The 288,358-nt window shown below is 46.6% G+C and overlaps 1 protein-coding gene across 1 annotated transcript; it reads left to right on the forward strand.

Moving 5' to 3' along the window:
• Positions 1 to 18,743: 18,743 nt before the first annotated feature.
• Positions 18,744 to 197,187, forward strand: NUFIP2 (nuclear FMR1 interacting protein 2). The gene is made up of 4 exons (XM_086955105.1): positions 18,744 to 19,051; positions 137,965 to 139,684; positions 168,334 to 168,366; positions 195,507 to 197,187. The coding sequence occupies exons 2-4, from the start codon at positions 138,073 to 138,075 to the stop codon at positions 195,557 to 195,559; spliced, it is 1,698 nt and encodes a 565-aa protein (XP_086811231.1). The 5' UTR covers positions 18,744 to 19,051; positions 137,965 to 138,072; the 3' UTR covers positions 195,560 to 197,187.
• The last annotated feature ends 91,171 nt before the right edge of the window (positions 197,188 to 288,358 follow it).

Below are 288,358 nucleotides of genomic sequence, written 5' to 3' on the forward strand. Positions count from 1 at the left end.
CTCCGTGGGGCCTCACAGTCAGGCCGCCCCTGTGTCTACTCCGCCCGTATGTCCTTGCGCCCTGCAGGGGTGCCTCTGCTCATTCCCGGGCAACAACGGGGCTCCGCCTATCTCCCCAGCAGCTCCGGCGGCGCCCCAGGCCGTCCACCAGCCCCACCACACCTCCAGCCCCAATCGTGAGCCAGCTGGCTCGGAAGGCGCCTCACCGACACCAGCTGATGTCCTCCGGAGCTCCGGTGTAGTCACTCGGCTCCACAGCCGCCTCCGACGGCAGGAGTCCTCCCCCGCCGGCCTCAGGTTCTCCGCTCCTAATTTAGTCCCCGGCTCCGGCCGTTACTTTAGGCCGCGACGTTCAGAGCGGCGGATCTTGCATTAGCAGGGCGTTCCGCGCTGCGGGCAGATTCTCATTACAGCGGGGACGTTCCGGTGTCCTGTGTGGCACTTTTACGCCGTTTTCGGGCAGGATAAATGTCCGGATTTACTGGGGAGATTCGCCGGACCACAGAGCACTCCTAAGATGTGGCCATCTTAGCTGGACGTTGGCCACGCCCCCTAGCTTAAACAACTTGAGTAATCTGGGGCCTGCCTGTGCGCGCGAAAGCTCAACCTAGCTGACAGCATTCAAGATGGCATGTCAAAGCCAATAGTAAGAACTTCATAATACTTCCTAATGTACAACATAATGCACATTTGGGCACCACTGCTTATAACACTACACTCTGAGACCAAGAAGTATATTCCACACCTCTCTCTCTCTCTCTCTCTCTCTCTCTCTCTCTCTCTCTCTCTCATGCTTTCTAATGCACATCCCACAATGTTATGTTCTTGGCAAAGCTGCTCTGCTCTGTGAAAGCTCTTCCGCTTTAAAACTTCAAAGAGACACAAAAGAAATCTTCAAAGAAACATGGACATACAGTACATTCAAGCTAGGATAAAATAAAACACCTAACGTCAATTAAAATAATGGTAGTCAAAGGTCATCACGTGGTCCCAATACATGGGAGTGCTCTAGAACTACACCCGGGGAGGCGACTCCTATAGCATCTTTGGCAGGATTCACAACTGCATCGAAGTCCCCTGCAATTTTTGTCAACCCTTGAGGAAGGGACGTCAGCAGGGTATGTGCTCCTTGAGGGAGGTCTCCATAAGCGCTGGGGGGATATAGACCGTTGTACTCCAATCTTCCCCAGTAAAAGCCAAAAAGCGCCCCATAGGATCCAAGACCTTTCAGGTAACTGCGAAAGGAGGGTGAAGGAGAATGGCAACCCTCCCCCACCCCTGGGTGAACACAGCATGGTGGACCCTGTTGTAACCCTGACGGGCTAAAAACGAGCAATGAGTGCCAAACAAGTGGGTTCTCCATCAACTGAACAAACATATTGACAACATTAATTTGCTAGACCATCACCAATCTGGCTTTAGAAAAGGTTACAGCACCGAAACTGCAATCCTCAACATCATGGACAACATCCTCAACTCCCTCGACTCAGATGACTGCTGTCGACTTATCCTTCTAGACTTGTCAGCAGCCTTTGACACTGTAGACCACAATCTTCTCATCAAAGCTCTCAGAGAGGGTAGGTGCAGACGAAGTGGTCCTCCAATGGTTCTCCTCCTTCTTCCAAAACTGCTCCCAAAGAGTAAAAATGAAATCCTTTGCTTCTGACCTCCCCGTGAACAGAGGTGTCCCTCAAGGATCCATTCTCTCCCCTCAATTGTTCAACATATATGTGGAACCCCTCACCCTCATTCTGAAAAAAGCGAACATCCCTTTTCATCTAGAAGCAGAATACAATGATGGACCCTTCTTAAGTACAGCACCTGAACGATTTTCTCCCCGTGGTATTCGTTGACCCTTATATTAATTAGGGGGATTGTGTGCACACTGGATGGCACCCATCATCACTGTGCCTAATCCCTGAGGGATTTAAATACAGGAAAAACTACCGCAAAGGTGCACCACACAACAAAAAGTATCAGAAAGATCAGTGCGGATGAATTGTAAGCACAATAAAGAATTATTTTTCAAAGAGATGTTGTTGATCTTCTTTAAATCTTTATTTGCAGTGATCAGTGAAACATAAACAGCCGACGCGTTTCGTCCCAAGCTGGGACTTCTTCAGGGCTTTGAATTTAAGGTTCGTCGCTTATACGGGGGAGTATGGAAGGAACCGGGGTGCAAGGAACGCCTTCCCGGAAAGTGTAGTCCTCTTCAAAAATTAAATTGAACCGAGCTGGACTGTAAGCCTGCTGGTGCGCAATGAATGCAGTGCTTGTAGGGAATACCGGGTGGTAAAACCGGTCTTATCACTTTCGTGTAAGTCTCAAAGTCGTTTGCTGACTAGATGAAGAAATAAGTAGTGGACTGAATGTCCTGATCGTCCAAGGGAGGAGGGAGTGGGCACTGTATAATCCAGCAGGCCGTTCCTGTTAAAACGGCCGGCTCCCATCCACGTCCCTCGTCCCGAAACAGCACCCGCGGCGACGAAGTGTTCCCTTTTCATCTATATGCAGATGACACTCAAATCTACTTGGAAACCTCCTCCTCCTTTAACGACATCCTAAGACTCAACAATACTCTCAGAGAAGTACAAGAATGGCTATCAACGAACCACCTTAAACTTAATCAGGGAAAAACTAAGATCCTCCTCATCTCCAACAAGGAAAAAAAACCGCAAATCGTTGATGGTTGAAAGCAATTGATGCCCTCAACGGAAATCTCACCCTGGCAAGCTCGGTCAAATCCCTAGGAATCACCCTTTACCACAAACTATCCATGACCAATCACATCAAGAACTCCGCCAAGAGCGCCTTCCTCAATCTGAAGCTCCTCAACAAAATCAAACTCCACATCCCTCCTATCGACCTTAAACAAGCCACCCAATCTCTGGTGTTCTCCAGACTGGACTATGGGAACGCAGTCCTCTCCGGTACAGCTCGCTCCCACCTGGCCACACTCAAAACCACCCTCAATGCAGCAGCCATAATGGTCACCGGAATCAAAATATTTGACCATATATCTCCCGCACTCAGAGATCTAAAATGGCTCCCAGTGGAAATGTGTACCAGCTTCAGAACTGCCTAACTCACACACAAAGCCCTGCACACAGGGAAACTGGAATACCTAGCCTCCGAACTCAAGAAAGCCGGGCAATCAAGAAGCCTCAGGAGTTCCAACTCCTTCCTACTCATCCCCCTGAAAACGCGTAAACAAAAGACTGCAGCCCGCTCTTTTGCAGGCAACGCTCCGAAAATCTGGAACTCCGTCCCAGTTGACATCAGAACCACCCCCTCCTTTCCAAAATTCAAAAGCCTCCTAAAAGACCTTTACCTCAACCGCGCCTTCCTGAACTCACATGCCTCCACCAGGCAGTCACCTGACATCGCGCTCCCACCAGGCAGCCATCAGACATCGCACAACTACTACTTACCTCATGCCCTCTCCCCGAACACTCAGCCCTTGGGTCGGCACCGCTAAGAGAAAACTCCAGCATAAGACTTGCTCTGCCTAGGCTTTGAGACTACCTCTTGACCCCTCTACCTCAATGTTACACCTCAGACACCTCGACCTCTCTACCCCAACGACGCACCTCTGACGCTCAGAAGAACTATAATGTTTGAACACTTCTGTAATTGTCTACCATGCCACTATCCTGTATTTGTCTTCTCTTCATCATGTTGTAAAGCGCTCCGATACTAGCGCTATAGAAAACCTCTAAAAAATAAATAAAAAAGTTCTAACAAATATAACCATTTCTGTTGGAGGACGAAGTGGTGGACCCCTCCATGTTGCAGGATTTAATGAGTCTCAGGAACATGAAACAGTAATGCCTCTAGAGGCTGTCGCTGCTAGTGGGTGTTGTTATAGAAACCTGGGCTGCGAGAGAGATCTCAGTCTTCAGTTTCATGGAGTGATCGAGCCGGAGAGAACCTCTGAGGCCCTCTCTACAGGTTCATATTCATGCGATCTTCTGCGTTGCCTGCTTTCAGCAGGGGATAAGAATGTGCTCAGAATGTTAGCCTCAGCGACTGATGGTTTCAGACAAGATTTGCGGCCCCTGGGGGAGCAAGTACGTTGTCGCTGGGAGCCTGGTTGTCTACTTTGAGCGGTGTCAACGTTGTGTTTCAGTGGGGACATGTCTGTTGCTTTTGGCAAGGTTAAAGGTCGTTCCACAGTGGCCCATGTCCAGGCCGGTTCTGGAGTATTGAAGAAGTGAGTCTTATTGTTCAAGACCACCTGGAGGCAGGCAGGGAACAGGAGACGGTGGGCCAAGTTAAGCACCCTTAGGTTTTGTTTGACTGCAGTCAAGGATCTTCTTTGTTATTGTATTTCTTTCATATAGTCTGGAAAAATCATCTTTTTTTTAAAAACTTCCTCGCCCAAAACTTGTACAAGAAACGTTTAGAGCCCCACTCCATTACCATTTCTTCCAACAAACCTCCCCATATTGGAGACCCCGGTTCGCCAAGGAGGATTCTACAGTTTTTAAACTGGAAGGCCATACAATATAACTTTAAATCTGGGAGAGCCAGCCTGCCTTTCTCGAGCTTGCGCCTCCGTTTCTTCCAGGCGAGCCGGGCTCCCTTCAATGCCCAAACAAAAACTTACTAGTTTCCCCTGTATCTTATCGATCACAGCCTTGCGGAATGTCAGGGGGATACAGTTAAAAAGGTATGTCAGTTTGGGGAGTATGACCATTTTAATTAAACTCACTCTCCCATAAATAGTCTGGGGCAGATTCTTCCATCCAGCTAGTGATGTATCAATCTCTTTTGCTATCCTCTCCAAATTATACTGAAGGATTTCCACTAATGGTTTAATAATACTTATTCCTAAATATCGAAGCTCATTCTGTGCATTTCCCCTCCAATTTGGGACATTCCAACACTTCATTCCGGTCTTCGTATTATTTACCAAATAGCCAGATTATACCCCATATTCTTTCACCAGAACTTCCACCCTGGGCATAGTTAGAACCAGATCCGAAGATCATCCCCATACAGTCCAACTTTGTTTCTATAGGCACCTGCTCTAAAGGCAATAACCTGAACATCTTGTCGCAATAACTAGGCAAAAAGTTCGATATATATATCGAACAACAGTGGCGAGATAGGGCAACTCTGCCCCTGGAGTTCGGGAAACTTCTTGTTAGGGAGTCATTAAGGAGAAACCTGGCTGTTGACTGCTCATACAAAGCTTTTAACATTGTAACAAAACAGTGGCCAAAAACCATTATCGCCAAAACTTCCCATAAGTAAGTCTAGCAGACATGGTTGAAAGCCTTAGCAGCGTCCAGTGTGACTTCTGCCAAGGGGATTGATCGTGCTGTAACCAGGTATATACTGCCAATTAATTGCTGGGTGAGTTCATGGATCTGCCTCCCTGGGACAAATCCTTTCTGATCGGGTTTATAAGCTGGGGAACCAGTTTGGCCAATCCCCCTGCCAAAACGCTAAAGAAAAGCTTATAATCAGCGTTAAGCAGGGATATCGGACGGTACATTCTGCCTTCCTTGGGTCTTTAGCTGGTTTTAGGATCAGGACTATAGTAGTCTCTTTCCATGATCCAGGCCCCCGCTTTCCCCATATACACCTGATTACACAAGTTCTCCCAAACCAGGAGTACTTCATCTATTAGCAGTTTATAGACCGCCGAGGGGGTAGCGTCAAACCCAGCAGCCTTCCCACTCTTAGCTCTAATCAAGGCTCATCTGATCTTTTCCTGAGTAATCGGGGCTTCCATACACGCCTTCCCTTCTTGAGCCAATAGAGGGAGACCAATCTCCCCCAACCAGTCTTTAAGCCTTCGGGATTCTGGAAAGATATCTTCCTTATAAAGTAAAGAGAAAAGGGAGACCACATGATTCTGCATATCTTCCCAGTAATCTAACATCTTACCCAGGGGGCCTACCAATTCTTTAATCATGTTCCTGATTCTTTCTACCCTGGCTTTCCATGCCAGTAGTGCCCTGGCTTTCTCCCTGTACTCAAACTGTCTCGTACTTCCAGCCTGCCACCTAGCCTTACACTTGGGACTCCAATTTGATTTTATAATTTAACTGCACCTCTTCAAGTCTTTTTATCAGCATCTCTGTATCTACCCCACCCCTTGAGTTTTGTGCCATGGCCTCAAGAATACCAACTTCTTTTTCGATTCCTACTAGTTCTACCCTCTCCTCTCTTCCCTTAGAACAACGAAAACTTTTTAATACCCCCCTGGATGTATGCTTTAAAAGCATCCCACTCTGCTCCTGGGAAAGCAGTACCTGTATTAATCAAAACGTACACAAGCGTGGCCTTTTCCAAAGTAGGTACAACCCCCTCATATGTGAGGAGAGCACGTTTTAATGTCCACCTTAGATTGGGCTTAACTCCTGGGACCTGTAATATCATGGTAATAGCTGAGTGGTCCAAGATATGGGCAGGATGATGTATAATCTTTTTTATATTAACCGCTAGTATTCTTTCCACCAGAAAATAGTCCAATCTGGAATAATGTCAATTTTTTTTTACTATGGTAAGTGTACCCTCTCACCAGGCTCTTTAGATGTCTCCAAACATCTACTAGCCCTAAATCTTGCATCATATTTTTTCTTTATTGTGGAGCAATCCAGAACGGGATCCAAAAGAATATTAAAATACCCACCCAAAAGTAAGACTGAAGACCCTAAAGGCAGCACTTACTCCTTGGCTGGGGGTAAAGAAGATGCTTGGAATCGGTTACTTCTCAGATTTTTCTCCCAATTTGGGACTCACCAGGTACACCGGAGTGCCTCAAAGATAGGTTGAGTCTCCCATTAAGGAGAGCGTGAATTGAGGTATTGGGGGGGGTGGAATCTCCCGACATTGCAGGGTATAGTGCCGCGGGAAGTGCTGGTGGCAAAAACGAACGGTTCCCTCTCAAGATTTAAGTTCCTGCTGTTGTCATCTTGGGTGGCGGCCAATGGACAGGAGATTGGAGGGTTGTGGGAATTTGATTCAAAACTGCAGGATGGGGCCCGAGGAAAAAGGAAGTTGTGGATTGGTTCTGGACGTTCTTAGAAACTGAAGATAGGAAGTTGCAAGCTACAGACTCGATATGGGAAGGAGTTATCCAGATGTCGGAGCCACACACAATCTGACAACATTCCTTAAAAATACTCTACAAGTTGGTCAAACCTGCCAATCTGAAACAAAATAAGTTTTTCACCATCAATAGGCTGTACTGGTCACCCCAGAAACTAAAAGACACAGTTGATGGATGGAATGCAGAACAAATCAAAACATTCACCCCCACTCAAGAGATCTGGGTTAAATCTGGGTGCAGGGTCAAGACTGATTTTCATATGGCTGGGTCCAAACTGGAATGGTATGGTGAGCAAAAAAACGATGGATTTAAGTCCAGATCTCGGTAGTGGGTGAATGTATGACATTGTTCTACATTCTGTCCATCAATGGTTCTTTTCGCCCCAGAAACCAGCTATGTCTTGTCAGATCGATCCCAAGATGTTGCAGATGCAGCATGTTAAGAGACGATGACCTCCATATGTTTTTTGAGTGACCAAAATGACAGGAGTACTGGCAGGATGTGGAGAAAGTCGTCAATGATATCTTCGGTTGAATATAACAATAAGCTCAACATTAGTACTGATGAGGATTGTCCCAGTCAGTCCCTACCGGCAGTTAGGTGGGATCTCCTTTTATCTTTGATGCTTTTAGCCAGGAGAGAGATATGGAAGCGAATTCTCTTCCCCTTAAGAGTCTTGATTGGCTACAGGCGGTTAAAACGATATGCAAGATGGACTCTGGTGCTGAGGGGGGCTCTCGCAGTGAGATATGGGACTATTTCCAAAGATGATCTGGAACTGCAAGGACCTATGATTACACCTGCATAAAACCAGTAGCCAGGAAACTGGTAGGACTGGGCCAGATGTTCAGCTGCAAGTGGCCTAAGAATAGTATAGGTCGCATAATACGGCCTGGTTTTGCAGACATTGGTAATATGAGGGGAAAAAAAAAAAAAAAAAAGATTCTGGAAAAATCACTTTACTTCCTTGACATACAAGGTGAGGATGAGCGTACGCCTCCTGCAGAATGGCATCTCTATCCTTTAAGTTAAGGATGAACGCTATAATCAGTTTGTGTGGAGCCCCCGGTGGTGGTTTGGGCATCAAGGAGTGGTGAGCCCGTTCTACTACAAACCGTGTGGACAATTGCTCTGGGGGCATCCAGGTCTTGATCCAGGTCTCAATGCAATGGGCCACCGGCAGTTTCCATTCCTTTGGTATACCTACACAGCTCAGATTATTTCTGTGAGAGCAATTTTCAGCATCTGGGACAGTAGACGTGCTAACTGGCTCTTCATTGTTGCCATATCGTCCACAGTGGTGGAAATTCTGGACCTGTTTCAGCTACCCTGGCCGCTGCATTGTGGACATCTTGCCTAATGGGTGAAAGATCAATTCCCACCTCCCCTATCTTGTGTTCCACAGAGTCTTGGGAGGATTGTACAGCCTGAAGGATAGTGGCCAATTCCCCTTCCGGTGGAGGTGGCATACCTTGGGTGGTGCCGCTGACGCCGGGGTTTCTGGTTGTGAATTGTTCCATGCAGGTCTGGGAGGTATACAGTTTCATTACCTTACCCTTACCCATGCTTGCAGTCAGCATTCACCCCCAGCAGCGGGAGTGAGGGAAGAGAGCACCCCCGCCTGAGCCAGCCCACGCCCACAGCCGAAGTGGCTGGGTTCTGTCTATTCAGACGCTTGTGCTGCACATGAGATATCAACAAGCTTGGTTCCCAAGCATGTGGTCCATCTGGGTTTTCTCTGGTCGATCAGGAAGGGCCAGGCTCCAACAGGTGTCCGACTGGATAACCGGGTGGCTGCGCCAGTGCTCATCTCCGTGAAGGCTCTTGCTGCCGCGTCTCGTCAGATGAAGCCCCGCCCCAGGTATCCGATGCCCCAAGGGTATCGCCCCATTCTTGGGTCATTCGTCTGCACTGTTCCCGTCTTGGACTACTTCCGGATTGGAACTCAGTTAGGCCTATACCACCAGCCTCCCCGGGCTTGGATTCCCTTCCCCAAGGCTCTCTACTAGTGGATTGTAGCCACCGGTTGTCAGGGTGTCTGTCTGTACAGTTTTCCATATTTCTGGGGAGCCCCTTCGCTCGTGTGGCCCCTTTTCACACAGCAGGTGGGCGAGGGCTGCTCTCCAGCAGGGGGTATCCTCCCCTGATGAGCAGGGACAGGTCTAGGTGTACGCCAGAGCAGCGTCCAAGATTGGCTGTGTCCCCACACAGGGATCCACTGTGGCCACTCTCCTTTAGAGCCCTTCAATCAGTGCTGGGGCCCATGGGCCCGCCCCATGTATCTACAGCTTCATACTACCGCCTGTGCTCCTGGCTCACCTCCTCATCTGGGTGAGTGGACAGTTGCCACTCTTCATTCCGAGCTCCGCCGGCCAGCCTAGCGTTGGATCCGGTGGGGTGTTGCAACAGGAGATCAAGAAGAGAGAGGGAAGCACCTACCTACGGTTGTCGCAGTCTGAAATGGATTGGGTGGGTGCAGTACTATTCGGCTGGCTGAAGCTGTCTGGTGTATTTTTCACTGCGGCAGTTCCTGGAAAGCAGTGAGGTCGACCCTCCAGCGTCAATGGGTGCCTTGGCGGTTCGAGGACCTCTAAGTCAAGTCCTATGCCTTCTCGGGGTGGGGGAGGGGATGGTCCCCATCAGCCTGTCCACTCCAGGCCCAAGGTCCCTGCCAGGGGCAAGCCACTACCTCCTCCTCACCCCCCCCCCCCGCCGTGCCAATCCAGGCCAGGTCAGCAGAGTAGTGCTAGGGGGGGGCCTCCTCCAGCCAGCACAGCACAGGGTCCGAAAGATCCCTGTGATGCAGGTATCTCCCCATGACTCCGCTCTCCAGGTGGCTCTGGCCTGACGTGTGACAAGCCGTCACCCTGCAACGCTGCGCTCCAGAAGGGGGGACTGAGGCGGGAATGCTACTGCCCCTCAGCTCTCTGCCCCGATCAGGCCTCACACCTCAGACCAGGGGAGCTGCCTGGTTTAGCGCCACCTTCCTGGTCAGGAGCAGGCAGATCAGGGCCCGCGATATTTACTCACGCAGCTGGCACAGGGATGTCTCAATATTCTCGACCAGGCCACTAAAGCAGTGGATGGGGGCCTCCTCCAGACAGAACGACACATATGGTATAACAGCTCTTGCCCGAATAGCTCAAGAGATACCCTGCGTCTCTCGACTCATCAGTTTGAGACAGGGTGGTTCATGGCCTTTCCTCCGTTTGAGTGCCAACTCACCAGTTTTATACAAGCACGACTGGTATTTATTTGAATACCTCAGAGCACCCCACTTCCTCCTCAAGTTAGATATGGGCAGGCAATCTATTGCTGACAAAGTCAAGCTCTGCTTAATATTATTCTGGATGAGAATTAGGCCCATTGCTGAACTGCTTCCATAAGCTCATGCCCTAACGGAAGTCAGACATCTGGATTAATTCAACAAAATGAGCTGGTTGAGTAGGAGGAGATTATTATTTGATATTGGTTTACAGGGAACTTGGGAAAATACAGACTTCTCATCACTCCCCTCAAAATGCAAAGTAAAATCATGGTATTGGGAAGCTCAAGTTGAACTTGCGAACATGTCTTGGGGGGGGTTAACATCTGAATTCATGGACTACAAACTGGATAGTTCTTTGAAGAGTTACCTAGACATTATTCAAGAACCAAACGATAGGAAACTTTACATCCATTTCAGGTTTGGTACACACCCACTGAATGAATTCACAGGCAGATGGCACAGTAAACGATCGACATATGGACTTGTTTTGGCTGCAAATAATCTATTGAATCTGTTGTTCATGTAATGTTTGCTTGCACTGCATACACTTATCCAAGAGCAAACAGTGTAAAACCTATTTGAAAGCAGCTGGGAACTCACCATCATGTAGAAGCCCTGTGAATGTTAAGATCTGATGCTGTACCTCAGTTCACTTGTGCTGTTGCCAAATTAAACAGTCATACGAGGGAAATCAGGAGAAAAGCTCAAAAGTCCGGAGTGTGTCAATTTTTGATGTCTACTAATTGCACATATTCTATTTTTATATTTTTAGTAGGACCAGTGCTTATTTATTTTTAGGATACGCTTTTAATGCATGTATTTTATCTTTTTTATTTTACAGAGATTTATATAGCGCAAACTTGACGCGAAACTGGTAACAGAACACTATACATAGCACCAGTTTCATTACATTAGGACTCATTCTTTTTTTTGTTAGGCACGGGGAGATGAAGTGATTTGCCCACAATCACAGGATGTTCAGCGTCATTGAAGAGACTCGAACCCAGTTCCCCTATTTCGAGGTCGACCACCCTAGCCGTTAGGCCAACTCAGGATGTAGCCAATTTCCCGGGATGTAAGGGGGGCACTAAGAGATAAGCACAAAAGTCCAGAATTTGGTAATTTTATTACATGTCTATCAGCTGTACACCTTTGCATCTTAATTATCTAGACGGCTCTGTGACTTTATTTATAGCTATGTTCTTAAAGCTGTGATTTCTATAAAAATTTTAACCATGAGATATGCTTTTATATTGTAACTCCACTGTGCTTTATTACTGTATGGATAAGGAAGATGTGAAAACTTTTATGGCATGCAAGTCCAAATAAAGTATTTATATACAAACATTTTAATGTATGACCGCTACAAAAAGAAATCCAATTAGCAGGTATTTCTGCTTTTTGTCACTACATACTTTAAACAGTAAATGCCTTAATGGTCCTGCCCAATAAATAAAGTATACAAAGACTGAAATGCATGTTATAAATACATACTGACAATGTCATACAAACTTTTACAAAAAACCCATGCATGGATCTGAGGAATATTAATACGAGAACAGATGGTCGGTAGTTTTCTCTTCAAAAGGTGGTAAGGATCGCCACGAAGACGAAATAACTTAATTTCCTCTGAGTATCAACAATACTTAGAAAAGCCGGGCTCTACTAATGAAACCGAATAAGCGTGTAAAAGTTAAATTCACACTCAAACCGATTGGCTGTAATTAACGGCCTTGTTATAACGGAGAATGGTCTCAATTAGGACTGATTCAGACTTATTGACTTCTACACCCATTCCCTTTCCTATTAGACCACTCTGGTCAACCTCTCCCTTTGTCAAGGCTCCCTTCCTGTCTCCTTCAAAACTGGGCAGGTCACCCCTCTGCTTAAAAAACCCACTGCTGATGCGAAAGACCTCAACAACTTCAGCCCCATCACTAAACTACCCTTTCTTGCGAAGATCACAGAAAGATATGTAGCGAAACAACTCTCTCGTCATATCAAGGACACTGATCTTCTTGACAATTGTCAGTCCGGCTTCATCCAAAACTGCAGCACTGAAACAGCCCTACCCCTACTGCAAGTGGTTGATGACGCGCTGAGGATTCTCGATTTGGGGGGGTCCTGTCTTCCAATTCTCCTTGACCTTTCTGCAGCCTTTGACACTGTCAATCACAACACCCTCCTCAACACTCTTCAACAGAGAATGGGCTTGGAGTGCACTGTGCTTAGATGGTGTGCCTCCTTCCTCTCAGATAGATCCCAAATGATAAAAATAGAGAACAGTCTTTCATCTCCTGTGGCGGTAGGTCAAGGTGTTCCGCAAGGCTCTATACTTGCACCCACTTTGTTCAATCTCTATTGAGAACCACTGGGAAATCTCCTAAGTAAATCCGGGATCCACTATCATCTCTATGCAGACGACACTCAAATCTATCTCAAGGTTGCCTCCACTGAAGATCTCTCCATCCTAAGCTCTACTCTCGACTCCATTCAAAACTGGATGTCAACTCATCAACGGATTCCGAATCCCGCCAAAACTGAATTCCTCCTCCTCTCCTCCTCACTCTCTCCTCCCCCGGTTCAATCATGGATGGATCAGATGAATCTACTTAACAATAAACCCATCATTGTCGACAGCGCAAAATCTCTTGGTGTCATACTCGATAAAAAAAACTCAATCTAATCTCCCACATCAATTCCATTGCAAAGTCTGCTTGATACCAATTGCGCCTTCTTTGGGGAATTAGTCGCTTTTTCCCAGAGCAGGACCTTAAAACCCTGATGCAATCGCTGGTCCTCTCCAGACTGGACTACTGCAATTCTCTTCTTACTGGCCTCCCCAAATCCCACTTGTCCCCCCTTAGATCTGTTCCCCATTCAGCAGCTAGTTTAATTTATGGGGCCAAAAGAAGCGACCACATCACACCAAGGTTATCCACCCTCCGCTGGCTTCCCATCGAGGCTAGAGCTATCTACAAGACTGCCCTTATTACCCACAAAGGCTTGCACTCCTCCTCTCCTCGCTACCTGGCGAACAAGCTGAAACTCTCTGGAGGCTCTAGACCTTCACGGTATGCGGAACATCTACTGCTGTTTTCTCTTGTAACCTGCACACTTGTCACTCTTTCCTCCTGTATTGCACTGTTTGCTACCTCATGCATTTTGTTTGCTCACAATTGTCACTTTTACCTCATGTAACTTATCATCTGCTTTTGTAATTTTGTTCATTTGTAATTTTCTGGTCCTATTGTGAAGCGCTCTGACGCCTTCGGGTAAAGTCCGCGCTATATAAAAACGCATAAATAAAAATAAAAATAAAATAATAATAAACTCCCCAGGCACCTAACGGCACGCTCCTGATAAATCTCTTGCTGACACGATGGTCGATCCTGACTTCAACACGAATGCCCCATCTCCTCTTCTACCCAACACCTGTGAAGAGCGATGGATACAGGAAGCAGACGGTGAAAGTATTGAGGAATACTTTATTTAAGTGAAATACAGCAGATCACAGGAGCGCAGCCTGTTCAAGTTAAGTCCAGGAAACAACTGACATAAACCACTCAAGATAAACTGTGCACATGAATGACTCGAGGGACGCACTTTTGAAGAGAAACATTCTCTTCAAAAGTGCGTGCACAATGATGGAACACTGAGCGGGTGCTGTCAACATGAGCGCGCCGTAGCGTGCTATGTTGACAATCAAATAAAGAACTTACATGTACTTTACATCTTCTCCCTATTTACATAAACAAAAGAAAACAAAATGACAATAAAAAGTCAATATTTAAGAAAGAAAATAATCTTTAAAACGAGTTGGGAGAGAACAATTCCTGTGAGACCTGTCAGAGGAAACAAGAGAAGAAGAAGTTGGAACAACATGAGGGTCATCAGCAGCATCACATGTTGTTTCTTCAATCTGAGAATCTGAAACAAAGTTTGAATTAGGGAGTGAAATTCGAGAAGAAGAAGAACAATTATTAGCAAGTGTGTCTTCATCAGAGGTGGTACCTAAAGGGAAAAAAGAACAAGAGGACGGTTCATTTACATATTTGGTAGTGGAAATTTTCCTTGCTTGTTCAGGAGTGAGTCTGACAATGACACGCTTACTCCACCATCCTCTTCCATCAAGAAAGAGAGATCCCTTAGATACTTTAAGGACTTGTGTGGGTAAGGAGAAGGTCGAAAGACCTTTTTTAACCTTGTTATTAAACTTAATCATGACCCAGTCTCCAACATGGAAGGGCTGAACAGAAGAAAGAAACTTTGAATTAAAATTTCTTTCTTGGGATAATTGCTTAGAAGCAACATTTACTTTGACAATTTCTTTGTCAAGACAAGCTAAACAAGAGTTATCCTTAGTTTTCAAATCTTTTAACCAAGAAGGGCAAATGTTCCCATTAGGATTTCTCTTCCTCAGGAGTCTGAAAGGGGAAACACCCGTTGTACTATGAGGGGTAACCAAATAAGACCATAATTTGCCCCTAAGGAATTTTTCTACATCTAGACTAGAAGACACAGCGGTCTGTATTCCCTCCTTGAAAAACCTATTCATTCTCTCGACTAGTCCATTGGAAGAAGGAGAGTATAATGCCACTTTAAGATGTTTGATGTCATAAGACTTGAGAAATGACTCAAACGAGGATGAACAAAAATGAGAACCATTGTCACTGACCAGCTCTCTAGGGGGACCCTCAGAGAGAAAAACTTTACTGAGAAAATCAATGGCAGCAACAGAAGTGGGAGAGTCTAAGAAATCAAAAACACACCATTTAGAATGATAGTCAACCAGTGACACAATAAAACGTTTATTACTAGGTAAAATCTCCCAAGGACCAGAGAAATCAATAGCTAGCTTTTGCCAAGCTTCAGCAGGAAAAGGAACTGTATGCAACGGTAAAAGGGGTGTCTTCCAGTGCTTGTCCGAAACCAGACAAGTAGAACAAGACCCAATCCAGTTAGCAACATCACCATCTAGACCAGGCCACCAAAAGTGTTCCTTTAATTTCCTTGAGGTGCTGCCAACGCCAAGGTGTCCCTGATGAGCAAAGTCAAAGAGTTTTTTTCTAATACCCAAAGGAGGAACACATAAATCACCCCTAAAAACGACATCACTAGCAATGGAAAGTTCACCAGACACTTGAGCAAAGACTTTCAAGGACGCAGGGAGAGAGCGAATTTTTGGCCACCCAGAAACAATTAGGTTTTTAACATTGAGAAGAACTGAATCCTCAGAGCAACTATGCTTCCATTCAGTCTCTGATATACAAAAAGGTGAAAGGACCAACTCTTCTATGGATGCTACAACACACTCAACGTCATCAAAGGAGTCATCATCAACATCATTTTCAAGTAAAGTAAGTCTTGAAAGGGCATCAGCACGCAAATTATTGCCACCTGAAATGTGTCTAATGGTGAAATTGTACTCATGTAGTCTAGACAAAATACGAACTAATCTAGAAGAAGCCTTGCCTGTACCATTACCATTGAGAAGATGAAGTAAGGGCTTGTGATCACTGAGGAGAATAAAGTGAGAGCCCCATATAAATGTTTTGAATTTCTCAATTGCCCAAGAACAGGCAAGGGCTTCTCTTTCAATAGTGCTATAGTGAGACTCAGCTACATTTAAGGCTCTTGACGCAAAACCTATAGTATTCTCCCTACAAGAGTCTCTTTGAGTTAACACTGCACCTAAACCCTTTTGACTTGCGTCAACAGCAATGGTACATTCTAAACTAGGATTGAATGATGATAGTGCAGGTGCTTCAACAATAACCTTTTTAACAGTGTCAAAAGCCTTGTTAGCTTCTTCAGACCAAATGAATTTGATATCTTTCTTGAGTAAGGTGCGGAGAGGTTGGACAAACTGAGAATAATTTTGGATGAATCGTGAATAGTACTCAGCAAGTCCAAGAAATGACCTTAGGGCATCCTTATCTTTAGGGACAGCAACATTGGAAATAGCTTTGGTTAAACAAATCTTTGGTTTAATACCATATGCAGAAATACTATGGCCCAAGTAGTCAAGTTCTTTTACCATGAATATGCATTTCTTAACACCCAGAGTTATGCCAACTTCCTGAAAGCGAGACAAAACTTTCCTTAACACTTTAAGATGCTCTGATCTATTTTTTGAATGGATCAGGACATCATCCTGATAGGCTTGTACATTAGGGATGTCATGCAAAATTGTGTCCATGAATTTTTGGAAGACACTGGCGGCAGAAGCCAAACCAAAAGGGAGTCTGAGATATTTGAATGCCCCGAAAGGGGTTATGAAGGTTGTTAACTCAGAGGAGGACCTCGAGAGGGGAATCTGATGGTAAGCACTCTTGAGGTCTAAAAGTGAGAAAATTTTTGATTCTGAAATACCTGTCAACAATTCTTGAATTTTAGGTAAGGGATGGCAATCTACAATGATGTTTTGATTAAGGGAGCGCAAATCCGCACATAAACGAATAGAGGAATCCTTTTTCTTAACGACAACAATGGGACTAACCCATAAAGAAGAATTGGTAGGGACAATAATGCCTTCTGAAACTAAATTGTCTAGAACTTTTTTAAGGTCATCTCTTACATTCAAAGGAACATTCCTCAGTTTATGACAGACAGGAATGGCATTGGGTTTCAATCTGATCAGATGCTCAAAATCTTTGATGTAGCCCACGGAATCTTTGAAAACCTCTGGAAATTCAGATATTAAATTCTGAATCTCTAAGTTTTCTTCATGAACTACATTAAAAATTGAGGTTTCATTGATTTGGACTGGTGTGTCAGAACCAGGAACCAATTTCAAACCCATTCTAGCTAAATCTTGCCATCCAACAATAAGTTTTCCATCAATGGCAATGTATACTTTAGTATTAGTAAACCTACCTAAACATTCAATTCTTGAAATAAAATATCCTAACATGTCAATACGTTTCTTATTATAGGCTTTGGGAATGATGTCAAGAGGAGATAAAGTTACATTCTTGCTCCAGATTTCATCAAATAAGGTATTAGAGATGATGGTAACAGGTGCCCCTGAATCTGCCATCATGTCTAATTCTACACCATCAACAATTACACAGCAAGTGGGGTCTTTGACAAGTGTAGTGTCTAGATCAAGCTCAACTAAATCAATGGAGAGAATTTTCCTTTCAGGAATAGACAGGTTAGAATCAACATTTTGAATAGAGTTAATGTGAAGATCATCAAATGGAGATTGCAAGAAAGACATTTCAATGTTGGAAACATTTACATTAGGGTCTTCAACAGAAGAAAGGTTATTGATTCTAACACCTTTCCTGTTTCTGCAAACAATATTAAAGTGGCCAATTTTGCTACAAAAAGTACATTTTTTACCCAACGCAGGACATGTGGGGCTGTTACTAAGGTGGCTTTTTGATCCACATCTAAAGCAATAAGAATTAAATTTCTTTTGAAAAGGTCTAAATGATGAGTTTTTTTGAAGAACAGCATTAATTTGTACATCCTTTTCATGTTGAAGAGAAATCAAACGTTGGTATCCCAAAACTGTGAAAATAGAAGAAATGTCTTACGGCTCAGCGCAGTGCCACAGGATGACGAGGTTTCCAGGAATGTAGTCGAAGATCAAAATCGAGCTTAGCGCGGTGCACACGAAAAATGAAGGTATTTGGGAAGAATGCGCAAAAATGGTGAAATGCTGATAAAATCGCCGAAGTTGCCGAGATGCTTGTCGCCAAAATGTGAAGAGCGATGGATACAGGAAGCAGACGGTGAAAGTATTGAGGAATACTTTATTTAAGTGAAATACAGCAGATCACAGGAGCGCAGCCTGTTCAAGTTAAGTCCAGGAAACAACTGACATAAACCACTCAAGATAAACTGTGCACATGAATGACTCGAGGGACGCACTTTTGAAGAGAAACATTCTCTTCAAAAGTGCGTGCACAATGATGGAACACTGAGCGGGTGCTGTCAACATGAGCGCGCCGTAGCGTGCTATGTTGACAATCAAATAAAGAACTTACATGTACTTTACAACACCCTAGTTGCGTTTCACCTATGGTCAGCAGTGCACTAATCTTTCTGTAGTTTGAGGCGCTTCCTCTTATGCGCTGGACTTCAGACCTTCCCGGAGTCAGTCAACTCAAGAGCTCCGGTAAACACGAGCGGCAACATATGCTTCCTCAGGAACTGCCCCGTGGCACACAGCATATAACGCAGACCCAGCCAAGAGCAGCTGCCACGATCTCTTCCGGGACAGCTGGCTCAATACCTTCCGTAGCGGCAGGACTTCTCTTCCGGGACAGCAGGAGGCGCGGTTGCTTCCGGGGCGGATGTGTTGGCGTTTCTGGGCGGATCAATATTTTCTAACCTATCCTGGGCTTCATTGGGCCGTTCAGTCACCAATTCCCTCCCTAGTGCCGTCCCTTTACCTGTCAATCACTATAAACTAGCTTTCCGACAGCCTCTCCCTGTCTTTACGTATGGAAGTCGGTTAGACTCGAAAGCAAAGTGGAGACAATCGGCTTTTTTAAAGCTTTGCTGTCGGGGGCGGCGGGAGGTAAGGCCCGCGCCCGGGAGCCTCCCGCCGGATTCGGGAGGCCTGGCATGAGTGCACTGTCTCCCCCCGTCGTCCCTCTACCCTCCAGTCCGGCACTTACCGACCAGCCGCTCCTGGATCCTGTCAGCTGTGAGGAGCTCGAGTGCTCTTGAAGCTAGAAGATAAATAAAGACGCGTATTGGTATGTCACAGCGCTTTAATCCACGTCAGCTTGTTGGATTTTCCTTCCCATTTCCCGGGAGCCTCAGCCAAGGCCTAGTTGTTCGCCGGGAGTAGGGGGGCTGGCGCAGGTCACAGAAAGTGCGAGGTGCAGAATAGAGATTCCCTTTCAGCCAGGCCTCTGCTTGTCCCCAGAAAAGAGTTCAGGAAAGCCTCCAGTGAGAAGCGAGATTAAATGACACTTGTAAATAGGCACGGATGTGTCGGATTGGTAGAACGGTTCACTTACAAATCCGCTTTAGCTTTTCGCATCTACGTTTTCTTGGTGACTGCATACATCCGCGCTTGGGACAAGGTCTCACGTTTACATAGTGAATGTAACCCAGGATTTGTCATACGGAATCGAAACTGTCTACTGGTGTTTTTTTTTTTATATAAGTAATTACCTTTTAGAGACCACTCAAGTTTCCTTCTTTAGATCTAACACCCGATGCTCAGTAGCTTTCAAGCTGTAATGTGTTTTTATTACACAGAACCAGCCAAGCCTTAAAATATCTGGCATGTAAACCTTGCAACAAACCCCGAGTAAAATATACTATTTAAAAAGTGTATGTATTTAACACGTGGAAGTGTTTCACCTTAATGCATTAGATCATATCTGTATTAAGAGACCTTTATTAAAAAGTAGAGTTTTTTTTTAAAACGGCACTGCGAAACATTTTGTCAGGTGGCCTGGATTCTCATTATAAATGGGGCAGTGCTACAGGCTATTAAATCAAACCTAATCGAGTATTTTTGTACAGGACATATGATGCAGAACACGCGTTTTTGAAGCTGGTCTCATATGTAACCAAAGAAAAGGACTCGCATAAATCAGTTATTTGTCTAGGATCACACAGTTGGTCAAGCAGTAAACCTGGGATTGAACCCAGATGTTCCAGTGTCTCGCTTTGCAATTCAAAAGATACGACTCCCAGGCACCGCTAGGACCCCTCAGTACTGAGGAGGGCTGTGTAGGTTAGGTGAAGCAGTGAGGTGTATAGCATGATCGGAAGTGTCATTACATTTGTGCAGTGTTATACCTGATCAGGGCCTCCCTGGCAGAGGTGGGTCCTGTGAGCAGTTGGTAGCCAAGTTGCCCTGGTGATCTCTCAGCAAGGCTCGAGTCGGGGTACCACGCAGGTGGATTGCGTCCCCCCACTTATTTTACTGGGTGGATGCTGTCCCCCCTGCCAAACAACTGGACTTCATTCTTTGGCCTCTCTGGGACGTGATCGGAGCTCACAGTGTGCTGCTCACGTACTGGCTTCTCAGATACAATCGCATCTAAGGGGTGAGCGAGGGAAGGCAATGAGCCCGATGGTGCAAGCCACCTTCCGTGACGTCACTTCCTGTCGTGACATCACTTCTGGTGACAGCGTCCCCTAACTTCTTTTTGTAAGACTTGTGCCCTGTCTCTGTGATATAAAGAACGTGTATACACAAAGGAGTTAAGGAACTGATGAAGTCAGTAGTTGAAAGACTATATCTCGATCACAGATTGATCAAGTCTTATCATCCTACTAATTTCATGGGTTGATGGCTCTTGAATCCTATATAATTCATAGGATCATCAGGGGAGGTAATGTGCTAGCCAGACACAGTGTAACGCATGAAATAGCTTATTTAGTGTATATGATTAAAAGGTGGGCACAGTGACCATGGACTGAGTACGCTCCAGGAAATATGAGAAAAGCTTACTTCAAAGTGGGAGAAGTGTAGTCCTGTGATAATAGGTATTGTGCTTGAGAGGCCCCGGAGAGCGCACCTCTAAAGTCGATGTAACTTGCAAATAATGAAGGGCACAGTTAAGGAATTGCTTCAGTTAGTGGATCCAGGCCATTCGCACCATTCAGAAGAGTGCATCATTATATTGTTTGTCAGTTAAGTATGTGGATTCCAATTTTTGGGGACAATTCTTTTGCTGAGCAATGGTGCTTGGGCTATTGTGCTGGTAAGGACCATGCATTATATAAATGAGGGTTAAAATGTCAGTTTTTTGGGTTGATATGATGATACATTTTGACATTGTTTGTGGACTGAGGTATGTCCTGCCTACATACTGTCACCAGTTAAACTTCTATGATTGTATATACACACGGTTTATTTCAGTTTTATATAACTATGTGATCACACCTTGACTACATTTAGAAACTGCATTAAAGTATGTTAACAATTTACTAATGAGATGTTGGTGGGTATAGTATTATGGCTATGTTATCGTATGCAGATGATACCCAAATGGTATTTACCTTCTCTAGCAATACCAAACTAGACCAGGCAAAATCCCAAGGTGACCATACATCCATCTCTGAATGGACGACCAATAACTACTGGCAATTGAACTCAGTTCAGTTCAGTTCATAATCTTTATTCGATTGTAAGTTTTACAATCATAAAAGTGCATTTTATGAGCACACAGTTAAAAACATTATACACAATTCATTTTCAAATGGCAAATAATGACACAGTAAACAGTACAATATATCAGACAATATGAGCATGGGCAATATAAAAATATAAATAACTGTAATCTTAAAAAGCACCTAAAAAATTTTTTGCAACGTGGTTAGCCATCCATGCTTTTCCTGAAGCAGATGGCTTTTAAAAAAAAATTACATACAAACAAAGTGCAATCACTGTTCAGTAGTTGTAGGTAATAAAGTGCGGGTTTAATTTGTGTGAAACTCATTTTTTTAAGGCACGGTTTAAGGTATAGTTTCCGTGGAGTAGAGTAATAAGGGCAAATAAAAAGGAAGTGTGCCAGGTCTTGAGGAGACTTTCCGTCGCAGCCACAAGCTGGCAACACTTCGCCCCGTTGAGCACCACTTGGGAATGCCAATAGGAGATGATAGAGGTCAAAGCGGAACCTTGTTAGCAAAAACCGTTCATAGCTGGACATAGGCCATGTCAGGTAAGGTTCTATTTGCAAGCATGTTTTTAACAATAGGTGTTTCCTATCACTGACCTTCTGTATCTCAACCTCTTCTCTGTTGGTGCATCTTAACAAAACTATGGCATTCTTGACCAGGCTCACATCAGATTTTGTGATTGTGTTTGGGGCATGAAACAAATCCTGTCGATTAATTGCCGTTAGGCTGTCCTATATATACTTTACCCACGGTACCTTAAATCTCCCATCTAGCTGTAAAGCTTCTTTCAGTAGGGCATGTGTTAATGGGATATCATTGTTCAGCCAACAGTTCAGCCAACATGTGACTGGGCTTACTGCTATTCTGTCGCCTAAATAGGGGACCCCCAGCTCCTCATGTACTGAGTAGTTCCCAGTACCCCTGGGCAGTCTCAGGATCTTTTTTAGGAAGTTATTTTCTGTGACCTCTAAGTCTTTGGTCTTACGATAGCCCCAGAGCTCACTCCCATAACAGGCAACAGCAATGCTTTTTGCCTGGTACAGTTTAAGCAATGCGGCCAACGGGCAATTGCCGATTTTTGTTTTTTGTTTTTGCAAAGCCAAGGATGGCCGCATTGACCCTTGTTGTTTCTCCCTTCTTCTTGGAGACTGCTGGGCCCCATGATAACTTGTGATCTAGCAGGACCCCGAGGTAAGAGAAAGAGTTGGTTGATGGAATTTTCTCCCCATTTATACTAAAATAGTCAGATTTCAGGATACCCTTACCTGCTTTCATAACGTAGGATTTAGAGTTATTTATGCTTAAACCACGTAACTCCATAAATTTGTGGAAGGAGTTTAATAGTTTCTGGAGGCCGATTGCTGTTCTAGAAATAAGAACAGCATCGTCGGCGTAGAGTAATACAGGTACCCCTTTGCGCTCAACTAAGGGGTAATCTGCTTCTATGTTTAAAAGAAATTCCTCCAGTTCGTTAATATACAGGTTGAATAAAAAAGGGGCCAAGATACAACCTTGTCGAACACCCCGATTTATTTTAAATTCATCCGTTACCTTGAGGTCTTGGGAGTAACGGACGTTCGCCCTTGTGTCTGTATGCAGATCAGCGAGGAAATTGACAAGGTTCCTCTCTACACCCATTCTCAGCAGAGTGGCCCATAATAGGCTTCTGTCTACACAGTCAAAAGCGGACGACAAGTCCATAAAGGCCATGTAGACAGTGCCTTGTCTCGCCAGTGTATACTTGCTTAGAATAAGATATAGGTTCAGGCACTGCGTAATGGTCGAATGATCTGGTCTGAACCCGTATTGTATGGGTGAAAGGATATTATTTTCTTTAGCCCAAGTAGATAACCTGTTAAGAATTACACCCCCTACCACTTTAACTACTGAATTCAGTAAAGAGATTGGCCTGTAACATAACGGGCTACTGCGATCGCCCTTCTTGAAAATGGGGACTATAGTCGAAAGACCCCAAATTCTTAGGCATCCAGTTGTCACCGCTGCATTTATTACAGCCGTGAGAACCGGAGCCCAGAAAGGGATGCTGGACTTAAACAGATCCGGCGGCAATCCATCCGGACCCGGGGCCTTGTTGGTGGTTAGACCCTGTATTCCCCTAATGGTCTCTTGTACTGTGAAACACAGTGGAATTGCAGTTGAAATTAAAAGATTGGAGACTTCCCGATGCTCATTACTCTTAAAAATTGTACTGAAATGAGACACCCACTCCCCCTCTGGGATGTTTGTTCCAAGGGCTGTGTCGTTTGGATTTTCAAACACAGGTTTGTTAATTATTTGCCAGAACTTGCTGCTATTCCCCAACACGGATGGGTCTAAAAGGGATTCAATAACATTCCCCTTAATTTCCTTTTTTCTAATGGCTATTGCTTTCCTATAGGCCAGGCGGAGATTTTTTATCAAATCACAATCTCTGGGTTTAGTTTTTAATACATTTTTCAGATCCCTGCTTGCCTTTGAGCAGTTATGATCGAACCATTTGGAATTCTTCTCACTATGACCCTTTGTTGACGCTGTGAGCATGGAGCCAATTTTGGTGACCAGCCCCTCGAACCTGGACAGAATGTTCGAGGGGATTGAATCAGGTGAAAGACAAACAGACAGCTCCTCTTCACATGCGCTGGTTATGTTAGTATATAGGGTATCTTGATTTACCATTGACCATTTAATGCGACGCCTGCCATTTACGCACCTTAGCGTGCCATGATCAATGCGTGACTGTCGTTTTGCAATTAATGGACCACCCAAGTTTATAACCAGGGGATTATGATCACTCTATATACTAGTGCGAATAGAAAAATGCAAGACCCATTGAACAACATCTAGAGATATTAATATATGATCGATAAAGGAACCCTGCCCGTGCCCTTTAAAGGTAGGGGTGTCAAAGATTTTTGTATCGGGGACCAACGACATAGCTACAGTCAAATTGTGTTCATTCATTAGGTCGTTTAAGTTCTTACCACCCCTACTATGGGAGAAGTGAAAACCTTCCTCATGGTTACACCCTAAGGACCCCATTGGCGTACTAGCTGGATTACCACATGGTTGAACATTAAAATCACCTGCTATCAACAAATGCCGTGATACATTATACACATTTTTGCTCAGAATATCATTTAGGGAGGCAATATTGCAAGTTTCATTACTACTGTTAGCATTATAAAAATTAACCAGTGTCAGCACATTCTTGCCATTTTTTATATCAATCTTCTTTAAATTCAAATTTACATTGTAGTAGTTGCTTGTATTACAGCGCAGACCTTGGTTAATAAAGATGGCCAAGCCACCCTTGGCTCTACCCCTGGTCGAGGCAACTGCTGGAGTAGTGAAACTTAGAAAACCCTCAATATGGACATTGTTATCCTCTATCCAGGTTTCTTGGAGGCACACAATGCTAAATTTTCTAATGAATGTTAGCCATACTGGATCTCGTAGCTTGTTTTGCCAAGCCTGCAATATTCCAGGAGATTAAATTTACACTGTCTTCGGGAGCAGGGCAAGTAACAGCCTCTCTGGTTGATTGGGTAGATGCTGAAGTAGGCAACGCTGCGCCTGCCACCACCAGGCCCACGGTACTCACTACATCTGACTCCCGATGCTCGGATATGTCGCTATCAACTAGCCTTATATCTGGTAGGAGTGTAGAGGGCACCTCAATTTCCCCAGAGGACTCTGCAAATTCAGAAGTGTTTTTGGTAGGTCGGGATACCCACCTATGGGGTAATCAATGGTGGCCTAAAGCCCTAGGCTCCCCTCCCCAGCTGTAAAGTTTGGTTAAGAATCTGGGAGTGTTGATGGACAGCGCCCACTCATTTGAACTACAGGCTAAGGCTGTGGCAGGTACCGGTTTTGGTCTCCTACGGGGCCTAAAACCTATCATGGGGCTATTTGATGCATCCACCTGACACGTTTGGACTATTGTAATGGGCTACTACTTGGCGCTAACAAAGCCGTGACGAAAAGGATTCAATGGGCACAGAATGCGGCTGCCCGCATGCTCTTCGCACTACCTAAACACTGTCATACCGCAGACCTCTTTCGACCGCTTTACTGGTTACCATAGAACAGAGTTCACTTCAAGACTTTATGTACTACACATAAGATGCTGCACGGCCTGGGTCCGCAAATCCTGACCGATCTATGCTCGGTGTATACCCCGGCTCAGGCCCTGCGCTCAGCGGACCTACACCTGGCCTGTGTCCCCCGGGTATGCCGGACCAGAGACAGAGGGCGCTCATTCAGGGCATTGACCCCACCCTCTGGAAAACCATCCCTCTTGCTACCCGTGGCATGCAAGACCACTGGGCGTTCAGGAATCTGATCAAGACATGGCTTTTTTCCAATTTCTAATCCTCTCCCTCTCTGTCCGCCTCTACTCTGTGTCAGCGCTGGGACGCCATGCGCTCTATAAATGCTGATAACATCTGCTTTGTTTTGAGATGGATTTTATTTACTTATCGGCCACATATTTCCTATACATAATATCATTCCTGGTGAAAACACCATACACATTAGTTGTTGTGCAGTGATTGATGCCCCAGTCTCCTGTTTGTTTTAAAAGATAGCTGTTGGCGTTTTATTTTTTCTTTAAACATTTTTTTTTATTTTTTACTTAAAACTATTATGGTGCTACCAGGACACAAGAGGTGACAGTCTGTCTTAGGTAATGGAATTAAAAAAACTTATGTCATTTCAAGGGACTAAGCATAAGGCAAGCTCTGCTGCTTTTGTTTAGGTCTCTTATGCATAGTTAATATCTAATCTTGGTGTCAATTCCAATTACCCTGAGACTATGTAAACATACTGAAATGTCAAAGAGTGGTATCTACTACCAGTGAGTAGACTGACTATTGTACATCATTGGGTGTGCATTGGAATGCAGTGCGCTCTCCTTGCCGGTTCCAGGGGTGTTGAATTTATTATAATATCTACTTGTCCATGGGGCAGGTTGCTTCATAAATCTACTTGTCCTGTAACAAAATCCACCTGCTCCTTTGGTGCCGTGTAGTGCAGCAACAAATTATGGCAGCAATCCCATTCTGTAAGAGCTCTGATATAGCCTCTCTGATTATGCCAGGGCTCATACCATAGTATTGTTTGAATACTTGCAATCCCCTCATGTTGCCACGTTTCCGCAGATCTACATACTGGGGTTGACGGTACTGGGAACCAATAGTTCCAGGGTTAGAATGCACTTATGAGTCTGTGCAAACCTACTAACTTGCATTTTTTTTAAGGGTTTTCAACAACTCTTCCCTAATTTTTCCCATACTGAGAAATGTTGGAAACTTACTCCTGAAATGGCAGACCTAAACCTTCTTGGAGAAAAAAGTGGTTGGAGGGAAAATGTACTTGCAAACACTCAGATTTTTCAATGAGCAAATCTACACATGCATATTTGCCCATGGTAAAATGCAGTTTACAAATATTTTCTAGGAGTACTATTTATTGACCTACTTCTGTAATTCTAGGGAATTCACGAAAGCTGTATCGCTGCACTTAATGCAGAGACCTATACCATGGGTGCACTTTTGAGACTTTCTTTAATAATTGGGCCCTAATTTGGTCTGGCGTTGACCGTGACCTTTGGTGTTTGTTAAAATTCTGTCTCTCTCTATGTATCGGCTGGCTTCACTGTGAGTGACAGCATTCTGCTCTTTCACAAGGAGCATATCGCCACACAAAGTAGTTTTGTTCAGTGCCAGTAGCTACTGTGTCAGTGTGTGCTTTTTTAGAGTAAAAAAGCTATTTTTGGTTTTTCCAATGTTAGTTATAATGGTGTGAGCCTGGCAGCTCCCACACCATTAAGATTTTACAAAAACCATGCGAAAACAAGTCACACATTGACAAAACTAAAAAGTTGACCACCATTTTCAGACTTACTGGCTTTGCCAATGCTTGTTTATTTTTGTTTACCACGATTTTTTTGCAACTGGTTACACTGATTTCCCATTATGAATATTTTTGGGAAATACTAGCATGCATCAACACGTTACTAAATGATGCTGCAAAAAATGGTACCTGAAATTTTACAGTAGTTTGGCAAAGTTTTTTTTCTGCTTTCATTTTTTTAATGAACATTTTATTTTGAAAGAAAGGAATTGTCAATCTTACTTTCAAGCTTCTGCAAATATTTGCATCAAATCAGAGAGCATTCTGGGAGCTTTATACATAGCCTCACATTGCTAAACTTTGAAAATGTTTGTGCACATTTTTAAACGAGGACCACTGTCAGTAGTGCAGTCAGAGATTACAACATGTACTTAGAGCGCTCACCCTAATAATAAAGGATTTAAATTAATGAACAATAAATGTAAGTTTTAGCAGCATTAACATATGTACACAAATATTACTGTAACTGCAGATAGTGCCCTTCCCTGATCCATAATGTGGTACTGCAAACTGGCAGCCAAAGGGTTTGTGCTGCAGGCGGTTAAACCTACTTGTCCCAAGGACAAAATACAAATGAAAACTTGTTGCACTTGACCTTCACACCTATTCGTGCCGCTGTGCTGGAGAATTAATGAGTGGACGGGGTTCGGACGGTCTCCGGCAGTCCTCCACACACGCCCACTGTGATGTCGGATGGCCGGGGGGCTGTCCGGTTCATGGAACGGGTTAAACAATATGTACTGGGCGTCGGTCTATAGGAATACCACATCCCTGCGATCCTTAAGTCATGGCCCACAAAAGGTCTCCAATGCCAAGGTTATAAATGTAAGTGATTTGCCTGGGATAGGGGGCAGCATTCATTGTAGGATGTTTTCTGGGCAGAGGGAATGAGTGCAAATGCCCTGATCTAGAGTCTATGTACTGCAGGAAACCAGTGTTGGGAGCTGTTCATGGGTGCCTTGAGTGGTCTTGTTTGCAGAGCCTGCACATTCTTAGACCTTGCTCCACAGTGCAAGAATTGAAAGCAACACCGTGCCCTGTCATGCATAGCCTGCTGACTTTCATGCAGTTACTGTGTACACCGCATCTCTGAGGCCACTAAGGATAACAGTCCATCTCTGTACCTCAGCCCTTTTTAAGTCGGGCCTAGCGCATCGCGTATGCGCTGCTCTAGGAAAGGGCCTCTTGGAATCACTCCAGACTTCCCAGAGACTTCTCAGTGTGGGTTGGACTGCTCCCACACATTGTCCTTTGTATGTAGCTATCAATAATCAATGCACGCAAATGGCCAAAGACGGGTGCATGTCCCGCCTTTCCTCTAATCGTTCACTCCCATGGCATTTGGGTCTCGGGAGCGAGCAGGGGCGTGCAGGCTGGCAGCTGGTCTTGGATTAGTTTACTAATTTATATAACGTCGCTTTCACTTTTGCGGCCGCGCTTGTTTTATGCTTGTTAAAGGAAACAAACAAACAATCTACATCAAGCAGCCTTCATTTTACACACAGACAGCCGGCAACTCGATGCCTTTGGTGTCAAAACACAGGCTCGGCATGGAGCATTGGGGAGTTCGTGACGGTGAGCGGGCTCACTGCAGTGCACTGGGGGCAGGCTCACTTCGAGCACATGCAATGCGCAACAGAAACTGTCAATTCAAGGTCAATCTACTTACGGTTATCCCACAGCATTTATTGTGATGTTTCGCTACCAAAACAAACAAATGACATACCATGGCACCCTATAAAAGTGACACTTTGTCTCGCCCTTCACCAGACAACGGCCATGCTTCTCACATCAGCTGCACTCTCACTACAGCCGCTGAAACCTCTCCCCGACGTTTACTGCTGCAGATAAAAGCAAAAGAGACAGATGTGTCATGTCAGAACTGCGTTAGTGCCTGGTTGTCCAGCGAACGATTACCAACCCGAGGCTAGAGTGCCTCAGACATCAAAGAACAAACAGCAGCTGTCCTAGAGAAGCCCAGAGACGGCTATTAATATTCAACAGGCTTTTAGCAAGACCATGCCCATCAGGAGACGGGAAGACTTACCGGTGTCTGCAAGAAACGTTGAGAGGTGTCCCCTTCTCGATACGATAAAATACCTGCAAATATAGCCCACGTTTAACCATTTTATATCCCAGGTTATTAAAACAGGATTCTTTTTCTACTCGTGACTGAATTACGTATTTCCTGAATTCCAGAGTACATGAGTTTCAATGTGCCTGAACTCGGCTGTTGTCCTTTAGTACTCTCCCAATGCACTCACTGGGCTACTGGCACTGATTTTCCTCCCTTTGACACCAATCTGAAAGTTGGATTGATCAGCAGATTTGTGTTGGATGATCTTAAGGTACAAGAGGGAACGTATCTCTTAAAGCCAGTTTGAAGGTATTGGGGACCTCGTGAGTGAAAGGCCCTGAAAGTAATGATAAGGACCTTAAACAAAACACGTTTGTGAATTGTTAGCCAGTGCAAGATGTCCAATGCCGCTGAGGCAGGGGATCTCCTGGGCCACTTCAGTACCAGCCGTGCAGCTGCATGCTGGACCATCTGGAGCGTGTGCATAACTGCTCTGTTGGTTCCTGCGTTGAGGCTGTTACAATAATCCAGCCTAGATGTGATAAGGGCAACAGAAACAGTTTGCCTGGCTGAGTAGGGGAGCAAGTCGGAGAATTTCTTTAGACTTTATATGATATGGAAACATGTGCCCCCAACTACCAGGGATTGTTGTTTAAAGGATAGGGTGGTGTCAAATTTTGTTCCTATGTTCCGAGCTGCATTTAATGTATTAGGAGTGGGAGTCGGGAGGGGGGTGGGAGGGAGGGAGAGTGGCATTTTCTGGCCACCAAAGTTTAGGCACAAAGGGGTTTTGTTGGCCAAATGGCAGGATCTGTTTTTTCCGAGTTGCACCTCAGATGGTGGTTGTTCATCCATTTGAAGGTTGCTGTGAGGCATTTTCTGAGATTTTCTTCCGCTTCAGTCGTGTCATTATCCAGGACCAAGATAAGCTGCGCATCGTCCGCATATGAGATGATATTGATTTTGAAGGACGATATTAGCTTGATCAGAGGGGACGTATATGCATTGGAAAGGGTCTGGCTCAGGCTCGATCCCTGAGGTACCCCCTGATAGGAGTTCTTTTTCTTCTGAGTTGTATTGTCGTAGCGTGACCACTTGATCTTGCAGAAAGTTCTTAATCCACTCTAGGAAATTACCAGATATGCCAGATGATGCGAGGCGGTCTAAAAGAATGGCATGTGCGACCGTGTCGAAGCCCGGGGACAGATCTAATAGCACCAGGACTGCTTTCTTTACCTGATCTAGGGCTGCTCTTAGGGTTTCCGTTGTATACAGTAGGGCGGATTCTGTCGAGTGTTGGGCTCTAAAACCTGATTGATTAGAGTGCCATACATTTGTTTCCTCTAGAAAAGTAGTGAGTTGGCTATTAACACATTTTTCAGTTAGCTTACACAGGGTAGGTAAGAGAGAGATGGGTCGTAGGTCAGAGGGTGGGAGGATCGGGCAGTTTGTTTTTTTTTGGAGAGGTTTTACTGCTGCAAGTTTCCATTCTGTTGGGATCTTGGCTGTGAGAAGCGAAGAGCCCATTATATTATTAAAAATGGGGTTTACAATATCAACTAGGGCGTGTAGTAAAGTAGGGGGGCAGGGGTTGAAAGGAGAGCCTGATTTGATGGACAAGATCGCCAGACGTGATTCCTCCCAACGTGATGGGCTGGAAATTTTCATACAAGCTCGATCTGTGCCTGCAGAGGTTCCCTTATTCATGGTGAAGGGAGCATGCTAATCTAGTACGCATTCTGAGGCCTAGGCCTATTCGTACACTGCACATAATTACACTACTCAATGTAACATAAATATACTCCACATAATACCACTCGGTGCCACATAATTATATGCTACATAATTACACCACACTCAATGCAACATACACTCCAAATAATACCACTCAGTGCCACATAATTACACGCCACATAATTACACTCAACTGAATGTAAATGTACAGGAATTTATATAGCGCAAATCACCGAGCAGTTTCTAAGCGCTTGCTTAGGGAACCCGTCCTGGTATTCCCCTGTGAAATAACCCCGGCAGGGTATCCGCAAGGTGAAAGCCAGGCATCCCGCCGCGAAGGGCCATTGTGGAGATTAAGCAAGCTATTGCCCAGAGTCGCAGAGTGTGAACCCGTGAATCGAGTAGGCTCCGGATCGAGAATTGTTGAGTCCATGGACATTTTTAGGACTAAAGACCCCGCCGAGCCGGGAATTGAACCCTGGTCCCGGGCTGACCTCTGCTTCCAGGTCTGCCTCCTCTAACCAGTGAGCCACACTTCTCCACAATGCAACATACACTCCACATAATACCACTCAGTACCATATAATTACACACCATGTAATTACACTTACTCAATGCAAAATAAATTCACTCCACATAATGCCACTCTGTGCCAGATAATTACACACCATGTAATTACACTATATTCAATGCAACATAAACACTCCACATAACACTGTGCCACATAATTACACGCCACATAATTTCACTCTACTCAATGCACCATGAATACTTAGTGTGGCATAGTTACACGCAACATAATTACACTCTACTCAATGCAACATAAATACACCCCACATACCACTCAGTACCGCATAATTACAAGCCACATAATTACTCTACTCCATGGAACATAAATACACACCACATAATACCTCTCAGTGCCATATAATTACACCCTATTCAATGCAACATAAATACACTCCAAACAAACACCACTCACTGCGACAGTTACATGCCACATAATTACACTCTACTCAATGCAACATAAATACACTCCACATAATACCACTGTGCACACAATTACACGCCACATTATTGCACTCTACTCAATGAAACATAAATACACTCCACTCTATGCCAAATACCACCAATCAACATAAATGCACTCCACACCTTGACACAATTTCACTAAGCATAAGTTCACTCAACACCACAGTTCCTGGACACACAATTCAACTGCACACATTTCCAATACACACCACATAATTACACACCAAACATATTTCAACTCCAGAACTCCACAATCCACAACATACCTCCAATCCACACCATATATTGGCACCAAACATCACTCGCCACCACCATATTGCATCAACACACCACCTAAGCATCATCTAAACAACCCTGAGCATCACGTCAGCCTGCCCTTGCAATCTGGCATTTGTTGATTCTCCCCTAGTGTCCTTCCGCTGCGCGTGTTCTAATTAAATTACTGTTTTCCAACCACCACTCCCTCGTTATTTATCTCCCACTCCCCCATAACAAAAAAGTACAACAAACAAGCTTGAGAACAGGCAGGAAGAAGTTGCCAGCAGTGCAAGTGCAAAAAAACTAAAGACGTTTTTTATGTTGAAATCTTTTTTTAATCAGGTTGTTCAGTTTTATATAACGTCGTCTTGGTTTGTATAATGGTAACAAAAATGCTTAACACTTTTTATTATAACTTTTCAACATAATGCACAGCAGCCACAATGTTCTACAACATAGCCAAAAGTTCTGGTTAAATCATAAGGTCCCAAAGGTGAGACCTATTGTCTCTGCCAAAACTTTTTTTTTTTTTTTTTTTTTTTTTTTGTAACTGTATTTTGAAAATACTGTCAGTTGTAAGGAGACTTACTCCAAGTAACATAGTATTGCACTGTTTAACTTTATACTGTAACTCTAGATTGTTAAAAACATGTTGCAATGTATTTAATACCTTGAAAATAGCATTACACGTTTTGTGAAATATACACAACCCTTAATACTTGGGGTAGTAAGGGTACTTTTATCAAAAGCATGAAATGTTTATTCCACAATATGCTTATCGTTCTACATCCATCCTTCCATTCTAGGAAGATTTGATCTACGTTGAAGGATATGAGTGACATTCTGAATAATGTTGCCTGTTTTGTTATAATGGGAGCTGTAGTCGTATATTGAACTTTAGGTTTAATTTTTATTTTTTAATACAATTTTTTAATGGATTTCTTTTTGGTTAATTCTTGTTAGTATTTCGGTTTCTCCAGTATGTTACTGTCTGATGCTCATTCCAAATCCCTTTAATGGCACTTCCCAGATAGTAGTTGTACATACCTGGCAACAAGTTAAAGTTGAAATGAGTGCAGGTTTGTACAGTAAAATGTTAGTATTACACACAATAAGATAACTCTGTTCCAGGAAGAAATGACTGAATAGTAGTTTTTTTCTGACAGAGAGAACCTGCATTAAAAATGCAATAGGTCTCGCCTTTTAATAAGTTAGTCATTTGCTTTGCTATACAATACCCTCCCTCCTCTCACTTTCCTAACGTTTGTGGAGCTCCTGATTCTTTGCTACACTGTTAACTTTTTAGCAATTTTTGATCTGCTTGAAAAACAGACTATTTTTGCTTAATTTGGAATTTCTTTAGTGTATGGATTATATGCCATCAAATTTAAATCTACCATTATGCACACATGCAATTCGAGCAGGGTTTGCCAATCCTGTCAATTTAACCACATATAATAAAAAGAATCGTATAGAACATCATCTTGCAAACTTTTCCTTACGTTAACCACATTTTGCAATACCAACTCAAACTTTACAATCTGGCATAAACCACTACCTCGATGTTCAACATATTAGTTGCTTAAGATTTACAAATTACTTAGCAACACAAGGTGCCCCAATAATCAACATTTTCTAGACTCTGCTGTGATCCTGGCTCAAATACACGTCTGAATTGTTATTTTTTCCCATTAACATTCAAAAACCTGGACGTCATGCAATTCACCTTTCTCAGTGATGGGCACGTTTTTCCGATCTAAAAAGTCTCAAAAAAGAGATTTTCCCAGTCGTTGAACAAATGGAGGACTCTCAGATACAACCTACCCTGTTCTGAAGATCCAATTTTTGACACAAGAACGTACATTATGAGATCCGTATAAGACCAAAAGTACAAACATCTCAACCCTGTGCAATCCTCAATCTATGTGTGCATCTCCTCATAATATTCATGACCACTATAAATATTCTTAAAACTGTCTTTATCCAAAAGAAAAAAGACGTTTGGGTCACAATACAGCTTCAGGTCCACTCTGATCTTTGGAATTATAGATGAGTCTGTAAAGAACTAAGTTTTCAAGACTTTAGGCCAATCCTCTAAAAAGATGTGACCAAGACTGCAATGCCATCATACTGTCATCCTCCTAACTGAACTCATGCCATGCTGCCAAGGCTGACAGTTGATATTGTGGTTACACAGTTTCTTAAAAAAAGATTAAAATGCAAAAACCTAGAACGGAACAATTACAACATGATATCAAGTCTCCCATACTTTGACAAAATCACGAAAAATGATATTGTCCCACCAAGTAAAGCTGTAAAAGGTTTTCAACCTCAAACAAGCTAGCTCTTGCACCATGGAACTGAATCTGCATTACTAGATGTAAAGGAGAAGCTTCTCTGCCTAAAACATGATGGTAAGGGGGTGGTGCCTACAAGAGCGCCTGCAACCTGGGATAGCAACAATCAATACAGACTACTTAAAGGGTCAGTGAAATAATGATTGAAGGAATAACATGATTGTAGCTACACTTTCATAAAATGCCTACTCATGAGAACTTCTAGTCCAAAGCACCCATATTACATCGGTGTGAATCATGGTTAAACCTGTGCCAATTTTAAACACACACTTGTATCCTGTAGCCTCTCATTGAGCATAAAAGAAAGGTCACTGAGTCAATGGAACTGTCAGTGACCGGCAGTCTTGCCATCTCTGATGATGATGGCATTCTGGTGTTCCTATAACTTAAAGGAGCCTGGGGCAAGGGTGACTATACATCTCCCATCCCCACACCCGCTCCGTCTCCTTCCCGGTACTGGTCGCAGAGGCACATCGGCTCCGGACCCGCTACTCCTGCCCCTCCCATCCCTCTCGACTCCCCCCAGCCCCCCTTGTCCCAGAACCTTTGAACAGGTAGTCGTACTCGTCGTCCCGTGTTACCATGTCCGTGTCGGTCTCCGCAAAATGCAGAATGTGTTGGATCCTGACCCTGCAGGGTGGAAGCGACCAATAACAAACAGCGAGAAGGAAGTGGACATGGGATGCCAGGCACGCAGCCTGTCTAATACTACGCCGTGCTGACTGGCAGAACAGCGGACCAATGGAATTCAGGGCATTAGGAACCGAGTAACGGCCACTGTACGGTAACGCTATTATTGTCAGTTAAATCCGGAAATACATGTGGTGGAACGGTGTAAGGACGGTGCAGCCGGAAGTACAACGGGAATATCTTGCTGGGTCGGCTGTTGTAATTAGAACCGGAGTTGGTTATAAATGCAGGAAGGGTTCAATATACCCGCGGAGTAGAGGCCGGCATATCTGTAAATATAAGGAATGAAAACACGCAGGTTCAAGGCTAGATTCCTGTAAACAGCAGGGTGTAACAAGCGGTCGTGAAAGCGGTCATTCCTCTACAGTGGTGAAACATCACACGAGCGCATGCCTCTCAGCACAAGGCTCACTGTGATCGCATATGTATTTTCAGTGACGCCATTGCACCCAAAGTCTCTGCCCAGCGCCCCATACTCCATTCTCTCCACTCCTCACAACTACGACTATGTACGCCTCCATACCTTGTCTCAACTTCTTGACAGTGCGCGGGGCCTCGGAGATGCCCTCCCTTGTGCTCAGCCTCGCATCCTCGGACTGCCGGTGGTGCCGGTGCGGGTGCTCGCTCCTCTTCAGGGCAGAGGCCGGGGGCTGGGCACCCTTGCTCCCCGGGGGCAGCAACAGCATAGCAGCCAATGGCTCGTTTGGGGAGATCGGGGGTGCGGGGCTGGTCCGCGGGGGCGGCACGGACTGCGCAGGGGGTCACAGCCAGATGTGCTTGAGCGGTGGCTCGGCAGCGGCGGGAGAGGCTCCAGACACCGTCTAGGTGGCAGTGGGGTGCCAGGGGCAGCTACCTGCAAAGGGAGACGCACAAGGGCAAAAGAGAGAATCCCGATCACAGGGCTAAACTGAAGGGCAAGAGAGAGCAGTACCGGGGCAGGTATGGGGAGAGAAGCACATGGGCCGAGAGCGAGGAGCACAAGGAAGGAAGGAAAGGAAGACTGGAAACAGGGGAGGGGACACGAGGAGGAGGAGCAGCAAGCGTGGGACATTGAAACGAGGACAGGGAAGACAGAGAGGTTTCTGTTTTAGAGCCGTCCCACTTGGACGGGCTTGGCCTGACTTACTGCTGTGGTAAAAAGTTTATTCTTCTTCTTCATGGGGCCATCTGTTTCGCCCCATGAAGAAGATAACAAACCATTTACCACAGCAGTAAGTCAAGGAAGCCAGTCCAAGTGGGACGGCTTCAAAAGAGAAAAGAGTACGTCTCTAACACCTCTTTTCCAATGGCTGGCCACCGTTTAGCATGAACAGTGATGCCAGCCAATGGAAAACTGGGGCGGGGCTTAACCTCGCTAGTGTAACTTACTCTATCTCATTAAATCTCGCCAGGGAGACTGCGCATGTGCGCAGCCTACGTTAGCCTAGACCTAAAAATGACACTGCTCATTAACGTTAGAGAAAATGAAAACTCTGACATTCGATGACCATTAATATGCTCCTTAAGTTAGTGGAAATTACTTTTTGAAACCCCAGTATGTTCTTCTTGTGAGCACACTATTCTATGAGAAAACACTAAAATCCTGTGAATAACACAACAAGAAGGACACAGACAAAAAACAAATTAAAGCCATGACCAACTACATTTTTGGCCAGAGGTACCTAAGCTATCCTCGAATTGATCTGAAAAACCAATAGGTTTTAAAAATTGCCCTCACCCACTAGATAGTGGCATGCTTCATCATAGGGCCCGCTAAAACACCCTGACGCCAGACAACATTGAGGGTGGGGCACAAACAGACGAGGGATCCAAATGCATAAAACAACTAAAATAGGCAGGTACCCACTTAGTATTAATATATTATGGGTCCCTCTTGACAGGGTTAAAAGCGTATTACAAACGGGTATAAGTGATAACCTACGACTCCATTACCCTGTCTGCTGTACAGACATGTTTCAGCCTATCATTGTTACCCAACAGGGTCAAAGCCCTTCCTCAGGATACAGATCCCTTAAATCTATTTAGCAACCCCTCTTAGTCAATCACTATACATGAGGCAGGGTGTTGATGGTCTTAGATGCACTTCAAATGGCATACCTAATAACAAAAAAATATATATATATCTATACTACTATTATAAAGGAAGAACTTTGAGGCGGGTAAACTCGGGAACCACAGCGCCAATCCACACACCTGATACATCGTTGTATTTGTCAGGGTGCGCAGATGGACATAGGCTATATAAATAAAAAATATATAAGTTATTTAAAAAATTTACGAGAAAAGAAAAAGTAGTCCCATGGAAGTAGCGCCGGCCGCGAAGTGCATGCTGACATCAGGAGCGCGGGGAGGAGCGGCGTCCAGGAGCGCGAGAAGGAGCGGCGGACATGAGAGCGACTAGGAGCGGCGGACCGGTGAACTCATGAGCGCGGGGAGGTTTGGCGGATGAGGTAAGGCTCCGGGGGACCCACGGACAATGTAGGGGCGGGTGGGGGCCGGGGCGGGCAGGGGCCCTGAAGCCAGATTGCTCCCGGACAAGGCCGGGACGGGCTGCTAGTGTGTGTGTGTATGTGTATATATATATATATATATATATTACCTACTGGCGATAGCCAGTAGGTATATATAGTTAGGATTTTTTCTCTATGGAACTTTTGAAAATTCTATGCCTAATAACTTTGGCGTTTGTGGACGGAATTGGCTGAAATTTTCAGGAAAATGGCACATTTTGTTTCTGAGCAGCTCCTGGAAATTTGGTGGGGGTTCGTCAAGGGGGGGGCCGAGAAAAAAGGGGGGTCCCAAAACGCGTTTTTCCCATGTTAATTTCCATAGGGCGGTTGGCCTCACTTTTAGCCCGAACGGCTGAATGGATTTCCACGAAACTTGGCAAAATTGTAGGGACTGTTAGCCCGATGTGCCTTTGCTAGGTCTCAATATATGTGCTTCAGTGGATTTTGAGAAATTAACGTTTAAAATAAGATATATATCTGTAACAGCGCTCCGGGCTGCGCTCCGGTTCGCGTACTTTTCGCGTATCGGAACTTTGCGAAGCGAAGCTGATTGGCTCTCCGGTGTCTGTCAACATTCTAAACAGTCCGGAGCGGCCGCCATCTTGTCTCTCGGTAGGATCGAGAGACAAGAGGAGGCCAAAACAAAGGGGGAAATGAAGGAAAGGGGGAAAGGTAGACCCCTTCTGACCCCCTAGGATTGATGAGGGGGATATTATAGAGCCACGCGGGGCCCCAAAAAAAAAAAAAAATCCGATTTTTTTCGCCGTAGAGACGCGTCTTGGTACGCGAACCGGGCAGCTAACCGGGCAGCTAACCGGGAAGCTAACCGGCAGTGTAACGGGAGTCTGAGGAGTAGCTGATTGGCTGTCAACATTGTAAACAGTCCGGAGCGGCCGCCATCTTGTCTCTCGGTAGGATCGAGAGACAAGAGGTGGAAAAAAAAAAGGTGTAAATGAATGAAAGGGGTAAGGCAGACCCCTCCTGAACCCCTAGGATTGATGAGGGGGCTATTAAAGTTCCCTGCGGGGCATAAGAAAAAAAAAATTGCGATTTTTCGCGGTAAAGGTGCTTCCTGGTACGTTAACCGGGCAGCTAACCGGCAGCGTAACGGGAGTCCGACATATTGTGTTTTTTTGAACGTTTGTGATATGTGCACGTGTGGATTTTGTCTAATTAAGGTTAAAAAAATATATATATATCTTTAAGCGTGTTCTGGCGCGCTTACGTTTTGGGTTTGGTTTGCGCTGCAGAGACGATACGTCACGGTTATGCGATGCATCATGAGGCGTCTCACGGGCTACGTGATACGTCACTTAATAAAGAATATATTTTACAGCTATAGATATTAGCTTTTAAAAAACCAATGAAATTCACAGAAAAAACCATAGGTTATAGACCATATATAGTTAGGAATTTGCATTTACAAAACCTTGAAAATTCACTGAAAAAACCATAGGTTATAGACCATATATAGTTAGGGATTAGCATTTAAAAAACCTTATTTTATTTGCACAAAACCATTGAAATTCCATATATAGTTAGTTGCACTAACTATATATCAGTGATGTCATCAGTGATGTCACTGACCATGTCATGAATGATGTAATATGTGACATCATTAGCAGTGGATTGCGGGTCCGCGATATATAGTTAGTGCAACTAACTATATATGGAATTTCAATGGTTTTGTGCAAATAAAATAAGGTTTTTTAAATGCTAATCCCTAACTATATATGGTCTATAACCTATGGTTTTTTTCAGTGAATATATATATATATCTCGTAATCTATAACCCTCCCTTGGAAACACCTCTATTCCTTACGCCAATATTAATTACTGCAAAAACACACGGAGGCCTACTATTATACCTTGCTTGACCCAAAATATACCCAGATAAAACCCCTTGTGTAATGTGATACTCAGAATGTGATACTCGGATTACTAAATGTGATCTATAGTGCCAAGAACAATTACTCATGGTAAGGGCTGAGGCCCCTCTCCTTAACCAAGTTTCATTGCTTGTAGTCCGAACCCGGGGATGGAGTGAGCACGTTGTCCTGTAGTCGCACACTACCAGAGATAAATAATTAAAACAATATTGTTTGGTGCGCAATAGGCAACGTTATGTCTATATTACCCTTAGGAGCATAAATCCTCACTTGATAAGTAGTTGATTTTCCTTATTACAAAATTGGATTTTATAAAAGATGTTGAAAATCTCGTAACCTAGGGATTCAACTGATCTCGCAAGTCTCCTGTGTTATTACGTTGGAGTGACAATATCTTCATTACAAAGGAAAGATTCTTCTATGTATGCATCTTATGTAGTCCTAAAATCGCTCTTAACTATGAATTCAAATGTCTTTGCAAGTTTTTGCTATTCTCTTTTCAGTCTTTCCAACCAATCCGAACGGGCCCGGTGTCCTGCTTCTTGATAATGGGTGCAGTCCATACTCTCAATCGATAATTCTACTCCGACTGCTGACATTTTAGAGCCAGTCCTGCACTCGTCCCTGTTGGTCCCATGCTCAGCGTCTCCAAGATGTTAAGCCCCCTGTGTAAACATTCACTTACTTCGTCAAGGTGCACCGTGGCCGAATTTGCCACTCCGTTCCTTCCGCCGATCTCTGACTAACCGGAATACGGAAGTAGTTATCCCCTTCCCTCCTATTCGGAAAGTTATGTGATCTCGTGTCGCGCAAAGTGCCTTCTTCTGTTTTTGATTTCAGATGTTTGGATTCACTCGTTCTAAAATTCATGGCCCATCTGCTACTAATTATATACATTTAATAAACAGTATATAGAATGTATTAAAACATATATACTACACAAATTCTTGATAGGGCAAATATGGAATATAAAGTGCAAGAATTATAACCAGTTTTTTAAGATAGTTAACACGGATAGAGAGACTCTAAAATCTTTTCAGATTGCATATATAGATCTATGTATACCTGTAAAGTACACAAAGTAGTAGATGCTGCTTGGCACACCAATGGCAGCCTCCTAAGATGTCCACATACCTCTATTCTGCTTATTCTTAAAAGTGCACAGAGTTGTTCATATTAAAACAACCGGGGGGTCTGATCTATCTCTATCTTCATATAATCTTTTTAATACCACTATGGATTTGGATTATAGCACTTAACAAGGTCAGCGGCCAGCTTGTAAACAGTATAATACAGGCCATTCTAGTTCTGTTTGTGTGTTCATATTCTGCAGGAACAAAAGATATTGTGAGGGAAGGGCATACTAAAACCAGGGATCCCTTGGTTTGAACACCATAGGTTTACAACCTAAAGTATTGGTGCTGCACTATAGAGTCATGTTTCTGGACAGACTTCTTATTTTTTTATGGTTTGTCTGTTGTGCATGTTGGGTAAAGTTATAAGATTGTAGTAAAATTTAGCTTGCGTAAAAAAATCCTAGAAATTCACTGAAAAAAACAAAGGTAAAGTGATGTTAGACTAATGTTTGAAAAAACAAACTGGTCATCAATTGTTTACTGAGCTAAACTTTAATTTGCTCACCTATGCTTATGACGTCACACAATACATCACTCATAACCTATTAGATGACATTACTGATGACACCTCAGTTATGTATAGCATAGAATTACATGTGTGGGTCAATAGCTTGGGAATAGCTTAAGTCCTGGATGCACGCATGATTGTGCCTGTTGAAAGTTACGTTTTGCATCCTTTACAGATCACAAGTTAATGGTGCTACTAAAGGTAAAAGCTGAGCGCACCTAAAATCAGTTAAAAGTAGGTTGAGGCTTAAAGCCAGAAACTTCCTGTTGACAGTAGATTATTCACTAGTGGATATCTGTGCACATGTTTATATTAAAAAGTTGTCATGCAGTGCTGTAGACCAATTCTATGTAGTGAGGATGTTTATATAGTGTGATGTTTATTTCCAGAACTTCACTCAAAATCTTAAGGCATTAGAGAGTGTTCAATAATGGAGGTGTGTCCCACTTAGAAATGGTTTATCTCTCACAGGTATTGCAAGCATGGCTGCAACGTTGTATGCCACTGGGCCTATCTTAGGAATGTGTTTAGTTTATTTTACTGATCTACGGATTGCTGCCCAGAGGGCCTGGAAGAAAGTGTGTCTATAGTGGCTAATGTAAACCTGTCCGCCTCGTGTCCTAAAATTGTGAGACATGTTAAGTATTTAAGTGGGTAATCACACTAAGGTGAATAGAATATTTTTCATAGTTGTAGACCCAAACCTTAAGGCCTTGCCCCTGCTTTTTGTGGTGCAGCAGAAGTGCTTGGTGGAACATAGAGGTAGTCATCCTCAGATGGTGTACCTTGCATAGGTCTGGTGGCATATGCACTTAGTGTTTGGTGGCATCCAGTTATGTCTGAGGCCATTGTGATATATATATCTATATATACACATACACATATCTACATCTCTCTCACCACATCCTATAGAAACTACCTCAAATGATTTTGTTAACTACCATTACTGGATTGGTGTTTAATAGCAACAATTTTTCAGTAAATGCAATCCGAACCTACAATGCCCTCAGATATATATATATATATATATATATATATATATATATATATATATATATATATATATATATATATATATATATATATATATATATATATATATATTTTTTTTTTTTTTGGTGTAAGACGTTTATTTTGCATCAAAGAAACAGAAGATTTACACTGCGTCACGCCAAGAACCCGGAGGCAGGCCGCTATCAGGTATTCAATGTATCAGGTACAGTAAAATAATGCGGGGGCCGTGATCCGGCCAATTCCAGTGCCCCCAGCCTATTAATCAATTCAGTGATATCTTGGAGGTAAGCAGTGCAACTTCAGCGCGTAAATGGTCTTACTTTTCTCTCAGTGTTGTAGACACATACATGTATCAGAAGGCAACTAGGCCGCCTCGGAGTGGGCAGCGGTCGACAACCAGCTGCAGCGGCATGTGGAAAGGATACGTCTAGCAGCACTGTTTTTCTCCCAACATATCCCGCCAACAATCAGAAAACGAAAACAACCTTCTTCGGTGCAAGTACAAAAAGACAGCTATACAACGCATCATCCATCCATAAGGTCACGTGAAACTGCGCTGGATCGTCATGAGCAAAGACTAGCCATGGTGTGGGTAGGAGCGCGGAAAATGTGGGGGGGGGGGAGGGAGGAGAGGACTTCGATCGGGGTCAGCAATCCAGTCGGAGATCCCAGGATGGTCAGCGGGGAGGAGGCCAGCGGTATACATAGGAGCAGTGAGGCCGCAGGTCAAGATCTCGGGACAGGGTAAGGCAGGCCTGCATCAACGCAGGTCCACCGGGCAGCAGGCACTCAACCACATGGTGATCACAATCAGCCCATGTCGTCCGAGACACTCGTAGCAGGTGACTTCCCGGAGGTGTCCGAGCCCTCCCGCTCCCTAGTCCACCGCATAAATGGTTCCCAGATATCAGTAGGTCTGGAAGCGGTGGGCATGGTCTCCCAGTAGTGTGTCAGTTGTGTATGGCCATATGTCACATCCCTAATCCACCCTGTAAAGGAGGGGAGAGCCCTTCTGCCCCAATTCAATGATATCTGCCTTTTGGCGTAGAGAAGGAGCAGTGCGTGTAGTTTCCTGTCGCAAGGTTCAGTATCCTTAACATAGCCTAGCAATCCCAGGAGTGGGGTCGGTGTATCATTTCTGTGTGTGATGTGATTAATGGCTGTGAAGACCTCCGACCAGTATACATCCAGCTTGGGGCAACTCCATGCAACGTGGATAAAGGACGCATCTTCCCCTCCGCATTTCCAGAAGGAGGCATCCGCGCGGATGCCCATTCTGTGTAACAACGTCGGCGTGCGGTAATAACGGTGCAGGAATTTGAAGTGGATGAGCCACAGCCGATAGTTCGGAGATAGCGCCGTGAGTTGCTTACAGCAGTATTCCCATGTGTTATCTGAGATCGGGTCTTCAAGGTCCGCAGCCCAAGCCTGTCTGGCCGTGGCCACTGCCAGTGGAGCCTGCTCCTGTACACAGTTATACAGTCTCAATACCAGTTTTTTGGGGGAATTTTATTTTTTATTTATTTTGTCAATTTATAGGGCGCAACAGCTACCCAAGAAGGGTTTCCCGGCGCCTAGACACAGCTAGAAAAGAAAAGACAGAAACGGAGGGAGATTTTGAGGTGGTTATTGTTCGTACAGCCAGGTCTTTACAAGCTTTCTGAAACTATGGTAGTTATTATTATTATTATTATTATTATTATTATTTATTTTTATAAAGCGCGTAGTCACCCGGAAGTATCCCAGCGCTGAGGAACCTTAGAGACATGACTGAGGACTGAGTTTACGGGAGGGGCATAAGGGCTAGGGGAAAAGATGTGTCTTTAATCGTTTCCTAAAACGGAGGTATTGGGGTTCCAGCCGAAGATCTCGTGGGAGGGAATTCCAAAGACGGGCCGCATGGACCGAGAACCGTCTTCCTCCTGACCGTGCTTTCCTAAACCTTGGGGCATTGATAAGGTTTTCTGCATTAGAGCGAAGGGATCTTGTGGCTCTGTAAGGGGTAATGAAGTTTCGGAGAATTGGAGGGCCTTGGTTGTTCAGGGTTTTGTGCACCAAGCACAGGGCTTTAAATTTAATTCTCTCCCTTATGGGGAGCCAATGCAGGAGTTTGAGGGCAGGCTTGGCCGATGATCTGGCCGGGGTGTTGGTAATGATCCGAGCAGCGGTATTCTGGATCCTCTGCAATTTAGTCAAAGTTGCTTCCGGTGCACCCAAATAGATCGCATTACTATAGTCCAGTCTTGATATAATAAGACCCTGGACTAAAAGTTTTTGCGATTTCGGAGGAAGAAGGGGCAGGACCTTCCTCAGGGATTTTAGCAGACCGAAACAGGTCCCTACGACCTTTTTTGCTTGTGGGGCGAAGGAGAGTTCCGAGTCGATCCAGACACCCAGACTTTTCACCTCTGTCTTTGGGTCTGGGGGGGGACCTAGACATGTTGGCCACATGTCCAAAGGAAGTGAAGTTCCTTTTGGGCCGAGTACAAGGACCTCGGTTTTTGCCCCGTTTAATTTTAGCGCTGATGAATTCATCCAGTGATGGACCTGCGTGAGGCAGTTAAGAAGATCGGCTTTCTGATGTTGAGGGTGGGACAAAGACACCACTAATTGTGTGTCATCAGCGTAGTTGATGACACTCACTCCGAAAGGGGTGATGACTTCCTCCAATGTGGACATATATATGTTAAATAATGTAGGGCTCAGGGAGGAGCCCTGAGGCACACCACATTGGAGGGGCATTTCGGAGGAACGGGCGTCTTTCTCCCAGATCTGATAAGATCGTTGTGTCAAGAAGGATGAGAGCCAGGATATGGCTGTGCCTTCTAGACCAACTTTTGCCAGCCTTTCGATGAGGAGCCGGTGGTCCACGGTGTCGAACGCTGCACTAAGGTCGAGGAGGATCACTGCCACTGATCCTCCACCATCTAGCAGCGTTCTAGCTTCCTCTACCGCCGCCAGGAGGGCGATGTCCGTGCCCTGTCCTGGTCGAAAGCCCGTCTGGGAGTTTTTTAGCTTGTTGTTAGCTTCTAGATACTCGGAAAGTTTCTTATTGACGAGTTTTTCCGCAATTTTACTTACTCCTGGGAGTAAGGAAATGGGCCGATAATTCGCCATGTTATCAGGGTCCAGAGTGGGTTTCTTTAATAAGGCCTTTACCACTGCCTTCTTCCAACTCTGTCAGTTATCTTCCTTCCGAATGCTTGGAGGAAGCGTGTTCCACAGGGAGGGTCCAAGATAGGCAAAAGATCTGCCCCCTGATCTTGCACGTTTAAACCTTGGTATACAGAACCATGCTGCTGTCTGGGACCGGAGGTTTCTCTTTGGCGTGTAGAGGCAGGCAAGGGATTGGAGGTATTTTGGGGCTCCTCCTGTTTTTATTTTGAACATGTAGTTCAAGGCCTTGAAGCGAACTCTGCTCTCTATCCTGAGCCAATGAAGGTCCCGGCGATGGTTCGAGACTCCAGCGTTCCTAGGAATCTTACACAGGAGTCTGACCGCAGCGTTTTGCGCTACTTGTAGTCGTCCAATGACAGATTTATTTGCGCCTAAATATAGGATGTTGCCGTAGTCAAGCCTAGATGTGATAAGGGCATTGACTACGGTCTTCTGTGTTGACATAGGCAACATCCACAGGATTTTCCTCAACCATCTAGCTATGGTGAGACACAATCCAGTAACTTTACTGGCCTGCTTGTCCATGGATAAGGCGTTGTCTAGTACAAAACCCAGATTTCGAGCATGGGACACCGGGGTTGGAAGGATGCCCATCTGTTCTGGCCAATGCGCGGGGTTCCAAAGATCTTTGTCTTTTCCCAAAATCAGAATTTCCGTCTTGTCGCCGTTCAGTTTTAACTGGTTTGCTGTCATCCAGTTCAATATTTTTAGTAATCCTTCCTTGAGTAGCGACGGGGAGTGGGGACAAGAATTAGACAGGGAAAAAATGATTTGGGTGTCGTCGGCGTAGTTCATAAGCGTTAGCCCTAGCTTTTCAACAAGTTCTACCAGCGGTTTGAGATAGATATTAAAAAACAGAGGGCTCAGGATGGACCCCTGCGGCACTCCATGAGCTGCAGGTAAGGTCTGACTCGGCCTGTGCTGATGCGATCTGAAAGGTTCTGTTTGCCAGAAAGGATTTAATCCACTCCAGAGCCTTTCCTCTTATGCCATTTGTGTGTAGTTCTCTAATGAGCGTTTCGTGGGAGATGGTATCGAACGCCGCACTTAGATCCAATAGCACAAGTGCTACCGTCTGGCCTTGGTCAAGAAGTTTTCTGATATTTTCAGTGACACCTAACAGGGCGGTCTCCGTCGAGAACCCAGCCCTGAAACCAGATTGCGAAGGATGGAGTAAGGAATTTTCTTCTGCAAACGTGGCTAACGTGGAGTGAACGTGTCTCTCGAGGCACTTTGAAAAAGCAGGAAGCAGAGATATAGGCCTATAGTTGGCCAGTATTTCTGGGTTAGCGTTTGGCTTTTTCAAGAGGGGTGTCACCATGGCGTGCTTCCATAAGGCCGGGACAGTGGCGAGGTCGAGGGACAAGTTTAGGAGGTTGGCAATGATATTCAAGGACTGGTCATCCAGTTTTTTTATAATTTTAATAGGGATGGGGTCCCTAGGGGAACCCGATTTAACAGATTTTAGGATTCCTTTGAGATTCTCCAATGAGAGATTCGGCCAGGATTCCAGCAGGTTTTCGCCAAAAGCAGTGGGTTGAGGTAGGATGGGGTTAGATGGAGGGGGTGGGCAGCGTTAGATATTTTAGTATTAATGTCTGAGATAATTTTGTCGATTTTCTCAGTAAAGAAGCAAGCTAACGTCTGACATTGTTGAGCGCTTAGGGGGGGTGCAGCGGCTGTAGTATGTGCGCCCGCCAATTCCTTAACTTTAGCAAAAAGAGTTTTGGGCATGTTAGTTGCTTCGGTGATTGTTTTTGAGACGAAGGCAGCTCTTGCCTTTGTACACGCCGCATGATAATGGTTTCTGGCTTCATGATAGCATTTTTTGGCATAAGGGTCGTACTTTTTACGCCATTTACGTTCTAATACTTTGCATTTTGATTTTTCGGTTTTAAGGCTGTCGTTAAACCATAGGGCCGGGGGACGATTCCTACTCCCTTTGGTGTGAGTAGAAGGCAGACAGCTATTAGCGGCATTTGTTAGCCAATTTTGTGTCTCAATTGCTACGTGGTTCATGTTGGAGTTTGGGCTAGGAGGGTTTTGTTTGAGTGCCGTATTTAAGGCATCGATGTCGACTGACTTCCAGTTCCTTCTATTAGTAGCAATAGTGTTTTGTTTCACACTAGGGGAGGGTGGGAAAGAAATGCTAAAGCTGATGAGATGATGGTCGGACCAGCCAGAAGGTACGGTGGCGATGTGCGTGAGTTCACTGACGTTAGTTATTATGGGGTCCAACAAATGGCCAGCTATATGAGTAGGGCTGGAGTTGATAATAGATAAATTCAGTGCAGCTAGATCTTCCAGAAAATTATAGCATGAGGGGATGGTGGGATCTTCCAGGTGTAGATTTAGATCACCTAGCAGAGAGAAATTGCTAGATGACATATAGTAGGGGGTAATAAGATTTGCAAAGTTTGATACCCATTGAGAGGGGTTACCTGGTAGACGATAGATCAGAAGGCCTGACATAGTGAAATTGGGGTTCAAGGTAATTTTAAAAAGACCCGCTTCACAATCTGGAATTAGAACAGATTCCAAAGTGCATTTGTACTCTCTGTTAAAAATGATGGCTATCCCGCCCCCTACCTGTTTTTCCCTATCAAGTCTGGCAAAGGCATAGTTGTCAGGGAGGGCAATAGCAACGTCTGGGCCAGCGCTGTCATGTAGCCATGTCTCGGTTAGGAAGATGGCGCTAGGACATTCTTCAGTGAGGAGATTAAAAATTTCATGCTTATGCTTGGGCAGTGATCTACAGTTAGTACTGTAAAATACGTATGTTGGCTGTACATTTTTACGTGGGATTTTACATTTCCTGCGTCTCCTAGGTGGGTCGGAGTAGGGTTGATGAACGTCAGTGGATAGTTTACACTCGGAGCAAACATGGGTTCCGACTTTGTGAAGGTTGGACAGAGAGCAGTTCGGCTTAGGGGTAGGGCGCAGCGCTCTCAAAGCGGAGGACGTTCTTACCAATCTGGGGGGTGCAGTTGGAAGGAGAGCCTCGGCCTCGTGCCCCGTCCTGACACGGACGGGCACAGACGGGCTAGTCTTTGGCGTGTCTTCGGCGTGCTGAAGGTGTGCCCGCTGCGCTCGACCGCTGCGCTGTCGGGTAATGAGCATAGTAAAAGGAGAAGAGAGGAGTGGGCGTGGCTAACGAGGGTGGGCGTGGCCCCGTGTCACGTGATGCAGCGACGCTGAAAGGGACAGAGGTCTTCCCCTTTCAGGCGCTGTTTGAGTGCGTTTTTCAATGCAATTAGATCGAGTTTTAAAATCAATACAAAAGTGCAAATGAGCAAGTTTTTTAAAAGCAACAGAGGTTCAGTAGCAGTCTAGTCACCCCGGCTTCCGCCTCAAGGTACTAGCTGGTCAACACCGGCTTCTGGCGAGCACAGCGCTTTTATGCTTCCTGGAGTGGGCGTGGCTAACGAGGGTGGGCGTGGCCCCGTGTCACGTGATGCAGCGACGCTGAAAGGGACAGAGGTCTTCCCCTTTCAGGCGCTGTTTGAGTGCGTTTTTCAATGCAATTAGATCGAGTTTTAAAATCAATACAAAAGTGCAAATGAGCAAGTTTTTTAAAAGCAACAGAGGTTCAGTAGCAGTCTAGTCACCCCGGCTTCCGCCTCAAGGTACTAGCTGGTCAACACCGGCTTCTGGCGAGCACGGCGCTTTTATGCTTCCTGGAGTGGGCGTGGCTAACGAGGGTGGGCGTGGCCCCGTGTCACGTGATGCAGCGACGCTGAAAGGGACAGAGGTCTTCCCCTTTCAGGCGCTGTTTGAGTGCGTTTTTCAATGCAATTAGATCGAGTTTTAAAATCAATACAAAAGTGCAAATGAGCAAGTTTTTTAAAAGCAACAGAGGTTCAGTAGCAGTCTAGTCACCCCGGCTTCCGCCTCAAGGTACTAGCTGGTCAGGCTTCGAAAGCAAAGGGGAAGGCTTCGAAAGCAAATTTTGGAGGGCGTCCAGGGTGCACGGCTCCTCCGGGAATTGGGGCCCTATCTTCTTGCAGGACTCTCGAAGGGAATGGTACAGTAATGCGTCTGCAAAAGAATCGGGTTGGGTGTCCTCGCCCGCGCCCAGCTCGACAAAGGTGCCGTCAGGATATAGGTCAGCAAACGTGAGTAGTCTTTTCCCTCGGATCACGAGGACGTAGCCCCTGGTGGTCAAGCAAGGCAGCATCGGATTTCCCCGTAGAGGGATGGCCGGTGCATAAAGCAAGGAGAGTCCAGCTCTCTTCTGAAGTTCGCGCCAGGCCCAGCGCACCATCTCCACTGTGTCCACCTCTCGTGACGGGCATGTAACCTTCCCGTATAGTGCCACTCTCAGCGGCAATGGGGCGACCACTGCTAATTCCACCGCCACATGCGGTTGATAAGGAGTGGGGTAGGCCCAGAAATGTAGAAATTGCGCTTGTGCACAGAGGGAGTAAAGCTTCAAGTCAGGAGCCCCAAGGCCTCCCTGTCTGAGCGGCAGTGTGAGCAAGTCCCAGGAAATTCTCGCTTGCCCACCGGCCCACACCAACTTCAGTAGCAGCGAGCGGACACAAGTGTGGAAGTGTGCCGTCATCGGCAGCGGGACGTTTACAAACAAATATAAGAATTTAGGGAGAACCACCATTTTCGCTAAGGCTATCCTCGCAACTAGGGATAGAGGTAGTTTGTTCCAAACCTCAATTTTCCCTTCCAGCCAGTCCACCGCCCTCCCGAAGTTTAGTGACCATAATTCTTGCACATCTCGACTTATCCAGACTCCCAGATATTTAACAGCTTCCGTCTCCCACCTCAAGGGGTAGTCCGGAGCTGGGCGAACAGTCCCTTCCGTCAAGGGGAAGGCTACCGACTTAGACCAGTTAATGGATACCCCCGCCAGGCCCTCAAACCTTACAAATTCTCGGAGTAACGGATTCAGGTTGTCCTTAGGATTGGTGACGTACAGGGTGACGTCGTCCGCGTATAACGAGATGAGCAGGCTCCTAGAACTGAATCCAATGCCCCTTGCAGTGTGGTGTTGTCTTACCCTAGCTGCCAGCGGCTCCATTGCAATAGCAAAAAGGAGAGGGGATAGAGGACAACCTTGTCTGGTCCCTCTGGAGATTTGAAAGGGTTTGGACACAAGGCCGTTCACGCTCACCCTAGCTCTAGGTGCGGTGTAGAGTAGTCTGATCAAGGTCATGAAGTTCTGACTGAAGCCCATCCTTTCTAGAACCTTAAAGAGGTAAGGCCACTCTAAGGAGTCAAATGCTTTGGTGGCGTCTAGGAACACCACCGCCGCCTGTACAGATGGGTGCAAGTAATGGAGGACAGAGAAAATGGTCCTGAGGTTGTGTGATGTTGCACGGCCAGGGATAAATCCAGACTGATCAGGGAGTGCAATCATAGGCAACATTGGCTGCAATCTGTCAGCAATTACCTTTGCGTAAATTTTAGCATCCACGTTTATGAGAGAAAGGGGCCTATAGGAATCCAGGTGCTGCTCATCCGTATCAGGTTTTAGTAGTGTGATTATTAAGGCCTCGTGCATGGAGTCTGGCAGGGAATTCAATTCAAGGGCCTCGACAAACACGGAGTGCAGTTTTGGCGCCAGTTCAGCAACATAAGTTTTATAGAAGGATGTAGTTAGGCCATCAGGGCCAGGGGCTTTATTGGCCGGCATGCTTTTGATCACCTGGGCGATGTCCTGCACAGTTACAGTAAGGTCCATGTATTGTCTGTGGTTGTTGTTAAACCATACAAGGGCAATGGAGTCAGTCTTGCAAGGAGGTCGGTGTCGTGGGTTGCTTGGATGTGTAGAGGGTTGCATAGAAATCCGCAAATGCGCCTAACACAGCCTCCTGACCTACCCTCAGGTTCCCGGCCCTGTCATAAATGGTGTGGATGTAGTTGGATTATGTGCGAGGAGCAATTAATCTAGCGAGGGTTCTGCTTGGCCTGTCTCCCTCCCCGTACCTGCGCGCCTCCGCCTGTTTCCCCAGAAAACGCACCCCCGCTCCGCCTCCTCATTGAAGGCTAGCAGCTTGGTCTTCAGAGTTCCAGCAGTCTCTAATGACGGGTCCGCGCTAAACGCAGTATCTAGGTCTCTCAGTTCTCCCTCCAGTTTAGCTAACGTGTCTCTGATGGCGCGTAAGACTCCCGCCTTCCGTGCTATGCATTGGCCTCTGATTACAGCCTTAAAGGCGTCCCACACTATGGCTTCAGACGAGGCAGACCCAGCATTTTCGGCAAAGTATTTAATGATGTCATCCCTAATCTCCTCTACAAATACCGGGTCCGTGAGTGCATGTGGTGGAAGGCGCCATTGAAACGCCCTGTGTATAGTGTCGGGGGGGCGCAGCTCTAACATACACGGAGCGTGATCCGATAGTGATCTAGCTAGGATATCAACATTCGACACCCAAGTTGCAACCTCAGGAGACACCAGCCAGAAGTCCAACCTGGACCAAGCCGCCTTATGACACGTGTAGCAGGTCCCCACTTTGACCTCTGGATTCCTCACTCTCCACACATCAGAAAGCATACCCTCATTCATCACATCCAAGACCGCTTGACGTGCTCTAGCATGCGGTGGCCTACTCACTCCTCTCCGATCCATGTCATCATTCAATACAATGTTGAAATCACCTCCCAGCACAATCGACTGGCAGTCCAGTAACGCAATTTCCGCCCAAACTGTTCTGAAAAAGTCTGGATCGTCCACATTCGGACCATAGATGGCAGCCAGCACAATAGGTCTCCCCTGCAAAGAGCCATGTAGCAAAACATATCTCCCCTCCGTGTCCCTCACTTGAGTGTTACCGCCAATCCAGTCCCCTGCGTATGAGTATGGCTACGCCCCTCGCATAGTTGGAGTAAATGGAAGAGTATATATGAGCCCACCGGGAATTTTTCATACGGGGTGAAGGGGTCGCATGAAGATGAGTCTCTTGCAAAAAGCAAATGTCCACATTATGGCGAGACAATATACCATGCATCAAGCGGGCTTTCTTGTAGTCCCCAAGGCCCCTAATGTTCCAAGTCCATAGCTTAATCCCCCCCATCAAGAAGGTGCCAAAGAGTCAGATCCCACCCCAGGTGGTTCCATCCCTCAAAGCAATAAGGTCGCCCAAACATCATGACTTTCAGCACAGCGCGCAAATAGGCGGTTAGTTGTAGCAGTACAGTGCACCAGATCAGAACTTGAACTTGCAACTCCATAAACTCCCCCCGCCACCCTCCACCCTCAGCAACCCCCCAATCAGGTCGTGATATACCCCAAAAACAGGCACGCATGGCGTGCAAAAACCCCAACGTCAGCAACAATGGGAAGCACCCCATGAGGCGTGGTGCGCTAAGCATACACCCCCGTTTGGATGGGGTGGCTACACTTCAAATATTGAAGCTCCTGGGTCCGAACAGTGCCCCCATCCCAGGGATCACAAAGCCCAAATTTAACCATGGTTGCAAAAAGAGCAAGGAGGCAGCAGCCATAGTCCAGCGTTCGAGGGCGCATCAGCGACTTACCCCCATTTACTCAGTCCGGGTGTGACAGTCTAGTGTCCAGGATGATCTCGGTCACTCAATCAAGAGTCGAGTGGGCGAGTGTGCAGCCGCAGTGGATTACAGCAGCGGCCCCATTCAGTCATTGTCGCTAAGGTGTTCCGAAGCTTCCTCCAGCCGTGGCGATTTTCTTCTGGCCCCAGCACAGATATGTTTAGCAAATTTGAGTGCAGATTTAGCTTCTGTGAAGAAGTGTGAAGTGTTGTACCTTCAATTTCGCCGGGTACAGTAGAGAGTATGGCACACCAGCCTGCAGCAACACTTTCTTCGCCGGCAGGAATTCTTTACGAGCAGCTTGCACTAGAGGGGTGAAATCCGGGTAGAAGGAGATGTTATTTCCCTGATGCGTGATTTTGCCCTTCTCCCTCGCCAGTCGCAGAATGAGGTCTCTATCCTGGTAGTTGAGCAATTTAGCCAGAATTGGGCGAGGAGTGGTGCCCGGCGGAGGTTTCTTCCCAAGGGATCTGTGCACTCTCTCGACTGTGAATACAGGGGACAGATTCGGGTCAAACAGTTCATGTAGGAGATCCGATACAAACGACTCCATCCTGCCAGTGTTCGTTGATTCCGGAATACCTGTAATGCGGATATTGGATCTCCTGGAGCGCGCTTCCAAATCGTCCGACTTGGCGCGTAGATTATCGATTTCCCGCTCCAGAGATGTGATATGTTGCTTAGCCTGTTGCTGGAATTCACAGCATTCAGTTTGTCTATTTTCTAGGCAGTCCAGCCTTGTTTCGTGGGCGTCCACTTTAGTCTTCACAGATTCGAGCTGCGAGGCCATGGTATCAAGTTTGGCGTCTATACTCTTTAGGCTGGACCTCACCTCCATAATTAGTGCCCCAAAGTCTATGTCCGGAGGTGTGCCATGCGATGACGATTCGGCGCCCTCCTGGTCCGTCGCTGGGTTATTCGGGGGCCTCTTGGTAGTAAAGCTGATCTTGGGCTGCTTTGCCTCGTTTTTCCCCATTTCCGCTGTATGGAGGTGTCCTCGGGTGTCACAAAGAAGCAGCGTCCCCCTGCGTCTCCCACAGCAGTATTTCGTCCCTGTGCAATGTCCCGGTCGGTGGCAGGGTGTGTCGGGTGTGCCTGAGGGATAACGATGCACCAGTCCTATAGTAGGCACAAATGTTGGAGTTGCCCAGTTATACTTGTGGGCCGCAGCGCGAAGATCGGAGCTGCACCAGAGCACAAAATGGCGGGCGCCGGAGCACCAGTAGCTAGATTACACGTAAAAGTCCGTAATCACTGAAATGGTAGTGAAATCCCGGGGACCCGGTCAGCCAGGCTCACAAATGTTTTAACTGCGTTCCGCTCTCCTCTAACGCCGGCAGCCGATAATGTCAGGTATAATGGCGGAGCGTGTGAGTCCCCAAACTGTGTCCGCCGCACCGCAGCTTCACTTCGCACCCTCCTCAACCTACGCGGCAGCTTAGGAAATGTAGGCACCACCTCACCTCCGAGCTCCGGGGCCTTCCGCAGCCCAACGTTGCCCCGGGCGTGTGTCCATGCACCTAGCGGCACTCCGGCAGGTATGGCAGCCAGGCAGGGAGTGACGGTCTCACCACGCACTGCACCGTCCCGCAGCAGCCCGATCACTACCCGATTGCAATTGAGGCTCTCCGGTGACCCATGTGGTAGCAGCCTCACGGCGGGCGGCGTCCCTCGGCCCAGCTCGTCTGATCGTCGGAGGCCTTCACATCCGCGGCCCACAGTGCTCCGCTACGCCCACAGATCGGCACTTCCGGCGAGGAGTAGGGCGGGCGCGCAGATCGGCAAATCTGTACACTGCCACCGCTTCACAGGATCGATGTCGCCGTGCCCCAAACTTGAGTCGGAGGTGCACCCGAGTAGTGGGCGAAGATCCCGGGAATATCTGGGGTCCGCTGTCCCCAGGAGCAGGATAAAATCAGGATCAATTAGTATAGCCGGCGGAGCTCACTCAGAGAGCGGCCATCTCGCTGCTCGGCTAGCCACGCCCCCCCTAATTTTATTTTTTTTAACCTCCCGTAACATACTGCAGTACTTCTGTGGGACCCTTAAAAAGAGTGAGAGGTTACAGTGGGATCCTGTGTTTGTTTACTTCTAGCTCCTGCAGGAGTACTCCAGGACTAAAAACATTTTGTCACTATTAATAGGTACTTTTATTTCTATATCATAGGATGGAAGTGCTGGTTTAGACAAGTCGCACATCACATTCTCCCAAAAGTACAAAAATAGTATATTCCCAAGTTAGGGATATGCAAATGTGACGGTGCCACTCAAGGTAAAGGGGACATCCCACTACTAAGGTCATAATCAACAACAGGTACTCTTATTGCCTGTTGATATTTTACAAAAATAGATTATACCTCGGCACTCTAGAAATTATATTTATACAATTTTGCAATTAAATCAATACATATATATCTGATGGCCAAAATAATAATCCAACAAAAGTTTTGCTCATACATGGAAAAATCAGTTATACTCATTTCTCCAAAGAGACAAAAGAAAACATCTTGAGATTCAAATACTTGTCTTGTTCTATTTAATTTTTTGCTTCAATTTCCAAATTCTATGGGACATCAACGGACTCTAGGCAATTCGCTCCAAGAGATCCAACAAACAGTACATGGGATGTTAGAAATGCAAATAGTACATCAGAAACAAAATTCACATTTAAATGCATAATTTGCTAGACATGGTAGCACTACAGAGAGACAAGAAGTAACGGTCACGTTGGGGGTCCTAATCCTAGGGCCTTCCAGGTTGTGATGTTCAAAGAACAGCCGATGACAGCCGACATATGTTTTGTTACTTGTAAAGTAACTTTGTCAAGGCTCACTCTTATGTAAAATGTCGAAATTAATACAACAATGGACCATGTGAATGAATTTGTGGTAGAAGTTGATGTAAATTATGATCTAATAATCCGTAATTGGTAAGTGTAGCACCTTCAGCCCCAGTAAGGGTTATTTCTAGTGATAGTACATCTATGAAGGTAGTTTATTAGACAGCAAACAAGGACTTTGATATGCCCTTGTGAGGGACCAACCGCAGTTTCTAGCGTCCGGGGCAAACCTTGGAAAGTGGGCAGAGCGAGACCTGAAACATATATGTCAGGTATTTGCGATGGACCGCCTAAAATTACACCTCATAATCAATGATACCCTATATTCCTGAAGGGGCTTGTGATGTTGGCTGCCTGGTCTGCACCCAGGATGTGCGCAGCATGGTGATTAGTACAGGGCCTGTATTGTGGCCAGGCCGAGTGCTGCCAGCATCCCGCAGACCAATCTGATCTCTCGGTCCCACAGGACTGAGTTGGCTTGATGGGAGAAAAAAAGTTTCCTCCACCAATCAGAACTCAATTTTAGTATCTTAATTTTGATACTGCAGCACTCCCGCCGGACAAACTGTCCCGAAATACCATTTACAAATTCAAACCCATCCCAGAGCTTACTTAGTAAAGTTCATACTTTCTGCCAATTTTGGTGGAATTCCGTTTAGCCATGTCCCAAAATTGTGGCAATTAACATGGAAAGTTAACGTTTTGGGATTCTCCTCTTCTTGGCCTCTGCCTTGATTTCTGGAAACTTTCTAAGATTGAGCAGTGGTGGAGGAACCACCCCCCTAAGGTTTTGTGAAGATTCGTCAAAGGGTGCCAACATTATTAGAACAAATAAACCCTCTTCCTGTGCAAAAACTGATGAAACTATAATACACAATAGTGGCCACCACAGATAGATTCACTGAAACAAAAACAGATTAAAGTTGCGCTATAGTTAGGAAGTGTAGAAAATATCTAACTTTACATTAAAAAAAGCATAGAAATTTACTGAAAAAAAACAAGAGTAAAGGGATGTTTTAGTTTGGTGAAAATGTCCCATAAAACATACAATTTGAAACTAACAAAACCACTGAAATTTACCAGTTATGGTTATCTCAAGTAACTGTACCTTGTACTCCAAAGTAACTATAACTCGTGCTCCCTCCATGAACATTATTAATAATTTTGGCATTTCAGATGCGTTTAGGAATGTTATAAATGTAGTCAATGAATGGCATGAGTGAGTCAATATGCAAGGGAAAAAGCGGTGCATGGCGTGGGCGCAAGTTCTAGTGACTATAGTTATTTCAGTGGTTTTGTTTCAAATGGTATGTTTTTATATGACATTTTCACCTAACTAGAACTTCACTTTAACCTTTTTTTTTTTTTTTTCTTTCCCCAGTGAATTTGCTGCTTGTACTTTCAGCAAGACATCCCTGCTCATAGGCGAAAGCTTAGCTGATAGGACATTGGAGGTGCATTAAAATAAAAAAATAGTAAGGAACTTTATCATGAGTAAAGTGGGGCAGGGTCAGTGAGTATGTTGTTGGCCTTATAACCTGCAAGCAACAAAATGTGTATATATAATTTGATGCACATACACCACAAATAAAAATAAACACAGGTTAAAGTAATCTGAAGCTATGCATTGTTTTGGTAGGAAAGCTCCACAATCACAATAGAATTCATAAAGATATGTGAGTATCTGGAGGGTTACTGAGTTAAATCTTGGTTGGTGCACTTGGGCAATGTGGTACCTATTTATCATGCTATGAAGTTCTATCCTGTGACTGTAATGCTATTCATTAGTTTAATAATGTGTTAACTACTGTAGAATATAGGCTACATAATTTACAAAACATATAAGGCACACACAACAGTATAGGATAAGCTGCTGCGAAATGTGCAAAAAAGATTTGAAAGAAAGCATTTTCTAATAATTTTGGGAAAATGTTTTTCCTTTTCCAACCCCATAATGTCCCACCTAACCTGTTAACTTAGCAATACTATGGCATCAATGCGGCCCGTGGGCACACACCAGACTGTACGTTTTAGCATCCGAAAAAATGTTTGAGTACCCATGAGCTAGTGTAATACTGATTAATTGCAGGCTAATCTCAGTTAGTCTGTCTCAACGTTATTTTATTATTCAGCAAGTCCAAATATTTTTCACAAGTAATAGTAAACTCTCAGGAGTTCAAATGCGAACACCTCCTGCATTACAACCATTCTGAGAGGTTAACAAAAATCCATGGTTGAACAACGTGCTGCCTTCAAAATGGCTCCTATTTGCTGAATTCTAAAAAGCTCGGGCATACCTAGTGCAGATCCACCTTTAAGTTTGAATTAAACAGTGGCTCTTAACCTGTGGTTTGCTCACCTCTGAGACGTCCACTTTGGATGCGCAACTGTTTGTAAAATTGAATATTAGCAGATTAATAAAGTACATAAAAAAATTTGAAAATCTTAAAACACTCTGTATATGTGAAGGAAAACACTCTGTATATGTGAAGGGATTTTAAACTGTAAACTCTTAAGTTGATGTCCTTTGTTTTGGGGGAGCAGCACAAGTACATCAAATGGAATCTACAAGGGCCGATTGATACAGCACTAGTGTGCGCAACAAAAAGAAAACCTGCTGCTTCGTCTTTTAAAAATAATACTGCATTTTAAAAAGCTCCAAAGTTTCCATTAAAATTAAACTTTTGATCAAGTTTTTTGTTTGTAAATACATTTTTCCATAAATTGCTTGATGTATACTTGTTTCTGTATTTTTTTTTGTATTGCTTTGAGGTTTAAATCCTAGAAATTTCTTATCCGGGGGTCCCTGGCTTCCATTAGTGATTAATTGGACATCCACAAATATCAAAACGCTAAGTACTGCTGCAGTAAAATACTTCAAACTCCTTCAGTATTCCTTGCAATTTATTTCCTCTTGACAATGACCTCACTTGGGCAAAATCGCCTGCTCAGTAATAACCGTTAACTATTCATTTTGCTCTCACTAATGTGAATGCCAAAAGTATCCACTATCATTTGCTTTATCATTTTGCTGTGCATGTAAACATGTAATTATTTATTGGGGAGACCTATGTTAAAATGTTTAATTTAAAAGGGATAATGACTTGTCAGTAAATGTAATAACACTTTAGCCTCCACGCAGTTTTAACAATTTAACTATAATCTTTGGATCCGGAGTAGCGTAATGTACTCCCCACAAAGTACTTTAATGCCTTGCAAGAGGTAGGAAACTCTATATAAATACAGTTCACAATTACAATCATTATAGTTGACATATGCAACACCATTGTATTAATTATCATAGGATACGTAATAGGATGTGCAGCAAGTTTACTTGTAAGAAACGAAGTCAATTTCTGCTCTGTTTTGGCTGAACAAATTTGGGTCCATCAATTTAGTGCTGCAGAGTTCCCAATTTATTCAGCCTGTTCTTATGTTCCTCCTCCGTTTTTAGGGCAGAGCCTACGAGAGCATGACTAGCGTCTCGCATGTGAGATGCTTTTGTTTACAAAGGGGGGTTCGTGCCCTCTCATTGCTTACCGTGTGTTGGCTGCAACGTCGCTCTTCTTTGCAGCCAGCTTTATTGGTCAGTGCTGGCCAGACGTAATTGCTGATCCATTCTGCGGAGCCGGGTCCAAGCACAGATTAAGCAAACTTAATCGGTACCCGTCCGCTGCTCCCAATCTCATGGTACAATTCCTCCCCCTCCCCTGCCTGCTGCTCCTTCTATAGTGCTTTTTATTTTTTTAAATTACAAATTATCAAGCCATGAGCAATTTAATATTTGTAATGATGTACCTTGTTTTTATAAAACATTAGTTTGCAGAATCAGAAAGAGACGTGGAATGTGTGTTGCTGCCACCTAGCGTGAAATTCAGGCGAGTTTGGCATCGAACATTAAGAGATCTATGTTGTGCAGGCCAGGCTCTTTGATTCTATCTACCGGAAATGCCAATTTCTTTATAGTGGTTATTACCGTGGCTGCGACTGTTTCTAAAAGATTTCCAATTGTTATTAAAAAGACAGTATACAGTGGGATCTGCTGGGCACTTGTATCCTATCTGGTGACCAGGAACCTAGAAACACACTGTAGATCTGTTCTTTTATAGAATGGGCAATCATTGTAGACCCCGTTGTACTTTCGTTGACCCACTCTGCAACCCTTAGTCGCTCATGTATTTTGAAACTATGACTGTTTTCAGCCTAGAACCTAATGCCAATATAAACTTAATATTGTGGCATGCTGTTCAGAGCAAAAATTATTAGAATGGACATGAAATGCTCACGTCTATGTGCCCTTCAGTTTTTCAATGGCAGGCTATGAACATTAGTTTACGGATAAAAACACTGGAATTATGTAGCATTGAAGGCTAAAATAATAAAACATTTGAATGCATTGTGTCACGAAAAGGTATGGGACATAAGCCTCATTCTGTAGCTGTATTTATTTTTGCTATTTTGGCATTTTAATACACATTAATGTTGTCTTACTGGCGCCAGCTTAACACCTGGATACAGCAATTAAAAGATGAACAGGCGTTTGTGAAATAACATAGTACAGCTGCTGCTTTAGCTGCCACCCGGTAACCCATCTAGGGTTTGAATAGTGCACCTAAATTCCGACCAGATCAGCAGAATGCAAAGGACAGAACATTCTGACAGTGATGAATATAGTATATTCCTCAAAAGAACAAACCGCCTATAATATAACACCAGTGTGAAAGCCAGCCCAATACACTGCAGACTTGCTCCTTAAATGGCTTATTGCCCATAAATTATATAGTCTGAGCACTTCTCTCTGCTCTAGGGAGTACAGTTACTTTGTTTTCTTGCCTGCGCCCTGCAACGTCACTGCTGAACGTAAGGTCCACTCTATGCTTGGAGCCCCCACATTGCTTACCATTTGTGGGATTGATTGTCATTCGCATTTGTATCCTTCTAATTGGACAGTGCCAGCCACCTTCAATTCCTTTTTTATTTTTTTCAGCTGGGGCAAGGACCAAGTACTGATGGCTTTAACTCGATAGGGCCCTTCCACTGCTGGTGCTGTGATTGGAGCGGAGATATATATATATATATATCCTAGTTTCCATAAGAAAAGTGTTTTTTGATTTGCCTTTTGACAAATCTTTACAAAATTTTCAAAACTAATGGGCACTCACTTTAGCTGCTGTGTTGAAAGTTTCAGGGTGAGTTGTCAAGCAGGGCCGACAAACTGCTTAACAGAAGTACGCCAAATTTGGCAGAAAGGTAGGTCTTGTTCCAGAAAGTACTAATTTCGTTTAATGGTATAAATCCCTACATTTAGTTCCTGAGAAATGTAAAGATTTTTCAGATAAACATCTGTGGCTGCAGTGGAGCTGCGAACCCTCCCGACCTCGTGCCTGAGATTTGATTGGCTGCCTACTCTTAAAACGAGGAAGTGTTGGCAGCCATCTTGTGACTCTGTTAAACCGAGTGATGTCCATAATCACTCCAGCAATATTGAACAAGCGAGAGCATTATGCTCTCGCTTGTTCAAATAGAGGTGCCTGAGATTTGATTGGCTGCCTACTCTTAAAACGAGGAAGTGTTGGCAGCCATCTTGTGACTCTGTTAAACCGAGTGATGTCCATAATCACTCCAGCAATATTGAACAAGCGAGAGCATTATGCTCTTGCTTGTTCAAATCGAGGCACACTTTGCTTTTTACACCTAGGAAGCTGCATGTTAGCAGGCTTCCCCCGTGGTCCCCATCGAGAGGTCATGCTGTAATGATTTGGGTTTTGGCACAATCTAAAAAGCACACTACTAATTACTACACTAGCCCAAGTCACTACTTTTACAACAGCCCTCCTCAGGACACCTAAAAGCACCACCTATAGATACATAAGATACAAACCTGAGAAAGGAATACTGCAGATAACCATGCATACACAACCAGAAGATGAATCACAGCCCAGGGATATATATACATATATACAAAAGCTGCTAGTCAGCACAACGTGCACTCTTGCACGACACCGTAAACTAAACAACGTGCTCACCGCACGACACAACGTCTTCCGACGGCCCTACGTCTTCCAGCTACACAATGTGCTCTCTGCACGCCCCTACGCTTTCCAGCAATCTCAATACACAACGCAATTCTGCAAGCCTATAATTTGGACATTCCCATTGGGAGCCGCTGCCAAAATCTGCTTGGTAAGGTGGGGCACACGGCCCTCCTTCCCCTTTTTAAGAAAAAATTTAATAGCAAATGAATAAAAGCATAGCCCCGGGGGATGGAGGTCCACGGGGTAGAAATTGGCCTCGAGAGGGGTTGTGGTCCCCCCCCTCCCACAAGGTCATAAGCAGTGCATTGTGGGGGTGCAAGTTGTAGTTTACTCGGTTAACTAGAACGGCTGAATCTCTCTGGTTTTGTATGAGTACAATCTGACCCAAAGTATAACGTCCTTGTAACCTTTTGTTTTTTTCAGAATAGTCCATATTCTACCTGTTGTGCACCTCTATCTGATTGGCAAAGTCATTAGCTCGAGCAGATGTGAGACTTATTGGCTTTGCTAATACTTGTTGTGATCACAACTCTAACAAATACATGTCGGTTGCATTAGGTGACTTTCACATTCTATCGAAGAAACTTTTTAAAAGATCACCTTTGTGAATAGCTGTAAAAATGTCATGCAGTCGTGTGAGTCTTTATTGTATTAAGATTCATTCGGGTGACTCATCATAAAGGTGGTCAGTAACATACCGCTTGTCCCCTGCTGGCAGTGTTTTAAATAATTGAACCAGAACATTTTAAAATTACGTTGGGTTGGAATGCTGCCTGACCGTTTGCCACTAGTTAGACGTAATGCAAGCATTCATCTCAATTTTTTTTTTATTTCTTTTTATTGAAACAAACCTCAGCAAAAAATGACATTACATTGGGTCAGTCACTGCAACCGAGTAGACATCAAGGGGTATCGGATATACAATACTCAAATTTACATCAGAACTTCACAGGGAGGGGGAATCATCAGGGACAACATCAGTGGGTGGTGAACAAATTTCCCCTCTGTAACTGTTCCAAGCCCCCAAATCTTAGACCATTTCCGAGGGAGTCCCCTCGCAAGATACGTGGTTTTCTCCCTACACCTACACCAAGCTAAATTATTTTCCCGTCCTTCCAGGGAGGGGGCCTGTTCCGCTCCCCACAATTGAGCGGTATTCAGTTTGGCGATCATGTTGCAAAGAGTAACCCATTGCCTCTGTGAAGTATTCAAGTCAGTGGGTTCCCATTTATTAGGTAAACATCTCCTGGCCTCCAGGGGAAGTGAAACCCCAAGAACACCATGTATAGTGTTATGTATGCTACGCCAGTAAACAGCGATGTGTTCACATTCCCAAATTATATGCATAAATGTACCAACCAAACCACATTGCCTCTTACACCTCCCAGAGTCTGATAGTCCCATATGTACCAATCTCGGTCCCGTAATATAAATCCTATGCAAAATTTTTAGTTGGACCTGTCTCTGGTGAGCAGAAATGGCGACCTCCCTAGGAGAAGACACAGCTATCTGCCAATCTTCCTCTTTCCCTTCCCCCAGACCTCTTTAACCGCTGAAATGCCTATGAGTTCCCAGTTATCGAAACCTTTCGTCTTCCACAGCTTGCCAAGCTGTTCGGAGTCCCATACAGGGGTGTGGAACTTAATAAAATATCTACTTGTCCTTGGGGCAAGTTGCTTCATAAATCCACTTGTCCTGTAACAAAATCCACTTGTCCCTTTTGTGCCATGTAATGTGGCAACAGATTATGGCAGCAATCAATCAATACTAATATAATAAAGAGGGAGAACCCAAACCTTTGAGGCGGGTAATCTCCGGAACCACAGCGCCAATCGAAACACCCAGTACAGCATTGGAAATGTCAAGGTAAGCAGGTGGACATAGGCTATATACCAGCAAAACATATACTTTAGAAGGGCAAAGTACGTTGTTTGACAAAGTAGTCCCTTGGAAGTAGCACCATCTCTGAGGTGGGCGTGTGCATTCTGCGAGGGTGTGTGGGTGGGCATGTGCGTTCAGAGATGCATGCAGCCTGAGAACTTTGTCCGGGTATAAAAAAGGTGGGCGTGTGCGTTCAGAGACGCATGAAGCCTGAGAACGTTGTCCGGGTATAAAAAAGATTTACCCGAAGGACGACAAATCTTACTGAACGCTACCCCCCCCCCCCCGCTTTACAATGCAGCAGGCGTCTCAGAATGCACACGCCCACACACTAAAACACTAAACAGCGCGCACACCTCACGCCGTGCACGAACGATAATCTCATCACAGTGAGATTAGCGTTCTTGCATGTCGTGAGGTGTGCGTGCTCTTCAGTAGTGTTGTGTGTGGGCGTGTGCATTCTAAGACGCCTGCTGCATTGTAAAGCGGGGGGTAGCGTTCGGTAAGGTTTGCCGTCCTTCGGGTAAATCTTTTCTTATACCCGGACAACGTCAGGAAGGGCAGCTAGTCTCATTACAAAAGAGCACTGCTATACCCTCACTGATTATGCCAGGGCTCATATAGTAGGATTTGGATACCAGCAATTATCTTGTGTTGCTGTATTTCTGCAGATCTACAAACTTTGGCTAAAGGTAGTGGTTAGCAAAAGTTTGAGGGTCGAAATGCCATTTTTTGTCTGTGAAAATCTTCTAACTGGCTCGATTTTAAGGGTTTTCACCAACTCTTCTCTAATCTTTTCCTACACTGAGAACGGTTGATAATTTACCCCGGATAATGACAGAGGTAAAGAGATGAAGCCTATTCTGTGACACCTCTTGTTCCAGTTCCCCCTCTAACTCTCCGATCTCAACCTCTAATTCCACTACATCCCTTGTTTCTCCCTCTTTGAACCCGCGATCAAAGACAGGGCGTGGCCCCTTAAGACAGTTTTAAAAGCCTCCCATAAGGACCCCGAAGAGGAGACAGAACCCACGTTCGTATCGAAATACTCCTATAGCCTGGCAATAAGATCTTTACGAATTTTGGGGTTGCGTAGATACCATGGGTTTATCGGGCCACCCTACCCGCCGAACCCAGAGTTACAACTATATGGATCAGTAATGGTGAATGGTCTGAGATGCCTCTAGCCAAATGAGTGACCCCTGATACACATGACCCCGGGGCAGCCAGGACCAAACAGTAGTCCAGTCTTGACAAGCTATTATGTGCCCCGAGTGGAAAGTAAATTGCTTAGGATGGGGCAGTTTCCAGCAATCCACTAGGCCCATTGCTTCAATAAAATCAGGGAGCCACTGCATCGCCCGCCCCAAATCTCTTGGGAGGTGCCTGTCCATCTCCCCCGAGACAACCGCGTTAAAGGCTCCTTCCAAAAGCAAACTACCTTAAGGGAGTGTAAGGAGGACCGACCCCAAATCTGGTAAGGTCGTACCCTGTAGCCCAGGGGGGACATAAATAGAAAGAAAGGTTGTGGTTTGACCCTCCCATGTGCCCATAACACCACTATATCTGCCCCTCCCGTCCTCCCAAGAGGAAGCGACAGCCAGAGGCAATGCCTTACGAACCAAAACCCAACTAGATGAGTCTCCTGAAGCAGGACCACATCTGGTGCCTGCTTCTTGACAAATTGCAAAACAACACTTCGTTTAATTTTATCCCCCAACCCGTTCACGTTCGAACTAAAGACTTTCATTTCACTACCCCCCCATCATCCACCCGGCGCTGTCTGCAAACCCCTACATGTCGTCTATTAATCCAATATACGGTGCTGATGTAACCTACTAACCTATAAACATAACAATAAAACATTTCCCCCCAAAAATCTCCCTCCCCGCTGCCCAGCCCAGCGGGCTCAAAACTGCCAGCTGAAAACTGCAGAGTGCCTGTCGCCCCTAACACTTCAATGAAAGAACTGGAAGAGTACCCCGCCCCGAACCCCAACTACTGCCCACTTCCCCCCCGAGCCGACAGACATTCCTGCAACAAAGTTCCGGAAGTCCACGCTGCATTCAATAGACCACTCAGTCCCCAATACCTTACAAATTTCAAAGTACACCGAGGGGATGAGAGACAGTCTCATTCACGATCCTGTGCTGCCTCCGCCTCTGACTGGCCGGGTGATTCCGCCCTGTCGCTAGGACGAGTGTCAAGCCAATCATCCGCCACCTCCGGATTATCGAAAAACCAGACCTTCCCACGAACCTCCACTCTCAATCTCGCAGGAAACATCATAGTATATTTCAAACCTCTTTCCCTCAATTTCTTCTTAAACGCGAGAAAGTTCCGACGCTGTTTCTGCACTGCCTGCGTGAAATCCGGGAAAAAGGTGAGGTTTGCATTTTCGAACTGAACGGGGCCTCCTACTCTTGCTGTTTGCAGGATAATGTCTCTGTCCCTGAAGTTTAAGACCCTTGCAATCATCGGGCGAGGTGGGGGCCCCAGACCTATGCCTCCCTCCAGGAACCCTGTGAGCCCATTCAATTGTAAAAAGCTTACTGAGGCCTTTAGGCTTGAGCTGCTTGAGGACGAGATCTTCCACATATAGATCAGGGGCAGGCCCCTCCGACCTCTCGGGTACACCCAGAATACAAACGTTGTTTTGCCGGGCCCTACTTTCATACTTGTCCAGTTTGCGTTCTGCCAGCTCATGTGAAGCTTTGAGCACATGCTGCTGGAGCTGGGACACATCATCCACCAAGCTGGACGTCTTGACATCGAGTGACTTGACCTTCTTGTTGACTTTAGTGAGGTCCGCTCGGATTAAGTTTACTTTGATCGACACTGTGTCCAGTTTGGCATCCAGCGTCACCATTTGCTGTCCCAAGAATGATTTAACTCCATCTATGGCCCCCATAACATCGTGAAGAGTAATTTCGCCCCCCTCCACCCCCCCCGGTCCGGGAGCGCACCAGTCGGCGATCCTTTGGGCAAGGTGTTGCGGTCCAATTTATTGGACTGCACTGGCTTCAGTGCCCTCTCTCCCCTGGAGGAGTGCTTCTCACTATCTAGCTTGTACGCCTTCTCCCACCTGAGCTGTCTCCGGTACAGTCCTCCACACAAGTTCTCCCCAGCAGGTATCACTACTCCCCAGCTATCGGGCTCGATTGCCTTCAGTCAGGTGTCAAGACTCCCTCTCATCCGGGGGGCACCACGACCTCCCATCATCCAAGCGGGACCCCACCCACGCCAGTTGCCCCGCTCCACCGACGTTTTCCTACAGGGTCAACTCACTGGGCAGTCTTAAAGCGATTGAAGCGATGCTCCAACACTCCAGGTGGGCCACCAAATCTTCCAGATATATAGATCCCAAAACACAGTAACCAGCTGCAGCTGCGGGGGGGGGGGGGTCCCCCGGCTTGAGAATCACGGGGCCCAATTCCAGGCCCCCCCCCCCATCCGAATTGCCAGCCAAATCAACATTAGTGGTGATCCCTGGGGGAGGGTGGGAGGAGATGGGCCCACACCGCGAAGCCCCAATCTTGAATCTCCAGTTCTTGAGTTGTGTCCTCAAGATCATCGGCATGTCTGAGTTTTAGACCTGCTACCTTCTTCTTGGTGATTTGAGGTTTCTTGTTTTTCTGAACGTGTTGATCGTCTTTGGACTTCATACGTTCCTCCTTGTGTTCTGACTGTCGTCTTCTTTCGGATTTCTGTGACAAAGTCTGAAAGGTACGAGAGGAACGTGTATCAGTATCTTGATATCTATCAGGTTTTCTCAAATTATCCCTGTTCCTGAGGTTAAACATCCTTTCAGAGGGCTCCTTTTGAAGAGACCTAACTCCTGCATTGAGAACGCTTCTCTTTAGAAGTTTTTGCTATTCTCCCACTTTTTAGGTCGAGCAGACCTACCCTCAATGCGTGAGCATTGATGGTGTCTGCTTCAGACCTAATGTTGCCCGTATTTGGGAATGTGGACACGAGAGGGTGCACGAGCGCAGATTTGCTCAGATTTGACCTCGTGAGCGGGCACGTCGCCGTGCCCCTCTCGCCGTGCCCCTCTCGTGCCTTACATTCCCGTGCTCACACAGCCAGCCCCCACACCCCGGCACACAGGCACACACACACACACACACAGGTACAACACACGCAGGCACATACAAGCGCACCCGCCGGCCCCCGCCCCGCTGCTTGCCTCGCATTCTCTCTCAATCACACAGTCACGCATGCGCACACACATGCACACACACGCACACACTACCCCTCCCCCACAGGCATACACACAGGCCGGCACGGAGTCCCCTACGGGGGACTCTAACTTCACATCAGCCCTGGGCCCCACTCACCGGCTGCGCTCTTCCGGCGGGGCTCCTCTCGCGCTCCGCTCCTCACGGTGCGTCTCCTCTTCTGGATCGGGGCTCCCTCAGGTCAGAGGAGCCCCGCAACAGGCGCCATACTCCTCCTTCTCCCCGGCCCCCTCCTGGGGACCCGGGCTACCCAGGACCGGCAGGGCGCTCCATGCGCCGGCAGGCCTTCTCACGGACCTCGGGAGGCGGGACTTCCGGTCGGCCGCGAGCGGATTGGCCGGCCGGCCAAGAGCTTCCGTGTCGCCGCGGGACCAATAAGTGCTGGTGGAGGATAATATCCGAATCGCTAAACTGAGCTGTCGCCGTATTGATGCAACATGGTTTATAGTTACAATTTGCAGGACAACTGCTGAGTCTTAAGTTCTTATTTCATGCGACCCAGCGCCGACTGTGGAAGCAGCGGATAAAATGTTGAGGTGGGAACGAGAATTTCGGAACCGCCACACTGGCTCCCTCAACATTGTGTGAGCCGGCTGTTACTTCTTTGTGATTAAAAATAAATAAACAATTTTTCGAGTCCCTTTATGCTTCTGGTCGGTGCACTTCAGGCGATCTTCCTGTTGTACACTATTTGATCACTCAACGCTCTGACTCCTAACTTAACATTAAATGCAAACGCAGATTGATGCACAAATGAAACCAACGACAAATAACTGTCTGAACCGACTCGGAAGCTATTTCTTTCCCAAGGACTGGCGTTTCTGTACAATTGAGCAGTTTGTGCGCCGCCTTCGAGTTTCATTTTTTAAAATGGCTTGTTATTTTCAGTCGGACTCGTATTTAAATTCTTTGCGTTCCAGTCGCTCTCAGTATTACCTAAAGATATGTTTTTTCTGTCGATCACCCCTAGAGGATAGAGGGCTGAGTCTCCCTCGCCGCGATTTGAACTGTGATCTGCATATGACCTCACATGTAAGCGGTGAGCGTTCACTTACTGAGCCATATAACATTTTGAAAACGTTATCTGCGGCATGTTTAGCTCAACTGTGCTATCTTGTGACACTCATGAAAATGATTTTTGCGTTACTTAGGCGGTGTTGTAGAGGGGCTGTGCTTGGTCTTTAAGTAAATAGTCATTAGTGACCCATATATTGTAGTCTGCCAATGTAGGCCTAGCGTGTGTTTCTACCCCAGCACGGCATTGCACACCAGACAGTACCACATCGTAGTTGACTAAGTTAAGCCCTTGTCACTGGACATCAAATCGATATTAAGTTATAGTCGTACCATATCCTACACCATAGTACACTTCTTCCTCAGCACATGTACCCCAACAGTGCAAACTAGACCGCCCCCCACCCCGCGCGTACAACACAACTCCAAGCTACATGTTTGGCCATGTATTTGCCACCTAAACTTCAATTCTATATTAAGCTATAGTCCTACTGAAGCAAGCAGACAGAGTCCTAAAATGAGCTGACCAGATAAAGCTTTGCACGCTCAAAGACAGGTGTGGAATGCTGAAGCGCCTTTATGAGCAAAGATTTCACCCGGCCCCACAATGCCACTCTGACCTTCAGTCAGGGTGCTTCTTTCAGACACCACCGCTAAGCATTCTGGAACTTGTAGTTTAAGGATTCATCAAATTATAAAACGGAACAGTAAGAGTCGGCATGCTTGGATCTGTTGGCTGAAAGTCTCGAGGCAATTTGACTGCTAAGTATAGCAAGCACACACCGTGTGCAGTGTCGTTAGTGACAAATGTTTCCCCCCACACGGCAGGCTCCTCCCCATCTGTGGGCTTCGGGTTGCACAATTCACTGTAAAACTGCTTCAAAAGGCCCAGACGGCACTTCACACGGCTGTGTGCGTCCCAGGACAAACATCGGAAATTTCACACCTCCGTGTTTGTTTCCTCACAACATGTGTTCCTCGCCTGTCTTTCTTTTGGATGAGAGAGAATTTGCCCAGACCGTGTGCTAGCTCGTGCCCCACCAAGGAAGGTTTACATTTCATCTCATGTTTAACCGAAGGCCATGCTCCTTTACGTACAGAGATCATCTCGGATTTTGGAATACAACAACTGGTTCTAATATGTTCTCTCAATGTTTCAAGCTTTATTACAAATGTCACAAAAAATGTTAATATTTCACTTCTGTTCTTGGATTTTCATCACAATAAAATACACTGAAAATAATCTTCCCAAAAGTTATTTACAAAAGTTTAAGCTATTGCCATTATAAATTACAATAACTTTTATTGCCATTCTAAATTACAATAACTTTTATTCAAGTATTATTATTAAAAAAATAAAAGCCATGTAAATACAACACATATTGCATTACAAATGCTATAGGTGTCATGTTTGTGAAAGTTAAAACTATTGTCACTGTAATTGACAAAGCTAATAATTTTGCTATTTTCAAAACCAACACATAAATAAAAAAATTGTCATTTACAATACCAATAGCTCAAACTTTCCTAATGCGAGACCTATTGCATTGCAAATGCTTGTTTTTAGTAGGAGTAGGAGTGTTTTTATTAAAGACCTTTTCAGGACCTTCAGACAGTTGGGGTTTAACTGGTTTCCCACACACACGGTCTCTGCCTAATTCTTCACAGGATTTTTCAATTATTCTGGCCAGTTCTTGTGGTTGCCCATTTACATCAAATTCCCTTAACTTTTGGCGGATCGCCACCGATGCTGCTTCACCTTTAATATTAGCTAATATTATTGTTGAGACCTGTTTCGAATCTTTCAGTAATTTCATACCTAGATTTAAAGCAGGCTCTGCCCCATATTCATTTTGAATCTGTTTTAGGACGTCTGGTATAACCGCCATAGACTGTACACCATGTGTTTTAGTATAGATTGCAGCAAAGACTGTACCCCAAGTGTCGCAGTCCTCCAGATGTGGTCCGATCCCCGTTGGTAAGCTGATTTGTTAAAATTCTGTGTTTCTCATGAGTGGTAGTATTAGGAACTACTGTCTCTGTTTGAGTCATTTTTGAGCTATCCAGAATGGAATTTGTTCCCGTTTTGCAGGCAACTTATCCACGAACGAATGTCGAGTCTGTGGTGTAATTGTATTTGTGCTCCCCTGGTGAGGGCAGGGTTGGGGAATCATTATTGCCGGTTGGACTGTAAGAGTCCGCATGACCTATTGAACCAATTGTCTATAGATTTTGATTAGCTCTTTTAGTTGAGCTCGTAGTTCCGCATCTGTCATTAGATTAATTTCAGGTTGTGATATGTAGCTGGCTAATACCGGCCATGTTGTTCCTGGTCTACCTAGTGGACCGAGCCTGATGACGTGATTTATATGTTTTAGGGCGCCTTTAAACTAGAGCGCATGCTCTTAGTATGTTAGTGGAATTTCAATATCCTCAAAAGGAATGTATTTCTCTGGTGGTTCATCTTCTTTGTAGAAGTTAAACACTTTTGTTACTTGGTTTGCTTCAGTGAAGACTATCCATGAATAGAATACCTCTGTCTGCTGATATTCATGTGCCTCTATCACAAAAACTACCCCACCACCTCTTGCTGATAGGCCATTTCTAATAAGTTTTATAGTGATGGCTTTCCTTAAATTTTCTGAAATTCATATAGCATACTCGTCGGTTTCGTTAAAACCTGTTGTGTTGAAAGCTTGTACGTCGTTGTCGCCTGTATCTCCATTTGTCCTGGGATTGTTATCACCGTTTAGGGATATTTCTGTTGACTGAAAGTTTGCAGAGCAAGCTTCAAGGAAACAAAGATATGGTGCACAATATTTTGGAACACTGTATCCTTCAACGTTGAACAAACCAAAAAGCTAATACATAGGATTTTCGTCCTACTCCGCTATGGCGGATATTTTCATTTTACCCACTCCAGACGTCTATTGGAGTATTTATGGGAAAAGGGGTCTCTGAGAAAAGCATGACTGAGTTGCTTTAGTATCTAGCAATAAATTAGTGCCTTACCAAAAGTTGGGCGCCATGTAGTGTAGTGCTTATATTCCCAATAGGCTCTGCGCATTGGAATAATGTATCCTCTAGATTTGACGTAGGACTTAAGTCAATAGGTCTCTATCGAATATACTAAACTTAATACTGAGTGCCAGCTAGCTCAGAGGTCACTAGAAACTTTCTCGAATTCACAAGAAGGGATTAGTTTCTGACAACTGCATAAATATGACAACTTTGTTTCCCAAGAATAGGAACATATCTCTGTCGTGGAAACCATAGAGAGCTAGTTCACTTAGTCAATCATGCATGCTTTGTTTCTACAGAGTTGCAGAGAAATGGAGAGACAGGCGTTTTCAATAAAAGGTTTATTGAACCGACTTCTTTCTCATGCAAGAGTGGTGAACTGCTACAATCGTTATGCAGATGGCAAAGTATAATGCGTACAGCGAGAATACTATTCTAAAATAATACTGTAAGAGCATTGTATGTTTTCTAAGCCATATACAAATACATACATAAATAACACAGGCTAAAATACTCAACTGGTGCTTCTAAAATACTCATACCCTAATGTACCTCAGCTAAGTCTAGTACGAGGGAGGAAGTAAGGTCTTTTGCATAGGTTTAGTTTTGCCAAGAATCTACCAAAGGTTTCTCGAGGTTCCAATCGGCTCTATACCATGTTAGAATGAAGGAGGTCTGTTGTCTTTCTCGGGACTCGATTTTCCAACGCCCCTTAAGGGGAGTCAGAAACACTGGAGCTGGATTCTCGGCAGAGAAGGGCAGCTTCCTGATCAGTGCGTCAACTGGAGAGTCTGCTTCCTTTGGCACTTGCTGTAGCGAGCTGTGTAGGGCAAGTAGGTCGTCTAACTGCTCCGAACCACCGTGCTTTGCTATAGCAAGTGAAGGTATATTTATACCTTGAAGGTGTTTAGGAATGCCATGCTTGACGTAAAGTCGGGCATATGAACGTCATGGATGAACCCCTGGGGACTAGTTGTTCATTGTAAAGTAACTGAGTTCTTGGAGAAATCCATATTCAAGCAAGGGGAAGTCCCTAACGGCTTAAGCTGGTTTTCCAAGAAATCGTTGTGATATTCGATGAACGGATGGAAGTAGCCATGCCTGTATTTTGGTAGCATGGGCTATGCCTAAATAAGGGCTTGATTTCTATGCCTATATAAGGGCATTAATCAGGAAAATCCATTCGAAATCTAAAACGCCATACAACACTTTGTTCTCAGGAGGTCCGGAACAAAACTTTCTCGGGCAGTGGGTGTTTACACCCTCTCCCATGGGATAACCTGAAAATTACCATTCCAGGGCAGGGAGTTTCAAAGAGCCCACCGCCTTTGGTATGTAATAGTGGCTTCCCTCACCGGAGAGGATGCCAACCCTTCTTGGCACCCCCTCCTCCCCCCCCCCCCCCACCCCCCCTTTTTGACCAGGGCCCATTTGGCCCCTGGACAAGGCCGGAAAATTAATAGTCCGAGAGGAGTGTTTACCTGCAGGCTAGTTTCACCCACCCTACAGTCCCCTAACAGCCCAAGATCTAGTATTTATGAGGGGGCCCTTGCACCAGGATCTCTGATCCTGACAACCTGAAAGAAGAAGACTGATGTGAAGAGTTGCAACAACGGAAGACCATCAACTGACTTAGCGCCAGCCATGCCGGCCTGCCTGTTGACTGCGACTATTGCGCCAGATTAGACTTGTCCTGCAGCTGCTGTGTCTCAAAAGCCTTAGGGACCTGCAGCACTTCACGCAAGCAGTAGGAACTCCTATGTAGCTGCGGAGCTGCTTCTCTGCATCCCTGAGGGACCCCAGGAGGCCTGTGAGGACTCCAGACTGCCAAAACCTCACACCGGAAAGCACCAATCCACCCATGCCACCTAGCCCAAGCTGAAGTGGGCCAACAGTTCTCGCGTAGACTCTCGGTCCTCCAAAGACCAAGCCCACCTGGGACATTTCGACTTTGGACTCACTGACACCGTCTGCAACCTCTTTAGGCCCCCTTGACTGCAAGTGCTCCTGGTGATGAAAACCTGACTCATCAGGACACCTCTGCACCCGCCCCATGGAGAATACTAAAGGTTTCCCCATGTCCCTGAGCATCCTGAGGCCAGAACCCCTGTTGGTTCAGCCCTACTGGCCTCCCAGTCCAAACGTGCAGCCTCTTTTCACGAAGACTGATCCCCATAGACTAACCTTAGAAACCCGTATTGCACCTCTGCACCCTGTGTGACCTATTGGTGCTGCGTTAAATGTTGCCCTATACTCCCTTTAAGTTCAGGAGAATGGTCTTTTAATTTGCAGTACTCTACCTGTACGCCATATTTGCTTTTCCTCCCATAGTATAACACTGCAGCTTCTAAAAATCGCACTTTCGACATTTGAAAACGTTAAGTATTTCTTTCTCAACACATACTCACCGGATCGTATTTATTCTGGTGGCAAAATATATACAAAGATCCATGTTATTAGGTCTCGCTGGCGAAAGCGCAAATCGCTTTCTCGCTGCGAGACAACGAGTGGAGACGAGATGGCCACGCGCCCAGCATTGTCGAAGGGAGAGACAAGAGATGGCCACGCGCGCAGAATTGTAAATGGGATTTGGACGCGCGCATGAGTCCGTCTCCAATTCAGACTCTGAGCAGCCGATGTGCACGCTCACGGGGACGGCGTCTCGTGCGCTCCCACTGCGCTTTCAGTTTTGCGGCCGGCGATCTAGGAAGCTCCATGCACCACGGCCGCCGCCATGAAGAGCCGGGGGGGATCCAAGAAAATGTAGCCCTCAGCCCCCAGAGCAGCGTCAGCGGTAAGCGGGCTTTGGGGGCTTCAGTTTGAAAAACGATGCCTCGAGCCCCAGTGCCTCCTAGTGCTGCCTAGAGCCAGCCCTACGCACACACGCCCCGGAGCAACGCCTTCCACATGCGTGCTCTGGGGGCTTTATTTTTATTTGCAATAAAGGGGCTTGTTTGGCAGGTTAAAATGTTGTGCTTGTGTTTATTTCTGTTTTCATATATTTTCTCTTCTCCAGTTATGCCCCCCAGCCCATCTACTCCCTCCTCATTTGCTTTTCCAACCTCTATCGCATCTTCTTCCTCCATCTATCAGGTTATACTCCCTTTTGTCCCCATCTTCATTCTCTCTCCCTGTTTCTTTCTTACCCTCAGTTTCCATTACCAGTGTGCCCTCTATCATTCTTTCTTTAGTTCTTTTGTCGCTCACTGTTCTTTCCGTCCCCTCAGCTTAATTTGCCAGTGTTTACTTTCACTCCTTCTGTCGGTTGTCTTTGTTCTGTCTTCCCCTCGTTTTTCACCACCAGTCTATGAATTCCTTCCTCCGTCCCTCTTCCCTCTGTGTCCCTTCTCTGTGACCCCCTTCGCTTTTTCGTTCCTTCTCGCGTTGTCTCTGCCCCCACAGCCTCTTTCGTTCATCTTTGTTGTTCTCCGCCTCCACCCTCTCCCACCTGGAAAAGAACAACAGCAACACCACCACCCTTCTGGACCACCTCGCCAATCTCGGACTCAAACAACTTGTAGACACCCCCACCCACTACGCCGGGCACACGCTCGACCCAATCTTCTCCTCCAGCAAGCACATCTCCTTCAATCACGCCACAGGACTCCACTTAACGGACCACAGCTGCGTTCACTTTAACTACAAAAAGACCACGACCCACAACCACCCACAACCCATTCCCCTCAGAAACTGGAACAAAATTACCATCGACCAGCTCTTCACATCGCTTCACCAAAACCCTCCTGCCAAATCGTCGGACCCAAACCAAGCAGCCATCAACCTCACACAATGGATCACCCACAGCGCTGACGAATTAGCACCCTTGAAAAACCATCAAATCAAGCAAGGTAGCAAAAAAGCCCCCTGGTTCAATGAAGACCTTAAGAATTCCAAGAAGATCTGTCGCACCCTCGAGAAAGCCTGGCGAAAAAACCCAACCACTGACAACCTGGCCACCTTCAAGAACGCCACCCGCAAACACCACCAACTGATCCGATCCACCAAGAAATCTGCATTCAAGGATCGACTCGACAACAACGCCCACAACAGCAAGGAACTATTCAACATCGTCAAAGAGTTTACCAACCCCACCGCCGGCACCAATGACATCACTCCCTCTCAAGACCTCTGCGACTCTCTAGCCTTGTTCTTCCACAACAAAATCGCTGACATACATAACCGCTTTGGCGACCAGTCCACCCCACCCACCTCCGAACCAAAACCCCCCTCCAACAACCTCTGCGCCTGGAACCCAATCACCACTGAAGACACCATCCGCTTGATGAACTCCATCCACTCAGGATAGCCAACCGACCCATGTCCCCACCACATTTTCAACAAAGCAGACTCCATTATCGCACCCCATCTCCGAGATGTCATCAACTGCTCCCTCAACTCCGCTACCTTCCCGGAAAGCTGGAAACATGCCGAACTCAGTGCCCTCCTGAAGAAACCCACAGCAGACCCCACTGAACTTAAGAACTACCGCCCCATTTCGCTCCTCCCATTCCCTGCCAAAGTCATTGAGAAAACCGTCAACAGTCCGCTCGCCGCCTTCCTCGAATCCAACGGCTCCCTCGACCCATCACAGTCCGGCTTCCGAGCCAAACACAGCACCGAGACCGCCCTCATCGCAGCAACAGACGACATTCGAACTCTACTGGACAACGGAGAAACAGCTGTCCTCATCCTACTTGACCTCTCCGCAGCCTTCGACACAGTCTGTCATAGCACCCTTATACAATGCCTCAGTAACGTCGGAATACAAGGAAAAGCATTGAACTGGATCATCTCGTTCCTCGCCGGAAGAACCCAAAGAGTCTGCCTCCTCCCTTTCAAATAGGAAGCCACTGAAGTCATCTGCTGCGTACCAGAAGGATCATCACTCAGTCCCACCCTCTTCAACGTATACATGAGTCCCCTCTCATCCATCGCGCGCCAACACAACCTCAACATCATCTCCTACGCAGACGACACCCAGCTGATCCTCTCCCTCACCAAAGACCCAAACACCGCCAAAACCAACCTACACGATGGGATGAAAGAAGTGGCCGAGTGGATGAAGAACAGCCGTTTAAAACTGAACTCTGACAAAACGCAAGTCCACATCTTAGGATCATCCCCCTCCGCTTGGGACGACTCATGGTGGCCACCGGCCCTGGGAAACTCACCCAAACCAACGGACCACGCACATAACCTGGGTTTCATCCTGGACTCCTCCCTCTCGATGACCAGACAAGTCAACGCCGTCTCATCATCATGCTTCAACATCCTACGTATGCTCAAAAAAATCTTCAGCTGGATCCCCACCGAAACAAGAAAGACTGTCACCCATGCACTGGTCACAAGCCGACTGGACTACAGAAACACCCTTTACGCCGGAACCACAGCCAAACTACAGAAAAAAACTCCTAACGCATCCAGAACGCCTCAGCCAAACTCATCCTAGACATCCCCCGCCAAGCTCACATTTCCGGTCACCTGAAAGACCTCCACTGGCTCCCCGTCAACAAGAGAATAACGTTCCGTCTCCTCACCCACGCACACAAAGCCCTTTACGACCTAGGACCCGAATTACCTCAACACACGCCTGACCTTTTACACCCCCACCCGCCAACTACGATCGTCCAATCAAGCCCTCGCCGCGATTCCACGCATCCAAAGATCCATCATGGGGGGGGGAAGATCCTTCTCCTACTTAGCGGCCAAGACCTGGAATTCTCTCCCCACCCACCTCCGCCTTACACAGAACCACCTCTCCTTCAGAAAACAACTAAAAACTTGGATATTCGATAAGTAACGTACCCCCCTCCCTCAAGCGCCTGGGTGAGTAGTGCGCTATACAAATTCTAACTTGACTTGACTTGAGGTTATAATGCCATAAGTTAAGGGTCTGTAGGACTTAATGGATTATAAATTAAAATAACTTTTATTTAAGTATTAATTATTTTTAAAAAAGCCATTGTTATTTGTAATATTAATACATCTAAGTCATGTAAATACAATACCTATTGCATTACAAATGCTATAGGTGTCACGTTTGCGAAAGATATAACTATTGGCATTGTAAATGACAAAGCTATTAATTTCGCTATTTTGAAAACCGAACACATAAATGAAATATTTGTCATTTACAATACCAATAGCTCAAACTTTCCTAATGCGAGACCTATTGCATTGCAAATGCTTGTTTTTATAAATTGGTATGGATCTCTTTATTGAGTCGTGTTCACCATTTATTGATTGTGAGTATTTTGCAGATGTTAAACTCTCCTCTCTGATAAACCTAAGGCAGCTCAACCACACTACCCCAAACAAGAGCACCTTAGGATTGCTAGAGCCAGCCCCTGTCCATTCATATGGGAATACCTGGACTCTTAGCACAGTATACCTCCTTTTTGGTATAGTATCTAAAGAGCCAGCTTCCTACAATACGCCATTGTGAAGATAATCCAAAAAGGCAGGAATAAGAAAACGGACATGCTACAACTTTGTTTCGAGCTTATTTTTAAATTGCCACATGGATGGCATAAATGTCGAAACTTTTTAGGTCTCGCCTGAGCCAGCACGCATGCGCTGCTCTGCGAGGCTTCTAGTAAGGGCTTCCAACTCTGACCACACGTTCATGCTTGTGTGTTTTTTTTTTTTTTTTTTTTTTTTTGCTGAACATGCTATTGGCCTTGCATGCGTCTTTCCAAGAAAGATAGCACGCAATTGGCCAAAGGCGGGTGCATGTCCCGTCTTCTCTCCAAATGTTAACTCCCCTGGCCTAGGGAGCTCGGGAGTGAGCAGCAGCGCGGTTGGATGCTAGCTGCATTCCTGACATTCCTTCGCGGCTGTTCTTGTTAAAAGAACTATGCAAAGCTCAAGGTAGTCGCTCGTGCTCTGATAACACAGGCTTTTTTAGAGTGCCTGCGCTTTAAATATAGTCCACACGCCCAGCACTTTGTACACCCTTGCCGTAGTTAACAGGAAGTGTTTCGTTTCAACAGATCTCCCTGGAAGAAGTAGCTTCACTGCACGTTGATTTTGTATCCTTCGAGGTACGTTGTTTCTGTGTGTCGGCGAATTAAAAAGAAGTTCATGGTTTGTGCGTTCCTCACCAGTTTACGGATTGAGTACCTGACTATTACGATCTGATTTCGCTTTTTGGTTTTTAACAAGGCACCATACCGCGCTTTCACTTCAGTAGTGGACGTGCTCAATACCTTGCAGCACTACTGCATCCCCGGATTCACATGACACCCCCCCCCCCCCCCCCCCCCGATGGCAACGTAACAGGATTAAATGCCTTTCAACCCTAAAATAATTGTAGTAATGAGGGAAGGCAATCTTTCTATAGACACGCTTTGGCTCCAGAGAGGCTGTAGCTGGAGGCAAGGCAGAACTTTGTATATCCGTTCCCCCTATCTGGGCAGCTGTGTAAGTCGTCCTTCTACTCTCTGTCCTGGCTCCTCCCCGTGCCCTCTGAGGGAGGTGTGTTGCAGACTCTCTCCCTGCCTGACTGCCCAGACAGTAAGCGGGCTCGCCGAGGTCATCATCTGTGTTTATCAGGTGTCATATTCTCTACAGTTACGGAGCAGAGCAGTCGGCATCTTAGTGGCTGAAAGCCCTCTGCAGCAGTCACAAAGAGGTGTCGAAGGCCACTTGTCGGGCTCGTCAGTGATCAGCCTGGTGCCCCCGCGGTCGGGTTACTAAGCCCGAACGGCTCAGCTTCTCCGCTCTCAGGAAGCGGTCACAGATATAAGATCAGCCGTTGCATCAGGAATCATAGGAAGCAAGTATGAGGTATGTGTTGACATGTGATCATGCTTCATATACATTTTCTGTGTACTGTAGAATGTGATGCGGTCCGACCGACTGTTGTGTTCTACTGTTCTTTGTTTTGGGCAAATCTATTCGGTTACCCTTAAGCCACGCCCCTCCATGTGAGCTGTATGTTGAACCGAAAGTGTACATCACGCATACTCAGGAAAAAAAGCATGGTGGCACTAGTTAGCAAAAGGTGAGTGTGCAGGGCCGGGCATGTTTAAAGAATTGTGATTCCATCCGTACAAAGCGCCAGGCCCCCATTGTTTCCTCCAGAGTATCCTTATTATAGTAAGTGGTGAGGCGGTGAACCTGTCCGGCTCAGCTGCGGATGGTCTATGACCTCAGAAGCTGGTGCTCGGCTTCTCTCCCACCAGCGCACAATTTTCCGGCCATCTCGGCACTTACAAAATGGCTTGCGCCTCCTCTCGGGCTACCTGCAGTGTTTGCTCGGTGGTACAGGGGGTGGTATAGGCAGCTGAGCCTAGAACTGACGGCGGCATGGACACACATCGGGCTCTCTAGTTATATCTGCTGTGGTTTCTTAGAGCCTTCCCTGTGCTGCCATGTGCTGGCCGAAGCTCACCCCGGACGCCACATATTGGCAATTCATCACTTTATTGACTTGTACAAATGAATGAGAGACCTGGGACTTTAAGAGTCTATCAGCTGGATAGAGGTGCAAAATATCAGACCCATTACCGATGGTTGTGCAATGTTTTTAGAAAGCCCATATCAAATGGCAGCATACACTTTGTTTAAAACATTAAAGGGCATTTGGACGTTTATTGTTGCTGCTTTGCAGTTGGCCTCACTCCAGTTCCTACATTTGTTCACAGAGCAGTACTCTCCCACCCTTACTACCTTTAACTATATGCCTCTGCAATAAGTATTGTGCATAGCTGCCAAGGTTTCAGATTGTGTGACATTTCCAAACTTTCGTTGTAATTATAAGTGACGTTTAGCTATCACGAGTGAAATTTTTTTGCAAGCAAAATCAAGCAATGAAGCCGAGGGAAACAAACATCCGAAATTGCATGTATTTTCTTTTTTAAATGTACAGGTGACATTCGCCATCTTGAAATCGTAAATGTAAAAAAAAAGGAAAAGGCAAGGCATATATTTGCATAAGTCATCACACTGGGCTGCCACAGTATCTTTGATGCTGACACGTCATCACACTGATTTTGCATATTTTTCAAATAGTTTTTGCTGCTGCTCTACAGTATTGGCATAGCCAATAGGTTGGCAAGCCTTTGCCAAAGGTCGTATGCTTCTGAGTTAAGTAATGTGAGTACCATTATATTGAGTAACAGTGGCGGCCCATACAACATCTGCAACAGCAAATGCTGTGTCTGTAAACGCCATGCAGAAATCATTTTATCTTTAATTTTAATTTATTTCTGTGCCGCATCGCTCATTTTAATTAGAGGAAGCATCTAGCCTTTAGCAGTTGTCTAAGGGCTTAGTTTTACCAACAGTTGAAATCGTAGGCTGTCAGTGTGGGGATGCTCAGTTTTAATGTCACTGAGTGACAGGCTGTTGCCAGTGTGGGGCGTGTATGTGTAATGACAGTGAACATGTGATCCAGTGCTCTTTTTAGGTCGAGCCTAGCACATAATCACACGTCACATAATTACACTATTCAATGCAAAATAAATACACACCACAGAATACCACTCAGTGCCACATAATTACACACCACATAATTACACTATTCAATGCAACATAAATACACTCTACATAATAACCCTGTGCCACATAATTACACGCCACATAATTACTCTACTCAATGCAACATAAATACACTCCACATAATACCACTCTGTTAGTTACACACCATATATTTACACTCTACTCAATGCAACAGACACTCCACATACCACTCAGTGCCACATAAGTACATGTCACAAAATTACACTATTCAATGCAGCCTAAATACACTCCACATAATTAAACGCCACATAATTACTCTACGCAACATAAATACACTCCACATAATACCACTCCGTGTTACACACCATATATTTACACTCTACTCAATGCAACAAACACTCCCCATACCACTCAGTGCCACATAATTACACGCCACATAATTACGTTACTCAATCCAACATACATACTCCCTATAATGCTACTCTGTGCCACATAATTACTCTCCTCAATGCAATATAAATACACTCCACATAATACGACTCAGTAGCACATAATTACACGTCACATAATTACTCTATTCCATGCAACATAAATACACTCCACATAATACCTATGCCACATTACACGCCACATAATTACCCTCTACTCAATGCAACATAAATACACTCCACAAGGTACCACTCAGTGCCACATAGTTACAAGCCACATAATTACACTCTACCCAATGCAACATAAATACTCTACATACCTCTCAGTACCACATAATTACACACCACATATTTACACTCTACTCAATGCAACATAAATACACTCCTTATAATACTGCTCAGTGTCATATAATTATATGCTACATAATTACACTGCACTCAATGCAACATACACTCCAAATAATACCACTCAGTGCCACATAATTATGCTTCACATAATTACTCTACTCAATTCAACATAAATACACTCCACATGATACCACTCAGTGCCACATAATTAAACACCACATAATTACGCTCTACTCAATGCAACATACACTCCACATGATACCACTCAGTGCCACATAATTAAACACCACATAATTACTCTACTCAATGCACCATAAATACACTCCACATAATGCCACTCAGTGTGACATAGTTACACGTCACATAATTACACTCTATTCAATGCAACATAAGTACACTCCACATAAATGCACTCCACACCATGACACAATTTCACTAAGCATAATTATACTCAACACAACAGTTCCAGGCCACACACTTCAACTCCACACATTTCCAATACACACCACATAATTACACACTAAACAACATATTTCAACTTCAGTACTTCACAATCCACAACGTACCTCCAATTCACACAATATAGTGGCACCACCTGAGCACCAAACATCAATCACCACCACCATTTTGCTTCCGCGCACCGCCTAAGCATCACCTAAACATCAACTAATCAAAACGTCAGTCTGCCCTTGGAATTTGACCTCTGTTGATTTGTCCCCTAGTGTCCGTCCTCTGCTCGTGTTCTAAATAAATTACTGCTTTCCAACCTCCACTCCCCCGTTATTTATGTCCCTCTTACCCCATAGCAAAAACAATTATAACAAGCATGAGGACAGGCAGGAAGAAGTTGCCAGCAGTGGAAGTACAAAAAAAACTAGAAGACCTTTTTAATGCTAAAACATTTTTTAATCCGGTTGTTCAGTTGAATATAATGTTGTCTTGATTTGTATAAAGGTAAAAAAAAACGCTTAACACTTTTTTTTAATTCTACATTTTTAACATGATGCACAGCAGCCACAATGCTCTACAACATAGCCAAAAGTTCTGGCTAAACACTTAAGGTCCCAAAGGCGAGACCTATTGGCTATGCCAATGCTTGTTTCAAGTAGCTATTTTTTACTCTGATTCTATTAACTTGCTCCTTTCCTTAAGCTACAAACCAGTAACAAACCTTGTGGCCCCATTCTCTCTTTAGGCAGACCTATCATTCTTCCCACATGAGAGCACACCGTCCTATTTCCGCCCCCCCCGCCCCCAACCCAAAAGCCATCCTTCTCTCTTTTAACTACAATTTCCACTTTAGACTATCACCCACATAGGCAGTGAAACATACATAATGCATTCAGCAAAGTAGATCAATGTTCTGTCCATTTCATCCATGTAGTCCAGAACTGACTTCTAGACTTTACTGAAGTGATTTTGTTGGTACCCTCTATTGGTGAACTTCTCCATTGATAATGTAGGCTTAAGCCTGTTTGCTTTTGTAACAGTTTTGAGCTACTGCCTTTGGTCCAGTTAGCTGTAGTCACTACATCTACAATACAAACAGGGCGACCTACAAACCGTCCATTCTTCTGACATGTTAGCAATTTTCTTGTCCATTTGCTAACATTTTGCTCTGCCAACACCTGAGTATTTCTTTTATTACACTCTATGTCCTTCCGATAGACCATCAGTTTAGGACATGACTATCCTTTGTGAATCATTGTCTCCTCTACCTGGCTGTTTGGCCAGATATCCATGGAAACCTTTTCTCAAGTCTTCAAAGGTGTGGGGTACCAGTTAAACATTAATTTACCTCATGTTTAACCTTTTTAGATCCCTGCAATTGATCGCACACCATATACTCACATTCCATGTTGACAATAGTTCTCCCGTGCCATGTCTCATATTGTACCGAGTATGGCAGATTCCCCCTTCTGTTCAAAATTAGAAAGCCAGAGATAAAATATTTTGCTTGTGTTGGCAAACTTCTGTAAAGGTGGTCAGCTTTTTTGCGGTTACTACTCATTTGGGTGGATACTTAACCAAGTGCCTTATTTGCATGTACTTCAACCTCTAAAATTGTTGAAACCATTTCCTCCGGAAGACTCCACAGTTAAATGGTAAAGAACAACAATAAGTAAAACATGGAGTTCTTGAATTAATCTTAGCCTCTGGTAATTACTATGACCCCATTCCAGTTCTCCTTTTTAGGTCTCACCTGAGCCAGGGCATGCGCTGCTCTGGTGAGATTTTTAGTGAGTGGGCTTTAAAAAGCCGACCACACCTTTTTGTGTGGCCTAGAGCGTGCAGTTGTGCGCACAGTTACGAGCACAGGCGCCAAGAGCGTGCAGTTGTGCGCACAGTTACGAGCACAGGCGCCATCTGGCTTTCCTGTCTCGTCATTGCTCATTAAGTGCATCGCTCGCGGGCACCCTTACTGCCCGTGATCACTTTCACGGCCGCGCGGCCAATGCTTGTTAACCTTGTTATAAAATCACAACTATAAATTCCAGAAGGAAGGAAAAAACTCTGATTGGATGAGCAGCTCACAAATTGACCTGTGAAACTTGAGATTAGACTTGCTGCATGTCATCCAGTCATGGCTTTTCTGTTCTAAATAAATGTTTTCACGTGAGGCAGTCCAACGGGGACAGCTGAAACAGGCACGCAAATAGAATTCCGCCACTGGGTTTGTTACTATGGCAACATGAAGTGAGGTCCATGTCCAATTGAGATGATCCCAAATCACAACTCCCAATATGCATTAGGTGATTGCCTTAGAACAGTACTTAGTGGTCCTACTGACTTAAAATGAAGACAACTATTTTGTGGCAAGTTACAGTTGTCCCATAGGGTCTTGTGTGTTTTGTCTATAAAAAATGGCATTCCTCCGAGACGTCTATGTTGTATTTGAGTCTATAGAAAGCGATGTGCAGGTACGAAGGCGTTTGAAAAAAATTTATACATGCAGGGGCTCAACATTTTACGGGGAATTTGCCGGAACTGCAGAATACTGGGTTATCGAATACAAAGGTTCCCTACGTTCGATTGCAACTATTGCCTCTTTCTACTACCACCCAACACTATCTTTTATATGATCATGCAGGTTTTTTTTTTCATTTCTGCGTTCTCCATTAGTTAACTTTCCCTTCTCTGCCTTTCCCTCTTGCACTCTGTCAAAATACCCGAAGATGAGAGCCGGAGCCCATAACCTGCAAACACCTTCACAGATTAAAACATTTGGAACACCGGCCCTTGCGTTTAGGCATTTTCCTGCACCTAGCTCTTTGTCCCTTCACAGTTAACCATGTCGTTTGCATTTTCCTTTATTGAAAAGAGGTAACACTCGAGGACCAATCACAACAAACCTTTCCGTTTTAAAATGAAAAACGAAAATGCCCAGTGACCTAGTTGTGTGGCCCCTCCTCATACGTGATTAGGCAGAAGCCATAGGAGGGTTGTGGGAGGGATATGCCAATGCCCCTTCTGCCACCAATCTCTCATCTCGAAACCTAAACACCACATCGTTTTCGCTTCCCTTTTTGTTCAGCCAAAAAAGATCAACGCTGCTGCTCCCACGGCTCTGTCTGCCGCCCCTCTCTCGGTGGCGTAGCGGAATTGAGGCCCCCCCCCCCTCCCCCTTGCAAAGTACATGCTCTGAACTAAAGTAGGAGCCCACCACCCGTGCACACCGCTGGAGGGGGCCGCCTGGAGCTCAGTCACCAGAAAACCGGGGGCTATTGTTAGGCCACTTGATGTACCCCCTCCATCTAACAGTTCTCTGAATTCAAACAAGACCGTACCCCGACTGCGCTAACGGAGGTCTTAACAAGATGCACACCGCACTTACTTTATTTTGCTCCACCCCCGTGGGCGTGGTTAGAAGTACTTGTATGTGAGGGAGGATGGAAATCTCGGGGCCGAAACCTTCGCATGTAAGTGCTGTGAAGCTGGAGAGAGAAGCAGTGCTCGCTGTAAGCAGCTGCTAAGTTTTCAGATAGCTAATGTGTGAAATTTCCATATTTTCCATGTGTTTGTGTCCGATTCAAATGCCTTATGAGGGATACTTTAGCACAAAAGTTAATGCCCATGCAATGGACACATTTCAGAACAAGCATTGGCATAGACAGTAGGTCTTGCTTTTGGGACCTTATAAGTATTTAGTCATGCAGCACAATATCCTTGGTGCAACAACATCAAGTGTTGCATGGCTAAACACTTACAAGGTCCCAAAGGAGAGACCTATTGGCTATGCCAATGCTGGTTTTGTTGTTGTTGCCCAGTATGCCAACTCAGTTAGCTATCTGTGGAATACAAACAATGACAGTCTGGTCATAATCTCAGCACAAGGCAAGGATGCATTTTTCTATATATAACTTTGTTTACCCAAGTAGACATTTCTGCTAACTTTGAGGGATCCATGCATGCTGTAGGTTTCACCCAGCAGCTGAATGACTACTCCAGGAGGAGTGTCCAGTTCGTGACCAAGACGAGGTCCTACACTTCCAGAAGTGGGGTTTCTTGGCAGACCATACATTTACACCTTAGACACAGGTTGGGGATTGCATCTTAGGAGTAAGCTGGACTGTTTTAGTACTGTATATTAATGCATATATAGAAGTGGTCTAAGTAAAATGTTGAAACTTCGTTTTATCCGCTGTCTTGACACGTAAAACTTTTGTCTACTTCAGTCTGTTGATCATTGCAGCACATATTTTCTATACAGGTTCAATAAATATTGAAAAATATCCCTTCGTATATTCTTTATATATTTCTTTGTGCGAAAAAGAGCAGAGCGTCCGAACGAAGTGTTCTAGATCGGTCCCCACAGTTCCTGTGGGAACAGAGCAGTCCTATCCAGTGCCTGTCAGAACTGTTCACTCCTTGTCTAGTTTAGGGGGGGGGGGGGGCAAACAGTGGTACTGTGAGCTAGCTTGTCCACAAGATAACAGACCCTGCAGGGGTGCATGAAATCAGTCTGACAAGATCCTAAGTTTATCACAGAAGCTCAGTTTCTACAGATAAGTGGAAACGACAAGACAAAAACGAATGAAAAGCGCTGTGATTAAGTTAAGAATTTTGCAATTATTTTTGTTTTCTTCTTTTAATGGTAAAGGGAGCTAACTATTGCCCCAGTGTGAGTTCAGGGTTTTACTGTGTAGAAGTTTATGCAAATATAAAGGGCGTTCTTTTTTAGGTCGAGCCTACCAAACAGCACAAGCTGTCTGGTTGAAAAAGATCTATTGTGGGCTTACCAAGAACTTGCAGGTTCTTACAGATCACCCATTGCCTACTATAGATTTACTTTATTCTCACTTTTCATTCGTTTTTGTCTTGTCGTTTCCACTTATCTGTAGAAACTGAGCTTCTGTGGACGATAAACTTAGGATCTTGTCAGACTGATTTCATGCACCCCTGCAGGGTCTGTTATCTTGTGGACAAGCTAGCTCACAGTACCACTGTTTGCCCCCCCCTAAACTAGACAAGGAGTGAACAGTTCTGACAGGCACTGGATATGACTGCTCTGTTCACACAGGAACTGTGGGGACCGATCTAGAACACTTCGTTCGGACGCTCTGCTCTTTTTCGCCCAAAGAAATATATAAAGAATATACGAAGGGACATTTTTCAATATTTATTGAACCTGTATAGAAAATATGTGCTGCAATGATCAACAGACTGAAGTAGACAAAAGTTTTACGTGTCAAGAAAGTGGATAAAACGAAGTTTCAACATTTTACTTAGACCACTTCTATATATGCATTAATATACAGTACTAAAACAGTCCAGCGTACTCCTACGATGCAATCCCCAACCTGTGTCTAAGGTGTAAATGTATGGTCTGCCAAGAAACCCCACTTCTGGAAGTGTAGGACCTCGTCTTGGTCACGAACTGGACACTCCTCCTGGAGTAGTCATTCAGCTGCTGGGCGAAACCTACAGCATGCATGGATCCCTCAAAGTTAGCAGAAATGTCTACTTGGGTAAACAAAGTTATATATAGAAAAATGCATCCTTGCCTTGTGCTGAGATTATGATCAGACTGTCATTGTTTGTATTCCACAGATAGCTATGTCACCATTTGGACGTAATAACAAACACATTTGTGTAACACACATGAGGGCCTTGTACACAATGCCAAGGCACTGTGATATTGTTCCCACAAAGTTTCTGTGTCAGCAAAGTCACTGTTTCCAAGACACTAACCCAAGTGTCACGGATGCCAATGTATCTCAAAAGTCGATGTGACAAAGTGAAGGCAACTTTAGGAAAGAACGAGGTACATGTAAAATGGCACTATTTACTACCAGGCCAAACTCTGGCTTATGACACTTCCTTCTTATTCGATGGATTTCCTTGTCCAAGCTTGTCCATCTTGTTTGTCCTTCTCATGGACAATTGCCTCTTCATCATTACTCACTCTTGGGTAACTAGTTTTTCTTTTTGGCTAAGCACTCCATGAGAGTGCATGAGTTTTCCAGCACAGTTCCCTTGTGTGTTTCTTGCCCCCTCCTCCTTGGGTGTTGCGATCTACATCATGTTGCAAGGTTTCTCTCTTGTGCTTCTCCCCAGACAAATGTATCTTCAGGAGCTAAAAATGTTTGGGGAGGATCTAATCCTACCGGCCCATATGAGCTCACTAATTTTCTTTATTAGTTTCCTGTCTGGCATATAGACCGAAATTGCCTGGGAAAAAGAATATTCTCAGCAAGTCTTCTTAATGGATATTTGCTTTTAGTCTTTGACAGTCATCAGGTCTTGTAAGGTTGGTACTCAAATGCTAGGTCACATTAGATGCCCATCTGAAAGGGGTGAGTTAATGAAGTACTTGTTTACTCTTGGAACTCAAGATATGACTGCAGATATTCGGTTTTCGTTGGTTTATTAAAAATCCTGAAGCTTTTGTCCGTTCTTCTATGGGGCCAATAAGGATAACAAGTAAACTCATTTGCAGATATGCTAATCTTGTGTTCCTCCATGCCAAATTATAACCCTACTTTTTTGGGATTTCGTAACTCTTTTTGGGAAATTCTCTGAGAGCCAAATAGAAGCAGAGATAAGAGCCCTGTCTAGTTCCCCTTTCCAAATGTATTTCAATTGACCTTTGTCAATGTAATGTTGTTCTAAGCAGTTTGCCTTCACCCAGGCTAGGAGACTCGCACCAAGCCTCATTATCTTATGGGCAGCCTGCAAGAGCATTCAACACATTTCCAAATGCTTTTTCACTATCTAATGCCATGAAAATAGCTGGTATATGCTTCTATTGTACCTTGTCTTCCAAATGTACTATACTTCTAATATGGTCATACCTTTTGGTGTTATTTAGTAGCCTAATTGTACTACGTTTACCAGATAGGGAGCACCTTATCACTTCTTTGATAGAACACTTAAGTCCAAGAAATAGCATGTACATATAACTAAGCTATGAGTCTGGATGATTTGCAGTGTTTTGTATATTTTGTCTGGTTTGTGTAGGTGGGTGGTGTTAGCCTCTGGCCTTGATGTTATGGCTTTGCAAGCTACTCTAAAAGTGTAAGGCAGCTCCATAAATGCCAGTACTGCATGCTCCTTAAAAGGGATTCATTAAGACTTGGGCTGATAAACCCTTCCTTATTTTCTAGCTCCGTGGGCTCTATTGTTGGGCTATTTTATTTCTGCTGTCTGCTTCGGGCCTGTACTCCAGATCAACGCCATTGCACCTTTCTTTTTGGCTTCCACAGTTCTTATCCCTCAGTGGGTATTGTGTTTGCATGCATGCATTCCCCTACACTCTTATGGGATCGACAACTGCAGTTTAGTCCAGGGTGGATCTCTGATCGATGTCAACTCTGGTGGACCCTCACTCTTTTGGGCCTCTTTCCCTTCCACATGCTGTGCTCACTTCGTGCCTTGCATGTAATATAACGGATATCTTTTCAAGATTGCCATTGCCTGGGCCAACCTTCACCCAGTCTGTAATCTTTGCCCATCACCTGAGCACAACAAGGACTCTTGTGTTGCGTGCTTGTCCTTTCAGGTGAAATAGGCTCTCTGAGACTGCCTGACCGGTTGACTCAAGATGTGGATCAGGAGGGTTGAAAATTCCCCAGACCCCTTATGCACCCAGGGCATAAAGTGGAACACCATCTGGAGCAGCCTACTGATGAGTAGGCTTTCTCGCCCAATAACAGTTCCGGCACTGACCTCTTGATTGAAGACCTCTCAATAGCTCAACAGTTCATGAGTACAACTTCTGCTCCCTCTCACCTTCAACACCACTCTGAGCTTCCAGGCCACAAGGGCATTAAGCTGCTCTGGACTACAGAGATTGGCTTCTGGGCCACTACTGCCTTCGGGCCACGGTCCGCACCAACCATCCATTTTGGTGCAGAGCCAAAGCTGGGTGTAGGACCCGAAGAATATCTTGAAGCTGATCAATCGGCGGTGCCAGTTCCCGGCTTTGAGCCGACCTGACCTACCAATCTAAATCTGGCAGAGCCGAAAACCAAATAGACGCAGGCACTGAAACATTCAGTACGGACTGGAAAATCATCTGCTTGGCTGCAAGGAATCTCTTGCGCTCCCACTGAAGAAGCATGACGAGGCCACAAGTCCTTTTCCCCAGCCCCTACTGCCTGTCCTCTCTACCACACTACCCAGAACTCTTCCTTCTCTGCCTGACCTACTCAGGTTCACCACATTCAGACCTGGGTGAACACGATGGAGGGGAAACCAAATGACATGCCCCCACAAGGAGACCCATGGAAACTCTTACGATGTGGATCTTCCAGGGGATACGGATCCTGGCCTTTAGCCTGCCCTCCTCCCCAGAGCATACTACCTCCAACAATGAAGTCTTGGGTCGGGTTGTAGCATGTCCTAGAGTACAACTGTAAAAATTCTGAAGAGGATTTCCTCTTCAAAACTCTTTCCTTTGGCCAGCATTCCACACAGAACCTGTCCAAGTTTAAATGAATGTTTAAACCCACTCCTGACATTTTTATTTAAGGCTTGAGTTGTCGACCCCCCCCCCCGATTGATAAAAAGTTCAGGCTTCCACTCCAGATCCCATCTATTGCAGGGGCCCACTCCGCCAGATCCCCTGGTGGTGCATACCGCCCACAAGCTCACAAGGCACCTGTAAGGCACAAAAATTCCCTACAATTTAACTCCTCCAAAACTGAGGTTCTGTTCTGCGCTGGAAACAGAATACCTCGCCCGTTCCCGAGCGATTTCTGGCCTCCGGAAACACCGGACAAACCACAGCCAGTAACCTCGGCCCGCAACCTGGGGGCCATGCTCAATAACAAGCTGAGTATGGAAACCCAGGTTGCAAAAACAGTGGGGACTTGCTCCGCCCTTTTGCGTTCCCTGCGCAAAATTATGCCACTCCTTCCCGCACAAGCTCGGGCATTGATAGTCAGGTGCACTATTCTTAGTCGCCTCGACTATTGTAACGCGTTGTTACTTGAGTCTCCAGTTGTGCTGTTGGATCGACTTCAAAGAATTCAGTCGGCCGCTGCCAAGCTAGCTCTCGGCTGGACCAGGAGATCCTCTGCCACAGCGGCCTTAGCCGAGCTACATTGGCTACCTCTGAAGCAGCGTGTGGCATTCAAAGCCCTTTGCCTTGTCTTTAAGGCTCTGCATGGAGTCGGGCCAGACCTCTGCAAGCCTTGTTCTCTTGGTACACTCCTAACAGAACCCTTCGCTCTGCCTCAGCCTGTCTCGTAAAAGTGCCTAGATACAACAAAGTCAGATCTGGGGGCAGATCTTTCAGAGTCGCAGCGGCTAAATTGTGGAACAGTCTGCCCATTGACATCCGCCAAATTTCACAACTCCTCCCCTTTCGGAAACGTATCAAGACCTGGCTATTTCCCTAACTCTATCCGCCTGCCACTCGTTCTTGTTCTCCTCAGTTAAGAGTATTCTCCAGCGCCAGGAAACCTGCAAGGTGTCAGCTGCGCTATATAAATACTTTAAATAAATAAATAACGACCCTCTGCTGGACAAAAATTAAACACATGGATGCTGCTGCCAAGCGTGTTGCAGCCCAGTCTGCTAATTACTGGTGCATCACCAACTTAATTAGTCTTCTTTCCAGGTATGACTGGGCCCACTGGGAAATATTGGAAAAGCTCCTCCATCTCATACTAGAGGAGCCCCGTAAAAGAGGGCACTAACTGGTCTTGGGGGGCAAGCTCATTTTAAATACCACCATTCGATGTGCCTTGGATGTTGCTGACCTGGCTGCTCTGGGCATCAACTCCCGCATGGTACTTCGCAGACACGGCTGGCTGTGTGTCTTCGGCTTCAAGCCGGACATTCAACAATATCTACTCAACCTGCCCATTGATGGGGAACATCTCTTTGGACCCCAGGTTGATGAGAAGTTTGAGAACGACGCGAAGGCTATTTGCGGCTTACAAACACCTACCCCTCAAAAGTCTATCCCCCTTCAGATTATAGTGTGTGCTTCAAGGCCACCTCCCCCAGGCCTTCATGTCTTTCTTACCAGCCCAGCAAACCTCCATGGGAGGCTACTTTAGGAGTGCCGTGGTAATAATGGCAAGGGGTAGCTCCTCCAAAGGGACAGCTCCTCCAAAGGGACTTTCCCAGCCAAGCAAGGACTTTCCACTCCTTCTCCCCACCCACACAACACCTGTTGGGGGATGTGTTCTGATATTATTTACCACCTGGCAACATGTCACCTCAGACAGGTGGGTGTTAAACCTCCTCCAACAGGGTTAGTGCCTAGAACTCCCTTCCATACCACCCTGCAAATATGTTCTCTCCCTGAAACATTAACGCCTGCTTTGGGAAGAGTATCCAGTACCTCTTATGAAAGGAGATATAAAGCCTGTGCCACAACACCTACAGGGCTTAGGGGTGTATTCTCTCTTCTTCCTCATTCCTAAGAAGGGCTGGTCCATCAGGCCCATTCAAAATGCCAGGCCCCTCAACAAGTACATTGTGTCAGAACATTTATACAGGGTCAGTCTTCAGGATGTAATTCCTCTGAGACAGCAAGGCAATTTAATGGCTGCACTCTACCTTAAAGATGCCTACTTGCACATCCTGATTCAACCAGGTTACGATGGCGATCTCAGGTTTGTGGAAAGTGACACCCAGTACCAGTTCAAAGTGATGCCCTTCGTGGTCATAAACGCACCTCTACCTTTTTACAAAAGACTTTTTAGCCGTGCACCTGCCCAGACAGGGCATCCATTTGTTCACATTCCTGAACAGTTGGCTGACACAACAGCAGCGAACGGGGGGGCATCTGCATTACCTGACCAGAATCAGTGGGAACCCACTTGCAGGGACCTCCAAATCAGCTGTCTGGAGCTGTACGGTGTCCATCTAGCTCTCAAGGCCTTACTTTCTCACATAGTGGGTAAGGTGGTTTCATCCAGACGGACAACATGACAGCTATGTAATACATTCTGGAGCAGGGAGGTATTCACTCTACCCAGCTTTCTCAACTAGCTCAGTCCATCTGGCACTGGACTATCCAACATAGGATCCATCTACTGGCGGAGTACCTCTGTGGGTGGACACCAACTATGTCGACCCTCTTAACAGGATGCGGCAGCAAGTCCACCAGTGGGAACTCAAGTGTCCTCCTTCATTACTTCCAGCACTGGGGTGCCCAGACGTGGACCTCTTTGCCACGGCAGAAAACGTAAATTGGGCAAACTCCGCCTCCAGATTTCTACAGTCCATGGCCGATGCACTATGAATGAACTGGTCAGGCCAAACCTTTTCATGCAGAACCATGGGGAAATCTGGCTTCCCGACTCCAGGAGTCTCAACCTTTCCATCTGGTTCCTGAAGTCGTAGAGTTTGGTTACATCCTGAATGCATGAATATACTTAAAGAAATATGCATGCCCACTACTCATGCCTGATATGTTGCCAAATGAATGCTACTGCCTTTGAAATAGATTTGGCCCTTCAACAACTAGCGTTCAGAACATTGTCACTTACTACACCTTCAGACCTGTTGTCTAGCCTTCACCTCCATTTGGCTGCTGTGGCGGTTTATCTCCAAAATAGGCAGCCCGATCCTTCAGAATTCCATTCATTAAAGCTTTTTGGAGGGAGTCAAGAGTCATTGCTCCTCGGGTGCCTCCAGCCCTGTGTGAAATGTTAACATTGTCCTCACAAGACTTATGGGCCCTTCTTTCAGTGTCTCCAATCGTTTCCCCTACAATTTCTATATTGGAAAGTGGCTTTTCTGGTGGCCATCACCTCGCTAAGATGTGTCAGTAAGCTTGAGTCTTTAACTGTGGAAGAACCTTTCTTTCAGGTTCGTAAGGTTGGGGTTGTCCTTTGCACTAACCTTTGGTTAAAGTGGAAAGGAGAGATCACCTTAAGAAGAGTCTTCTTTTCTCTACCTGACTCCGTTGGAGAAAGGGGTCTTCATACCTTAGACACTTAACATGCCTTTATGTATTATGTGGATAGAACAAATCCCTTTCGAGAAACTCAACAATGTTTTATTATTTTTTCTGAAGCAGATAAAGGGAATGCTCTATGAAAACGGGCATAGCCAGATGGATAGTTAAATGTATCCAAACCCCTTTTAGCTTTTAAAAAACAGATTTGCCTGCTCCTCTTAGAGCCCACTCAGCAGAAAGAAAGGAGTCTCTATGGCTGCCTTTGGGAACATCCACATAGCTGATCTTTGTAAAGCAGCTCCCTTGGTTTACACCACATACTCTCACTAAACAGTACTGGGTGGACGTATTAGCCCGCCAACAAACCAATGTTGGTCATACTGTACTTGTACACTTTTTCAGTCTTCTGCAACATCTACAGGCTAGCCACCGCTTGTGGGAGGACTGCTTTGTAGTCTATGCACAGCATGTGTATCTACAGCCACTCATAAATCGAACTGAAAATGTTACTTACCTTGTAAGCATCTGTTCGTGGCATGTGGTGCTGTAGATTCAAATGCACCCACCCTCCTCACCGGATGCCTCTGGCTGTTGCAGTTATCGCTCCTCCTCCTTCTCCTGCATGGTAATATTTTTCCGTCTTTCTCTCGTCTCTTTTATTCAATCTAAATCCTCACCTTACGTGCAGGAAACAATCTTAGAATGGAGCCGATGACCATGCGCATTGCAAGCAAGTGGTGGAGCCACATTACCTCATGACTTGAGAAGACATGCCGAAGAAAACCAACTTGGACACATGTGGGTCCAACACTTGATGGAATTAGTATGCACAGTTTGTGAATCTACAGCACTACTTGCCACTAGTGGATGCTTATAGGATAAGGAACATTTCCCTTACTCAATTTTAGGATGCAGGCTTGTGTATGTTCACAACATTGATTTGACTTTTAAGCCCATGGATCTTCCTCAGGAGCTCCTAAGCTTTATCTTTTGCACTGCATCGACTAATCACTACTGCATCTTACTGTCAACTGATTTTTATTCTATTTTGGTTTGGGCTGCTTGTGCTATAAATGTAGCACTAAAGTGTGCGTTAAGTACATCCTACTATACAAACTGGTATTGAAACTATTGAAGTCGTTTTTTATTCACTTATCTGTCTTTGAGAATTTTGCCTTTTAGAGTAAACAATAACTTCCCCGAAATGTCCCTAGGTCATTCTATATCCCACAAATCTCTTGCTGGATGCGCTCTCTTGATGAATATTGGAAGGGTGCTACTTTTAATATTTCCTGTAAAGGTCACCCTGCATGCAGTTTAACATTTCCCTTTTATGACTAAGATTTAGAAAACTATTTTGCCCTTCCAGGTCCTGTTCTCCGAGTCGTATCATTAGTAACCTAGTTTGGATTAATATGAAGGTTGATCTGGACTGATTCATGTGTTGTATAACCTGTAGTTTATCCTCTTTGTGTATTTTTTTTGGATTATTCTTTTCAGTTTTTCTGCGCTGCTGTGGTAAACAGTTTAACAGGGTCTTTGAAATGTCTTTATTTACTTGGTTAACATAGGAGATTGTCTTTTGTCAGACCCGAGGTGCCTCGATTGCGTTTTTTATATACTTTGTCTATGAACTCTTTACTATACTTTGTACAGCAGATCAATTTTGGTGACTGTTGAAATGAGTGATGTTTTCTGCCTCGTTTTCGTAGAGTGCTGCTACATGAAGACCTCAGATGAGTGCAAAATAATTCTTTCCAGTTCAAACAGGCTTGTTTGTCCTTGGTGCCGTACTTTCCCAGTTCTATCGATCTTATTTTGCTTCTAGGTGGCGCCTTTTCAGTCCTCCACCATCCTACTCGGAAGAACACTGAAGCATTCTCACAAATGATTTATGTTCCTAACTTAGACCTCCTCTCCTATCTTCGGAGGCACAGTTATGCCCCCAACAGCATCTCATTCTCCCACTCTAGTCTTCCATCTCATAAACATCAAACCGATATAGCAAGGTCTATCCGCTACAGTTGTTTAGTGGTTCAGCATCACAATATATAAGGTACACTCAGCATAGTACTTTCCTTCAGGCTTATTTTCTCATGATTTTGTTCTTGTATTTCTTCTACTGTCCTCCACAAAGCACCTGTTCTTAGATTTTTTTTAGGAATGGACAGTATACCCTGCTTTTCCGTCTTTTCGTGACACCAATTTTATCCTCCATGCAAGAGAATGGTGTGTGATGTATTATGCCTGTTCACACTACAAATCCACCCTATTTCTTCCTCGCAAGCAGCCGTTCCTGTCTTGGGCTTTTTCTGCCTATGCTGCCCAAGCACACCAAAGGGAGATTTGCCCTCGGAGCTGTTGAGTGTTTTTTTGTGGTGGTGTGCGCAAATGTTGCAGAAGATAATGCTGGATACCTTCCGCATGGAACCTGTGTTCCGGACCTGGCTGGAAGAGGTTTGGGTGCAGTGTGATAGCTTCTTAGACTGCTGCCATTTTTTACAGAAGTCCAGCATAAACTACAAAGCACAGGTAATAATGCATACTAATTGACACCGCTAAAGCCTAAGAGTGCAGTACCTGATAACACAACTGGGGCCTAGTTTGCGACTATATTATATGCACAGGAAGCACCATAATATTTCCTATTAATAAAACAATCCATAAATCAAGAACAAACCGTCTTCAACCACAAATCTTCTCTATTTATTTCAATTACGTATGGTGATCTTACAGTAACCCTGAAGCCAAAATGTTTCGCATTTGAAGCACCTGCATTTTAAAGACTCAATCAGTCCATGTCAATCCAATTATATCAGTACATCATCTGGTGCAATAAATTGACCCACAGTCACCTCCTCAATGAGGTCCGTCAATTTTATTTGAGCATGGGTATTAAAACATGACCACTTGCAAAAGTTCCAAAATTGGTTGTTTGATAGGATCAATCTATTGAAAAACAGGAGTGAATGTCCAATGTTCACACATTACACTATTAACCTATGTTCATCTGAATCCTACAGTTAATTACTTCAAACTCAGTCAATTGTATTAGTTAATTTCACTCAAAATACTTTGCAAGATATAAAGAATAAATATCATATATCCAAACTAAATGGGTCTGGCCAGCCCATGAGATAGCTGTCATCCAGCTTCCTATGGAGATATTCACTCTACTGTGATTTGCATGGCAGAGTGCTAACCGTACCAACATTCTTTAGCTTTTATCTTGCTCTTTGTATTAGTGTTTTTTTCCTTTTGTTGTCTTGGTCGAAGTAGACCAATTTCTCGTTTGAGTGTGGGCTAAGTAGACTCTAGGCTCTTGCAGATGGGGGAAATATAAGTTGATATTTTGGGTGAATACTATTCATTTCTGCATCCTTCTGACAACATATGAATGATCATTGCATGATTTTTTACGTTTTCGAACTGTTTTAAAATTCGTTGCATTTTCTATCAAGTCTTATTTGTTTTCTTCCTCCTCCAAGATTGGCAGTGTTAAAGTATGATAATTATTTGCAACATCAGTGTGATGTTGCAGACCTACTTGTCGCACATTGCAGTTCAAACTCTTCTCAGAAGAAATAGAAGGGAGTCTAACAAAACCTTGTTGATCCTTTAAACTCACACGTGGAGTTGTCACTGTGTGAAGGTTATTGGCAATACAGGCATGAGGGTGATTATGTCAATTTAAGCAGAAGTATCCTTATGATTTTCGTTCTTCTGAGGTTAAACAAAATGAGTACCATTGACTCTGGTAACACAAAACATCTGTTATTCAGCTCCAAGTTGCCCCAACAGTTGAAAGGGCTCTTTACAGATAAAGATGGTGAGCAGGCCTGGGGCTTTTTCAAAGCTAAGATGGTTTGTACGTCATAAATAGCGTAGTTTGTCTCGCATTGTAGTTGTCGTATTAGTCTGTCCTTGTGGTCCTAATGCTATCTTCAGGAGACTTTCTTTTGTTTTCAACTGCATTAAAAACAAGCATTTACAATGCTATAGGTCTCGCATTTACGCGAGTTTGAGCTATTGTCATTGTAAATGACAATGCCTTTTTAGGTTTTGGGTTTTAAAATATAAATAAAAGGCATGGTCATTTAAAATACTGTTAGCTTAAACTCTCGCAAATGCGAGACCTATTGAATTGCAAATGCTTGTTTAGGTCCAGCATGGGCAGCGCATGTGCTGCTCTGCAGGAATGCTGTAATGGAGTATGGACCTGAAGGTCCGCCCATATTTTTCACTGCCTTGTGTCACTGTCCTTTGTAAATGCTTGCTTCCGATTCGTTAATAAGGTTTTTAGTTCCTCCTTAGTATTACCATGGGTTCATTTGTAACATACCATGACGACTGGCCCTTTTACTTCTGTTGTTACATGGTATGCCTTATTTACTCTGTAATCACTATAAAAGTCAAAATATATTCCGTTCAGATTAGACCATAAAAGTATAACATACCAGTGTCCAGTTCATACAGTAATACAACTCTTATCCCTGAAGTGCAACGCTTAAAAATAAAGCATTAATACTTTAAAAGGCACTTGAATTTGAGAGTACTTTAATTTAAAAGGCACCATTTTCATTTACAATTCATATCGTTTTCTTATAAAAAAAAATGCAGTTTTGAAGCACTATTTTCTTTAATGAGTTCCTCCTACTGCAAGCATGACATGCTTTCCTGCAACATTCAGTGCGCGGCGCCATGCGTGCTTTCACTTTCCTAGCAGGACAGGACAATGACCCCACTTCTTTGAAATGAAATAGGTCTCACATTTACAATGCCAATAGCTTAAACTCTCGAAAATGCAAGACCTATTGCATTACAAATGCTTGTTAATTTGAGAGATTATACCCCCTGACAAAGGACTTTCCTTGGATCTAAAATGTACTGGGGTTTCAAAAGTTGAAGTTGGATCCACTGAAAATGGACTGATTTTCTTCACTTCTATGACATTCAATAAGTAAAGGAAGGGGTCCAAACATGTCTGAATGTAAGACAATTTGAAAAGATTAAGCTTTTGGGAAACCATAGTGAGAAATGCAAAGTTGTGCGGCATCTTGCCCATGACAGGCTATGCACCGAAGGACTCTCTCCTAGTGGAAGACAGCATGTGCCACAGCTGGCATCAGGCCACATAGGATTCCAGAATCTCAGGAGTTTAAAAAAGTTAATTAAATGTAATAGTGGACCTTCAGAAAAATTAATGTCTATAATGATTAGATTAAATGTTATTGTACGGTTAATTAGAATCTTAACAAACGGGCATAAAAGCTACAAGTGTTCAGCACACAAGACTTAGAACAGCACAATATTAGGACATATTGTACAAAATTCAGCACACAAATATTAAAACAGCCCCTTGTAAAAACTGACAGACCAAAATAAAATACCAAGTGCAAAGCAGCATTTATGATCGGTCCCATGTAAATCGGGGACTACTTCATAGCTCAATCAGTTGACCAATGAACAAGCGCAATAACTGAGTAAACCAGAACAATATTGTTTGCTTTCCGAGACTGGAACCAAACCACCTTACAATACACAGTATACTCGATTGGGCTAAGTGCAAAACAAAGTTTACAAGCTCCAAGACCAGCTCATTGTAAAAGCCGACAATATAGTTTAAAATATCTAAATGCAAAGGGGCATTTTTGAATGATGACACAATGTGAGGGCAAACGGAATAATGTAACAATACAAAGTGACAAGTGCCAAGCAGCATTTTTGAACGGTGCCGCATAAATCAGGGCAGTCTTTTTGGCCCGTTCAACAGAGCAGTGTGCACAGCGAAATAACGGTTTAACCAGCAACAGCCCATTTTAAAACACACCAGCCCATTTTAAAACACATGGTACAGTAAAAAGTGCCACATGTTTGACTATGGCATATAGGTTTGGTGTTTTTCAGTTCAAACCATCCCATTATAAAAACAGGCAATGTCGGATTACATGGAGTATTAACCAGCGGGAGGCGGCTCTGGCGCAGCACGTCTTCCGGAGACGTGCGCGTTCACAGAGCTGAATCGGCTCGTGCACAGGCCAGTAGCGCACCGTGCACAGCTCTATCTCCCTTGCCAGTTAACACGGTGACTATAGAACTCACTGGCGGGAGTGCTTCGCGCTCCAACGCCAGCTCGACCTAAAAAAACAATGCGACGATTAGGACCTAATCTTTGACTACTATTTCACTCAAGGAATATCAAACTGCATGTTTATTATTGCAAAAATAACAGTTCCTAGCTTTCACAAAGAAAGTTTCAATTGTATTCAGGACTCTGAGGTGAGGATTGTGCTTTCTTTTCTTCGTTTTATTCAAACAGCAGCCATTAAAAACCACAAATTCCATGAACATTAGGGATGAAGTTCATAAGAATTCAACACAGGTCAACCAAATAGGACGTCCCAGGTCCCTCATAATCCCTAGACAGTGTCCTTTCTTCCTCTTTCTTCGAGCGAGGAACAGCCAGGATCAACAATTATTCCTGCTTGCTCGCATCGTTTCCTGCAGTAGACTGTATTGAGCACTCCGCCCGACAAGAATCAAACGTTATTCACAACTGCATACAGAATAAAAACCTAAGCAAGTGAATGGACTGTGGAGGCCTGTACTGGCGGAAGGGAGCCGTAAAACTGTTTGTGAAATCCCTGGATGAATTGCAGAACCCAAGCATTTGAAGTTGGAGCCCTCCAGTTATGTGCGAATTCTGCCAGTCTGCTCCCCCCCCCCCCCCCCCCCCCCCCCCCATTGACATGAGTGAAAGGAATTACACTCACTGTGAGAAGCGTTTTGCTGATTTCCCCCTCTAGACCTGCCTCTCTAGCTGCTTTGGTAGGAGCGGGTGGGGTAAAAACCGCTGAATCTGGATTGGTCTTGGTGCTTACTCCGTCTGGAGGCTGAGCCCCAGAAAGAGGCCTGTTGGTGCCCACGACTGGCCTAGCGCCCCCTTCCACAGCCTGCCACATTGAAAACCCGGGATCGAAGATCTTTTTAATAGAGGAGTGGGACTTGTCTGACGAGTTAAATGTTTGAACAAATTTAGCGAACTCCTTGATGAAGGACTCCTTAAACAAGCTGCCTTGTATCACTGGGCCAGCTTCAGATGTGGCTAATTCCCCAAGCATAGGGTCGATCTTTATTAGAAGGGACCTTCTCTTAGTAGACCAGGCACAGGGAAATGTAATTACCCTCTGAGAGCATCCAGAAAGAACCTTTGGTGAAATGTGGGAGCAGGAGGTCTTGACATCCTCCACCATACCAAGAATTTTATTAAGCGGGCCAGCTACATCAAGAAGTTTGTTCTGGCAGGACTGCCAGGATCAATTGGAGTCCTTTTTGGGGTCACAAACGTACTTGGGAGGAAGGTCGCTATGCGGGGGTCTATATCTGGTGTTAGAGCTACTTTATTCGCCAAAGCGGGATGGGGACACTCCACTTTTTCATCCAAATCCAGTCAGTGGATCCGGGGTGTAGGAGGTCATCTGGTTTAAGAAAATCAGGGGTCGAGGGCTGTCCCTCGATCAGCAGTACGGGGCTGAGAATGGGCGTCTGGGCCTCCATGGCTCTAAATTGGTATCCCGAGACCAGGGAGGAATCACCGTGGGTAGCATTTCAATAGCTTGTGTATGGCCGAAGCTTGTGCTGTCCATACCTTTTTTTATATATTAAGTTTGTACGCACAAGTAGTGCAGGTAACATGTAGTAATCCGCTGTGTGTGAGTGAATCTGAGTTCTGGAGGCCAGTGGGATCTATTTTGGATGCCCCAGGCCTGGCACAGCACCAGGTGGAGGATGTGGACTGTTCTCCCAGACAGTGAATATGAATTGTCTGCATTCCTATAGCTGGGGGAGGCAAACCAGACACTGAAGTGATGATGATAATGATGATGATGATGATGATGATGGAGATGGAGACGGGGCTAAATTTAGATATTCCATGCAGCCTTTGTTGGCAAGCAGCCGCTGATTAGTTTTCCGTCTAGTGAATGGTATGCATGAGGGTGCAACTGCAGTTTCTCTTGTGAGGGAAGGAAGTTTGTAGGTTTGGCCTGCCCTTTTGCCTGCCCCTGATTATGTACGTCTTCATTTGGGCCAGTGACAACCAGTACAGAAATCTCATACCTCGATGTGCCTGTGTTGTGTGCGTTTCAGTTTGGAAACAGCTCCGTTGTACCTGCTGTGAAAAGTATCACTCTGCACACAGGTGGAGTCTGAAGAACGACCTGAGAAGCACACTTGAAAGAAGTACCATCACCGGTCCATATCCCCAGTCTAGAAATCAAGTATAAAAGTGTGACCCAAAACTCCTTCCTCCCTGCTTTATTTCTGTTCCAAACCCATGTAGGTGTGGACTTGTTAGCTTTGCCGGGCTTGTTTGAAGGGTATTTTAACCATGAATGAGTGCTTTAAGCCAGGTCTGGTGACTCAGTGGACTAATGTGACAACTGCAGGGGCCTGTGTTCGACCTCATGGTCACAGGTTCAAATCCCGTCGGGTCTACGCAGCCTTTCATCCATCTCAGGTCGATAAAATGAGTACCATTGAGTTGGGTATCAAAAACATCTGTTATTCAGCGCCAAGATACTCCTACTGGTGAACGTGCTTTACAAATACACGTTATGTTATCAGTAATTGCCTGTTTTTTCTAGTATTTCTGAAACCGAATATAAATGCAGTCCATACATCTGACTTAATTTGTTTTAGAACTAAGGTTTTTAATTTGCGTCTGTTTGCTGAACGTCTACGCTGGTTTACTGTAAATGTGGGGCTTGTTCAGGGAGTTGGACTCCCTCGCAAACTACAGTTTGTCTGACTAAGGAGACATTTAAAGGTGAAACCTAATAAGCGGTTGCAAAATGCATGCGCTTGTGTACACATTGCACGCTATTCATTATTGTGGCTTTTGCATCTTATCTTTTACTGTTTCTGTATACTTATTTGATCACTTGCGCTTTTTTTTTTTAAATAGTGGACAATTCTAAAGATAACATGAAAGCTGTAAGAATATGTAGACTGCTGCCTTAGCAGTAACAGGCTGGAGTCTAGACACAGATGCTGCAGTGTTGCATTATATATTTAATATCTCTCTAACGAGATGCGTCGGCAAAGCCCTTTCAAGAAAGAGCCAACGTTAATTGAGTTTTCACTTTTGGCATAGCTGCAGATTTTTTTTACTGCATCAATGCAGTTTGGTGGTAGGATTTGTTTAGCATGCTCACGATAGGAGTTATGCGAGCTGCTAATACTAGAAGCATTGCTGCTTCTTCTATCCGAAAGTTATTTATTTATTTATTTTCTTATTTTGGAAGAGAGAAGACGTAGTAAGTACAAGAAAACTTAGAAAAAGAATATATTCGAAGCATAAAGACCTGCTTGGGCTATGCATGCTTGGCCTGGCTTCGCTTTAACATTTGACTCCTCTGCAGTGGGTCTATCAGTCTGCTTGCATACTCACTTGCTGAACTTGAAGGGCGCTCAATTCCAATCACTCTCCTGTCTTCTTTACCAAACACCCTTCTAGTAGCTTAAAAACCCATTTAAGAGGAGCTGTATCACCTGTGGTAGGCTCTCCCATAGTTCATAGCCTTTGTTAGCGTCCTACCTCAATTTAAGAGCTACTGTTTTCTTTTCTCCCTGCAGTGTTTCAGTTTTAAGCATTAAGGTAGTTCAGATGGAATAACTGTATAGCATGCCTGGGATGTGGAATTAAAAAAAAGATCTACTTGTCTATGGGGCAGGTTGCTTCATAAATCTACTTGTCCAGTAGCAAAATCCACTTGTCCCTTTTGTGCCCTGTAATACAGCGACAAATTATGGCAGAAATCTCCTTATATAAGAGCTCTGAAACAGCCTCTCTGATTAAGCCAGAGCGGTTTCCATCGTAGGGTTTGAATACTAGTGATTCCCTTATGTTGCCCTGTTTCTGCAGTTCTACATACTGGGACTGAAGGTAATGGTAAGCAACAATTCAAGGGTTGGAAATCCCTTTTGAGTCTGTGTAAACCTAATAACTTGCATGTTTTAAGGGTTTTCACCTACTCTCGTCTCTGACAATGGCAAACATGAAACTTTTTCCCAGGGTTGGGGAAAAAAGTGGTTGGCGGGAAAGTAAACTTGCAAACACTCAGATTTTTGCATGAGCAAATCTACACCTGCATATTTGCTCATAATTAAAAATCGTTCACAAATATTTTCTAGGAGTAATATGTCTTGGCTTGCTTCTGTAAAGTCATGTGAATTCACGAAAGCCGTATATCTGCACTTAATGCAAGGACATGCGTGCACTATTGAGACTTTATTTAATAATTGGGCCCCTGATTAGGTCTGGCGTAAACCATAACCTTTTATATTTATTAAAATTCTGTCTCACTCTCTGTCTATCTAGCTAGCTTCACTGTGAGTGACAGCATTCTGTTCGTTCACAGGAGCATATCGACAAGTCGTTTTGTTCAGTGCGAGGAACTACTGTGGCAATGTGTGCTTTTTGAGACCAAAACAATTTTTGCTTTTGCCAATGTTAGTTATAGTGAGGGCCTGGCATCTCCCACACCAATAAGGTTTTACAAAAACCATGCCAAAACAAGTCATGCGTTGACAAAACCAAAAGGCTTACCAGTAATTTCAGACCTGCTGGCTTTACCAATGCTTGTTTTTTCTTCGTATAATGTTAAAACTGGTTACACTGATTTTCCATTCTGAATATTTTTTTGAAATACTAGCAAGCAACAACACATTTTACAAAAAGCGGAGGGTGTGAGACATCTAGGACAATATCAGAGAAGCCATAACAACTCCTCTCCCCCCCCCCCCTCCCTGCAACCAATACTGACCCTGTGAGAACAGGCACCAACCTCTCAGACAGCTGGGAGAAAAAGGCTGGCTGTTCCGTATTAGGAGAATATATGCTTCCAAAGACTCTTCCGTCTAGCTTCCCAGTGAGCACCACAAATCTGCCTTTTGGGTCTTCAGTTTAGTTTGTGCATTGAAAGGGCACACCCGCCCGCACCCAAATCAGTACTCCCCTAGCGAACGCTGAGTAATTAGAATAAAACACTTGGACTCTCCATCGGCGTTAAAAAGCCACTCCTTCCTGTGCTTGTAAGTGAGTTTCCTGAATAGTGCAATCTGAACCCCTCTATGGACTAAGTATGCATGTATTTTATGACTCCTCCACATTGTATGCATTCCCCGCACATTCCATGAAATACATTTTAAATAATTTGAAGTACCCATCGCAATAATCCAAACAGCTCTCCAGGAAGGGCTTTTTCTAGTGACATGCCTGGTCCCAACATACCCTGTAAATAACCAAAACCGCAACTCCCCCTCCCCAGGACAGTTACTGGAGACCAGCACCCATCCAAACTATTGTAAAATACACAAATTCCTCTGGTAGTTGCAGCGGGACAACGGAGCCCAGCTGTCTCGAGGCACTTTCACTAACCATAGCGCATCAGCCTCAAATAACAAAAGATAGCCCAAAGCCTATAACAGTCACTACGAGTCCAGCTTACTTTGAAACATCCCAGATAGACTAGCTTACCACCTCTGTTCAAATGAGATCGTCCGCAGTATTAGGTGCCATCACTGGCATCTTCACACTATCACTATGGGAAGTGTCCGTTCCATTGTCCGCTGATTCTCTGGAAGACTCTGCCTCTTCTTCTGGAGCAGGGCTCCGACTCTGCGCCAGCACCGTCGCCGCCTGCAAAGCCTCTGCTCTTTCTTTCTCTGTCTGAGATGATGACTGTTTGTTCAGGGTCCTCCTGCGGGATCAACAGCTCAAAGGGTTCCCAGGGTTCGTGGATTTCTGCCGGGTGGTTCCAAGACTCCTTTCTTGCGGCGTCTCACCCTTATAAGTCTCTAGCCAATCCCAGGGATCCCCGGAAGAATCAAAGTAGTGAGTGTTCCCCTCCAGATTAATACGCAATCAGGCCGAAAACATCTGAGAGTATTGAAGGCCTTCGTCTCTGTGCTTTCTTGACCTCCATATAGGAGGTCCGCTTCCTCTGGACCTCTAAATCTGGAAAAAGGGTAACCTTGCTGTTATACACAGTAAATTGGCCCTCAGCTCTTGCTCTTTGCAGGAGCAAGTCTCTATCACGGAAGTGAAGCAAGCGTGCCACCACGGGTCTTTGAGGCCTCCCCGGGGCCAACGGCTTGGCAGGCACCCTATGGGCTCTCTCCAGGTACAGAAAGCAGACAGGCCCTCTAGAGCTACTACACTACTGAACCAGTGTTCTAAGAAGGACACCATATCGCCCCATTCATCCCTTCTGGGCAGGCCCATGACCCTGACAATATTTCTTCGATTGCGCCCTACCGCATCTTCAGCCCTGCGCTCCAGTAAGCTTACTCTGCCCTTGTGGGCCCCCATCTGCTGTTCCAAAGCCCTTTGTGCCGGCTTCAGTTCTGCAACGCCAGCCTCTGTGTCCTTAACCCTCTCTGATGGCCTGCTGCGGGAGGAGCACAAAAAGCTAAGTCCAACTCCTTCAGTGCTAATGTCCTGGTAGCCTTCGTGACAGCTATGGATTCCAGTATTTTATTAAGTTGTTGCTGCACCGGGTTGCCTGGAGCGGTATGTGATTGTTCCTGAGCACTGTTCTCTGGGTACTGGAGGGCCCAGGCCTGTCGGCCCCTGGGTTTACCCTGATGGTGTGTAATCACTAGTTGAAAGTGGCCCTGTCCCAGCCTCCTGCAATTCGCAACTCAGTACCACTCAGTTGGTAGTCCGCAGTTCACGGATCACTCCAGGCGGGCCCCAGAACCTCTCCCAGCGCGTTCTGCATCCGGTAGGCTCCCTCACGACACTTCAGTCCAGTACACGCACACTGCAAGCCAGTATCACAGTTCGATTCACGGGGGTACTGCCACTCTCCCCTCCAATGGACCACCAGACATGCCACCTAGATCAGCTACCTCACTGCGTTAGCTCAGCCACGCAGAGCATGGTAGGATCATGGGCCTTTCTGCAGTGCCCCTGATACGATTACTCACTGCGGGGCCCAAGTTCGAGGCTCTTTCTAGGGCCATGCCACACCCTACTGCAGGCCCTGGGGTCAGTCACCGTCCTCCGCTGTTCCGGTTGCTCCAGGTCATAGACTAATGCTTCCTAGGCAGGGCCTCACAGCTCCCAGTCCCACCACCTGATGGGCATCCAACTCCGTGGAGTTGTCCTGAGCCGTTACACCCTGGGTTTGAGTGCAGTTCGAGCCAGGACCCCTGCTCAGCTCGTGAGGATTACTTTGTCATTCCAAATTACACATTTGTAGAATGGTATCTCGCTGTGACCCGGTACATTAGCTCTTATTGAGTATCCACTGATCCAGCCAGCAATACGAATTGTGCAAATAATCCGTCAACACGTTTTGATTGTGTTACTTCCCCTTATACCATCTTTCTCAAGATCTTTCTTACAAACAGTTACATCCTGCCTAGGAGATAACCCAGCTGGGAGTTGTTTTAACAATTTATGAATGCCAGCGAGTATTTGAAATTAACTGAAAATATTACAACAAAACTCAGTACTCAGTAAGAGCTAATGTACCGGGTCACAGCTAGATCCCTTTCTACGAATGTGTAATTTGGAATGACAAAGTGTATTGTCCCTTTTTTTAAAATCTTTTATATTCAAGGAATTGTGTATTCAATTGCATGAATTGGTCTAGCAATTTTGAAATATTTTATTGTATTAAACTATATTCATTGTTTTTGCGATCTTGTATTGTTTTTCATTGCTTTTTGCTTTGTGTCCTAGAGGAACAACGAACATTTTAAGAAAACTTTTGTTTTTAATAAATAATTGTATAGATTTCTACTTTTTCTGCTTTTGACGTATCGTGGGTTTACTGTCCGGGCTGTGTCTATAGCTATATGTACGAGTTCGAATGGTAGAAAGACTAGCGGTTTGAATGAATAAAGGTGTTGCTATTGTGAGGTAATAAGAACCGAAGGAAAAATCCTTTTTTTTTTTTTTAAAACCTTTATTGCACCTTTATAATACACAGCGGAATGCCTACAACCCTGCGGGCCGGCCCCTAACACAGTTCGTGGTTCAAAATGCAGCAGTTCAGAATCTTCAATGAACAAACAGTCTCTGTATAAATCAAGAAAAGGCCGCTGCGAAAGTAAGGTGCAGCACATATATCTGTATCGTCACTGATTGAGGTTTTTGATTTTACTTTTTTTAAAACAACAACACTCCAACTTCAAACGTTAGGGATAGTATTACGATCATGCATGAATCAATACAATCTGAGTTACAAGTACCTCTTGCGAAAGGCCTACTCTAGTCCCACCCCCATTTACTCAATCGCTCCCAACCAATCTTACCATGTTATCCACCCCCTGCCTCCGCACTTTAGCATTCAAGTAGGAAATCTCATACAATAACCGCGGCTTTCCCTCTCACAACAATTTCCACATGGCTATTATCGCACTTCCTCTTCCTCGTCGGAGTCATCTTGGTCATCCTCCGGCAAGGGGTCACAAATTTCCCCCCTGTACACATTCCATTTCATCCAAATCTTATTCCACTTCCCCGGGCAGGCCCGGTTGGAATATACTGCCCTTTCCGTGACCATCACCCTGTCCATGTTTAGACACCATTGTGACTTGGTCGGCAGTTCTGCCGCACCCCTGCGCTGCGCAATGTCTCGTTTTGCCACCATCAATCTTACTGTGACCCAGAGCTGTTCATATCTAGAGAGGTCAGTCGGCTCCCATACGTTTAACAAGCACCTCTTTGGGTCGGGCAATAGCGACAGGTCCAGTGCTTGCGAGATGGTGCGGAGTATCTGTTTCCAGTATTCCCGAATCCTGGGGCATTCCCATACGGTGTGGAAAAATGTGCCTTCCTCCCCACACCCACAAAGGCAGTAGGGATGTGGTATCCTGTGGATGCGGTGTAGCATGGTCCTGGTGTAATAAACCCTGTGCAGTATCTTCAGTTGTACTAGCCGTAGTCGGGCCGAGATGCCTACTTCCTTAGGGGACCCAAGTGCCTCATTCCATTCATGTTCGTCCATTTCACTAGTGTCTCCCTCCCATTTTGCCTTTAATAAGAGTGTCGGATCTGGGAAGTTATTGAGCAATGTATGTGAGGGATGTTGCCCGTTCCATCATAAAATCAGTAAGGAGGCGGTCCTCTAACGGCGAGGACTCAGGCAGTTCTGTGTCTGGGGGTAGGGCCGCAAGCAGGGCATGTTGTATCTGGATGTACCTGTAAAGTTCCCTGTCACCAAGGTCATATAATTCTTTTAGTCAGTCAAAGGGTATCACCCCGTTCCTCTCCCAAAGATCACCCACCGTGGAAAGCCCTATAGTGTCCCAGTGTGCAAATCCATTACTGTTTCTCATATTGCCCAACACTCGAGAATCCCATAGCGGGGTCATCTTGGTGATCCTCCCCTTCCAACCCAGCGCCGCTGTTGCTGTATGCCACACCTGTACCGTCAGTCTAGTGGGCCCCAGCAAGGCACGAACTTTACGGTGGTCCTATAATGGACCCAGCAGGCTGTTCGTGCCCAGTTGCGCCCTGTCGGACTGGAACGCTGGTTCGGTTTGCGGTGCGTGAATCCACTGGTTGATTGGCTTAAGGTGTGCTGCCCAGTAGTACAACCTCAAGTTAGGTAAAGCGATACCACCATCGTACCAGCCTCTATGCAGTTTGGATTGCGCTATGCGTGCAGGGAGGTTTCCCCATAAAAGGTTAGAAACCAGCGCTGCCACTTTCTGGAAAAACCTTGGGGCCACCGGGTAGGGTGTATTTTCGAGGACATATAAGAAACGTGGCAACGCCATCATTTTGTAAAGTGCAGCTCTCCCCAGGAGTGTTAATGGAAGACCCGACCAGAACGTAACATCTTGTTTAAGTCTATCCAGGTGAGGCTTCAGGTTCTTATCCATAAATTCCGTTGGATCCCTAGTGACCTGAATGCCTAGATATTTAAACGACGAGCCCGCTATCGCTAGTGGGCACGCCGCACCAAGGTTCGGGGCCTGTCCCTGCAAAACATACAGCTCCGACTTATTCCAATTCAACGTATAGCCGGAAATGCTGCCGTGCGTGTCGCAGATATGTAATAAAGCCGGCACCCCGCTTTCGGGGTTTGTCAGATAAATCAACATATCGTCTGTATATAGAGACAGCCGGTCCTCCCATCCCTCACTCCAGGATATGCCCTTGAGGAGAGGCGAGGTCCGTATGAGAGTTGCGAGGGGTTCCAAGGAAATAGCGAACAGTAGGGGTGATAAGGGACAGCCCTGCCTCGCGCCCCTCCCCAGCGGGAACGTGCGCAAGATATGTCCGTTAGCTACCACGTGTGCCACCGGGTCAGTGTATAATAGTTTAACCCACCTAATAAAGCGGGGCCCGAATACCAAGCGCTTCAGTGACTCAAAAAGATACGCCCATTCCACTAGGTCAAACGCCATCTTAGCGTCAAGTGCTAATATCACCGCTTGTGCGTTGATAGAATCTGCTCTAGCCAGCACACCGTGCAGCCTTCGCAGGTTCAACGCTGTATTTCTGTGTGGCATAAATCCGGACTGATCCAGGTGTATAATGGACGGCAGATGGGGCAGGATTCTGGTTGCTAGGAGTTTCGCAAAAATTTTAACTTCGGCATTCAGCAAGGATATGGGGCGATACGAGGAACACTCCTCAGGTGGTTTGCCTGGTTTAGGAATAGTTACTATGGTCACCACTCGCTGGTCCGGTGGAAGGGAGCCCTTCTCTAGACATTCCCTAAACATTCCCAGTAGATGTTCACTGAGGGTTCCAGGCACTGCTTGGTACCACTCAATGGGTATACCATTGGGTCCCATTGCTTTACCCGGGTTTAGTGCCCGAATCGCCAGCTGGATTTCATCGGCTATGATGTCTGCTTCCAGCTCATTCGATGCTTCCGGTGATAATGTTTGGACCTCGATCGGGGCTAGGATGTCTCTGGCCATCTCAGGTGTAATCACACGTTCTAGGGTGTACACCCGTTCAAAGTAGGTCGCGAGTAGTTCAGTGATATGTCCCGGGTTTGTGTGTACCGCCCCTTGGTCATCCTTCAAGCTCTGGATCCCCCTGGAATTACCCTCCCGTTTGTCAAGCCATGCCAACATCCTCCCAGCCTTTTCACCCACCTCGTAGATTCTATTTTGAGTGCCGGTTATGTGCCCTTTTACTTGGATGCGCAGGTGATCGTTGTATAGTTGTTGTTGAATGGTAAGTGTGTGTAGGGTTGATGGAGATGGGTGTTGTTCATGAGCTGCGGTCTGTTCCTGTAAAGCCACCTCCAGAGTAACCAGCCCCTGGGACAGCTGTCTTTTATGACCCGTGATGGAGTTAATGGCTTGTCCCCTCAAGACCGTTTTATAAGCTTCCCAGAGTGTCTCGGGGGAACGCACGGAGTGTATGTTTTCTTGAAAATACTGCGTCGTTTTCTTAAGAGCCTTGCGAACCTGGGGAACCTTAAAATAGGTAGCGTGAATGGGGTAAATGCGTTTGCGTGCTCGTGCCTGAGAGGAAAGTGTTAGTGTGAGTGGTGAGTGGTACGAGATCCCTCGAGGGTGAATTGCCATTGTGTCTATATGTTGGAGACCTTCTCCCAGCGTCGGAAGTGGTCAATGCGAGAGAGACTGCCATGCACAGCGGAGTGAAAAGTGTATTGTTTCGTACCAGGGTGTAGATGTCTCCAGATGTCAGTCAGTCCCATGGCCGTTACAAACCGCTGGAGGTGGGGGGACCCCACCCGTATAAACCGGTGTGGGGTATCTATCAAGTTGTGTGTCCAGAACTGCATTGAAGTCCCCCCCCCTGGGATGATCTCACCCTCGGGGAGAGTCAGGAGGAAGTCTCCTAATTTTGGGAGGTGAACCGAGTGCAATGCCGGTGGGATATATACTGAAACTAAATTGAAAAGTTTCCCCTCCCATTGCCCCTGCAGGGCCGCAAAGCAGCCCTGGTCGTCAGTCTTAGTCTGTAAGGGGATGAAACGTGCGTTTTTCTGCATCAGGATACCGGTCCCCCTGGAACCGGACGTGAACTCAGAGTGGACCAACATTTTATAGCCTCGTCTATCCAAGGCCTTGGTAGCCCCCCCTATTAGATGAGTTTCCTGTAGTAGCGCTACAGTGGGTTTTTGTCTTTTAATTGCAGTCAGCACCAACCCTCGTTTGACCTTGTCCCCAAGTCCTCTTACATTCCAAGACAGTAAACGCAGGGAAGGGCACTGTGACTCAGGGTCTATGACGCCCATTACCGTGACAGGCTCGTCAGCCATTAGTTATTATGGCATCCATGGTGTAGTGGCCAAGAAGTGGATCGTGTATATTAGCTATGCAGATGCATAGCAAAGGGCTGAGGGACCTCACGGGGCATATGATCATTCTCCATCCCACCCATCCTGCATTGACTCATATAGAAATTCAAACATTGTTTTCAACCGTATACATACATTCCTAACTGTAACAGTACAACCCCCCTGCCAACCACCCTCTCTGCTACCCTGCCTAACGGACTTTCAACTGCCCGCCCCCCCAACTGAGCAGAGTGCTTGACCCATCCCGCAACCAGAGTACTTGCGAGTAGGGGGGAGAGTGTCTCCCCGAGCAGGCGGCATCCCTGCGTGCCGATGGGGTGTTCATGCCAGTGTCTAATTTCAGCTGTTAAACAGTGTGTGAGTGGTCAGCGATTGCCCTGTTCAAGAAAATTGGAGTACGGGGTTTATTCTTCACCTCCGGCCCCCGCAAAACCACGGGACGGAGAGCCCTCCGCTCCTCCTCGCCCTGACGTCTGTGAGCCAGTCCTGCTGTCGCCTCTGCGATCCTGGTTAGACCTCTGCCGCTGCCGGTCCACAGTATGCCACCCCTCAAGCCAGTCTTGGGCAATTCTCGAGTTCTGAATTTGGATCGGTGGCGCCACCCTTGCGTCGCGGTCTCTGAAATTGAAAAGCCTTGCCAGTAGTGGTCTAGGCGGCCCACCTGTGTTTGGATTGCCCCACGGCACTCTGTGGGCCGTTTGGAGTCGAGATTTGATTATTTCTTCCACGTATAGGTCCATTGCACCCTTGTCTTCCGATTCCGGCACTCCTAAAATTCGAACGTTATTGCGCCGGGAGCGTCCTTCTTGGTCATCCAACTTTTCTCTGAGCAGTTTATTATCAGTTTGTAGCCGTTCCATCGCCTTTTTTAACTCAGACACGTCTTCGACCAAGGATTTAGTGACAACCTCCACCTGTTTTACCCTTTCATTCATTTTCTGGAGGTCCGCTCGTATCAGTGTGACTTCCGTGGCTGTCGCTCCCACCGTTGCCTGCACCTGAACCAGTGCCGCCAGAACGTCCTCTAGTGTGGCCTTCTTCGCCCCCTCGGTTTCCGACGTTTTCCCCGCATTTTTGCGTTGTTCTTGGGGAGGAGTTTGCCTCTCGTAGGCGAATTTGTCCAGTTTGGCCTGAGTAGTGTTATTCCTGGGGCCTCTGTTGGACATGGCTTTGGTCTCGCGGTCGTCTCGGACCAGCGTGAAAAGTCCGTGGTCGAACCAAGGAGGGCCGGCGCTTCGCTATCCTGCCGTCCGTGGATGTTCACGTTAAATAACCATTTCAGTAGTAATCACCTGTGAGGCCTCCAAGACCACGGGTCTTTATAGTCCCGTCCGGGCGGGTGGCTCCGCGGGGGCGGTTGTTGGAAGAGCATGGGGCACTACGTGTAGCCTACGCCCAAGATGGCAGGTCTGGCTATTCGAGCTTCGGCGCCTCCGGGCGTGGTCCCCACGAATGCCCACCGTCACTGGCCGTCAAGGGGCCCTGCTGGTATCACTGGGCCGCCGGAGGATGCTTACAGGTTGTCTTGGCAGTGCGTCCCGGACACCGGTACATCCGGCCAACCACCGCTGCCAAAAGTTTATTTCCGGCCGGGTCCCAAGTTCACGCAACTCTGCTGCCTCCAGGAGAACGGTAGGCCCCACCTCTCGCTGATCTCTGCCAAGCAATGTTGCGCTGTTCCAGGGTCGTCGCTGCCTCGAAACTGGTCTGCCGGGTGCTGCACGGGCTCTGGGTCCGATCCACCCCTTTAAGCACCTTGAAAATCAGGATAAATATGACGGATTTGAGTGGGAAGCCGCCTCGTCACGGGAGCCTCTCTAAGCTGCGGCCGCCATCGTTGGCTGCTAGCCACGCCCCCCAAAAAATCCTTTTTTAACTTGTTATTAGTACCCTATTTCTTTGGTTTAAGTAAGGGGTTTCTCTCTCTGTCTTTTTACTTTGATATCCGGTATTTCAACATGGTTAGAAGTGATCTCCTCATTCTGTTTGCATGAAGTATCCGTCCACCCGCACCACGGACAATCAAACCACCGGTCCCAACCATTTGCCCCATATATGTTCATGCTTAGCTGGGCATCCTCTCGCCTCATAGAGTGCATTTTCTTGGGCGGCGCACAAATCGACGCCCCTGCGCCATTTGTTCAAGGAGGGAGACGTCAAGTCCTTCCAAGCTGCTGCTATATCTCTTTTCGCTACAAGAGTGACTGTCCCCAGGAATAATTTATCAGCCCGGGAGCCATCCAGTCCCTCCATCACCCACAGAAGAAGGGCACAAGGATTGAGGGGGACCTCCCACCACAGCACTTCACTCAATTCGACCACAATGGATGCCCAGTATTTGGCGAGGACAATGCAGGACCAGACCATGATAGTCGGCTATTTCTGCTTTACAGCACGGACAGTCTGGGGTCTGGAGGAAGCCTGCCTTGTGAAGCCGCACAGGGGTAAGATCTGCACAGTGACTGTTAGATCTGAATAAGGAGGAGCCTAGCGGAGACTGCGAGTGTCTTGCGGGCCATCAAGGCGTCTCTCCAGTCTTCCTCCTCAAGAGGGCTAAGCCATCGATCCCAACGGACCCTAAGAGGTTCTAGTGTGGATGGGTTTGTGTTGATCAGAGTGCGATAAATTTGGGACATACCCCCTTTTCCCAGATTTACCATAAGAAAACTTGCCTCTAAAGGGCTGAATTCAGGGACAGTTGTGTGATCGGGGACATGGAGGGTCAGGGCGTGTCGCAGATGAAGGTAATGAAAAAATTGGGCGGAGTGCAAGGAATATGTCTTCTGGAGGTCTCGGAAAAAGGACAGGTGTTCACCCTTCCAGATATAACAAACAAGTTGTGCCAATTAAATCCCATTGCTGGAACCCTAGTAGTGTCACAACCTCCCGCAACCAGGTGCCATGCCACAACAGTGTCTGTAGTGTGAGTTTGGTGTCCCAGTGAATGTGAAGTGGAGCACCAAGCCAAGAGGATTGTGCAGGTAACTGCTGGTAAGGTGCGTGGAACTGGAGCTCCGTAAAGCAAGGCTTGAACTCTGGGGGGAATTTGAGGCTCTCCAGCTCTAGGCGGTAGATTGGGTACGAACGACCAAGTCAAGTCAAGTCAAGTCATAAAATTTATATAGCGCACTACATACCCAGAGGGTTTCAAGGCGCTTAGGAAGGGGAGGAGGATTATTTGTCAAAAATCCACGTTTTAAGCTGCTTTCTGAACGCTAGGTGATTCTGGGTGAGGCGAAGGTAAGCGGGGAGTGAGTTCCATGTTTTGGCAGCCAGGTATGAGAAGGATCTGCCTCCCATGGTGGTCTTGTTGATGCGAGGTACAGTGGCGAGGGCTTGGCTGGAAGAGCGAAGTTGGCGGGAGGGGGTGTAGAAGGACAGTCGAGAGTTGAGGCAATCTGGTCCGATGTCGTAGAGTGATTTGTGTGCGTGGGTAAGCAGACGGAAAGTAATCCTCTTATTGACGGGTAGCCAGTGGAGGTCTTTAAGGTGACCAGAGATGTGTTCGTTGCGTGGGATGTCTAATATGAGCCTGGCTGAGGCGTTTTGGATTCGTTGTAGTTTCTTCTGGAGTTTAGCGGTGGTACCTGCGTAGAGGGTGTTTCCGTAGTCCAGTCGGCTCGTGACTAGAGCGTGGGTGACTGTTTTCCTTGTTTCGGAGGGGATCCAGCGAAATGTTTTTCTGAGCATGCCAAGAATGTTAAAGCAAGAAGAGGATACGGCGTTGACTTGTCTGTTCATTGAGAGTGAAGAATCCAGGATGACGCCAAGGTTCCGTGCGTGGTCTGTCGGGATGGGTGCATTTCCGAGGGCTTCCGGCCACCAGGAGTCGTCCCATGCAGAGGGGGATTTACCTAAGATGAGGACTTCTGTTTTGTCTGAGTTCAGTTTCAGACGGCTTTGTTTCATCCATTCGGCGACTTCTTTCATTCCTTCGTGTAGGTTAGTTTTGGCGGTGCTGGGGTCCTTGGTGAGAGATAGGATCAGTTGAGTGTCATCCGCGTAAGAGATGATGTTGAGGTTGTGTTGGCGGGCGATGGCCGCGAGGGGGCTCATGTATACGTTGAAGAGGGTGGGACTGAGTGAGGATCCTTGTGGTACGCCGCAGATGATTTCAGAGGCCTCGGACTTGAATGGTGGGAGGCGGACTCTCTGGGTTCTTCCGGTGAGGAACGAGGTGATCCATTCCAGTGCCTTTCCTTGGATTCCGATGTTTCTGAGGCGTTGTAAAAGGGTGCTGTGGCAGACTGTGTCGAAGGCTGCAGAGAGGTCGAGGAGGATGAGGGCGACTGTGTCTCCATTGTCCAGTAGAGTTCGAATGTCGTCTGTTGCTGCGATGAGGGCGGTCTCAGTGCTGTGTTTGGCTCGGAAGCCAGATTGTGAGGGGTCGAGTGATTTGTTGGCTTCGAGGAAGGCGGCGAGCTGGTTGTTGACAGCTTTCTCGATGACTTTGGCCGGGAATGGAAGAAGCAAGATGGGGCGGTAGTTTTTGAGTTCGGTGGGGTCTGCTGTTGGTTTTTTCAGAAGGGCGGTGAGTTCAGCGTGTTTCCAGTCTTCTGGGAAGGTAGCGGAGTTGAAGGAGCAGTTGATGACGTCTCGGAGGTGCGGAGCTATGATGGAGTCTGCTTTGTTGAAGATGTGGTGAGGGCATGGGTCTGTGGGGGATCCAGAGTGGATGGAATTCATCAGGCGGATGGTGTCCTCAGTGGAGATTGGGTTCCAGGCGTTAAGGGTGTTAACGAGGGGAAGATGGTCAGCTGATGGTAGGGTGGGTTGGCTTCCGGGTTGGTTGTCAAAGCTGTTGTGGATGTCAGCAATCTTGTTGTGGAAAAAAGAGGCTAGGGAATCGCAGAGGGTTTGAGAGGGGGTGATGTCGTTGGAGTTGGCCGAGGGGTTGGAAAATTCCTTGACGATGTTGAAAAGTTCCTTGCTGTTGTGGGCGTTGTTGTCAAGTCGATCCTTGAGTGCTGTTTTCTTGGCTTTTCGGATCAGTTGGTGGTGAGTACGGATGGCGCTTTTGAAGGCGTCCTTGGTGCTGGTGGATGGGTCTTTTTTCCAGGCCTTTTCAAGGGAGCGGCACAGTTTCTTGGACTTCTTGAGGTCATCCTTGAACCATGAAGCCTTCTTGATGCCAAGTTTGTGTTGACGTTTTTTCAGTGGTGCTAAGGTGTCGGCGGTGTTGGATAACCAAAGGGTGAGGTTGGAGGCGGCTTCGTTGGCGTTAGAAGAGAGGGCTGGGGAGGTTTGAAGGAGCGATGTGGAGATCTGCTCCGTGGTGATTTTGTTCCAGTTTCTTTGTAGAGTTGGTTGGAGGTGGATGATGGGTTTCGGCTTGTTGTAGGTGAAGTGAACGCAGCTGTGGTCAGTCCAGAGGAGATCCGTAGTGTGGCTGAAGGAGACATGGTTGCTGGAGGTGAAGATGGGGTCGAGTGTGTGACCTGCGATGTGGGTGGGGGAAGTGACCAGTTGTTTAAGTCTGAGGTTGGCGAGGTTGTCCAAGAGGGTGGCGGTGTTGCGGTCGTTGATCTTTTCAAGGTGGAAGTTGAGGTCTCCCAGAAGGATGTAGTCTTTGGAGGGGAGCGCGTGTGGGGTGATGAAGTCCGTGATGTCTTCACTGAATTTTGCGCGGGGTCCTGGTGGCCTGTAGAGGAGGGTGCCTCGGAGTGTGGTTTTGGGGTCGGTGTGGATCTGGAAGTGAAGGTGTTCGGAGTTAGCGAGGTTGGCGTCAGAGCTGGTTGAGATGCGGATTGATTTCTTATGGACGATAGCGATTCCTCCTCCTGTATGGTCGGTGCGGTCCTTGCGTGTGATCTTATAGTCATCAGGGATAGCGATGGCGATGTCAGGGGCGGAGGAAGCGTTCATCCATGTTTCCGTTAGGAAGGCGACGTCAGGAGAGATGGTGTCTAGTAGGTTCCAAAGGTCAATGGCGTGCCTGTGGACCGAGCGGGAGTTGAGAAGGATGCATTCTAGGTGGTTGGGGTCGGGAATCTGTGTTGTGGTCGCAGCGGAGATGTTGTCGGTGCCGCTAAATTTGCAGGAGAGGCAGGAGAACGGTCCATGGGTGCGTCCAGGAGCGGCTTGGACGCAGTTGGGGGCGCGACCGGGGTTAAGGGCTAGGAGGGTGGCGGCATCGTAGGTAACGCGGGGGGGCTGGGCAGCGCGAGGGGCAGGGGGTCTGGCGCTGGGCGCGGTCCAGGCGCGGACGGGCGTAGACGGGCTTACCTTTGGCGCACCTTCGGCGCGGGTTGGGCGCGGTCGCTGCGCGTAGACGCTGCGCGTTAGGTCATTGGTCATAAATGGATGGTGAAGGGGGCGGAGCGTGGGAGGGGCAGCAGCTGGGAGGCGGTAGCGGGGAGGAGGGGCGGCCCAGGGAGCACCAACACAGACAAGATGGAGGGTGAAAGTGAAACTGAGGCAGGGGCAGCAAATGGGATCAGAGCGCCTACAGCAATGCGGAGCGGAGCGAGCAGCGCTGAATGCAAATACAGGTCAGTTACAGTGTCTTCAAAAAGTGCCACGATGTGATGTAAAACACTGCGCCACCACAGATAACACACAGCGCTACACAGAGCGAGTTAGGATGAATGCCCACACAGCGCTATCACACTGATACACAGCGCTATACAGAGAGAGCTAGCCTTAAATGCACACACAGTGCTAACACAGTAATCCACAGCGCTAGCAACGATACCCAAATGCGGTAAGTAGCAGTCTTAGAGCGTGGGTCCAGGGAGTGGGAGAGGGAGCGACCGTTCTGGAGCAAGTCCGGGCGGTCACAGTTGGTCAGGAGAGTTGTGGATCACTAAGAGGCTGTAGAAGCTGAAATAGAAATAATAATAATAATAATATAAATAACACAAGTCTCTGTCAGCACAACTGTTAGCAAGATTTATTGGGGAATAACAAATAATGCAAAGGTACATGCAGCACGGAGGCAGACAATATAAGTATTGAATGCCCAAAGATGTGACATTAGTGACCGCTTTTTATAGGCCAAAACCACAAAGGATGTGTCATCACCTCATACGTAGCACAAATTAAGCCCTAGCCATTTGACCAATTAGCAAGGTTCTAAACAGGCCTGTATACCATGTAAGGTCCGAACCATACTGTTGCTGACCACGTGACCCAAGTGGGCAGCTTCAGGGACTTTCCACTGTAATGTAAGATATAAGTCTTACATTTCCAGTTTTTAATAGAAAGGAGCAGACATATTGCAAAATGTTCTATGTTGAAATATCTGTGTCTACGTCAGCATCTTCCCTGTCACGTATTATTCTTGATCAAACCTTGTGTTACAAAAGCTGTGTCTCTGAAGCAAATAGAAAAGTACAAGCATTGGTGCACTACTTTTTATGTCAACTTAGCAGGGCCTAAAAGCTTACAGCATTTGGTATCATACAAGAAAGATGTCTTCTACATTGCTCCATCTGATACCAAATCACTATCTTCTAACCCCTCACCTCCCTGCCAGCCGTGGATGAACAGTATTTCAATGTCTTTTGCAAATATTATCAGCTATGGCAATATAGTACAAGAATGGGTTTGTCATCCCCATACCCCTGTCATAGGTGGGTAGCTGACATGTTGTGAGGGGCAGACGTGGTCTCGTCCCGCCCAGAGGAAATTCGCGATTACCCCGTCCAGGTCACGAAACCAGCTGCAAGGAAGGTGGAGTGGAAGGTTTTGAATGGTGTATAAAAGATGGTTGGAGAACCATCATTTTAAAAAGTGCAAACTCTGCCCAGGGGATTCAGCGGAAGAGTATGTCAGCGGTGGAGGTCATCTTTGACGCGCTTGAGGAGTGGGGTAAGATTAAGGGACCTGGTCAATTCGGGCAGGAGTGTCACCTAGAGCCCGAGATATTTGAATGATAGCCTATGCAGGGGATTGGTTGTTTGCCAATCCACACATTCCCTAGAGACATGGAGAAGCACCCTGTGGATTTGGCGGGGTTGAGACGTAGTCCCGACACCTTCTTGAGTAACTGGAGGATATGGATAGCCCTTGGTCCCGCCCGGGCTGGTTACTCAGAAAGAGATGGAAGTTGTTGGCATATAAGGCATTTTGGTCCTCATGGGACCCTTGCCGGTGCCAACCCTGGATCAGGTCATCACTCCGGATGCGACTCGCCAGGGGCTCCATTGCTAGGGCAAATAAGAGGGGAAAGCCGGCATCCCTGGCTAGTCCCCCTCACAATCTGAAAGGTGGCCGATAGTGTGCAATTTATGAGGACTGACTGACTGACTGAGTGGGGTAAAGGACCTTCACCATTCTTTGGTAGGAGGGCCCGAATCATGCCCTGCCCAACACCTCTCCAATGTAGCGCCAGTTAACCCTATCAAAGGCCTTTTCAAAATAGTTTTATATAGCGCAAACAAGATCCCCAATGATATCTGAGCGCTTTAAAATAGGATGGAAGGAAGGACATAAATGCAAGATCGACTTCAAATAAGAATAAGCAACAAGACTGAACACCTAATTATAGGACAATTGCGTTAGGGAGATTAGTACATTAGGCAAGTATTTATAGGATTACGAAGGGTGAACCAATATGCGGTAAGGAAGAGCACTAACTAATGAAGGTACAATGTTTGTAGGATCAAAGACTTTGAACAGGTGAACTAGCCCAATTAAGGTGAGAATTTGTTCATTAGGAATCTTTTGATTTCCAGTTTGAAAGCAGTCGTGGGGGTAGATTCTATGTACTTCCGGTGGAAGAGTTCCATATCTTTGGGGCAGGGCCAGAGAAGGCTCGGTGACACGTTATCTTTTTGCTAATCAAGAGTGGTTTCTGGAGGAAAGTGTTAGCGCTTCTTGAGGCTCTATCACCACAGGATAGTTTGAGCTTCAGTGCTAGATATCAGTGAGTTTTGAAATGAAGGGCTTTGTGTCAGAACAGCAGCCTTTAACTGAATTCGGGCTTCGTGGGACAACCATTTAAGTGATTTTAGGACTGGGGATATGCGCTCTTTTTGTTTGGCACCTTTAACCAGTCTAGCCGCAGTGTTCAATGATGCCCTTAGTGGAGCCAGGGTAGATTTGGGAAGGCCACATAGCGTAGCGCTGCCGTAGTCTAACCTCGGCAAGACAAGCGCCTGGACCACCTGTTTGAAATCAGTTTGTGGAAGGAATGGTTTGATCTTTCTGAGTGTCCTCATCAAGTGGTTAGCTCCCTTACATAAACTGCTGATATGATTCGTCATATCAAGGTGCTTGTCCAGGGTGAATCCGAGAGATTTGGCTGAGTCTGTGATGAGAGAGGTGCAGTTGAAAGCTGTGATATGATTCAGCCAAAGGTCTAGCTTGGGGATATGATTGAGGAGAAAGAAGCAGGAACTCAGTTTTGGAGGTATTGAGTAGGAGATAGTTCTCAGTTAACCAATTGTGGTTAAATGTTAGCGTAGTGTTGAGTGAGATGTTATTCAAGGATGAGATTTTCAGATAAAGTTGCGTATCGTCCGCATACTTATGGCAGAAAATGCCTGTGGGGTTTAGTGAATTAGCTAATGGTTCAAAGAAAAGGTTGAAGAGGATTGGCGATAGGGCGGACCCTTGGGGGACACCCATGAGTACTGTAGAGGGTTGGGAGGGGGAGTGGTTTGCCTTGTCTCTTAGTGATCTGTGGTGGAGGAAGGACGAGAACCATTGTAACACCAGACCAGAGAACCCCATCCTGTTCTTCAGAATGGATAGGAGGTTGTCGTGATTAACCGTGTTGAATGCGGAGGAGAAGTCAAGGAGGATCAGGAGACCGGATTCATTTTGGTCAAGCATTTTTAAAATGTCATCTAAAACGTGAGTGAGAGCAGATTCAGTGCTGAGCCAGGAGTTGGAAATTCTCAATGTGACCACAAAGTTGGAATTTAACTAATTAGGTCTCGCCCTGGAATTCGCATCCGAAGGATGCGTCCAGGGCGGAGACTTATAGCTATCTGACACGGGGGAATGGGAGGACAAGAAACTGTCACGAGCTTTAGCAGGCAGATTTGGCTGCGCGAACGCGCACGTTCCATCCTGCGCCGCGCCGTGCACTTCCCTCCCATACTCCCAGCAAGTCAGCCTAACGCGCATGCATGCACACGCATTTACACTTACACGGACACGCAGGCACCCAGTCAGGCAACCCCCCCACCCCCCCCACAGTCACACACACACACACACACACACGCATACACACAGACTCCAAGACACATACACACACGCACGCTCACACACATACACAGCCCGCCGCCGTACGCGCGCGCACACACACACATGCCCCCCCCCCGCCCTCGAAGCCCAGCAACAAGGCGAAGCCCCACTCACCGGCTTCCTCGGCTCTCACCAGCAGCAGGACTCTTCCTCCCTTCTTCGGCACCGGGGCGCAGGGTAGGCTCCTGCCTGCTCCGGTGCTCAAAACAATTGCGGCTCTTCCGTGGGAGGCGGGGTAGGCTCCCGCCCTCCTACTTCCTGTTTCCGGTTGTCCCGCCCGGCCTGCCTGACTTCCTGGTCGCAAGCCGGCGGCGGACTGCAGCACGCGCCATGCTTGTTCCAAGGAGAGGCCGGCGGCTTGAGCAGGGGGATGGGCAGTTTGGTGTTTGCGTGGTATAGGGAGGTGAGAGCCCAGCAGGAGGACGACAACTTGGAGTTTGTTCTCATTTCATTATATTTAATTAGTGTTCTGTGTATTTGTCAGCCTTTTTAAGACTTTCCAGTGCGGACCTCCAGCGCTGTTACGATTCATTGGATGATTAACTTGAACGTTCTCCGCCTTAGTTCCTGAAAACACCAGGGGCACGTTTTACTTTTCCTTTCACCTCGTTGAAGGTATTAGTTACAGAACGCATCCATCCATTCAGCAGGCAGGATGGTCTTTAGGGGAACCTCCAGCGCCCTTTATATAGAACAAAACTAGAAATTCCCGTTGGTGTATTTGGCTTATCTTTCGTCCCTCTTTTATCAGTGCTCCGTCTCACTCGCTTTCTCTTTTCTAGCGCCAGCCAGACAGCAGATGTCCGCCTGCTCGAGGTTTTTTTTGTTGCTGATTGTATCGCACGCTAATCTTTGAAAAGAAGTATGGTGACTCCTTGCAGCAGACAAATGCCACATAACAGACACCCCACACTTACCACGTACTGGCGCCCCTTGCACTCACATGCCACCTCTACACTCACACATTAAGCGCGCATAGCCTCCCCCCTCCCAAGTTGAGGACACCCACGCTCACTTTAGTGCCTGGATGTAGGTTTTTCGGCGGGGATACGGAGGGTGGGTGAGGGTTTTCAGTGGGTTTATGTGTTGCAATAGCAGTCTGTTACGGTGTGCCTAACCCCCTGTAATAATGTCACATTATTGAATGTGAGAACATCAGATATCTCATTTACTTGACGGTCCTTCCGCTGTGAGTCAAACACTCGCTATAACGTAGCGACGCGGCAGATAGACGTGCAGGAGCGATGCACTAACTCTTCGCGTGGCGCAGTGGTGGGAGCGTCTTGAAAAGTTTTAGGTGTGCATTTGTACGTCACGAGTTCTAATCCTGGCGAGGCTGAGAAATTGTGTTGAAGTATATTGCATCATGATCTTGATATACGCCTTTTTTCATGTTGTATTGGATTATGTTACCGGCCTTTGTGTAGCGCTACAGGCATGATTATAAAGTGCCTTGAGACAATTAATTTACTATGGAAGAAGCTGGAGTGCATTTGTGCAACAAAGACATTCTTCGGTGGTTTACCCTAGCCTTAATGCTTGTCCTTTGCTGCTGCCAATTCATCACATTTAACAAAAAATGGAGAATGTTTGAGCTTTTAATGCTTTCCAAGCATAGTTTCAAGAGGCTTTGTGATAAAATAGCAAGGCATTGTATTTTGTATTAGCAGACTTTAACGTTCTCTATCCTCATTTAAGCCTTTTTGTGATTTGTGTGGGCTGCTTTGTTTTATATTTCTTATGGTAGGGTTTGCACTTGTTTTGGACTTCTTTTCAAGGGGGAGTGTGCACAGGAGTGTTTTGGATTTCACACCTGGCAGCACGAATGGCGAGGTGAGAGCAAGTCCTGGTGACTGTGCCTTTAGGGCGCTAGCCTAGGCCTGTGGCCAGTAAAGAACTGTAGTCTGTGTCGCCCCTCACTCTGTCTGTCTGTCTGTCTGTCTGTCTGTCTGTCTGTCTGTCTGTCTGTCTGTCTGTCTGTCTGTCTGTCTATCGCCCTCACTCTATCTATCTATCGCCCTCACTCTATCTATCTATCGCCCTCACTCTAACTATCTATCTATCGCCCCCACTCTATCTATCTATCGCCCTCACTCTAACTATCTATCTATCGCCCTCACTCTAACTATCTATCTATCGCCCTCACTCTAACTATCTATCTACCGCCCTCACTCTAACTATCTATCTATCGCCCTCCCTCTAACTATCTATCTATCGCCCTCACTCTAACTATCTATCTACCGCCCTCACTCTAACTATCTATCTACCGCCCTCACTCTAACTATCTATCTATCGCCCTCACTCTATCTATCTATCGCCCTTACTCTATCTATCTGTCTATCTATCTATCGCCCTTACTCTATCTATCTGTCTATCTATCGCCCTTACTCTATCTGTCTGTCTGTCTATCTATCTATCGCCCTTACTCTATATATCGCATCACCACAGCATCACTCAGGGGCACCACAACATCACTATACGCTACCACAGCATCACTGAACACCACAGCATCACTCGTCGCCACCACAGCATCAATCTGTGCAACCATTCAACAACAAGTGCTTCAAATATGTTCTCTCAATGTTTCAAGCTTTATTACAAATGTCACAAAAAGATGTTAATATTTCACTTCTGTTCTTGGATTTTCGTCACAATAAAATACATTAAACATAATCTTCACAAAAATTATTTACAAAAAGCTATTGCCATTATAAATTACAATAGCTTTTATTTAAATATTAATTATTAAAAAAATAAAAGCCATTGTTATTTGTAATATCAATACATCTAAGTCACGTAACTATAACACATATTTCATTACAAATGCTATAGGTGTCACATTTCCAAAAGGTAAAACTATTGGCATTGTAAATGACAAAGCTATTAATTTAGCTATTTTCAAAACCAACACATAAATGAAAAATTTGTCATTTACAATACCAATAGCTCAAACTTTCCTAATGCGAGACCTATTGCATTGCAAATGCTTGTTTTTTAAGGAGTTTGGCTAGGGTAGGGATGTTGGAGATAGGGCAGAATTTATTGAGGTCAGCTTTTTTTGCGTTAGTTTTTTGTTTTTAGTATAGGTGATCCTTGAGCTGCTTTTAGGCAGTCGTGGATCGTGCCTTGTGATGGAGAAGTGTTTACAATCCTTGTCCAGGTGGGGATGAGTACGTTCTGAATTTCTTTGAAGATGGCCTGGGGCAACGGGTGAATGAAGTGGTTAGACGGATTGATATTCTGAAGGATCTTGTTGATGTCTTTTTTCACTGTATGGGGTAAAACTGTCCCATGGCGATTTGTTCTTGGTATTCAGACTGATAGGTTTGTGCTTTACGAAGAGGCCAAGGGATGGGGCAGATCCGGAGGAAGGCAGTAGGACCTTTTTAGAGGCGAGCTCAAAGGTGATGAGTCTTGATTTCTCAGTGAAGAAGGCAGCAAGATGAGGGAGGGATGCCTCCAGAGTCAGAGTAGTTTGGACCTACCACTGATTGCTGTTTAACCAATTCGAACAGTTTTGGGAAGGTTAGCAGCTTGATCGAGTTGGAGTCTGAAATAATCTTCTTTTGTGCATCTTGATTTGTTTGTTGTAGAGGCTCCTAACCTCTCTAAGGAGTTTTAATTGGTCCGAGGAGGGTTTGGCTCTCCAACCTCGTTCAACCGCCCTAGATTTTGACCTCCGTATTGATGAGTGAAATTGTGTGGTATTGGGCCCAGGAGGGTTGTGGGAGATGTAATTTGTGTATGACCACAATGGTGGCAATGTCAGTGGCTATTGGGAAGGTGCCCCTCTCTATAGTTTCTTTGAAAAGGGCATGGAGTCTCGGGATAAGGGGGGTATCGTGCAAAAAGGAGGAACTGTTCTGCACCCGATCTGAGGGGTCCATCGAGTACAGCTCTCTGTAGTAGGCCGCAGAGGCCTGTGCAATTGCCATCCGAGTGCGAAAGACTTGTCCTTGCGCATCATAGATTTCAGGGACATCCTGGTTGGCCATGCGGTGGGTAGCGAGCCAATGGAGCAATTTTCCATTCTTGTCCCCCTCATCCATAGACCCTGGTCACCGAGGACCTCCAGACCAGTTTGGCAGACTGACACGAATCTTTTTTGATCTCTTCTCTCACATGGTGCTGTTGACAGCGTTCCGCTTCTCCCTCTCCCACACCCAAAGTCTGCTCCAGGCGGACATCCTGGGCTTCAAGTTGGTTGAATCGTGGTATTGGACCTGTCGTATGTGTTTGAGGAACCCTTTCGCATATCCCCGAGCTGTGGCTGTACCCGCCTCGAACAGCTATGTTATGTAATGTTAGCCTCCACTTATAACGCGCACGGCTACTCGGAAGTGTCCCGGCGCGAAAGCCAAATGGTAGAGAAGGGAAGGAAATAACCAAACATAAGATTACTTAAATAGCAAGGTTTTTAACTGTTTTTTGAATACCCAGAGGCTCTCAATGTTTCGTAATTCCAGGGGCAGGGCATTCCAAGCCATGGCTGCTTTAACAGCAAGGCAACTACCGCCTAGCCTGGTCTGGCGGAACCTAGGAACAATGGCAGGACATTTTCCTGTGGAATGAAGAAAGGGCGACGGCTCATAAAACGAAAACCGTCTCCTAAGATATTGAGGCCCTACATTTGTAAAAAGCCCCGTGGACTAATGTCAAAGCCTTAAACTGTACTCGCTGCTCCACCGGGAGCCAATGCAGCTCGCGAAGGTTCTGACTGGCACTGGATCTACCCGGCATACCCAACAAGGCCCTAGCTGTCACATTCTGGACAATCTGGATCTTTTTTAAACTGATAAGCCGGGAGACCAATGTACAAGACAATGGCATAATCTAATCTTGACAGAATGAGCGCACGGGTCACCATTTCCTTAGCCCTTTTAGGTAAAAGAGGCATAAACTTCTTTATGCGTTTCAGTGTGCCAAAGCACACCCCTGCCAGTTTATTGATCTGCGGCCGAAATCTCAGATCTCAACCAAACCCCCAGATTTTTTGCTGGACATCTGGAAGAATTGGGCAAAGGGTAGCCCACCAACCAAATATCCTCTCTGAAATGCGAAGGGAAAGAACCATAGAGGAGTACTTTCGATTTCTCCTCATTACACTTCAGTTGGGCCTTTGCTAGCCACTTTAAGTCCTCAGCAAGGCAGTTCTTTGCAGAGGCCGGAGAGAAGTCCATTTTGTTCCACGTAAAGAGGATCTGGGTGTCGTCAGCATAAGCTATGACCTTAGCACCCAGCTCCTCTGCCAAGTAGACCAAGGGCGTCGTATAAACATTGAACAAAAGCGGGCTCAATGTAGAGCCCTGGGGAACGCCCGTATTCAGACTTCTAGGAGTAGATGAAAATGGGGGCAGCCAAACTTGCTGTGATCTATTGGCTAGGAAGGATTCTATCCACTTCCATGCCTGCCCAGTGTGCCTTGTAGTTGCACTATACCTTCATTCCTATGGAAATAGGTGTTTAGTTCTTCTCCCACTTTCTCATTATATTCTGAGTCTGGAAGAAAGCAGGCATTTAGTCGCCACATGGGTCATAGTGCTCCTGTTGCGCCCCCCCCACCTGCAGGAGGAGCAGGGAGTGGGCGGACACTCCATGCGCCAGTTTTTGAATGTCCGAGACCTCTCTGCAGTACGGGGCCGGTATAAAAATGAGGTCTATGCGAGAGTGGTTATGGTGTGCAGCGTGTGTGTGTGTGTGTGTGTGTACGTGTACATGTGTCTGTATACGTGTGTGTACTGTAGTGTGTGTGTGTGTGTGTGTGTGTGTGTGTGTGTGTGTGTGTGCGCGGGTGCCAGGTGTGCCAGATGTCGCAGAGGCCCAGCGTGGAGGCCCAGTTTTTGAGGCGTTTGCTCTCGCCTTTCCTATTGGAGGTCGAGGTACCTGTGGCATCTGTTGTGGGCTCATGGACCGCGTTAAAGTCTTCCCTAATTTTGGTCAGAGGAAGTGCGGACAATGTCTCCATTGCAGCTTGAAGGGTGGATTCCAAGGTCGCCGTAGGCATATATAGTGCCATGAAATTAGCAGTTGAGTTCCCAAGAGTACCCGTAAGAGTGGTGAATCAGCCTTGAGGGTCAGTAAGTGCTTGGGTCAGTGAGAAGGGAAAGGAGCGTCGCCGGAGGACTGCTGTCCGCGTGTACCCCTGGAGTACCCAGAGTGCCATACCCTGTCCAACACCTGCCGTGCTAAGAAGGGACGGTGGTTGCCCATAAAGTGTTTCTTGTAATAGTAGGAGGTCTTGGTTGACCCTTCGGGTGAACCTTTATAACCTCAGTGCGCTTGATTTTATCTAGAAGGCCGTTGACGTTCCACAAGTGGACAGTCAGGGGTTCACCCCCCAGCTTAGGATTGGGCATTGTGGTAGAGTAGGGACCAAGTAGGTGGAGTCACTAAGGTGGATACAATTCCCAGGTTTTGGTGGAGGCTGAGTGCATTTGGGGACATCTTAAGCATCGTTCCAGGGAGATTTCTGGATGTAGTGCATGGTGCCGTAGTAACATAAAGTAACACAACTAATTGCTGGGAAAACTATCCCAGTCAAACTCAACCAACCCCCCCACCCCATACTTCCCAAAATGAAGCATCTGTTGCCCCGTAAACAACCCTGAAAAAGAAACCAGTGATCAATTAGTCAACGGTGGGCCGTGCTATAGGGCTATGTAGTTGGCCCCTCAGTGTTCAAGGATACCAGTTCTTCTATCTGAAGTGTTCATCATGGCGGTGCTTAGGGTCCAATGCAAGGGCTAAGTGATAGGTCGGTATCTTCAGAGCTGGGTCTCGGGAGCCATGGGGTCCTCAGGCAGTCGTCAGATCTGGACCTCTGCAGTTGTCTGCGGGATCCACACCCTCGCGGGGTGAGCCAGGGGGGGTGGGGGGGGGTGCTGCCCCGCCAGTGCTAGGTTGTTTTCTGAGACCCAGCGCGCCTCCCATGGGGGGGCGCAGGCGCAGCCCCAAGTGGCCCTGGCTGGGGTTCCATCGTAGGGACACTTTTCATTGGGCGGATCTGGCAGTCCTCAGCGGCACAGGTCCACGCCGCCTCCGGCGTATCGAATAAAAAGGATTTTTCCCGGAACATCACCTTAAGGCGGGCTTGAAAAAGGAGCTGGTAAGGCAGCTTGAGAGCTCAGAGCTTCTGTTTCACGTCTGTGGGCTTGCACCTCCTTAGTTTAGCCGGGGGTGGGGGCTGGGGGGGGGAGGAAGCATGAGTTTGACTCCTTTGTGGAGCAATTCTTTTTGCGAGCGGGCCTCTTGGTGAATGTTGTCTCTGTCCCTGAAGTTGTGGTTTTTCTGGCAGTGGTTTCGGGGCCAGAGCGCGATGGTCTTACTCCACAACAAACCATGTGGAGAGTACATCTGCCAGCATCCAGGACCTGATACATTTCTCAATGAAGGTGGTGACCTGAGTTGGTTCTATGCCCTCTGGAAGGCCAACCAGGCGGAGGTTGTTTCGACGGGAGCGGTTTTCGGCGTCTTCGGCCCATCTGTGGAGATATGATGTGTTAGATCAGAAGCTCCTTTACCTGCTTTTTTTAAGGGGGAAGATGTCCTCTTCTACCTCCGATAGATGGGCCTCTGCTGCAGTCACCCGGACTGTTGCGTTGTGGAGATCTTGATGGATGAAGGCCATGTCCACCCGGACTACCCCTATTTAGGTCTCCATCGATGCTTGGCAATTCTTGATGGCGTTCAGTATGGTAGCCATATCTTATTCACGGTGGTCAGTGCGGATTCGCTTTGGGTGGGGGAGGAGGTGGTGCCGCAGATCGCAGGCCGAAGGCCTAGGAGTCTGGCTGTGGTCATTCTGCGGCCTCCACCACAACCAGTGCCCCCACTTCAACGATAGCAAGCAAATACCACTCACCGCCTGGATCGCCACATCACCTGCAGGGTGGAGGAATTCAGACATGGTCTTCCCACTGATCACGAGCCGAGCTCTGTTCAGGCCCTTGCAGCAGGCTGGAGAGTACTGCCTATCGCCAGCAGCTTAGTTGTCTCAGAAGACAGAGCAGCAGCCTCTGCGCCACAGCCCGCACCTCCTCCCGGCTTCGCGCAACAGAAACTATTTTCTTTAGAGTCACCTCTTGGTTCCACTGGGGAAGGAGGGGGCGACAGCGTTACTGCCTATCGCGTGTCTAGTCCCGTTAAGGCCCTTAATGCAGAGTTTTGAGGGCGACTCGCCGGGGGGGGGGGGGGGGGGAGCACAGCTGATCTGCTGCCGCGGCCCGCACCTCTGCTCTGGGCCACGTCTCCAAATCAGTCAGCCTACTCGCTTGACAGGGGCCCCACAGCGCCACCCCGCCAACAGGATGTTGCGATCGAGGTATGTGGAACGCCTGGGCTGGGCATTGTGGGGTGGCAACCTGATCTCAGGGGTCACCGTGGGTGCGTCTCAGCAGGCCTTCTGGACGTGGGTTGCCTAGGCACCATGTTGCTTCGGATCTCACCGCATTTCGTGGTTTGTTGGCAGCTCCTCGCTGCCCGGTTGGGTTTTGGGCAGTCCGGTATTGCCGCTGCTTGTTAGGGCACCTCTCCAGAAGTGGTGCCCCTGCAAGGTCGCAGCTAGAAGAGGCGAAGGATTGTGTCGGATTGATGAGAGGTCCGGAGCACTCTGAGTGCGATCGCCATTTTGGCTTACCAAGCTACGCCCCCCTAGGGCATTTAAGCCCTTTCCACTGAAACAGCCTTTGCTGCCTATTGGGAACCTTGCGCATGAGTGAGTGAATTTTTAACCTACATAAAATTGAAGACACTAACTTTTTAGTCCATGCGAAGAGTACCTCCCAGGAAAGCCTCAGTGTGAGATCTCATTGGGGTGTAGCTCCCCCTTGTAGTCCTAGTGAAAGATGACTGCGGCCTCCGCTCTGACATTGAGTGAGTGTGTGAAATTCACCACTATGAGGCAGACTTCTCAGCTGCACTGTCCATGCCCATAGACCATGGGTACTCACAAACATTTCCCCAGGGGCAAAAAAGTTCATCTGTGGTGTGACCGAGGGGTGCATTGATGCCAGCATGGTGGTGGTTGGGCGTGGAAGGTGTAAGGTGAGCGTAGCGGAATGGACAAACATCTAGTGTATTAATTGCACCTGGAAGCACTCTCAGAGTTTGGTCGAGTGCGGAAGCTGTGACCCTGGCAATTGTTTTATTTTACTTTGCTTATTGGCATTATTATCTAGAGACTGGAGGCATAAATGTTTGTGTCTAAATTCATGTTTGAAAATTGTCACTTTAAAAAAAAAAAAAATTGAAAGTCACTTTTATAATGTTATGCATGATGGTGAAAGGCTTCTACAGATTGATTAAATACACTCTTTTGAATTTTGAAGGGACTATCATTTTACACGTTTGTGGCTAATTTTTTTAAAAATCAAAGTGTTCTTAAAGTTAAGAAGTAGAGTACAGCTTCTGTGTTTACTTCAGTTCAACTGTGAATAAATGCTTCCCATGTACTTAGTATCTTTATGGGAATTAGTGCTTTAAGTGAACAGCAGCCTAGTGCTGCTGTTCAACCAGGGCCCGCACGTAAAGGTCAGGATGGCTGTACTTTGAGTACCACTGCCATAGTCTAATCTCTTACCAACATAGTGTCCGTAACTCCACATTGCCCGTTTTGTTGGCATATTGGACGGTATTGTTGTTGCTTGACAGAAAGTGGTTGTTGCCCACTGAGATGGAAGGGAGTAATGCTTCAGGGCCAGACAGACTTGAAGCTGGAACACATTTATGTGCATGGCTTGCTCCAACAAGGATCTAAGACCTCCTTGGCACCATCTTAAGCAGATGAGCGCCCAAACACAGTATGGAGGCTTCATTTACCACAATTACCCAAGCCTGTGGAGGGCAGGAATGTCTTAATTGCCAGAGGGAAAGGAAGTGTGTGGGGCAGCTTTGCTTTGTGCCCCCCCCCCCACCCACCCCGAGGTTCCTAGGCATCCAATATGATGCCATTTACTCTTCCTGACATACTATAGTCTGACCTTGCTGAGTAATGGCCACTTTACTTTTCCTCCGTTTAATTAACAAGGTAGACTCCGGGGGTCTGAGATGTATGTAGTATGGAACGTGAATGTATTATCTCATTCCATTTCTAATAAACCCTGTCTGTTTTGGATTAGCCAGTGAGGCATTAATCTGGGTCGAGTACTGGATACTAGCTAAAATATAATCATATAATCCATGTTTGTTAATGAGATGGTGCAAACTTGAATAGGTACTTGCATCCTTTGGTATCGCTGTAATGGGCATCTCTATCCAACTGGTCAGAATATCCACATTTATCAGCCACAGTTTGGCCAGTGCTATTACTAGACCTGCAGGTCTTATAACATAAAAAATCTCCTCAACCTGACTGTAACCTACTTGCCCTCTGTCTCTGAGGGTCGAGCAGATGTGCCATGATGGCAGGATTTAGGGGCATCTTTATTGCTCATTTACTTTGTGAGCAATGGAGATACCTTTGGGTCTTGTTTTCTTGTCACGTTTGCTCTGCTTTCAGAGACGGAGGTCAGAAGTCATTTCAACTTCCTATTCACCAGAAAGGCTGAGTAGGCACTAAAAATATCTTGTTCTGAACAATTCTGGCTCGCCATAGCGAGCTGGTGAGTGGATTTTTTGAGCCCTGTCTAAATTCCAACTGAGGAAGAACCTGTATCTCTTTATGAAACTCGAAGGGAGGCTGGGGACGACCATCATATTTTCCTGTACCTTGTCACTTATGCTTGTTTTTGAGGCAAGTGCCTGATTGTGTTTAATCTGGCTCTATTGAACCTTTTGAAGAAGTGTTTCTTTATGAAGATTAGGTCTCCTGTATTTTCAATGCTTTGCAGTGCCTCTATTTAAGTTCCCTTCATAGTGCTTATATTTTCATGAACAACAAACTTTTGGGCAGATTCTAGTCTGGCTACTGTCCGGCACATGTTATGTTAAGGTGAGCTTATAGAGCGCTCTGTCACCGTGGGTTTCCTGGCGCTGATCTGGTGCTGGGGGTGGACAGGGGGAGTTAGCCAGATTGTGGGAAGAGCCATGTTTTCAGAGATCTGCGGAATTGGAAGAGCGAATTGGAGGATTTAAGTGAGGATGGGAGAGAATTCCAGAATTTAGGGGCAAAATGTGCAAATCTCCGACCTCCGATTCTGCAGAGTTTGAAAGAGGGGACAACCAGGAGGCGGAGGTGAGAGGATCTGAGGTTGCGTGAGGGACAATAGGGACTGATAAGGGATTTCAGGAATGCGGGGCAGGGACCAGTTAGAGATTTGAAGGCAAGGCAGCCGATCTTAAAGGCTACCCTCGAAATGACAGGAAGCCAATGCAAGTTGGTAAGAAGAGGTTTAGCGGATTGCCATTTCGGGATCCCGAAGGCCAATCTCGCCGCTTGGTTCTGGACGATCTGCAGCCTAGAAAGAAGGGCCTTGGGCAGACCGTGATAGAGGGAATTCGAGAAATCCAAGCGGGAGAGGACAAGAGCCATGATGACTTGAATCAGAACTTCGGGAGTCAAGAGATAGGCCACCTTCCTGATCCTGCGCAGCTGATACATGCAGGAGGAAACCACCGCCCCTATCTGGGGCTTAAGGGATAGCTCGGAGTCAATAATGGCCCCGAGACTCTTCACCGAGGCCACAGGGGTGGGAGGAGGGCCTAGCTCTACCAGCCAGAAGTGCGGGCCCCAGTGGATAGAGCTCTTACCATGGTACAGGAACACTTTGGTCTCGGCCATAGACTATCTTCGACTACCAGCAGGCCAGGCCAAATCCTTGGTGCTGTTTGATAAGTTATCAGCTGTTCATACTAGCATTACAGTGCTTTCACTGTCTTTTTGCGACGTTCTGTAGTCAGAATATGGGCTTTAAACTCTGCCCATGTTTTATATTGGCTACTTTGACTCTTTTGGAAATGCTTTTTTCTCTTTGGTTAATTTCTTTAGTACTCCCTCCTTAGTCCCTCCTTTTTGTACAGTTGTAACATCCCGAAGGACTGTCGCTGTTGCATGTAAAATGACTGTAAAAAAACCTAAAACAAAAAAAAGTTTCAAAGCACTCTTTTGTTTATCACTTTTTCGTCATAGCTGGCGATGCAGGCACAGCTACTCACTTTCTCCAACCCATGCTCCTCAGAGGCTTTAGAGGGCTCCTGTTCCGTGCACTTCCCCCTCCTGTATTGCCACACACTGCAGCTGCATTTCAGCAGACTCGTTCCGAGGGCATAGTGCACTTCCCCCACCCGCTTGTTTCCTTTTGTTAACATCGTGTAATTGTACATATTCAAACATTTAATAATATTAAGTTTAAATGTATTCATTACCATACATGTTTTTAAAACACTCCACTGCGAGACTAGAACTCAGTTCCCTAGGGCTAAAGTAGGCCGCTTTGTTTGTTACGCTGCAGGCACAGTTAGGCACTACGACCCACCACCCTAACTCATCAGATGCTTTGAGGGTTCTGTTCCGTACACTTCCACCTCCTGCATTATCACACGTGGCATTCGCATCTAATCCAACGTGGGCGCGGTGCTCTTTCCCCCTTCCGCTGCGTTAATGTAGCTCTTATCATCGTATTTTGGCATGAATCCACGGTTTGACACCACTGGCGCTGCAGTGGTTCGTTGCGTTTGTTAGAGGTGAGCAGATGGGGGCTTTCTGTAAAGTGTGTTTGGCTCTAATTAACCAAAGGCTTTAAAGTAACCATGTTCTTCCTGCTTACATTTCACGTTCTACTTAATCTTGCATTACCTATGAGTGTCTGCTTTTTCAAGGATTTTGTTACTTTTTTTTAGGAAGCAGATCACTCGTGCCTCCCCTCCCTCATAACCTATTTCCAGGTTCTACAGGGCCACAAAGTCCTGCAAATGGCAATAGCGCTATACAACTATATTTACTCCACTGCAAATAAAAAGAGAAAAGCAAAAAAATTGTTATTTTCAACACCAAGAGCTCTAACTTTCACAAATGCAAGACCTATTGCATTGCAAATGCTTGTTCTTTTTCTGCTTTTTGAAACTGGCATTCAAGGTTCAGACTTGACATGGATTAAATCCTGTCTCCAAGACCACTTTCATGCTGTTCTCCTGTCACATTTCCAGTTCTATGTCAAAACTTTATCACAAGGACTGTTCCAATGCCCCAGGGCTCTTCTTTCAGCTCTACCCTCTTCATTGTTTACATCCGTTCTCAAACTAAACTTATTTGGTCTCTAACCCCTGAGTTATTCAGACAATAATCAGATACTGTTATCTCTGGATGACCTTGTCAAGCATAGCTTTCTCAAATTTTGGTATTGCATGACTCAGTTTGTCTAATGGATGTTCAACATCTCACTTTAACTTTAATACTGAAAAGATCGAGAATGGTTGTTTTTTCCCACCATCAGATCCCCCTGAGCTCTAATATATCAGCCCTTGGGACCCGCTCTCACCCTCCTCCCTAGTTAGGACCAATATTGTTTTTTCACTGATCATGATCTGTTTAAGTTAGCAAAGTGGCCTCCAACTGTATTTTTTTCCTCACACCATTACGTAAGATTCTTTCCTACTTTCCCCTTTCTTCACATTCAGTGGTTGTCCAGGCTACTGTCCTTAGCTGGCTGGATTGCTGCTGCTTTGTTTTTGGGTGCCCTGCACTACATCGCTCTGCTCTTACAATGGTTGAATTTAAAGAATCTAACTGCACGGTTTGCTCTAGACCTTCAGTCGGGCATTTGAAACGAAGCCCATAAATACCCTACATTTGTCCCAATAGTCCAGAAAATAGCTGTTAAATCATTTTGTCTCGTGTTTAAACGCATCCATTCTTGGGGGCCTCTTATCTATGCAGCACATTCAAATTTTACCCCCCCTCTCCAAGCCATATGTCTTCCACAGCAAGACTCTTGGTTATCCTGAGGTTCTGCCACTCTGAACGGTTGACTGAGCTTTTTCAGTCATTGCAGCAAGAATTTGGAACTCGCTTCTATTCTGCAAACATCTAAAAACATGATGGCTCCCTGAAGTATAATTACCCTCTGGCAACCACAATGTAACTCTTTCACATCCGTTCTAGCGACAGGAAAGCGTTTGGTGATCAAGTGCCCTATAAAATACTAACATAAACAAACTGGTTGGATATATTGTTTAATGTTTTTAATCTGAGCAGTCAACCTCATGTGCATCACTATGATCACAAGCAGGAGGCTGTTTGTGAATTGTAGAAAGTGTATAAATGCAAGGATAATCTGAGATTGTAGTTTCTTGATCTTCAGTTGCTTAAGGGTTGATAATTCCTCTTTAGAAAATTTAAACTTTAATTTGCTTTCTTTTTTATTTTGTCTTTCAATCTATGACAATCCTTTTAAAGTGCTGTCAAACACATATGAATTATATTACCCATTTTTAATGGTAAGTATATTTAAATCAGCATATCAGTCCACTGTCCTCATTACATCACATTCTACATTTAGAATCACTGATGTTGTCGGTCCCTTCAAATGTTGTAGATCTTTTTATTTTTTTGCGGTTTAAAAATGCCAATGATCTAATTTCCTATAAGATTGCAAGGATTTCAATCTATCTTTTTTCTTCCCCCGTAGGTTATGGAGAGCTGAATTGGAATGCGGAAAAAAGAGATACTCCCTTGAGACACCCACTCCCCTCCCCCACCTTGGATTATTCCAGCCTGCTGTCTGGCAACTGTTCCAATGGCAGTCAGTAACTTAGACTCCAGATACAACATCAAGCAGATTGTCCAGGCTGGTGGTTCTTTTCTGGGGAGAGGGCCGATCAAAACTAAAAATGTCATTCAGAAATCTATTGCTGACAAAAAGAATGTGAAAATTTATGAAAATAAACAAAAGGATATCCTTCCTGTGGGCAAAACAGAGGTGCTGCCTTTAACCAATGGTATAGAGAAAAACGATTCTGGATGTGTTGCCAATGGTTGTGGAGGGCAGACTGCTGACAACGATGGGAGTGGATCTGAGAGTGGCTACAATACACCCAAAAAACGCAAAGCTCAGCGCACTGAGGACCTAGGTTTGCTGCAGGACAGGGTAATGCAACTAGAAGCTGCTAGCCTTGCTTTAACACAGGATCTGGAGAATTTCAATTCTGATCACGTTTTGGAGCGTGAAGGCAGCCAACTTGGTTACACTAAAGCCTCTTGGAGGTATGAGGCTGGGGACTCTGTCTGTGGGAAGCCTGGAGCTGCGGAGGTGCAAAGAAAAAACTCTGATGGCAAGCCTAACCTTGGTAAAAAATTGGATGAGCGACTCAAGTGCAAACAGCCTGTAACAGGTACTTGTGGTGGCTCCCCGAAAGACGATTCATGGACTCTCTTCAAGCCTCCACCTGTGTTCCCTGTAGACAATAGTAGTGCGAAAATAGTTCCGAAGATAAGTTATGCAAGTAAAGTGAAAGAGAATCTCAACAAAGCAGCCCAAACACAGTCACTTCTGTTGTGTTCCTCTTCGTCATTATCCTCCTCATCCAGTGGGGAGGCCCAACTGCAGACTTCGAGCCGCCTGACGCATGTCCCCATGTCTGCCATGAAATCCGTCACATCTGCTAGTTTTTCCAATGGTCCGGTTTTGGCAGGGACTGATGGCGCAAGTTATTCTCCATGCAGCCAAGCCATGCTCACCAGTGCTGCCAGTACTTTGGTTTCACCTTCTGACTCTGCAGCCAGTAGGGACATCAACACAGCTGCTGTGGCTGTAGAACAAAAGACCAGTCTTTTTATTTACCCTTCCAATATGCAATCTGTGCTGGTCGGCATGACACCGACTGACATCTCTGGCCAGACAAATCAACAGAGCCTAGGGGAGATCTTCCAAAACAAGTGGGGTCTATCATTTATCAATGAGCCTAGTGCTGGTCCAGATTCTATGGGTGCCCAACCTGTGGATGAAATGAACATCACATTTCAGGAGAATTATACTGATGGTATTTTATCACACAGTGATGAAAACGCATCTTCAGGACAGAGAAGAGTAGTTTTTCCCAAAGCCTATGAGCTTGACAAACGGACTAGCCCTCCAGTTCTGAGCAGCTTGCTGAAGTCTGGAGTCCCAAACCTGGAAACTGTTTTAGCCAACGAGCCACACCATATAGGTGAACTGCAGAAAACTGATCCAGGGATTCCCGACGCATTACTGTTTCTTTCTAAGGACTACGAGATAGATTCCCTCCGGGCCTCTCCAACAAATGCTTTGTTAGCCTCAGCCAAAGAACAGCGATGCCCAGGAAGCATAGAGAAGAACCATAGTTGGGGTACCTTTGACACAAAAGCTGCTATTATTTACCACACTAGAGGTAACCGTTCATTTCATGTTTATGAATGGTTTATTGGTTACAGCAACAGTCGTTATGGAACATAAATTGTCCTTGTGTAGGATTAATTGATTTATTTGTTCTGGTTAATTCTAATCATCATGTTGGTCTAATCCTATTGTTTTTGATAGTATAAGTTTTTATTTTTATTTTCTTATTTTTTTAAATCCAGTACTTTTCTCCCCGATGTTCTATATCCTCTGTAGAGTTTATTAGATGAAGTAATACTTGTTCTTATATTTAATAGGAATCGGTCCTGGCATTGGTCGTAAAGTATCTATATATCGTTTTTTCGATATTATTTAGAGTTTAGAGGTCTACACTATAATAAACATTACTGTCCATAAAGCATATTAATAAAGCCACATTCGTAAAAAATACATGCTCTTCCAGCTAGATTTGGGAGACTACTCCATTTGCGATATTGGCTTTAGATTTCTTGACATAGGTACTGCCCGGTTTGGAGTTTTCATGCTTAGTAATTATTCCATTGCATCTGACACTGTCCCATTCTGATAATAGTGAGAAGTTCTTTAAGATGCTCTTTACATCCACACACAAGATGACACTTTACCAGAATTATTAGCAGACCTAGTCTTAGCTTGAGCAAGACACATCACAGCTTGTTTGCAGGGTCTTGTGTGGATTGGCTTTAAACGTATTCTGGCAGCCATACTTTAAATATTTTTCAAAGTGCATCCTAACAATTGCTCACAATGAGGCATTACATATCAAACTCTCTTAAGCAGTCTCTCTGGCAACTTTCTGCTAAAGATTGGTCTGGCTCTCTAAACCGTCTACAAAGAAAATAGACCGTCTCCATCTCCGGTTGCCCTTTAAGACTCTTCAGCCAAGTTCAAGTCTTTGAGGTTACAACGTTGAGCTGTTTGGATGATGCATTGTTTTTTTTCTGCAAAGATCTGCGAAGAATATTTGACAGAGCTGTAACCGAAGCTTTACAACTCTATGTATTGTACCACTTTCCCTTGATTAGTCTTAAATGGGTACAATTCCGTTCCATATGCATATCTCAATTTTACCAATGCAGTAGTTGCCACCACTATACTATTTCAAACAATGTTCCTACGTACCTTCTATGCTGAGGTCCTTGTGAATATTATACCAAAATGTTTAAGTTGTAAATCTATGTATTGAAATGCCAGTTACTATGCTTTATTTCTCCAAAAGGAACAATCCCAGTTTTTGCCACATTTAGTACCAATTACATTCCGAACAATAAATGGCAAATCTAATGCTGTAACCGTGTTGGCAAGTGGCTGAAAAGACAAGTGTTGTCTCAGAAGACCTAAGCATTCATTACAGACTTAAAGAAAGCAGGTGGAACATATTTTTCTTTTGCCAAGTAGTTTGGCACATCAAACAAATATGAGCGGCATAAGTTTAAGATCATTAGAGATTAAACTCTTATGTTCGAGGCATGTAACCTGTAGATCACATGCTTCGCATACTCCTGCCATCTAGTATTTGGTCTGGATGTTTGCAAGTTGTTTTTCTTCATAGAAGTCTTTCCAGTCATAAGGTAAGGTGACTCCCCCTTTCGGTGATAGTGCGCATGGGCATCGACTCCATTGTTAGATTATGTTTTTCCGCCATCTGGATCGGACGTGTATTGCTGCGCTCTGGTTCTAAATAGTTCTTTGGGTTCCCCTTGGTGCACAACCCACTCTACCCGCATCGGTATTGTTTTCGTATGCGTATCCCACTTTTATGCGTATTGTATCAGTTGAAGAATTCTTTTATTTTGACTTGAACACGCGTGGAAGGCCGTAGGGCCTAACCACGTCAGTCCACCTCGCAGTCGATGGAATGGCCTCCATTCAAATTCTGTCCTGGATGCCATACAAAGTATCCGCGCACCGACTCACATGAAAATTGCAACTTGCGCTTATATCCAGAGCACAACGAATATGGATAATGCCCAAATAAGGGTTGGATTGCTATGCCTAAATAAGGGCAACAGGAATTGTGCCTATATAAGGGCATAAGTCGGAAAACCTATATATGGTATTTAAATCGACACACAACACCCACGCCACTTTTGTATGATCGAGATTACTAAATCCTAAACATGTTAGACATATCTAAAATAGAGTATCGCATGATTTGCTAAACAGGTCTGAAAACATATTTCTAAAAAATGTGTCTAAAAGTGTTGCTATGCATAAAATGCAATGGTGCTGTACATATTAAAGCAATATATCATTCCAAGCATATATTTACAGTGAAATGCTAAATGAATGAACATATCTATATCTATATATAATGAGCAATGCGCCCTTGCGTTCAGGAGGGATCACCACGTCACTGCTGACCATCCAGTCCTTGTTTTGCTCCCGAATGACTCAGTCTTCCCCCAAATAAAGTTTAAAAGGTCCGACGCGTTTCGGGGCACAGCGCCCCCTCCTCATGGACTTGTAAGCAGAGGCAAACTGGGCTCACCTTGGAGATTTAAATGCGGTTTATTTAAATCAATACTCCCTAAGTGGGTGTGGTTTACAGGGACCTGCCGCCAGGATTGCTGGTAAACGTGGTCCTAAGGGGAGTAGGTTTTAGTCCTTAAGTAGGTAGTTTGTCTCTGTATAATTTATCCAATATTCCATCCTTGAGTAGGATATTGAAGGAAGGCTCCGAGGTTGTTTTTTAATTTGCAATGTTGTGCTGGAAATGCAACGATATGTATCATTGCCTCAGTCCTTGTCGTTTCCAGCATTACTGAACGCCCGTCTAGGCGGATCTCCCCCTCCGGTTAAGGCTAACTGTTGACAAAATGTGATGAGCAATGCGCCCTTACGCTTTCAGGAGGGATCACCACGTCACTGCTGACCATCCAGTCCTTGTTTTGCTCCCGAATGCCTCCGTCTTCCCTAAATAAAGTTTAAGTGCAAGGGCGCATTGCTCATCGCATTTTGTCAACGGTTAGCCTTAACCGGAGGGGGAGATCTGCCTCGACGGGCGTTCAGTAATGCTGCAAACGACTAGGACTAGGGGCCTGAGGGTCCTTTTAGTTCTCTCTGAGCACGTGCACTCTATTTTCCCAACTATACTAATAGCCTCCTCTGGTGCTAGCAATTGTATAATTCTTTTGGACTTTTACCTTTAGCATCAGGTTCCTGTAACTATTGACACTCTTACGTTGATTGATATATGTATCTATAAGGGGTATGAGAGTGTTCTTTTGACCCTTTCTCTCCTGTTGTTTAAATTTATTATTTTTTTTTTTACCGCAATGCTATGCCAAAACTGGCCATGGCTTCTTTGTAAGCCGGAGAGCTAAACGCAGGACCCTGGTCAGAGTGTAGTGTGCCAATTGCGTATATGCCAATAAAGACTCGCAAATCTTTTATAACCGTTCGAACATCAGCCGAGCGCTGAGGCCACATCCATAGGAGCCTTGAACACGAATCAACTGCGACCATGATATATTTATAGTTACCATCCCTTTGAAAGGGAACTCAGTGATCCAGGTAAACACAAACTAATGGTTTATCTGAAATTCACAGGGGCATCTGCGCAGGACGTTTCACAGTAGACTTTTTCATCTTTTGGCATATTTCACAGTCCAACACATAGTTACTGGTCTGTTTCCTAATGCCTGGCCACTAGTAACTCTGTTTCAATAACGATACTGTGGCAGAAACACCTGCATGAGCAGAGATGAGAGCCCTTCATGTGCTGCTAGGGTTAGTCCTAATCTATTTTCCATGTTTGGAATTACCCAATCTCCCACACCAGGGATTCGAGCAAACAGAACATTGTTCTTATAAATTATATATGAGTATTTGAGTGGAAACATTTTAGGTAACACTGCCCCGCTGCCTTTGCTTGAAGCATCGACAGCCGTATTATTTCACTGTCTATTTTCGTTTTTCAACGAGTTATTGCAGCTACGGAAGCCGTTTGAACAGCCCTCTTCGCGGCTTCATCAGCCAATGAATTCCCTTCAACGTAAACGCCATCACATTGATGACTCAGCATGTGTATCACGTGTTTGTTTTGTAGTCCGTTTCACAGCTGAACTACTTGTTCCCAAAGTGTTTTATGCTTGGTTATTTCAAATAACCTTTTTGGCGAACTAACCCTGGTGTCTGTAATTTCAACTTGAATGTCTTCATTCAGGTCCACTGTCTCCAGAAGTCCCTTCAGGTTCTGGCAAACTATTGTTATTTCTGCTGCGCTGTCCAACATTATTTGAGCCCATTCTCCTTTCTTGAGCTGTGATCTTAGAATCCTCGGCATGTCTGATCTTTAGACCTGCTTCTTTCTTCTTGGAGAATTGAGGGTTTGGTTTGTTTTTCTGAACATGTTCATCGTCTTTGGACTTCACGCGTTCTTTCTTGTGGTCTGAAGTCCTCTTCTTTCGGATGTCTGACGATATCTGAAAGGTACGAGAGGAACGTGTATCAGTATCTTGATACCTGTCGGGTTTTCTCAAATTATCCCTATTCCTGAGGTTATACCTCCTTTCAGATCGCTCCTTTTGAGGAGACCTACCTCAGGATTGAGAATGTTTCTCTTTTGAATGTTTGTTATTTTCCCACTACTTTTTAGAAGGGGTAGGATTGTTTTTAGTAAAGGCCTTTTCAGGACTTTCAGACAGTTGTGGTTGAACTGTATAATTCTATTAACTTTTCTATGCTATTAAGTCATTCCTTGTCCGACATTGATTCAATGTCCTGGTCAGGTGTGTAACCTGCTAAAACCGGCTATGTTTCTCCTGGTCTACCTACTGGACTGAGCCTGGTAATGTGATTTAAATGTTTTAGGTCGCCTTTAAACCATAGATCATGCTCCTGGTATGGGAGTGGAATTTCAATATCCTGGAAAGGAATATATTCCTCCGGTGGGTCATCTTCTTTGTAGAAGTGAAACAGTTTAGTTACTGGATGTGATTCAGGGAATACTATCCATGAGTAGAATACCTCTGTCTGGTGAAATTAATGTGCCTCTATCACAAAAACTGCTCGACCGCCTCTTGGTGTTAGGCCAAGTCTTATAAGTTTTAGATTGATGGCTCTCCTTAAATTTGGAGGAATTGTAGCATTCTCATCGGTTTCATTAAAACCTGTATAATCAAAAGTTCCTGCGACTTCGTCAGGTACAGCTCCACCGGTTCTGGTGTTTGCGCAGTTTTTGGTCATTGTTTAATGAAAATTGCAGAGCTAGTTTCAAGGGCACAAAGATAAGGTGCACAATATTTTGGAACACTGTATCCTTCAATGTTGAACAAAGCTAAAAAGCTTATACATAGGATTTTTCGTCCTACTCGGCTATGGCGGATATTATCCCTACCCGCTCCAGACTTTTAATGGAGTTTTATGAGTAGGGGTCTCAGAGAAAAGCACGACTGAGTTACTTCAGTATCTAGCGTTAAATTAGTGCCTTACCAAACCGTTGGGCGCCATGTAGTGTAGTTCCTATATCCCATAATATACACTATAGTTTTGACATAGGACTGAGGTCAGTATGTCTCTATCGAGTACATTAAATGTAATTACTTGTGTGTGCCAGGTAACTCGGAGGTCACTAGAAACTTCTCGAATGAACAAGAAGGGATTCGTTTCGGACAACCGCATAAACATGACAACCTTGTTTCCCTTTAGAATCGGAACAGTCTTAAAATCGTGGAAACAATAGATAACCGTTTCACTCAGTCAATCGTGCATGCTTCGTTTCTACAGAGTTGCATGGAAATAAATAGACTGGTGTTTCAATAAAAAGGGTTTATTAACCAGTCTTATTTCTCCTGCAAGAGCTATGAGCTGCAACAATCTTAAGACCGAATGCATAGTATAATACGTACAGAGTTAGCTGTAACATAAAATAATACTGCAATAGCATTGCTTGTAGCTATGACATGTATTCATTAAAATATATACATAAATAACACAGGCTAAAATATAAATACTCAACTGGTGCGTCTAGCTAGTTCTACCCCAGTGTATCTAACCTAAGTGTAGTAAGAGGTGAGAAGTAGGTGCTCTTAAACTGTAGTCTAGATTGGCTATAGTTTAGATTGGTGTTGCCAAGATTTGCCAAAAATCCCTCTAGGTTCTAGTCCGCTCCATACCTTAGTATGAGAGAGGTTGGAATCTCTTTCCAGGTCTCGATCTCTAACGCCCCGCAAGGGGAGTCAGAAACACTGGAGCTGGATTCACTGCGAAGAGGATGACTGCGTCTGGTCAGTGCATCAGGCGGGGACTCTAATTCCTTCCGAACTTGCCGTGGCGAACCGCGCCGTGCAAGTATGCAGCTGGATTGTACCGCGCACCGTGGTTTGCCTGGGCAAGTGAAGGTATATTTATACCTTGAAGGTGTTTTAGGAATACAAAAAGTGCAAAAGATCTCTTGGGACAGTCTGAAAAGTCACAGCAACTACTAATGTTCTCTATTTATTAATTTTTTCAGAGTTTTGTATAGCGCGAACAAGATCCTTACAGATATTAGAGTGCTTTACAAACATATGAAAGGAGAATGCAATAAAGAAATCATAATACATATGAGAGGCAAACGCAATAAAGAAACTTAAAAAAGCTATTTGTGCATGGAGCGCACAATGTCAGGTAGTCTAGTATGATTGTGTGGTCGATTGCGGCATTGAAATGCAAGGGGGGAGACAAACAGGCAAACAGTAAATGCGTAGTTAATGTTCAAGTGAATTTAGCCATGAGAATAGATTTGACTTCTTTTTTGAAGGAGGCAGTGGATGAGATGAGTCTCGTTTCTGGCGTGAGGGCATTCCAGATCCTGGGGGCCATCCCTGAGAAGGAACGCTTGTAAGTGTTTTTTTATTTATTTTTTTTTTTTTCTTGTGGAATTTTTGTGGTTTCAAAAGGAGTGTCTGTGCTTCTTGTGGATCTTGAGCCTCCTGAGATTGTCAGTTTCTGAGCAATATAGCTGGGCGTGCTGTGATGTCAGGCTATGTGAGTAATGCATGCGATTTTCAGGTGTATTCTGGCTTCGAGCAGTAGCCAATTCAGAGATTTTAAGTCCGGAGAGATGTGTGAGCGTTTTTTTGATCCAGTTATGAGCCTTGCTGCAGAATTGATGGAGGCTCTTAATGGTGCGGTTGTTCGCCACCTATCCACATTCAATCAAAATGCCGGGACCCTACTGAACAATTACAACTTTCACATGTGATAATGCAGGAAAATGTATTTTTAAAAAAAAGTGTTTTTATTAAAATAATTTCATGAAACCAGATTCCAAAAAGGCAATGGAGTCATTGATCAATTCTTAATACATTAAAAACACAAAATAAAATACATATACAGTTGAGACACTAAAAGTGCAAACTATTAATAACATCCCATTTTGGTTGTTTCACATGGAATTTATTCTATTATTTGTTAAAATGTCCATAACCCTTATCCTCTATTTGATATAAACAAGTTCCTTGAATACAACCATGTATAAAAACCCAAAGGCGTCGACTCGTTTCAGTGGTATTTCTCTTGATATAAACCACCTTCTTCAAGACACAAAGTATTTAGCTGTCTCTCGTTAAAAAAACTATTAAACATAAATCCACATATCAAATATCTTCTCAAGCACATCCCTTTATATTTAAATACATTTCACAATTATAATTAAAAGTTATCATTGATCACAATACAACTGCATATCACTGGGAAAATTAACACCATTTTGGAATCCAAAAGAAAAATTAATTGTTGATAAAAATATAACTGCATTTCTGAAATGCTTACTTACCCAGTAAGCATCTGTTCTTGGCATATAGAGCTGTAGATTCACATGTGCCCACCCGCCTCCCTGGTCTCATGTAGTTGTTCCAGTTCTCAGTTTCCATGCATACACATGGACATCTCTATTCTACACTTACTAACTCCATTCTCATCCCCTGCGGGAAAACAATCTAACAATGGACTCGATGCCCATGCGCACTATCACCGAAAAGAGAATTCACCTTGCCTCGTGACTGAAAAGACTTCTTTGAAGACAAAAAACTTGCATACATCTGGACCCAACACTAGATGACGGGAGTATGCAAAGCATGTGAATCTACAGCTCTACATGCCACGAACAGATAAGTACTAGGTAAGTAACATTATCCTTATGATACCCCTTTATTCACCCAATTGAATTTGTCCAAAGTTCCTAGATGTAGCTCATCATGTGCAGCAGAATACTGGAAATATTAAGGCTGATCAATGTCCTCCACAGTGACACCTGATTTAAAGTCTAACATTGTGCAGGCATCCACAATGAAAGCACAACAGTAACTCCTATTAAGAGCTATATACTTTTAGTTTAAGCAACACCATGTAAATAGCTTTAATGGATTGTCATATTGAGAAGGGACTCTGGCTATTCCGGAGTTTGAAACATTTTCGTCTATTCTTCTAAATGTGCTTACAAAATGCTTGCAGAGATTTTTATGGGGGTACCAAACAGATAAGAGTTTGTAAGAAATAGGGTATGACTTGGGCCCATTCTTGTGAATAGGCTCAATGAGTGAACCTTACCAGCCAGCAGACCTAATCCAATTCTTCAGAACATTTCAAACTGGCAGCAGTAGATCTCCTCCCCACTGGGGGGGCTTACTGAGTTAGGAACGCTATCCAGGTTCAGAGCTCTGTTCGCGTTGATAGACCTAAATAAAATGAAAGTTTTTTATCTTCTGTGTTTCTTTCACAGTAGCTCTTAATTTGTTTTTATCATGCCGTCATTAACCATAAGCTCACATGGAGGCAGGCAATAATTTCCAAATTCAATACCCTTGTCCAGGCCATTGACACACAGCAATCACATTTTCAAGCAGTGTGACTCAGGAGTAACTTTAGGATATTAAAGAGAACTTGTAAACCAAGAAAAAGTAACTTGAGCCAGGAAAAGCAACCCAGTGAGTAGGCCAATGCCTATCAATCTGGTAGTACAGCTGGGGTGTAGTCTATGTGCTATCTGTAAGTCATAACGGACTCCTGATGACATCTCTGAAACAAGGGTTGGGGGTAAAAAATAAATAAGAGTGGGTTTGGGGCAGTGGAAGGATCTAACCATGTATCTCTAGCTTTATGGCATCACTCAGTGTCGCTTGCCAGTCTTTTGCATGTCTATGAGCATTAGGGCCACCTGCTCTGTGCGCAGGGACGACATGGTATTGCCACTTTAAGGCTAATTTGGCCTCTACACTAGTTACACCTAATTTAATTTTGAGTAAGGTAGCAACACTGCAGGTATTAAAAGCATTGCTTTTTAGAACCAATCTATTTATTGGTAAGGAGTCAAACTGTGAAAACACATCCTCCTGCCTACATCCACAGCCCGACGGAGCGTATCTGAAACAGCAAGACACATCTTTCATGCCAACAACCTGGAGGCAGGCAGCATTATGTCAGGAATGGCTCTATGTAGTGAGGAATTCTTACTTTTCAGCGTAGACGAAAACACGTTAATAAGAGAGGAGATAAAAGAAGAAAAAAGACAACCAGGAAAACGAACCAAAACAAAAAATCCCTCCTTATCTCACCCCCCACCCCTTCCGCACCAGTCGACCTCAGCGACGCAACTCCAAGACCCACAGGCAGTAGGGTTGGTTACCTGACCTCCTCAGCTTGTATTCAGAGGTGTGACGACCTGAGCATCCTTTGGCAGTAGTTTAAGAATTTGCACATATTTAGGACAGGGGATTTCCCTCATATCCTTGGACAGCAGCCGAAGAAATGGAGCCCATAATTCGGCACAGACCTTCCCTTTTCCATCCTTTATCAAGGACCGGCGTTCCATAGCTAAAGCGTGCCACAGGCGATGCAACCAAGACGTGAGTTCAGGTATGACCTTTGTGCCCCATAGAGCTAAGATGACTTGCCTTGCTGCTAACAAAGCTTAGTGCCATTTGCCTGCCTCTCTGAGATCGTAATGGGAAGATCAGTGAATGGGACAGACCAAAGAGGGTGTACTCCGGGGACCGGGGTAAGGTGGTATCAAACGCCTCGTCAATATTAAGAACCTCATTCCAGTAGCGCTGAAGTTTGGGACAATGCCATAACAAGTGAGACAGGGTACCTGACATCCCACACACCCTCCAGCACAACTCTGATGTACTGTTGTCCCAGCTGTGGATTCGCATTGGCGTATAGTACCAGTAGGAAAAGACTTTAAATGCGGATTCAGCCCCGGCAGTGTTGTGCACTGTGTGATGTGTTCTGTAGAGTATATGCTCCCATTCCCTTGCAGAAAGTGGCCTGCCCAGCTCAGTCTCCCATCGGGTTTGCGCTTTCGTGTGCTGCTCCACGAGTCTCGCAATAAGCTGAGCGTACACCTCAGAAATAATGCGGCGATCAGCTTGTTTGCGGAGCAGCCATTTTTCAAATGAGTTAAGAGGTCGTGACATTTTATAGTAATTCGAAGACATGGTGACCCAGTGATATAATTGGCGATATGCATATTCGTCAGTCGTGAGAAGATCCCTAAGCTGGGCAAACTGGGCCAAACCCTCTGTGTCAAAGAGATCCCACTCTTGCATCCTTCCTCTCTCCATCGTTGGAGCACCACTGAGACCTGCCCTGGGGGAAAGTCTGTGTTATCTACAATGGGAGTCATAGGCGAGGGGAAAGGTCGTCCACCCTTTTTTAAGGACCACCAGATCCCATACCTTCAGTGTTGGGAAGTGACTGGTGAGGAGTAGAGCCTCCAGGCCCTGTGCTTGTGCGGCAACTAGAGCTTCCTCCATATATTAATTCCAGCTACCATTTGGTCCATAAAGTTCCAGTGCTTACGAGACCTGGCTCTATTCCATTCCACAGTTTAGCGGAGGCAGCCCGCTTGGTAGTAGCTGCTAATCAAAGATAGACCTTCCCCCGCCTCCCCCACCCACCCACCCCACCCCCCTTCCCCTACCCACCCACCCCACCCCCCTTCCCCTGCCTTTTCAGACTTTGGACGGACCATTTGGGATAACGAGAGACTCGGTTTGTTCTCTCATCACACAAAAAATGTATTGATGAAGGGTCTGCAACTGAGCGAGCGCCCTTGGTAGAGGCACCACCGGGATAGTCTGAAAGATATAAAGGCTGCGCGGGAGAACAGTCATTTTGACTGCCGCAACCTCCCAAACCAAGCCAATCGCAGACGGGCCCAAGCATCCAGCGCCTTGGTCGTGTGTTCCAATAAGGTTGCATAGTTTAGAGTTACTGTCCGGGCGATGGTCGGCGCCAGGCATATTCCCAGGTATGTTAAGTCTTGCTGGGTCCACTGAAACTAGAATTGTTGCTGCAGGCCTGCCACCATAGCTGGTGGGATCGATTGGTTCAAAATGTTTGATTTGCTCAGGTTAACTTTGAACCCAGAGACCTCCCCAAATGTGAGCAGCTCATCAACCAGAGCGGGCAAGGTCTTGTGAACGTCCCCCCTGAATTTCAGTCCATCTGTGCGAGGGTCCGCTCTAAAACATTGGGCCAGTGGCTCCATATAGAGCTCGAATAAAAGGGGGAACAGAGGGCAGCCCTACCATGTCCTCCGCGATATTGGGAAAGTCTCGGATCTGGTGCCATTTACCCTTACAAAATCCTGGGGCGCGATATAGATGCATTTGAACCATTTGATATAGTTCAGCTTACTCTCTCTAATACCTTTTCGTCATCAATCGATAGGAAGAAGGCCTGTCTACCTCACCTCTGTATGCTGTCCATGAGGTGGAAGAGGTGCTTCGTATTGTCGTCATCCCCCACCTCCCCTCCCCCCCCCCCCCTTCTTGTAGGGATTAAGCCTGCTTGGTCGGGGTCTATTAAGTCCACCATTAGAGGTTCAATCGAGCTGCAAGGACACTGGCAAAGATCTTGGCGTCTAGATTTAGGTGAGATATGGGCTGGTAAGATCCACCGTCTCTTGGATCTTTGGAGGTTTCAGAATAACTGAGATATCTGCCTCCGACATAGGTGTCACCGCCCCGTCTCCCCTTAAACAGTTTAGTTAAAAAGGGAGCCAGCTCAAAACCAAGATTTGTAAAAGAGGGCTGAGAAGCTATCCGGGCCTAGCAACTTGCCTATTTTCAAGCGGGAGACAGCTGTGATCAACTCCTCGACACAGATGTCCGAATCAAGCAGTTCCGCCGTCGCTTTAGGGAGAGGAGCAATTGGACAGGTGTCCAGATATGAGAGGGTCCTGTCCAGTATATAAGATGCAATAGAAGAAACATAAGGCTTCCACTATGTGTATCTGCGCTCTGTTCCTCACCTGTGTGGTCCCTAATCGCCTGGATTATAGCAGCCTGTGTTTTAGCCCGTATCCGCTGGGCCAGGAGCCTGCCACACTTATCACTGCTAAGATAGAATTTGTGGCGAAGTCTGAGAAAAGCATGCTCAGCTCTATCGAGGTCCAGATGCCTCAGAAGGCACCTGTGTTTCTCCAGCTACCTCCACACCCTTGGCACCCCAGTACTTTTATCTATGAATTCTAATTCCGCCACCCCTTTCTCTAATTAGCTGCGCTTCTCTTTTCATACTTTGTTTTCGGCTGCAGAGGTGACGATGGGTTCACCCCTTATGACCAGCTTCAGGGCTTCCCAAACCGCCGGCAGCGACGCTGAGCCCACGTCATTAAGCTGCAGATAGTCAACTATTTTTTGTTTAATGCTTATCACTGTTTCAGAGAATGCAGGAGACTCTCCCGTAAGTGCCATCCAGGGTGGCACTGCATGGGAAGGCAGCGCTTGGACACGTACAGTGATGTGTGTTATCTGATAAGGACCTAGGTTCAATAGTAGCGGTGTGTAATTGACGCGCTAAGGGGGTAGAAGCCAGAAATTGATCAAGCCGCGCATATGTTTTGTGGGCAGTCGATTAGTAAGTGTAGTCCTTCACCCCGGGATACTGAGCCCGCCAAACATCATGCAAGCCATTGTCTACTAGCTACTGAATTAAAATCGCCCCTACTAATATCGCTGAGTTTTGTGTCGTAAGAATCTCTGTGAGGGCCGTAATGATAAAGGATTCCTGTTGTGTGTTGGGGGCATAGAGTGAGGCCAATGTAATGTGTGAACCACCCCACTGCACTCTAACTGCCAGCATACGACCCTTAATTTCTGCTACAACTGCTAAGACCTCACCTGAAAAGTGTGCTCTGACTTAAGATCGCTACCCCATTTTTCTTGGATTGGCCCATGGGCCAGAATTGTTGCGGGAAGCGTCTAGTGAGCATGCAGGGGAGTCGTTAGAAAGAAGGTTCGTCTCCTGGAGAAGACATATCTCCCCTCCCCCCCCGAGTTTTCCATCAAGGACCTCTTCACTGGGTTGTTGAGACCCCGCTCATTGAGGCTCACTAACTTAGTTGCACTCCCGATGGGGAAAGCTCTTATGTGCGATGCTCTACACTTCCGGCACTCCGCTATCTGGGCCGGCATTGCTCCAAAGGCCCCCTGGCCTCAGCGGGGAAACATGAAAGGAGGACTGACTGGTGCGGAAACCCCAAAAAAGAAACACCCATAACCTGAAGTAGCATCAAAAGGAAAACATGTTGAATAACAATTACTAAAAGCACGGTAAGAGTCCGTCCAGGGATGGATAACAAGGAAGGTAGGGTGGAGAGACTGCTCCAACCCAATCTGCAAGCGTGAAGCCTGCAAACGAGTTTCAGGTGTCCATCCATATCCGGTGTAGTTCAGTGGCGCAGTCTTGGGCTCCAAGGGCTGCGAGAGGAAGGAGAGCACTGCCTCTCGCTCTTTGGCTATCGTGGCCTGGTCGTGCTTCAGTTTGGTGGTCGTTTTGCCAACCAGCTACCATCATGTGGATCGGCAAGGAGCCTGCTCCCTGGACATCTGTCTGCTCCGCTGTCTTCGTGGTATTGAGGCCAAGCACTTCAAGTGCCTCAGTAAGAGAACGGATTTGTCGCAATTTCCCCTGCAGCTTGAAAATTTTATGGAAGGGATGGCCCCAGGAATCTGGAATGCCTTGCTCACGGAGATAGGAGGAGACAGCCCTGAATTCTCGCCGTTTGATTAATGTAGATGCTGCCAGATCCTGAAAGATAGCTGGTGTCTGAACCGGGAACTAGATTGGGTGAGCCTCTGGTGCCTTGCAAATTTGGAAGTTGGAAGTCCTGGACACACACAAGGATGTCCGGAGGTGGCGCTTTGTCGCCCCGGGCGAGGCCCACCCTGTGGACACGGTCCATTTGTATGCCCTTCGAGTCTTCTTCACCCAAGATATTCAAGAACAATGCCCGGACATAAGATCGGAGATCATCCCCCTCCACTCACCAGGGAACACCACGAATCTGAACGTTGTTCCGCCTAGAGGCGTTCGCAAGAGCTTCGGCAAGAGCTAGATGTTGCTCTTGGAGGCTTAGCAGTTCTTGTTGCATCTGGTGGAGTTCCTCAACCCGGCTGAGTTCATGCTCTTCAAGAGTTGCTACCCGCTCTCCCACCTCCTCAATATCACGCCTCACCTCTCTAACATCGGCCTTTGAGGTCTAGAATATCTTCCTTGATGGCAGAGAAAAGCTCCATCATGAAGGTCTTAGTGGCCGGACCGTCACCCCCTTCTATCGCCCCCTCCGTGCCTCTAAGCTGCTGACGTGGAGGGCCCAGGAGCCTTCAGGAGTATCTCCTGCAGCGTTTTCTCTTTCTTGGTGCGTGCTACTGCCATGTCGCGCACACAGACTATTCGTTTTCCTAGTCTGCCTGGTTAGCCTTGTGCACCTCTCAGTCCAGCCCTGGGTAGTGCTGCACCACCAACTTACTGAGACAGTTCAGGTCCAGCGCGGCTCACTACCACCCCCGTTGGGCTCAGGCTCGTGCCATCCAGGCCTGTCACTTGAACGTGGAGAGGGCCGACGGTACTGCTGCCCCCGTGAGCGCTCCCAGAGAAGCCCTCAAATCAACTGGCTCCTAAAGCTGGGCCTGTGCCTAAGGTTCAAGTCTATAGTGAGGCCAGGCATGTGCACCAGTCCCACTCGGCGCCTAGCACACTCCTACTTGGGTTATGGGTTTCTGCCAAAAGAATCCTGTCCTGCGGGCACTACAGCATCCAGGTCAGGATCCACTTTCGCACCATCCAAGCGCTTTGCTGACGATTGCCGGCTCCCGTCTAGCTAGTCCGGACCTCCCGCCGCGCGCCGCTGTGCCTCACCGTCTTATGGGCAGTAAATTGCTTTCTGTTCTATTTCGCAGGTCCTGTACTGTTGTTTACGCCTTCCTCGCCGTCTCAGGGCACCCCAGTGCAGCACTCCTCCCAGCTCTCGTTGCTTCCTACCCACTTCCAGGGTTCTGCTAGGTCCGACCAGGAGACCCTCGTCTGTGTAGGGCCGCCGCCGTAGTCATCCACTGTGGGCTGGCACTCCGCCCGCCCGGGCAGCTCCCCAGAGCCCTCCAGCACCCCAGGCAGCCCCGGGTCTCCGCAAGGGTTGTTCCACTCGCTGTTCCTCTTTTGCGCGTGCTAGGGCTCACCTCGACTCCCGGGTCAGTTAGGCCAGAGCTTATGCGTGTGGTCTCAGCTGCCGCCAGCCATTACAGCTTTCCTGGTCTTGCCCGAAATGGCGCTTCCCACAAGATGGTGGCTCCCGTGCCACTCTGCCGTCTGGCCTCTGCTGCACAGCCCACAGTTGCCGCAGTTCAGCTCCGGCATCAGCACCTCTCCACGGGATCCAGGGACCACTCGATGCTCCTCAGCAGACTGCGCCTCCAGCTCGGCAGCTCCATGCTTCTCCTCTTCTGGGTCCTCCGCCTGGCCGCGGCCCCTTTTGAGCTGCCCACCGTGAGTCTGCTCCGGCCCTCGAGTCAGACACCGGCCGTGGTCAGCAGCGCTGCTGGAAACTCTGCATACAGGTATTTTCGCCACTCACAGGTGTCCCCTGGTTCCTTTTACAGCACCCTGTAGAGCCGGGGATGGGCGCTAATACAAGGCAAAAGAGTGGCGCGCCGGAGGGACACAATCCAGCGTCCTAACTGTCTGCCATCTTGGGGCCGCGCCCCCAGCATTGCTTTTTATGTGACGTAAATGTCCTTATCTCAGCATGCTTATTTTTGAGAAGGAAGCAGTAGTGAAATACAATAAATCACAAGCCAAAACCTAGGGAGTTCAGACAACAAATTATCTTAAATGTTGTGACATGTAAACATTGATAGAAACCCAACATGATTTATGTAAACAGAATAGTGTTTTTAATTTATTTCTTTTTTTCTTCATTTCTTTTGATTTCCAGTTAAAAAATACATGTAGCCAATACAATAATTAAACAACATACAGTTAAAATACAAAAAATGCAAAGACCGTTGACAGAAAGAAAGACCCAAATGACTTAGTTGTAAAGGTGGGCTAGTGGAGTTAGCAAAGCGGTGGATAGAAACTCTCCGTGCGTTTCGGCTATTGCCTTCTTCAGGAGTCCGTCATTTGCAACAGGACAAAAATTAAATGACAATAATGGTTGGCAATCAGACTCTGTATGTTTTTAAAAGATATTCCGAAAATTCTTCATCGAAGAACAGTGCACTAGAGACTTTTTTTTATCGGTTAGCTAATTATCGTTGTAGATAGCAGGACGATGATTCCGACTTCTAAAACAAGCTATTTGCGTTGTCGGCGATGTCCTCTATAGTGGCTGTAAGGGGATAATTTTAATCTTAATTGATGAGGACTAGATAGAAACAATTTGTATTTCTCCCTGAAGTTCTGTTTGGATGCATCGGTATTCGGTCTGTTAGTAAAACCCACTACATCCGGGAGATGTGAGACCCTTCGTTATTTCTTTGACAGTTTGGTCCTGAATAGTCCACAACTTGAAAGTGTTGATGGTTGTATATAGCGATAGCACTCTCTGAATGGTGTTCGTCGTGGCTGTATTTGGGTATTCAGCCGGTTGTGCTTTTCTAACATGCAAACACGCAAGCTGAGCAAGCTCTGAACACTCTAGATCAGTGGCCTTCAAACCTTTTGATCCCCCATCTCAAAAGGTTTTAGGCATAAGGACCCCCTCCTGACAAATTTCTAGAACCTGGTACTCCTTATCATTGACAACCCTAAATGTTCTCCAAAGAAATGGTCACAATGTGGTTGCACCTCATGAGTACCAGCTTGACACCCAAATATTGCAAAAAAGTAACCAGTGCAATTTTTCAAAGGCCCTTCTACTGAGCTGCAATACCTGTTGCTGCTTTTTATCAACTTTTGAACCTTTTTAGTGAACAAAAAAGTTTTATTGTTAAAATCAGCAGATTATGCAGCAGATGTATAAAAGAGGATTATTTGGCAAATGCAGCAAATGTATAATTATGCTAAAATTGCTGCAGCTGCACAATCACATAATCCCAGTGGCCCTTGGTATAATAGTTGTAATGCATGGGCTGCAACTTTATTGCACAGCATCAGAGGAAAACCATACTTTCTCCAGTATTAGGGGTGTCTTTCATAGATCCACATGCTTGAATATTCCCCGTCGTCTAAGTGGGAGTCCCACGGTAAATAAAATAGCAATAATGCTAAATATATATATAAATATATTTAAATATATATGTACACATAATATATATAACAATAAAGAAAGGGAAACATAATAGGAAAAACTCAAACGATTCCTACATAGAAATGCATGGTAAAGAGAAAAAAACTATTTGCAACACATCAGTGTCATTATGTTAGTCCAAATTACAGCCAATCAGGCGCCAGCACCCTCTAGAACCTTCTCCTCAGAAGCTCAAGCCCTCAGATTTTCTTTCGAACGTCGTGTGAAGGGAGTCTCCCTGAGCTCTGCTCCGTTTTCTCAATCTATCTTCTAGTTTCCAGAAATTCTACAATGTCAAGTAAGAAGTCTTTATTCAGACCATGTTCTTCTTGTGGGAAGCTTCGTCTTTTTGAAAAGGACCCCCACCAGAAGTGTATTTATTGTTTATATCCGGATCATGAGGCTGGCAGCTGCAAGTTTTGTAGAACCTTTTCTACCAAAACTCTTAAGGACAGGGAAAGCAGTCTTCTTCTTTGGCTGCAGCGTCTGAAGGACAAGGACTCTGTAGTGTCCGACGCAGAGAGTTTACATTCTGGTTTCTCCTCAGCCTCTAAGAGGGGTAGTGTCCAGGAGGTTCCTTCTCCTTTCCTCAAGAAGCCAAAATTAGCCCTGTCTGTGGCTCCTGCAGTCTCTACTGCCATTTCTACAACCTCTATGCCCACGAGACCTGGCTCTCAGGCGGCTTTGGCTACCTCTCAAGGTGTCTTCACACCTCTCACTAGCCCCCCCGTCGATGAGAGCGTCTACGAGCGCTCCGTCGACGAGAGCGCTCCGTCGACGAGAGCGCTCCGTTGACGAGAGCGGCTTTGCCTGCATCTTCTACAATTACTCTGACTACCACTTCTGCTTTCTCATAATCGACGATGGTTTCGACGAAGGCCTTCACGTCGACGAGGGTTTCGTTGCCGTTTAAACCTGTCCCGTCGACGATTCTTATCTCGTCGACGAAGAAGACCGAATCCTCGTCGACGAAAGAACCAAAGTCGTCGACGGCGCCGTCAACGAAAGCCGCATCGACGAAGACACCGTCGACCAAGATCTCGTCGACAAAGAAGATTTCGTCGACGAAGACAGACCTGTCGACGAGGGCTCCGTTGACTGAGTCAGTACCAGCATCGAAGGCAAAACCGTCGACGACAACTCGCCCGTCAACGATGACGAACCAGTCGACGACGACGAATCAGTCGATGGCTGCTCCTACAATGGATCGCTCGTCGACGGTGACAGTCGACGCAGGTTTCTTCAAAGTTACCAGCCTCAACAGCTGACTCAGCCTCGTCGTCGGTCACGGCTCCGTTGACGACTGCATGAATTTATTTTGCTTCTGTACTGTTGGTGCCCTTGAAGACCTCTAAATCTTCACATTCTCGCTCTTCAGTACCCTGCCAACAGATCCCAGAACCAGAGCTTCAACCACCTTCTCCGATGTTTGCTACTACATCAGACTCTGAGCATGAAGAAGACACGTTTGGGGCAGCACATAGTCCCTCTGATTTAATTATTAAATGTCAGGACACAGACTCTGATGATGGCGGTGAACCAGAATTTCAGGAGGAACAGTTCGTTCAAACACCTGTGGCCACCATTCCTTTGTCCTTAATTTATAATCTCCAGCATATGCTGGATGATTACAACCGCCGTTTTCCGGCTACTCCGCAAACTACTCCTGCACAATCTCCCGCTCCTGTGGTGCTACCTCCACCTTCATTGCCACCTGTCGTACCAACTACAACTTCGTCCCGGATTCAAAGGTCTATTAGCATCCATACCACTGTATATCCTCAGGATGCGGATGATGAAGCGAACGCAGAACGGGAGGATGGTGAGGTTCCTGACAAAACAGATGATGAAGCAGGTGATCAGGATATGGCCGACTGGGACGATTATAGGACGCAAACTCCTTCTCCTCAGCCTGGTACTTCAAGTGACTCGCCACCAGTTGATATTGCCAGTTTCCATCTTTTAATGGATAAAGCAACTCAGCGTTTCAAACTTCCACGGTCACAACACGAGGAAGATTGCTTTCTCTACGACTTTAAAGACAAACCTTATAAGCAGGTCCACACTATTCCTATTATTGAGTTCGTGTGGAAAGAGGGCATTAAACTAATGAAAGCTCCTAACTCCTTACCTGCTCAGATTCCACGCCTTGAAAAGAAGTACAAGGCCCCCACTGGCTCTCCAGCTTGCCTGACTTCTCATCCCCAACCGGATTCTGTTGTGACTCAGGCCGCACAGCGTAGAGCTCGGAATCCAGCGTCCCAAATCACATCCCCTCCGGATAGAGAGGGTCGACGATAAGATGCTATTGGGCGCAAGTTCTCAACGATAGCCTCAACTTCTGTCCGAGCAGCCAATGCTTTAGCCATCTTGGGACGCTATGATCGGCAGATGTGGTCAGATATTGCAGATTTCATGGCACTCATACCTGATGCATCCAAGACTGACGCACAACAAATTCTCCGCGATGGTCAAAGGGCAGCGGAAGAAATCATCGACTGTGCAGTCGACATCGCTAACACAGGTTTCCGCCTCCTGGCAAGTGCAGCTGCACTCCGAAGACAGGGTTGGCTGAAGTCCACCTCCTTCCGACAGGAAGTCCAAAGTAGAATTTTGGATATGCCTTATGATGGGGAATCACTGTTCGGATCCCATATCGATGATGCCCTCGAATCCATCAAGAAGGACACCGATACGGCGAAGTCCTTGGGCACGCTCCAATTTCGGAAGCAGTTTTTTCGAGGTGCGCGCGGACGTGGCACTTCCGAGGAGGACAACAATACCGCTCCCACACTCAGAGCGGCCAACGATACACGCCCAACCAGCAGTCTCGTCAGCAAACCTCCAGACCTTACAGAGGAAAGTCGTCCTATCGTGGCACCACTCAAACGCCAATGACTTGTGCCATTCTCAAACTGTTGGAGGGCGAATCTGTTTTATTCCCAATGGTCCTCGATCACCTCGGACCGCTGGGTATTGGACATTGTCAAACGGGGTTACACCCTGGAGTTTACAGAGATTCCTCCTTGCACTCCACCTCATGGCCCACCTCCTCCACATCTCGAGGAGCTCTTCCATCAGGTCCTCTTCTTGTGTTGAAGGGTGCAGTCGAAGTGGTCCCTATACATCAAAGGGGGAGAGGTTTTTACTCTCGATTCTTCCTCATACTCAGAAGAACGGAGATTGGCGACCCATTCTGGATTTGAGGGCTCTCAACCAGTTCCTGAAGTCTCAATCATTCCAAATGCTAACACTACTGGAAGTTCTGCGTCTTCTATCCAGCGAGGATCTTATGACCACCATAGATCTTCAAGACGCTTACTTTCATGTTCCAATAATCAAACGACATCGGCAGTACCTGCGCTTCAAAGTGGGGCCACTACATTTTCAGTTCAAGTTGTTACCCTTCGGACTGCGTTCAGCTCCTCGTGTGTTCACGAAGGTACTCTCCCCGGTGGTGGCTCACTTGCGTCTACCATGAGTTCAGATCTTTCCCTATTTAGACGATTGCCTTCTCAAGTCTCAAGGCCACCATCAGCTGGATCGGGACACGCACCTTTGCCAGCAAGTGTTTCGGTCTCTAGGGTTGACTATAAACAAAGAAAAGTCACAGTTTGCACCTCTGCGGATCAGAACTTTCCTGGGAGCAATCCTAGACACGCAGCTCTCAAAAGCGTTCGTCTCAGACGATAAAATCATTCTTGGGAATGGCTTCATCTTGTATCGCACTGATCCCAAATTGCAGGTTACGCGCCCGTCCCATTCAGGAAGAACTGGACTTACAGTGGCGTCGGGTCTCCGGATCTTTCAACGACCTTGTTGCCGTCACAGCTCGCATGAAACAGAGCCTGCTTTGGTGGATGCAGCCCGTAAATCTGGAAATGGGTGTGTCCTTCCTCGATCATGCTCCAGACTTTACGTTGACGACGGACGCCTCCTTGTAGGGGTGGGGCGCACATCTTCAAGGCCTGTCCATCAAGGGCAAGTGGTCGCCGATGCAACGCACGTGGCATATCAACCAGCTAGAATTGATGGCAATTTTTCTGGCGCTCAAGTCCTTCCTCCCAATTGTTCACGGAGAGTCCGTGCTAATCCAAACGGACAAAACCACCAGTATGCACTACGTGAACAAGCAGGGGGGGGGGGGGCAGGTCTCCGCTTCTGTCCCGCTTGGCCCAGTCAATCTGGGATTGGGCTCTTCACCATCACATCACCTTGACAGCTGTCCACCTTCCGGGCGTGTCCAACTTCCTAGCCGATTCTCTAAGCAGGTCCACTTCCTCGACGCACGAATGGGAGCTGCACCAACCGACTCTGGATCGTGTGTTCCGCAAATAGGTCCACCCAGATCTGGATCTCTTTGCGACACCGGAGAACCGGAAATGCCCATCTTATGCAAGTTGGCATCCCCATCCAAAGTCCCGCGGGAATGCCCTTTTGATCAACTGGAGCGGTCTATTCGCTTACGCTTTTTCACTGCTCCCATTGATTCCACGGGTACTGTGGAAGATGCGGAGGCAGCCCTGCCACATCCTGCTGATTGCTCCTCGTTGGCCCAGTCAGGCATGGTTTTCGGAACTACTCCTAATGTCCCTGTGCGAGCCCATTCCTCTACGCCCTCGTCCGGACCTTCTAATCATGGACAAGGGCTTAGTGTGTCATCCAGGTCCCTCAACGCTACAATTGTGGGCTTGGAACCTGAACACCTTGAGTTCGCTGGTTTAAACATATCCCAGGAGTGCAGAGACATTCTAGCTCATGCCAGAGCTCCGTCTACCATCAAGACTTACAAACTTAAATGGAAGCGATTTTGTCATTGGTGCGCTACGGCCAATATCCACCCCATCCATTCCACTCCTGAGCAGCTCCTTCCATTCTTTTTGAGCCTCGCTCAGTCAGGTCTCTCTCATGCTACACTGAGAGTGTTCTTAGCTGCTATATCTCGTTTCCGACATGATGGCTCTTCATCCCTCTGTTCATCACAAATTATACGTCAATTCTTCAAAGGGCTTTTCCGCAAGTTTCCACCTGTGCGTCGCCCTCCTCCAGCTTGGCACCTCAATGTTGTACTATCTCAACTTATGAAATCTCCTTTTGAGCCTATCCACAGGGCGGATATCAAGTTCATCACTTGGAAGGTTGCACTTCTGCTGGCCTTGACCTCCTCTCGTCGCGTGAGCGACCTTCATGCTTTTACTGTCAAGCCGCCTTATCTACAGTTCAAACCTGACTGGGTGGCACTTCGGACCAACCCCTCCTTCATACCCAAGGTACCTACGGATTTTCATTTGAATGAGCCTGTATTCCTCAAGACTTTCTTTCCGGATCCAAATCTCCGGCGGAGCAGCGCTTGCATTCTCTGGACATCAAGCGATGTCTTAAATTGTACATTTCCAGAACTGCCTCATTCTGCAAGTCCGACCAACTTTTCATTGCCTACGGACGAATGCGAAAAGGTCATCCAATTTCTAAGCAGACTAATGCCCGGTGGCTTTCCTCAGCCATTGCTTTCTGCCACCAACAAGCGGGCAAACCATTGCAATCTTCAGTGAGGGCCCATTCTACAAGGGCGATGTCTTCATCCACCGCCTTGTTCGCTGGTGTGCCTCTTCATCAAATCTGCCGTGCGGCGACATGGTCCAGCAGGCACACTTTCACCAAACATTACTGTTTGGATGCCATCAATGAAGCGGATACCGCAGTGGGACAGACAGTGCTTCGCCATCTTTTTCAGTAAGGTGAGCCTCTGTTCCCTCCTCCTTAGTATTTTCCTCTGATTGCTATGATGCCTTATATGACTGTATTATAATTCTAGTACTGTCTTGATTTTTTTCCTTCTATGCCTAGCAATCTCAGTTTTCTAGGAGGTTACTGCTTACTATTCTATTCAAGCAACACCCCTAATACTGGAGAAGAACAATTGTTACTTACCTGTAAACAGGTGGTTCTCCAGTATTGGTGTCTTTCATAGATTCACATGCGACCCACCCTCCTCCCCTCAGAGGCTCTCTTCTCCTCATGCACTCTTGGTTACTTGTGCTACGAAAATCTGAGGGCTTGAGCTTCTGAGGAGAAGGTTCTAGAGGATGCTGGCACCTGATTGGCTGTAATTTGGACTAACATAATGACACTGATGTGTTGCAAATAGTTTTTTTTCTTTACCATGCTTTCCTATGTAGGAATCGTTTTTGAGTTTTTTCTATTATGTTTCCCTTTCTTTATTGTTATATATATTATGTGTACATATATATTTATATATATATTTAGCATTATTGCTATTTTATTTACCGTGGGACTCCCACTTCGACGACGGGGAATATTCAAGCATGTGAATCTATGAAAGACACCAATACTGGAGAACCACCTGTTTACAGGTAAGTAACAATTGTTCATATTTCATGAGATGTTGATGACTTGGTATTTACGGTTGCATGTAGGTGGAGGTAGTTGAACAACATTCATCATAATTAAAACATCCCATGACCTGTAAGGTCCAAATAGTATGCTTTAATTCCAGGATAGGAAGTGGTTCTTTAATCTTCCTTTATTCTGGTTTTCTGCAAAGGTTTTTATTTTTAACATTCTGAAAATAAATGCTTCTATCATCGCAAAACCAGACTCCTGGTTGTATTAGTTTGCTGCTGTTCTGGGGGGCCTTGACAGTTTGAACAAGGGGACTGAGTCTAAGGTGTGGCTAAAATCAAAATATTCCGTTTTTGTTAGGTCTCTCAGCATCCAGTAGATGCAATAAAATAATAGGCAGCTTAAATGAAAAATAAATACAAGTTGTTACCCAGTGGGAAAATGAACTATAGTACACAATGAAACCCGTATTAGGTAATGCACTGCGAAGGTCTGTGTGAAACCAGAGAGCCACAGAATTAAATCTCGATTGGTGGAGTGGAGAATAGTCGCGTGTATCTTTAGTGTTTTGAAGTCACAGCCTGTGATAGAAAGCACTATGAAAATGTCTTTATTGTATACTTGAATTACGCACAGTATAAGATCAGCCCCTACAAAATGTTTTATAATAAAATGGTGCTTCCAAAATATAGGGCTGATTTACAAGCCCCTTGCACTGCCAGTGCGTCTGGTTCCGCAGAGTGCAGACCCATATCTACAAGGCCACGTAAAGTCACTGCATGGCTTTTCATCGCCACCTAGATATGGTGTAAGACAACGCAGCGCAAGCCACCGCATTGCCTTACACTGCGTCGGGGGCATTCCATAGGCTTTGTGGTGGGTTTTCCCATGCAACACTCATGCGTTTTGACACATTTTTAGATTTACAAGGAACTGTAACCCTGAGGGTGCGTCAAAACTGTAAGCTAACCCATTGGGTGCGTAGCGAGGAGAAAAATATTTTATTTCTCCACAATTGCGATAGTGCATAAAATCGAGCTGGTGTGCTCTCTTGAGCCAGTGAGAATTAATAAGTGAAGCAGGATTATTCTCTATTAAAGTGTCCCCTGAGTGTACTATCATGGGTTATCTTATATATCACCCCCCCATGGGGGTCCACACAATTTGTGGAGAGTCTACTAGAAACGGTGACTCAACCGGCCCTACGTTATAGTAAACTCCTCATACTGGGTGATTTGAATTTACATTTTGAGGATGGTAATTGTGCAGAGGCACAATCAGTAATCGCCTCTTTGAAGTCCCTGATGTTTAGACTTGCTGGTGGGTTGCCAACGCATCAAGCGGGACATCTTCTCGACGCCATTTTTGCTAATTGGGAAGATATTAAGGTGCTCCCCTCCCCTCCCCAAATCAGGATCTCGTGGTCAGACCATCACTTGATTCCGTGCTCAGTAAGAGGCGCGCCCAGAGAGGATAAAGCTAATAGACCCATGCTACCTAAACGTAGGAATTGGAAAAAAATTTGACCAGGAGGCATTCGAACTTGCACTAAAGCAGGAAACCCCTCCACTTAGTGAGACTCTTAAGGAGGCATGGAAGGATTATGAGGAATAGGTGTCTAAGGCACTAGATAAGGTGGCTCCATGGACTTTGAAGGCCCCAGTACGGGGGACCAGGTCAGCCCCATGGTATAACGAGGACCTGCGTGCAGCCAAAACTAAATGTAAAGGTCTGGAACGCCTCTGGCGCAAAAACTATGATACTGCCCGCAAAGAGTTATACAGTAGTGGTCTAAAGGAGTACCATAGTTTGTTTAAGAAGGCAAAAAGGAAATTTATTAAAGAGGATTGAGTCATCCGATAATTCCTCCAAAGAGCTCTTCTTAATTTACAAGGCGCTAACATCACTCACGAGGACAGTGACCAAGGACCTCTTTTCCACAGAGATATGTGAATCCATTGCCGACCACTTTTTGAACAAAGTGGAAAAGATATTTATGACTTTTCAGGAGAATCCGACTGATATTCCAGTTTCGGATACTTGTCAGAGGATTATTAAGAATACATGTCTCACTGAGTTAAAGGTTTCTTCGAGGGAAGAGTTGTTAAAATTAATCACAGGTATTCCATCCGGATCTGCTATGGATGTTGCTCCCCTTAAGATTCTCAAGAGTCGCATACATCTCCTGAGTACCCATATCGGTAACCTGGCTACTCTACCTTTTCAAGAGTCATGTCCCAGAGGAATGAAAACTTGCCCAGGTAGTCCCTATAAAAAAGAAAGCCAATCGGAATATATCTCAGCTGGATAATCTTCGCCCTATTTCCCTCCTGCTTTTTTATGCTAAGGTGGTGGAGAAACTGGTCAACAACCAGTTGGTAAAATTTGTGGAGGATAGTCCTCTTCTACATTTTTCCCAATCTGGTTTTAGGGCGAAACATTCTACGGAAACTGCCCTTCTCTTCTCCACAGAATTGCTTCGTCAGAGTAGACTAAGGACAAACAGCGGCCTTGGTATTGCTGGACTTGAGTGCGGCATTTGATACCGTGTCACACGCTAAGCTTCTGGCCCGCCTGAGCGAGGCTGGGGTAGCAGGGTCAGCCCAGGATTAGATGTGCTCTTTTTTTGGCGGACAGGAAATTCCAAGTACACTGCCCCCCTTTTAAATCCACGTGTAGGTCTCTTAGACAAGGGGTCCCCCAGGGCTCTATATTGAGCCCTATGTTTAACCTGTATATGGAACCCCTTGCTAGGATGGTGGAATCTTATGGGGTGGATATTGTGTCATATGCCGATGACACCCAACTGGTGGTCACTCTATCTCACAACCCAGTTGAGACGGCAGATAATTTCTCTGCTTGTCTGGTGGCACTTCCCGGCTGGATGAAGACCAATTGCCTTCGCCTCAATGGTAATAAGACTGAACTTCTGGTGATTGGTTCTTCTCAGTCGATCTGGACGTCTGCCTGGCGGCCCTCTGACCTGGGTCCCACACCTGCCCCCTCTGATACGGTGAAGAACCTGGGTGTTCTCTTGGACACTAACCTCTCATATTCCCAACACATTGGGAATTTGGCGGGCAAATGTTATGGTATAGTAAAGGTTCTACGCATAATCCTTGCTCTTCTACCTATTAATGCTAGGAAAACATTAGTGCACGCCATGGTCATGTCTCATCTTGACTATGGGAATTCTCTGTTCTGTGGCCTCCAGTAAATAAGGACTGAACCAACTTAAATGTGTCCAAAACGCGGCCGCTAGGCTCGTTCTGAACCTGCCTAGGAAGTCGTCTGGGGAAACGTGCTCTTCAGACCTTACATTGGCTACCCATTCAGGAACGTATTCGGTTTAAAGCCATGTGCATGACTCATCGTATTGCACACGGCAAAGGCCCAGTCTATCTCCAAAAGATGCTGACTATTGCTGGCCCAAACGCCTTTTGAGATCTATGGGTAGCATGCAATTTCTGGCACCCCGTATCTATAAAGCGCGAATGGGTGGTCGTTCCTTCAGGTATCTAGCTAGCAAGCAATGGAATTAACTCCCCATTGAACTTAGGATGGAACCCTCAGAAAAGCTGTTCTGGCCTAAACTTAAGACATACTTGTTCCCCAAAGACAGTAACTGAGGCTGCATTCGCCCATCCCGTCATCTCCCCTTACTTTAGGAGTCTTGTTGGATTGCATCCGCAGCGCGGGGACGCACTGTTCCCTAGTGCAACCATGCGCTTTATAAATGTTTTTATTATTATTATTAATAATAATTGTCCTCTCTCTATGTGCAGCACACATAGAAAGAGGAAAAAGTCTCCATAGATTGTTTTTGTGCTGGAAGGTGTGCCTTCCTTCACAAAAACAATCCTGCCAATAATGCAGGTACCTTTGCACTATGGTGCAAGGGTGCCTGCGTTGGAGCTAGGCCCCAAATTATGTGCCGGCACAATGGGCAGGAATGTACTACATCTTAAAAATACGAGCCTTTCTTGCTTTATTGGGCGTAGGGCAGCACAGCACAGCAAAAATACTTGTGGCGCTGCCCTACACCATTTCATTGTAAATGAGTCCCATAGATTTTAGTAATGCCTAGACCCTATGTAAAGCAATCTTTTTACATAACTGTCTCTTCAACACCTTCTCAGGGATGGTAAGCGCTATGTAAATACGACAGTTAAAAGCAAGCACTTCACAGCTCAGTTAACTCTCCATTGAAGTGAAGCTAACAGAGGTATTGGGCTGGGAGGTTCCTCATGACCCACGTCACTCCTTGCTGGGGATCACTGATGGGCTGGATGGGTCCAGGAATGATAAGTTGTATTTCAACACAGCTATGATGGTGGCCAAGCGGGACATTGCGGCGACCTGGATAAGCCCTGACCCACCCACCCTGGAGAGGTGGCAAAGAGGGGTGGACTGGTGCACAACCCAAGAGAAAGCCCTTTACAAAGCTAAGGGGTGCGTTAAGAAATATCGCAGAGTGTGGGGAAGTGGTTGGGGAATGTGGAGGGCCCAGCTTAACCTGGTTCCAAATCCTGTCTATGTACTTTTATGGGGAACATGATTGGGGGTACAGTGCTTGTGCAAACAAACTCATACTTGTGATTTCAGTGTATTGGGTGAATTGTTCCTGCGTTTTTAAAATCAATAAAAATGTGCTTATCAAAAAAGAAATTAATGGTTTGCCCTTCAGTAAAAACTTTAAAAGAGGTTTGAATCAGGTCATTATTATATTTTCATGGCAGCAGCTCATTGGTTAATCTCCCACACAGCCATTGTAATCTTTTCTCTTTTTCTTACAGAAATGGAGTCCATCTGGCATCTTCAGAAGCAAGGTAGGCACACAACACATAATTTGATATTGAATTTGTAGATGCGATTGAATGTGCATGATGGCCAAAGAGGCACTGAACCGACTCAGGTTTGCCATCTGACTCATGTGAACATATAGAAGGTGTAGATAATTTGGCAGTCCTGACAAATGGTGTTCTTTTGTATGAGCTTCACATAGCAAATATCATTTTTATTGACATTTTATTTTAGGTTAAGCTTGTTCCTTTTCTTCCCAAAATTGTAAATTGTCTAATGTCTGCCCAGTTGAAGTCTCAGTGCTCTAATAGACCTTTAATGAGTATCAAAAAGAAAGGAATGGGGAAGTAAGTTTCAATAGTGATTAACGTCTTACCGTCTCTATTCGAGTACATGGTATGAATGACTTCCCATTGAGGATGGAATGGGATGCAAGGTTAGAAACTATCTTTCTATGTATGACATTTATCCTGGAGAAATTGTTAGAGATTTTGCAGGCCATAAAGAACTATGTTCCCACAGCCCTGCCCCTCCTCAAACGGTTTTTTATATTGCAAGACTTAACCAGCTACATGTTGGAGGGGAAATGTTGTTCTCCAAATTGAGAGCAATACTGTAAAAAAAATATTCATTAAGGAATTGATCGATAGTTATGCTTATGAGCATTTTCCTGCTTCTTGACTTGATTGTGGGTGGCATCCTAATGATAGCATCATGACCCTGTCCGTGCCCACCGAGCTCATGAAAAAAGTAAAATTTCCCAACTTTCGTAATAGAAAGTTTCAATTGTATTAATTACATGGAGGTGAGGATTATGCCCTTCTTTCTCCACTTTATTTATACAGCAGTCTTCAAAAATAACAATCCGAAAACTATCTTCAAGCCACTTATAATCTGTTGTCCTTGCCTTTCTTTCTTCATGGTACAGTGGCTGGTAGCGTTTTACTCTTTACTCGTGTTTGGAGGCTTCATTCCCTGCAAGGATGAAACACCAATTCCACAATCTTACGTAGACAAATCAATGCCATGTCAGCTACATGTCAAACATGTTTCATTTAGGGGGGGCATGGCGAAAGAAGCCAGCATGGCGGACGCAGCCTAGACTAGCTCCGTCCCGCCGACAATTGATCCGCAGATTCATCCTATCCCTCTCCCACCCAGCACTAACCTAGTGGGGCGCTCTGGCAGATGATTTTGGGGCGTTACAATGCTCAGAAGGCCGTTGCACGAGTCCCGAAGCAGAGAGCCCTACATCACGCCGCGCAGCTGGGACCTCTAGTTTCGTGAGGCCTGGCGGTGGCTACCGGAGAGCGCCGGACCGGGAGGGCGAGCAGCGCTGGTGCTGAGTGGACCCGCGCGACGCACTGGTGGCTATACTGGGGCCCCCCGACCTCACTGTGCGTGGATTGGAGGCAGGGGCCGTGGCCATCTAACGGCCCTGGGTACACGCGTCGTAGTGAGGCCTACGCGATGAATCGGAGCCGGGTACTGAAGTTGCGGTGATCCGCTCGCCGGTCTTTGCGGCGATCTTCCCTGGCGGTGCCTGGACCTGTGGGGCGGAGGTGAGGAGGTGTGGTCCCCCGGGAGTGCTGTGCGGGCCCCGGTGGTGCGCCGGCCTGTCGGGCAGATGCTAGATTCAGGCTAATTCGGGCCACGCGGGCGTAGTGTGGAGGGTCGGAGCGGCTGTAGGCCTACATTAAATGAGGTGCTTGGACTGGGGCCCTGCCCCGTGAGGACAAACTATTGAGGTGCAGCACGCTCCAGGACCTGGGCAGTGATCTGCCCTGCTCGCCATTGGCCCCGTGCGCGCCAGTGGAATCTGCCCACCGGGGGGCTGCGGGGGACAGGGGCCCGCGCCGGGAGTCGCTTGGTGGACTGCAGAAGGGCCCAGGTGGAGGGGGCCCGAGTCCCGGAGCAACGAGGGGCAGTGAAGTGTGGGCCCCAGACCGCGGACTGCTGTGTGCGGATATGGCCGTTGGACAGTCCCCGGGGCGGGCCCTGAGTTGGAGATGAACCTGTGGACAACGCTGGGAGGGGGACCTGAGTGGCACCGTGGGCGATTGCAGCCGAGGACAAGAGCGGTAAAGCGGGGCGGTGAGACACTGAGTGCAGCATTGGCAGTGCGTCTGGCGGGTCCACTGGGCCATGAAGACTGCGTGAAGCTTTGGTGAAGTGGCCCCTCTCCGTCAGTACTGTAACAAGAACCTGGGGATATGCACAGCGGGGCCCGGAGTCAGGACCCCAGCCGCGATCAATTATGACCAGAGGCGGGAGTGGTGGAGGAGTCTCGAAGCAGGGGACCATAGACTAGTTCACAGGCCCAAGTGGGGGTGCGGGGGCCTCAGGAAGCCAGCAAGTGCCGGGGCGGGACAACGCAGCTCTCATGGCGACAATTACACAATCTAGGGATATGCTGGATGAGAAGATTGGGGCGGACGTTACACTACTAAGCCAGGACCTGCAGAATGCCGTGGCCCGTATAACAGAAGCTGAGGCCAGAATATCGGGAGTGGAGAAAGATGTGGCTATCTTGAAGAAGAAGGTGGCTAGCTTGGAGGGGATTCAGAGGGGCCTGGCACTCCGGGCAGAAGACGCGGAAGGACGGGCTCGGCGGAACAACCTGAGATTTGTTGGTTTTCCGGAGGGCTGCGAAAAGGGCAACATGGAGACCTTCCTGACTCAGTGGCTGGAGGGATGGCTCCCGCAGGAATCCCTCTCACGCTGCTTCGTAATTGAACGAGCGCATAGAGCACTTATCAAGAAACCGCCTGTCGGTGCTCGCCCCCGACCGGTGATAGCTAAGCTGCTAAATTACCATGACCGGGACACTATCCTGCGACAAGCGCGAGCAAAGGAGCCCCTTATGTGCGACAATCAGAAAATCCTGATATTACCGGACTACACCAAGCTGGTGCAGCAACAACGGCAATCCTTGACAGCGGCCAAGGCACGCTTGCGAGACCTTAACATCCCTTACGCCTTGCTTTACCCGGCCTGCCTGCGATTGGAATTTCAGTCCTGTACCCTCTTCTTTACCACTCCAGAGGAGGTGTTCACCTGGACCAATGAAACTGTCCGAATCCGGGTGCACACTCCGCCAGGTCGAGACTCTGACTCATCCTCCACAGCGGCGCCACCGCGTACCCCCCCCCCGACTATCACGGAGCAGGAGAAACTGGAGATCCTGACCTAAGAAATGATCCCAAGAGGTTGTGGTGGAGAGAGTTGATGTTCCTGACACTAAGATGTCGGATCAGTGAAGGCTCAATTTGTACTGATCAAAATTTTGGCGCTGATATACATGTGAGAGGCGTGAGAAGCCACGAGATTCCTGGCTGAGGATTGACTAACACTTCGGGAATCATCACTAGACATGTTTGGACGACTGTGGGTTTGCTGACATGGGATGTGAGGGTGGGGGGGACAGAATGGAGGGCGGACGCACTCCCCGAGTTCAGAGGAGTTCATTCCTTTTGGGGGGGTAGGTTGGGGATTGGGTGGGCAGTTCATGGGGATCCATTGGGGTAGATGGTCTCCGGCCTCCCGTTGGGGGTCAGCGATAACCTATGCTGTGACAGATACTTCAACGTTGCTGAGGTATGGGGGGGGGGGGTGGCTGGGGAGTTGAGGGGGAGTTAAAGGGGGGTGGTATGGGAGTTGGGGGGAGGGGAAGGGGGGCGGGATGGGAGTTGGTGGGCGTGGGGGGGAAGGGGCTGCTCTGCACAATGTCGTTGAGATCTTCATTCTTGCTGTGTACATGCCCACTATGCCCGTTGCTAGGCCCTGTGATGTGCTTGCGTTTGGATGGCGGTTGAGTCTCGGGCTGAAGGCACCTAAGGCCTCTATGCGAGTGTTGAGCTGGAATGTGCGGGGGATGCTGGATAAAATTAAGAGGCGCAGTCCTGAGGTTGGGGAAAAGGGAGAGCGCAGACATTCTCTTGTTACAGGAGACGCATATGTTGGGCAACAAAACGCTTAGCCTGAAGAGATATGGCTATGACCAAGTTTACCATGCTGGGTTTGTGAGGGGGGTCTCGAGGGGTGGCCATTTTGGTCCATCGTAGACTGTCCTATCTCCACTCGACACAGTGGATTGACCCACAGGGCCGATATGTGTTTATTAGGGGGATGATTGGTGCGGAATCCCTAGTGATCGGAAGTGTCTACGCCCCACCCCCTTTACAGTGGTCACTAGTGGAGAAGCGGTTTACAGTGTGGGCGGAGATTCCGGAGGGACTGGTTGTGGTTGGGGGCGATTGGAATGATGTTATGCATTGCTGAGTGGATCCATGTAGGCCCGGGGGTGGACAAGTTACAGACACACCCACTAAACTGAGAAATATGGTGCAGGGAATGGGATGGATAGACGCGTGGCGTTATCTGCACACACATAGTCTGGAGTATACATATGTTTCAGCGGTCCATAAATCATTTTCTAGACTTGACTACATCTTTGTCCCCACTGCAGTGATAGGGAGAGTTGACTCTGCATCTATCCTACCACGGGGCTATCTGACCACTCTCCAGTCGCGGTAGACATTACTCTAGACAGGGTGAGACAACCATTTTGATGGCGCCTATCAGCGTGGAACCTACAGCAGGAGAATTATCAGAACCATATGGAGGAGGCCATAGCTCATTACTGGGAGGATAACCTAGGCTCAGTGACGGATGTAGTGACGCTCTGGGAAGCCCTAAAGCCCACGCTCCGTGGAGTGGACATTGCCTGGTGCTCGGCGGCTCGTAGGAGGCGCAAGGAAGAGTTGGTGAAGGCTGCAGCAATGGTGGAGTTGCTGGAGACTCGATGCGAGACGGTAGGGAGGTGTGGGGAAGTTACATTTGGCCCAGCAGTCTCAAGCGTCCCTCCTGCTTGACGAGGCCCGGCAAATGTGGTTGGCGACACGGAGTAGAATCTATCAATGGGGCGTCAAATCGAGCACAATGTTGCATAGACTCGGCCAAAACACATTCCGGGCGCAGGCGCTGCCGGGCCTTAGAGATGAAGCTGGGGGTCTCGATCTCGTCCCCAAAGAAGCTGGCGGACAGCTTCACTCGGTACTATGCAGCCCAGTATGCCACGCAGGAGTGTCTAGCACTGCCGGACATAGATACATTTATTGCAGATCTCCCACCACGCGCACTCCCGGAGGACGTGCGAGAGCGCCTCGAACTTCCGCTGTCGGGCGAGGAACTGGGCACAGCCCTAGGGGAACTTAACACTGGCAAGGCCCCCGGGCCTAACTGGTTTCCGAGAGAGTTCTTCAAGAAATACCATCTCCAATTAGGGTTACACTATAAGAATGCCTTGGAGGCGGCGAGAGAGCACGGACTTCTGCCCGCAGATTGGAGACATGCTGAGATTGTAGTGTTCTGCAAGCCCGGACGACCCCCGGACAGACATGAGTCATATCGCCCGATTTCCCTTCTTAATAATAAGGCCAAGATGCTGGCCAAGGCACACGCAAACCGGCTCCTCCCCCTTATAACAAACCTGATTCACCCGGACCAGGCCTGGTTCATGTCCCATAGGGCAACAAGACACAACATCAGACGCGCGCATGTAGCGGTAGAGGCGATTGGGGGCACCGGGCCCCAGGTAGCACTGTTACTGGCTGACATTGACAGGGCCTTTGACTCCCTGTGCTGGGTCTACCTCTTTGCACTACTCTCACACCTTAACTTTGGGCCACACTTTGTCCTACCTGAAGCTATTGTATACTGATTTGACGGCCTCGATGAGGGTGGCGGGGGCCTCATCCGCAGCCTTCCCCATAAGGCGGGGCACTCAACAGGGTTGCCCCCTCTCGACGTATCGGTTTGCTCTCGCTATGGAGCCGCTGGCCGCGTCGGTCCGAGTGGACGCAGAATTACGGGGCTTTGAATGGGATGCTGGTCCATCGGACAGAATCGCATTGTATGCAGATGACGTCCTGTTCTTCCTTACAGATGTGAATAGGTCGGGCCTCGAGTCCTGGAGATCATGAGAGTATTCGGCGAAGTGTCGGGATTGTACCTGAACCCGCGTAAATCCACTCTGTGGGTGCTGGGGGGTTCTGAAGGGCTTGGCTCGTGGGCTTCGCCACTGCAGGTAGCTACCGGGGGCCTCAAGTATTTGGGTGTGTTTTGTAACGGTTTCACCCGCTATTTCTTGGGAGCACAACATAGTGCCGGTCTGGGACCGGGTTCGGACAGATATGAATTCTTCGTCTCGCATGCCCCTCAATATCTACGGCAGGACGGCTATTTTTAAGATGGTTGCCCTTCCACGCCTGCTGTACCAGTTGCAGAATCACCCGTATTCGATCTCGACGCAATGGTTTCGGCAAGTAAACTCTGCTCTGGGTCAGTTCCTGTGGGCAGGGGGGCTGTGAGAGTGGCCTTGCGCACCTGCTTTTTGTCCACATACTGCGGAGGGCTGGCAACATCGGATATTCTGTCTTATTACCAGGCGTCCCACCTCCTCATTCTGAATGAAATGTGGTACCCGGCGTATGCCCTTGAGCGATACCTCATGGAACCTGATACGCTACACACCATCTTATACTCAGCACGGCTGAGGAAAGGGCTGCCCAGGGTTACCCAAGTGGTCTTCCAGATTTGGAGGCAGGCGTTGCGTCGCAAGGGATGGTGGGGTAGAATGACGGAGGAGACCCCGCTCTGGCAAAATGGTCGACTGTGGGCACGGGCGTCACTGGGAGGCTTTTGGGGTTGGGATTATATAGGAATCTCCAAATTAGGACACGTTCTGAAAGGAACGTCACTTAAATCCTTTCAAGAGCTCAGCGAGGAGTTTCACATGCCCCGAACGCAGTTCTTTAGGTACTTGCAATTCCATCATGCCATTACACCTACCCTGGAGGGACTGGACTCCTTGCCCGAGTTTAGCCCGATAGAGGCAAAAGTGTTCATGGGATACCTGGAGGAGAAGAAAATATCCTACATCTACCAAACACTGGTCACACATTGCTCCTCCTCATTGCAGAAGCTTCGGGATTCCTGTGTAAGGTATGTGGGGGAGCTAGAGGAAGAAGATTGGCGAGAAGCCCTCGAGGCCCCAAGAGGAGCGGCTATTGCCATGCGTTTGCGCTTCATCCAATTCAAGTACCTACATAGGGCTTACTACACCAGGGAGAGATTGTGGCGGGCTGGACTGATTGAATCCCCTGAATGCTTGCGATGTGGTCATGAGCTGGGTACTTTCCTACATATGGTGTGGAGCTAAGGTAATGTGGCTAGATTTTGGACCGGGGTGTGGGACTGCTTATCCGAAGTCCTGGGCTAGGACCTTCCTCGTACTCCCAAACTAGGGCTCCTTCACGTCTTCGAAGGAGTAGGTGGCAATATATGAGACATCTGCTCCAGTTGGGTCTTACGGTTGTGAACCGAGATGTTGCTCAGGCCTGGAAAGACCCCCAGGCTCCTAAAGGTTGTGGTGTGGAAAAAGGGCCTTGAATTTTGTATGGGGTTGGAGCGGCCAGTTTTTGAAGCGAGGGGCTGCCCTAGGAAACATTATAAAATATGGAAACGATGGGCCTACTACAGAGGTATATGGCTGGAACTGCCAGCGCTGTGAAGAGATACCGAGGGGCTTTTGTGATGGGGTTATGGGGGCGACATAGTACACATTGCTGCTTTATGTATGTAATCTTCTTCTTTTCTCTACAGGACCGAAATGACATTGGGGGGGGGGGAGGAATGGATCTGGGTTGGGGGAGGGGTGTTGGGGGAAGTGGTGGAGTGGGTGGGCGGGGGGTCAGGGGTTATGTTCTAAGATGCTGTATAGATCGCTGCTTATGATAAATGCTTGTTTGCAGTCCCTCCGGGGTATGGAGTGCTGCATTTTCTTGTGCGATCTGTCAATAAAAAGAGTTGTTAAAAAAAAAAAAACGTTTCATTTAAAGATCTTTTGAGATTACTTAAATAATCAGTTACTTTATCCGAGGAAAGTAATCTGATACTAATGTCGCTCAAGGATTCGTTACAGATGCACCTTTCTTTTCTTCCCCTGTATGTCACTGGTACACGAGAGTGGGGTACGATCTCTTGTGATCGTCAGGTGGGAAAACCCTCGTCTCCGTGTTCTTAATAGAATTGAAACTATCCATCACAAAATGTAGGAAATTTTACGTTCTATCCTAGGACCGGAGACAAAATTATGTTCATTCAAAAGCTTAAATAGGACTGGTTTTAAGTGGAACCTTTTGAACATAGAGACTGAAGACCAGTCTGTTGTGTTATGTCCTTTAGTCTCTCACCCCAAATGAAAATGCTTTGGAATCTATTTCTCTGTGAACAGAGATCTCTCCAAAGATTATACCAGCCTCCTGCATCGTCCACCACACCCATCTGCTGATAGTGTGGGCAGAACAGCTTTGAAGGCAATATGAATGGAAATCGGGAGTTGTAGCTTTCTCACAAGGCCGCAGCTCCTCGTATTTTTGTAAGCCTTTATGCACCTTACCACTCCTGGTTTGGGAGCCTTATTGAAGGCTGCGTAGGATTTCACCCTGGAGTTGCATTTCGTTCGTCTAGAAATTTTAAAGGTTACCCTGCCAGGGGTAAATACCCTACCTGTGCTATCCAGACCATTCTCATTATTATTATTTATTTACACATTTGTAGAGCGCATGGTTACACCATCGGTGTGTCCCCCGCGCTTGGAGCTGGCTGAGGGAGACATGGCTTTTATATGCACGCTAGATCCTTGACCAGGCCTATCCTTGCTATGGTTGCACAAATAGCCGGTAGGCTATTCCAAATTCTTGCCACGCGGTACCTGAAAGAGCGTCCCCCCATTCTTGCTCTGAAAACTCTTGGTACAGTCACCAGGTCCTTGTCTAGTGATCTCAAGCTATGCCCTGGTATGTATTTGGTAGTTCGAGGTAGCAGATATCTTGGGCCTTTCTTTAGTAGGATGCGGCGGCAGTGGCCCATTGTCTTGAACACGACTCTCCTCTCCACTGGTAACGAATGGAGAGCTGTCACGTTTTTTTTTTGTTTTTTTTTGGATCTTCTAGGCAGGCCAAGTACTAGATAAGCTGCCGCATTCTGTACCCTCTGCAGTTTGGACAAACCCCTCTTTGTAGTTCCTAGATATAGTACATTCCCATAGTCCAATTGGGAGGTTATTACTGAATGTACAATGGTTTTCCTTGCATTTGATGGTAAGAGATCATAAATTTCGCAAACTCTCCTACACAAGATGAGACGCAGTAACAAGGCCATCTTATCTGATAGTTCCATCCTGGAGAGAGATTCATTATTATGCCACGAAAGGAAGAGCTTCAGGACTCTGACGTTCCATTGGATTGAGTATCTCCATTCAGGGGGAAGTGACAACCAAATTTCACTCATCAGCTTATTTACCAAGGGGGTATTATCGGGTGGGAGAACAGTCCATAGGGAGGAAACTGGTGAAATGGCTGAACTAAGCTGTTTACTGATTTGTAAGCCATGCTCTCAGCAGTCAAAGAGAATAAGCAATTTAGGATGTGGACAAAGTCGGACCCCACATAATCTGTATCCCTTTGCGTACACCAACACAGTCACCTCATCCAAGCTGACCTATATCGCTTAACTGTCCCAACTGCCCATGATCTAGCCAGAAGTCGTTCAGCCTCTTGTAAAAGGCCTTGGACTTTCCATCGTTCCCTGTAAGCCTCTAGGCTGTGAGAGGTAACTTCTCTTTCATCACCTGGGGATGAAGGTTCCTGAGGGTATCCTGGAACCAATCTGGAGATTGGGATAGACCGATTGGAAAATCCCAAGAAAGTTCAAGCAGAACTGGGAACCAGACTGGTGCTCTCCATATCTGCGTGACAGGCACTAGTTTTTGGCTTCTGGCTCCGGGACTGTTAACAATCTCATGACTATTGCAAATAGAGGAAAGGCGCATCCCTGTTACTTCAGTCCTGAAGGAAGGCACCCATTGTTGTTGTTTGCCGATACAGGTTTCCAACTGAAATAGTTGTTCAACTGGCTGGCCTGTTTTCTAAGCGAACAGGTCCCATTTGTGTTCTGTAAACTGACTGACTGTCGTTTCCACAAGCTCAAGTCTTACCATTTCTGTGAATGCCAGCCCACTACGTTGTTTGCTTTGCTGCGAAGGTATTCTGAGGTGACCGACTCCTTTTTGTCCATACAGAAGGTCCAAAACTTCCTGGCCAGATCTGCTAGGATCTTCGATTGCAGCCCCTCCCATAATAATCGATATAGCGCCTGCCCCTTCACAGCCCCCAGTGGTTAGTATAGCGCCTGGCCGAGAGGGTGTGGATCTCCAGCAGGTTGCAGCAATTCACCTTCTCTCTGGTAAGGAACTGTAATATAAAGGAGCCCGCTCTAGTTCCAGACAATTTGTTAGTACCGTTCTTTAGCAGTCCACTTTCCTCCTGTGGGCAGCTCGCCACATCTTGCACCTAACTGGTTTAGCTGGCATTTGATCGTGTCCGAGCTTGAACTAATTGCTCGTCCATTCCAAGCCTCCAAGTGCGACTGCCACCATCTCCTCTCCTCCATGATCACCACTGTCAGGGAAACCTTTTCAGATTAGGTTAGTCCTTTTCCTAAATGATGGGCTTTGAGTTTTGAAATGCCCTATAGTGGAGGGGACCCAGAAATATGGCTTCTTACGAGGACGACAAGAGGCCTACCTGGCGAGCAGTTTGTTGCAGCGAGATGGAATGTCGTGTGAGGGTCTTCTGCAGTTCCTGATGAATTTTTCCTACCTTCCTTTAGTAAAGTCTTTCTATGGAGTCTGCAAACCCAGGAAGGTAGTCCTCTGAGCAAGTGTGAGAAGTGACCTTGTCTCGTAGATGACAGAGCCTAGTTCCTCCAGCAACTGAACTGCCATTTTGAGGTGTTGCGACAGCCATCTTGAACACAGGTCCATCAATAAGATTTAATGTTGCCCAGGTGCCCAATGAGTCTAATGTTTTGGTATTGATATTCCACAACTGGTTTTAGCACCTTCTTCAAGCACTATGGTGCAGAAGACAGACTGAATGGAAGAGCTGTAAACTGGAAAGCTTGACCTCTCCAAAGGAACTGTAGGAATCTGTGATGCAAAGGTTAGATGGAGATAGTCCGATATACACCCTTTAGGTCCAGCCGAGCCATCCATTTGTCTGACCTAAGCTAGCCCCACTACTAATGGATACCTTTCATTTTGAAGTGGCAACACATGAGGCACTGATTGTACTCTGAGGTTAAATACCAGCTGCTGTCCTATATCTCAATTTCTCTACTAAGAAAAGATTGATCACCTGATTTGCATATAGCTGGGTCTGAACTGAGGTGGCGAAGTGAGCTAAAGAATGATGATGGATTCAACCCAGATCAGTGACTGGGGGTGAGTGTCTGAAAAATTTCAGCACTCCGTTCATCATCTCCTTGTGTTTGCTTTGTTCGCCCTAAGTTGGCAGGGTATGCCCAGATGTGGGTGCCTTGCTCACTTTGCCACTGGATTCAAGCTAGCCTGGCTGCTGAAGGGTGTCACCCAGAAACCGGTCCCAGGATGCTTATTTCTGGTTCAGGAAGACCTGGCTTGGCAGTTTGGGCTGGACAGTTCCCATGAGGCACAGGGCCAAGACTGATTTGTCACAGAAATATGGCTGAATGGATGTCCAAACCCAGATATTGTGCAAGCTCTCCCTCTGGGCTACACCCTGACCAGACAAGATAGAATCAGACAGGGAAGAGGGGAGGGGGGCTAGCAATAATTTACAAACCACATCTGAAATTCCTGCCAAGCAATCCCATAGAACTCCTAGAAGCTGAAAGTGTGTCCTTTTGCTTCCAGCTAGACTGTAGAACTACATTTGCTGGAGTGTTGCTTTATAGACCACCAGGCCCTATCACTAAATTCCTGGATACCTTGGGGGATAGCATCAGCTCCTTAGTGATCAGATACTTCAACTTTACCATTTTAGGAGATTTTAACATTCATTTAGAAGCTAAGGATATTCCCAATACCAGACTTTTTTTTGTAACCTATCAGCACCATGGGCTTAAAACAACTAGTAGAGGACCCTACGCATGATGCAGGCCATACCCTAGATGGGATTTGCACAAACCTAACCAGCCTTGCCTCGGAGCTTCCTATTAGGCTCTCTTGGTCAGACCATAAGGTCATCCCATTCAAATTGGATTATGAAAAAAAATCCAGTTGAGAAATCCCTGGAACACGCTGGCCCCATGGGAAGACGAAAATGGAACAGTATGCTTAACAACCCGGAGCTACTATCTAGGGCAGAAGCAAGCAAACCCATTTTCACAGGCAACCCCCTAGTAGATAACGATAGGTTTAATGAATGGATGTTATCCCTAGTGGATAACTTAGCGCGAATTGCTTGCACTAGGAAATGTACGTTGAGAAGAGTCCCACTCCTAAAGAGTCTGCATTCTGGTTCACCCCCTGTCTAAAGGATCGACCGAGCCAATGCAGAAAAATTAGACAGAATCGGGAGAAGGGATTATGCATCAGAGAACCTTATTCTCTTTAAAATTGCTCTGACAATACCACCATCAAAGGTGGAAAAGTAGGCCTACTACTCCAACCTAATGAATCGGGCAATGGCTAATCAAACTCATTTTTAATATATTCAAATCCTACACAAACCCAAAAATATTAGACCAGGATATTGTGGAGAAGTGTGGCGAAGTGAGGCTCAATGATTAGAGCGGCAGACCCTGATGCCGAGGTCTAGCCCGGGACCAGGGTTCAATTCCCCGCCTCGGCGGGTCTTGGGCTAAAAAAATTCCACGGACCTGATAATTCTCGCCTCGGTGCCTATTCCAATCATGGAGTTCCACTCTGCAACTCTGGGCAATAGCTTGCTTAATCTCCACAACGGCCCCCACAACGCTAAGGATGCTTGGCCTCCACCTTGGGGGTGCCCAGGAGTGGACAACTCACAGGGAAAGCCAGGATGGGTTCTACAGCGGTATTCGTACAAGCGCCTTGAGACCCTTGCGGGTGAGTAGTGCGCTATAAAAGTATCAATTTACATTGACATTTTAACCTTTGCAAGGGCTGTGCGAACAAATCGCTGAATTTTTTTAACAAAAAATCACTGACCTGACGAAAGATTTCAATGAACTTATCCCCCTGACTAATAATCCTTCTTTAGGGACCAACGGAGAATTCTCTTGTTTTCAAGGAATCTGTATGGAACAACTCGGGCAAGCCATTCTCTCCTGTAAATCAGGTTCGCCATTTGACTGATGACCTCCAGGAGTATTTCATGCACTTGTGGACATTCTAAATCCAATGGTAAACCATTTGATTAACTCTTCATTTGAATCCACTTGTCTACCAGACAACTGGAAGACTGCAGCGGTAAAACTCCTGCAAAAAACAATTTGCAGACCCCACCACTTTATCCAACCCTAAACCCATATCACTGCTACCTTGGATGAGTAAAATAGTGGAGAAGTTGGCGAATAAGCAACTAAACGACTTCCTGACGAAAGAAAATATCTACCATCCCAAAGAATCTGGTTTCAGACCAGGTCATTCTTCAACAGAGTCAGTGTTGCTTCATACCACGAAAACCTTAAAGTTTGCCCTAGATCAAGGCAGAGACACAGTACTGATTCTGTTGGATTTATCAGCCACATTTGATAAGGTCTCTCATGAGATTCTGAGAGACAGACTCAAGGTGAGTGGCGTTACGAACAAGGCGCTCACCTGGTTTTCATAGTTTTTAGACAATCGACGTAATATCGTGACCCTTAGTTGCCACAAATCTTCAGAAAAACAGCTATCAGCAGGTGTACCGCAGGGCTCCTCCTTGAGCCTGACGTTATTTAATCTTTATATGTCCCCACTGCTTACTTCATTTGAATCTTTCGGTGTCAAAGCTATCACATATGCAGACGACACCCAGATCATTCTTACCTTGGACAAAAACTCCACCGCTGCAGAAGAGAAATTCCACCCCTGCCTAACGGCAGTCAGGAATTGGATGAATTTCAACCATCCCAAGTGTAACAGCCAGAAAACAGAAATCATGCTGTTCCTTCACGCCTAGTCAGTGGTGGCCAGCAAACGCAGTTCCACCACCCAACACTGCGGATACAGCACGAAATCTAGGAATCAAGATTGATCCAACTGTATTTTTCCATAGCCAAGCACTTGCAGTGGCAGGTATGTGCTTTCATACCATAAAAATACTGAGAAAGTTCTTAGATCTACTCCTGATTTAATGTATGGAAGACAGTGGCTGTTGCATTGGCTTTGTCTTGCTTAGACTACTGCAACAGCCTTCATGCAGGTACAAACAAGGCCGTTCTGGAAAAAACTACAGGTGGTCCAGAACGTCGCAGTCAGGTTGGTACTCTGGCTACCGAGGGGATTCCCATCAGAGGCAGCACTCCCAACGGCTGCACTTGTTGCCAATCCACAAAATGATTTTATTTAAAGTCCTAGGAATCATGTTCAAAGCCTTAAAGCAACAGGGCCGGCATATCGTAGGTCTAGAATACACTCCTATACTACGCAGCGTCTGCTGCGGTCAACCTCCCGTAACATCCTAGCACCCTTCAGTTAGCATTTGAAAACAAAAGGGGGGAAAAACCATTGCCGTACTAGGAACTAAGGCCTGGAATTTGTTGCCACTACAGTTAAAATTGACACAATCAGAACTTCTTAAAAAAACTCCTAAAAACATGGATGTTTTCTGCATCTGACAAATTGGTACCTTCATCTGAGGCTCCTCTTTACTTTGTTCCTCACCACTCCCCTCCCACCGGCGCCAAGATACTCCCTGGAGTGAACGTTGCGCTTTATAAATATATACCCATTCATTTGCGTATAGCTGGGTCTGAACTGAGATGGTGAAGTGAGCTAAAGAACGATCATGGATTCAACCCATACCTGTGACTGGGGGTGAGTGTCTGAAATGTTTCAGCGCTCTGTCCATCATCTCCTTGTTTGCATTGTTCCACTAACAATTGCCATCCTTTTTCCTCAGCCTCAGCGCAGAATCTACCATATTTGCTGAACTTGGTTCAGTCTAGCCTCTCAGCACAATTAAGTTCATCTTGTAGAGATTTCAAGGTTCAGATGTTCCTTGAATGAAAGGTCCGTATGGTCTGACAGGCTGATCAAGGAATTCTTACAAGGACTATTTAGCGTTTGCCCTCCAAACAAGAAGCCTCTGATTTGCAGAGCAGCACAAAACCGTACTGGCCCAGTTGTTATTATTATTATTATTATTATTATTATTATTATTATTATTATTATGGATTTATAGAGCGCATTGCTGCCCTAAGGCTTCCAAGCAATGTGATTAGTAACTTGATCATTTACCGGTAACTTAAAGATATTGCTTGAATAGCCAGGTTTTGATTTGTTTTTGGAATTGCAGTTCTTTATGTATTTTCCTGCATTATGCTGGAATGGCATTGCAAAGTTTGGGGGCCATATGTGAGAATGCCCTTCCACCCCACCTTTCTCTTTTTACCTTTGTTTGTGTTAGGTGGTTTGCTGTACTAGTTCATAACCGCCTAGTTGGAATGTATGGAGAAATCAGCTTCCTGATTTTCTCTGGCCCTTTGTTATGTTGTGCTCTGTGTGTAATAATTAGAGCTTTAAATTTTACTCTAGCAGCAATCAGAAACCAATGAAGGTTTGCGAAGTGTTTTTTTACCGATTCTTGTGCTGGGATGTCCGAGTATCCTAGCAGCTGCGTTCTGTACAATCTGCAGCTTACGCATGACGTATTTAGGTGCTCCCAATAATAGCGTGTTTCCATAGTATAATCGGGCGGTAACCTTGGAGTGGACCACTGTCTTTCTCAGATGAATTGGCACCTTGTCTAGAATTTTCTTTATGCTTCTTAAGAGGCCGAAACAGGTTGCGACTACTTTCTTGACTTGCGTCCTCATACACGGATCAGATTCAAGCCCGTAGCCTAGGCTTTTGATCATATCTGTGGGTAGAGGTGCGTTGCCTGAGCATTCTGGCCAGGCTAAAACTGGGGTGGGAGCTAGTTTATTTCCAAGATATAAAATCTTTTTTTTTCCCATTCAGCTTTAAGCAGCTGCTTGTCATTCAGTCTTTAATTTAGTTAGGCAGGAAGGTAGCTTCTCCTAATCTCTGTTGTTTTTTGGGTCCAGTGATATCACGGAGTATCGTTGGCATATGAGGTCATTGAAATGTTAAATTCCTGTAAAATGTATGCCAGGGGCTCCATGTATATATTAAAGAGGGTCGGACTCCGTGCCGATTCCTTTGGGACACCGCACTCTAGCCTCATGGTTTCCGAAAAGGTGGAGTTTTCCGGTACCTGAAAGGTTTTTTGTTCAGGAAGGATATCAGCCACTTGAGTGCATCACCCTGTATTCCGATGTTAGCTAGCCTTTTGCCCAATATTTGTGGTCTACCGTGTCAAAGGCGCCACTCAAGTCCAGCAGGAGGAGCACCGCGAATTTCCTCTGGTCTAATGATTGTCTCAGTTCTTCCACAATTACATGTAGTGCGGACTCTGTCGAGTTTTGAGCTCGAAACACATCTGGGTCGAATGTAGACATAGATGGTTCTCAAGGAATTCGGACAGATTTGTATTTACATGCTTTTCAAGCAGCTTACCTGCATATGGTAGTTGGGATATCTGTCTGTAGTTCCCCAACTGTCCTATTTCTGTGTTTGCTTTCTTTAATAGGGGCCTTATCACTGCATGCTTCCAGGTCTGTGGGACTTCGCCTAGTTTTAGGGATTCATTCAATATCTTTAATAGTCTTGGAGCTATGATTGGCGCTACTTCCCTGAGTTTTTGTTGGGAGCAGCGTCTAGAGGGGATCCGGATTTCCCCTTTTCCAATAGTACTGTCAGCTCTTTTTAGGTTTTGCCTAGCCAATGCGTACGAAGTACGCATGCGCTAGGAAAAACCTAATGAGTATAGTATTGGGGCTGGGAATCCGCCCCTGTCTTTCATTGGCTAGCTCCATAAATGGAGGCTAGCCATTGGAAGACACATCTGTCCGTCAATGCCGGACCAGATTCGGGGGCGTTCCCGAGATTTTTTGGCTTTTGGCTACGTCAGCCGAAAGCCTGTTCTCGGGATGGCCCCCGAATCTGGTCCGGCATTGACGGCACCCGGAAGAAGTCCAGGTGAGTGCTTGTTTTCTCAAATGTCAATAAAACAGATGCTATTGCGGGGCCATTCAAACATTGCAAAATCAATTCAGCTGCCAGCAGATATGTCCTCGACAGCCTGCGCGGGCACTCCCCTTTAAATGCTACCTAGGCACCGGCTCCTAGCAGAGAGAGGGGGGGGGGCTCAGCTCTCTCCTTCCCTTTTAATCCCCGCATACTCTCATCCCTGCTCGAGCTTCTAATCCTTGCAGACCTGTTGATGCCGACGAGGAACCGGGGACCAGCAAGCACCCCCTTTTCTGCTCTCTTGGTTAGGCAAGTAAGCCTTTTTCAGACATTAACTCTGAAATGATAAAACTGCCGGGAGTACCGGTGCTTCGTTTGTGATTTTGAAAGGGGGGATGACAGCCGGATGTCCAGATGACTTTGAGATAATTGTGCGCAAGCTTCCGTTTCGCAATTCTGTTGCTAGTTTAATGCTTGGTGTGAGATTTCGTGAGCGGGCAGTATAACATGAAAGAGACGGAGACCCACTTACGGTCTCGTGGTAGCATCGCTGTGTGTTTGTTTCCTAAGGCTGATGCTTCTAGATTTTGGAAACAAAACCAGTTCACGATTTGTAACTTGAAGCATCGAGCACGGTTTATTGGGATGGCTGAGTCTGCTCCACAGTCAATAAATGAACGAAGAAACGAATGAATGTATGTTTGAATGAACAGACGAACCGACCAACAGCAGAGCCAAGCTAACAAACTTGCATCGACTACGCAAAATCATTCACTCCAACTCGCCACTTCTTGGCTGAAACAGTGGAAGGGCACACTGGCTGCTTGGGGAGGGGCATTTGTGTAAGTTTGTGTTTTAGAAAATAGACCGTTTGTATCTAACTGCGCAGCGTATCCTCACTGAGTGTACTGTTCTTCCTTGCCCAGCTTGGCGAGAAAGAGAACATCACCTCCCAGCGCCCGAGGGCGAGCACATTCATGCATCTGAGCGGTGTTACCAGGCACATCCTTCAAGGCGCACGATTCAGCCATTCTCATTTATATGCGGAAAGGAGTGAGCAAGTAGAGGGATACGTGCTTTAAGACAAGCATCTCAAGAGCACGAATTTGATCTTGTGCTCATAAAGATGCACTAGGAAAATGGTATCCTAGTTACAGATGCCAGTAGATGAGTTAGGAACCAATGATTTTGACAACAACTAATTAACTTGCAGAATGTTACAAATACGACAACACTGACAAAAAGATTAGACGCTAAAGGGTGTGCAACTGGCACGCATGAATAGGTGAATGTGAAAGACAAAAGGAATATTAATGTGTTTGAGTACAAGAGGGAGGATGTGTGCAATTGTGAGTCTAGATGCATGCCTGGGCAAACAAGAGTAGGCCCACGTGTAAGCACGTGTGAATGTGTGTATTTGTGTGTGTCGCGTGCATTGCAGCGACTACGTGCGCAGGTGTTTGAAAAAAAGGGTTTGTGTGCTCATATATGTCTATGTGTGTGTGTTGTCTTTGGGGAAACGCCACTGTGTGCGAAGGTAAGGACAAACCAGTGCGTGTGCATGAGAGAGTACACGTCAGAACATGGAAGTGTGTAAGAGTGTGCACACGTTTAAGCGCCTGCGACTCTGCCTGTGCATGTATGTATTTTGTGTGTAGAACTAGATAGGACAGAAGAGGCAGGCACCGAGGTCAAATAAATGACACTTACATTGATTCACTCGCTAGGAAAGCTTCATGCACCCGGCCATTTTACAAAGGTGGATGGAGAGCTCTTTATGAATGAAGTACGGAGGACTTAAACTCCTGGAGAAGGAACAAATGGGGAAAATTAATACAAAATTAAGAAAGTCACAAAGAGAGGTGGGGAATATTAGCTGGGTGTGGGGTAAACCGAATGTGGCACCATGGAAACCGAAAGAGATGAAAACAGAGCCAGGACAGAAAACGAGGGAGAGGGTAAGGAATGTGGGTGGACTGAGAAAGGTAGAGAGAGCAGGAAAATAAAAGGGTAGTTTAAAGAGAAGAATTTCAAAAGCGAGACCGCAAGAGAGGAGAGAGATAAAATGCACCTTGAGACAGAGGGGGCATCGAGCGAAAGAGACAGAAGAAGGCGAAAGATAAGAAGAGAGAGAGAGTGAGCACAGAGTGGAAAATAGGAGACAGTTATACATAACAAGTGGGGCACCGGGAAGTGAAGATCAAGGGCGATGAATGAGTAGGGGAGAGAGGCTAGCCATTGGGAGAGGGCTCTGTCCGTCAATCTCGGACCAGATTCGGGGGCGTTCCCGAGAATTTTTCCCTTTTGGCTACGTCACGCTACGTCAGCCAAAAGCCCTCAGGAACGCCCCCGAATCTGGTCCGGCATTGAGCCGGCACCCGCCTTCCTGCTCGCGTGAAATCTGTGGTCAATGTCTGAGGAAGTATGTTTTCCGTAAAACAATATTCTACACGATGGGTATCTCGTGCGGCTTGTGCTGTGAACTCCCCCCACCTTCCCCGCGCCCAGGTTTTGGGGACCCTGTTCTTAATTTTATTTGCAAATTCTCGCGTGGTATTTTGGAATTGTTTCTACCAATAGAATTTGATTTTTAAAGACATACACCGGGACTTAGCGCCCAGAATGTAAACGCTGTCCAAGGCACTAGAGACCTCGTTCTATCTCCGAGTAGTGTCTTTCTGAGAGCCATTGCTCGGCGCCTCGCGCTGGGGTGCGCTGCTTGGGTTTTACGATTCAGAAAAGGGGGTGGTGATGAACAGAGTGTCTGAAATAAGCAGACCATTCTTACCCAGTCCAAAGATCAGGGCTTGATCCATCACCGTTATTTATCTCACTGCACCATCCCAGCTCAGAACCTGGCTATATGCAAATCAGTCTGTCCCTGGCCCAGTGCATCATGGGAACAGGGCAGACTAAACTACCAAGCCAATTCTTCACCAGAAAGGAGACAAGCTACCGGGGACCGGTTTCTGGCATTTCAGCCGTCTTCGGCCCGGCTTGCTTGAATCCTGATGGTGCAGTGAGAAAGGGACTCATGTCTGAGTATACCCTGCCACACCTATAGTGGCCAAAAACGATTCAGAAAAGGGGGTGGTGATGAACAGAGTGTCTGAATTAAGCAGACCATTCTTACCCAGTCCAAAGATCAGGGCTTGATCCATCACCGTTATTTATCTCACTGCACCATCCCAGCTCAGAACCTGGCTATATGCTAATCAGTCTGTCCCTGGCCCAGTGCATCATGGGAACAGGGCAGACTAAACTACCAAGCCAATTCTTCACCAGAAAGGAGACAAGCTACCGGGGACCGGTTTCTGGTATTTCAGCCGCTTGGGTTTTACGGCTGTTCTGCGGGTTGTCGTGAGTTACATGCATTGGGGCGTCCATACCTCTGGTTGACCACGCCTGGTGGTTAGTCCTTCAATGCGCTTTAAACTTCTAGCTCGATTTGTTTATTTTTACGTTTTCTAATTGCACATCTCGTGCTGGCCGTAGCATGGAGCGTCCTTTCACGCTTACCCGCACACCTGTACCGTGGGGCAGGGGCGCGCCGGGTGTGGTGCTTGTCCGGACAGAGGGTGGGGGTCCATACTGGCCCCTCCCGAGGCTGATCTGGGGATACTAATATTGAATTCTAGGGTTCCAGGCCGTTCGCGCTTCTCAAAAATAAGTATTCGTTTTAGGCGCTGATGTTGCATTACCCCGTGAGCCCGAGTGCACGAACCTGGGGTTGAACGTGGTATGCTTGTTTCCTTTCTTCTCCGCAATCAATAGTATTTTACTGAAATGAGGCGCCGGATGGTGTGAACCTGTCCCCTCCTGACCTACATGGAGGGTCTCTTAACCCCACTCCCCTTTCTGTGTCTGCAGGTGAGAGTCGGGCAAAGGAGATTTGGTAGCTGCGAATAGTGGAGGGGTGGCAGCGGAACTAGGGTCACTTACAAACCGATGGTTTTATATTTTTGTGCCATTTGCGATTGTATTTGGGGGGCGTAAGGGTTTTACGGAGAACAGTTTATAGAGAAATAAACAGTATTCCGAGACAACGTCTGGCCACGACTTAACACGGGGGAGGGGTTCACACACATTTATCAGTGGTGTTGCTAATAAGAACGTGTGGCAAGCGTATGAGCCCGCGGCGTGACGAGGGGCGCAGTGCCGGACGTAATCTGTAGCTACGACCGACCCTCGCGCGCGTTAAACTTATAAAATGCCCCCCCCTTTGAATAATATTGGGGTAGCAATACACCGCCATTTTCACCATTCCACCGGCCCTGGGCGTAATAACCCCTTCCCCCGAGAGCCAGGGAGGGGCGGTATTCAGATTCTAATGGCATCCACGCCGCACTTGTAGTATCCTGGGACGGAGAGATCACATTTATACATGACCTGTGAACATGTCGCCCCCCCCCCCACCCACCTGTTTGTCGCGGCATCCATAGGCCTTGGCAAACCCCCTTTGACCAATGCGGAAGCCCTGGTGATGGGCCTGGCTTGAGTCGCCGCTCTGTCGAGCCGTGGCTGGACTCGGGCAACAGGGCTTCTTTAAGTCAGGCACACTTTTGGCTGTTTCTGGGCGCATGAGGTATGGGTGTGGCGGGGCCGGTGTTAAGGATTTTGTGCGGTAATAAGAGCGTGGCCAAAGTCGCAGGTCTACACCAGAACTCACTATCTTTCTCCTTTCGAATGATCGGAGAGGTGTTGTCCTAACGGCTAAGGCGCTCGACCTCGGACCTGGGGAACTGGGTTCGAGTCTCGGTAATGTCGCTAAACATCCTGTGATTCTGGGCAAATCACGTCTAAATTACAATTCCTGCTTGTGACCCTTTTGCCTGCTTGTGCTTGTTTTCGTGACACTGTTGCCTGCTTGTGCCTCCGTTTTCGTGCCCCTGTTGCCTGCTTGTGCCTCTGTTGCCTGCTTGTGCCTCCGTGTGCCCCTGTTGCCTGCTTGTGCCTCCTTGTTCCCCTGTTGCCTGCTTGTGCCTCCGTGTGGCCCTATTGCCTGCTTATGCTGTGTAAGTGTGTGTGGAGGGCTCTGTGTGGCTGTGTGTGTGGGGAGCTTTGTGTGGCTGGGTGTGTGGGGAGCTTTGTGTGGCTGGGTGTGTTGGGGGCTTTGTGTGGCTGGGTGTGTGGGGGGCTTTGTGTGGCTGGGTGTGTGGGGGGCTTTGTGTGGCTGGGTGTGTGGGGGGCTTTGTGTGGCTGGGTGTGTGGGGGGCTTTGTGTGGCTGGGTGTGTGGGGGACTTTGTGTGGCTGGGTGTGTGGGGGGCTCTGTGTGGCTGTGGGTGTGTGGGGGGCTCTGTGGCTGGGTGTGTGGGGGACTTTGTGTGGCTGGGTGTGTGGGGGGCTCTGTGTGTGTGGGGGGGGCTCTGTGGCTGGGTGTGTGGGAGGGCTCTGTGTGTTTTGTGTGTCATTAGCGAGAGATAAAGCTAGTGGCATTGTAAATCACAATGCCATTTATTTATGTTAAAAAAAACATAAATAAAAATAATGTCAAGAGCAATGCTAATAGCTCTAACTTTAACAAAGGCAAAACCATTGCATTGTAAATGCTTGTTGTTTGATGGGTGGGAAGTGAGTCAGCCCTTGCTGAGGATGTGCTGATTCTACCTCTTCCCTTCTTTCTGGACTGTCAATTATCTTTTTAAAGTTGCTATATAAATCCGTCACTTTGGAGAGAAAGTATGTGGCCAGATCATTGCATCTCTCAACTGATGTTTCAGGGGGTCCCGGGGCAAGGCTTGGATTAGTCAGTAGCTTAATTACTTTGAATAACTCCTTTGATGAATTCTGTGCGCTATTTTTTCCTCAGAGTTTAGCTTGGCTTATTTTGATATTCTCATGGTCATTTCGGATTGCTATTTTATAATCTGATTTTATTGAGGATCATGTTTTTCTCCACTCTTTCAAGCCTTTTGCATTGCTTTTTTAATTCTAGGAGCTGTGGGTTAAACCATCCCTATACTCTAGTTCTGGTTTTAGGTTTTCTCACTGATTTTGGGGCCACTAGGTCCAGAAATGTATTGATCCAGGATTCCCGTTTTGAGTATCCTGCTTCAGCTGTTCTTGGCTTGTGTATCTCTAAGTCCGACATGTTTATAAGGGCCTTCTCCCATTCTAGCTGGTTGATCTTGGCCCAGCTACATTTCTTTGTTGTTTCTTGTTCTCTATATACATATTTAGGTCTCCCAAGATTATGATGTCTTTTTTTTTTTTAGTAAAAGACTGGTCAGTGCTTCGAGCAATTATACGAATTCCCCGTGAGGACCTGGTGGGCGGTAAATTAGGAGGCCTGATAATGTGGAATTAGATGAAAGGGAAATGGAGAAGGAAAGACTTTCACTTCATTTCAGGGCAAGTGCACTTATATCCCTTTTTTATGAGGATAGCAACACCACCCCCTACTTGTTCAATCCTGTCTAACCTGTGTATCTCGTACTCTGGGGGAAGAGCCATAACTATATCCGGCGAGGAGTCTTCCTTGAGCCAGCTTTCTCTTATAAATATGGCGTCTAGTTTTCTCTCCTCTAATAAAATTCGGATTTCTGTTGAGTGTTTAGGCAATGATCTGCTGTTGATCACTCCTAAGTTCCAAGCAGGCAAAATATTGGGTCTATCTGGTGTTGACTTCTGTTTTCTTACAGTACTAGGAATGGTTTTCCAATTGTGTGTACAGAATCAGCACTTTTTTAGTATTGCTGTGCGGTTATCTAATTATTTGATCATGTTACAGTTTCTTCTCCCTTTGTTGTTGTAATTGTGTAATTCCTCACTGGTGTATGTAATCTGGGGGATTTCTGCAGGGGTCTTGGCCCCTGGCTAGGCATGGGCGGAAAATCCGTTTCGCTCGCGGATTTTGCGGATTTTCGGTAAATTCGCAATCCGCGAGATTCGCGAATCTCCCGCAAAATCCGCGAGCAGCGGATTTTGCTCGCACTGTTCGCGTGAGTTCGCGGCTTCCCAGTACAACTTCGCGCCCCGCGAATAAGTGCCAAATTGCAGAAATACGATCTAATCAAAACTGAAACTACTTACCAGGTTCAAAAGTTCAGGCTCATCATTAGTAGCCATTTCCTGTAGTGCTTGCTGAGGGGCCCCTCCAGAGTTCAGTTGCCAGTTGCAACTATTATGTGACCCTGCTCTGAACCTCAGAATAGTTACACATATGCCACAAAGGTCCTGAATTACAGCTAAGGGAGACAAGCAGGAGCCAGGCTGGCAGTTCAAATCCATTAATCAGCCCCTAATTCATTATTGTCAGTTGGGGCAGGGCAGGTGTTGTAACTAATTTTGCAACAATGAAAGCACTTAGCAAGTGCAAAAGTTCACTAATCAGGAAGCACTAAGGAAGCAGGTGCCAGCTAAAAAAATATTCTGTGACACATTAATCAGCCCCAAATTAATTCAGGTCACTTGAGGCAGGGAAGGTGTGCTTGCGTTGCCACAATAATGTACACTGACTGGACAACCAGAGGGTGCTGTGATGAAACAGAGGGTGGCATGGGTGGGCCAGAGGGTGGCATGAGTAGTCAGAGAGTGGCAGTGGTGAAGAAGAGTGTCCCAAACAGGCTGGACACGTAGAAACAACAAGTTCGCGAAACTTGCGACCCGACAGGTAAGTTCGCAAATTGCGAAATTGTAAAAACCCTCGCGAACTGGCAGAAACACGGGCGAACACAAAAAAAAAAAATCCGCAAATTCGCGGGAATTCGCGGATTTTGCGGATTGCGAGTTCGCAAATCCGCAAAATTTGCGAACGCGAGATCCGCAAAATTCGCCCATGCTTACCCCTGGCCCAGTCCTTTCTGGGCGTGGACGGGCGCAGACTGGCTTGCCTTTGGCGTACCTTCGGCATGCCCTCTGCGCGCGTCTGGCTGAGCATCGGGCTAAATATGCTCTCCCCGGAAGTAACAAAAGATAGAGCGTGGCCCCACTACTCCAAAGATGGCGTCTCTACTCTCTCCGATCACGGAGTACCCCTGCACTCCCTCCGCTCAAACTGGACTTCCCGCAGCAGACCAAGGAGTCTGGCAATCGGGTGCAATATTATTTCAGAAGGCCTTTCAAATCAATTCATAAGTCAGATAGCGAATATATCTCTTGAAAGATGGCCCCCCTTATAGAATTGGTGAAGGCGAGGAAAAGTAGCAAAATACAGCTCTTTACAATTCAGCAACCTTAAATACAATTTGGTAAGGATAAGGTTATCCTTTCCAACAGGCTTTCACCTTAATGAAATGGTTGCCTTCAAGACATTTTTTCAAAATCCTTCAAATACAGCTGAAAGAGAGCTGCATTCTCTGTGCCGAAAAATTTATAGTCCCTACCGAACTAAACCTTGCTCAAAATCTGACCAGATTCTAGTTGCTTTTGCACCTCCAAGGAAGGACAACCCTTGACAAGGTCCATCATAGCCAGATGGGTTTCAGCAGCTATTGCTTTCTGTCATAAAAAGGTAGGAAGACCACTGGACTCTAAGGTCAGATTTTACACGACCAGAAGTATGTCCATCTGTACAGCATTGTTCGCTGGAGTATTATTGCCTGATATCTGCAGAGCAGCCACATGGATGAATCTGCATACTTTCACCAGGCATTACTGTGTAGACGCTACTTCTAAAAAGATGTAGCTGTGGTACAAGCTGTTCCAAGTAACCTATTTCAATAAGGTGACACACCACTTTTACTTTGCTTTTTCCTAGAAATACATTTTTGCCTGTTGTGCAGTGTTTTTCTTCCACCTCCCATATGTTTTTTTTAATCTCTCAGGTTGATTACTGCTTACTATTCGATTCATGCATGTGAATCTATGAAGGATTCAATATTGGAGAAAAAACAAGTTACTTACCTGTACACTGTAGTTTTCTAGTATTGATGTCTTTCATACAATCTTATGCAACCCGCTCTCCTCCCCTTTGTGAGGCTCACTGCATTGAATTCCTTTACTTCCTTTGGACGCTCGTGCTTGGAAATCTGAGGTGTGGTGACCCTTGAGGGGAAAGCTGAATCAATAACTTGTCTGATTGACTAGAGTTTTCTCTTCCTAAAACTATGTGAATTGGCTAACAATGTCATTCCTATGGGCTTTACTGTGTGATGTGTGGCCTTCTACTATTTATTATAATTCCCACGGAACATCCCCCTAGCTCCCACACACACACACCATCCCCTCTTTCAACAACGTAAGATTCAAACATGTGAATCAATGAAAGGTATCAATGTTGGAGAGCCACAATGTACAGGTAATTAACTTGTTTTTTGCTGTATGCCTTAGCACTTGACTAATTTGCAATTAACATTTCTGGGAATGTGCCATCTCCGATGATCTATATTTAAGTTTCCATGCATAACTTTATTTAATAGTCTTACCAGTGACTATTAATTTTCCATGTTGACGCTTGCCACAATGCCTTATTAGTACACAGTAAGTTGCAGCTTTCTTACTGTCAGTTTTTTTTTCCATTTACTGGACACGTTTTACTTTCATCATTAATAAAAGTCACTATTTGTTTTCAGAGATGAAGATTTTAATTTCTTTGATCCTAATTAGTTTGAACGTTATATGCTATTTTGGTGCCATCTACTAATCTAACAAATAGCCGTCTTGATAGGCTCCCATGAAACACGTTTGCTGTTAAAAAGATGAAAGCTTCTTTTCTATCTTTACTTAAACCAAGAATTAAGCATATAATATATTTTAAGTGAGCTTCGTTTCTACACAATAAATTCCTGGATCGATCAGAAAAGTTGTTTGTTTTGTTTCAATATTAATGACTACTATGTTGCAGTATGACTGTACTATACATAGGTTTGAGTTCTGTCTGAACTTGGACGTAATATTTTGAGTCTGTTCGATTGCGTAAAAGGCAGTATTTCCAAAAGAAACCATCAAAAGTCTTTTGAGGCTTTCATCAAATATTATTCGGATAGGCATCATTTAGCAGAACTGTGGGCTAGTTAAGACATTTCTATATAGTGAGTTCTTCATTGTCTTTGAATTGTTCACTGCACTGTACAAGTGTTTGATCCATTTTTGACTCCCTGTTCCATATTTTCTTTTGCTAGATCCCAAAAGGATAATCACTTATGATGAAGCCATGGATCACGCTGCACATTGACCATCATGAAGCACTTGTAAACGCCACCGTTCTGTAGCATCCGACCTATTGCAAAAACGGGACATCACGGGCAGCTTTCCTGCATCTGGGGAGTGTGTTGCTGCCTTGAGAAGCCAGAAATTGAAAAATGGGGTTGGGGTTTGGGAGGGGGTGGGGGCGTATTGGTTATAATATATACACACATAAATATATATATCTATACATAGTTATTTAATAAAAGGTTGACTGCAATTGATTTTAGACTCCAGAAAGAAAATAAAACATTTCTGCAGACTTATGAAAAAGGTATTAAGTGACCTCAACAGGCTCCCCTTCTCTCAGTTCCTCAACCATACCTCTCCGTCGAATTTAAAAAGCGTGGGTTACCTAGACTTGGCTCATAAGCATGATTATAATGGTTTGTGCCATTCTACAACAACCCCACATGTGTCTTAATGTTTCCACCAATTGCAGGTTCAGTGTGCGCATCATTTTCTTGGGATATCACTATGTGGAAATGGACATTTTTTTTTACAAGTCCCATTTTTGTGGATGTATTACACGGAACAATACAGCAAAACAAATCTGCAGTTGGGATGGATTTCTTATTCTTATGTCAAGTTTCCCATATATATATATCTTTTTCTTTTTTCATCCATCGGTTCCTTTAGTGGGTCTTTTCTGAAAGGGAAGCTTCCAGTCAGTTGGGGAAAAGCAAATGCAAGTGGAGATGACATTATATTAGGGTGCCTTGACATGGGGATGCCAGTCACAATTATCATTAAGAAACAAGCCAGAACACAAGAGAACTGATAATCTAATTAAACAGTTACTACATTTCCAAGATATATATATATCAGGTGCAGTCCCTCACTTGTTTTGCTTATGTAGAATGGGGCGCATACAAATATTTTTTCAAGTGTTCCCGCATTGTAGTTGTTACATTGCCCCTCATGACCTACCGAGTGTTCTTTTGTTTTGCAGATGTATTTGTTTTTCCTCGCCCTCACTAGAAAACCTTTGATCATCAGTGTTAATGTCCTTTTAGCAAATTTATTCCGTGTTCCTCTTTCTCACTGCGATTTGATTTGGTCTTCTTATTTTAACTTCAAGCAAAAGTTCATATTAAACGGAGCGGCCATTGGTGTTATGTACAGCAGATTTTTGCACAGCCTTGTATCTTGCATTTGAAAAGACTTGTGGGAAATGACCGATTCTGTTCCTTCCGCTGGAATAACTACTAGCTCTGCTTCCGCCTATTTGGAGATTTGTTTGGAAGAATGTGATGGTAGTTACTTCCTTGAGGATCTAATTATGGACCCACATTGTCACAAGTTATTAGTTTACTGTCCTTAAATGAGTGATGTGTAATGGTGACTTCACCTTCACTCAGTGGGGCTTTTACAAGTTCTGTGAGCTGTGGACTCTTAACAGGAGATTACAAATTTCCTGGTATTTTTTTGTACGAGAAAGTTGAAGTTTTTAAGCAGTGGTTAAAGATTTCTAATTATATTGGTGGATTTTGTTTAGCATATTAGTTGTTTCTCACAGGGAGCGGAGGTACATAACAGTAAGTGCTAACATAGCCAAAAGTATTTATTTTAAGTTAGTGCTTAAGTGAACCACCGTGCTTCTTAAAAAAAGATAAAGTAGATATCAAAACTTTTTCCGTCACTAATTGCAACAGTAAGCTAGAAGACTTTCTTCTCAGCCTTTTCTGTCTCCTTGGTGGATTGTGTGTAATGCACACACACCATGATCACAGCTAGTGCCTTTATGTCTGCAGGAGAATTGGTCATATGCCAAGGCACAATTGCTGCAGTCTTTTACTTGATTGCTTCCCCGAGCTTCTGCTGGAGCCTAGACCTAAATAGCTGATGTGACCATACCCACTGCCCACAATGCACCAGAAAATGCCAGTTTATGGTGCTGACCTGAGGCTTGCCTATGCACTAGAAAACAAACCTTTGCAGGTAAATTGATATTCTGGCATAGTTTATCATTCGTGTTTCAATATCTCGCAGTGCTATTTAGAGAGCAGGTGTTGGCTGCTTGTGTTCACCTCTTCAACTCTCTAAACATCCAGTCATGTTACACAAACTGCAGTTTCTGTCATCGAAGGCTTTATGTGGCTGCTGTTTACTTGTAATCCGCAATTTAAGTGTGAATTACTGAGACCATACCTGTAAATCCTAAACACTTCGATTTAAAGGTTTTAGATTATTGAAACTACTGTACATACAAATACAGACGTTATTAGACTTAGTTGATAGAGCAATTCTTCTGTACTAACCAGGACTGACTGCATAGTCATTCTTAACCTTGCGCTTTTTACTGGCTTTAGTTTAGAGGTGATTAGAAGTTGACTAATGTTCTTATTATTTACCAAAATTAATTTCCCACTAAACCCTGTAGCACAGTGTGGAGCAGTTTATCATAATGGATTGTGTTCCTTGTGCTTTCTTTTAGGATATAATCTCTCACCCTTTTCTGCAAGGTTGAGAACATGAATTTGTACTCCAAATTTGGTTTACCAAGAATTACTAATGATTTTTGATGGTAAATTACGCATTCTTACATCCAATTATTTCCAAGGACCCATGCTGCTTAAAAAAACTCATCTGCAACCTGCTTATATTTAATAGAAATCAGTCCGTACTAGCATCTATTGATGTCACTCGGAATTTGGGTGCTTGCTTCTGGAGAGGATCTCGCCTGGACATTCAGGTTGGACTTTTCCTAATGAGGAACAGATGCAGACTTATTTGGATGAGGTGGGTCTCTGTCTTGAGTGGCACTGTTGGTGAAACATTATGGTTCGGAATGCTACCCAGAGCAAGGGGTTTAGACTGTTTGCAAGCTTTCCTCCCATTTCATTGTGTGTGTTCGATGTGATATAGTCCTGCCAGGAAATGATGAAAGGCTCATGCTGGTCGGTGAATATGAATTACTGAACAATGTTGAATGCATACGTTAAATATTTTGCATAATCTAGATTTTAAAGAGATTTACATGTTTTTATCTTCATATTTTTGTTCAGCCAGGAAGCAACCAAAATGTAGGCTCTGATCCCTGTTCAGGGCCTTGATGGTGTATTGTGTTTAATACCAGTGCATTGTGTTTAATTTCAGCTAGATGTCTGGGTCCTGTAGACATGGAGTGCATGAATTGGTCAATTGTTCCTATGCAATAGATTGGGTCACAAGAGCTGCCACAGTTAAGTACATGATGGCGATAGGCAACAACAAATTATCTAATGTGCTTCTACAAGATGGCAGTGAGAAGAGATTGTTCCTTCCTAGTCTAAACCTGAAGCTTGTAGGTGGGTCTAAAGTCTGTACATTTTAATGGTAAAGATCATTCTGCTTTAACTGAAGTGGGTAATTCAGTGCTCAGCCGGTCTGTCTTTTTATGTTGTCTGAAATGAAATGCATGAAAAACACTGTTCATATAACCAAGGGATTTTCATATTCATCAATTTATTATAACAAATTGACAAGTGTGCATGTTTTCAGGGATTACCTTTATAACTCTTGCCTTAAGCTGTGTTTGCTGAACAAAAATGATAGTTTTTAGTTAAGTGTCTGTGATTTCTCACCACTCTTGTCTTTTTATTTAACAGCCCCCTGCCCCCCCCCCCCCTAATTCTGTTATAGTTGTATCATGGGCGCTCCTGTTCTAAAGATGGGTCATGGGTTCTGATTTTTGTTCCAAGACAAAATTGTTTAATGAAGCAACTCTTATCTGAAGGAGGTAGCAAGAAATATGTCGACTATGTTGCTTCTCCGATTGTTAACATGTAGATGTAATGTGCCCTATTCATGCTAAAACTGGTGTTCTTTAATCTGGCACATGTTGGTCCTAAACTTAATGAAAGTTTGGACCACTCATGTTGTGCTGTGCTCTAGAACCATAGCCTTAGGGTAGGTTCTCAACTCAAAATGAATTCAATTGGAATTTTAATCCTGACTGCTCCCCTGAGCTCGGTCAAAGTATTGTCTTTCTCAGCAAGTGTTTAAAAAAATGTATGCTGAAATATCAACTTAAATGAGAAGTTTCAATAAAAATAGTTTATGGATATTCTTGTTTTCTAATGTATGTGGGCTTAAAAGGTGGCCCTTTTGTTAAATTTGAAAAGATCTTTGTTTAGTGATTTTGTTTCGTCATTGAGCTGGACTAGACTCTTCTACACTGCCACTTTTATGTCATGAGTTTTCAGATTTCGTTTTGTGGATTACTGGGGACTCTGTTTGAAAGAGAATACACCAAAGGCAGTTGATGGCTCTTTTCTTTGTAAGAGTTTTATTTGTGTTGGAGTTTATTTCAAGAGACCTTGTATGTGCTTCTGTCATGTGAGGCCATCTGTCAGGTCAGAAATTGCCCCCTTAAATTAAATTGATCTTATTAGTTGCTTCTCGCTTTAATGTGATGATACATTTCACAGGTCTGTGCAGTTATTTGAAAAACTCATTCAGGATTGGATTTAATTTTTGTCCTAAATTTGACTTTTACATTCTGCCTAAAGCAGACCAAGTCTGTTAGAGCAGTACAACAGTGACTATTTTGAACAGGTCGGATCCCAGGCCAGTTATTGTTGACACTTATCGTAGCCTTTGTTGTACTGACCTGACTTGGCAGAGCTTGCTAGATTTAGGGGGTATGACTAAGGAAACTATTGAACATAAGTTATTTTGACAATTTGAACGTGCATCGCATGGTCAGTCAGTATAACACAGCCATTTGTCTTTCTTGATGAGGCTTTGAATGAACTCACAAAAATCCCATTTATTCGATGAATGGCTATACCATTGTGAGCGTACAGGAAGACTTTGAATCAGTATTTGGACCAATACGATATACCTTCCTTTTCATTGTTGAGTTGGATGACATAATGAAGTGGAGGGTAGGCTGCTATTGTGCTTTGGAGTACTTTCCCATTTTGTGAGCACCCATGTGTTATGTTCTCTCACTTTGAACCTGGACCGCCCTAGCTAACCACATTTAACGTGTGCAGTTACTTGTAGTTCAAAATACTTTTTTTCTGAATCAAAAACTGCAACTTGTCTTGATCATAGGTGTGAATTCACTCTCTCATGCCCAAATTATTACTGATAAAGTTGTATAGTGTATATATTAATTTGACTCACCCTTGCTATGTATGGTGCTAGCCCAGAAGGCATATTGCAGGTTGTTGGTTTCCTCAGGTGGTCTGAAATACTTTTCATGCCGTTTGCATGCTTATTAATGTGAAGTGGCATATTTAGGAGCGTCTAATACGGTCTTTAGCATTTAACATATGGTTCTATTCAAGCCAATACGACATTGAAGTGACGTGTCGCCTAATTGTTTACCTCAGTTTGCTCCGTACAATGCTGTGAGGTTGTTACTTAATGTTTTTTCAGGTGAACCACACTAGTTTCAAAACATTCAGCAGCTCCTTGAATAGAATTTGATAGTCTTGTGCAGGGAGTATTTGAGGCAAGGATATGTTGCAGAATGAAATCTTTTGGCTGCCATCGCCTTTTTGGGGTATAAACGACTTGATGGTATCTGTTTGGGGTATTAGACTCTGAAGTGCCAATGATCATTGCTATGCATTTTTTGCTGTGGATTTAATTTTCCATTTTATAAAATCTTAATCACTTACTGCTATTAAGCACATGTTGGTGGGATGGAAATCTTAGCTGCTGATAACTCGTAATTTAAACATCTGTTCCCTGCTTTAGTGTCTAAACTGGGATTATACTGTGATACCAGCACTGTTTTCTCGTGTGTAACAGTATAACTGTGCCCTTGATACTGTGACCTATAACAGGACAGAATTTAGATGAATTATTTGGTTTAATTTTTTTAACCCATGGATATAATAAAAAAATACATCTTTAGGTATCCTTTATTTTTATTTTATCGCTTAAATAATTATATTCTTAGGAACTGATTGTCAATGTTACCATTTAGACAGGTACCAACTTCAGAAAAGAAAGGCTGCCTGATTTGAAATCCAAAGTAGATGTTGGATTGGAAAGAGGCAATATTGGATCCACAATGAACACACCAATGCACATAAATACGTGACGAGTCTTGCTAGTCATCGATTAGAAAGGCTGGGTTCTAATGCAAGTTAGACTTTTTCAAATCTCGATAAGTAATTGCCAGTGTAACAAAGTAAGTGTTAACTAGTAGGTTGGTAAAAAATTATTGTATTTAAATCAATTACAAAATTACTGCTATCAAAGTATTTAATTACATATTAAAATTCAAGTCTGCGAACTGCAAATGGCAGAGCTTAAAATCTGGTGAGCAGCAAGCAGTCTTGCCCATTAAAGACACCTAGCTTTGTGCTGGCCTGCCAATCGAAAATGTAGTTATGAGGTCTCTTGGGAGTTCCTTGAAGTCTCTCAAACATGTTGGCTTTGCATTTGTAATTGTGTTAGAGTGAATTTCAAATGGAATACTTTACGGTTTTGTATATTTGACTGGCTTTCCTATGTACAGAACATATCTACTCTGGTTTTTTGAACCATTCCTCTACTCAAAGATTTGCTGGATGGCCTGAACCTCACCATGCCCAACTTGTTGTAACACCGCCTCCTGCTGTTGGAACTGGTGAGAGTAAGTTGTTTGGTTGAATCCTTGTTACAGCTTCATTTTACTCTGCCGTTTGCCTGTTTTCGAAGCACTGTGGTAATATGGTAATTACTGCTGCCTTACAGGTGTGGTGTTTGTTTTGAGTGAACTTGAAAGGCTCTGCTCCTTCGTTAGCATTGGAGTCTCACAATAATTAACTACCTAGAAATGTTTCTTGCAGGTTACGAATACCATAATTAGACAAAATGTAGGTTGTTCTTTCCGATTTCTGTATGATTTTTGGATGTGAATTTAGCCTATCTAAAAAATAGTCTGTTCTGCAAAGTGTAGTTTTGTAGTGGTCATTAGCAAAGCACACTATGGGCATTAGTAGAGGCCTTTAATTTCGTCGGCCACATACTGACCTGATCAGTTGTGACCTTTGACTATTACGAATCGAAGATGTCTGTCCCAAAAAAAAGTTTAAATTGTGCAGCCCTTCAGCGTGCTTTATTGAAGTACAATGTAACCTATGGGCTGTGGGTGTTGCAAGAATGTGCATATGAGGTGTTTGTAATTTATCAACTGTTGCTCTTATAAATTACACAGGTTATACGCCATGCGGCAAATGCAAAGTATCACCTCATTACAGCACCTGCACAGCCCTGCTATAGCTTGTTTTGTTTTTCATTTTTATTATTATTCATGCTCTTGGGACTAAGCCATAGGTGCATATCATATATTCAGAAAAGATTGAACAGACATATATTCATGCTACTGTCTACTAATATGACCTCACCCATGAATATTTGATTTTATATTTTTAGTAGCACGTGCGCTTTTCTAGACCATTTTGTTTGCTTGTCGAATCTAGGCTATATGCTCCGTTGTATTACTTTTGTATCTCTCCTAGTACATGTAGTCTGTCTGTCTTATACCTGGAGAGACGTTTTCTTCAAACAAATGGGGATTGACCTTATTGTCTTTTTTTTTCTTTCTTCTTTAATACCTTCGGACAGTTTTTTTTTAAACCAGCTGCTCTGCAATTTTAAGCTTTCTTGCACCTAGAAAAAACCGAATTTTGCAACTTTACGGTTGTGAATCCATTGGAGAAACCTGGTTAGTTAAGAAAATCTGTGTATTTTTAAAAGTCTCTTACCGTTTCTCTCCTGGTGTTGACATACTTTCACATGTCTTCTTGATGTGCCGCTGCTTGCTCTTAAAGTTCCATTGTGTTTACTGCTGTGCTCAGCGTCGGGTAAATTGCAGCATTTGTTAGGTCATCGAGAGCCATATTTTCAAAAAACGGACTGCCAGTTTGTCTAAAAGGTATACCTTTTGGATGTTGTGCGGTGGGGCATCCAAACTGCCCATGTATCCTTTTTCTGTGTCGAGGTCCTTATATGTGCACAGTTTTAAATGTTCTTATTCAAATTAAACTCACTACTAACCTATCATCAGTCCCTTGATCGATTAAGGATTTACCTGTTATATCAACCATGAGGTTAACCAAAGCTTGGGATTTCTAAGTATGTGTCCTGTGTTACTCAAATTGTGCCAATTCATTATCCCTGATACTCTAGGTTCTGTATTTGGATTGTTCTCCATTCCTTGATCTCCACTTTAGAAGCGCCATTGACTCACATGGCCACTGACCCTGCCTATCTCTCCTTCAGCTGTTTACAGCCTGTTTCCACAACTAGTTGCTAAAAAATGCACACCTCCCTTTAACCTCAACTAAAAGCTGTTTATCCCACCTTCTTGCCTTCTGACCGGTGTTGTACACTTATGTCTGTGGTTGAGTCGCTTTCATACCTGGTATAGGGCATGAACCTCTAGGTGTTACTCTTGCATGGTAATCAATTGTTCCCCATCCCACTGTGAGCTATATGTTCACCTACTTTGATCCAGTGTATTGATTCGAGCAGTATCACATTGTGCACTGTAGGATTTTTGTGTAGAGTGTTGACCAGAACATTTTGCGGGTAAGCAGTACAAATACAAGCCTGTGGATCTATGGTGTACAAAATATCGCATAGATATTAGTTTTGTCATACCATGAAGCCTGAGCTGTAGGTATACTTGAAAGGTTATTTATGTTTAGATGGACAATCCTACAGGTAAGAGGCTGATATTGTAGCCACCCTCAAATAGTTATAAATGTGGCTTCATTGTGAAAGGCTCGCTCCATCTAGAGACAAACCACATTTTGAGGCAGCTTACTCTCTAAAATACAAAGTTAAACATGAAGACAGAGTTTTGTTATATCTTTTGCTAACTGATTTCATTTCAGTGGTACATAGCTGTTACTCTACCTCACTAAGTTGATTTATAAGTTCTCTATTCTACTATACTAAGAAATAATGTGAAGGATACCCGTATTTCTGATATACTTGCATTAGTTTTCTTTTTGTAGTGGGTTATTGATCACCCTTTGGATGAGGAAGCAAACGGGTTTAGAACCCTTGGTTGGTTCTTGTTTGCCTTTCTCTTATTTGTAAGTCTTGAGTTTTCTTCATCACAAAATCCATATGGCTCGTTCTTTACGTTTAAACGGATAATCCAAAAGCCTAGTGCCTCTGCTAAGTCCCTCTCTGCAAGTGTGGCCCCTAATGCCTCTTTCAGTCTACTGTTGCCGGTTTTAATGCGTTGTTTCGGAACCAAGCGAGATACCTTTTTTTTTCTTCTTTTTTTAAAAAAAAAATGCAGTTTTGTCCAATTAATTTCTCAACTCTGGATTGTGATATGGAATTTTTATTCTAAAAATAAATTGGATATCAATACGTATGGAATTTTACATTAGAAAGTTATGCCTGAGATTATCTGGGATGATGGATGTACATTTGATATTTACAGAAGCAGATTAGTAAATTCTTGTGGCCGAAACATGTTATCCCTTTGATGGCGCCTGGCTATTTCCCTCAACCGCCAAGCTTTCTCCTCCTCCTCTACTATCCCAGAAGGTGGACTTCCTAGCACTAGCAATATTTTTTTTATTTTTCTAACATATCAAGCTATTTTTATTTTATCATGTAGTGGAGGTGCTCTTGCAAAAGTTAAAAAATAATAATTCCATGTATAGGCAAAGGTGCTTGTTTTGCCACTCTCCGGACCTACTTTCAGTCTGATCTTTCTGAAAGGCTGCTGTGATACCCATGGTGTTGGAATCCATCAGTCCAGAAGTTTTTCTGAGAATTTTAAGTGAGGGATGACATTTTGGTTATGGTCACTTTCTGAATTCCCCTTAGTTTGTGAGGTTGGTATAAAATGCGGGACAGTAACGGGTACAGGGAACTTAGCTCTCTGTAAACGTTCGAATGAATTGGGAGACGTTTGGAGCAGTTCATAGTTTAGTTTTAAAACAAAAACACGAAAAAGGGGCAAAAATGTAAGATTCAAACTGTAATGGGTAACTGAATGGAAGAATGTACAGAGGCAAATGTTTGCATGGTTGATATTGTTTTTGAGCATTGAAGTCAAATGCTTTGATTTCGACCCCTCTGCTGCTGCAGTGTTAAAGGTGCTTTTTCACTAAGTCATCTGGGCTACGTTTAAGAATTGAGCACTTGCTCAAACAGTGTTTGTTAAATGTTTCTTTCTGCGCACCAAGTAAATTTGTTACGGCGCCTTAACTATGAAGAAGTGAAAATGTCAAATGTTGTCACCTATCCTCCTGTCCGTTCAATGAAAAGGCTACCTCTCAAAGCATGAGTCCGTCTTTATGTTGTCACCTAACCCCGCCCAGTTTAGAAAATCTGTTTTGCTCTCCATTTTATCTTGTTGCCAGTGGTGATCTCAGACTTCGTAGCCATACTATTGGAGCATTAATGGCATGGGACATGACTTCCTTTTTGTCTACCGTGCTGGGTGTATTTTAATTTGCAGATTCAAAGTTGGTATTGTTGGGGGGAGTCGGGTACTAGCCCTTTCTTTCACTTCTCAAAGTGCTGTTTTGTAATCTTAAACACTGCACGTCTGCTATCTGTTCTGAAGTCCTTACACAATTCTTAACTGAGCACTTATTAAAAACAGTCCTTAAGAGCGAATCGGTCTCCTTTGTGTTATTTGACTTGTTTGATTTCTTTGAACTCTCCTTTTAATATTGTCAAGTTCCATCCTCTTGTACCTTTTTATTGCAATAAGACTTCGAGGTTATAGTAGTGTCATTCTCTGTTGCTCTGTTTCACTTGTAGCTCGATTTTTATTTTAGTTATGTTCATTTTTTTAACTTCTGCACCACCTGTGGCTTTTTAATGTTTCGGCTAGGCATGTTTTGTTTGCAAGCAGTGGTAGTTAAGCTCCAGAAGTATGGTTGGTGGCTTATAACGATAATCTTACTGTGCAAGTAAAACTAAACTACATAAAATACTTTTTTATGCCATGCCACTGAAAATAAATATGGCCAAACAGACAGGTTATTTAGGTCAAGTGTAGGAATAAACATAGATTCCAACATCTGTTGCTGTAGCGCAAAGGCAAACCCCATGTTATTTCAGTAGTTCAGGTGGCATACATCGATTGTTCCCTTGATCTTTAATGCTCACACTATGGGTCTATATAATGAAATTGTGCTCTTGGTGTTCCTAAATACCAATGTATATAACCAATATACAGCTCAAAAAACAGGATGGCATAAACTATATGCAGCTGTGCAAAGTGTAATATGCTATTTTTAACCCTTTATGGAGTGTGGTCTTTCGTAAGTCGTGACCCTCGGCTCGCTCATCGGTAGTAATAAATACTGTGTTACACTCTGCACATATGCATCAGAGGTGTAGACGTTTAACACTCCAGTTGAGACTCCTATAGAAATCTACATGGCATGTAAAAACAAATAGTCTGTCTGTTACACTAATATCCTACATGAGTTATATAGGCCCTCCTAGAAACATATACCCATTATATATCTTTTGTACTTTTTGTGTAATACCGTATGTGGGTATGGTAACTAACATATTCAGGATGGTTGATATTTAGGCTGATGAGAGAGTATAGGTGGGTTAGACTTTGCAGCATTGGTGTGGGTCTACCTTCCACTCTTGCTGTTGCCTCATCTGTTTTTGTTAGTCTAGATGCTTTGGGCATTTTGCCACTGCTGATCAGTGCCAAAGTGCAAGTGCTCCCTGTTGTAAATTGATATAACAGATAAGTGATCCCATGATTGGTTATTTGATTTACTTGTCAGACCCTATTACAGTGCAACATGTGTGCCCAGGGCCTGTAAATCAAATGCTGCTGGTAGGCTTGCAGCACTGATTGTGCCACCAACAGAAGCAGCTTGTAAAATGTGGCTCAGGCCTGCCATTGCAGATCCTGTGTGCAGTCTTGGACTGCCATATCGACTTGGCAAGTGCACATACTTGCCAGTCCCTAGACCTTCCCTTTTCTATATGTTAGCCACCCCTAAGGGCAGGGTGCATTGTATGTGAAAGGTAGGACAAGCCCTGATGTGTGTGGCATGTCCTGATACTGAAATACTGCCAATTTAGTTTTTCACTATTGCAAGGTTATCTGTTCCCATAGGCCAGAAAGGGCAGTTTGATTATAACATCTTATAATCCTAACTGGCCCAGGGAACACGGTAGAAAAACGAGTTTAGTGTGCCTGAACTCCGAATGTTGAAATACATCTTTCAGTGAGGGTGATTTTTACCTTCTGTGTTTGAAAATATCACTTTTAGAAAGTAGCTATTTTCTTGCCTAACTATCCAGTGTGCCTCTGCTAGGTTTGTGTATTTCATGTCTGGCTTGTGAGTGACAGGAGCTGGGAGTGGGCTGCGGCTCAAGCAGTCTGAGTCCAGTCGGGGCTGAATAGGACCTGCATTGAATAGAGAGTAGGGGTTAGAGATTTCCTTTCACTTTCCTGAGCCTTCAGAGAGTAGGTGAGAAGTTTTCCTTTCAGCTACCTGGGCAAGGTCTGCTTTCAACAATGCTGTCTCCACTTCTGCCAGGAAGCTGCACCAAGGAGGACCGAACTGGTTTTGACTAGGTACAGACACTCTCTACCTTCAGAGAACAAAGGATTTAATAGTATAAATATTGGGGCCCAGACCCCAGAACTTTAGATCATTTCTGGAAAATCAAGAGGAAACCTTTGCCAAGGAGAAGAGCCGGAGAAGCTGAAGAGGAATACTGCCCCTGTGCTGTTTGCGGTCTGCGGTTGGCCTGCAGTGGCTGCTTGCTGCCAAGGAAAAGGGACTTTTCTGTTTGGCTTTTGTCACCTGCTTGAAGAAAAGATCTGCAAGGGCTTGATAATGAGCTTGCCTCCTGTTCTGATGTCTTAGTCTGCCTGCATCTAGACCTGCTGTTTTAGCTGACCCAGAAGGAAATTGCAACACCGACACCGGCGAGCTACACCGTAACCTGCACCGAAGCTGTGAGCGCTGATCCGACTTGCGACGTAGGCTTAATGCCAGCAGCCGTGCCACATCGACGCCAACTAGCGATGACGTAACGTGCCCGAAGCAGTGAGCGCTGCTCAGACTTTTGACCTGGGCCCCGACGCCTGCTGCTGTGCCGCATCGACTCCGAAGCCGATCTCAGTCGATCCTCGACGTGGGTGGCTGTGAATCAATCGACATCGCGCCATCGTAAGGAACAGTGGTTTTGGCGCCATCGTGACGTATGTAAAATGTAATGTAAAAACTTTATTTATATAGCGCTACTACCACTCCATGGAGCATCTTGGCGCTCAAGCCAACCCAGCTCGAAAGGGTTGGTGGACTGAGAGCAACACAAAGCACATTACACACTACACACTCTACACTAAAGCCCTGCATGCAGCATCAGTGAGGGAAAAAATCCAAGTTTTCAAGGATTTCCTAAATTGGCTCTCCTTGGACATGAGTCGAAGCTGAAGTGGCAATTTGTTCCAAGCCCTAGAGCCCAGAACAAAAAGGTATTTTCCACCTTTAGTGGCCAGTCTAAATCTGGGGATTACCAGAAGATTTTAGTTAGCCGACCTCAAACAACGTTCTGGCTGATAATGTTTGAAGCCCTTGACCAAGTATCTGGGTCCTTGAGACTGGAAAGCTCGAAAGGTGATTACAAGCACCTTAAACAATACACGCTTGTGTGTGGGTAGCCAGTGGAGAGTTTTTAGTCCAGCCGAGGCAGAGGACTTTTTGGACCACCGAAGTACTAAACGGGCAGTGGCATGCTGGACTAACTGCAACTTGTGAAGCACTGTTTTGTTGGTCCCTGCATACAGGCTATTGCAGTAGTCCAGTCTAGATGTTATCAAGGCCACTGCCACTGTTTTCCTAGCGGTAAGAGGAAGAAGATCAAAAAACTTCCCTAGTGATCTAATAATGTGAAAGCACATGCCAGCCACAGCTACCGCTTGCTGCTTGAACGATAAATGGTCATCAAACTTGATGCCCAGATTGCGGGCAGATAAGATGGTATTTGGCGGAGCTTCGGCATCCTCGGGCCACCATTGTTTAGGGGAAAACAGATTTTGAGGGTCACCTTTCAGACGCAGTAAGGAACCGTTGTGTTTCCTTCCCTGCGCTGCAGTAAGGAACAGAGGCTGCACCTCCCCATAGATCGCAAGGAACCAATGCCGCGCAGTGCCTACGAAGCCGCACCTCCCTGACACCATGAACTATCTTTGTTTTTATCATTTCCAAGGTACTGTTCTTTGTGGGTCTGCTTGACTCCGGCCCAATGCCTCGCGGTCAGTGACGTACTTTGGGATTTCCACCGGCCACGATGTTACAACTCCAAGTGGAGTTATTTGTTGCTAGAAGCGGGATTTAAGTGAATACCTATTTTTAAGGATAACTTGAGAACTGTATTGTGGATTTTTGTCGTATTGGTCTTGTTTAAGAATAGATAAAGATTATTTATTTTTCTAAACTGGTGTGGTGTCCATTTGTAGTGTTTTCACTGTTTTACTGTATGTGTTCACAAATGCCTTACACACTGCCTCTGAGATATCCCTGTCTGCTCGTGCCAAGCTACCAAGGGGATGAGCAGAGGTTATTTTCGGAGTGTATCCCCCTTTTCCCTGACTAGAAGCAAGGGTCCCTATTTGGACAAAGGTGCAAACCATTGCCAACTAGAGACTCCCATTTCTAACATTGGTGGCAACGGTGGGATTTGGACTAGCATTTGTGTTTTACATACAGTGATTGGTGTACGCTACTAGTGAGTGCAGACCTTTATGCGACCACATGCATTTTGGTAGAGTTTTTCTGGGGCGGTTTTTTGAGAACTGCCAATGCTTACCATGAGTAAAGCAGCATCCAATGCATCTATGGATTTAGATTTTGAAGACGAGAGGATTGATATCTACACTGTGCCACACCTTAAAGCTGTTTATAAGAAATTCTAAATCTCCAGGAGAGGCTTCACCAAGAAAGAGAAATACCAAAAGGCGCTGAGGACTTGGTTGGAATCTAGGTATGCCGGTAAGCATCCTGAAGAGCCTATAATGGAGGATGAGAATGTGGATGGGCAGCTGGAGGGGGCATTGGGCCTGACTGAGGGGAAAGTCCCTTCCAGAGTGGGCAGCAGTGTTTCTTCTAAGGGCCTGTCTCCAGAAGAGCTGGAGGACAGGGAGAAAACCAGGATGCATGAATTGAAGCTCAATAAGCTCAAGCTGGGGAAGGAGGATAAGGAGTTGGCGTTTCAGAGAGAAATTAGCCTAGAAGAGAAAAAGTTGCTTTTAAAGCATGAAAGAGGGTTGAGGGAGTTAGATCTGAAAGCAAAATGTTTAGAGATAAATCCCTCTGGTGGTGGCACACCATCAGTGCCTGTGGGAAGCAGACTATATATTCCCAAGGATGTCATTTAGGAACTTATGAAGCATGAGAACATTGGGCAGTGGTTTAAGGCTTATGAGGTAGCCATGATGTCCCATAGAGTCCCTGAGAAAGACTGGGGAGCGGGGTTATGGAGCCGCTTTGTCAGAGACGGAAAGGACACCTTGTTAGACCTGCCTAAGGAAGATCAATCAATCGGGGGTTTATAAAGCACGCTAATCACCCGTTAGTCTCAAGGTGCTTGGGGAGAGGGGGGCTGCTCCGGATCCATCGAAGAGCCAGGTCTTGAGGTCCTTCCTGAACGTGTGCAGGGTCGGGAAGCGCCTGATGTTCTCAGGGAGCTTGTTCCAGGTCTTGGCTGCGATGTAGGAGAAGGCTCTCCTGCCTACTCTGTTTATGCGGATGCAGGGGTCCTCTGCCAGGGCGAGGTCGGCGGAGCGGCTATTTCTCATGGGCATGTGGACGGAGACTCTCTCGTTGAGGAACTTTGTTCCAATGTTGTTGAGGGATTTGTAGGTGTGGATGAGGAGCTTGAAGGTGACACTCTTCTCGACGAAGAGCCAGTCTCGTAGGTGTCGGGTCATATGCTCGTGACGAGGTGCCCCGAGGACGAGTAAGGCTGCAGCGCTCTGGATGGTTTGGAGTTTGTATAGAAGAGTTCTGTTGAATCCGGCGTATAGGGCGTTGCCGTAGTCCAGTCTGCTGGTTATGAGTGTGTGGGTAATGGCCCTTCTGCAATCTGAGGGGATCCATGTGAATGTCTTGCGGAGGATGCGCAGGCAGTTGAAACTGGTGGAAACGACGCTGTTGGTCTGGCGGTTCAAGGAGAGGGAGGAGTCTAGGATGATTCAGAGGTTTCGTGCGTGGTCTGTTGGAGTGGGTGATTTCCCCAGGGTGGAGAGCCACTAGGTGTTGTCCCAGGCAGAGGTGCAGGGTCCGAGTATGATGACCTCAGTTTCTCTCAGTTGAGCTTCAGGCAGCTGTCCTTCAAATAAGCTACAACGTCCTTCATGCCTTTGTGGAAGCAGAGTCTGATGTCTTCGCGATTCTTCGTGAGCGAGAGGATGAGCTGGGTGTCTGCAGCGTAGGATACTTTGCTAAGCCCATGCTGTCGGACGATGGCGGCGAGGGGTGGGGGGGGGGGGGCCATGTAGATGTTGAAGAGCGTTGGGCTGAGCGATGATCATTTGGGTACTCTGTAGTTGATGTTAGTGGGTTTGGAAAGGAAGGGAGGGAGTCTGATCCTCTGGGTTCTGCCGGAGAGGAAGGATTGGATCCTGTCGAGGGCGGCTCCTTGTATCCCTGCGTCGTGAAGTCTGGCTCCAAGCATGCGATGTGAGACGGTGTTGAAGGCTGCGGAGAAGTCTAGAAGGATGAGGGCCGCAGTGTGTCCCTGTTTGAGTAATATGCGGATGTCGTCAGTGGCAGCGAGGAGGGCGGTCTTGGTGCTGTTGTAGCTGCGGAATCCAGATTGTGAGGCGTCAAGGATGGATTTCTCTTCGATGAATGTGGTCAGCTGGGCGTTTACGAGTCTCTCTGTGACTTTAGATTTGAAAACCCTCTTCTCATTTCTCTTCTCTTTGAGAAATTACTCTAAATGGGGACTGTAGCAACAACCTCAACTGCTCAAAGCACATAGAGGATGTCTTTAACCCCCTTCGCTGCTAGGCCTTTTCCCCCTTGTGCTAAGCCTTTTTTTGGCTATTTGGGGTAGTTCACGCTAAGGCCCCTGTAATCTTTTGTCCACATATGGTATCCAAGTCAAATTTGCGTCCTTTTTTCCAACACCCTGAAGATTCTAAAGCTACCCAGGGTTTGTGGATTCCCCTGGACGGGATCCAGAAATTAGCCAAAATACAGCTACATTTTTTTATTTTTTTTAAATGGGGGAAAAAGCACCGCTGTTGAAAGCGTCTTTTTTTTTTTTTTTTTATCCCTGCAAATGGCATCAACAAAGGTATTGTGGTGCTGAAATCACCATCTTATTCGCTTTAGGCAGACTTTTGTCTGAAAACCAAAATTTCCTACATAGTTTTGGCATTTTACTGGTACATAGTCTATTTTGGCAATTTTTGTGTGCTTTCAGCCTCCTTCCAGTTGGTGGTAGAAATGGGTGTGAAAGCAATAATGGATCCCAGAAAACTATACATTTTTGAAAAGTAGACCAAATTCTGAATTCAGAAAGGGGTCATTTGTGTAGATCCTTCAAAGTTTTTCAATAGAAACTAACAGTTGAAAATAAACCAGAACAAATGGGAACAAAATAGAGTTTAGAAGCAGTGGTAACTTGCACATCTCCCAAATTTTGGGTACCCATGCAAGCATGTGAATTAGAGGTCATTTTTCAAAAAGACTTTATTTTATTTACAAATTGTCTTACATTTGGAAGGCAGAAATGCATAGAAAGTCAATTGGTAATAAAACGTGTTCTACTATTCTGTGTTCCCCCTTAGTCTCCCGATAAAAATGCTACTTCACTTGTGTGGGTAGGCCTAGTGCCCGTGACAGGAAACAGCCCAAAACGGAACGTGGACACATCACATTTTTCCAGTGAAAACTGACCTTTTCTTTTTTTTCAATGTGCCTAGCTGTGGATATTGAACCCTAGCTCAGCCGGTACCTATGAAAACCTAGCAAACCCATACATTTTCTAAAACTAGACACCCAGGGGGATCCAGGATAGGGTGACTTGTGTGTGGCTCTCACCAGGATCTGTTACCCAGAATCCCTTGCAAACCTCAAACTTTGTAAAAAAAAAATTAAAAAAACATTTTCCTCTTTTTATTTTTATTGTGTGGGATCTCCGTGCCGGCACAAACGTTCTCCCACTCAGCGTTCCTCTGTCTCCTGAGTAAAATGATACCTAAATTGTAAAATTGATACTTGTATAGCGCACTACTCACCCGCAAGGCTCTCAAGGCGCTTGTACGAATACCGCTGTGGAACTCATCCTGGCTTTCCCTGTGAGGCGTCCACTCCTGGGCACCCCCAAGGTGGAGGCCAGGCATCCTTAGCGTTGTGGAGATTAAGCAAGCTATTGGACAGAGAGTTGCAGAGTGGGACTCCATGATTGGAATAGGCACTGAGGCGAGAATTATGAGGTCCGTGGAATTTTGAGCCCAAGACCCGCCGAGGTGGGGAATTGAACCCTGGTCCCGGGCCAGACCTCTGCATCAGGGTCTGACGCTCTAACCATTGAGCCACACTTCTCTCTAACCCTTGGCCCACCCTCACTTGTGAGGGTGGGCCAAGGGCCTGCGACTGGGATGGGTCAAAAAACATAGGGATTGAGGGGATAGCACAGCGAACTCCAAGCGTTATATATATATATATATAATTTTTTTATACGTTTTTAGGCGATGCTGCATTGGAGATCCATACAAGTGCGGTATCATTTTTATCAGGAGACCACAGGAAATGCTGTGTCGGATATTTGTGTCGACACGGTGATCCCACGCAGAAATGTGAGGAAAATATGAATTTCTTTTTTTAGTTAAATTTGAGGTTTGCAGGGGATTCTGGGTAGGAAAAAAATGGGGGATCCAGGCAAGCCACACATCCCTGGACTCCCCTGGGTGTCTAGATTTCAGAAATGTGTGTGTTTGGTAGGTTTCCTGAGATGGCCACCGTGCCCAGGACCAAAAAGCAGGTGCCCCCTTTGTAAAACCAGGTTTTGTGATTAGTAATTTTGATGTCTCCACAATACGTTTTGGGCCCTTCCCTGCCGCGGGTACTTGGCCTACCCACAAGTGAGGTACACTTTTTATCCGGAGACCTTGGGGCAATGTGGGTGGTCGGAAAATTGTGGTTTTTCTGATACCAGAACATTGACACAGTAATGCAAAGAAAATGTGACTATAGTCACATTTTGAGGTTTGCATGGCATTGTGAGTAAAAAAAGATGTCGGGATACATGAGGCACATCACCCAGTACTCCCCCCCCCCCCCCCCCCCCCCTTTATTTTTTTAACTTTACAAAAATATCTCAAGTTGATAGATTTTCCCTAGAGACAAATGACCCCTTGGCACAGAAATACAAGGAAAATATAACGGCCTATCCATCTGTTCTTCAAGTACATACACATACTGATTGGATTTGGAACCCGGGTTATTGAAAGGTTCAAAATTTATATTTTATTAACAAGAGATTTCACAAAAAGGAAATGCATTGTTAATAATTAAATGGTTAAAAACCTGAACCAATGGCTCACAGCTCATGAGCTGTAAATTCACGGCAAGGAACCAACCTCTTTATAGGCCATTCACATTCCTATACTACGTGATGCACATAAGACCATTCACAGCCGTGAGCCCAGCACATTACAGCATTCACATCAACAGACTGCACCATTTAAGGGCGATCCCTTTCATATGCCCACATGACTGACACAGCAATCACACCGGCTGGCAGTTGATGTAGTGTGTGCAGTGGTGATTGGCTACCAGTGTGTGTAATGACCAGCAGCAAGTCACTACTCACACACTGCCAGCCAAGCCCCAGTCCGCGCCGGTCCGCACACACCACCAGCCAAGCACTGGTCCGCGCACACTGTCATCAAATTATTTTTATAAAAGGAAAGAAAACACGTATAGATACAAACCTATAACTACAAACACAACAGCGGTAACTAAAAACATCATTCTAATGCCAACCGTAAAACAGAACTACAAATCTAAAACCATACAGACCAGGCAGTACACTATTATACTCGCTGTTGCTCCCAAAAGCACGAGTGTTATGCAATCTGAAACATGTGGGCACACAGGCCCGGATTAGGACAATCCTCACAGTGCATACCACTCTCCTTCCACATACGTCTTTGCAAATCGACTATACATCTCTTATAGTGATTGGGGTTTTTTGGGTGGTGGTGGGAGGTATTAAATTGGGAAAGTAACGATCTTTCAATCTAGCCACATCCTCCAAAGTTCGAACTCTAGGAACACTTGCCTGTTCCACTACAACAAGGCTGAAACTGAACAAAAGTCATCCTTGACACTGGAGAACACTACTTGAACACAACAAAATCATTAGAAGTTGCTAAGTTGAATCAAATAAAAGTTACTAAGTTACTAAGTTACTAAGTTGAAGAGATGGATGGCCAACTTCTACCAAATGTAAGGGAACAGCAGTGTAAGGTTCCAACCTCTAATCTAATGTATACACCACCCAGGGGGTAATTGTAGTCTACAGTGCACACAGGTTTGTGTACTTCAGCAACCTGACCCCAAACAGTCGCAGGTGAAGTACTTTCATCATGGATGGTAGTCGGCATGTAGACTTCCCTCGTGTCCACAAATTTTACAGCTAGCATTTCATAAGGGACAGTGCAACGCAACGCACTGCACTGTCTCCAATTAAGCTTTTTGCAAAGAAGCTCTTTTGGGTAAACTTTACGGTTAGAGCGGATTGTGCTGCAAGCACGAGTGTCCACTTTGAACAATTCCTTAAACAATTGTACAGCAGTTTAGAAGTTATCTGGGTACAATGGTGACCTTTGTTAAAAAAGCCTCTACCAAGATCCCACACAATTTTCTCTGAAACTCCTAAAGTGGACGGACAAATGGTGGGGGGTCAATAGTGGACTCCCTACCGGGAAATTATAGACGTGTCCTGTAATTCCATAACGTGCCCTATTGCTAGGAATGTACTGCCTAAAATCCAAATATCCCTTGAACAGAACCAAAGAATCATCAACAGCGATTTCTTTCCCTCAAATATAGATCTCCGAAAATTGATCTACAAAGGGATCAAGGACAGGCGAATCTTAAAAAGACGGTCACAGTCAGTGATCTCGTGGCAACGCCATAGCATTATCAACAAAATGTTGCATCCAAAGCAAAAGTAAATACCGATCACGACTCGTAACTGCAGGAAATCTGGTCATAGCCATCTTGTGACTGGTAGACCAATATGAAGACCAGGACGGCTTCCTTATCGATCCATCAAAAAAGGTAAACCCCAAAACTACTTAATCTCAGCCAGATTTGTGGGAGTCCACGGGGTAGCTCTAGAGTGGGGCTTAAGTCTGGCGCTGTTGTTCCTCAAATACTTTTCAGGACACAAATTAGTCTGCGTAACAATCTCAGGCAAAATTACATCTTCCATAAACAACTCAAACTGTATAGGCAAACACAATTCACTCTACACCCTGCATCACCACTAAAGACCGGCAGCACTGGCTGCACTATGTTTGGATCAACTGAGAGTCCAGCACTTCCAATGGGATGCCTTGCAGCCCAGGCTGCAATCCAGATGCCTCTTGCTGCACCATCGACACATCCGTGTCCTCCTCTAAAAGAGACACTTCTGCTCGGAGAGTAGCTTCATCCACACTGAGAGTAGCTTCATCATCAGATGATTCCTTGTGGACAGAAAACTCACTGCCAGAATCTTGCACTTCCTCCTCTGCCTCAGATGCACTTTCAGTCTCATAATACTGGTCAGAGAAACATTCAAAAAGCATACCAACCACCTGCTGAGCAGTAATCCTTATTAATAAAGGTAACTTGACAGACAAGTCAACAACAACAAACACTTTGTAAAATAAGTCATAAACAAAATGTAGCTTTATCACAAAGACCAATGTACTCCAACGATACCACTCCCTTGCCAGAAACAGCTAGACTCACCACCACCTACTCTGCACAGACGCAGCAAGGACCAACAATATCTTTTTTTTTTAAACCTTTATTTGGAGATAAGCAAGGACAAAGGAAGTGCATACACGATTCATACAGTCATAGATGGCCATTACAATAGTACGTCAGATTCGAAAAATAGTAGTTTCAAGTACAGGGTAGCATATCAATCAGCACATATAGCCACAGCGAAATGTAAAATGTATATGAGAAAGAAATGATCCAGGATGTACAGGCAAGCTAATAAGACAATACATTACGGACATACTCTATTAGCTCAAAGAAATAAAACAAAGGAGACTCAGATAGAAGGGCCAAGAGAAGCCCTGACAGGGGCCCTATCGCAATTCCTACCATCCAATTGTCATAAGAGGAACCACAGCCCCCGGAAACTCGCAGAAAGTGGCAGCAGCCCAGTCCCTCCCCCGACACCTAAGGATCAGCAAATGTAAAATGAAATCCCAGCACAACCCTACTGCTGTCAACCAACCCCCACACGGTCCCCATGTTCAGAATCAGAATCCTGCACAGCTCTAGTCAGGAGGTACACCTGGAGCGGGCTCCAAAAGTCCTTCGGTCTGCATCTGACAGGCATCAATTCAGAGTTGACGTTATATTGGTCCTGACAGTATATGAGGTCATTCAACCAATCCTGGAAGCGCGGTACCCTGCCACGACCCCAGCAACAAGCAACCCTACGCTTAGCCAGCAGCAGGGCCACGTCAACAAATCTGCGATGAGAGGCAGGCACGTCCTTAGAATAACCCAGCAACATCACCAAGGGGTCAAATGTCACCCCATCCTCCGCCATAATTTGCAGGGCCTCATGGACCTGAGTCCAATATTCCAGTACCCCCGCACAACTCCAAGCCAAGTGCAGAAAGTCAGCGCCTTCTGCTCGACACCTAGCGCATCGGTCATCCTCCGCTAAGTGAAACCGAAGTTTCCTCGCGGGGGTGTAATAGTACCTCTGGACAAATTTGTAATGGATAATCTTAAGGCGACAGCTGGAGGAAACATTGGCCGTGAGTCCACAGCAGTACTTCCATTGCTCGTCAGTCATAGGGGCACACAACTCAGCAACCCACTGCTCGCGCACCCGATTGGCCGGGACCGAACGCTGTCGGCGAATAGCACCGTATAATTTCGACACCAGGTGTCGCCCATCTGAAACCAACAGCACGTGGAGGGGGAGGGTAACCTCCGGCTCCGAAGGGAAATCTGGTAACAATGCACGCATGCCCTGCCGCAAGCGGACAAAATAAAACCGCTCCAAAGGGGAGCAGGCAGCTACTCCGAAGAAATGAGCCTGCGCTCGGAAGGCACCTTCATGAAACAAGTCACCCCACGTGAGAATACCGAGCCGCCTACACATCCGTTGAAACCCCGTTTCCAGCAACAGAGACAAATCAGGGTGATAAGCCAGAGGCATGACCGGAGAATAAAGAAAGGAAACGCCCAGCAATTGAGCCACCCGTTTCCAAGCATCCACCGTGCACGTCACCGTCGTACGAGGCGTTTCCACATCTGAAACCTTGCCCAATACTAACCCCTCCAGTGGGAGCGGGTGGGCAACCCAATGTTCAGCAGCAATTTGGGGCATAAACGGCGTGGGGCGCATCCAGTGATATGCATAATGCGTCTGAGTGCTAAGGTAATAAAGCTCAAAGTCAGGGACGTCGAATCCGCCATCAGGATAGGGTAATGTTAGGGTAGCCCAAGCCACCCGCGGCTGCTTGCCCCCCCAGAACAATCGTATGAGCTCAGAGCGAAGTCTACGAAAAAAATAAGCACCAGGATGGTATGGAAGGTTTTGAAAGAGGTACAAAAAACGGGGCAAAACTACCATCTTGTTAAGTGACGCCCTACCAGCCATGGAGAGAGGCAAGGACATCCACCTAGTGACGTCGTCTGCAGGTTTAGTAATAGCCACACCATAATTAAGCCGAACCGTTTCTTCTCTATCTAATGACACGACAATGCCGAGATACCGCAACTCAGAATCACACCATTCCAGAGGGTAATCGAGGGGAAACCTAGCTACAGCCGCAGTAAGGGGGAAAAGTTGGGACTTCCGCCAGTTAATATGGACGCCGGAGACACCCCCAAAAGCGACCAACTCCCGCAAGAGCAGGGTCTTTAACATAAAGCGTGACATCGTCAGCGTATAAAGTAATCCCGACCTGCCGCTGAAGACAATTAAAGGCGCTCTGCTGATGAAGCTGACGAATTCTGCAGGCCAGAGGCTCAATGGCAATGACAAATAGGAGGGGCGAGAGGGGGCATCCCTGTCTGGTCCCCCTTGTGAGAGGGAACGAGGGGGATAGCACCCCATTACCACCACCCTCGCCATCGGATCAGTGTATAAGAGCTTAACCCATGAGATGAAGATCCGGGGGAAGCCCATACGACAGAGAACGTCAATAAGATAGCCCCACTCAACGGAGTCAAACGCCTTAGTGGCATCAAGAAAGATGGCGGCAACCGGAATATCAGGAGCGATGGTTGACACAAGCGAAAACAAGGTGCGAAGATTGTGGGAGGTAGCACGGCCGGGCACAAACCCCGACTGATCAGGTAGTACAATGACGGGCATGAGCTCGGCAAGTCTCACCGCCAGGACCTTCGCGAGAATTTTAACATCGCAGTTGAGCAATGAGAGGGGCCTATAGGAACCCACATCCAACGGGTCCTTCCCCGGCTTGAGCAGCGACGTAATAGCGACCTCCCGCATGGAGCCCGGCAGACGCCCCTCCTCCAGGGACACCTCAAAGACCTCGCGGAGAACAGGGGCCATGATGTCCACGTAGCACTTATAAAATTCAGCAGGAAGGCCATCCAGACCGGCGGCCTTCCCATTATTCAAAGACATGATGGCATTCCTGACCTCCTCCACCTCTAGGGGCCTACCTAAGAATGCTCGGCGATCATCCGATAACCAACAAAGTGCCAGTTCATCAAGAAATCCGCCATACCGTGTCTCCCCAGTCTGCTGTGTCGTGTAAAGGTGTGCGTAATGGTCAATAAAAGTACGCTAAATCTCCGCAGTGTCGCGACAGCGAGTGCCATCCGGCAACACCAATTCTAGCACGTCCGATCCATGCCTTGGATGCCTAGTAAGGGCAGCGAGGACCTTACCGGGCCGCTCCCCCTCACAGTATCGTCTCGCCGTCCAGTACTTTCCCCTATGTTTAGCCTCTCTGGCGGCCTCCTCTTCATATTCGGAGAGTTTAGTACGGAACTGGGCCAGAAGATCGGGATCAGAGTCAACCTGCATCCTGCGTTCTAAGTCTCGCAAGTCAGCTTCCAAGCCCCCGAGGGTCCGTACAATCAGTTTAAGCATGCCACAACTTTTAGAAATTGTGACTCCCCGGATCGTAACCTTGAACGCCTCCCATATAACCTCAACACTGTCAACAGAGCCCTTGTTTCTAGGGAAGAACGCCTCCACTTCCTCGCCAAGCTCCTCCTTGAACACCGGGTCAAGCAAAGCAGTCGGAAAAAGGCGCCAAGGCGGGCGCGGCCTGTGCAGCCCGGGGACAGATAAAACGACCTTCACCGGACAGTGATCAGAATACGTACGAGCCAGATGTGCAGCCTCCCGCAGGCCAGTCACCAACCCTCTAGAGAGAAACACATAGTCCAGCCTCGCCCATTAACGTGCATGTGTAGTGTAATGAGTACCCTCCTTAGTGGCAGGGTGGGTGTACCTCCAGCTGTCGATCAAACCAGCCTCCTCCACAATCCCACGCAGAACTTCTCTAGCTTGCACATTATACTGAGAACTCCCTTCCGATCTATCCAACTGGGCATGCAATGCAAAATTGAAATCCCCCCCCAAACAATGTAAGTGGCATCAACAGCAAGCACATGACCCCACAATGTAACGAAAAAGGTTGGCGTATCGACATTGGGAGCATAACAATTAACAAACAACACAGTGTTCTGCCCAAGCCGCCCCCACAGTAGCACATAGCGCCCATCAGGATCCCCCATAGATCCCAGTTCTTGAAATGCGAGCGATCTTTTAACAAGGATGACAACCCCGCGAGCATAAGAAGAGTATGAAGCAAACATCCTGGCCGCAGCCCACCTCCCACCAAAGCTGGGGGAAGGAGCGGGCGCAGATGCGTCTCCTGGAGGAGGGCAACATGAATAGCATGCCTGTCCAAATACTGGATCACACTACGACATTTCCTGGCATCATTAAGTCCCCGTACATTCCAGGACAAAATCGATATCTGATCTATAACAGCAGTCGACATTAGCCAGTTTCCGGATCCCACAGGACCCAATAAGCAAATACGGAACATCCGACTCCCAGCAACAGCCAGCGACAGGACCCCACCCCAGGGAGCAGTCGCCCCCCCGCATACACTCCACACACATCCCAGCCATCTCCAAACCAAGTAACCAGAACCACAACAACCCCCTCCCCAGCTGAACCATCCATGCAGCAAGCACTCAGAAAACATCGCGCGCAGCACGCAGCCAATCCAGTTCATACGGCCCACAACTCGCACACGCGTTCCTCGTGCCAAGCGCTCAACGCCACGTGGCCGCCAAAGATGGCGGCCGTTCCATCCGGGCCCATGGCGGACGGGGGCAAGGGCCCCAGAACCAGCACCGCCGAAAGGATAGATGGACCAAACGAAGCAGCGGGCACGGAGCAGCGCCCGTGCACACAAACAGTAGCAGCGATCCCTACACGGACCCATGAGGCCTGGGCAAGCAAGCGTGGTCAGCCTCGTCCCCACCCCACCCACCCACCTGATGACACCCCAACTATCAGGCCATGCGCACCCCCACCCCCCCCGTTCCCCAACACACATCCAGTCAACCAACAAAGGACTAGAATCCAAACCAAAGGTACAAGTGGGGTACACCCTCCGGGGAACCTACTAGAGGTGCACGACACCACTCCCTCACACCACGCCAGTGTACGAGCCAACGAGTATCCAACGGCCCCAGGCGCAGCGCGGGGGGGGTGGGTGCCCAGAGCGCGAATCCAGATAGCACCATCCTGCGGTTCCACACCGACCCACAAGAAGCCATACATGCACCCTCACCTCAGGCAAGACATGACCCCCGCAACAACAAAAATAAGGCGGATAGCAGTTAGGCCACCAATGCGGGCAAGGAAGTCAGTAGAAGTCAGTGCAAAAGGCATGCGTCCAGGCTGTTCCAACACCAAAAAAACAAAAAAGAATAAAAGTGCAAGTCAAAGACCAAAGTCACCATAATCAGGCGTCCTACTCCTCCGCCGCCGAGTGTTCATCCTCAGGGTCTCGATCGCCTCTACGATCTGCAGCCGCTCGTTCACGCTGGAGGCGCTTTACAAAATCCTCAGCATGCTGTGGGTTGGTGAAAAAATGTTGCTTAGCCTGGTGCGTCACTCTAAGTTTGGCAGGGTAAAGCAAAGCGTAGTCTACTTGTATATCTCGAAGTTTCTTTTTCACCCCCAGGAACTTACGACGCTGGTCCTGCACCATCGGCGTGAAGTCGGGGTATATAGTGACAGACACCCCATCGAAGGAGAGGGCCCGATTAGTGCGGGCAGCCTGGAGGGCAGCGTCCCGGTCACGATAGTTTAAAAGACGCGCAATGATGGGGCGCGGAGCGGCCCCAGAGGCCGGCCGAGGTCCCAGTGTCCGATGCGCTCTCTCGACGATGAACTGGGATGAGAATGCCTCCGCCCCAATGGCGCCCACCAGCAGTCTCTCCACATAAGTTTCCATCTTGCCCACATTTGTGGACTCCGGCACACCTACAATGCGAACGTTGTTGCGCCTACTCCTCGCCTCCAACTCCTTTATTTTTAGCGGCAATGACACGCAGTATATTGTCCATTCTCGCCAGTTGGGTGGTATGGGTAGCTGCCGTGTCGTCGTGGTCCGAAATGCGCTGTTCCGCCGTTGTCAGGCGCTCCTCATGCACGTCCAGCTTCTGGACCACCGCATCCATGCGCGACGATATCTTGTCCACCTTGTCCACTATCGTGGCAAACCCCTGCCTCATCTCCTGCATCATCTGGGGAAAGTCCGGTGGTGGTGGCTGCGGCACATTATCAGCGACAGGCGGGGGGGGGTGACCGCGAGGTCCCAGCATCCTGGAGCAATCGCGTTCCCCTCCTAGCCGCTCCAGAGTCAAAGGACAACTTGGATTGTTTAGCGTCCAGCTTCCCCATAATAATGTGCTAGTAGTGCAGCGGGAGAACGAAGCAAATGGGAGTTAGGATGTAGGCCGGACAAAGGGCACGGGCAAAAAACCGAACCTTGGGGGCACGAGCAGGCCAGCGCGCCCCGCCACTCCCAACGGCGAGAAAAATGGCCGTCTCCGCTCCCAGACCAAAGGGGTTATCCCCCAGACGACCAGAAGGAGATCCGCCGTGTCTCCGTAAGCAATGGTACCTGGGCAGGCAGATGTATGAACCGAGAAATCAGTCCAATGGAAAGGAGAGTCCAACAGCTCGCCCGGCCAGAAAGCGTGCCCGGTGGAAAGGGGCAGAGCAGGGCCTACACCCCACGTGTAGAGCCACGGGCTGGCGTGAATGATGACGCCGGGCTGAGGAACACCCGACCTCCAGAGCGCAAGTCGGGGAAACTTGGAGCCCTCGTAACTTCGGCCAGCAACCTCCGAATGGACCAGGAGTTGGACCGTGGGTGGTCAGACGATGTCCCAGTAGATCGATAGGGTCAGATCAGGGCGCAGCGATGGTAATCAGGATCCCTAGGCGGATGATAGCTCCGAGCAGCAGGAGCCTCACGACAGTGCGGCCATTCTGCAGTGCGCCCTCTAGCGCCCCTGGTCAAGGACCAACAATATCTCCCTAAAAGAAGAAAATTACACGAGACAAGGCAATACACATCAGGCACAAATCCAAAACCTATTTCACACTCAAAACATAAGCTAAGTATGCTGTTATGACGCCACTTACAAAAAATTCATTCATGCATGACAATAGTACTCATTTGGAGTAAACTCAACAAAAATGTTTTTCTTACCAAACACCTGCAACTTCGCAAACTGCATATCAACCAAAACCGAAAACAAAAGCTTTGCACTAGATTAACCCCCCAGCATGCCCACGACCGCCCCTGACCGTCATGCGTCACAGTGGGCGTGTGCGGAGGACGGCCAGGGGCTGCCCAAATCCCACCCACTTTTCAAGACTCCCGCACAGCGCCAAAATTCACAGCGCATGGAAGGGGATAAAATGGAGAAATAAAAACTTACAATGACATATACAAATAATGCACCAGTCCACGCACAATCTACCAGCCAAACTAGGGGGCGGATGGGCCTAAAAATAAAGCCAAAACATGCACTACCAAAATCGGCCTCTCCTCAAAAACAACTTAGTGAAACAAACGTCCCTGGTGTTTAGTGGCTTCTGCCCACCCTGGGTGCAGATGGGCATAAAAACTGAAGGCAGATCTGCTCCCAATGGGGGCAGAAATTACCAAAATCTCCCCATAAAGGGGAGCGAACCTTGCCCAAGGGTCCGCTCCCTGACATTGCCGCTGAAATTGATCTATAAAGAAATCCCTGCTGTCTAGTGGCTAGATGGGCTTAAAAACATAAGGCCGATCTGCCCCCAAGGGGGCAGAAACGGCCCAAAAAATCACCTCCTTCCGTAAGCAAATCTTGATAGTAGTGCAGTCCTGGGGATACATCTCACCACGCAAACCGACCGCTAGGGAGGTAGCCTCACACTCTCCCCAGCATGGCTGAGCCCCGCTTGACCTCCACGGGAGACAATTACTATACAGTTATCTATCCTCCTAATCTCTCCAAAGCCCTTAAACACTCCATCCTGAAAGGTCATCCTGAGACCCTGATATCTGACCATCGTCTGCATAAACCAGGGCACTGTTATCAACGACCTTATCTTCCATTCCAGGAAAACTTCTCTGGCGCAATGCCTTCTTGAGCCTCCCCAAAGTACAATAAGCAAGGAACATCCCTTATGGAAAAAAGCTCACAATCATTCCATCGGCAAAACTACGTCCTGACCTTACCATCACCTTATACAACAGTGGCATTATCCTGATTCAAGGGTCTCCCAAAAACCTCATCACATTTGCAGACCTCTTCACCCTCCTTAAAAAAACATGTTCACAACCAGTCTCAGTCCTTGTTCCCAACACGCCACCTCTTGCCCACCCCGCCAAGTGTAACTTGCCCCTCACCAACCACTCTTGGCAGTGACCACGTCAGTGGGCGACCCGGCCCGGTCACCTACGCATGCCAACCACTTCGCGCCCATACCACAGAACCTAGACCTAGCGATCCCTGCTCAGTCTGCCTTCGAACCCCCCCTCCCCCCGCCCTAGGGGCCACCTCTCAGGTCCCCCCAGCCCTGATATCACACATCCAGCACATACCATCAGAAGCGTCTCTAAACCCTTAACCTCCTGCCCACGTAATCTCTCTGAACTTCAGGCTACTGACACTCCTACTAGGGCCTGCAACACTAGTAGGGAAAAGCCTAACCTGGCCGAGAACACTGGTCGATTCAGCTCCTTCACCAGACTGCAAACTCAGACAGACTAAATCGCTCCCACCCCTTCGGCCCCCTGTCCGCAAGATCATCCCTCTCATAGGGATGCTGACCGTCCGCCTAAACCCACCTTTAAGCTACCAGCATATACTATCAGAACCACCCCCTTGCAACTGACCCCGTGCTTGCCATAACATACCACTCAAAGAGATTTTGATCATCTTCACGGCAGATCCTCCGAATTAACACGGAGCATCCACAAATCGATATTGGACCTAAAGCACCTCCTTCACATCACAGAACTTTCCTTCTCGAATCTCTGGCTCTCACAGAATGCGACCCACATCCCCTTCACGAAGCCCCTCCTTCACCCACTACCACTATCTTTGAGACACTTGCACCCACGCAAACAACCCTGCCACCTCTCGGAGGAGGAAATTCTCGCTCTCCTCCACACCTACAAACCCACCCCTGGCACGATCAATCCCTCTGAACTCACGGAGGAAGAAGTGGCTGACCTCCTCCGTAGTTAGAACTCTGCCTTGACAACCCCACGCCCCTTAGACCTGAGGGAAGAACACCCTAGCTGCACGATTGCAACCAACCCTAACAGATCTGCTACCCTCTGCATCAGAGGGGTGGTCAACAGCAACCTAGGTAAAGTTCCCGCCGCTGCTGCTACCCTCAACAATCACTCCTACCCCTCCCTAGCCGGCCTCCTAATAAACTGCCGGTCAGCTGTAAAGCATGCATCTGATGCCGCCGACCTCATCCTGAGTCATAAGTCGGACCTAGCGATCTTGACTGAATCCTGGCTCGAGGAATCCTCCGCGCCCTACCTAGACCTCTTAGTCCTGCCCAACTATAACATCGTAAGGATGGATAGGCACCCAAAGAAAAAAGGGGGTGGCATTGCCTGTTCCAACCTCCCTTTTACAGAACTGCCAGTGGACTCTACAAGTCAAGTCAAGTCAAGTCAGAAATTTATATAGCGCGCTACATACCCAGAGGGTCTCAAGGCGCTTGAGGAGGGGAAGGGAGTTACTTGTCGAATATCCAGGTTTTAAGTTGCTTTCTGAATGCTAGGTGGTTCTGTGTGAGACGTAGGTGGGTGGGGAGTGAGTTCCAGGTTTTAGCTGCGAGGTAGGAGAAGGATCTACCTCCCATGGTGGTTTTATTGATGCGAGGAATGGTAGCAAGGGCTTGGTTGGAAGATCGTAGCTGGCGAGGGGGGGTGTAGAAGGAAAGTCGTGTGTTGAGGCATTCGGGTCCAAGTTCGTAGAGTGCTTTGTGAGCGTGGGTTAGAAGTCGGAAAGTAATCCTCTTATTGACGGGGAGCCAGTGGAGGTTTTTCAGGTGGCTAGAGATATGGTCTTTGCGTGGGATGTCTAGTATGAGTCTGGCTGATGCGTTCTGGATGCGTTGGAGTTTTTTCTGGAGTTTTGCGGTGATTCCGGCGTATAGGGTGTTTCCGTAGTCCAGGCGACTTGTAACCAGTGCATGGGTGACTGTCTTTCTGGTTTCGGTGGGGATCCAGCGAAATGTTTTTTTGAGCATGCGGAGGATGTTGAAGCATGAAGATGAGACTGCGTTGACTTGTCTGTTCATCGAGAGAGAGGAGTCCAGGATGACGCCCAGGTTTCGTGCGTGGTCCGTCGGGATGGGTGCTTTTCCAAGGGCCTCTGGCCACCAAGAGTCGTCCCAAGCGGAGGGGGAGGTGCCTAAGATAAGGACTTCTGTTTTGTCTGAGTTCAGTTTCAGACGGCTGTGCTTCATCCACTCTGCTACTTCTTTCATGCCTTCATGTAGGTTGGTTTTGGCGGTGATGGGGTCTCTGGTGAGTGATAAGATCAGTTGGGTGTCGTCTGCATATGAGATGATGTTGAGGTTGTGTTGGCGAGCGATGGTCGACAGACTCCTGCGAATACCTTGCGATATCCATCTCCAACAACCCATCTCAGCTGTGCAAACTTCACATCTTTTACCACCCCCCAGTGAAGAACGACTCCTTTACGGACCTCCTCATGGAAATCATCACAGCCAAGGTTTCTCCAAACTCTAATGACATTTTCCTTGGCGACTTTAACCTGCATTGGAACGATCCTAAGGACCCTCAGGTCAATGCCATCAGATACTTATTGGCCGATCAAGCCCTTATTCAAGCCTGCTCCCTCCCTACTCATTCGAAAGACGCCACTCTAGACTGGATCATTGCTAAGGAATCAGCGGTCTAACTTATCTCTATTGACCCCTGCAATTGGTCTGATCACCACCCATCACCTTCCTCCTGCCCAGCACCCACAAAACATGGACACCTCAACCCGTGATTTCCAAACGATGGGTTAGAGACACTAAGAACCTTTATCACGAGAAACTAGCAACGCGTTGTTTTTCTGACATCCCACTCCCCCGGACGACAACCTAGCGATTAATTACTTCTTAACCGTATCCGACATTTTCGATGACCTGGCACCACTAAAATTAAAAAGAACTGAGGTCAAACACCGAAATCCCTGGTTCAGCGGATCCCTCAACAAAGAGAGGAGATCCCTTCGACAGACTGAACGAAACTGGAAACACCCTTCAGCAGAACAGCTAAAACTTCTCTGCCAGGCAAGATATGCCTACAGTAAGAACATTCTCAACACTAAACAAGAATTCTTCAGATCCGAACTGAAGAATACCAAAAATCGACCTCGCAAGCTGTTCGACTTGGTCAAACATCAATCCAACAAACTAGCAAAAACCACCAAAGAAACACCTAAACCCCGAATATCAAGCGAGGAATTCTCTTCCTTCTTGTGCGACAAAATCTCTGCCCTTGGAAAGGAACTTAAATCCGCTACTCACCACCAAAATCAAAATCTGCCTGCTCCACCTCCTCTCTCAGCGCTGTCCTCCCAAACCTCACCCAAAAACCTAGCGCACTGGTCCAAGTTTAAAACCTATGACTAACATTCTATCTTGAGAATTCTTGCCTCCTTAAAACCAAACAATCCCTTCAATGATCCTTTAACCCTCTAACTACCTAGCTGCAGCCACTCAGGCTATCATCCCTTCCTGGACTTCAATAATCAACGCCTCTCTCCTACAGGGCTCAAATCCTGACTCGCTCAAGGCTGGCCAAGTTATCCCCATCCTAAAAAAAAAACAACACTGGGCCATGCCTCTGCCGAGAACTATAGACCCTTATCGAACAGCCGAGAACTATAGACCCTTATCGAACATCCCTCTCCTTGCCAAAGTTCTGGAAAAATGTGTGCAACAGCAGCTAAGCCTACTCATCAAACAACTTTTACCTGCTAGATGACTTCCAATCCAACAAAAGGGATCAACCTTTCCCCAAGGGGCCCCTCCCCAACATCGCCAAAATTGATATGCAAAAGAAATTCCTGCTGTCTAATTGCTTCTACACTGCTTGGGGGCAGATGGGCCAAAAAACATAAGGCTGAACTGCCCAAAAGTGGGGCAGAAATGGCCAAAATCACCCCAGTAATGGGGAGCAACCCTTGCCCAAGGGAGAGCTTCACCCCCCCCCCCCCCCCCCAAAAGCCCTAGTGGCTAGAAAAGTAATCCCTGGGAGCACTCCTGCAGCACGATTGCTCCCTATGCGCGATCGTGCTGCAGTAATGCTCCAAAGAGGCATCGGAGGAAATGAAAGCCCTTTCTTTCCCCCGATGCTTCTTTGTTTGAACCCCCTCCATAGGGAGAAACTCACCTTTTCCCGTAGATGTGCTGGAAGAAAATGGCTTCCAGTGCATCCTGTAGCACAACCCAGCTGACATCATTAGATGATGTGGAGGGGTGGCACTTCCTCCCCCCCACCCCTCCCCGTGGGTGGGTGGGTTCTAGGGCGGCTGGGAGCCGTCTGCATACACCCACCGTGGTGTCGGACGGCTCCCAGCTGCCCTACGCATGCAAGGGGTTAAAGGGAATGATTAACCTTTCATATCACAGAGGGGCGGCACTAAAGGGTAAGCAATAAAACTCTTAACTTAGTCTTTTTACTCAATGGTTTGCAATAGATTAAAAATTAAGGATATTGGGGCTTAGGTCAGAGTAAAAAAAAAAAAAAAACTGGGATTAATTATTAAATAGTGCAGTCTGTGGATCAGGGGTTCATCAGCCTGAAATTAATTATTTGTTTACTAAAAACTATGATCTTCTTACCACCTTTGCAATTCGTCCCGTGGCAAAATAATTTTTTACAATTTGATATTTATTTTTCGGGTTAATTGTTTGTTTACAGTTCATGATTTGTTTTTGCTGTTTTCTTAGGTCTAAGTTGTTTGGGAAAATTGAGCATATTTTCTATGGAGGAGGCACAAATAAAGTGGCAACCCGGAGTCCTAGGCTCTCTAAATTCCTCTAGCTTTTAAACTTGAAGCGCCGCCCTATATACTAAGAAGTGACCAGCCAGCAGGTCTAAGTCCGCTCATTGGTCGTCAAACGGCAATAGTTCTTCCATTCCTTACAAGGTTCCAAGTGTCCCAAAGTCTTGTTCCGCCCATGCAGCCAGCCTACTCTCGTAAGGCAATTGGAGAAGTTCAGCCAGCCGTTACAGTAACATACCCGGGGAGTAAAGGTGTTTCACTCTGGTCTATTGCAGGCAGCGTGTCCAGCAATATTTGGCAAGCACTCAGAAATCCTTTGTGTCTGGCGGGGCTCCAGTATCAACCGCACCAGCCACCTTTTCTGCTGGTCCTTGAGGAACTCTTGGGCAAACCCCTCTTCTCCAGTCGGCACCCATCTCATCACCCACTGCAGCTGTGCTGTTAGATAATAGGCCTCGAAGTCTGGGTCAGCCAGGTCACCCTCCGCCACTGGGTGTTGAAGTTTAGCGAGCGCCACTCACTGCCCCCCAAAAAGAAGGCAACAATGTAACAAATCTATTTTCCTAAATATTGCTCTGGGAGCCACAACCAACAGCATACTAAAAAAAAAATAGGAGTCTAGGCAATGCCGCAAATCTGAAAGAAACAGTTAGTTATAGATTCTTTACCTTAGAATTACCCCCAGGCGTCAGACTGGATCTGGAAAGTTTTTCATCAGCATAACCCCTGCGAGTCAAAAGGTGGAATTGGTCGGCTCTGTGTTGGTCATTGGCATCTTGGTCGCCAGGATGACACCGTGGTAGCTACTTATACTCCACCTTCGCGCACATACGTCCGTTCTTTCTTTTTCCGTGCCAGCCAGCGCAGATCCAGAGAGAGCTGGACCTCCAGTCACTTTTTGACTGACTTTTTTGCCGACTTTTGTCGACACCGCTTTTGAGTCTTCGACTCCTGGTGCACGTCGGGGATACCCGGCTTCAAGGCTTGCGGTTCCTGTAGCCGACTGATGCCCGTGACGGATCCACATCGCGTGTGCCTGTTTTCCTGGGGCGCGACCACAACCCCAAGTCGTGCTCCGACTACCAGACCATGAACAGGAAGCCTTTGCGGGAGTGGTCCCGAAAGCTTCTCGAGTCCTGGCAGTCGGCTCCGGGCCGTTCGAGGTCTCGGTTGTGTGGGAGTTTGAGGGACTGGTCGCAGAGCCACCACCACCACCACCACCATCATTATTCTTCTTCCAAGTCTTCGCACTCTGGTCAGGTAAGTCGAAGCAGAAGAAGAAGTTGAAGCATCATCACTCCGACTTCTCCCAGTCTGTTGGCCGACACAACGAGGGATGCAGGTGGTGGCCCTCTTGCGGATCTGCGTGCGGAGCCTGACTGGTCGACTCCGGCCTTCCCTCCCTTCCCGGGACCCAGAGCGACCCCTGCCCAGCTTTGTCAAATTTACGAAGCGATGCATGCCATCTTTGGGCAGCCTGACTCCGCTGCGCGCCTTCAGGCCCTGCAGACTCTGCTGGGGGCCCGGGCCTTCGATGCCGGCGGCTTTGGCGCCGCAGGGTCCCCTTGGATCCAGGCCTGGATCCAAATCGGCCCAGGTTGACCTTGTGACACCTCCCCTGGCTCTGATTCCACTGGCACCTTGTCCGCAGTCGGCGCCGGCTGTGTACTTTAGTGTCCTTGTTCTACTCTGGCTCTTTTAGACCCGATTAGCAGCCAGAAGAGGGTGAGGAGGACTTAGAAGGGTCTGGAGACCCTCTAACTGACCATTTAGGCTATGAACCGGACTGGAGAGTAACTTTGGGAAGCCAGTGGTCTGGATACCTCTCAAGACCTTGGAATGGTATCTCCTCCTACCGTGGCTATGGAGGAGGGAGCGTCTTACACCGTGGTGTTGTGTAGCACGGCCGAGGGTCTCCACCTCGAGCTACCTACGGTGGCAGTCAGGACTAACCTCCTGAAAGAGGTGCTTCAACCGGCAGCAAGCTCTTCGGAGCCCCTGCTACCGTCTAATGAAACCCTCACGGACGTCCTTTTGGGCACCTGGTTCAGGCCCAACAGGATGATTACCAGACACCACCACCGCCCGGCTCCGGGCGACCCATCTTTCCTCTCCCAACACCCCCACCCCAAGTCCAAGCTTCTACCTCCAAAAGCACATTCCCTAACACACCACCTGATAGGGAATCCAAAAAGCTGGTAGATGTTTTCTTCCTCCAGCTTGGGTCTGTTGGGCCGTTATACCCACTCTGTGTGGGATACGGTGGCGCATGTGCTGCCTCTGTGCCCGGAGGAGGCCTGGGCCGTGCTCGCCCGTGCAGTTGCCGAGGGGAGAGACGCAGCGAAGTTTACCATCTGCTGTGGGCTAGATACTGCCTACTCACTAACTAGGACGATTTCCACGTTGGTAACCCTTCAACGCTACGCCTGGTTAAGGTCGACTGTTTTTTCAGGGAAAGTCCAATCCACTCTTATGATCTTATGGACATGCCCTTTGATGGCCGTCGCCTTTTCGGCGACAAGGCGCTAGAGCGCTTTAAGGACTCTCGGGCTACGGCCTGGCCCTTGGGCCTCTCCACCACCTGCCCTGTGCAGTCTGCTTTTCGCCCCTTGTGTGGCTACAAAAGGGGTGTCCCGCCCAGAGCCACAGGCCAACACAAACTGGTCAGCCCCTGCATGGCCGGGGATGTTGGAACCACCGCCGTGGTTCTGGGGGGCAGCGGACGGGCCAGTCCACCACAGCCCCTCCTGCCGCAGCCTTCAAGCCCTCCTAGTCCGACCTTTCAGGGCCACCAATCGGCAGTGGGCGGCAAGATTCACCATCACCATCCCCATCGGCGAACCATCACGTTGGATAGGTGGGTTTTGCAAATAGTCCAAAGGGGCTACTCCCTCCCCTTTGAGACTACCCCTCCATCCATGCCACCTCAGTACCATTGCATGTCTAAGGCTCATCTGGCCCTTCTCCAACAGGAAGAGTGCCATTGAGCGAGTTCCCAGAAGTAGGTTGTGGTTGTTATTCCCACTACTTTCTGATGCACTGCATCCTATCTTGGATCTCGGGGACGTCAACCGCTTCCTCCGGAAGGAGAAGGTCAGAATGTTGACGCTTGCTCAGGTACTGTCTGCCCTCAACCCTGGAGACTGGATGGTAACGTTGGGCTTGCAGAATGCTTACTTTCACATCCCCTGTCCTGCCAGCCCATTGGCGTTGCCTACGTTTCACAGTAGGCCACGATCACTTTCATTTTACAGTGCTCCCCTCTGGCCTTACCAGTGCCCCTCGGTTGTTCACGAAAGTGATGGCAGTGGTCGCAGCTCATCTGCACAGATCAGGGGTTCCAGCCTTCCCCTACCTCGACAACTGTCTGTTGAAGGCGGGCTCGTCCCGGGTTGTTTTTCTCCCACCTCCAGACTACGGCCGACCACCTGCATTCGCTGGGGTTCTCCATCAACGTGCCGAAGTCACACCTGACTACCTCTCAGAAGCTCCTCTTCATCGAAGCAGTCTGGACACGACACAGTTTCAGGTCTATCCTCCCGAACAGTGAGTCTGGGATATTCGGGCTATGATTCCGATCTTTCAGCCTTTATCACGGGTTTCGGTCAGGATGACCCTCTGGTTACTGGCCTCCTGCAAACTGCTGGTGGACCATGCCAGATGGCATATGCAGGCTCTGCAGTGGGACCTGAAGTTCTAGTGGGCACAACATAAGCAGAACCAGTCTGATTGTGTCCAGATCTCGAAGGGCACTGCACATCAATTTCAGTGGTGGCTTACGAACCAGTATTGGGTCAACTGCAGATCCCTCTCCCTTACCCAACCAAAATTCACAGTGGTGACTGATGCATCACTTCTGGGATGGGGGCGGCCGCATGGGGGTGGTGGAGATCAGAGGCCTCTGGTCTCCGGTGGAGTCCGGGCTCCACATCAACTTTCTGGCAATTCGTCTTGCACTCAAAGCATTCCTTCCCTCTTTCTGGGTAAGAGTTTTACTGCAACAAACAAGCTGGGGTGGGGTCGTGGACCCTATGTCAAGAGGCCCTCCGCCTCTGGACATGGCTGGAACATCAGGGCATATCCCTGGTGGTTCAACACCTGGCATGTTCCCTGAATGCTAGGGCGGACAAACTCAGCCCCAGGTGCATGATGGATCACGAAGGGCATCTTCACTCGGAGGTGGTGCAAGGACTCTTTATACAGTGGGGAGAGCCTTGGTTAGATCTATTCGCCACTGAAAAGAACGTGCATTGCCAGCAATTCTGCGTGTTGGAATTTCCAAGGCGGCACTCGCTCAGCTACGCTTTTCGTCACGAGTGGTGTTGTGCTCTTCTATACGCCTTTCTGCCTATAGCACTTCTGCCCAGAGTGGTAAAGAAGATCAAGCACGACTGGGCCCAAGTCATCTTGTGGCTCCGGATTGGGCACGAAGAGTCTGGTATCCAGAGCTGCTACACATGCCCATCGATCCTCCGATCAGACGGCCTCTTCGGGAGGATCTTCTGTCGCAGCAGGGTACGGTCCTCCACCTGAACCTATCCAGCCTCCACCGCCTTGCGTGGAGATTGAGCCGCGGCGGTTGATGTTGTTTGACCTGCCTCCCGAAGTCTGTGATGTTATTTTGGCACCCAGGCGTCCCTCCACTAAGGCAGTATTCGCCTAAAGATGGAACAAATTTGTGGCATGATGCGCAGAAAAGGCTGTGGATCCTCTTTCTGAGGTTCTATTGTTCCTCCTTTCTTTGGCCCAACAGGGCTCTGCTCTGGGCACTATAAAGTGCTACCTCTCAGCCATTTCAGTCTTTCTTAGGCTTCCTGATCAGCCTTCCCCTTTCAAGTCCACTGTTATAAATCGCTTCCGTAAGGGCATTACTAATTTTTTTCCTCCTGTTCCCTTCATAATGCCCCCCGTGGGACTTGAACTTGGTTCTTATGTATCTTATGTGCGGCTCACTACATAACTGTCCTTTCAGGCTTCTGACTTTAAAATTGCCATCAGGTTGAGTGAGCTCCAAGCTCTTTCTTCAAATCCTCCTTTTCTGACCGTCCATCCGGACAAGGTTGTTCTTAGAACTCGTCCATCCTTCCTTTCCAAAGTGGTTACTCCTTTTCATATTGGACATACCATCACTTTGCCCACCTTCTTTCCGCATCCTTCCAAAGAGGAAGAGAGGCTCCACTGCTTGGGTCCAAAACATGCGCTTTTATTTTATTTAGATCGCACAAAGCAATTCTGGGTGGATGACCAGCTCTTTGGTTGCTATTCGGGCACCAAAAAAGGTCTGGCCATGCAGAAATGGGTCATCTCTAGATGGGTTGTTTTGTGCATCAAGGCTTGCTATCCCTTGGCAAAGAAGGAGCCTCCAGTCGGGCAACACGTCCATTCCACCAGGGCGACAGCAGCTACCACTGCTTTGAGACGTGGAGTCCCCCTCAATGACCTCTGTCAGGCAGCTATGTGGGCATCGCTACACACGTTCACTAGACACTACTGTCTAGACTGCCAAGTCAAGAGAGGCGGCTTCTTTGGCTGTTCTGTTCTCCAGGACTTTTTGGTGTGAACCTGGTTCGCAGTGCCATCTCCGGGGTTAGTATTGCTGGGGTATCTATTCTAAGGTAAGGAATCTATAACTGTATCTTTCAGATGAACAAGTTACATACCTTCAGTAACAATAGATTTGTAAGAAACATAGGTTAGTTCATGATTCCTTACCGCCCAACCCATCCTCCCCGTTCTGCGAACTGACTTCTAGGGTTAAGGATTTCTTTTCAGGGCCCTAGTTTTGTGCACCAGTGGTCAGTGTCTTGCATGGCTCTGCGCTTCTAGCGTGAAAAGTAGTGTACAGAACTGAGGTCAGCGCGCAAGGGCGGCTTAGTAGGTACCGCAACGTTATCTCTGCGCCACAACGCCAAGGATTAACGCGGAGCCGACCGACATCACCTTTCGACACGCAGGGGTACTGCTGATAAACTTTCCGGATCCAGTGTGACGCCTGGGGGTAATTTTAAGGTATGGAATGTATACCTAACCTATGTTTCTTACAGATATACCATTACCGAAGGTAAGTAACTTGTTCTTCTAACCATTAACACTCCCCCCATCAACAACAGTGGGAGTGTTCTCCAGAATGTTATCTGTGCTCTGTGAGGCCATGGCCGCACCAATGTTGCCCTCCACAATACCAGTTATCGTTCTATATATGTGGACAGATATATGAATGATTTGTTTTCCCATACTACTTCCTGCGTGGTAGGGGCTGGGCCTATAATCTGCTGAATTGAAAACGGGCAGGTTTTCCGCCAGCTAACCCTTAGGTCCGAGAGACACTCAAACCGATCTAAGAGCTGTGTAGCCTTTCTGAACACCTGTCGCGTCAGCATATAAGGCGATATGATGCAGCCTGCCACGGCTGGACACCCCTCATAACGGATACCTGAGCGGTCCACGCTCACCAAGGGTTCCTCTGCTATTACAACCAATAGCATAGAGTGGGCAGCCTTGCCGGGTGCCCGACTCCACCTGATAGACATCAAAAATAACCCCCACCACCATGTTTTAACCCGCGCTGTGGAACGGGTATACAAGAATTGCATCCATTTTATGAATCCTGGTCTAGCCCCATCCTTGCCCGCACTGTATTCAGGTTGCACCAATTCAGACTCCCAAATGCCTTCTCAAAATCAACAGATATGACTGTGGCGCCAGTGGCAATAGGCGGGGCAACCAGTAGTACCAATAATAGCTGCCATATATTGAGCACTGCATTCTGGCCCGGTATAAATCCCACTTGATCGGTATGTATCAACTGCGATTTGTACGGAAGGAGGCAGTCTGCTAATTTCCTATTTTATAATCGACATTCAACATGGACGGTATTCCTTGACATCGCAGTGGTCTCGCCCAAGTTTAAGTAAGAGAATTATCAATGCCTACGCCTACGTAGTTGATGAAGGGAGGCTGCCAGTATGTCTAGCCACCCTATTCATCTCTTCCAGCGATGGGGCCAGTGTTTAAACGTAGGTAATGTAAAACTCCTCCTACAGTTCCTCACTAATGGGTACCTTTCCTCTAGCCATGCCGTGAACAGACATTTTTATATCCAGCAGGGTTATGTCACTTCCCAAGTGTCCGCCCCGCCCCCTCCCCAAGCAGAAGTGCCAGCAGGGGAAGTGAGTGGAGGAATGTCTGAATAGCGGGCTGGTTGTCTCAAGCATCCCTGGTCTATAAGTCGGTGTAATAACATCGGAACTCATCATTGATATCATCCTGCCCCATATCCGAACTCCCCACCCCCGAAACTCCCATTAGCAGTGTCCAGTTCCAGAATTTGTGAGCCTCTTCTATTGGGATCAGTCGGCATTGTCTCAGCCATATCTCTCTCCGCATGAGTTGGCAACATATACAGTTTGTAATCAAAACATCTGAGGCGTTACACCCTTTCAACTAACTTTTCTCCCATCCAACAGTGTACCCTGCCGATTCAGATTCCCAAGCCTAATCCTCTCTACCTCGTGCAATACCTCATGTGCATTAACCTCGCTCACCAATGTCCGGCAAACCACATCAAAAGTTGCAATTCACTGCCCTCTGGCCAGATTTAAAGGCATCTTGCACCACTTGTGCCCACGTGGCACTTCCTGCATTGTCCGCAAAGTATTTCTGGATCACCTCCCCAATAGTGTGGTGAAAAACCTGGTCTTCCATATTCTCAGTCTTCAACCTTCAAGAGGGAATAGTAGTCCGCGTCTTGACCCAGGCGCAAAAAATGAGGACAACCTGTGCGTGCAAAGGCAGAATAGATGGTATAATACGTGTGCCCCCGCCAGCGCTTATGGAGGGCCACATCCTCCACTACAATTAAATAAGTCTCATGCAGCAGCGCTATATGGACCCCCTGTTGGTTCAAGTATGCCTGCAACTTGTATCGTTTGGTCATACTGTTGAGCCCCCGAACATTCCAGGATATAACCTTGTAGTCCATGTGGGTCCTTGCCATCTTAGTATGTTACAATCCCCAAACCCCCACCACAGCCACACAGTCTATCAACTGTCCTCCAAGCAACTCAATAGCAGCTACATGCAGTAGTCGAACACCACACCGAACCCCTAATAGAAAGAACTACAACACACCCACCCATGGACAGAAAGGCCAGATGCCACCCCCCAACAAAAGCAGTTATAAAAACATCACACAACTATCATGTCAGTAAAGGACATGGGTAAGATCAGTGGGAGGTGGTGTACAGTATAGCAATTGTCCCCCCAGCACCACAACCTATCATCTAGTAAAGGCAATCACAACCTCAAAACCAAAAGCATTGCCCCTGCGGCCCTCAGACAAGAAGGCCCTCGCCCATCAGGAGAGTAGCAGATAACGAATCGGTGCATTGGCAACAGAAGTCACATCACTGCCCTGATGTCGCTGCAGCAAGAGTCACTCAAGTGTGTCTACTGATCATGGGGTCACCCTGGGCTTGTCCCGCCCAGAAGCTGAGTCCACCTTGGAGTCTGAGTCCAAATCAGAGTCTGTAGACACTGAAGGCAGGATCTCACAGTTTGAGGCCCACTCCTGGCCTGTGGCTGTCACTGTACTTAATATGTCCCACTGCGATTGTTCCTTGGTGGAAAATACTCCTACCCCCTTCCTCCCCCCTTTCTGCAGTCAGTTTGAGGCCAGGCCAGCGCTCCTGAAGTTTCTGCAGACAAATAACCAGTTTGTCCAGAACTGTTGTTTTCTTGTCAAGCCAGTCCCATACTCTAACTGAATCTGGTAAGAAGTGAGTGCCCGAAGCAGTTGCTTACCTTCAGTTTAGCCGGAAAGAGCATCTCCTACTTAATGTCCATCTGCTTGAGGCATTTTCAAACTTCCACAAAGAAAGTTATTTGCTTTTTGACGAGCATCGTAAAGTCGGTGAAAATAATTATCTTGCAATTGTTCAGCAAAGGTTCTTCTTTCTCACAAGCGTTAGTCGGCATGTGATCCTTGTAAAGAAAGCGAACACAAAGAGATGATGGACGGAGCACTGAAACTTTTCAGACACTCACCCCCAGGTTGAATCCATCATTCTTAAGCTCATTTCGCCACCCAAGTTCATACACAGCCATATGCAAATCAGTCTTGGTCCTGTGCCTCATGGGAACAGTGCAGCCCGAACTGCCAAGCCATATCTTCCCTGGACCGGAAACGAGCCTCCTGGGACTGGTTTCGAGCGAACAACCCTCATCGGCCAGGCTAGCTTTAATATGCTCCGTCCATCATATCCTTGTGTTTGCTTTGTTTTCCCTAAGTTGGCAGGGTATGCCCAGACTTGGGTCCCTTGCTGACTTTGCCACTGGATTCAGGCTAGCATGAACACACCAGGACTCGATTCGGAGAACTCCCTGGACCGAGGGTGAGAATTTCAAGAGCAATACCTACCTTTATATATGCTGTTTCTGATCGATGACAACACACTATTATCTCTCCGATATCGCCATTCATGGAAGCGTTTTGAACCGTGATTTTATTAATTTTGACAAACAAAAGTAGTCAGTAATTCTATACTATGCGTAGGATATCGCGATTGGATTTAACCAAAGACTTCCACAGGGCATCAGAGGACGAAACACGTGTTGGTGATCTGTTCTGATGCTGAAGAATTGAAACATGAATTGTCATGCACAAGGTACCGGATAAGGTACCAAGAAGAAAAAACATTAAGAAGACCACCGCTTGGACTAATTTTTTTGTTTGTATATATTTTATTAAGTTTTTTCAACAGTTCGAAACAATCACAATCATCCCTGTTGTAAATGAGAAATAAAGCATTCAGGTTATTAAGCAGTATAGGCACATTACAGAGTTACATTAAATCACGTGCAATTTACTTTCGCATCTCACTTTGTATCTCGGCGTAATTGACGGAGTGCCACCGAAGGTGATGTGTGGTGCATAACATGTGATGGTGCTCTGTAGTACTAGCATCACGGTCTGGAATGTAAGGATGAGAGGTGGCGCGAGTTGGCATGGTTGTGTAGCGACGCCCCCATCTCTAATCTTCCCTATCCGTCTGTATGTGGCTCGCTATCCAGTGCATTAGTGATACAGGGGTATCAATTGTCGGATAGTCTGCGACAATTAATTCAATATATACCAGATTATAGCGAATCTGTCCATGTTGGGGATGGCAAAGTGTCTCAAAAAGGATGCTATTGGAGAGGCTGCTTGGGACCAAGTGTAGAAAATGAAGAGAGGAAAATGCCCGCTTAAACTACATGTATTAATGGGGGCAGGGGTATGAACAAGAAGGGGAAAAAAAAGGAAACTTTCTGAATACGAAACTAAGAAGGATATGGAGAAGTGAATGCGTCATAATGAGTGTCAATGTGTGGCTGTGGAGATCTGTGTTTGAGTCCTTTACCAGATCGTTATGCGGTGGGGGTCTTGCGGGGTGTGGGTGTTTCTAAGGAGAGGGGGGGGAAAGGGACCATCGGCGGTCGGTATTAATCAGGGTGCCTGGGTCGTGGGCATGGGGGTCTTAAGTGGTGATTGTGATGTAGTACCATGTGAATGTCCCTCTATGAAGGTAGACATACCTTCCCGTAACGCGCTTAGGTCGTGTGTGTGCCATCGCAGGTGTTTTGCTTCGCTGTTATGCTTTGTGTGCAAGGCCGGCTCTGAGAAGGTCGCAATTACGTTATGCCCTGGTCCAGACTCTCCCACTGGTAGGATAGCAAGGTGTCATCCCAGAGTTGTGCTATGGGTAACTTCCTCATGCCCGCCATCTCCTCTCAGTGGAGGGTGACGCTTTCTGCCCTTGCCCAATTGGTAAACGATGCGTACCAGTGTTTAGCAAGAGGGGGTTCAGTCTGTTTCCAGAGCTTGGTGAGCAAGTGCTTGGCTGTGACAGTTCCCAGATCCCAGAATCTAGCCGGCACCTTATTCAGTTTGGTCCTTTTGTAAAGCCCCAGCAGGCAAGCCTCCCACGTGTGTGGAATCTCTTCACCTATGCTGAATGTTAGTAGAGTTGTGACCGTAGTCCAGTATGTTTGAATAGAGGGACACGTCCAGAGCATATGTAGAAGGTCCACTCCGGCCAATAAGCATCTCGGACACCCAGTAGTGGTAATCGAGAAATATGTTTATCTTGTCTGGCGACACGTATGCTCGATGCAAGATATAGAACTGTATAGTTTTAGAGCAGGCGTTGCGTGGGATGTTGACTGGGCTGGCCAGCACCATCTTCCATTCTTTGTCCGTCCATTCCCGTCCTCTGTCCGTCGCCCATTTATCTCGGAGTTGTTGGGTAGAGTATTGTGTGTGTGTGTCAATAGGGCTTGTGCTAGCCAGTGAATTACATGGGAGCCGTTGCCCATGACGTGGAGGTATTGTATGAAATGATGCATTGGTGGTTTCTCAGACATGTCGCCCCATGAGTCCGAGAGCGTGCGTATTATGGACGCGTGGAGGAGATATTGTCTGGCTGGCAGATCAGTATCCCTGGCCAGTTCGGCAAAGGAGAGCAAGACCCGTTTGCGTACAGATTTCCTATTGTCTCCACCCACGCTTGCACCCATCTTTCCAGCGCGGCCTCAGTCACTGTGCCACCCCCTCTCGGGGGTGCCCAGCAAGGGGAGCACCTGGGCGTACGGTCGCACCCCTCGGGTCAGTCTTAAGCTGCGCACGAAGCACCTTCACGCTACTGCCACGTGTAGTTGTGACGGGCAGGGGACTCTGGTCAAGGGGTGGAACAGCGTGCATATTTGCACATGGGTCCAAGCGTCGACATTCGTGACTGTATCTCCCAAATTTCTGCCGCTGAGCCAGCCCGACACCCACTGCAGTTGTGCCCCCAGATAATATAGGTTGGGGACCGCAAGGCCCCCAGCTTCCGTGGGTGCGTATAGCTTTGTTAGTGCTACACGGGGTCTCCCAGTGTTCCAGATTAGACTCCGGAGTAGGGTCTCCAGTTCGCGAAACACTCTGGTCGGTATATATATCGGAATATTGGCGAAGTAGTACAATAATCTCGGTAAGACTATCCTCTTCGTCAGCTCTACTCTGCTGGGTACATTCGAAGGAAGAGTCTTCCAGAAAGCCATCTGTGTGCGCAGCGAGGAGATGGTTCGGGTCAGGTTCCCCTCCAGTATATCTGGTGGAGTCCTATAGATTCGTATGCCTAAGTACATAATTGCGGTGGGGTACCAGGCGAGTCGTCCATCACTAAGGCTGATCTCACACTCTTGCGTTTCCGGGCTGAACGGATATGCCCCTGATTTGGCCCAGTTGACCTTCAGTCCCGACATGGCTTCGAAGGTGCTAAATATTGTCAAAAAGGACTGGGGAGCACACGTCAGATCTCTGATGTATAGGAGCAGGTCGTCCGCGTACAGTGAGACCCCATGTGTACCGTCTGCTAGTGGGATACCCCACTCTGCGCCCTGCGTTCTCAATAGCGCTGCTAGTGGTTCTATGGCCATAGAAAAGAGCAGCGGAGAGAGGGGGCAGCCCTGTCTGGTCCCCCTGCATACTCGAACAGTGTCAGATAGTAGCTGTCCCGTGAGTACACGCACAGTGGGCCGCCGGTGTAGTAACCCGACCATCTCGATATAGTCCACTCCAAGTTCATATTTTTCCAGTATTGCTCTGAGGTAGGGCCACTCTACGGAGTCAAATGCTTTTTCGATGTCCAGCACTAGGCACCCCGATCTCGGCCAGTCTTGGGTGGCATATGTCTGTACTCTGAACAGTCTACGTATATTGGAAGAGGTGCTGCGTGTGGGTATGAAGCCGTTTTGGTCATGGTGGACAAGGGTGGGAACCAAGGGAGCTAGCTGTTGGGCTAGGGCTGCAGCAAGTATTTTGTAGTCTGTATTGAGTAGGGCTAGAGGGCGATAAGAGCCCAGGCATGTGCCGTTTCTGCCAGGTTTCAAGATGGAGATGAGGTTGACTTCATTCAGTGTGAGGGGGAGAGAGAAGTCCTCCACCGCAGCCATGTACATTTTGAGCAGTGCGGGGATCAGGATGTCGGAGTAGGCTTTATAAAATTCGGCAGGCAGTCCGACCGGGCCAGAGCATTTGCCATTAGATAGATTAAAGCTAGCAGTGCGCAGTTCGTCAGGTGTGAGCGGCGCTCCGAGGTCGCCTTGTTGCGCAATGGTCAATAGTGGTAGCTGTATGTCCGAGAGATACTCCGAGATATCCGTCTCGGGTACTCGCAGCTGACAGCGGTACAATGTGCGGTAATGGTTCGTGAATGCCTCATGAATTCTGCTCTGTGTGTATACCACCCCACCCTCATCAGGACATATTGCAGTCGCTGGCGCTGCGTGGTCTTCTTGTTTAATGAGCCAGGCCAGCAATCTCCCTGGTTTGTCACTGTGTTGATGTGTGCGTGCCGAGTATGCTGCATAGTTAATGTGGCGGAGTCGCTCCAGCAATCTTGTGTGTTCTGCGCGAGCCGTGTGTAATGGTCCCTCATTTCCGCCCTCTGCCTCCTTGTGCCCGTGTTTTCCTCAAAGTATTGTGCGGTCTGTGTGAGAAGGGAGTCCCGGAAAGGAGGATCTAGGAGCATAGCTGGCTGTAATCTCCATGTAGGAATGGGCGGGTGCGGTCGCTCCCATGATATATCTAGTACGTGCGGGTTGTAGTCAGAGTGGGTACGGCCCATGTATTGGGTGTTTGTGATGAGGGGGTAGTAGTTCAGCGGTGACCATGTATCTGTCTAGTCGTAAATGCAGGGTATGTGCCCCCGAGTAATAAGAGTACGCCCTAGTGTTGGTATTGTGGGTGCGCCATGCGTCATGAAGTTCCCATTGCGTTGCCCAGTCGGCAAGCGCCCTCATGGCTCCAAGCGCTGGTGTGCCGGCTTGGGGCGGGGAGGAGCGGTCCAGCGCGGTGTCCAATATGCAATTGTAGTTGCCCCCCAGTAGCCAAGGGATGCTGTGCCAGGGTGCCAGTTTCTCTGACAGCTGCGCGAGAAACCCTCCCTAGTCTGTGTTGGGGAAGTACAAGGATGCCAGAACAACTGGCTGCCCATCCAGTCTGCCCTGAATGATCACAAATCTACCCTCTGGGTCAATGTGCGAGTGCGTAACTGCTAAGGGAGTCCCCGGTCTCACCCACAACAGGGCCTCGCATGCATATGAAGAGTATTCAGTGGCGTAGAGCTGTCCGAGCCACCTGTGGCGCAGCGCCTGCACCTCCCCTTTATTCAGATGCGTCTCCTGTAGGAGAGCTATGTGAACATGATGGCGTTTGAGGTAGGAGTAGATTTGGTATCTACGTGACGGTGTGTGCATGCCTCTAATATTCCAAGTACACAGCTTTATTGCATTCATCGCATCAGTTTAGGTGTACCCAGTTCCGCCAGCCCACCTCTCCCCCAGCATGTGTCTCCACTTCCGGACCCCCCGCTTGTCCCCTCGTGGCAGTGTGTAAGACAGTCTCTTTACCAATTGACAGATATCCTCGTGAAAACCATAGGAAATTAAATTCAAAACCATAACAGGCCGGAAACGTCCATACCGGTAAGTAATACCAAAAGGTCGGTTGCTAAACATGCCGCCGTCCAAACTCTCAATTGAGACAGATAACCTTACAGTTTTATGGGGTGCTGTATGCTAGGCACAGTTTCGGTATAGCTACAATGTGCGTTATAGTAAAAGCTTTCACCCTTCCCAGCCCTCAATAAATAGGCGTTTTTCAGCAGGCGTTGCGCTGGGCCTCCCCGTCTCAATTCACCTCATGTGTGACCGTTCAAAGCAGGGCATAGCGTAGGAAGTCATGTTTTGTCACGCACCGTGAGCATGGCGCGGATATCAATAGTCTAGGTACAGTGAGCCGAGGCAGCCGGGTGGGTGCCAGTCGCCCGGTATCGTGGCAGCGAGCAAAAACACCTGGGGTGGTACTCACTGTGTTTTTCCGTCACCTGCTTCAGAGGTTTCGTTCTGGTCATCTCAGGGTCACAGACCCGCAAGTGCCCCGCTTCTTGTACAGGCTGCGAATGTCCGGCCAGGCTCCCCTCGCTGCGAGTCAGTGGGACCCCTCAGGCGATCAGGTCCGCCGTTTGCGGTGTGACGTCTGGTTGGTCCGCAGATTGTTGGGAGTCTGGGATACCGTAGATCTCCTCGTCATCACTCTGAAAGGTCTGTGGGCTGATGTTCGGAGCATGGTTCGACGATGGGGAACTGCTGATCTCCGTGACTCTGCGTAGAGCATCTTGTTGTACCTGTTCCGCAGGAGGGGGTTGTACCGCCGCTCCCTGTGGTGGGCGGGTTGTTGACGATCTGCGGCGTTGACGTGGACCTCGTGCGGACATTCTTTTGACGAAGGGTTGGAAGGTTTTCTGAATGAGATTAATTCTAATTTTGTTATATTATGGGCAGGAGATTTTAATACTCAAGCATGTCCCCTCCCAGCGAAGCAGGCTATTTATTGATGAGGGAGTCAGTCTCTTACACTTTCCCCATAATGACTATGGCAATGCATTGAATTCTTCAATTTGAAAAAATGACCTGTTCCTTGAAGGTATTCGCTCCGATAATTGGGCACGGATTCCATCATTAATTGGAACAAATTCCCACACCGTTATTGATCATATTTTGATTTCCATCTGTGTAAACAATATGGTGTGCTCCCCCATTATTTCTACTGCTAGGAGTGATCATAACCCTGTAGTCCTACCTTTTTCATTTTGGGCTGAAAGTGCTAATGAAACTGCCCACGTAGCTAACATTACTCCAGTTAGTCCTAATGGACCCGCCCCATCCCATTTCCCTACTTGACGCCTCTGTAAAATTAATGAGCAAGTATTACTGATGAGATTGGAGAAATCGGCATATAACCGCTCTAATTTATCATAGTTACAGTTTGGCTTCAGAAGGGATTTAGGGACTGCTGAGCAATGTGTATTTTGGAATGGTTGATTTGGAAATTCATTAGGCCAAGAAGGGATCTCTTTTCTTTTGTTTCGCTGATCTTAGCAGTGCTTTTGACCTCGTTGATCATTTCATCTACTGGTCAGCCTTGGTGCTCCTATAGAGATAATGTATTTCCTTGCACATCTTGTATGAGAATATGTCCGTCAAGGTCCGGTTTGACCCTGTTGGAGAATGTTCTCTATCTATTGGGACCCGCAGGGGAATCTGGCTAGGTTGCTTTTTGGCTTCTTTTCTGTGCTCTTTTCATCAATGGGGTTGATGGTGCCGTACAGGTTCTGCAGGCCAATGCACCTAGTGTCGCCGAGCATCAGTCCCTATGTTCTGGAAACATGCTTTTTTACTTTCCAGGACATCAACCGGCCTGCAGAAATTGATGGAAGAATTTGGAGTTTTTATGGAGGCCAAGAAAATGGTAATTAATAAAGCCAACACCTACGCTATTATCTTTGGGTAAAAGATACCCAACTGCAAAACCTTTTTATTGTGGGATTCACCAGTCACAAAGTCAGCTCCATTTGTTGTCTAGGGGTCCTTGTCCCAAGCAATGATACAAGGTACGACGAGTTGCTAACGCAAGATCTAAAAGGCGCAAGAACTGCCATGGGATTTTAGATTTGTCCAAATGTTGGGCTGATGCCCAATTAAAGCAATGGTTGATATTTACAAGGCAAGAGCAGTGTCCACTGCTACTTATGGGATTATACCCAAGGTAACCAACTTCAGGCTGAAGAGAATATCTTCTTAAAACGTATATGTTTACCTGTCTCAGCTTAATCTATGATTGCCCATAAGGAAGTAGTTTGCACTTTTTTTTAAGACCAGCTTCTATTTGAAACATATATGGCGGAGGGGGGTACAGACCTCTCCACTGCTGTAGCAGTAAATATAAACGCCAACATAACGGAAGAGGTTGAGGACCAGGAAGATGAGGATCCAACGTCTGTAGAGTTCAGTAAAGATATAACAAAAACTCATACAGATGAACTTCTTGAAAAGATATGGGTAGAAATGAAAGAGAAATTCTCTATCTCCGAATCAAAACAAAACAAAATACAAGAGGTATGTGATAAATTGGACAGTAAGTTGAACGCACTAGGTGATAGAGTTACAGCGGTTGAAAATGAAGTTTCCAGTTTAGACAAAAGAGTGGAGAAAAACAGAAAGGAGATAAACTCTCTGAGATTGGAAAATAAAACCATAAATGAAAAACTGGAATCTTTAGAAAACCAAGCAAGGAAAAATAACATAAGGATCCTAAATGTGCCGGAGAATCAAGAAGGCAAGGATGTAAAAGCATTTGTAGTGGCACTACTGATGGAACATTTCCCATGGGCGGACAAAGAGACTCTAGATGAGGATATACAGAGGGTACATAGAGATCCTTATGGAAAGAGCAAAGAAAGGAAAAACCCTAGAAAGATCCTAGTGAACTTCAAAACTTATATACTGAAGGATAGGATCTTGGGGGAGGCTTTAAAAAAAGGAACATACAACAAAGATAGTTGGAACTTTAAAATAAGATCAGATATGTCAAAAGCCTCTCAGACAAGACAATGGGAACTGGGAAATCTAATGTCCGAACTGCATCTACTAGGTGCCACAGTGCAAATGAAATTTCCACCCTCATTACGGATTATGTGGAGAAACAAAATGCGTAATTTAAGAGAACCTGAAGAGGTGAAAAACTTGATAGAGCTAATCAAAGATCAAATACGCGCAGAAGAACCTCTGAGCTAAATGTAGCCTGTAATACATATAATCCTGTATAAACTTCGAAATACAAAAAAAAACAATGCATATGCATATGTATATATATAACAGAAGTATAAGAGAAATAGATCTAAATTACACTTAAGGACAAAACATGAAAATAAGTATGGAAAAGCTATAACCTAGCCAACTAATTTCACTATATTAACTGTATATAGATAAAAATCACGGGGGGGGGATCGGGAAGCCAAAAGGGTTACGAAGATAACCGAAGGAGAAGAAGATGGAGGCTTCCCCGGGGAGGGTAACTTTAAAACACAACTTATCAAGTATAAAACTACACGAAAAAGGGTGGGGAGCAAAATAGGGAAAAAAGACCAAAAAATTCCTCATCTGCGAATACACGGAAAATCAGAACCAATAGGAGTAAAGCATAATCTTCAAAAGGAGAACAGAATAAATGGGGAGTGCATGTAGGGATGTAAATATTCTATCCTGGAATGTAAATGGTTTGAGAACAAAAAGTAGAAGGAATAAAATTTTAGAGTATATCAGAACTGGGAAAAGCGAGATAATAATATTACAAGAAACCCACCTGTTAAAAGAAGAATGGGATCAAATAACTAAGAACCTATGGTGGGTAGACACTCTAATATGCACAACGCAACAATGCAATATAAAGGGAATAGCGATAATCTTTAAGAAGTCGTTAAAAGCCACTATAACCAGCTCAGAAGTAGACAGTAAAGGACGATGGGCTATAGCCAATGTTAGAATAGGAAATTCTCCTATTACTATCACAGGGTACTATGGTCCGAATTTGGATGATGCTGATCCGCTGCGAAAATTGTACTCACATCTATTATTAGCTACCTCTCCCATAATATTGGGAGGCGATTTTAATTTAGTGATGGATCTAAAACTAGATAGATCACCACCGGGTAGACATACTAACTTAAAGAAAATGAGACAATGCATCGGGACTCATAAAAAAGATCTAAACTTGGTAGACATCTGGAAAAACAAAGGAGAAAAGTCACAACCGTTCACTTTACATAATAAAAAACTGGGACACAAATCTAGGATCGACTTCTTTTTAGTTAGTAACGAACTGTCAAGGAAAGTGAAAAGAATATTCCATTTACCAGCTCACCTCTCAGATCACTCAGCAGTACAGCTAGAACTACAAATTATAGACAACATATCGGAAAGAAGATTCACGGTCGAAAGAGTTTTGCTAGAAGATGAAGAGATCATAAAGGAGCTGGAATCTGAAACAAACATTTTTTTTTAGTTAAATGCACTAGGTACCACAGAACAAATAACCTGGGACACTTATAAAGCTGTCATAAGGGGTAAACTCCTGAGCTTAGGGGCACATAAAAACAAACAAGCAAAACAAGAGATCTTAGATTTGGAATCAGAGATCAAATTCTTAGACATCGATATATCCACAGAACAAGAGGAGGAAAAGAAACAACATCTCCTTAACAAAAGACAGACTCAAAAAGATAAAATAGATCAAATTTTGGAAGAAAGGTTAAAGAAAAAATGGGACTCTAGCAAACTGGCGAAACATGAGTTTGGTGAAGGTTGCGGAAAATGGCTAGCGTGGAAGCTTAAATCGGATCTAGCTAAAAATAAAGTGGAAAGTATTATCCCGGATGATCAAACAATCCCTTCCTCTGAAGACACGATCAAGTATGAATTTTGGAAATTTTTTAAAGACCTTTACACAGAAGATATAAATCCCTCAGCTCAAACGATAGATTCTTACTTGAAAGAAGCAGCACTTCTAAAACTTGAAGAGAACGAAAGAGAAGCTCTAGATAAGGAAGTTCAAGAAGAAGAAGTGGCAGAAGCCATTAAAAGTTTGAAAAGGGGAAAAGCCGCAGGGCCAGACGCATTACCAAACGAATTATATATAAAGTTGAAAAATTCTATACTCCCTCACATAACCAAACTAATTAACCTAATCCTAACACAACGGAAAACCATACCAGACTCTTGGAATGATGCTATAATCACAATTATCCTGAAACCCGGCAAGAACCCCCGTAAATGCGAGTCATATCGCCCAATTTCGATATTAAACACAGACTATAAAATATTTACTAAAATAATGGCAGCACGACTAGGGAGAGTACTATCAAAATTATTACATCAAGATCAAAAAGGTTTCATAAAAGGAAGATATCTTCATGAAGTAACTCAAGAACTTTTAACTTCAATAGATATCGCAACAACCGAGAAATCTCCACTTACCGTACTCGCCATTGATGCCGCAAAGGCTTTTGATAGGGTCAATTGGGCTTTTCTTGAGAATGTTTTGGTTAAGAACAATTTCGGACCTCACTTTATTAATATGGTAAACCAGATCTATAAAAATCCAAGATCAAAGGTTCTAATTAATGGCAGCTTAACAGAAAATATAAAAATAACCAGAGGAACGAGACAGGGATGTCCACTCTCCCCTTTACTATTTAATTTATATATCGAACCGCTGGCAAATAAGCTAAGAAACAATAATAATATCATTCCATTCAAATACGGCTCATGGGAGAAAAAAATCGCTCTTTACGCGGATGACCTAATGATTTTCACTGAAGATTATCCAAAAGCCAAGGCAAGTATCGAGAAAACCCTAAAGGCATTCGGGAAAATATCAGGATACCTGGTAAACCAAACTAAGACAGAACTCATGACATGGAACACGACCTTTCAAAGCAATTTTATAAAAAGCGAAATAAGATACTTAGGAATCTTAATAAATCATGACATAGCGAAGATTGCAAATAGAAACCTAAACAAAGTTGCCGGAGAGGTAAGGAAATTGTTGAGACATGGACCTCTCTACCGTTAAGTTTGATCGGGAGATGGAATATAATCAAGATGACCGTCCTGCCAAAGTTTACTTTCCTATTCAACACGATACCCATGGAATTCGGAAAGACGGAATTAGTTAGAGCACAAAGTAACATAACAAGCTTTATATGGGCAGCAAAAGGATCAAGAATTGCATGGAAAAAGATCAGGAGGAGCAAGAAAGATGGAGGACTAGCCAGCCCAGACCTGGTGGAATACTGTAGAGCTTTCCAATTCAAAAATATCAAAGTACTACTAAAAAACCACAAGCACTACCCTGACTATTTTAAAGCAATCACAAAATCAGAGGACCATGTGTTGTTTAAGTTTGGACACCCCAAATACTTTAAAAAAATAAAGCTTAAGATATTAAGGGATGCAGCAAAGATGTGGACACAAATCAGAGGCGTTCTAAAAATACCGTACTATAGCAAGTGGGCCCCAATCTGGGAATCTCCTGGAACCCCAGAATGCTTAAAAGATACCCTCGCATTGGCACTGAAAAAAGTCAACATCAAAAATTGGGGACAAATACTAAATGGTTCAAACCTAAAAACATGGTCAGAACTGCAAGAAATGACAAACAATACTATATCCAGATTTAAATACTATCAAATGTTAAGCTGGTCCAGAACTTTGCCCAGTATAAACGGCAATGAAAAACTGGAAGATGACATGATTAAATCAACGCGACAACCAAAAGAAGTGGCAAAGTGGTACTGGGCTCTGATTATGGCCAATAACATGAACGTTAACATGGAAACCCAAATATGGGGGAAAGACTTTGCAATAACAGATTTAGATTTAATTTGGAAAAAATCAGTGGACAAATGCTGGTCCAACTTGAAATCCGCGGCCCTGAAGAGAAATCATTTATATACAATTCATAGGGCGTATTGGACACCAAAAAAACTCTCAAAGTTTAAAAATGCTGGAATAAAGAAATGCCCCAAATGTGGAGAGGAAAAATCAGACGACATCCACATGTTTAAAACCTGCCCTCAATTGAAACAGTTTTGGGACCAAGTCGGTAAGACCCTGTGCACTATCCTGTCTAAACAACTAACTGTGAGTATTACTCTTGTTCTTTTTGGGATATTAGACTTAGGTAATGAAGGGGGCCTTACCAAGGAGCAGGAAAATCTCCTCTTTGTGTTAATAGTTCTTGCTAGGAGAGAGATTTGTATCAAGTGGATAGGATCAACCTGTCCGACTCACGCAGAATGGTTGAACTCGGCAATAAGAATTAATAAACTGGATAAGTTAAGTAATGTAAGCAAAAGATTTAAGTTCTGGGATAGTTTTGAAACCTTTATGGTACTTGCCGAGTAGTCAAGTTGGCTAGCTCCCCTCGATCCAAACCAGAAGCATTGTTATGTAACGAGTAAAGGAAACTCCTCAAAACCAACAAGAGGTCATAACTCCCCAGCCAAGAGAGATCAAGGGGCAGTGTCGGAAAAGATCAAAGAGGCAGACACCTGTTACTCCGTAAGCATACAGTAATCGCAAGATGAGGACAAAAAAAAGACCAGCTTCTATTAAAACCCCTACTACTTTGGTTTTCTATTTGGTCTAGAGACTAAATGATTTTTACTAGATCAGTCAATTTCAAAACTTTATTCAGTTATTAAAACAAAATAACCATAAAAGTACAATAAAAGAAGAAAAAGATTCTTACAATACAATTGATCACAGTACACAAAAGTTGTTTCCACACAGTTCAGATTACAATTGATTTTTGTGATTTAAAAACATTTTTAAGGAATGAGGAAATAAATACGACACTTAAAATACTATCGAGCTTCTGTATGGCTAAAAAAGCAGGGCGACAATTTTTACGAGATCAGTCATTCTGGACTGCCTTTCTCTGGAGCAGGCTTTTAAGATCCCCTTGCTTGCTTTAATTTGATATACCTGTACTGCAAGATCCATCCAAAGTTAGATCTCATAAAGGTCTTATTAAATGAAAGTATAGGCACGAGTTTAGAATGAACGAGGATCTGAAGAAATCAACTGTTGCCTTTTATATGTCAGTTAACTCCCAGGAAGGCTATCAGCATTATTTATTGCTTGTTAATAACACTCATCCCTGATTTGTCTTGACAATACTAGGTGCAGGCATAGTTCACCATTACGTTGCTTTCTATGTCCTCCAAACTCATTTACCTGTCCTTGTGATGATCAATCCAAGCAAAGCACCCAGCACTTTGTTCTGTGATTTTTATAAGTATCTAAGGAGCTATTATCTTAAAGCAGTTCTCTTTGCACAGAATATTAGAGATTATAAAACTGCATTAAGTTATTTGCTTGCAGTTTAAGACCCTCATGTCAGTTTTATTGTTGCACTTTATCTAAGAGATGATTTATATCTTACGAAAAGTATGGTTTGCTAGCTGTGATCTAGAGAAACGGTGGGGCACTTTTATTTTGAAATCTTATTCCTTTATGTAATTACATTTTTTATTCTGTGTATTTAATTCTATTTTAATATGATATTGTATGCACTTTTACGGCTGTTTATTATCTGCTGAATAAAGAACTTAGCTTAACACCATAGTCAGTGGGGTGCAATGGTCTTGGTACAGTTGAAAACAGCGCACTAGTGTATTTTCAAAAGAATAATCAGAATTAAAAGCAATAAGGCCCCAAGAGCCGTGATTGGAAACACAACAGAGGGGTCCAATGAGCACAATTAAGAAGATATTGGAAAAATCTTACTGAAAAAAATCCAAAAATGAACCGGGTTAGGGTTATCAAAAAGAGAGGAAAAAGGAATAAAAAACACTTAACCAAAAAGTTAATTACCTGTATGTAAACCCTGTAAGGAAACATTTAAAAATAATGCATAACATTAAAAAGTACACACATTACCATCTGCCTATTGGTATATGAAGCAATTCTCAAATTGGGCACAAATACTTAGTCTTTCAATCCATAATCGGATGACGGTATGTGATTTCATCTGTGTGATGTCAAGAGAACATTGGAAATAAATCAAGGTTTTGGGTGTGATTGTGTTGTACAAGAAACTATTCTACAGAGTACATTCAGAAAAGGAAGGTGTATATCTTAGTAAGGAACTCCAGTCTTCCAATTTGTTCAATCCTGTGTGCAGACGGTCTGTACGTAGGTTCCATTTCAGTTAAGAGACACTTTTGCCTCGATTTGGCTGGTTCACGCCAGCGATTGCTTCTCAACGGAGTAGTCTTCATTATGATTATGCTGCACAAAATATTCCACCAATGGGGCAGTAAGGAACTTTCACCTCAGGAGGGTCCTGTGTTGGCATACTCTGACACTATTTTTTTTGTGTGGTTTATCCAATGTATACTAAATCACATGGGCATGAGATAACATAAGAAAAATTGGAGAATTATTCCTGAGTGATCTTGCCATTCCCGTAAATGAATTCTTTTGTTCAACAGTAAAGGCACAGACACTGCAAAGGCCACATTTAAAGTGACTGAATAACAGTGGATAGCCCCATAAACACCTGAGTACGATACAATGTGGAAGGGCTGCTCTCACTAAATGGTCCTTAATATTTTACTTGCGAAATGCAATAATAGGTCTCAAGTGTATGACCACCCTTGTGTAAAACATTCCATTGTCTCAAAATACATTTCTTCAGTTTGTTTGATACAGGTGAAAAACGTTGTCACATACCAGTCTGTCCGTTTTTGGGGGGGGGGGGGCGGTTAGCAACTGTTCTCTGGGACAATACCATGGCCGCTTTATTGATCTTTTTATTAATTTTATATGGTACTGTCTTAACAGGAGTTTCTGCCTTCTTAAAATAGGCTTTTTATGCATACAATTCCTTCTAATTCTCAGAAATTGGGTTTAGGGAAGTGAATCCTGTAAGGCTGAGAGAGGATTACTAGAATACGCTAAGAGGGGGTTTCTCTCTAGGCTTGCGGTATAAGGCATGATTGATCTCCCCATTCTTGTTTTATTCATCAGATCCAAGAAAGCTACTTCTGATTTGTTATATTGGAGTGTAAATTTAAGGCCCTTGCATTCGGTGTGTAACCAATTAAGGAATTCAACCAGTCCGTTTTCTTTCCCTCACCATGTAAAAGAAAATCACCAATTGCAATGTGGTTGAGGTTAGATAACATGGTGTCTGATTCCAAATCACCCATTAACAAAATGGCAAAATTGGGATGAAAAAATGGCTGCCAATGAAGTGCCTTAGATTTGTTGGTAAAGCTCACTGTTTTAAAAGAAAATGTTTTTGTCAAAGTAAGTTTAAGTAACTCATCGATTTAATGACCTAGGGATTTGGTGCGATCTGGTTCTGTAGCTATTCCCAATAGGCTCTGCACATTGGAATAATATGTACTATAGATTTGTCGTAGGACTGAGGTCTACTAGGTCTCTATTGAATATATTAGACATAATTGTGAGTGCCAGCTAGCTCAGAGGTCACTAGAAACTTTCTCGAATGAACAAGAAGGGATTTGTTTCTGACAACCGCATAAACATGACAACTTTGTTTCCCAAGAATAAGAAATATATCTCTAGAGTTGGGGAAAAAATAGATAGATATTTCACTCAGTCAATCGTGCATGCTTCGTTTCACCAGAGGTGCAGAGAAATAGAGAGACTGGCGTTTTTTAAATAAAAGTATTTATTAAACAGTCTTCTTTCTCATGCAGAAGAAATGTACTGCTACAATTGTAATACTGGTTGCAAAGTACAATGCGTACAGTACGAAGAGTATTATAAAATAATACTGTAAAAGCATGATCTGGTTTTTAAGCCATATAAAATAACATAGAATACACTCATTAATAAATAAAGACTAAAAGATCTGAAAGAGACACGTTAGTGATAGATTCCTTACCTTAGAATATCCCCAGGCGTCAGACTGGATCCGGAAATTTTTGCGTAGCAATACCCCTGCGCGCTGGTAGGCGTCGTCTGCGGCTCCGCGTCCGTCGTCGGCGTCGTGAGCGCCGGGATGACGTCGTCGGAGTATATAGACGGCGCCCATGCGCGCTGACGTCAGTTCTTCTTTTTTCCGCGCCAGCTAGCGCAGATCCGGAAGAAGCTCTACCCCCAGTCACTTTTTGACTGAAAACTTTTTTTTGATCTTTTTGATCCTCTATTTAGTCGATTCTCGACTATCGGTGCCAGGGATGCCCGGGTTCAAGCCTTGCTTGAAGTGCGGCCGACTCATGTCGGTCACGGACCCCCATCGCCGGTGCCTGAAGTGCTTAGGCCTCGACCACGACGATCGAACCTGCTCCGACTGCCGGGCCCTGACGTCGAAGGCTAGGCGGGAGCGGTCCCGCAAGCGTCTCTAGCTGAGGCAGTCGGCCCCGCGCCGCTCCAGGTCCCGGTCCCGGTCCCACGGGAGGTCGAGGGACAGGTCGCGAGGTCGGAGTCATCGACGTTCCGGGAGTGGACACCGATCGTCTGGTTCCAAGTCCTCAGGTAAGAGGCATGAGAGGTCGGAGCGACACCATCGATCCTCCGACCCGCCCCGTCGCTCGCTCGATGCGACCGGGGACTCGGGCGACACCACCCACGCGGCTCCGCGGGAGTCGCAAGCGTCGCCGCCTGCCCCACACCTTCGGGTCCCTGGGCACGGCGCGTCGCAGGAGGAGGTCGAGAGGTACCTCATGGCCATGAGGGCCCTCCCTCCTCAGTCGGTTCCCGTGGCGCCTTCGGGCCGATCGGCTCCGTCTGGAGGTCCTTCCGGGTCGGGCGCTTCGGCCCCGACGACGTCGGGTACTTCGGGCCCGGCGCCGCACGACCTCGCTGGATCCGGCTCCGGATCCGGGACCTCGCCGGTCGACCCTACGACCTCGCCGGCGCCGTCCCTTCAGGTGTCGTCCCCGGCAGCCGATGTGGTTGCCGCCCCCAATGTTTCCTACGGTCCTCCTCAGGAGTCGGAGGGGCGCCGCTGGGCGCCGATTCCGTCGGCCTTCGGAGAGTTCTATCTCCACGAGGAGGCCCTGGCTGTTAATCCTGGTCTCCAGGAGCCGGGTGACGAGGAGCAATGGGAGGGGTCCGAGGACCCTCTGGCACGAGATTGCCAGTCACATCAGGACTGGACATATGAGCTTGGGGAGGCCAGTGGTATTGACACCTCGCCAGACACTGGATTTACGTCGCCCCCGACTGTGGCTTCGGAGGCGGGTTCTGCTTACAGTGTAGTGTTGACGAAGGCAGCTAAGGCCTTAAACCTTCAGCTCCCCGTCGCGGCCGTGAGGACTAATCTCCTCACTGAGGTCCTCAAACAGCAGTCCGGCTCCGCGGAGCCCCTCCTGCCGTTCAACGAGGCCTTGTGTGACGTTCTTCTGGGCACTTGGTCCAAGCCCGCCACAGGCCCCCCTGTGGACAGGAACGTGGCCAGACGCTACCGCCCGGCACCGGGCGACCCTTGCTCTTTGTCCACCCACCCCACCCCCGAGAGTCTGGTCATCCAGGCCTCCAACTCCCAGACCGCATTCCCGTCGGCCCCGCCCGACAGGGAATCCAAGAGATATGAGCAGTTTGGGAAGAAGGTCTTCTCGTCTGTGAGCCTAGGGCTACGGTCAGTGAACACCAACTGTCTCTTGGGCCGCTACACCCACACTCTGTGGGACACGGTTGCGGAGGTGCTGCCACAATGCCCTGAGGAGGTCAGGGCTAAACTCAGCCAAACCCTTGCGGACGGCCGAGATGCGGCACGTTTTTCTATCCGGTGTGGGCTGGATACCACGGACTCACTGGGCAGGGCGATGGCAACGACGGTGGCGGTTCGACGCCACGCCTGGTTGAGGTCCGCCAACTTCTCGGCCGATGTCCAGGCCACACTCCTGGACATGCCGTTTGATGGCCGTCGCCTCTTCGGCGACAAGGCAGACCATGCGCTGGAACGTTTCAAGGACTCCAGGGCCACGGCCAAGTCCTTGGGCCTTACGGCCCCACGCCAGCAATCGGGTGCCTTTCGCTCCTTTCGTGGCCACGGAAGGGGCGCCCCGCCACGGACCGCCAGCCACACGCCGCAAAATGTCCAGCAGCGCGGTGGCGGACGTGGGAACCGCCGCGGCGGTGGTCGGGGTCAGCGGCGAGGCCAGTCCACACCTCCCTCAGCAGCCCCCACCTCAAAACCTTCCTAGTCCGAGTTTTCAGGCCCATGTGACGCCTGTGGGAGGCAGGGTTCGCCATCACCTCTCCCACTGGCATACAGTCACTTCGGACAGGTGGGTGCTGCAAATTGTCCGAAGGGGTTTCTCCCTCCCCTTCGAGTCTTCCCCTCCATCCATGCCACCTCAATGCCACCGTGTGTCGGGGGATCACTTGCAACTTCTGCAAGAGGAAGTTTCGGCCCTCTTGGCCAAGAGGGCCATCGAGCGCGTTCCTGGGCCAGAAGTAGGACGTGGCTGTTACTCCCACTACTTTCTGGTACCCAAGAAGGGCAAAGGGGGCCAACGCCCTATCTTGGATCTGCGGAACGTCAACGGCTTCCTCCGGACGGAGAAGTTCAAGATGCTCACTTTGGCTCAGGTCCTGGCTGCCCTGGACCCAGGAGACTGGATGGTAGCGTTGGACTTGCAGGACGCCTATTTCCACATCCCCGTCCTGCCGGCCCACCGGCGTTACCTACGGTTCATGGTAGGCCAAGAGCACTTTCAGTTTACCGTGCTCCCCTTCGGCCTTGCCAGCGCCCCACGGGTGTTCACGAAGGTGATGGCGGTGGTCGCAGCCCATCTGCGCAGGCAGGGGGTATCAGTCTTCCCCTACCTCGACGACTGGTTGTTGAAGGCGGGCTCGCCCCAGACAGTCGTCAGCCACCTCCAGACTACGGCCGACCTCCTGCACTTGCTGGGGTTCTCCATCAATGTGCCGAAGTCACACCTGTGTCCCTCTCAAAAGCTCCTCTTCATCGGAGCGGTTCTCGACTCGGCGCAGTTTCGGGTTTACCCACCCGAACAGCGGGTTCGGGATATTCAGGCTCTGATTCCTGTCTTCAGGCCGTTATCCCGGGTCTCGGTCAGGTTGACGCTGCGGCTTCTGGGGCTGATGGCCTCCTGCATCCTTCTGGTGCGTCACGCCAGGTGGCGGATGCGGGCTCTGCAGTGGGACCTGAAGTTTCAGTGGGCCCAGCATCAGGGCAACCTGTCCGATCATGTCCTGATCTCAGAGGGCACTGCGAAGCAACTGCAGTGGTGGCTCACGGACCGCGACTGGGTCAGTGGCAGACCCCTCTCCCTACCCCAGCCGGAGCACGTAGTTGTGACGGACGCGTCCCTCCAGGGCTGGGGAGGCCACATGGGAGAGGCGGAGATCAGAGGCCTCTGGTCTCCGGCGGAGTCCCGGCTCCACATCAACCTTCTGGAGCTGAGGGCGATTCGTCTTGCACTGAAGGCATTCCTCCCCTCTGTCAGGGGGAGCGTAGTGCAAGTGTTCACCGACAACACCACCGCCATGTGGTACTGCAACAAACAGGGCGGTGTGGGGTCGTGGACCCTCTGCCAGGAGGCTCTGCGCCTCTGGCAGTGGCTGGAACATCAGGGCGTGTCCCTGGTGGTTCAACACCTGGCAGGCTCTCTGAATGCCAGGGCGGACAAACTCAGCCGCCGGTGCATGATGGATCACGAATGGCGTCTGAACTCGGACGTGGCGCAAGGTCTCTTTCGACAGTGGGGAGAGCCTTGGTTAGATCTATTCGCCACAGAAGAGAACGCGCAATGTCAGCAGTTCTGCGCGTTGGAATTTCCAAGGCGGCACTCGCTCGGAGACGCTTTTCGTCGCGAGTGGAGCTGTGGTCTGTTGTACGCCTTTCCGCCTATACCACTTCTGCCCAGAGTGCTGAAGAAGATCAGGCGCGACCGGGCCCAGGTTATCCTTGTGGCTCCGGACTGGGCACGAAGATACTGGTATCCCGAGCTACTCAGCATGTCAGTCGATCCCCCGATTCGTCTGCCTCTTCGGGAGGACCTTCTGTCGCAGCAGCAGGGGACGGTCCTGCACCCGAACCTGTCCAGTCTCCACCTACAAGCTTGGAGATTGAGCGGCGGCAGTTGAGGCCATTTGACTTGCCTCCCGAAGTCTGTGATATCATTCTGGCAGCCAGGCGTCCCTCCACTAAGTCGGTATACGCCTGCCGGTGGAACAGATTTGTGGCATGGTGCACAGCAAAGGCTGTGGATCCTCTCTCTGCACCCCTTTCGGAAGTGCTGCTCTTTCTTCTTTCCCTTGCCCAGCAGGGCTCTGCTCTGGGCACTCTTAAAGGGTACCTTTCTGCTCTATCAGCCTTCTTGAGGCTACCAGATCAGCCTTCTTTATTCAAGTCCCCTATTGTAAGTAGATTTCTGAAGGGCATCACGCACATGTTCCCTCCTGTTCCCTTCGTGATGCCCCAGTGGGACTTGAATCTTGTTCTCACCTATCTGATGTGTGCTCCCTTCGTCTCCTTACTCTAAAGACGGCCTTCCTGGTTGCCATCACCTCTGCCAGGAGGGTGAGTGAGCTCCAGGCTCTTTCTTCTTCTCCACCTTTCCTGTCTGTTCATCCTGATAAGGTGGTGTTGCGTACACGACCTTCCTTTCTGCCCAAGGTTGTCACGGCCTTCCACATCGGGCAGTCCATCACTTTGCCCACCTTCTTTCCGCCTCCGCATCCCTCGAAAGAGGAGGAGAGGCTCCACCGTCTGGATCCAAAACGTGCGCTCTCCTACTACCTAGACCGCACTCGCCAATTCCGGGTGGATGACCAACTTTTCGTTGGTTACGTGGGCGCGAAGAAGGGGAAGGCTGTACACAAGAGGACCATCTCTAGGTGGATCATCTTGTGCATCCAAGCATGCTACTCCATGGCGAGGAAGGAGCCCCCGGCTGGTTTGCGGGCTCACTCCACTCGGGCCACGGCAACGACAACTGCCCTGGGCCGCGGTGTCCCCCTGCAGGACATCTGTCAGGCAGCCACGTGGGCCTCGCTGCACACGTTCGCAAGACACTACTGCCTGGACAGTCAAGTCCGGAGGGATGGCTTCTTTGGCCGTTCCGTCCTCCAGGACTTTCTGGTGTGATATTGGTTCGCAGACCCACCACCGGGGTTGGTATTGCTGGGGTATCTATTCTAAGGTAAGGAATCTATCACTAACGTGTCTCTTTCAGATGCACAAGTTACTACTTGTGTAACGATATATCTGTAAGAGACATTAGTTAGTGATAGATTCCTTACCGCCCTCCCATCCTCCCCGTTCTGCGAACCGATATTTAGGGTTAAGGACATCCCCTTTCAGGGCCCTAGTTTCATGGCACCAGTGTTAGTTCTATCATGGCTCTGCGTATCTGGCGCGGAAAAGCTGTGTTATCAGAACTGACGTCAGCGCGCATGGGCGCCGTCTATATACTCCGACGACGTCATCCCGGCGCTCACGACGCCGACGACGGACGCGGAGCCGCAGACGACGCCTACCAGCGCGCAAGGGTATTGCTACGCAAAAATTTCCGGATCCAGTCTGACGCCTGGGGATATTCTAAGGTAAGGAATCTATCACTAACTAATGTCTCTTACAGATATATCGTTACACAAGTAGTAACTTGTGCTACTCAACTGGTGCTTCTAAAATACGCCTACCCAGGTGTACCTAACCTAGGTCTAGTACAAGGGAAGAAGTAAGTGAGGTGTAGCTTAGTTTCAGTATTCTTTTGCCAAGAACCTATCCAAGAATTCTCTACGGGTCTAATCAGCTCCGTACCTTGGTTTAGAATGAAGGAGGTCTGGTATCTCTCTCTCTCAGGACTCTATTTCCCAACAACCCGCAAGGGTAGCTTGGAAACAATGGAGCTGGATTTCATGGCAAGAGAAAAGACAGCGTCTCTCTGCGTCTGCTAGAGGGTCGGCTTCCTTCGGCGAGCTGTGTCCTGTAGGTAGATAGTTGAACTGCTCCAAACCACTGTGTGTTTGCCTGGGCAAGTGTGGATATATTTACACCTTGAAGGTGCCGAGTTTGACGTAAGGTTGGACATAACGTCATCATAGACTCAGTTCTTTGAAAACTCCATGAGTTCTTGGTTAAATCAATATTCAAGCAAGGGGAAGTCCCTGACTGCTGAAGGCAGATTTTTCAAAGAAATCGTTGTGGATTTTCGGAACTAGTGGAAGTAGCCATGCCGTATTTGGACGGCATAGGCGAAGTCTAAATATGGTTATGATTTCTATGCCTATATAAGGATAGGGTGATTTATACCTGTATATGGGCATGAATCAGCAAAGTTACACTAGGGTCCTAAATTCCTATTTTTTTTATTTTTTTATTTAAACTTTTACCGCGCACAGCTACCCACAGTGGGTTTCCCGGCGCTAGGGACAGATTGGAGAAGAAGATAACAAATAGCCAGCATACAGGAACCAACTACTTATGTGAACAGCGTTTTCAGTGCTCTGCGAAAACGAAGAAGACTGGTCTCTAATTTAAGGGCAGTGGGCAGGGCATTCCAATATTTGGGACCAAGATAAGAGAAGGAACGTCCCCCCATCCTTGCCAGCTTAAATCTTGGTATAGAGAAATTGCCAATTTCCGAGGATCGTAAGGTACGTTTGGGCCTGTAAAGTTGCACCAGTTTTTGTAAGTAAGTAGGTGCAATGCCTTGCTTGATCCTAAACATGTAGCATAATGCATTGAACTTTATGCGGCTGGAGATCTTCAACCAATGAAGATCATGCAAGGCAGATAATGCAGAAGTTCTTCTAGGGACATTCTTCAAGAGTCGCGCGGCTGCATTTTGTACAACCTGCAATACTTTAACAGTGGCTACATCAGCACCCAAATATAGTATGTTGCCATAGTCCAGGGGAGATGTTATCAATGCCTGGACAACCGTTCTACGGGAAGGAATGGGAAGCATCCATAAGATCTTTTGTAGCCACCTGAGAGTACAAAAAACAGGTTGCTGCGACCTTAGTGGCCTGCTGCATCATTGTTAACTTGTCGTCAATTTGAACGCCCAAGTTACGTACAGCATGTGTGGGTACAGGAAGTACACCCATCTCATTTGGCCAATGCTGAGGGCCCCAGAGGTTCTTATTTTTCCCCAGAATGACCACCTCTGTGTTCTCCCCATTCAGTTTGAGACAGTTCCTCTGCATCCAGTCCGCCAAAAGAATGAGGCCCGACTTTAGTGCAGAGGGGTTATTCTCGTCTCGCCCTGATAGGGAGAAGACGATCTGGGTGTCATCAGCGTAAGAGAACAGGGTCAGCCCCGCCTGCTCTACGATGTTAGCCAAGGGTTTTACATAAAGATTGAATAATAGGGGGCTAAGTATGGACCCCTGGGGGACACCCCGCGCTGAGGAACAGACCGCTGATGCCGCCTTAGGGGAGAAAACTTTAAAGGTTCGCTCGCCAAGAAAGGAGGCCACCCAGGCTAAGGCCCTACCAGTCACGCTGAGTGACCACAGAGAGTCAAGAAGGATGGAATGTGACACGGTGTCGAAAGCTGCGCTCCACTCCAACAGGATGAGCGCCATAGTTTCACCCTGATCGACACCTTTGTCGGAGACTCTCTGTCACCCCAAGAAGGGCTGTCTCGGTCGAGTGGCAGGACCGAAAACCCGACTGGGAGGAATGTAAGAAACCAGAACTTTCCACCAGTTCAGTGAGCTGGGTATTAATGTGTCTCTCTAACACTTTAGAGAAGATGGGTAGCAGGGATATTGGACGAAAGTTGGCAAGATTCGAGATATCAGCACCAGACTTTTTTAACAAGGGCACTACCATAGCGTGTTTCCATGGCTGGGGTACATATGCCTCAGTAAGTGAGGCGTTTAACAATTCAACAAAAATCTGATGGGTGGAGGGATCTAATTGTTTGAGTATTTTAGCTGGAAGTGCATCGCACGGAGAGCCAGAGCGCACACTATTTAGACAAGAAGAAAAGGAACTATTGTCTAATGGCTGCCATACAGAGAGTTTGGCAACGTTGTCAACATTAGCAGATGACTGCACAGCACCAGATGCAAAAGGTGTTACCATCGGTGGCGGGGTAAAAAGATCATAGATCAAGTCGACTTTTTTAACAAAAAAGTCAGCAAAGGATTGGCATTGAACCTTGTCAAGCGCGGGAGGCGTAGGAATAGAGTCCGCTCCTGTCAGTTTTTTTTACAACTGAAAAGAGCACCTTAGGGCAGTTTTGGGCATCTGAAACTATTTTTTTAGTATAGTCTGCTCTGGCTGTTTTGCAGCTGTTATGATCGCCCTTCAGAGCTTCTCTGTAAGCTACTTTGCGTGTAGGAGAATAATTGCGCCTCCATTTCCTTTCTAAAATCTTACATTGAGTGCGAAGGCACTTAAGCTTGTCGGAAAACCTAGGTGCAGGTGGATGATTAGGCATAGTTTTCTTATATGTCAAGGGAAGCGTGGAATCAACAGCATTATTTAACCACTGACCAACTGCACAATTTAGTGCAGAGATAGATAGGTCGGTGTTAGGAAGTGTCCTTAATAATTGTTTATTAAGTTCTGGCATGTTAATTTTCCCCCAACTGCGTGTCCGTATATCTATTTCCTTTCCGATCTGTAATGCTGTCCTGGTAATATCCAATGAAAAAGGAACAGCAAAGTGGTCAGACCATTCTATTGGGCGTGCTTTCTGAGAGCAGTCCAACTGTAGATTTGACAGGATGGGATCTAATAAGTGACCAGCAAGATGTGTAGGGGCAGAGTTCAAGAGTTGAATGTTAAAAACCTCGAGAGTAGAAATAAGCTGTTTAGTGGACGTACTGTCGGAATCTTCGTGATGGATATTTAGGTCCCCTAGAATCGAAAAGTTGGATGCTCTAAGCAGCAAGGGGGCCAGGAAATCTGGCAAAGAAGAAACCCAGGGATTAGCATTCCCAGGAGGGCGATAGATTAATAGACCTGTCATTGTGAACTGAGGGTTAATAGTTAGCCTAAAAAGGGCTGCCTCGCAACCTTTGAAAGGAATGTCTTCAAATTTACAGGTGTACTTAGATTTGAAGATCATGGCTATCCCCCCCCCCCCCTTTGCCTAGAACTCTGTCCTTTCTTACGATGACGTAATTAGGGGGAATTGCAGCGGCAATATCGGGGCCAGAGCTGTCATGCAACCAGGTTTCTGTAAGAAACACAGCATCCGGTTGTTCATCAGTGATGAAGTCACAGATGCTATATTTGTGTTGTGGGAGAGATCTACAATTAATACTCCAAAAATGTAAAGAGGAATGTGAAGAGGCAGTATTGGACTTAACAGGCCTGCTGCGTCTGACATAGCGCTTAAGCGCAACACCCACTCCACTTTATTATGTTTAACATTACTAAATTCTAAGCACTAAAACCTATCTAAAGCATGTGTTTACAATCCCACCCAAAATACAAAAAATGCATTTCAACATGGTTGCACACAAAAAATTAGCATTTGTTCAGTACGCATATAAAAGGAATGATTTCATCCTAAGCATATAGTATGATATTGGCAATGCTAACTGAATGAATCAAGAGTCTACATTTTTATGAAATGGCTCTAGGTTTACAGAAGAAAAAGGTTGAGACCATTCCATAGCAGAATATATAGACTGTTATTGTTTTTGAGGACAAGGTCAAATATTGTCTCTAGGAAGTGTTCGAAAAAGAATTTCCTGTTCTCTAAGAATTGTTCTACTTTAAGCAGATTACTTTGTGTCAAAAAGAGTGCAATTTTATAAAAAAGTCAAATCAAAATTTAAAAAAAAAATAGAGTTCCAAAGCTAGAAGCTTTGTTTTTGAAAAATGAAGGCCGAATTCAGAGTTCATGGAACGCTCTGTGCAGATTTCAAACGTTATTCTCGGTGTCAGGAGAAAACATCAAATCCTCTAGGCTGGCAAAGAAATAGTCTACCACAGTAGGTGAAAGTGGAACTACTTCATTAAGTGCACAGATGAGAAGCATCGCTGTCAGTGTCATTCGCATTAGCAATGTTCGCAGTAGATGGTACCTGTGTGCCTGTTCCACGTACCTCATCATTAGCTGTAGTTGCTGGTGAGATCTCTATGAATGCCGTCATCAGGATTGGCAGCCGTTGGGGACAGCACGATGCATAAGCCGTTACCAGACCTAGCAAAGCGTCAACATCCATAGGCAGTGCTGATGGAAGTGTAAGACAAACGTCCAACACTCATTCTTCTCCGCAAAGCAGGCATCGTAGAACAGGTAAGATGCAATCTTGCCAGATTGGTCTGAACGAAAGAAACCATGTGGTATTCAGATCTCTTAAAGGAACCAAGCCAAGAATCTGTGTAATTCTGTCAGAGTACCGCATGGCTAGGAGAGCATTCTCCATGGTAGTCTGGGTATCTCTGGTGACTGGACTTGTCATATCGGAGCAGAAGAAACAATAATAGAATTCCTGCTACGAGTCCCAAAATAAGAGGCAGGCCGCCAAACACAGAGTGCACGAAATTTGGAAAAATGCCTAGGACTGCTTCAAAGGGTGCTTACAGTCCTGAAAAAACTGCCTTAAATACATGTACAATACCACTGGTATCAGACATGTTTCAGATACGACCTAGCATTTCTGCGAAATGTATTGGACAGTTCGTCGATAACAGGGCATGCATCTCCGCAGAAGTCCTTGTGACTTGCAGACCATACGTTTCTCTGGACAAGGTCAGTGGACCGTTTTTTTGCAAAAGAATGGCTTTCATTCTGCTTAAAGTATCAATTGGTATAGAAGAGATATTCAGTGAAGGCCATAACAGCGACTCCCCATCTGTCTTGCTTTTAGGAAACAATACTTGCTTGCATACAACATGTGACCCTGGCTGACACACTAACTAGATAGGCTAGATAGGCTATACCTGCCATAATTCCACAATAGCTGTGATCACTCAACATTATGTAGCTACCATTGGATATCTGCCTAAAAACTGGGTCTATTACTGCTGCTGGAGAACTGTGCAGGTGGCAAGAAAGGTTATTTGAAGAACCCTTGCATGATCCGTGTAAATTAATACCTTGACATAAAAGTGTACCGCTTAGCGAGTTCTTACAATTTTTTCCACTAAGAAATACCTCCTTTCCCCCACTCCAACATTTGTGTGTGTATGGTAAATTACAAGTCGACAATGTATTCTTTACCCAACCTTTCATACAGGCCCGCTGGTATGTGTTTTAAGCAATACTGAAACTGGAAAATTGCCACTGGTATCGTGATGCTGCCATGTATTATCTATTCCACGACTGGCTTCTTAGAAACACAACAGAGAAAGGGTATTAAGTTTACGGGATCCACGGGCGCTCAAACAGTATTAACGTAGATGTTATGTAGATTCAAAAGTACTGGTGCTAGCAGGGAGGGGGGACCCAAATGAACCCCTCAATTTAAATGTGCAAGATGCACATCTAAAACAATAAACACAAAGTCGTGCACACTCAAATCAAGTATACAAAGTAGTATGCAACTATATGTAATAGAATAGAAAGATGTCCAACGTCGGTTCCTGGAGTTTCATGTATATCTCCTTTTATTTGATCATCACCCCATTGATAATACACAGCCAGCCGACACGTGTTTCGTTGTAGGTCTGTACATGCACAGATGCTACAACTCTTCAGGGCTGGAAAAATACAAAAAGGGATGACCTGTAGCAAGCCTGCTTAAAACCGTTCACATCATGGATATATACAATTATAAACCTAGATGTGACCTTTCCTATCCAAAAAACCTCATCATGTGGAACCCTCAAGTAGTTGAAATGTCATGGTCAGTAATTCGTAAATCATGACCAAATCATAGTTATAATACAACAAAAATTTATATTACTGTACGTCGCGATAGAAAGTGTGAAAAGACACCCGTGCCAAATCATAGTACATAGAGAACATTATTCGCTATAGATTCGTATGTAATGTATAATGTATACACAAGCAAATCACAAAAGAGGCGTGACACATAAACCCCAAGCAGCCCCCATGAGTGCACTGCAAGGGATAAGGAAGAAAAAAATATTTATAAAAGCTACCTCAAAGGCTGGATCCTTCGTCATAAGGCTACTCATGTGTGAAAAGAGAAGAGAAAACACAAAAGGGCAAGGTATTAGTCCACCAGACACTAATGTATGGCATCCCCCTAAAAAGGGCGAAGCGCCAACAAAAAGAGGTTCTTACCCCAATTCCTGTGATAATTCCAACCCGGCAGGGTAACCTCTTAATGGGATGGTGATGGTGTATAGAACTCTGCAAAGTAATTGGTACCATATAAAAGGGATAAGGTGTTGCGTAAATCTGGGCTATTTATTGTATGCAAGTAACATGTCCACAATAGCTCTGTAAAAGGGGCAACAAAGTACATGTAGGCACTTCTGTGCGCTTGTGGACTGTTATAAACTTAAATTCAAAGAAGAAATGTAGAAGCCGACCAGTCATTTATAAATCACTACAGACATTGCATTATTAAACACCAACTCAATTATGTCAGAAAATTAAATCCAAAAGGAGGTTCTATGAACCACCAATCCACAAATTATTAAACCATTATGAAAATCAATTCCGTCCTTCAAAATTGTGGTTATCTCTTACCCGATATTTCGTATTTAAAATGTAGCAGACAACGCCAGTGTTCCGCACATATGTGCAACAAGTTTTCACTATTCCCAATTTCGTGGCAGGTTAAAATGCCTTCTAAAGACACCACACGGATACGTGTAGTGTCTCTCACTCTAAACAAGGGGAAACAAGATCTGTTAGTTCTAGTAACCCAACGTTAGGTAAAAGACCTAACAACAAACGACATAAAATTAAGTTAATGTAACTTATCAAAAAGAGGAACGGTGTTTACCAGGGGCCGAATCGCCCTCGCTAGACTAGCGTCTGAAAACCGGAAGTAACTGAGGCCCGACCCGGAAGGTGGAAATAAACAATCGCAAGTGAAAAACTAGACTGCTGACCTGAAAATCTGCTATGCCTGATTTGGAACGGCCCTGCGTGATGCAAAAAAAGCCAAAAAATGTAACACTGACACCGCTAAGGAGCTTATATATTATTGAACAAGCCTCTTAAGACGGTATCTGTATGCGTAATGGACAACAAATATTTAATGTTTAAAGCCGATAAGCCTATGCAAGTATGAAAAATCCCTGTATTCTGTTGTATAAGGGAAGTCTGTGGGTTACCAAAGTCTAATGAACCCCTAAATAGAATCATGTTCGCTCAAAATGTAGCAATAAAGTTTCAAGTTCAATGAATTTGAAAATGTACTACCAGTGTATAGGTTACAAGGGCTCATTTTATGTCGCCATCTCAAATAAACGTGATCAAGACAGCAAGCCAAAATTAGGGCTGAAAGAAGTGCAAACGAAAAAAGGCGGGAGCATGACATGTCTATATGATGTCATCAAGTAAGAAAGAAGAGGACAGTAAAAGAAGAGGAGCATGGAGAGAGTAATTAGATTGTACAGAAATTTGCCTCATAGATTAAAAACAAGTGCATGCTTACAATAGTTAAACATGAATGATATCATAATACAATCACGTGAGAGTTTACAACATATACTCTGTCATATATTAGAATCCATTAACTATATTAAAAATGTAGTTCTCTGTCCTAGTGTACAGATTTCCAATCAATGAAATGGACAGAATGAATTACAGCGGACTCTATAGAGATGTAACATTATATATTGCAGAGATTTGAAGTCCAGATATCAGTCGCCCAAGAAAAATTGCATCTCGGGGTCACAGTTAAGTCCCCGCCCTACAGTATGGAGCCTCATAATCCAGAACGCTTCTGCACATCTAAGGCGTAACTCTCTATTTCCACCTCTACTGTCTATGGGAATGTGATCTATACCGAAGAAAACAAATTCTTTTTTAGGACCTTGTTTCTGGCATATGCTAGCATGGATTGCCACCGGATATCTAGCATCTTGTTGTAACAATGCTCTAACATGTTTCCTAATTCTCTCCTTCAAGCTCCTGATAGTACTTCCTACGTACTGTAGTCCACACATTCGATAATGTAGACCACGAATTTGGTTAAGCAATTAATATTCGTCCAAATATCATAGGTATTGTTATCACAGCTCCTGAAGTTTTTTGTCTTGTGTTTAGCCCACCGGCATACTCCACAGAATCCGCATTTTAAAAAAATACATATTTGGAGAACTTAACCATGAATTGGTTCTTGCTGTCCTGGGTACTAAAGGACTGAGCCTGTTACGTAGGGTCCTACCCCTCCTAAATGTAGTCTGCGGTTGTCTAGTGATGTAGGTGATCAAAGTCTTATCCGCCGTCAGAATCCGTCAATGTCTTTCGAGGCTTCTGCAAAGGACATGGCTCAGTTCATTGAAATCAGTGACTATTCAAATGTTATCTTTTTTATCCCTAGGAGTGGGTTTAGGTTTCAGAGTATCTTCCCTCTTCACTCCCTTAATTCTATTTTTAGCTTTTCGGAGAACGGTAGGGGAATATCCTCTTTCCTCAAAACGTTGGTTCATGTCCTCAATACAATTTCGGAATTCACATTCCTCGCTGCAATTGCGCCTAGCTCTAACAAACTCCCCATGAGGTATGGCACTGACTGGTGTAATGGGTGCGAGCTATCGGCGTGTAGGATAGAATTACATGCAGTATTTTTTCTGAATAGACGGGTCTTTAATTTGTTATCTTCAGTATATAGTTCTATATCCAGGAAAGAGATCTGTGTGCTACTAGACTCCATAGTGAATTGCATACCATATAAGTTGCTATTCATATGAGCCAAAAATTCGAGCAGTTCTACATGTGTACCAGCCTACAGTAAGAGACAATCGTCTATAAATCTGCCCCAATAAATGATCTTATCAGTCCATTTGACACCTTTATCTCCCCAAATCCAATCTTTCTCTAAACACCCCATAAAAAGGCAGGTGAAACTGGGTCTGTTTGTACCATTTCCCCTCAAATAAAAAAAGTTGTTTTTAAGAATACAATAAGAATAATTTGATTTGAGTGCGCAGGACTTTGTGTTTATGGCTTCTCAGAAACAGGTAATGGTAATCTTTCCAGTTTTTCTATGCTCAGCACCGTATAGTCTGCTCCTGTTTCTGCCAAAGAAATTTGTTTATCTGTAAGGTTAAAACAGTAAAAAATGACGTGGTGTTGATTTGACGCCATGGCACAAAGCCTGAACAGAGACTTTGTAATGTCCAGCCTAGCAGCATTATAGAACGTAATTGAGACTGGACATGTTGAAACATTAGCAAGTCCTGCTCTATTATATCGATGGCAGAGGATACAATGCTGTCCAAAGAATATATTCTGGAGGACAGAGTCGTTAACCCATTGTCCACTACAGAGAGAGCTTTCTCTAAATTCATACAATCAATTTCTCGTATTCTTTCTGCTGTTTCCATTTGCCTGACTTTCCATGCTTCATTGTAAGCAACGTATATACCGGCGTATATGAAACGTTTTTGACATGGTTTACGAGGTCCAAGTAAGAAGTCTCGTAAATCAACGCCTTCTTTAAATAAAGTTAAGTGTTGTTTAATTTCTGGAAGTGTGGATTTCTGTAGCCATTCAAGGCATAGTTTTCCTACACTGTTTGTTGTAACTATCCCTGGATGTTGTCTCTAGGAATATCTTGGATCTGGCCTAGTTACTTTGAACTCTTGTGTTTTGTTCAGGAATCTATCTTGACAGTTATTGGTGTCTGTGGGCCAGATTAACCATTTTTTCCAATCTGATTAGTTCCGTTCTGTTATAAAATCTGTTTTACGTCTACCTCCTCATCTGCAGTGCTATTACTGTCAGGCGTGGGCTTAGGTATGGACTGTTTGTTTAAGTCTTTTATCTTAGCCAAGCCAAGACAAGATGTTTGTTGAATAGTATCATTTAAAAACATTATTTGTTCTGGGATAATGCAGGCTCTGAATAAGGCTTCTAAACCTTGCACCTGCCAGTCTTTTGTACCCCAGACAGTCTTTGTCTCAATGTTGTCTTTCCAAAAGTTAAAACCTAATGTAGACATCTGAACATAAAAGTTTGAAGAATACATTTGTTTAGTATTAGTCAACATCATTCCTGACTTATTCACATTTTTTAAATAAAACGTTTCTGGATTTGTGGCATTAAAACCTGAGAAGTATGGCAACTTTTCATAAAATGTTTTAGAGCTGCCCTTTGGCGGCATTGGACAATGTTCCCATTGATTGTAAGTAAAAACATTTCTAGGATTTGCTGATTTGTGCACATAATGGTGACCATAATGATTAAAACAATACATTTGTTCATAATCTGATGAACCTTCTAAGTATTCATGTTTAGTGAATTTAGCTGACATTTCTAAATCTGTCATCATATTATTAACAGTTTCAAAGTCCCAATCATCAGAAAATTTGCTGGATGAAACAAAGTCACTCAAACCTTAAACTGGTGTGGAATCTTCAACAGTTCCACCGGGCCATAAATGGCATAATCAGTTGTGTCCCATGATATACCTCCAGGCATAGGAACGGCTGTGATGTTCACTGATGACAGGTCTCTTCGCTCACGGAAAGATGATTTGTGAGGTTTCAGGAGCAAGTTGATATTCTTTCTTGCTGTGTCCATTGTACTGTATTTTCCATCTATCATCTTTCCCAAAATTAAAACAAGAATGAGCCAAAGTAGGAGAAAAAGTACACTTAAAACAATCCAAAATTTAACCCATGGTGAAACCAGATATGTATTTTCAAGCTGATGAATGAGCTCTGTGATTTTTTCTTTGAAAGTTTTTTTTTTTTTAATTTTTATTTTGTAGTATGCAAGGTGAAACAGAAAGGGGGGGAGGGAATAGAACAAGGTGATCAAGAAAGAGAAGAAAGAAAGAACAGGCGACAGGTCGCCACAAAACCCTGCACAGGGGGAGCGAAGAAGAGGGAGGGAAAATGTTCGTAAAGGAAGGGGCAGTAGAGCTCCGGAATCCACAACAAGATGGCAGTAGCCAGGCCAGGCAAGGCAACGGAGGCGTGGGCAGAAGGGTCCGCCCTTCACAGCGTCCAGTTTATGCCTGGTATTTCAATAGCGGATGCATCGTCCTCGGTCAGAAAGAGCAGCCCAAGCTCCATCCAAGACCTAATGTCCATCCCAAGAGCAAAGCAGGTCGCAACAGGAGAGGAAACCAAGAAAAAACGTCCCCAACTACCCCCCCTACCTCGTCCCTCCCCAACACCTCCCATCCCCCAGTGGTGACGACCAGCAAGCATACAAACATCACAGTCACTCCCGCAATCAAACTTGGAAAAGATGAAGGGCCCGCAGCGCTGACGGACACACTGCCGAAGGCAGGCCTTGGGACAGAAATCTCACAAGTGGGCCCCAATTGCACATAAAGTTCTTGAAATTCCCCAGAAAAATGTCAGAGAGACGTTCCATGCTCAACAAACGCCACAACCGGGCATGCCACAGGGAAACAGCAGGGGCAGACGGGGTCTTCCAAGCGGCTGCCAGAGTCATCTTAGCCGCACCCAAACACAACCACATAACACGCTTATCCGCCCTAGTCTGGTGCTCGAGCAATGGGTCCCTAAGGCCTAACAGAACAAAGGCCACGGAGTCAGGGATTGGGTAACCCAAAATGTCTTATGTGGGAGAGAATCTCAGCCCAAAACGGCTTAATGGTGGGGCATTCCCACCATATATGGCTAAAATCCCCTAACATCCCACAGCCTCACCAACACCTATCTGAAGCAGTTGGAAATATGCGATGTAATTTAGACGGATATAAGTACCAATCAAAGATGAGTTTCATATGGGCCTCCCTGAGATCAACAGAGTGGTTATGTGTCGACACATCCCTCCATAAGCCCTGCCACTCGCTATTAGAAATGTCCCTCCCTAGTGTGGATTCCCAGTGGTCCTGATACCGCGGCCGCGGAGACATAGTAGTATCTAATAGCAACTTATACAGAAAAGAAATCGCTCCCTTCATGGTGGAGGTGCGAAGGAGGAAGGATTCGAATTTCGTCAAGGGTCTGGTAGCGGCATCCACTACGGCAGGCGACGTCGCCCAGTGCAGGAGCTGAAGATGTCTGAATCGCTCCGTTGGTAAAACGCCATAGTCCCTCATACAATTGTGAAAAGTGAGGGGTTCGGTGCCATGGAACAAGTGGGTGAGGGCCCTGCAGCCACCCTTCCTCCAAGCTTCAAAGGGGCCCTCCATCAGAGCCGGGGGAAAGGCCGGGTTGAAATGAATCGGGGTGAATGGGGATGGGAATGTGGTCCAACGGTCATCGCCACTCACCGTGTCCCAGACCTTCAACACCGTGCTTGTGGGGGTGCTAATGTACACGTTTCTGGGCCGGTCCATTTTAGGCTTCCAGGCTAAATCCCAGATGGAGCTGCCTGCAACACTCCGATCCATGTGGAGCCAATGCTTCTCCGAAAGCTGTTGAGACCACTCCACAAGAACTCTCAATTGGGCAGCCTTGTAGTATAAATGCATGTCCGGAAAGCCCACTCCCCCTTCTAAGCGCGGGCGTCGAAGAACCGCAAACGGGAGCCGTGCCCGGCCACCTTGCCAGACATATTTCAGCATCGCGGTCTTCAATCGGCGAAAGTAGTCCAGCCCTATCGGGATAGGCAAGGCTTGAAAAAGGTACAACAGCTTGGGAAGAAGAACCATCTTGAGGGCGTGAACCCTGCCGAGCCATGAGATGAATTTGGGCTTCCATCGTTCCAGTTCAGCCCTAATTGATGTCAACATCGGGGGGAAGTTAGCTTGGAACAGGGCACCTACGGTGGGAGTCAGCCGTACCCCCAGATAAAGCAAGGACGACGACGCCCACGCAAGTGGAGTAAGCAGCCGGGTCAGTTGTACCTTCCCTGGTGACAGGGTCAGATTTAATATGTAGGACTTGTCGAAGTTGACCTTAAAGTCCGCCACCTCCTCATAGGTGGAGAGTACTGAGTGGACGTGGGGTAGCGACAGCGCTGGATCCCGAATGGATAACAGGACGTCGTCAGCAAAGAGCGAGATCTTATGCTGCTCGCCCGTAAAGGGAAGCCCGAGAATCCGCTCACCCTCCCGCACCGCCAACGCCAGTGGTTCTATGCTGAGGGCGAAGAGGAGGGGCGAGAGGGGACATCCCTGGCGCGTCCCCCGGGAATGGCAGAAGCTCCCGGACCTATGGCCATTGACCAAGACTCGGGAGGTAGGGCTACTGTAATTGGCCTCAATCATCCGTATGAAATGGGACGAGAACCCGAAGGCCACCAGCGTTTGGTGCAGAAACCCCCAGTCGACGTGGTCGAAGGCCTTCTCCGCGTCAAGCCCTACCAGCACCGCAGGTATGCGAAACCGTTCCGCTTTTTCGATGAGGTGGACGACGCGGCGCAGATTATCATGAGTCTGCCTACCCTTAATGAAACCAGATTGGTCCGGGTGGATCAAGGCAGGCATCAGGTCTTGCAGTCTGCCCGCCAATATGGAGGAGTACAATTTAGCGTCCAGGTTGAGGAGCGCTATCGGGCGGTAAGACGTACAGGAAGTAGGGTCCTTCCCCAGTTTGGGGATAATAGTAATCAACGCTTCGGCCATGGAGTCAGTGGTCTTACCATCAATCGCCATTGCATTGAAGAGGGAGACTAGGTAATCGCAAATGTCGGAGGCGAACGTCTTGTAGAAGAGGGCCGTGTAGCCGTCAGGCCCAGGGGCCTTATGCAGCTTCAGGGCCTTGATGGCGTGCAGGACCTCCTCCCGAGTGATGGGGGAGGACAGCAAGTCATTCCATTCTTTAGAGACTTTCGGGAGAGGCAGACCCTCCAGAAACGCTGATTGAGCCTCCGGATCGAGAGCGTCGCTCGAGTAGAGTGCAGCATAGAAGCGACCAAATATGGCCGCCTTGTCCGCATCTCTGTGCTGAACAGAGCCCGCATGGTCACGCACTCCCCCTATATAATCTCTTTCCCGTTTATCACGAAGTTGCCGGGCAAGATGGCGCCCAATCTTGTTGCCCTGGGAGTAGGAGGTACGCCGCAGGCGCAGAAGAGTAAATTCCACCCTGTTGTTATAATGGGCCCTCAGCTTCCCTCGCACCGCCGTCAGGGGGCGTAGAGTCACCCTGGAGGGGTTCGCCTTGTGGGCCTGTTCTAACGTGGCAAGTTCCGATTCAAGAGCCTCCCTCTCCTCGCGCCGCAATTTGTTCAGGTTCGCGTTGAGAGCGAGGCACGTGCCCCTTAGAGAGGCCTTACACGCGTCCCACGTGTTATACACCGATGTGTCTGTAGGAGGATTGAGGAGAAAGAAATCACCAATATCCTTACGTAAAGCCTTACAAGACATCTCATCCCTCACCAGAGCTGCCGGAAAGTACCATTTACGCCAACCATCCCCCCCGGCGGCCCAGTGTAGTCCCAGAACTACCAGGCTATGATCCGATAACGAGAGTGGAAAGATATCGGCCAGTCGTATATCCCCCCCTAAGAGCCTGGCTAACCAAGACATAGTCAATGCGGGAGTACGAGCGATGAACGCTGGAAAAGAAAGTGTAGTCCCTAGCTTGTGTATGGACAAAGCGCCAACTGTCTATTAGCCCCATATCACTTAACTGACGTTTAGTTTCCTCTGAGAAGACGCCAGTGTCCGCCCTGCGCGCTCCAGAACTATCCAAACCTCTGTCCCACACCATATTGAAGTCACCCAGCAAGATTAAGTGCCCCTCCACAAAGTCCCCCATCTTATCAATCAAATCCTGTAGAAAGCCATTCTGACCCGTATTCGGAGCATACACTACAGCAAAAGTACATAAGCGGCCATGCAACATCCCCTTCACCAGCAGCCAGCGGCCCTCCTTATCGACACTCACTCCCAGGGGCTGAAAATGTAGGGAAGCCCGAAAGAGAAGTGCCACTCCTCTATGTTTCGTGGACGCGGACGCCCTGTAGATAAGAGGGAACTGCTTATGACGGAGCCTCAGCTCATCCCTCCTAGCCAGGTGGGTTTCCTGCAGAGCGACCACATCTAAGTGATGTTCCACAATGTACTTCCAGAGTTTCTGCCGCTTCTGTGGGGAGTTAAGGCCCTTTACATTCCAAGTTCCTATGCTAATAGGCATAATGGGGAATTAAAACTCCACGCCATGCATACCTCCAGGCAGCCACTCCCCCCGCACAGATCCCCGACACACACCAGAGCCCAAGGCCAACGAAGAAAGTCAGTCAAAGGGACCCACGGAAAAGGCCTCAGCCACAACCACACCAATGGGGCCACGTGCCTTCTCCCCAAGCTACACATAACGGCCGCCCACCCCAAAAGCGCGGGAGCCAAGGGAGCCGCACCACAGAGCGAAACATGAAATGCAGGAGTGAACACCATAGGAAGCATCATCATCATACAGCCAGCACACACGGTCGCCACCACAATCCCCCAAATCCCCATCCCCAACCCAAATTGCTCTGCCAGTACAACCATACATAGAGCACCAACTGACACACCCCCTTGCAACAAACCAAAAACCAAAGAAACAGAGCACAAGGCTCGCAACCTGAATTGTACATTTGGAAGTTCCAATGGGCCACAGGTCACACGGTCCACATCAGACTGGTATCGGGGTGGGGGCACCAGATCAGGGGCCCCCAGGGCCAAGGCCCGGGGTGTCTTCTCCAAAAGTACCATAGTACCCCAGGGCCGCCGGAACAGAGGCGCCCCGGCGCCCAACCATCAAAGAAGGCAGGGATCATGCTGCTCCAGAGGACTGCTGAGAATCCGCAAGGGTGGCCGAGGCCACCGACGCCACCGCCGCTCCTCTCTCCTGCAGGCTGATAGAGTGGTCCGGTCGCAGCCAGTCCGGGGAAGCTCCAACCCGGTGCCAAGATGAAGAGCGACGTCGTCGCTGTGAAGGTGAGGACTGTGCCGCTTGCGAGGGTGGGTCCTCCTCCAGTCCCAACAGCTCCCTCGCAGCCTTTAGGGAGCGGATCTGCACCAACCTGTTCTGCCACCGGAAAATAATCCGGAAGGGGTGACCCCAGGAGTAGGAGACGCCCTGCTCCCTCAGATAGGCAGTCACCGGCCGGAATTCTCTTCGCTTCTGAAGCGTGGACGCTGCCAAATCCTGGAACAGCTGTGGTCGATGGTCTCGAAAGCTCAAGGTGGAGAGGGCCCTGGCCTTCCGGAGGATGCGTTCTTTAGTTTGAAAGTCATGGACACACGCAAGAATGTCTGGAGGGGGACCTCCTTGCCTGGGCAGGCCAACTCTGTGCACCCTGTCCAATTTGATCTCCTGAACGTCATCCTCGTCCAGCACCTGCAGGAAGAGGGCCTGTACATATCCCCTCAAGTCACCAGCCTCTCCGTCCCAGGGGACCGCTCTGACACGGATGTTGTTTCTCCTGGAGCGGTTTTCCAAGTCCTCGGCGTATGCTTGCAGGTTCAAGTTCTGGTCCGTAAGGCGAAGAACATCCTGGTGCACGTCATTCGCCATACTCAGATCATGATCTTCTAACACGGCCACCCGCTCCCCGACGCCGTCCTCATCCCGTCGGACCTCACGGAGGTCTGACGCCAGTTGAGCACGAAACTCGGAGATGTCCTCCTTGATCGAGGCAAAGAGTTCCGACATAAAGGCCTTGGTGGCCGGCGCTTCTTCGTCTGATTGTCTAGCCGAGCCACTCGCACCAGGAGAGTTCGGTGGTTGCGATGCTTTAGAGGCTCCCTCCTTCACTGTCCTCCCCTTGCGCGGCAATTGCGACATCGCGGCGGATCCGTGGAGGCAAGGCCGTCCAAGATGTAGGCCGTGCAAGAGCACCTGCGTCACAAATGGCAGCCGCCCGTGAAAATGGCGGCGTGAGACCACTCGGCTAAGACTCCGAGGTATGGCAGCAGAGCTGGGGTCCCTGTCTCACGTAGCCGGGTACGGGGTCAGACATCCGGTGAATGCACAGCTGAGTCCTCCGCCTCTGGATCGCGTGGGCCGGAGAAATGGTCCGCGTGGCAGAGCAGGGTCCCGAGTCAGCCAATATCCACTCCCGGGCGCCCCGCAGAAGCCAACCACTCCAAGCTGTAGGCAACGCAGGGTACGAGCCCCTCCGAGCAGTACCGTGATCACAATGGTGGGGACGTCCCTCCGGTTAGCATAGGCCGTCGAGGGCGCCGATGCGGCGGGCAAAGACAGCCACTTCCAGGGCATCCAGTTCCGTCAGAGCTCCATAGTCCAGGTGCACGTGGCCAGCCACCTGACGAGTCTTCCAGCCGTACAAAGCAAGGGCCGCCTCACCAATCCAACGTCTCGCTGTAGTGGAGGGTGTCTGATGGTCGGGGAAGGCATAAGGCGTCCGCCGCTCCGCGGAGCCACGCCCAGTCGACGCCGAGTCACTGTGACCCACGGCGGCCTCGGTCTCACGCAAGGCCGGTGCTCAGCAGGCCTGACGTTGAAGAGCTCCCGATAGCGTCGTACAACCACTCCGGGAGACGCCGATGCCACCGTCCACCCCGCCCGGTGCCGTGATCTTCTGCGATCGTTTCAGAGCAGATTGAAGCCCTGTAGGTGATGCTGAACAATGCTTAGCAGGTCGGGCGCCGGAGCGACCGAAAAGCACGTCTTACTCCGACGCCATCTTGGCCACGCCCCGCCTTTGAAAGTTTTATTTGCTGGCGTAGTTTCAGGTTCACTGGGATCCTCAGAAAATGTATCCAAGTTGATGAAATAGCCAGAGGCAGTTCTGTCAATTGTTGGAATTGCATCAGCATTGTTTGGAATCGTTGGAGCTGCTTCTTCCTTTGTCATATTTGTGTAGTCAGAGGCTATAACATTGTAGACCGGAGTTTCTTGACAAACTGTTATTTGGGTCTCAAGAGACACCAGTTCCATGGATTTGTTGCATAGCCATTCTTTTCTCACTGCAGGCTTATCAAAGGTGATGAGTCTTTCAGTTTGAACCTCTTGTATTGTAGCAAGATTTGGTTGTGTGCTACATCTCTGGAGTCCACTGGGCCTACTACTTATTATCGGCCACATGATGTGGTTTTACCAGGTCGAAGGATACGGACCTGTTCTCCTTTCTTCCAGCAAGGGGCAGCAGTAACACTGTTCTTGATCTGTGGATTGCTAGTACAGGTACTGGTTTTCTGTAAGAAGGCCCAAATTCCTTCTTATCCACGATCTTTTCTCTGACTAGATCCCCAATCTTTGGAATCCAGACAGGCCTTGCTCTGACAGGTGGTTTCTCTTCAGTGGTCTTTGGCTTTTGTGTTGTGTTGCTCAGATTTCTTCTTTTTTCATTTAAGTCCTGTAAAACAGCCACACGGTCTTTTATATCCGAGAGTTCTGTAGTAGGGGATCTCTGTGTATAGCCATAATCTAGTGAAGTGTCCCGCCCATGTGCGTGGACCCCGGAGCAATCAAAAATAATCTCTAAAGTGTGGAAAAAATGCAGAACTGCACAGACACTTAAGAGAGAATTTAAAGACATATAATGCAGCATATAAAAGGCTACACTGTCCAGTACTTCAGCTAGAAATTCCACCAAAAATCCACAAAAACAGCAAAGCCTGTCCAGATTTCCTTTGCCTTCAGCACAAACCCCTCTGGAAGATAGAGAGGAAGACATGGACAGACAAGCCCCATAGGCTGCCATTATGTGGCTCAGAATAGGATACTGTGCCTTTAAGAGAACTTTCCAGAACTTCACAGTATCCCAGAATGCCTTGCAGGTCTCTCTTACTTTCAGTTCTTTTTTCCGGCTCCTGCAAGCAGGACCCTGGAGCATTGAGCTCTCCCTTTTCAAGGGTTTTGTTGGTGTTTTTTCACTAAATTCGACTTTGTGTACTTTTAAAAGTACTTTGGTGTCTTCTTGGCTGTTTTGCACCCTTTTGTTGTCTATAATGCCTGCATTATTTGACAAATGCCCAGAGTGCTCCAGGAAGAAGGCCCAGTCAGACCCCCATGAGGTCTGTATCCTCTGCCTTCCCTCTTCCCACATACCTGAAGAATGTGAGATCTGCCAAGGCTTCTCTGGCAGGACCCTGAAAGACAGACTGAAGATCAGGCTTCAGGGTCTGGAAGAAAGAAGATTGAAGGCGCAAGGTGGGTCTGGAAGGGCTTCATCTGCCCATGCTGAGGCCTCTGGGGGGCTCCCCAGAGGCAGGAAGTCCAGCACACGTACCCACTCTCCGTCAGGGTCGGTGGCATCCACCACGACGTCGAGAGGGAGGTCCAAGGCCGTCTCCCCGTCTCCCCAGGGCTCTGGGTCGAGAGGATGCCGCCCGTCGACGTCGAGGGACCTGCACAGGCCGCCATCGACCCCAAGGACATTGTCTTCACCGTCGGGGCGACACCGTCGATCGCCGTCGAGGGACAAGACATCGACGTCAAGGGGATCCTCGTCGTCTAGACCAGCGTCGAGGCGGAAGCGGTCGCCGTCGAGGCGTAAGTGCTCACCGTCGAGGAGGAAGAGGCGCCGCCGAGGCGGCGCAGATCGACGTCGAGACGGACGTCGAGGCGGTCGCGGTCGCCGTCGAGGCGCAAGAGATCGCCGTCGAGGCACAGAGGATCGTCGTCGAGACATGGCAGACGTTCGACGCCGAGACAGAGGAGACGGTCGACGCCAAAGGGACGTTCGACGTCGAGGGACCGGCGTTCAAGGTCGGATCACCGTTCGTCGGCGCCAAAGGATGGTGCTGCACGGCCTAGGGCTGTGGGGGGCTCCCCTCAGTCCGGGAAGGATGGTGGGTCACCTGGATCGGTGCACTCGGAGGTCTATACTCCGAAGAAGTCTGTTACACCTCCTCCTCCGCTTCCTAGAGGTCCACGTCCGAGGGCTGCTACCCCTCCTCCGTTGCCTCCACTGCCGGCTCTTCCATTCGGGCCAGGGGCCCCTGCGCCGGACACGCCTCCACCGGTTCCGCCAAGGTCGGTCTCATTGCCCAGGCTGCTGACCCCTCCCAAGAAGACCCCTAAGTCGAAGGAACCGCGTAAGCCCAAGGCGGCCACCCCGGAGATTCCGGCTGGCCGTCCGAGGCTCAAAAGATCGAGGTCGCGCTCCAGGCGGAGAGAACGCTCGAGGAGCAGACACAGGTCCTCCACCCGTTCTAGACGGCGCCATAGGAGGCATCGGTCCAGGTCCAGTGCGACTTCTAGGACCCGTTCCTATTCACCTACTCTGTCCGATTCCCCGGAGACTAGGGTGTCTCCGATCGACGATATCGGTACATTTCAGGAAGTCCTCCTGAGGGGGGCTGCGAAGTTAGGTATCACAGTGACGGCTCCTACACCTACGACGTCCGTGATATTTGAAACTTTGCACAAGAAGCACCTGTCTCGCCCTCTGTTGCCTCTGGTGCCAGGACTGGTCGAACCGGCACAAGAGCTGTTTCTTACGCCTGCGGTGGTGAAAGCTGCCGCGTCCAGACTGTTGAAGAAATACAGGGCTCCGGACTCGGATCCTGCCTTCTTGAGGATGGACCCAGTGCCCGACTCGGTGATAGTGACGGTGGCCAGGAAACAACATTCTACCTCCCCGTCCTCCACCGTGCCTCCGGATAAGGAGAGCCGCTGGATTGATTCGGCGGGAAGGAAGGCATATGGGACTTCCTCCACCACGATGAAGGCTTCCAGCGACTCGGCATTATTGGGACGTTATGACCGTGCGCTGTGGGATTCCATGGAGCAGTTCGCGGACCTTGTGCCGCGTGACAGGAAGGAAGACTTCATGGAGATCGTGAAGGAGGGAATGCTGGTTTCCAACCAGGCCATCAGTGCCGCGGCGGATATCTCCTTGTTGGCCGCACATGGCTACTGCCACGGTATCAACCAGCGCCGCCATGCGTGGCTCAGGCTTGGGTCACTCAAGCCTGAGGCGCAACAGCGAGTGGCCAATCTGCCGTTTTCCGGAGACATGCTCTTCGGTAAACACGCGGATGACGAAATGGCCCAGATGAAGGCCGAGGCGGAAACCGAGACGGCTGTGGTCTTGGAAAAGCCAAAGGACAAGAAACCCTACGGCCAGTTCCAGCGGCGGTTCCGCTCGCAAGGGAAAGGAAGAGGTCAGTCTTCGGGACAACAGCAACAACAGCAGCAGTTCCGGAGACCCTTCCAGAAATGCCAGAGGGGTAGAGGTGGCCAGCAGTCCTCTACCGCGAACAAGGGCCCGGCTGGGTCTCTACCCTGAGCGGTTACTTCCCCGTCATCCGTTACCCGCTCCGGTGGGGGGAAGCGTTAAATTTTTTCTGGCAGAGTGGAGAAAAATTACTCAGGACAAGTGGGTGCTGAATATTGTTTGCAATGGATACAGTCTTCGATTCATCAGTCCTCCTCCAGCGATCCCTCCGGTCAGCTCGCTGTATCAACTGCGCGAGCTGCAGGCGGAGGCCGATATCCTATTAAGGAAAAGGGCGATAGAAGACGTACCTCTGTCTCAAAGAGGAAGAGGTCTGTACTCCCGGTTCTTTCTGGTTCGCAAGAAGGACAAGAACGAGTTCAGGCCCATTCTGGACTTGCGGCAGGCAAACAAATGGATTCGCAGAGAAAAGTTTCGCATGCTGTCGTTGCATCAGATTTATCCTCAGTTGCAACAGGGGGACTGGCTTTGTGCCATAGACCTACAGGATGCGTACTTCCATGTGCCCATCGCACACAAGCACAGGAAGTTTCTGCGATTTCAGGTCGGCATCAACCATTACCAATACACAGTGCTGCCTTTCGGGCTGAAATCTGCACCCAGGACATTCTCGAAGTGCATGGCAGTGGTAGTGGCACACCTAAGGAAGGACAAGGTGTTTGTCTACCCGTACTTGGACGATTGGTTGATGTATCTTTCTCACTCCTCATGCACGACTACACATGAGACCTCTGCAGGAGTGCTTGGAGGACCAATGGGACCAGAGGAGAGGATCTTGGGACGACAAGATACGACTGTCTCTGCATGCTCTTCAGTCTCTGAAGTGGTTGTGTTCAGCGGAGAATCTCCTCAGAGGGGTTCCCTTCCACAAGGACATTCCTACTCAGACGATCGTGACGGATGCTTCTCTCCAGGGCTGGGGAGCGCATTCGGGAGACTTACAGATTCAAGGCACGTGGTCTCAGACGGAGTCCATGTATCACATCAATTTCTTGGAACTCAGAGCTGTTCACTTGGCGCTGAAGGCGTTTCATCCATCCTTCCGGACCACCTCTCTGCTTGTACAGACGGACAATACGACCACGATGTATTACCTCAACAAGCGGGGGGTCGAGATCGCGCACCCTGTCTCGGGAGGCGCAGACGATCTGGCTTCTGGCAAGAGGATTGACGATAACAGCTACCCATCTGCCAGGTGTGCAGAATGTTCAGGCGGACGCACTGAGCAATCATTCAATAAGGGATGTAAGGGGGAAAAAGGCTATATAGGGCAGCCCCCCACTCAGCAAATATGAAACAGAAAGCCCTATTCAGCCTGCATGGTTTAATTCTCAAACTCTGTAACTGCTGGGGCCACACCTCATATTGGCTCACCAGAAAAATTTAAATTTGACCGCTGCTGTGTTATAGGTCCGGACATGCCTTGAAATATGAAAGTAGATGTGTACAGACTCACCCACATAGAGAAAATATGTGAGAAGGCAAGGAAAGTACCTCACGGACGTAACACCCGAGGGGGTTCCCGGTTTGTTAATCACCGGTATACCCACTTCTCATCATCGGTTACTTTCCTTGCTAGGAGGATGAAACAAGTGCAGAGGAGATACGCACAAGAAAGAATAGAGAAAAGAAACCAGACAAGGAGTGCACAGATACACTACCTAGTAGGACAGAAAGAAGTGTTAAGAAAAGACTAACAAGTGCCTACACCCAACAACCAACAAATATAAAAATGTGGGGTTTGGCTGGCAAAGTCGATTTTATTCTGGTGCTGCCAAACTCCACCATTAAAAATGGTTAAATTACTACCATAAATTTTGTGACTGGACCGACATGTTTCATTGCCTTGTCATTGGCAACTTCGTCAGGGCAAATAGTTAGGTCTCTATTCTCAATCCTCCATTTTTTCATATGAGGACCTGTACACATACATACATTAAAACACAGAGCACAGCAGTGGTCATATGGTGAGTAAATACAAGAGGCTACAGCACACAACACCACCCCATTGCCGGTGGCTGTATGGCGCTATAAGTACCTTGTGCTCGATTTTAGCAGTCGTACCGTCGAGCATCAACAGACAGCGTGTCAAAGATCACGGATCTGTCGCGGAAACTCCTAGATGTGAGTAACCTGTGCAGGACACACATAACGGTACAGTTGCTATACTATAATGTACTTAGATCGGATACAGATATGGTCCGGCTGTGTTAGTAAAGTGAGGAGTTAGAAAGAAGTTGGAACTATGCTCCCCATGTTGGTGTCATCGCAATGTGCTGTCTGCCTCTAGAATGCACAGCGGTGACACCCTTCACGTTCATTTAAAACGAACCGATGTTATTTGTCATAAGGGTATCAGTATTCCAAGTACGTGCAGATTGGAATATGTAGAGTGATAACTAACCGGCAATAGCCACATGCTTACAAGACTGCCAAGAACTACCCATGTAGCCTCATGGGATTACAGGCGAGTTATGGGGCTTACCTGCAGTATAACTCACAGAGTGCACCCGCCGCCAATAGCATGCAGAGAGGAAAGATCCTACCATAACTGACACGGGGCTGGCAGCAATCAGACCAAGGCCACATACTCCCAACACCGGCTGGCACATACCGATGCCGAGTCCCTCCGGCGCTTCCGACGTCTCACAATCCACAGCAGGATTGGCGACGCGGAAGTAAGCCGGGCGGGACTCCTCCCATCGCGCAACGTGGCGGCCATCTTGGGTAAGTGATGAAGTTAGAGTAAAGGCGATCACAATCGCCGGGCTTCAATTTCATAGGGGACAGTCCCTCGATGTAAGTGCAGCGCTGAGTGTCGTGACTATCAAGGAGCCATATGTTATATCAAGTGCTCAAATAAGGGAAATGAAACCCAGGGCTGACATTCAGGTTGGGTGCTTCATTCAGGAGTTGGTGGTGCAGACGAGCCCGATGTAGGGATATGTAATATACAGAATATGCAGAATTACAATAATGCCCTAAACAAATATATACTAATGTGTAAATAAGAAGTCAATAAGGATGTATAAATACACATGGCACCCCTGTGCAAGATTGAGCCCAGAGGGGAGTACTGACTCTGATGTATCTCGTGGAGAAGTGTGGCTCAGGGGTGGAGAAGTGTGGCTCAGGGGTTAGAGGCGGCAGACCCGGAAGCTGAGATCGGCCCTGGACCAGGGTTCAATTCCCCGCCTCGGCGGGTCTTGGGCTAAAAAATTCCACGGACTCGATAATTCTCGCTCCGGTGCCTTCTCGACTCACGGGTTCACACTCTGCGACTCAGGGCAATAGCTTGCTTAATCTCCACAACGGCCCCTCGCGGCGAGATGCCTGGCTTTCACCTTGTGGACACCCTGCCGGGGTTATCTCACAGGGGAATACCAGGACGGGTTCCCTAAGCAAGCGCCGGGAAACCCACTGCGGGTAGCTGTGCGCTATATAAGCTCAAATACATTTACTTTTACATCAAGCACTCAGCAAACTGAAAGCAACCTCAGGTGGAAGAGTAATAGAGGGTGTACCAAGCCTATATCTGTGATACATAGATGGTTCAGGGGGCCCACCCAGAGGACCTATCGTCTGCTCACTTTATTCCACTCAATGGAATCATTAAGCCCCTCTTTGTCAGCCTTCTCCAGGTAAATCCACCTCGCTTCTTTCCTGGCCAGTATCATATCTAGATTATGTGTGTTGCCCACCACTTTCTCCAAGACTGTCCACCTTAGATCGCCCTGTCCATGGTTTTTCTCTTTAAAGTGCTACACCAGGCGTGTGGTGAGTTTCTTAGCCCGAATCGTGCTAAGATGTTCCTGGATGCGGACCTTTACTTTGCGTGTGGTAAGGCCAATGTAGTGTAGCCCGCAGCTGCAGGTGATCCTGTAGATGACGTGTGTCGTATTACAATTACTAAATTTAGTCAAGTACCAGGTCTTGCCATTATGTAAAGTAATCTCCTTTGTGGCGGTAGTCAGCGGGCACACGGTGCACCCGCCGCAAGGATAGTGGCCTGCCGGGAGCGTGCTAACTTCAGAGGTAGTGGTCGCATTCCTGGTGTGTACCAACTTGTCACGCAAGTTGGCCGCCCTTTTAAATGCAAAGCGCGGGCTGGCATCTTGTCATTTGGAGTGTCTAGTAATGTCCAGTGTTTGCGGATAATCTGTCTTATTTTTGTGGATAGTGGGTCAAAGGTGGTCACAACTGGTAAACACGGCTGATTAGTTTTCACATTACGTTCAAGCAAAGCCTCACGTGGGGTATTAAGGGCCCTCTTGCGTGCGTGTTTAATTACTCTGGTCGGGTACTGTCTCTGTGTCAGTTTGGTGACCAGTCCAGCTGACTGATCCACATATGCTTCGGTGGTGGAACAATTCCTGCGATATCAAAGAAACTGGCCTACCGGCAAGTTGTCTCTGAGGGCTCGTGGATGGAACGAGTGGTAGTGTAAGAGGGAGTTCCTATCCGTGTCTTTGTGATGACCCGTGGTGACTAGCATGTTCTCCTCCACCGATATGTCCACATCCAGATACACTGCCTTGCTGTTGCTAATGGACCAGGTGAAGCGCAGGCTATCATCGGCTTGGTTTAGCCAGTTAAGGAACCGATGTAGCCGGTCCTCTGTACCTGACCAGATACAGAGGACATCATCAATATAACGTCTCCATTCCTGGATGTTACTCAGGAAAGGATTGGAGGGATGGTATATCACATTCTCCTCGAACTGGCCCACATAAATCCAGGCCAGACTGGGGGCAAATGTAGCCCCCATAGATGTCCCAGACGTCTACAGTTGTACAGACGCACTGAGCAGACTGATTCAGGAAAACCACGAATGGGTCATAAACGACGACGTACTAGGAGAAGTCTTCGAAAGGTGGGGGACTCCAGACGTAGATCTGTTCGCCACCGCCGAAAACAGCAAATGCCGAGACTTCGCCTCCAGGTACTACCAGCAAGGGACGCTGGGGAATGCACTCTGGATCAACTGGTCGAACAGCTTTGTTTACGCTTTTCCGCCCATCCCACTGATTCCGGCGGTGCTCATCAAGCTGTCCCGGTCCAGGGCACGAATGATCCTGATTGCCCCGAAATGGCCCAGACAGTGGTGGTTCACGGACCTTCTACACCGGTCCCTCCTTCCACACATACGGTTGCCGTGCAGGCCGGACCTTCTCAATAAGTTCAGGGGGCAGATGGTGCACCCCAACCTCTTGTCTTTGAGTTTGGCGGCATGGCTCCTGAGGTAGTGCAATATGGCCATTTGAATCTACCAGAAGATTGCATGGACATACTGAAGGAGTCTAAGAGGCCTTCCACTCGGACGTCCTACGCTTACAAGTGGAAGAGGTTTTGTATCTGGTGTGTGTCCAGGAACTTTGACCCTACGACGTGCAAGGAAGATGTCATCCTTCCCTACCTTCTACATTAGGCGCGGTCTGGCCTTAATGTTCATTCCATTAGGGTTCATCTCACTGCATTGACTGCCTACAGGAAAAGCCC

This window comes from Lissotriton vulgaris, chromosome 2_1 (genome assembly GCF_964263255.1).
Source record: "Lissotriton vulgaris chromosome 2_1, aLisVul1.2, whole genome shotgun sequence".
NCBI lineage: Eukaryota > Metazoa > Chordata > Amphibia > Caudata > Salamandridae > Lissotriton > Lissotriton vulgaris.

Bases quoted from the DNA above. Each gene is read 5' to 3' on its own strand.
- NUFIP2 (XM_086955105.1), top strand. From the start codon at position 138,073: ATGGCAGTCAGTAACTTAGACTCCAGATACAACATCAAGCAGATTGTC. The intron at 139,685-168,333 runs GTAACCGTTCAT...TTTTTCTTACAG, and splicing joins TATTATTTACCACACTAGAG to AAATGGAGTCCATCTGGCAT. The intron at 168,367-195,506 runs GTAGGCACACAA...TTCTTTTGCTAG, and splicing joins CTGGCATCTTCAGAAGCAAG to ATCCCAAAAGGATAATCACT.